The sequence below is a fragment of the Podarcis muralis genome, chromosome 14, assembly GCF_964188315.1.
Source record: "Podarcis muralis chromosome 14, rPodMur119.hap1.1, whole genome shotgun sequence".
Classification (NCBI taxonomy): Eukaryota; Metazoa; Chordata; class Lepidosauria; order Squamata; family Lacertidae; genus Podarcis; species Podarcis muralis.
The window spans coordinates 50,788,367-51,028,928 of NC_135668.1; the positions used below are offsets into that span (position 1 = coordinate 50,788,367).

Genomic DNA, 240,562 nt, shown 5'->3' on the forward strand with positions numbered 1-240,562 from the left:
AACCAGAGCAGCACACGGAAACGCCGTTTACCTTCCCGCCAGAGTGGTACCTATTTATCTACTTGCACTTTGACATGCTTTCAAACTGCTAGGTGGGCAGGAGCAGGGACCAAGCAACGGGAGCTCACCCTGTCGCGGGGATTCGAATCGCCGACCTTCTGATCGGCAAGCCCTAGGCTCTGTGGTTTAACCCACAGCGCCACCCACTTCTTAAGCAGTTCCTAATCCATAAGAGGGCCTCTGCTCTTATCCTCTGTTTTTTGCACCTCTGGAGACAATGGAGAAGTGCTCCTTCCTGGCTAAAGTCAAACTGTTGGAGAGTTACAGCGCCTGCCGTGGCTGTAGGGGAGAGACATGTTTTGTTGCAGCCGGGACACATGAAAGTGTCCAGTTGTGCTGCTGCAAATGCACCAGGGCGATTATTCTCTCTGCTCCTCCCAGCGGTCATTCCTCCTCTGGTCACTGCTGTGGATGCACAACTTGACTGCTCTTGTCTCCTTGGGATTCCCGCAGAAATCTCCTGAAACAGACGGTTGCCAACAACTACAAATAGTATCTTTAACAATGCTTTTCAACCAAGGCTGACACTACCCCACCCCACAAGTACACTATATAAAAGAATATAAGCCTTACCCCCTCCCCCTTCCTCTCCCCCCTCTTCTTCCCCAGCCTTATACTGTACTGAGCACTAATGTTTCATAACAAATGTCACTGGTCTGTGAGAAATCCTGAAAAAAGAGTCAAGGCGTGTGCTTTTGCAAACCAAGGAGATCTTTAATCAACAACAACAGCAATGCTTTCCAACCCATTTCACCAGAACAGACACTAAGCTAACCAGCCTGTGATTTCCCCCTGGAAATTCCCCACTTAAAAAAAACAAAACTTTTTCATTGGCCACTTACCAGTCCTCAAGTTTGGAAGCCGATCTTGGGGACAAATTACATATTTTTGTAAGGAGATAAGCGGTTTTTGCATCTGAGTTCTTTCTAAAGATTCTCTCTAATACATCGATAGGCAAACTAAGGCCCAGGGGCCGTATCCGGCCCTATCGCCTTCTCAATCCAGCCCGCGGATGGTCCAGGAATCAGCGTGTTTTTACATGAGTAGAATGTGTCCTTTTATTTAAAATGCATCCCTGGGTTATTTGTGGGGCCTGCCTGGTGTTTGTACATGAGTAGAATGTGTGCTTTTATTTAAAATGCATCTCTGGATAATTTGTGGGGCATTCGTTCATTTATTTCCCCAAAATATAGTCCGGCCCCCCACAAGGTCTGAGGAACAGTGGACCGGCCCCCTGCTGAAAAGGTTTGCTGACCCCTGCTCTAAGAGGATGCCTTCCGGACCCAGCAATCCGCCGGGTTTTAATTCGCCAAGGAGGCCCCAAACTCCCCTCAAAGGTCTGCCAAAACAAATAAGGGTTTCCTGAGGGTGGCCGAACCCAAACAGAAAGGGTGTGTGTGTGTGCCAGGGCAGGTAGCGAGGAAGGAGGTGCAAGGCCCACCCTCCCCACCTGCACAGAGACCACTTCCAGCCTTCTTGCTTACAACGCAAAAGGAGTTGGGAAGATCGGACAACAGGAAGCTTCTACTGAGGCAAACCCACTGGTCCATCTAGCTGAGAACTGCCTACTCCAGCTGGCAGCAGTGCTGCAAGGTTTCAGGCACAGCCCTACTTTGGGACCTTCTGTCTACAAATCGGATGTTCTGCCACTGAGCCACAGCCCTTTGCCTTATAAACAGGTGACAGTCGCTACCATACTCCTTGCAGTTGTGAACACCCCCCCACACACACCCCACATTACCCCCAAATAGGGATTCGCTGATCAGTGTTATGGGCAACGGGCATGGCTGATTTGCTTGTTAAGTAAAGGTAAAGGGACCCCTGACCATTAGGTCCAGCCATGGCCGACTCAGGGGTTGCGGCGCTCGTCTCGCTTTACTGGCCGAGGGAGCCGGCGTACAGCTTCCGGGTCATGTGGCCAGCATGACGAAGCCGCTTCTGGCGAACCAGAGCAGCGCTCGGAAACGCTGTTTACCTTCCCGCCAGAGTGGTACCTATTGATCTACTTGCACTTTGACGTGCTTTCGAACTGCTAGGTTGGCAGGAGCAGGGACCGAGCAACGGGAGCTCACCCCGTCGCAGGGATTCAAACCGCCAACCTTCTGATTGGAAGGTCCTAGGCTCTGTGGTTTAACCCACAGCGCCACCCGCGTCCCTGATTTGCTTGTTAACAATGGCTAAATGAACTACGTACATACCTTTAAAAAGCTCTTCTTTTTCTCTCTTTTTGTGTTTCCTTTCTTGGTCTTTCTCTTTTTGATATGTTAAGAAAAAGTTAAAGTGATAAAAGTGTATTATGAAAACCTCAGTAAATTCAAAGTGATGCTATGTAATTTCTTTAGTAGTATTTATAAAATATTTAAAACTGGTTAATCGTAATGACTTGATGTAGCAACCACCGTGGTTGTTTCCCCCCCTCTTTGTTATTGTCAAATTCTAAATAAAGTTTTATTCTGCTAAAAAATAAAAATAAAAAGCTCTGTTTTTATTGAAAAATTCCTCCCACTTCACAGTCGACAACCAGCAGAAACAGCCGCCTAATCCCATTGCAGCCAAGCAAACATGTGCTTAAATGTCAGCGGAGATTTTTTCAAATCTCATGTCAGCCCCGTGGAAAGATGAAGACTTTAGAAGGCGACGTACGCCTCTCGGAAATGATCTATGGATTATGGTGAAACATGGAATGGTGGAAGAGTCTTTGTTAACATGTGAAATGAGTCGGGGGCCATGATTCCATGCAGGAACCTGACTAGGGGAGGCCAGGGCCAGCATGCATTTGTTGGGTTAATCCTCTGTCAGAACCAGTTCAGGAAAGCGCATTTCTCCCCCAGCCTTCTGAGATGCTAGCCAGATCGCATTTGCAGCTAGAAAGCCAGTGGGGGCTGTTGTTCCATCAGATTTCTACCTTCTTATCTTTGCACTTTCTCAGTGTTCTTCAACCTTGGGTTCCTGGATGTTGCTGGACTGCAACTCCCATCAGCCCTGGCCAAGCTGTCTGAGGCTGATGGGAATCATAGAACTGTAGTGTTAAAGAGTCTGCAAGAGTCATCTCTTCCCACCCCCTGAAGCGCAAGAATCTCAACCAAAGCATCCATGACAGGGGACTATCCAACCTCTGCTTAAAACCCCCAGGGACGGAGAATCTGCCATCTCCCGAGGGAGACTGTTCCACTGTTGAACAGCTCCTCCTGTCAGAAAGTTCTTCTTGATGTTTAGTCAGCATCTCCTTTCTGAAGGAGCGTCTTCACCCCCATCGTTCTGCCTGGACACTGAGGTCCAGCTCCGAGGGCCTTCTGGCAGTTCCCTCGCTGCGAGAAGTGAGGTTACAGGGAACCAGGCAAAGGGCATTTTTGGTAGCGGCACCCGCCCTGTGGAATGCCCTCCCACCAGATGTCAAGGAAATAAACAACTATCTGACTTTTAGAAGACACCTGAAGGCAGCCCTGTTCAGGTAAGTTTTTAATGTCTGCCGTTTTATTGTATTTTTAATGTTTTGTTGGAAGTTGTAACTTGAATCCATTATTTTGAGTTTTGCCCTCTCTGGAGAAGGAGAAAAGCTTGCTGTACCTTCCATATGTCAGCTATTGAAGTATTTGAAGATGGCTGTTATATCTCCTCTCAGTCACCTCTTTTCCAGGCTAAACTTACCCAGCAACCGTTCCTTATCAGGCTTGGTTTCCAGACCCTTGAGCATCTTGGTTGCCCCCCTCCGCACCCATTCCAGCTTGTCAACATCCTTCTTAAATTGTGGTACCCAGAATTGGACACAGTATTCCAGGTGTGGTCTGACCAAGGCAGAATAGAGTGGTACTATTATTTCCCTTAAGGACGCGGGTGGCGCTGTGGGTAAAAGCCTCAGCGCCTAGGGCTTGCCGATCGAAAGGTCGGCGGTTCGAATCCCCGCGGCGGGGTGCGCTCCCGTTGCTCGGTCCCAGCGCCTGCCAACCTAGCAGTTCGAAAGCACCCCCGGGTGCAAGTAGATAAATAGGGACCGCTTACTGGCGGGAAGGTAAACGGCGTTTCCGTGTGCTGCGCTGGCTCGCCAGATGCAGCTTGTCACGCTGGCCACGTGACCCGGAAGTGTCTGCGGACAGCGCTGGCTCCTGGCCTATAGAGTGAGATGAGCACATAACCCTAGAGTCTGTCAAGACTGGCCCCTACGGGCAGGGGTACCTTTACCTTTACCTATTATTTCCCTTGACCTGGACACTATACTTCTCTTGATGCAGCCTAGAATAGCACTAGCTTTTTTTGCTGCTACACACACTGTTGACTCATGTTAAGCTTGTGGTCTACTAAGACCCCTGTATCCTTTTCACATGTACTGCTGGTAGGCCAGGTATCCCTCATCTGTTTCTTCCTGCCTAAGTGCAGAACCTTACATTTGTCCCGACTGCAATTCATTTTGTTAGTTTTAGCCCAGTTCTCCAATCTGTTAAGGTCATCTTGAAACCCGGTTCTCTCTTCTGCAGCATTAGCTACCCCTCCCTGTTTGGTGTCATCTGCAAACTGGATGAGCACCCCCTCAATACGTTCATCCAAGTCATTTGTAAAGATGTTGAACAACAATGGGCTCAGTCAACCAGCTGCAAATCCTCCTAAAAGTTACCTCGTCCAGTTGTAATGCGGTAACATCTAAGGTTGAAGAAGACTGTAATAAATCTAACTCACTTCTTTGGGCTGGTTCACACAAGCTCACTCCTTGCTGGCTAATGTATGGACCATGTATGGATGAGAAATCATAGCTTAATCACTTCAGACAGACAATTTTGAAGACATTGTGTTCTAACGGAGAGGCAATTCATATATTCAGGTGAGCATTAAGGTAAAGGTAAAAGGATCCCTGACCTTTAGTTCCAGTCGTGGCCGACTCTGGGGTTGTGGCGCTCATCTCGCTTTATTGGCCGAGGGAGCCAGCGTACAGTCATGTGGGCAGCATGACTAAGCCGCTTCTGGCGAACCAGAGCAGCACACGGAAACACTCTTTACCTTCCCGCCTGAGTGGTACCTATTCATCTACTTGCACTTTGAGGTGCTTTCGAACTGCTAGGTTGGCAGGAGCTGGGACCGAGCAACGGGAGCTCACCCCGTTGTGGGGATTCAAACCGCCGACCTTCTGATCGGCAAGTCCTAGGCTCTGTGGTTTAACCCACAGCACCACCCGTGTCCACAGGTGAGCATTAGCAAGTGCCAAATAATTACAGTGAGAAGTGAAAAGTGATGGGCATGCCTATCAAATTCACTTCTGTTTTTCATTTTTGTTTTCCTCTAAAGGTCAGCTTGCCCTGTTTCCATGATTTTGCCATTTGCTAGTTAGACCTTTCCCAAGTCTAACATTAAATTGTTATGGGGGGTTTTTTTGGGGGGGGTCAGTCTGGATGATACCCCGGGTCCCTTCCAAACTTGTGATCTCGTGTCCAGTGAGACTCAGAATCTAGTAGAAGAAGCTGCTGAACTGGTTAAACTTGTTCCTTTGTTAAGGGAATGGCACTGGCTGCCCAGTTAAGTACTGCCATTTACATGTTTAAAGTGGTTGCCATAGGGACAGACGAGCGAGCCTTTTCCCACCCCACTGGACAAACAGTAGGCCAAAGAGAGAGAACAACAAGCCAATGATGGATGGAGAACAATAGGCCAAGGGGGACAGAGTTTGAGAGAGTTGTATTTGAGAGTTGGGCTGATGCTGGAAGCTGGAGAATAAGAGGCATGTCTCGCTCTGTATTGGACCCAAAGCTGTGAGCTTGGGGGATTGCCTGGAACATTAATGGGCAAGCAAGATCTGTTGGGGCATTAATGCTGCAAGCCTCTCCATCCTATGCTCAGATAGTAAAGGTAAAGGACCCCTGACAGTTAAGTCCAGTCACAAACGATTCTGGGGTTGCGGAGCTCATCTTGCTTTACTGCCTGAGGGAGCTGACGTTTGTCCGCAGACAGTTTTTCCGGGTCATGTGGCCAGCAGGACTAAACCGCTTCTGGTGAAACCAGAGCAGCACACGGAAACGCCGTTTACCTTCCCACCAGAGCGGTACCTATTGATCTACTTGCACTGGTGTGCTTTTGAACTGCTAGGTGGGCAGGAGCAGAGACCAAGCAACTGGAGTTCACCCAGTCGTGGGGATTTGAACTGCCGACCTTCCGATCGGCAAGCCCTAGGCTCTGTGGTTTGGACCACAGCGCCGCCCACATCCCATGATCAGATGGTACATATGTGTAAATAAAACCATATATCCTAAAGACATCGCAGTCTCCGTTGACCGTCATTCCAGGGCAACCAAACCCTGGGTGCATGTGGGAACCCCTGGAGTCTCTTGCTGCTCTGAGATTGGAGTGTATGCTCATTGGGGCAGGGACCTCTCTTTCTTATTTCACGCTGAGAAATGCTATCTACAGTGCTGGCAGCATTTAAGTGATGAGCAATGTCCCCTAACTGGTCATGTATCAGGTTTGTCACGTTACTCCATGCCAAACTGGCATTTGGCATCCTGGCGGGAGCTGTGTGTGTCTCAGAGAGAGAAACCCTTGCTGTTGATTCGCAGGAAATGTCGGGGAAGACCCAACAAACTTACGTCGCTCCCGGGTGACGGTGCGGCAAAACAGGAGAGTTAAGGCTTATTTCCCCCTCTGCCAGAGCTGCTGCTCATAAATTGGGCTGGAATTATTAATAATACATGCCATATAATATATTGATGACAGTTCTATGGGCACGATATGGATAATATACATTAATATATAACCACCATTACAAATAATTCACCACATTCCCTCCGTCTACATCAGCGGTCACCGGACAATGCATTTACTTTACGGTAAGGATTATAGATGGCGTTATAAATGGCTCGCCGTCCACCGCCCGCAACTTTTCTCCTTTTCCCTCTCCTGCGTCTCGGTGCGCTTTATTATTAATGGGCTCCCGAACTGCAGCGGCGCAACGGCGCAAACAATGCGCCATTAATATTTGATGCGGCATCTATAGCCTCCCCCCCATCCATCATTTATAACAGGCTACAAAAACATTATAAAACATTTATTACGCGTTTATAGATCATTTCATACTAAAAAGCAAAGTTGTGTTATAAATGCATTATTAATCCTTTACGCCGTTTATAGGAATCTCTTGTAATAAGGGTTTAGCATATGTTGCTCTACAAGCGGGATAATAAATAGGTTGTCGGCCGCTGATGGGAAATATATTACACTGTGGAACTTCGCTTCCTTCAGTCATGGCCGGGCTCGGCGGACGAAAGAGGACGGAATCGGCATCTGTTTAGGCCTGCACTGCGTTAGGCGTTAAGCGGCGCCTGCGAGGCATGTCAAAAGGCAAGGAGTTTAAAGCCCAGATGGGTTTTAGCAACGGACCGTTCTGTTGCAAAGGACCCCAGCCAAGGATCCAAATAACTCTGTGCAACTAATTCCTGCCAATATCGTAAAGGAGTTATACAATTGTACAACTGCAATTGGGATACTGTGTGTGTTTCTTGCGGCCTCACCCAGTGCCAGATTTACGTATAAGCTAAACAAGCTGTAGCTTACGGCCCCACTCTCTTGGGGGCCCCCAAAAAAATTAAAGGAAAAAAACCCTGGATGTACATTTCCAAAATATTAGATAAAAAAACAAATAAAATAAAACCTACATACAGCAACAGCGTTTTGTGTTGTGTGGGCTCCTATGACTATAAGTTATGGGCCCCGCCTGCTAGCCTGTTCCCTCAAATATCACTGGTTTGCTTATTTCTATATATAGGGTGCCTACATTCTGCATGAACTAGTTTAGAAACCTATTAGGTTCATAAATTACCATATAGCATATATTCAACACAAAAAAACAGCGACAATTTGTTGTTCACAAAAGACAGCTGGACATAGAAAGGGCCCCATTACCTTCAGTAGCTTAGGGCCTCGTCAAACCTAAATCCGGCCCTGGCCTCACCTCAAAAAGGGTATCATAGAGATGGAGGAGGTTCAGAAAAGGGCCACTCAAATGATAAAGGAGATGGAATGACTGCCCTGAGAATAAAGGCTGCAGCATCTGGGCCTTTTTTTCTTTTTTCTTTTGTTTTAGAGAAAATTCAAGTAAAATGCAACATTTTAAAAGGTTATTAAACTTTGCATTAACGTGGCAAAAGCGTGGAGAGAAACGCTCCCTTAATGCTAGAGCTCATCGACTTGAAGCAGAAAGTTTGAGGATTTGGGACTATAAAAGAAAGGTCTTGTTCGCACAGTTAGACTGTGGAACTCCCTCCCACAAGAGGCAGCGATGGCCAGCAACCTGGATGGCTTTAAAAGAAGATGAGAGAAATTCATGGAAGAGAAAGCTACTGATGGCTACTAGCCATGAGGACTATGATCTACACCCCCCCCCCCATATAGGTGGAGATGTAGCCTTATGAGGCTTTGCCCTCGGGTGGGAAAAATATTGCGCCTGGGAAAGGGAAGTAGGAGTCAACAGACACTCAAGGAATAGTTTCGGAGAAAAGGCTTTTATTTCTACCATCCATGAACTGGTAGAAGGAGCAAGTGTGATAAGTCCACAAAAGCTTGCACGAGTTCACAATCATGTGCACAAGCATATATACCCCTTTCCAGTTCCCTCCTCCTTTCTCCTCCCTCAGGAGTCCTGCCCCATGTTGAGGTTCCTGAGCATGTACAGAAAGCTGTCTTGGGACTATTGTGGACTCTTGGCGGGAAAGGGGGTGAGGGGGTTTTCAGAGTGTTCCCGTTGTTTCATTCTTGTGCTTTGGCATGGTTCCCGGAGAGAAAGCAAGTTGCAATGTGGTTCTGAGAAAGGCCTGAGAAGACAATGGGCTCTGTTTTCTACCTTGTTGCAATCTTTTTAGTTACAGCAAGCAGAATGTTTCTGATGCTTAGCTAATGCCTTTTAGCTGCTGAGAAAAATGATTTTGAAAAGCTCTGAGAAGCTTTGAGCCTGCTTGGGGGGGGGGTGGTGACTTCGGGCCTAGGTGAGGTCACCTGTCCTCACCTTCCTTCAGAGACAGAAATGCTTCTGGATCCCAGTTGCTGGAAACAACAGGAAGGGAGAGAGTTGGTCTTGTATTCGAATCCTGCTTGCAGGTTTCCCCCAGGCGTCTGGTTGGCCACTGTGAGAACAGGATGCTGGACTAGGTGGGCCCTGGCCTGTTCCAGCTGGTTTGAGGTTCTTGCAATCTTGCACCCGCAATGATTCTAATGTTCAGTCTGCCCATTCCTTCTATTCCATATCCTGCGACCTTGTACACTTTTTGATAAAAACAGGGAAATGCCTGTTAGCACCCTAAGTCTTCTGTTAGTGCCAAGCTCTAAACCTCCACGCTGAACCATTGCCAAAGTCTGCCTGCTTGTGCATAAAAGTGAAGCAAAACAGGGAGGTGCCCCACCTATATAAACTAAATAAACTAAATCAATCCATCAAACTGGTGTCCTCTTTTTTTGGCAAAGTTCTAGTAGCCGCTCAGTTTCTCTTTATGCCTTACTCTTACATAACAGCTGTCAGGGGCTCAGGAGCAGAGGCGCAGGGGAGAGAGGAAATGGAGAGCGAAGGGGAAGAATCTGAGGGCAGCGGAGGGCAGAATGACAGTGACCCGAGAGATTCCATGAGCCTCTCCAGTGAATCAGAAGATTCCCAGAAGGGGGCGCCGATGGCCAGGGCAAGGGGGGTCCCAAGGGGGACACACCAGAAGCAGGGGGCCAGCGGAGACTCCCAGAGCAGTAGCTGGAAATCAGGGCCAGCTTCCCCACCGGAGCGTAGTGGGGGGGAAGAGTCCCATAGGTCAGAGTCAGCGTCTCCTCCGGCAAGCAGGGAGGAGGAGTCAGGCCCAGCTAGCGTCCCCGAAGAGGGGAGCAGCGACAGGAGCAGTATAATGGTCAGAAGGAAGGTGGCAGGCTGGGCGCGCGCGCCAAGTTCAAATGTACAGGCGCGCGGGACAGCAGGAAGCCCGGATTGGGAACCAGGTCCTAAAGCCCGCCGGAGGGAGGGGGAAGACTCGGGGGAGTCAGCGTCAGAAGAGTCTAGAAAGGGGAAAACCCCGGCGGACAGGCGGACCCAGAGGAAGAGGGAGCAGAGAAAGAGGTGGAGCAAGGCTAGGGTCTTAAACTGGTGTCTGGGGGGAGGAGACTCAGACGGAGCTTTGGCGGTCTAGGGTTTAAGACGTAGAGCTGCGCGCCGTGGCTGTAAATGAGAAACTGAACTTCAATAAAGACTATTTAATATAGCAACGGACTGGCGTTGGTCTTCTGTGAGCTGGGACCTGGGGCAGCTCTGACAACAGCTATTGGCATTTTAGACAAGAGCAGGCAAATCCCTCCTGCCCTGCTATCAATGACCATCTTCTGCCAAGTCAAATAAGGTGTTTGGGCTTAATCTTCAAAACGGAAACCGTGGCTGTGTACACACCCTGTACAGTTGTACCTTGGATCTCAAATGCCTTGGCTCCCAAACAAATCAGCTCCCAAACAATTGAAAGTGAGTGTTCCGGTTTTCGAACGATTTTTGGAAGCCGAACGTCTGAAGGGGCTTCGGATTGGCTGCAGGAGCTTTCTGTAGCCAATCAGAAGCTGCGCTTTGGTTTCCGAACGTTTTGGAAGTCAAATGGACTTCTAGAACAGATACGCCAGTGTGGTGTAGTGGTTAAGAGCAGTAGTCTCATAATCTTGGGAACCGGGTTCGCTTCCCCGCTCTTCCACATGCAGCTGCTGGGTGACCTTGGGCCAGTCACACTTCTCTTAAGTCTCTCAGTCCCGCTCACCTCACAGAGTGTTTATTGTGGGGGAGGAAGGGAAAGGAGAATGTTAGCCACTTTGAGACTCCTTAGGGCAGTGTTTCCCAACCTTTTTTGGGCAAAGGCACACTTGTTTCATGAAAAAAATATCGAGGCACACCACCATTACAGCCCCGTGACGTCAGCGCGCAGCGTCACGCCGGGAGGGACGCACGAAAGTGTAAGTTTCAATTTTTCCCCCTCCCCCTTGCCTTCCTTCTGTGCCAACCGCCAAAAAGCCAAGAAAAAAGCCAAGACTTTAGGGCAGCAGGTCGACACGGAAGAAGCTCCTACCTAAGGACAGGTGCGACGGCCGTGTCCTCTTCTGCCACACTTGGCAGCCCTGCTTCACGGTCGTGACTCCCACCCTGATTTCTCCCCGCAGTCTGTCCCCCGACCTCTTCTGAAGGCTGGGGGGGGGACAAGGGCTTTTCTTCCCACCCCCAGCATTTTAAAAAACCCCGGGACAGCGGAGGACTTCTCCGCTGTCTGGGGCAATCTTAAAATGCTGGCGGGCGGCATTTTAAAATCGCCCGGGACAGCGGAGGACTTCTCCGCTGTCCGGGGCGATTTAAAAGCCCCTGGGAAGGCAGGCAGGGGGGACAAAGATTTTCGCCCCCCGCCCGCCTTCAGAAGAGGTCCTGGACCTCTTCTGAAGGCGGGCGGGGGCGAAAGCCTTTGCTCCCCCCTGCCTGCCTTCCCGGGAGAGCGGAGAAAGGCAGCGCGTTTCTCCGCTGTCCCGGACGGCTTTTGAAGGCAGGCTTTTGAAAGCCGTCCGGGACAGCGGAGAAACGCAGCACGCCCTTGCCGCTGCCCCCCGACTTGGCTGGAAGGCTGGCGGGGGGAGAAGCCTGCTCCTTCCCGTCGCCAGCCCCGAAACTCGGGGGACAGCGGGAGAGGCGCAGCGCGCCATCCCGCTGTCCCCCGACTTGGCTGGAAGGCTGGCGGGGGGAGAAGCCTGCTCCTTCCCGTCGCCAGCCCCGCAAACTCGGGGGACAGCGGGAGAGGCGCAGCTCGCCCTTCCCGCTGCCCCCCGACTTGGCTGGAAGGCTGGCGGGGGGGAGAAGCCTGCTCCTCCCCGTCGCCAGCCCCGCAAACTCGGGGGACAGCGGGAGAGGCGCAGCGCGCCCTTCCCGCTCCCCCCCGACTTGGCTGGAAGGCTGGCGGGGGGAGAAGCCTGCTCCTCCCCGTCGCCAGCCCCGCAAACTCGGGGGACAGCGGGAGAGGTGCAGCTCGCCCTTCCCGCTGCCCCCCAACTTGGCTGGAAGGCTGGCGGGGGGAGAAGCCTGCTCCTCCCCGTCGCCAGCCCCGCAAACTCGGGGGACAGCGGGAGAGGCGCAGCGCGCCCTTCCCGCTGCCCCCCGACTTGGCTGGAAGGCTGGCGGGGGGAGAAGCCTGCTCCTCCCCGTCGCCAGCCCCGCAAACTCGGGGGACAGTGGGAGAGGCGCAGCGCGCCATCCCGCTGTCTCCCGACATGGTTTGGAGGCTGGCGGAGGGCTTCCTCCTCCCCCAGCCCCGCAAGCTCCCAGAGCTTTGCCAAAGCTGCGCACAGCTTCGGCATGGCTCTGGGTCCCGTTCTGGGGGAGGGGGAAGCTCGGGCTTCCCCCGCCCCAGCCCCACGCCTGGCGGTGGGGGAATAAATTTTTTTCCCTTTATTCCCCCCCCCCCCGCCGCCAATTTTTCCCGCGGCACACCAGGCAAAGTCTCGCGGCACAGTAGTGTGCCGCGGAACACCGGTTGGGAAACACTGCCTTAGGGTAGTGATAAAGCGGGATATCAAATCCAAACCCTTCTTCCAAGGTACGACTTTACATCGAAAGCACATGATTATCTCCCCTTGCCTCCCAAGAATCCTGGGGCCTGCCATTTAAGGGTGCTGAGAACTGTAGCTGTGCAAGGAGTAAAACTCAGCTCCCAGGACTCTCTGGAGGGAAGCCATGTGCTTTTAATCCACAGCCCAGCCTTAAGGTGCATTTCTGCCCAATGACTCCAGAGAGGCAATCCCAGCTGAGCCCTGGAGATAGCTGGAGGTTGAAGTCCAAATGAAACCAAGGCAGCCTTGCCACTGGAATGCAGTCGCTCCCTCCTGACGGCAATTAAAAGCACCAGTGGTGTAGGTTTAGTGATAAACAATAAGAGCAATTTAGCATCTAATCATCCTGCAAATATTAACCAATTAACCTCTCCTGCCCTGATGAGGTCGGTAAATTAATATTAGGAGGGCAGGTCTGCCAGCGCTTGCGGTTTTCTCGTGGGGGTGGAACAGATCTGAAGCAGAGATGTGGCTAGCCCCAAATCTTTTGCCCCAAATTTCCTGTTCCTCTTTCTCCCCCTCCTCCTTTCCCCATTACAGTGGTGCCTTGGTTCTCAAACTTAATCCGTTCCGGAATTCCGTTCCAGAACCAAAGCGTTCCTAAACCAAGGCGCGCTTTCCCATAGAAAGTAATGCAAAATGGATCGATCCGTTCCAGACTTTTAAAAACAACCCCTAAAACAGCCATTGAACATGAATTTTACTATCTAACGAGACCAATGATCCCTAAAATGAAAGCAATAAACAATGTACTGCAGTCACACAATTAGTCAATCAATGGGTAGCTGAACTGGGTTCCACATAGTCACACAAAGCCACTTCCACCCTTCTTGGAGGCTTGACCCTGTCCGAAGCCTGGGGAGGCACGCCCCCTATCGGTGACCTGGGGGGAGTTCCTAGTTGATGTGCATCAGCAGGACTCACCCAATGGTGGTTAACCCTTCCCGGACTTCAAGCGGACGGGCTGAAGGCAGATATAGTCGGTTAGGACCAATGCCTAAGCCAATACTGCTCATCACCCGTAACCAATAAAGTTGTGGCCTTATTTAGCCCATTAACCTTAATAATTGTGTCATGTGTCTTTATTTCCGCTGGGGGAGGGGCAGGAACTCGCCACGCAAAAAAAAAAAAAAAAAAGAGCCTCAAAAACAAAAACGCAAAATAAATAGCAAAAGCAGACAGACCTCAGCGTAACACTCAAAACGGAAGTGTGGAACTCAAATCGGAAGCGTAGCACTCAAAATGGAGCATGTTCGACTTCTGGAAAAGGGTTTGCAAAACAGAACTCTTACTTCTGGGTTTGCAGTGTTTGGGTTCCAGGTTGTTTGAGTTCCAAGGCGTTTGAGAACCAAGGTACCACTGTATTTCTAAGAAATTTCCTTGCTGGGTGGCTGGGGCATGTTTCAAAGCACAGGTGAGTTGGAAGAAGAGCCTTCTGGATCCGACCAATGGCCCATCTGGTCCAGCATTGTGAACAACCAGACCCCTGTAGGAAACTCACAGACAGGACCAGACCACAAGACCAACTCTCGCCTCCTGCAGTTTCCAGCAACTGAAATTAGGAAGCATCAGTTTCTCTGGTTGTGGAGACAGAGCAGAACCAGCCAGCCATGTTGTTGTTGTTGTTTAGTCGTTTAGTTGTGTCCGACTCTTCGTGACCCCCTGGACCAGAGAACGCCAGGCACTCCTGTCTTCCACTGCCTCCTGCAGTTTGGTCAGACTCATGCTGGTAGCTTCAAGAACATTGTCCAACCATCTTGTCCTCTGTCGTCCCCTTCTCCTTGTGCCCTCCATCTTTCCTAACATCAGGGTCTTTCCCAGGGAGTCTTCTCTTCTCATGAGGTGGCCAAAGTATTGGAGCCTCAGCTTCAGGATCTGTCCTTCCAGTGAGCACTCAGGGCTGATTTCCTTAAGAATGGATAGGTTTAATCTTCTTGCAGTCCATGGGACTCTCAAGAGTCTCCTCCAGCACAAGAATTCAAAAGCTTCAATTCTTCGGCGATCAGCCTTCTTGATGGTCCAGCTTCCACTTCCACTTCCAGCCAGCCATGCTTTATTCCAAAATACTCCATTATACCCCACCAGATCATTTTCAGCCCTCATTGGGCTGTTTTGTTCTCTCTCTTTCTCCCACCAAGGTTTCCCCCCATCCTTCAGATTTTGGGGTCCCCCCATTTTTGCTAGAGTGCTCACCATCTGGGTTGGTTATTAAACAGAGTTATAAACGCTAAGAAAAAATGTTTTATTATGATTATTTATTAAAGCAAGTGGGGCTTGGCTTTTCCACGCCAAAAGCCATGTGAGACCAAGCTCTGCCCGCCTCCCAACGCCACGCCCCCAGCCACTCCTGGTTTAAATAACATTGCTAACAAATATCTCTATTCCCTTTCTTCAAGGAAACATCCCTTTTTATCTCTCAGCCCCTCTGCTTTCCTTTCTCCTTCTTGCTCCTTCACAGGAAGCGAAGCCTGAATGGGGGGAAAAAAACCCGTAGCAACAATTAAGAATTTCATTATGATACAATAGGACAGTTATTGCGGTGGCATAATTATTAAGCTATAATTGCTAATTGTCTTATTAGCATTTAACAATTATGCAAATAATGGCAAACAGGCTGTAATAGCAATAAAATTACTCCTTTTATTTTTACACTAATAAAGAGATTGCAGATTGCGGCGATGGCCATTTTGCTCTCCAGAGTTTATTGGGAATGACTCATGAGCTGAATAAAAAAAGCTCCAATTGACGCTCTGTGTACGCGGGGAACTGGGGGGGGGGTGTTCCTACATTTGGGGGCGGGGATTGGCTCTGTTAATGGGTTTGGAGTTCAGTTTCCCAGCTTCTTGGTTCATGTGGGATCTCAACTGCCTCTTTGCGGGGGAATGAGGCAATCTATTATTATTATTATTATTATTATTATTATTATTATTGCTTTTCTATCCCACCTTTTTCTCCCAGGACCTCAGAGTGGCGAACCTAGAAGTTCGAAAGCACGCCAGTGCAAGTAGATAAATAGGTACCACTCCAGTGGGAAGCTAAACGACGTTTCCGTGCGCTCTGGTTTCCATCATGGTGTCCCGTTGCACCAGAAGCGGTTTAGTCAGGGGTCAGCAAACCTTTTCAGCAGGGGGCCAGTCCACTGTCCCTCAGACCTTGTGGGGGGCCGGACTATTTTTTTTTTGGGGGGGTGAACGAATTTCTATGCCCCACAAAAAATCAAGAGATGCATTTTAAATAAAAGGACACATTCTATTCATGGCAAAACACACTGATTCCCGGACCGTCCATGGACCAGATTTAGAAGGCGATTGGGTCACATCCGACCCCTGGGCCTTAGTTTGCCTACCCATGGATTTAGTCATGTTGGTCACATGACCCGAAAAACTGTCTGTGGACAAACGCCGGCTCCCTTGGTCTGAAAGCGAGATGAGCGCCGCAACCCCATAGTCGCCTTTGACTGGACTTCACTGTCCAGGGGTCCTTTACCTATTTAATCCACACAACAACCCTGTGAGGTAGGTCAGGCTGAGAGGCAGTAACCCAGCTTCCAATGTTCAAGGATGAGGGGGGATTTGAACCCTGGTCTCCCAAGTTATAATTCAGCCTGGGGAGACCCCAGGTCAGCTCTGCAGGTCTGCCAACTCCTTTTCCATCATCAGGGCAAAGCCTTCGGCAATGCTTCCTCCTTGGCCGGACCCTGGTAAAAGGTCAGAAGTTTGCAGGACGGGTGGGGAGCTATCCAGCGGCAGGTAAGCCAGATTCATCATTCTGAAGCCGTCCGGGGAAATACCTAGGCGATTAGCCTCGGATTTCATTCCAGGCCCGTTGTGGGCACTCAAGTCGTTTGCTGAAGCTGCCGCGGTCAGATGTGAACTGTTAGTTTGACTCCAGAGAATGCAGCAATCTCTGTGATGGGAAACGAGCCTGGCCTGATGTTTCGGAGGAAGGTGAAGATTCAGAAGCCTTCCTTCCCGCTACCTGGTCGACTGCAAGCAAACACCAAGTTTGTGACACCGCCCCCCCCCCCAATATATAGGGCCGGGCAGTTTGGCACATCTTGGGATGCACAAACAGGGCGGGATATGCTAACCCTTTTTCACTTGTCCCCATCATCCGTACATTTAATAATAATAATAATAATAATAATAAGCGTGCCTCTGAACATGGGGCTCCTGTTCAGTCGCCATATCTGCTTGCTGTTGACAGAACGGTCCCTCTATGTATTTGCCCTCTGTTTGAAAGCCACCTGAACCAGTGTCAGCCACCATCATTTCATGTGGCGGTGAGTTCCATAAGCTGACGGTCGTGCATGCCAGAAATGATATTATTGCACTGTTTTCCCTTGCCTTTGTATAATGAAACGTGATATTTCTCGCGTCTGAAGTGGCCTATCAAGAAGCACGTGGTGCAATGCAGCAATTGATTAACCCAGAGCTAATAAACAAGAGTTTTATGATCACTTAAATGCTGAGAGGCATACGGTTTCAGCTTTGTATTCTCTTATTTGTTACTTTGGGCCATATGACTAATAATAATACTGATCCTGCTGTGGTGGCTCAAGTCTGCTTCCATCCCAAATACTCTCTGCACCTCCAGGGGTCACTCAAACTGCCACCCACTCCCAAACTCAACTGACCCTCCCACGCCGAGATCCTTTGGAAAGGAAAGGAAAGCAAAGCTGCCCATATCATAATGCCATTATACAAATCTGCGGTGCGACCGCATTTGGATTACTGTGCACAGTTCTGGTCGCCTCGTCTCAAAGAGGAGTTGGAAAAGGGAAACCAAAACAATCAATCAATGGGAAGAAGCGACTCCCCTATGCAGAAAGGTTGTAGCATTTGGGACTTTCTGGAGGGTAAAGAGGTGACGCAATAAAAGGGTCTAAAATTATACACGGCAAGGAAAAAGGGGATGAAGTTCTCTGTCTCTCCTCATGCTAGAACTTGTGGGGATCCAATGAAGCTGAAGGGTGGATGATTCAGGACAGATAAATTTCTTCATGCAGCACATGAGGCAGTGATGGCCACCAGCCTAGATAGCTTTTTAAAAAGAGGATTAGACAAATTCACAGAGAAAGCTATCAATGGTAAGTAGCCATGATGGCTATTGCTCTACCTTCCACAGCCAGAAGCAGCAATGCTTTGGGATACCAATTGCAGCAATAAGAAGATCAGTAGATTAGTAAACGTAAAGGACCCCTGGACAGTTAAGTCCAGTCAAAGACGACTATGGGGTGCAGAGCTCATCTTGCTTTCAGGCCGAGGGAGCCGGCGTTTGTCCACAGACAGTTTTGTGGGTCATGTAGCCAGCATGACTAAACCCATGGGTAGGCAAACTAAGACCAGGGGGCCGGATCCGGCCCAGTCGCTATTTACACATATGTACCATCTGAGCATGGGATGCGGGTAGCGCTGTGGTCTAAACCACTGAGCCTAGAGCTTGCCAATCGGAAGGTCGGCGGTTCAGATCCCCGCGACGGGGTGAGCTCCCGTTGCTCGGTCCCTGCTCCTGCCAACCTAGCAGTTCGAAAGCACATCAACATGAAAGTAGATAAATAGGTACTGCTCCGGCGGGAAGGTAAACGGTGTTTCCATGCACTGCTCTGGTTTCGCCAGAAGCAGCTTAGTCATGCTGGCCACATGACCCGGAAAAACTGTCTGCGGACAAACGCCGGCTCCCTCGGCAGTAAAGCGAGATGAGCGCTGCACCCCATAGTCGCCTTTGACTGGACTTAACTGTCCAGGGGTCCTATACCTTTACTAATCAACTGATCTTCTTATTGCTGCAATTGGTATTCCAGCTGTGGAGGGTAGAGCAATAGCCATCATGGCTACTAACCATCGATAGCTTTCTCTGTGAATTTGTCTAATCCTCTTTTTAAAAAGCCATCTAGCCTGGTGGCCATCACTGCCTCATTCAGGACTGAGTCCTTTACCTTTATATGTTTACCTTAATTATGCCTCATGGCATGAACAAGATGTTACTTACATAGATACCTGGCCATCACATGGCCCAAGCCCAGAAGCCCCAGCGGGACCCCTCCCTGCCGAACTTCCAGATTTAATCAAGATGTGTTAAAGGGAAGCGCGAAACAAAGGAGCAGAAGGCCGCTGGGTCGGCATCCATTTCCACGCTGCGGTCCTCTGTACTGAATGGATAACCTGTCCCTGAGACGAAATGACCCAGGCAAAGAAGACCAGACAGCAGCGATCTGTCTCTTGCTGTCCATCGGTGTTTAGGAGGGCCATCAATCTGGCCGTCACCGAGTATCTCAGGACCGCTAATTCACTGGCTCCTGGGTCTTTGTCTACTGGGTCTTCACTTCGTTTGTCTTGGGCTCGTCGCTGCATCACCTCAAGCCTTACGGAAGCGGATAAGGACTTGCGTCCTTGACAGGTCGACGAGAGATGGGCTGAGAGGCATGTGCTTTAAACGAAGGGTGCCTGGTTTATTTATTTATTTATTGCCCAGGTGGATCTCTCGGTTCTTAACAACACCGAAGAGAGAGATAACGAAGTACCTTCTCCCATGACTTCCTAAGGTTCACCCATAGGAAAACCGTGGCTTTCTGTGTGTTGCTAGACTACAGCTCTTGCCACCTCTGACCACTGGCCCTGCTGCCTGGGACTGATGAGAGCTGGAGACCAGCAGCAACCTGGGACATATAAAAGAAAGCCCTTCTTTGCAGAGCTCAGAGTTGAACTACGGAACTCATTGCCACAGGAGGCAGCAATGGCCAGCAACCTGGATGGCTTTCAAAGAGGATTAGACATATTCCCAGAGAAGAGGAATCGCTACTAGGCATGTGGCAGTTTCAGATTTAGCTCTGTAACCTGGAGAATTTCATCCAGAGATCACCAGGTGCCGTTGTGCAAGCTCAGATCATCTTTAACGAAGGTTAAAAAACAGGTTCAAAAGATTAAAAACAGAAAGGAAAACTGTATTTTGGTTTTTGAACGAGGCAGAAGCAAATTTACCCCTTGGGTTACATTTTCAAGAGCAAGCCATTGTAAAAAAGGAAAGAGAAACCAAATGGAGATGCATAAATAAAGGAAAACAACTATTTTTAATTTTTAAAAAAATGAAACATCATCAGGTCGTTGTTGTGGAGCTGGTTGGCTGCACTGGGAGGTGTTTGGGCAAAACCGCACCCCAGGAAGAGTCCAACAGATACCCCCACTTTTTGGCCGCCCCAAATGAGAGGGTGCTCACCACACTGGTCCACACTGGAGAGGCAAAATGGCTTCTAATCAGGACTTCCAAGACATTTTGCTCTCTGCCTAAATCAGAGCTGGGGAACACCTGGCCCTCCAGATGTTGGACTACAGCCCCCATCCGCCCCAGCTGGCATGGTCAACAGCCAGAGATGTTGGGAGTTTTGTCCGACAACACCTGGATGGCCACAGGTTCCCCATCCCTGACCTTAATCAATGGCTGGAGAGGAGCAGTAACAGCATCCCTTAAGCCAGAGTGACCTTTGTCCTTTTTTGTGGAAGATGCCTGGTAAGAATTACCAGGGACTGGTCCTCGCCAGTAGGCAGACTCAAGCATGTGCCTTCTCCTCAGGTTCTTCACTATTAAGGTCCAGCAAGGTCCTTCTGTCCTCTCGGAGTCCTGAGCCACCAGGCTGTCCCTCTTCATATCATGGCTTCCATATGCAAAATCTTCAGGGCTTCCGAGATCTGGGAGCTGGTGTCCATCTGCCCGTACATCCCCACCAGGAAGGCTCTCTGGAGCAAAATGGCGGCATGCTCTGTGAAGAAGAACGAGAGAGATGGGCGCAGGCAGAGGAGACGAAGGAGGAACAGCAGATTCATTCAGGAGGCGGGTGGGTTTGCCACAGGAAACGCAGGCTGGCCCAGGACCCTTCCTCATGCCCACCCCCCAAAAAATCCAGAAGCAGAGCCCTGCGTTAGGAAGAGAGGACTTACACTAGTGGCCAAAATTGTGGAAACCCTTTGGAAAAAGTGTATTTCTGAGGTTTGATGGCTCATAACACCACTTTCTTTTGGAGTAGTACCATGAAATTATATATCAATGGAAAGATAATTTAATGAAGAATGTAATGCAACGAAGTTTGTTCAATTATCTGTATTCTATCAAAAGTTATAGCCAAATAAGCAGGAAAAGGAAGCTTAGGTTGATACGCAGCAATGTTTCTGAACACCAATTGCTGGAAACCACAGGAGGAGAGAGGGCTCTTGGGGTGGGGTCCTGCTTGCAGCAGCCCAGAATGCTGCGGCGAGATTACTTACGGGGTCCTCACCGTGGGATCACATTCATCCGGTGCTATACCAATTGCACTGGCTCCCGGTGGAGTACAGGATCAGGTTTAAGGTGCTGGTTTTAACCTTTGAAGCCCTATACGGCCTAGGACCCTACGGGACCGCCTCTCCTGGTATGTCCCACGGAGGACCTTACGGTCCACAAATAAAAACATCTTGGCGATCCCAGGCCACAGGGAGGTTAGGCTGGCCTCAACTAGAGCCAGGGCTTTTTCGGCTGTGGCTCCGATCTGGTGGAACGCTCTGTCACAAGAGACTAGGGCCCTGTGGGACTTGACATCTTCCTGCAGGGCCTGTAAGACAGAGCTGTTCTGCCAGGCCTTTGGCCAGGGCACAGCCTGACCCCCTCTCTCCTTCTGTAATCCTCATAGAACTCTAGCCCAATGGTTGCCATTAATTTGATTCTGAATTGGTTTTAGAATGTATTTTGTGGCTTGCCGTTGTTTTACATTATATTTAGTTTATAGTTTAGATCAGTGTTTCCCAACCTTTTTTGGGCAAAGGCACACTAGTTTCATGAAAAGAATCTCGAGGCACACCACCATTAGAAAATGTTTAAAAAATTAACTCTGTGCCTATATTGACTACCGTATTTTTCGCCCTATAGGACGCACCGGCCCATAGGACGCACCTAGATTTTGGGGGGGAAATAAAGGGAAAAAATTATTTCCCCCCCCCCAGACGCGGGGCTGGGGCGGGAGAAGCCCGAGCTTCCCCCGACCCCAGCCCCCAGAATGGGAGCCAGAGTGGCTCCCGGAGCTTGCGGGACTGGGGGTGGGGGAAGCCCGAGCTTCCCCCGCCCCCAGCCCCCAGAAAGGGTCCGAGAGCGATGGCAAAGGTGAGCGCACCTTCGCCATCGCTCCCAGAGCTTGCGGGGCTGGAGGTGGGGGAAGCCAGAGCTTCCCCCACCACCAGCCCCCAGAAAGGGTCCGAGAGCGATGGCGAAGGTGAGCGCACCTTTGCCATTGCTCCCGGAGCTTGCAGGAGCTGGGGGTGGTGGAAGCCCGAGCTTCCCCCGCCCCCAGCCGCCAGAGCAGGTCAGAGAGCGATGGCGAAGGTGTGCGCACCTTCGGCATCACTCTGGGACCTTGCGCGGGCTGGGGGCGGGGGAAGCCGGAGCTTCTCCCGTCCCCAGCCCCCAGAGCGGGGCGGAGAGCGATGGCGAAGGTGTGCGCACCTTCGGCATCGCTCTGGGACCTTGCGCGGGCTGGGGGCGGGGGAAGCCGGAGCTTCTCCCGTCCCCAGCCCCCAGAGCGGGGCGGAGAGCGATGGCGAAGGTGTGCGCACCTTCGCCATCGCTCTGGGACCTTGCGCGGGCTGGGGGCGGGGGAAGCCGGAGCTTCTCCCGTCCCCAGCCCCCAGAGCGGGGCGGAGAGCGATGGCGAAGGTGTGCGCACCTTCGGCATCGCTCTGGGACCTTGCGCGGGCTGGGGGCGGGGGAAGCCGGAGCTTCTCCCATCCCCAGCCCCCAGAGCGGGGCGGAGAGCGATGGCGAAGGTGTGCGCACCTTCGGCATCGCTCTGGGACCTTGCGCGGGCTGGGGGCGGGGGAAGCCGGAGCTTCTCCCGTCCCCAGCCCCCAGAGCGGGGCGGAGAGCGATGGCGAAGGTGTGCGCACCTTCGGCATCGCTCTGGGACCTTGCGCGGGCTGGGGGCGGGGGAAGCCGGAGCTTCTCCCGTCCCCAGCCCCCAGAGCGGGGCGGAGAGCGATGGCGAAGGTGTGCGCACCTTCGCCATCGCTCTGGGACCTTGCGCGGCTGGGGGGATAGCTTCCTTAAGCCTGGAGAGCAAGAGGGGTCGGTGCGCACCGACCCCTCTCGCTCTCCAGGCTTCAGCGAAAGCCTGCATTCGTGGCGATGGGATGTGGGAGGGAGCTCGCTCGCCGCCCCGCGTGTGCTCGCCGTCGCCGCCCCGCCTCTCGCCGCCCGAATCGCCCGCCTCCCTCCCACGGCACACTAGGCAACGTCTCACGGCACACTAGTGTGCCGCGGAACACCGGTTGGGAAACACTGATTTAGATGATAGTTTAGAAATTATTTATTGTAACTGTTGAGTGGATTTCTGTTTAACTTTTGTGTTATTATTATTATTTAATACTAAATGTTACTTTTTTGATGTAGGTTGAATGTTACTTTTTTGTTTGTTGAATGTTACCTTTTTTGATGTAGGTTGCCTATTTTAAAGTTATGTTTTATTATCACATTTTTGTATTGCATTAGATTGTTATAAGATGTACATTTTTTGTTTCTTCAGCTTGTAAACCGCCTTGAGTATTGGAAGATAGAAAGACGGTATACAAATTAAGTTTTTTTAAAAAAAAATTAATTGATTGTGATTTCATGTAAACTGTGCTATTTTTACTGTTGTTAGCCGCTCTGAGCCCTGCTTTGGCTGGGGAGGGCGGGATATAAAAAAATTATTATTATTATTATTATTATTATTATTATTATTATTATTATTATAGCTTCCCCTCTCCTACCGCACAACTCAATCGGCAATGTCAGAGACTCAGCTGAGCTGCCACCATACCGATCAGAATCACCTCAGCCTAACGGGAATGCCTGCCAATATTTGCCCAGGATCAGAGAAAAAGGTTGCCTACTGACATTTGACCAAAGCGTACACACAGCCCCATCGTGCCAACTACTGGGCGGGAGAAGCATTTGTCAGAAGAGGACGCAAACTCTGAGAAGCCCAAGCTGAACCCACAGAATCTGAAGGAAAAGCCAACGAGCCGCTCCTCTGAGGCTTCCACACTAAATGCCACCTGTGTTTTGAAGGAGGGTGGAAGGCTGGGAGCTGAAACTGAGCACAGAGGTGGAGGGCTAAAAGGAGGCAAAGCTATTCTGGTGCTGGGCCAGGGCAGGTGGGGTTTAGTAGCAGGACCTATCTTGGAAATAATGGAAAAGAACTATCCCAGTACGTTTCCGAGCACAATTCAAAGTGTTGGTGCTGACCTTGAAAGCCCTAAACGGCCTTGGCCCAGTATACCTGAAGGAGCGTCTCCACCCCCGTCGTTCAGCCCAGACACTGAGGTCTAGTGCCGAGGGCCTTCTGGCGGTTCCCTCCCTGCAAGAAGCCAAGTTACAGGGAACCAGGCAGAGGGCCTTCTCAATGGTGGCGCCCGCCCTGTGGAACACCCTCCCACCAGATGTCAAGGAGATAAACAACTATCTGACTTTTAGAAGACATTTGAAGGCAGTCCTGTTTAGGGAGGTTTTTAATGTCTGATGTTTTATTGCGCTTTTAGTTCTGTTGGGAAATCCAGCCAGATGGGCAGGGTATAAGTACAGTGGTATCTCGGGTTAAGTACTTAATTCGTTCCGGAGGTCAGTTCTTAACCTGAAACTGTTCTTAACCTGAGGTACCACTTTAGCTAATGCTGCCACTGTGCGATTTGTGTTCTCATCCTGAAGCAAAGTTCTTAACCCGATGTACTATTTCTGGGTTAGCGGAGTCTGTAATCTGAAGTGTCTTTAACCTGAAGTGTCTGTAACTCAAGGTACCACTGTAATACATCATCATCATTATTATTATTATTATTATTATTATTATTATTATTATTATTATTATTATCCATGTTGGCAACCATCGGTCTCGAGAGTCAAAAGAGTGTGCCTCCAGAGGTGAAGCCAAACAGCTGTGTTAGTAGCACCTAAATGACCTGGGCAGTGTGTATGGAAGTCCTGGGCTGCCCAGACAAGCCCACCCCCACCCCATCATCCTCCAAGGAGCACAAAGAAGCTAGCTGTGGCTCTCCTCTCCTGTTTGATCCTCACAACAAACCTGTGAGGTACGCTAAGCTAAGACCCAGTGACTGGCCTAAGGCCGCCCAGGAAGTGTGATGGCTGAGTGGGAATTCGAACTCGCGTCTCCCCAGTACAAGACTCTAACCGCTGCTCCACACTGCCTCTCTCCTCGAAGGTCAAGGGCTCTTCCTCCCTTCCCTAGCTGTGCTTCTGTTATATCGGAGGAGCCAGCCTTACACAAATGCAAACCTCTCCCCCCTTCCCCTTGGCATTTTCTGAGTGTTCAGAGTCTCTCGCTCGCTTATAATGAGCTCTGCAATTCTTACAACCACATTGCAAAGCACGGTGGCTGTTTTGAAGCATCAGGAAAAGCAACTGCCTGCTCTTACCTTGGCAAAGGAGGGTGTACTCGGGCAGGTTTCTCAGAGCTGTCTGAACAACCTCAAAGTCACGGCTGCCAAGGCAGTACATGAATGTGGGGAGGAAGTCGGCCGCAATGCTGGAAAAGTGGAAAGGAGAGAGAGGATTTCGGTGAGTCGAGAATATCAGGAAAGCAAGGCTGCTGTTTCAGGCCAAAGTCCCATTTAGTTCAGTGTCCTGTTTGCACAGAAGGCTGGAATATGGAAAGCCCGCAAGTGGGATGTAAGGGCAATAGCACTCTCCCATTGTTGGTCCCTCGCATTTGGTATTTGGAGGTAGACTGCTGTTGTGAAGGGAGGTTCTGCGCAGCCATCATGAAGAACAGCCTACTCCTTCCACCACAAATGTGCTGAATTCCCTGTTAGTGGCTGTCGCGACAGCTTGTAAAATTGAGCTTTATCTGTATTTAAAAGCATGCCTGATCCGCTTAATATTTTTAACAGTATCTAAGTGGCATGCACTAGGGACGCGGTGGCGCTGTGGGTTAAACCACAGAGCCTAGGACTTGCCGACCAGAAGGTCGGCGGTTCGAATCCCCACGACGGGGTGAGCTCCCATTGCTCGGTCCCTGCTCCTGCCAACCTAGCAGTTTGAAAGCACGTCAAAGTGCAAGTAGATCAATAGGTACCACTCCGGCGGGAAGGTAACGGCGTTTCCGTGCGCTGCTCTGGTTCGCCAGAAGCGGCTTAGTCATGCTGGCCACATGACCCGGAAGCTTTGGAAAACAAATTTTGAATTTGTGCTGTGGGTTAAACCACAGAGCCTAGGGCTTGCTGATCAGAAGGTCGGCGGTTCAAATCCCCGCAATGGGGTGAGCTCCCATTGCTCGGTCCCTGCTCCTGCCAACCTAGCAGTTCGAAAGCATACCAGTGCAAGTAGATAAATAGGTACCGCTCCGGCGGGAAGGTAAACGGTGTTTCCGTGCGGTGCTCTGGTTCGCCAGAAGCGGCTTAGTCATGCTGGCCACATGACCCGGAAGCTGTACGCTGGCTCCCTCGGCTAATAAAGCGAGATGAGCGCCACAACCCCAGAGTCAGTCACGACTGGACCTAATGGTCAGGGGTCCCTTTACCTTTAAGCGGCATGCAAAGATGCAACATGAAAACAGGAGGGGAGAGTGCTCTTGTGTTCAGGATGCTGGACTAGATAGGCCACGGGCCTGATCCTGCCAGGGCTCTTTTTGTGTTCTTACACTACAGTTGTTCGGCTTTGCAGCTGGCCTGTACCCAAACCCATCACCGCCTCCTGTTTCTTGCAGATTTACAACCAAGTCATGTGATTCCTGAGATCTACAGCCACCCCATTCCTTGTTGGTCGGTGTTGCCCTGGTACTGATTCTGTTTTTAATTTGAGTGATCTCCGTCATCTCTGTCTCAGAAACGGTCTGGAATTCGTTCCTCCTCCCTGGGGTTTTCAAGGGGGTGCCCTCTACGAGCAAAGCGGCTCGAGTCAAACTTCCTGTGTCGGTTCCTAGGCCCCATCAGCCCTGCCCTCCACGCAGGGTCTGCCCATCCGCACCTGGGGTTGTTCTGTATCGAGCGCAGCGCGAGGGAAAAAGCGAGATTCCGGCAGGTTTCCTCGGGAGAGCTCATCAGTTTTTGCAGGTGAGTCTGAGCGGTGGAAGAGAGAAAGGACGTTGGAGGGCAATGCCAGTAACAAACAGAACCCCTACTAAGAGCCAAGTACTGGAAGGGTGACCACATACCAACCAGAGAAGAATGGCTACAGAAGCTGAGCAAGTACTTGGAACTCGCTAAGTGGACTGAAGCCTTAAGGAACAAGTCAAATAAAATAGTCCAGAAGGAATGGGAATGCCTAAATATCTACCTATCGAGTCAAGGTTCAAGATTTGGTTGTGTTTTGAATTTTGGCAAATCTCTGGAGTGTCTACAGTGGCTGGCAGAGGCCCTGGGGGAAACTGGCACTGCCAGAGCTGGCTTGTGCCCAGAAACAGAGCAGAAAGAGGTGGAGCCTACTGTTAGCCCCAGGGCATGCGGGGATGAAAGGGAGCCAGGGTACCCCAAGGGATACCCTGAAACTCATACCCAGGTCAACCTGCACACATCGAGATCAACATTGGAGCCTCCCTGCCATTTGCCTGCCACATAAGTTACGGATTGCTTGCAGAGCACTGATTTCCCATTTTCGCAAACACTTCCTAACCGCTTGCATGGAATTCTTATTCGCCAGAGGCGATTAGGCTGCTTAGGAGTTTGGCCATAAGTCAGGGGTCAGCAAAGTTTTTCAGCAGGGGGCTGGTCCTCTGTCCCTGAGACCTTGTGGGGGGCTGGACTATATTTTGGGAAAAGGAAAAGAAATGAACCAATTCCTATGCCCCACAAATAACTCGGAGATGCATTTTAAATAAAAGGACACATTCTATTCATGTAAAATCACACTGATTCCCGGACCGTCTGCAGGCCGGATTTAGAAGGTGAATGGGCCGGATCTGGCCCCCGGGCCTTAGTTTGCCTACTCATGGCCAAAGTGGTTGGCGACGCAAGCTCCGTCAACCCTTTTTCTGAAAGGGTGGCGAAATGAACATCCCACCGAAGGGGACCAGGGCAGAGCAAGAGACACACAAAGCAGACAACCGAATGAGGAAGGGGGCAACGTACGGAAAAGAAGGCAAGGATTTCCGGTCTTCGCCTGGACATCTCGTCGATATCGGTCAGCACCTCCAGGATATCTGGGAAGTGGGGCAAAACAAAGAGACTGGAGTGAGCAATCTGGTGTCCCTACCCCTAAGAAAGGGGGGAGGAAGGAGCTGACAGCCTCTCAAGGGAATGCAATCTGCTTCATAACAGCTCTTCATAATCAAACTTATCCCTTATACACAAAGTCGATTGCTGTGGTCTGTGGGACAGTCTCTTCTGCAAGTTCCAAAGATCTCAGAAACTTTCTCTGCAGTAAGTCGGAGCAGTGCTTTTAGTGTGGTGGCCCCTGTTCTGTGGAACAGCATCGCTATCAATATACCACAGGCACTTTCTGGAACAGCCAGAGACATTTTAGTTCCAACAGGCTTTCTTGGCTGGATAAACGGGGCTCTACTGGGAGTGTTCACTTGTTAGGCTTTTAGTCGTGTTTTAAATATACTTCCTGTTTTTTGTGTGTTTAACTGTTTTTAATTATTTTATGTGTAAATCGCCTTGAGACGGCAGTTTAAAGGTAAAGGGACCCCTGACCATTAGGTCCAGTCGTGACCGACTCTGGGGTTGCGGCGCTCATCTCGCTTTACTGGCCAAGGGAGCCGGCGTACAGCTTCCGGGTCATGTGGCCAGCATGACTAAGCCGCTTCTGGCGAACCAGAGCAGCGCACGGAAACGCCGTTTACCTTCCCGCCGGAGCAGTACCTATTTATCTACTTGCACTTTGACGTGCTTTTGAACTGCTAGGTTGGCAGGAGCTGGGACTGAGCAACAGGAGCTCACCCCGTCATGGGGATTCGAACCGCCGACCTTCTGGGCGGCAAGTCCTAGGCTCTGTGGTTTAACCCACAGTTTAGGAGGCGATTAATAAATTAATTGAAACAACAACAACAACAACAACAACAACAACAACAACAACAACAACAACAACAACATATCTCTTCCAAGGAGTCCAGGCACCATTTTGTTGTAATTCTTGCAACAATTTTCCAAGTCAGTTCAGTATCATTATCCGCCCCCCCCCCCATAGTACAGATGGGGAGACGGATGCTGAGAAAAACGAAACAGTGGCTTGTCTAAGGCCACCCATGGAGTTCACAGCAGGGGCAAGGATTTAGCCAGTAGTTTCCTGGTTCACAGGCTATTACACCAAGAGTTGGGATGTAATCCTAGTAGCGTTAGACCGATTCACAGGTCACCTGTGGCTTCTGTAGGGAAATGATTCCCCATTGAGGGGGCCCCCATAGCAAGGAGCTCCACGTGAATGTCCTAAGAAAGCCTGAGGGCCCTGCCCTGCCTCTCTCCACTTTGCCTGGGGCAGGGCCTGACAGGCTCCATAAAGGACTGCTGTTGCTCGACAGAGAGGGCTCCTTTTAAAAAGTGTTTTTATTTCTTATCTACGTCATTTTAAATTGTTATTGATATTAATGTTGTATTTTTAGTTTTTATGATTTTATGACAATAGAAACAGTATCATGAGAATGATTGGAAGTTTTATGCAGAAATTTTTATTTGATGGATATGGTTTTGTATACATTTTTGGTTCTTTTTCTTGTTTTTCTTTTCTTTTTTGTCTTTTCAAATTTTTTCTTTTATGTCTTGATGTTTTCTTTTTTTTTGTATTTAACTCTTCTATACTTACCTTCGTTGTACGTTTGTATTTTAAACCAATAAAGATTTACCATGAAGAAGAAAGAAAGGAAATTGTTTTCCATTTGGTTGTGTACCTCTTGATGTGCTTTATTTATTGTTTATGACTTTTGTTATGTTGGTAATTATGTAAATCTTGTCATGTTGTAAGCCGCCTTGAGCATTGTTTTAACTATGGAAAGGCGGCATACAAATAAAATGATGAAGATGATAATGATGATAATGAATGCCCCCTGCCATTCAACATTGCCCCCCGCTTCTGCAACGTTTGGGTACCAGCACTGTACAAGCCTTGGATCAGCGTTTTCAAAATGCGTTATCGTTTTCAGAAGCATGTTCACCATGAGGAATACCCTGTCTGAAACCCTGGGCAGAGCTGCTGCCCAGTCAATGCAGACCATATTGGCCTTGACTTACCCTCCACAGCCTGACCTCTGGACAGTCTCTTCATGTACGGAGCCATTTCGGCTGGAGTGAGAGGAGTGAAGAGAGAGACACTGATAAGGGGCAAGGAACTTGCACTGGGGACTTCATCTGAAGATGCACAGAAGAGAGAGGGAGAGGGTTTTGTTAGTGTTCTGTTAGGTGCACAGATCTGAGAGTCCAGAAGTAGTAGTAGTAGCAGTAGTAGTAGTAGTAGTAGTAGTAGTAATTTATTCATACCCCATCCATCTGGTTGGGTTGTCCCAGCCACTCTGGGAGGCTTCCAACACACATAATAATAATAATAATAATAATAATAATAATAATAATACATCAAGCACTAATAGTAACAACCAGATCCTAAATAAAAAGTCACCCTAACTTTAAAATAAGCAACTAATATAAAGTAAAGCAATATATGTATTCAATAATCCATTAGAATCCAACAGTAAACATCAGCAAATAATAATTTAGCAGTTTACACTTATCAATTACAATAATTACTAATCTATAATCAATAAAACAACTGCAAATCACAATGCATAAAATACCAGAAAATGTACAAAACCATGTAAAAGGATCAAAGTGAGAAACAAGGACACACAACTTATAAAATTATTTTTAAAAATTACCCTTGAATTCCTGGGACCTGCCTATTGTTTACAACTGGATTGTTTTTATGATTGCATGTTTTGTAATGATGTTTTAAACGTTGTAAAGGTAAAGGGACCCCTGACCATTAGGTCCAGTCGTGGCCGACTCTGGGGCTCAGCACTCATCTCACTTTATTGGCCTAGGGAGCCGGCGTACAGCTTCCGGGTCTTGTGGCCAGCAAGACTAAGTCACTTCTGGCAAACCAGAGCAGCGCACGGAAACGCCGTTTACCTTCCTGCCGGAGTGGTACCTATTTATCTACTTGCACTTTGATGTGCTTTCGAACTGCTAGGTTGGCAGGAGCTGGGACTGAGAAACAGGAGCTCACCCCATCGTGGGGATTTGAACCGCCGACCTTCTGATTGGCAAGCCCTAGTCTCAGTGGTTTAACCCACAGCGCCACCTGCATCCCTTTAAACGTTGTAAGCTACCTCAAATCCCAGGTTGGGAGAAGGGCGAGATATAAATACATTAAATAAGTTTAAACAAACAAATGTGAGAGGTGAACCTGAAATGGAAAACGCATGACTCACCGTCCTTTTCCTCGTCAGCCCCTCGGTCCGCGGCGCCGTTCTTGCTGGGCAGGCTCAGGCCGGCCAGGAGAGACTTCAGCATCGCCAGGTCGCTGTTGTCCGACGAGAGGTCGCTGTGGGGAAGGAGAGCAACGGCCGCGGGTGTGTTCACATCGCTTCTGGGCTACCCCATCTCCCTCCTCTGAGCTCCCAACCGCCCCACATCCAGGACAAACCCAGAGCAAGAGACTTACTGAAGGGGGTCCGAGTGCTTCTGCAGGAAGGTGACAGCTGCCTGGGCGTTGGAAGTTATGTACTTGTGGATGAACTGCACAAACTTGGAGATGAAGGCGGCCAAGTGGCGCGAAGACTTCCGGTAGCTCTGAAGCAAAGCAAAGGCGACTGGGGATGAGATTTTGTTTTCCTTTTGTTTTTTTATTAACTTAGGAAAATTATACAGACAACAAAACGAAGAAGCCTAAATTAACATTGCCTTCTACCGATAAGAAATAATAATAACTATTACAATAATAAAAATTCTAAAAATACATTTACTTCCCCTTTTGAACTTCTATTCTGGTTACGATATATTACCATTCTATAAGAATCTATTATATCCTTTGCTGTCCCATATATTATTTTATTTCCCAAATTCAACCTAACCCTCCCCTCCTCCCCACTGCTTCCCTTCACCTGTGTGAGATCTTCCCATCATAATATTTTTTCCTAGTTGCTTCAACAAAATAGAATAACATGAAAACTGTTAAATTATAATTACTTCTTTTGTCCTTACACGCTTAACAATTGCCTATTAAGAGTTCTGCTTTAACACCATATTTCTTCATGTATGTCTTCCCATTCTGTACAGAATTTTTGACTGGAGCAGCCCCTGACAGATGCAGTCATTTTTGCCATCTCGGCAAACTCACAAATCTTAACTTGCCGTTCTGTCATTTGTGGTACTTTTCCTGTTTTCCAATACTTTGCCATAAGGATGGGGACGAGATTTTGGAAGCAGCCTGGAGGCTTGTCCTTCTCCTGTACCTCAGGGTGTTCTAAGGGCTGGTTCACACAGGCGGAGTCGATGGGAAGAAGAACCTTGACTTCTGCTATCAAGCCAGGGAACTCAGGGCCACCACGAGGCAGCCTCCCAGGAAGAACATTAAGACAATGGGGAAACCAGCCTAGCCCCACCCTGGCCATTCCAACTTCTGGTTGCCCCAGGCCATTCCAACTTGCTGGAGGAATGAGAGCCACCCATTGCCATTCAAGCAACACCACCAGCAAAGGAACGTCACAGTGGCCTTAGCTGGATATAAATGCTCTCCAAGATCTCACTTTGAAGAACTCGGCGAACAAGCTTGTTTTCTTCTGCTCCAGTTACAAGAAAGGAGAGTCTTGTAAGAAACATTCAACAGTGCAATGGGATCTCCCTCCCTGAAGGTTTGATTGTTATTTTTCAAAATCATTTTTATTTGATTTTACAAATGTAAATTAGATACTATACCAAATACATATCCATCAAACAGGCACAGGCAAACTCGGCCCTCCAGGTGTTTTGGGACTACAACTCCCATCATCCCTAGCTAACAGGTTTCCCTAGCCACTCTGGGCGGCTTTCAACAGAATATTAAAAATCCAATAAAACTTCAAACATTGAAAACTTCCCTATACATGGCTGCGTTCAGATGTCTTCTTTAAGTCAGATAGTTGTTTATTTCCTTGACATCTGATGGGAGGGCGTTCCACAGGGCAGGCGCCACTACTGAGAAGGCCATTATTATTATTATTATTATTATTATTATTATTATTATTATTACAGTGGACACTCGGGTTGTGAACGTGATCCGTGCAGGAGGCACGTTCGCAACCCGCAGCATTCGCAACCCGCGTCTGCGCATGTGCAGGCTGCAATTTGGTGCTTCTGCGCATGTGCAAAGCGTGATTTAGTACTTCTGCGCATGCACGACTCCCGAAACCTGGAAGTAACCCGTTCCGGTACTTCCAGGTTTCGGCAGTCCTCAACCCGAAAAAACGCAACCTGAAGCAGATGCAACCTGAGGTATGACTGTATTAGGAAGGGCCTGGGTGGAATCTCAAGGGCCAGGTAGAAAGGCCTGGGGGGCCACATCTCACCTCTGGGCCTGAGGTTCCCCAAACCCCTGAAACAAAGAAATAACAGCAGAAAGCAAAGCTGACCTTGCAAGCCTAAAGCCTGCTCATGCCAGGAGCTCTGTGTTCACGGTGCATGGCTGCATCCCCCCCCCCCCCCATAAGGCCACAAGATTGCAGGGCACCCAGCTTCTTGGCAACCCCTCTCCTGCCCCCGCCAGAGTGTGGCTCCCCTCTCTGCCCGAAAAGCCTCTCCTACCAGAAGCAAGCGGATGAAGGAGAGGAGGCAGTCCCACAGCGCCTCCTGGTGTTCGCTCTGGAAGACCTGCGGCTGCAGGAGCTCCAGGATGCCCAAGACGTGGAGGAAGAAGGTGAGGTGGTTCTGTTGGCGGAACTCCTGGAAGTTGAGGTGGACCCGTCCGTGCAGCAAGGCTGCGATCATCGGCAGGTGCCTGGGGACAGAGGGAGGAGAGCAGCCGCCTTAGGACGTTTATGCAGCAGGCAGGGATTAGAGCAAGAACTTACTCTTTGATCCTTCTTCCTGTAGGAGTTTTGGATTTGGGCTTCCCATCCTTTAGCCTGTCTCAAGAGACAATGGAGTACACCTTTGCAGGTGAAGTCAAACTGCTGTGTTTGCAGCACCAAAGTTGAAGTGAAGGACATGAGGCAGGAGTTGATAATGCAGGTGAGCTGCAAGTAAGCTGCCGGCCAGCTCTGTGGAGCCTCCTTTTATTGACACAATATTCAAACACAGGCAGGTACATTTTGGGCTGTGACCTTTACACATCTTCCAGTCCCGAGATCGTGGAGTGGTACAAAGCTACTTTGGCACCTGTTTCCACCACATCATTTCCCCCTTGCACAGTGTATGACGAAGGAGACAAAGGTTACAGACAGGACACCGCAGACTACTGAGACCGCAAAAGGTTAGACGGAGGGAAAGATGTTCAGACAGCTGTGGCCTTATCTGTGAGGGGGAGTGTACTCCGCACCCCAAGGTCACCCGTGCAGGCAGCTGAGGATGCCCACAGGCGGGGAGTGTGCTCCACACCCAGTGATCATTCCTACAAAAGTGAGCCCCCTGGGGGGGGAAAGCCTGGACAATGTCTAAGGGGGTCCTGGGCTGCCCGGATAACAAGAGCCCCCTCTCGGCCTCGCTGATGGGGTCCAAAGGAAAGCAGAGCAAGACGTTTGGCCCCAGCTTGGCCAAAGAGTTGCCGGAAGGAGGCGTACAAGGTGCCCCCAAACCGCCTTAGGGACTCCACTCCAGATTTGTGCAGGGTTTATTCCTTAGCATTGTCTTCCCACAAGGAAGTGGAGGTTTAGGGTCAGAGTTTCCCCACTCCTAGATGGGCTCCCTTCCCAGGCAGACGAGCCCCATCCGCCTCTCGCTTCCCTCCTCAGCGCTTGCAGAAACCGCCTTCTTGACCGTTAGACCCACTCTTGGTCTCACCCGCTCTTGTTCATATGGCTGGAGCGCACTCCCTTCAAGGCGGGTGCTCTGCTGCTAAGCTGCCGCCTATAAACAAAACAAGTTTCCAGTCCTCATCGTTCAGACTAAAGGGCTGATCTAAATAGGAATCTGCCTTAGACCTCGAGTCAAATCTTTAGCATGCCCAACTCCGTGATGTCCACTGGATTGGCAGCAGCTCTCAAGGATTTAAGACGGTGATCTTAATTCCTCCCCTGCCTGCAGGTGCCGAGGACTGAATTGGGGACCTTCTTGCATACAAAGAGGTGTTCTGCCACAGAGCTACACTGCTTCCCCCTAAGGGCTTTGCTGTCTATATTATTGTTAGTTATGAAGGATTGTGGTTTGGAGTGGAGAAAGCTCACATTTTGGCACTGGGGGGGGGGGGGTTGTATAATCAGGGCTGCGCCTGTAACTCATGGATCAGCAGAGCTGATGTGTGGGGAAGAAGCCTCCCTGGGTGTCAGCGCACGCCAGCTGGGGGGACATGGTGTCTTGCAGATCTGACATGCAGGGAAAAAGCCTTCCTGGGTGTCAGCACACGCCAGCTGGGGGTACATGGTGTCTTGCAGAGCTGACATGCAGGGAAGATGCCTTCCTGGGTGTTAGCGGATGCTGGCCGGAGGGACATGGTGGCTTGCAGAGCTGATGCGCGGGGAAGAAGCCTCCCTGGGTGTCAGCGTACACCAGCTGGAGGGACATGGTGTCCTGCAGAGCTGACGCGCAAGGAGGCCTCTTTGGCCTCATGGGACCTCTTTGGGCTCTGGGGTGGGTCTGCTCTTTGAGCCACTAGGATTCTCCAGGCTGCTCCCCATTATACATGATTTTGTGTACGTGAGCAGGGGCCCGGAACAGAACCCCCGTGAAAATGGAGAGTCGCCTGCCCTACTAGTACAAAGGTCCTGCTGAGTGCCTGTACCTTTTTCTTCCCTAGAAAAAAAAAGTGTGGGGTATAAAGATAATGTAAAAGTCCCTGAAGCAGCGCAGACTGAGCAGAACCTGAGGAGGAGGATGGGGTGGGCCACGGCCAGCTTCCGACACGCCATGTTGGCATCCCACAGGCGGCTCCCGCTCGTCTTGGAATCGCTGGAGTCGGCAAGGAGGGTGATGAAGCGGTGGACCAGGGCGTCGAGCTGCAGGGAGAGAGAGAAGAGCGAAGCATCGGCCAGGTGCTCAAACACTTCCTGAAATGGACTGAATGCGCTAAATCTATCTTCTCCAACCTCACAACTTGCAAAGAGACTTCCAGTCTCCCCAAGAGGAGGTGGTCAATGGCAGGTTTCCGGATCGTTTCCTTAGGGCTGATGATGGAACACAAGGGACGAAAAGTTTAAGAACGTAACCCACTTTCAAAGACTCCCTCAATTCACATTGGACTGGGTGAAAGTTACTGGGTGCCTTTTATTTTATATTTTTTGGGAGGGGGACAATCAGAGCACAGGTCACATTTGGAAGGTCAAGCGTTTGACACCCTTTGGGGGGGGTGGAGATGGTGGTCACCACCCAGCGGGCAGGCAAATGAATCACTTAGTGGAAATCACGACTAGGATTTCTCAAACTCATTGCCAGAGGGAAGCTTTCCTGGGCTTGTGAACTGTGTAGCTGGCGGGTGCCTGTCCCGGAATGGCTTGAGGAAAATGGAGGGGCCAGGCTTTTTCTCAACACTTTTCCTCTCCCCCCGCCCTTACTTTGCAGGTGCTGCTGTCGGTGGCCCCTTCGGTGGAAAGCAGGGTCCCAGGGACTGGCACCAGGAGCTCAGGCAGCTGAAGATAGATTTGCAGGAGAAGATCTTGGCAATGTTTTCCCATTGAGCTGAAACAGGGGGAAAAAGAGACAGGAGATTACTGAGCCACCCAGGAAGGGTTTCCAAGTCTACCAAATGTATCTGCTTCACATCCCCAGTTTTGCCATGACTGGGCAATGCCAACCCAACAGCTTCACCGGAATAAGCTATTTTAAAATGCAAGCTGCTAGTCCTCAGGGGTACCAGATAAATCCCTGCAAACACGTGGAGAGTAAAGAAACGGAAACGAACAGTGCGTGTTTCTCCCAGAGGGACTTTTTGAGGTTGCCAAGGATTTACGAGCATTTTCCTCCAATCTTGAGCCCCCTAAGGTCCCGGGGGAGGGGTATATAACAATTAAAGCACAACATAAAACAACTTAAGATCAGAGAAATAAGGAGGGTCCTTAAAAATAAGGTAAAGGTACCCCTGCCCGTACGTATGTTTTTGACAGACTCTAGGGTTGTGCGCTCATCTCACTCTATAGGCCGGGAGCCAGCGCTGTCTGCAGACACTTCCGGGTCACGTGGCCAGCGTGACATCGCTGCTCTGGCAAGCCAGAGCCGCACACGGAAACGCCGTTTACCTTCCCGCTAGTAAGCGGTCCCTATTTATCTACTTGCACCCGGGAGTGCTTTCGAACTGCTAGGTTGGCAGGCGCTGGGACCGAGCAACGGGAGCTCACCCCGCCGCGGGGATTCGAACCGCCGACCTTTCGATCGGCAAGCCCTAGGCGCTGAGGCTTTTACCCACAGCGCCACCCGCGTCCCAGTGCCACCCGCGTCCCAGTGCCTTAAAAATATATACTTCAAAAAAGTGTGTCTTCAGCATTTGCCAAAAGCTGTCCCATACAATTAGATCTTATGCAGGGGGTTCAGTTCCAAGGGTTCCACGTAGACACAGAAATGTGTATACTCAAGCATCCCTAGCTTCCCAGAGCTGGGAAACCCAGCACAAAAATAGCTTTTGAGCTCTCTGCATGGCTTAGTGGGCAAGGCCTGCTCAGCGCACCGGACTGGGATACTCTTGTGAGATCTTGCAGGGCCGTCCAAGTTCCTTTCAGATCTTGCAGGACCATCTCCAGGCTTCCAGAGCCGGCGTGGCAAGAGCGCCTCGCCTAGCAAGCAATGCAGAGAGCTCAAAAGCTCTCTTTGTGCTGGGAAAACCTCTCGTGTGTTTAATTTGTGCAATTTCAGCTGCTTTAAAAGTGTGCAAGATGCACCCCTTCGTGGATCACTGCCTTGTCGTGGCGAAAGGGCTTGAATAACTCCAAGAAGCTGTGAGCTAGGGCGTGCAGGGCCACCCAAGATGGATTGGTCATAGCCGAGAGTATAGACTAAATGTGATTCACCTGGAGAAGGAATTGGCAATCCACTCCAGTATTTTGCCAAGAAAACTCCATGGACATAAAAAAGGAGAAGCTTTGAGAAGAAAGTGAGAGCTTCCAAGCCATGCTCTGGTTCATGGGGTCGTGGAGACTCGAACACGATTAAGACGACTAAACAACAACAACAAAGATGCACCCGTCTTGCATGGCGAAGTGTGCCTTTTCCCAAAGCCGAGCGAGGCCTCACCTGCTCCCCCACTGCTGGATGCAGGCTGTCAAGTACTCGGTGACTTTCTTGATGCTTTCGACATCTCCGTGGCAACAGCTGAGCAGGAGCGGCAGGCGGGACTGGGTGACGGAGCAGGAGGCCTCTCCGGAGCGCTGGCTCCTGGTTTCCGATTCAGCCAGGATCAGCTCCACCAGGCTGATCAGCTCAGGGGCCTCAAGACGCAGAACAAACTCCTCCCGCCGTTTCTGCGATGCAATTTGGAGACGGATGGGAAGAAAGGCAATCCAGGACTTTGAATTCCCAACACAAATAGGTATCTCAGAAGAGCAACAGCCATTGGTCGGGGGTTGCTCCTGATTTGGGTTTCCTGCAACTAGCGGGCTGGGGAGGTGGTCTAAAGTAAAAAGGTAAAGGACCCCTGGACGGTTAAGTCCAGTCAAAGGCGGCTATGGGGTTGCGGCACTCATCTCGCTTTCAGGTCAAGTGAGCCAGTGTTTGTCCACAGACAACTTTCCGGGTCATGTGGCCAGCAGGACTAAACGCCGTTTTCCTTCACGCCACAGCAGTACCTATTTATCTACTTGCACTGGTGTGCTTTCGAAGTGCTAGGTAGGCAGGAGCTGGGACAGAGCAACAGGAGCTCACACCATCGCAGGGATTCGAACCGCCGACCTTCTGATTGGCAAGCCCAAGAGGCTCAGTGGTTTGGACCACAGCGCCACCCGCATCCCTGTGGAGGTGGTCTACAATGGGGGTAGCCAACGTGGTGCCCTCCAGCAGTTGTCATAGACTCCAGCAGCATCAACCCAACCATTAGACAGGCTGGTTGGGAGTTGCAGTCCAACACCTAAGATCTGCAAGAGCTGTTTGACAGTGGAACAACAGTGGAATCATATATAATTGGAAAGTCGGAAAGCAGTCCAAGGGTCCTCTAGTCCAGGGGTCAGCAAACCTTTTCAGCAGGGGGCTGGTCCACTGTCCCTCAGACCTTGTGGGGGGCCAGACTATTTTTTTTGGGGGGGGAATGAACGAATTCCTATGCCCCACAAATAACCCAGAGATGCATTTTAAATAAAAGGACACATTCTACTCATGTAAAAACACGCTGATTCCCGGACCGTCCACAGGCCAGAATGAGAAGGTGATTGGGCTGGATCCGGCCCCCGGGCCTTAGGTTGCCTACCTATGCTCTAGTCCAACCCCCTGCAATGCAGGAATCTCAACTAAAGCATCCATGACAGGTGGCCATCCAACCTCTGCTCAGAAACGTCCAAGGAAGGTGAGTCCGCAACCTTCTGAGAGTCCATTCCACTGTCAAACAGCTCTTACTGTCCTGGTGTTTAGCCGGAATCTCGTTTGTTGGAACTGGAAGCCAATGGTTCGAGTCCTACCCTCCAGAGCAGGAAGAAAACAGGTTTGCTGCTGCTAAACTAAGCCACCTTCAGGAGCTCATCTGTGGGCTGGCATTTGCAGTCAGGCAAGGACCCTGGGTTTTAGTCGCAGGGCTCTTTGGATCCATTTGTGCAGGATCATTGAGAATGGCCTTTTGGGCCAGCAAGGCTTCCTTCCGTCTTATGCCCCAACTGCCCGACAAAAAGTGCACCCCCTTCATGGCAGGGATGGGGAACATGGTGTCCTCCGGATCTCGTTGGGCTTCAGCTCTGATGATCCCTGACCACCAACCACGCTGCCCGGGGCAGATTGGAGCTGGAATCCAACCATGCCTGGAAGAAGGCCATGGGATGGACAACTTCTCCTTGCAGTAGAGAAAGCAGCTCATTACCTGAGGTATCCTCTGATCCCGTCCTTGCCAAATGCGAGGGATGTGAATGCAGGCCCAGAGGAAATCCAAGGATGCCGTTGGGTCAAATCTAAGCGGAGACATAAACGCAGGTGTGCAAAATCAAAAGGAGGGGGAAATGGCACACAACCAACTTGGGAACAACCAAGGAGCAGAACCTGGAATCCACTTCCATCACTCTGCTGTGTCTGTCTCCATCTGACAACCATCAACTGCTCTCCCCAACACCTGATACATAGTCTTTCACACACACACACACACACACACACACACACACACACTCTGGCAGATTAAAACTGGGTTGGGGGGGGGAAGGTTCTTCCAACTGAAATCTGTTTCCTCCCAACTGCATGCCCGTCCTCTCTCCCCAGGGCATAAGGAATCACGGCTGCAAGGCGGCTGCAGGAACCACCAGCCCATTTCAATGCCCAGGTGGGAAAGAGGTTGTGTGCATGGCATGAAACAAGACCTGCAGGTCACACGGCTTCGGTGAAGTTAACTCTTTATTCAAAGAAACAAGACAACCCCAGGAGGGCTAGACCTAGTGAGCACCTCAACTCTTCCTGGTAGAACTTGCTCCTAAGAGGCAGCTGCAAGGACTGAAGGTTCCTGCCTTCCCACTATTGACTAAGCCTCCTCTTCCCCTGGGTCCTTCCCAAGCAATAGGAGACTCCTTCATCTTGTCTGCCTTTGCTCCACCCTCTTCATACCTCTGTGGGTTCTGGGAGACCAGGGGAAGGGATGCTTCTGCCTCTGATTCTGGACTGCTCTCTGGCGCAGCCTCTTTCTGCTCACTAAGCCCTGTCGCCTCTTCAGCTTCTGAGACCTCCTCTTCCCAGTCTGCTCCCTCTTTTTCAGTGTCCCACCAACACTCCCCTGGCTTTGAGCCTTCTTCCCCTGAGGGTTCCCCAACTGGTGCCTTCCACCATTTCTCTGCATCTAGCCAGTACATGATGGCTGGGAACGAGCCTCTCTCCCCGCAAAAGCAGGGCAAGAATCCAGCTAAAGCAAAAATCCCCTACACTGCACTGACTCCTGCTTTTGCAAGGGGGAGGGATACCCACCTCCTCGCTGTGTCCCCATCATGACAGCAGAGTCCCCTGCAAGCATCTCTGGCATTGCACCTGAGGCCATGCGAGTCAGTGGTTCTTTGCACACCTGACAAACACTTTTATCTATACAGTGGTACCTCTGGTTGTGAACGGGGTCCGTTCTGGAGGCCTATTCGTAACATGAACAGAGCGCAACCTGAAGTGCCGTATCTGCGCAGGTGTGTGGTGCGTTCTGGCGCTTGTGCGCATGCGCAAAGCATGATTTAGCGCTTCTGCGGATGCGCAAGCGGCGAAACTTGGAAGTAACCCTTTCCGGTACTTCCGGGTCACCACAGTATGTAACCTGAAAGAACGTAATCTAAAGCAAACGTAACATGAGGTATGACTGTACAGTGGTACCTCGGGTTACATACGCTTCAGGTTACAGACTCTGCTAATCCAGAAATAGTGCTTCAGGTTAAGACCTTTGCTTCAGGATGAGAACAGAAATCGTCCTCTGGCAGCGCGGCAGCAGCGGGAGGCCCCATTAGCTAAAGTGGTGCTTCAGGTTAAGAACAGTTTCAGTTTAAGAACAGACCTCCGGAACGAATTAAGTACTTAACTCGAGGTACCACTGTATTGTCGCTTTATGCTTCAGTGCTGTACGTCGCCATGTCGTTTTATGATGCAGCGATACAGATACACTTTTTACGAATTAGCGAAGCCACCCGAAGAGGCTCTGGGTTGACCCACCTGTGCTCTCGGCTTTTGCCAAGCAGGATCTTGATGCAGCGGTGCAGCGTGGTCCAGCTGGACTGGTGAGTCAGGAGAGCCAAAAGGTATGGGCGGAAAGAGGGTGGCTCTGATTCGGAAGAGCCATTATCCTGAAAGGAAAAGGGGAAAGGTAACTATGGAGGGATATGGCATTGAAGCCGGGATCTTCTGCTTGCAAGTCAGCTGCTTGGCTACTGAGCTACAAGGGAGTACTTGGGGCAGAGAGACGAAGACGAGGCAAAGCCACGGAGGGCGATGAAGGCAAAGGCAAGAAGCTTGCGCAGCTGTCAGGCTTTGGGGAATCGGATCCCTCCCCCGGTGGCAGTAAAGAAGCAGATCAAACGAAAGGAGCATTCTTACCAGTTAGCTTCTTTAATAGCACAGCGAGAGACAAAGGAATGCATATCTCTCTAGGAATGGCGTTGCTCCCAGTAAAGGTTTACCCCTCTGTCCCCATTAATCTGCATCACTCCTACGTCAGGGAATCTGAGCTTTGCGCTTTCTGTTCTATCACTCTCAGAGCCCGTCTAGTCTTAGGCAAAGGGGGGTCAGGAATGCTTTCCAAGGGCACTGAACCTGCCGTCTGTCTCTCTCCTGGTGTTTCCTCTTCTAGCTGTTCCTCACCCGGTATTTCCCAGTGTGGCATTTGCCCGCCTAGGTGTGTGACATCATTCTGGGTTTATAAGGAAAGGGTTAACTAATTGTAAAATGACTAACCAATGGGAACCCAAGGAGCGGAGTTAATTGTGTATAAGGTTTAAGCACAGAGGGTTTTTTTAGAGTTAGAGTTAGGGTAGTTGAGAAGACAGTCTGGAGTTACAAGAGACAGAGAGGATAAGTCTTTGGGTTGGGCTAGTCTGATGTGAGAGAGTGAGAGAATTTCTTAAGAGGAGTCAGTCAAACAGTTGAGATAATCAGTCAGAAAGTATTAGGAAGGTATAGGCCGGTAAAGAATTAAAGTTAAGATACTGACAGGAATGTTATCTGAGAAACCATAAACTTGTTAACGTTTATAAAATAAACTTGTTTATTTGGTTCACTTTTAACAACCGTCTGGACTCAGTGTTTTACCTGAGTGTAACGGGTTGGTGGCAGCGGGGAAGCGAGCACAGGGATCAGTAGACCGTTAAACATCCGGGGACCCTGTGTGATCGCCAAACCCAGCTTTTCCCCTCTGGACTATGCCCCTCTGCAAACCACTTTTCTAAATCATTACTGCCCTCCTGCCCTTGGGAAGGTTCAGGAGAATGGGGGGCGGCCCCCTCCATTCCTCCTCAGTCCAGCCCCTGACAGCAACTCCAGACATGGGAAGGGAGCCCCCACTAGGATCTCTTCAGCAATTTCAGCTCTTGGGAGCTGGAGATGCCACCTGACGTCACAGGTACACCAGGCTTGATGGTGCCTCACCTTATTCCAGGAGAAGAGCAGCCTTTGCTGGAGATCTGGGCAGTTGCTGATCACTTCAGGGTCTAGTATCTCCAGCCAGTCGATGAACAGGCCAGAGGATGGCCCCAGCTGGCAGGTTTCGGCACTGGCGGACGAAAACGAAGAAGGAGACATTGAAAAATACCGGCAGGAAAGGCAGCCGGCAGCTGGTTGAGCCTGTCAAGGTCTTGAAGAGGACAGAGGGCACCTGCCCAGCCAGCAGCTCACCTGCAGTTCTCGGTTTCTTTCTTCACGGGGGTCTCTTCTTTGTCCTGGAGCAGCAGTGAGCTCACCACGGAAATGGGTCCCGTGGCAGGGAAGCAGTATGGCATCTCCATGGTAACCGAGAAGAGGGAAGCCAGCAGCTCCTCCAGGTACGGCGAGTGTGTTTCTGTCAGGCCTCGAAGGACTGGCAGAATGGAGGGAAAGGACAGAAGCCAGTTAAGAAACTGAGCGGAAGCCAAGAAAAACAAAGAATTTATTTATGTATGCTACAACAGCGGCAAGAGTCTTGATAGCACAAGGATGGAAGAATGAGGAAATCCCAACGAAAGAACAGTGGCAAGAAAAATTGATGAGTTATGCAGAACTGGCTAAACTGACATACAAACTGCGGGACAAGGACAACTGTGACTTTAAGGAAGAAGGGGAACTTTTAACAAATTATCTAAAAAGTCAACAAAATGAACTGGACTCCTTGGCAGGTTTTGAACATACACAAATTTATTGGTTGATAACGTGATAGATAGACAATGCAAGGATATGTATAATTTTATGACATGCAGAGAATAATATGTGCAGAGAAATCAGAGAGGAGCTGGTGGGTGGGGGAGGGAGGGAGGGATGGAAGGGGGGAGCAGGAAAAGGGGGGGGAATAATGTATGTGATTATATGATTTGATAATTTGTTATGTTGAAATTGCTTAATAACAATATTTTTTTTAAAAAGAAACTGAGCGGAAGCATGGGCAGAGAAAAAGGTGGTCATGTCTCCCAGGACTTGGATTAAAACCTTTGCACTAAATGCCCTTCAGGGCAGAGGCTGGGAACCTGAGGACCTCTCCAGACTCTGCCGGACTGCAGCTCCCATCATCCCTTGCTGACTGGAGGCTGATGGGAGTCGGAGTCCAGCAGCATCTAGAGCAGCGGTTCTGAACCTGTGGGTCCCCAGATGTTGTTGGACTACAACCCCCATCATCCCTGAGCTCTGGCCTTGCTAGCTAGGGGTGATGGGAGTTATAGTTCAACAACATCTGGGGACCCACAGGTTGAGAAAGGCTGATCTAGAGCGTGACCTGTTCCCGAAGCTGTGCCATTGATGGAGGCAAACGAAGACAAAAAACAAGGAACAGGAACCACAAGAGGTACACAGGAGAATCTCAGCTAGAACTAGCTAGGGAAGGCAGGAAAAGGACTGAGTGAGGACAGGAAGTAGCTGCACATTCCTTGACTCTCAGCACTTCATGCATTGGGTGCCAAGCAATGGCGGCCTTTGGGCTCTCCGATTTCAGCGGCGCTCTGTGCAATACTAAAATCCCTGCTGCCTCTCGCGCTCCGTTCTACAGCATTGCTGTGGCGTTCCTGCAGCTGGTTCTGAATGTGATGTATTTAAACTGTCATTTTCAACAAGTTTTTTTTAAAAAAAGTATTTTCAATACAATTGCACCTCACACTTAACTTGTGTGATTTCAACCTTGCAAGGCTGGCTGGTTGAAATCGTACAAATTAAATGCATGCAAGGTTTTCCCGGTGCAAAAAAGAGCTTTTAAGCGCTTGAATTTGCTTTCTGGGCAAGGCCCTCCAGGGTCACCTTCTCTGCAAGCCTGGAGACAGTCGTGCGAGAGCTTGCAAGAGATCTCACAGAAACTCAAGACGGCCCTGTGAGATCTCATGAGAACATCCCAGAGCTGTAAGGATGCCCATGCAGCAGTGGTTCCAAGAGGGCAGCTCAAGTATGCACAGTTTCGCCCTGGAACGATAATTCATATGTGGTGGGGTTGCAAGGAAATAAAGAAGTTTTGGGGAATAATACATGAGGAACTTAAGAAAATGCTAAAAAAAAAAACCTTGATAAAAAATCCTGAAGCTTATCTGTTAAGGTTGGTGGGCAAAGAAATACCACATATGAAAAAAACAATCTTTTTATATGCAACAACAGCTGCCAGGGTTGTGATTGCTACTACAGTCATACCTTGGGTTGAATGTGATGCGGGATGAGTGCGTTCAAGTTGCGCTCCACAGCAACCCGGAAGTAACGGAGCGTGTTACTTCCGGGTTTCGCCGCTCGCGCATGCGCAGCCGCTCAAAATGATGTCACGTGCATGCGCAGAAGCGGCGAAAAGCGACGTGCACGTGTGCAGACATGCCGTCGCTGGTTACGTTTGCTTCTAGATGCGAACAGGGCTCCGGAACGGATCCTGTTCGCATCTAGAGGTACCACTGTAAACGGAAATCTCAGGACTCACCAACAAAGGAAGAATGGATTTGTAAATTAAGTGAGTATATAGAATTGGCAAAATTAACCTCAATTATAAGATATCAATCAAATCAAAAGTTAAGAATGGAGTGGAAGTATTTCGAAGATTATATGTCAAAATATTGTTCTAAAAATGACATGTTAATAGGCTTAGAATAAAAAATGTAAGCAATAACAAAACCCATGAAGAAAGAAGGAAAAATCAGAATTTAACAAAAATAATTTATTATAGAATGCAAGGAGAAAAAGGTAGAAAGAAATACAAAGAAGTCGAATTGCTGTGGAGGGAAGTAGGGTGGTGGGTTTCATAATTAAGTGTATAATTATGCAGGTGTTGTAATTTAAATATTATATTTTATGTGAGGGAATCATTGGAAATTTTGGTTATTATGTATATATGTTAAGTTTCAATAAAGATCTTTGAAAATTTAAAAGACGTATGCGCAGTTTTGCATATAGGCCAAACCCTCAGATCTGAACCTGTGCATAAGATAATAATAGTATTCTATTTTTGGGACGGGACGCGGGTGGCGCTGTGGGTTAAAGCCTCAGCGCCTAGGGCTTGCCGATCGAAAGGTCGGCGGTTTGAATCCCCGCGGCGTGGTGCGCTCCCTCTGCTCGGTCCCAGCGCCTGCCAAACGAGCAGTTCAAAAGCACCTTCGGGTGCAAGTAGATAAATAGGGACCGCTTACCAGCGGGATGGTAAACGGCGTTCCGTGTGCTGTGCTGGCTCGCCAAATGCAGCTTTGTCACGCTGGCCACGTGACCCGGAAGTGTCTCCGGACAGCGCTGGCTCCCGGCCTCTTGAGTGAGATGGGCGCACAACCCCAGAGTCTATCAAGACTGGCCCGTACGGGCAGGGGTACCTTTACCTTTACCTTTAATAGTGCATTTTGTACTGCAGTTTCTAAATGTTGGAAGCTGCCTTGAATCCCAACCGAGAAGAGAGGCAGGACATAATTGCACCAAACGACCCATAATTGCTGGAGGAAAGAGTCAGCCCTCGTCTGGCCCCGAACTCCCATTTCCCAGCTGCCCGTGGAGAAGAAGAGGAGCAGGAGAGCAGTTGGCGCTGCTTCATCCGTGATTGGAGGAAGGAGGAAGGGAGACGGGTCTTACCTTTGCTGACCAGCTCAGGCTCCACGTTATACTTCTCCCCAGACTTCAAGGTGGTGATGATGGCGCAGACCGTCGGGCCGATGACGTCGGCGTCCCGGCGGAAAGCCAGAGCCTCGGCGAGGTGCAGGAATCCACCGCGGACTGCCAGGGAGAAGAGAGGAAATAAAGGGTGGCTCAGGAGCCAGGCTCAGTGGTTGCGCAGGCACTTTGACTACAGACAGGCCCGAGTTCGATTCCTACCACCTTCTGTTGCAAGGTCACAGCTGGTGGGAAAGGCCTGTGCCTGATAAACTTTGAGAGCTGGCGCAAGTTGGAGGAACCAGTTCTGAGTTAAGTGTGGGGCCTCCCGTGCCCATGAATGGAAGCTGTGGTTAGCGCAGGATGCTGCAGCACGATTGCTAGCAGCAGGGAGACCAGGGTGGATAAAAATCAATGATTTAAAAAAAATAATACAATTTTAAAAATCAGATTTTTTAAATTTAAAGCGGATTTTTAAAAAATTTAAATCAGATTTTTTTAAAAAAAATTAAAGCGGATTTTTAAAATAAAATACTTTTAGAGGATAAATATTTCTAAAGATAGTTTGCTATTTAAGTTACATTATAGTCCACAGGCTAAAAGGATTTGTTTCAAGTTTTTCATGTGCTAAAACTCAGTCTAAGGCTTTTGTTTTTTTAAAAAATTGTTTAACCACATCAGTTAACAAACATGGATACATATGCTAGGATGTTATTGTTTTAGTTAAATAAATCGTTTAAATTGTTATTAAGGAAATGATCCTTTTTCTCCTTCCAATAAAGTACCGTGGAAAAGTTGTCCAAATATAAACAGTAAACCTATTAAACCTCACCATGATTTCATAATTATCTGTCAATGTATTTCTAATAGTATAACCAAATCAGTAATTTTTGATATAACTGTAAAAACTACTCTGAAATTTTATTATTCCAAAAAGGAAACCTTCATCTGGTTGTAAATATTAAGATTATACCAGCAAGAGTGAGTCTTTCTGTAAAAAGAAGAGATTTAATTCAAGTCTTACTGACTAGTGATTTAAATCAAGTCTTACTGGCTAGCGATTTAAATCGATTTGATGTAAATCAAATCCACCCTGCTGTGGAGTATTATAATGTATTTTCCTAGCCAGGAGGAAGCTAGGCGTCTGTTTGTATAGATGCCTTTCTGCATCAAATCTAATCCACCCTGAGTGAGACCCTGTCAGCTTTACAGGGTGGCATAAGCCCCAAGGAAGGTCCCTGCCCCAAGCAGCCTGCAGTGGCAAGTCCCCCCCAGGCATCCCAAACCGCCCCTCCTACCGTCACTGATCCGGTGTCTGGAGGAATACTGGACAGCGAAGGATTTGAGCTGGGTCCGCAGAGGCCCTTCCTCCACAGCTGGATTCTCCAGCCACTGCAACATCTGCATGAGGACTTTGAAAAACAGTGAGGAGAAGGTGGTGTCCTGGGGGACAGAACGCTGGAGAAGGGAACAGGTGGGGTTACAGGCAGAACACAAAGTGAAGGGGCGAGGCAAGAGAACGGCAGACCAGAGGAGCTTACATTTCCCCCTGCTAAGTCGCCAGGGTGGTCTTGAAGCCAGGGCTACCAGAAGGCTAACTGGAGACTTCACCTTTGGCACCACAAATGCTTGGTAGGGTGGCATGCGGGAAATTAATAGATTAATTAATATGAAATAACAACCACCTGGTTGTTTGTATGTGCCAGACTCCAGCTACCCACACAGATCATAGATTAATAGCTAGGGCTGGGCGATATATTGATATATCATCCAAAACCGGTCTGAAGTCCATAATGTGATATCGGTTTCATAATTTTTGACCAGGCAATGTATCGTGAATCATGTTGTATGTTAGGGCTGAGCGATGTCTGGCTTTCAACGTTCAAGGTTGTTACACTTCCACAAAATCCTTTCACAGAGTCTAGACAAGGATTTCCGGAATATTGGCCTTGTTTCGCCGTCCTGGGCTTCATCAGTAGTTAAAGCACTAAGTAATGCAAATAAATACAATATCATGATCTCACATATTTTACAGCAAAAATAATATCAAACAATAACTAACTGTACATACCATATGTATTATGTGGAAGTGTAACAACCTTTCATGCGGATTGTTTGAACTTTATGAACAGACAGGTGGAATAGATGCCATTACACGGATGGAGCTTATGCATGAACTGACTAGAAAATGATCTGATTCGCTGGGTCTTCTGCTTTGTTCGTTTGTTGAACTTTATGAGTTACTTCTGTTGAAATTTGATACAATGAATAGGTAAAGGTAAAAGGTAAAGGTACCCCTGCCCGTACGGGCCAGTCTTGACAGACTCTAGGGTTGTGTGCTCATCTCACTCTATAGGCCGGGGGCCAGCGCTGTCCGAAGACACTTCCGGGTCACGTGGCCAGCGTGACAAGCTGCATCTGGCGAGCCAGCGCAGCACACGGAACACCGTTTACCTTCCCGCTGGTAAGCGGTCCCTATTTATCTACTTGCACCCGAAGGTGCTTTCGAACTGCTAGGTTGGTAGGCGCTGGGACCGAAGGACGGGAGCGCACCCCGCCGTGGGGATTCGAACTGCCGACCTTTCGATCGGCAAGCCCTAGGCGCTGAGGCTTTAACCCACAGCACCACCTGCGTCCCGATACAATGAACAGCATACCTTATTTATCTAATAACACAGCCAGTTACAGCTTGTGTGTTTACGTGACCACAGGTTTGTTTGTTGTTGTTTTGTAACTGAGCTACCCTGGCAGCCTCGGATGACAACCTGGGCCCCTCCACCCACAGACGTCCTCACCTGACACTGGAACAGCAGGCGCATAAGCGGACAAGACGCAACGTGGTTCCGGTGCATCGCCATCACCAGCGCCCCGCCATGGGGAGAGTTCAGCAGGGCCGCCACCGCCTGCAGGAGTTTCACCGCGGTCCCCGGCGTGGCGTCGTTCCCCTGGCGGAGCCGGGCCAGTTCCAGCCCCAGCGCCTGCTGCAGAGCCAAGGAAAGGGGGCGCGGGTTCGAGTTCTGCCAGCGGGGATCTGGAGTCAACGGAAAGAGCTGCCCAGGGCGTGAAAAAGGAGGCGTCAGAAAAGCGAGGGAGCTGCATTTGCTTACAGACTAGGAAAAACACGGGTTTCCAGGTTTCTACATTTTTGCTTCCTTTTCTCCCAGCCGCAATACCTGGGTTTCTGCAGATCTCAGTGCAGTGGGAAAGGTCAAAGAGGGGGAGAAAAGGAAGCATGGACTTTTGGGGCAAGGGACCCACTGGGAAGGGGCTGGTGGTGAGAAGGAAATGGGGAGGGCCCAAAAGGTTTTATCAAACCCAAAGCCCCATCTGCCCATGGCATTTGCTGCCCCAAAGTCTGCCCTCCATAAAGGTAAAGGTAAAGGGACCCCTGACCATTAGGTCCAGTTGTGGCCGACTCTGAGGTTGCGGCGCTCATCTCTCTTTATTGGCCGAGGGAGCCAGCATACAGCTTCTGGGTCATGTGGCCAGCATGACTAAGTTGCTTCTGGCGAACCAGAGCAGCGCATGGAAACGCCGTTTACCTTCCCGCCGGAGCAGCACCTATTTATCTGCTTTTGAACTGCTAGGTGGGCAGGAGCTGGGACAGAGCAATGGGAGCTCACCCCATCACGGGGATTCGAACTGCTGACCTTCTGATCGGCAAGTCCTAGGCTCTGTGGTTTAACCCACAGCACCACCCGCATCCCTCTGCCCTCCATACCCATCTGCAATTAAGCAGGCAATGACAAGACACAGGGCCTTCTCAGTGGTGGCCTTGCAACTGTAGAACTCCCTTTCCATGGAAGCCTGCCTGGCCCATCTTTGTTCTCCGTTTTGTGCCAGATAAAAATGTTCCATTTTTTTAAAAAAAAACCTGCCTGGGCCGTTGCGAAGGTCTGGTCCCCACCCCGTTTTTTTAATACCAGATTTTCAGCAGTTGCCATTTGTTACTGCGGTCTTACAGAATCTATCACCTGTTGTCTTTCACTGCCTTATGGCGTCTGTCGCTCTGAGAGGCAAGGCTGAAGAACAGCTAATAAAGGTTTCAACAAAGGAACAAAAATGGAGTGATGGGGAATCATGGGATGGATGCGTGTGTGTGTGTGTGAGAACCGGCATGGTGACAGGAATATGTTTGCTCAGAAACTGGGTTTAGATATTTGTGGCCTCTTTCAGAGTATGGGAAGCCTTAGACCTGTCTCTTAAATGCACGGATGCATTTTAAGGTTTTAACATTTTGTGCTGTTTTGTAAGTCATTGCGGGTCACTTTTTGTGAAAGAAAACGGACAAATAACTGCAATAAATAAGCAAAACAATAATTCTGTGGTGGAGACTGCCTGCAGTTTCGCCAGAGAGAGATGGACAGTGTAGAAGAACATGCAAAGCAGCCTAAGAAACAAAGTGGGGTTGGGGGTGTTAGAATTCCTCCTCCATGACTGCAGTCATGGGATTGTTGTCTATCACATGACAGTATATGTTTTAACTCCACAAAGTGGGAAGTGACGGAGACGGGATGTTTGTGTTGCTGTGTTCTGTGAAGTGGGACTACTGTCCTTTGTTCTTTTGCTCTTTGCTGTCTGATGCTAGAGAGAGAGGGAGCCATGTTGCAGTGCTCCATGTGTGTTTATATGTAAATAAAGTAGATTAGCCAAAATGCTGAGTTGCTGAGGTCTGTTACGCATGATGCACAAACTCTGCGGATCCCTAAGTGTGCCGATGTCTGTAGGCCTCGGTCGCTGTGATGTTCGGGCTGAAGAAAGCTTATGAAGCTCCCGAACGAAAGACCAGGAGGGAGAGAACATGCCAGTTGGGCATGTGTCTCTGCCAGGGTCCTACTCGAGTGTAGGACGAGCTCCTGACAGGGGGTTGGGGGGGTAAAGATCAGGGTCCCTACCTGAAGGAGGATGCCTGCCAAGTCATCGTCTGGACCGAGAACTCGGATCTGGGCCAAAGCGCGGATCCTGCCCTGCCCTTGTGGAGTCTCGAGGCTGCTTTTGGGTCGTGGAGAATCATCGCTGTCTGAAGAGAAAATAATGGGGAAATCTTGAGAGTGGGGCTTTTTCAAGAACCTGTCAGGGACCTTGCAGATGAGGGCGGCACTGAGCAGGAATGGTGGGAGCACCCCCCCTCCCCCTGATCAGGATCCTGAATCTTCCCAGGAGAAGTATAGATTTGGAACAATGGTTTGCAGAGGGACATAGTTCAGAAAACAGTTGGGAAGAACCAGGGGGTGAACAGTTAGCTGAAGGAGAACTGGAAGAGAGAGAGAGAGTTAACAGACTCAGTCCTGCTGGAAAGCCTACATCTGATCAGCCCAAGGTCAAGGAGGGCAGATAAGATGGCAGCACAGAAAGCACAGTGGTTGCGAGATCAGTTTGCAATAATAACAATAATAATAATAAATTTTTATTTATACCCCGCCCTTCCCGGTTGTAGTTGCCTTCTGTAATCATAGACCACACCCTCTAGGAGTGTTTTGTTACCGATTCATTTAAGTCCTATATTTCTTTATTGGCAACTGCAAAAACCAGCTGTTTTAAAACATTTTTTTGCTTCATTTCTGTAAGCCGCCTGCTGCTACTAAAATTCAATTTTTAAAAATGTGGGGAGAGATTGGAAATAAACTGCTGGAATTTCGCCACACAGAGAAGACATTTTTGCCGTCCCCCGCCGTCGCTGCCAAACCACATTTGGTCTCTTTTTTTTGTATTGCTTCTTGAGTCTAACAGCTTTATCACTGTGACTTTAAAGTTGCATTTTGGGGTTTCTGTTTATTCTGTTTTGAGCACCTTATGCAAACAGCTTTGAGGTTACTTTGTGACAGAAAGTGGCATGTAAGTGCATGCATAATGAATGAATGAATGAATACCTCGGCGAGATGGGATAGAAGCAGTGAGCAGTGAGTGGAATGTCTGTCCGCCAGTAGCTCCTCTCTCATGCTGGACCTCCACCAGGTGAGCCATGTAATCTGAAAGAGAACAAATCGCCAAAAAGGAAAAAAACAGGGACAGTGGATAGTGTTGTTATACAGCTCAATCACTAGGGGGCACTAGAGTTAATTGTATATGGGTGGAGTTAGGGAATTTCTTGTGCGGACAGAATCAGCTGCTGGGAATCGCAAGTGGGGAGATGGCTGCTGAGCTCAGGTTCTGCTTGTAAGCTTTCCCATATACATCTGGCTGGCCGCGTTCAGCACCCTTAACAAACTACAGCTCCCAGAATTCCTTGGGGGAAGCCATGACTGTTCCAAGTGCGATCAGAGCACTTTAAATGTATGGTGTGGGTGTGGTCTGAATGGAACAGAACGTGTCCCATGGAAAACTAAAACACAGGGGAAATGTCCTTCCCTGCTTAATGTTGCAAGGAAGAGCTGGTGGGTGTGATGCTTTTTAGATGCCGCTGGGAACACCAACTCCCATCAACCCTTGCTAACAAAGCAGGGAATGATGGTAGTTGAAGCCAAAAACATCTGGAAGGCAGAAGGTTGGAAAGATTATGATATGCACAAACAAACCTGCCCGTATAATATGACCCATGCCCAGAAGGTTGATGCTGAATAATAAGAACAATAATAAAATCAATATACAGTGGTACCTCGGGTTACATACGCTTCAGGTTGCATACGCTTCAGGTTACAGACTCTGCTAACCCAGAAATATTACCTCGGGTTAAGAACTTTGCTTCAGGATGAGAACAGAAATTGTGCTCCGGCGGTGCAGCAGCAGCGGGAGGCCCCATTAGCTGCAGTGGTGCTTCAGGTTAAGAACAATTTCAGGATAAGAACGGAGCTCCGGAAAGAATTAAGTACTTAACCCGAGGCACCACTGTACAGTCATACCTCGGGTTACAGACACTTCGGGTTGTGCGATTTCGGGTTGTGCACCGCGTCAAACCCGGAAGTACCGGACCTGGTTACTTCCAGGTTTCTGTGCTTGCGCATGCGCAGAAGACCAAATCGTGACCTGCGTGTGTGCACATGCGGTGCTGCGAGTTGCGAACGTGCTTCCCGCATGGATCACATTCACAACCCGAGCGTCCACTGTACAAAAATTCAATATAAGAGGTTTTTTTCTTTCTTATCCACATCTTTGTTTTTTTCTTCCCCTCACTTTTCCTCCTTTTTCCTGTATCACTTAATTTTTTTTATCACTGACTCCACCCCCCAATATAAAAAGTAAAAAGATGGAGCTTGAGGGGATCCTCCCCCCGCCCACTGCCGCAGCCCTGAGTTCCCTTACTTTTGTCCATGATATTCTGCTCCAGAGTCTGAGGGTCGTGGGAGACGGCCTGGTCCAGGTACTGCAGGAGTTTGCTCATGCTGGAGACGGGGATGCCAAAGGACTGGACAAACAGCAGCAGCTGTTGAGGCTCCAGGTCTTGCAGAGCTGGGACAAAACACCCCCCAAGTCAGAACCGGCTCGCTCCAAGTTCCTTGCCAACCCACAAAAATCACATTACACACAGCCTTATGTGCATGGCCAATTGTGTCACAGATAACTCAACAGGCGTCTCTTTCTCTCTCTCTCAAATGAAGTGACCACAAATATTACAAAACTCTTGCCATCAAATAGCTTTTTTAAACACATAATTCCTTCTTGACTTCCCACCCTTCCTTTCCTGATGTTTTTTGGTTACTCCTTTTTAATAGCTGTTTTAGAACACACACACTTTTATTGAGCCCCTATACCATTAAGTCTTTCAATAATTCATTGCTTATACAGTGGCGCCTCGGTTTTCGAACGCCTCCGTAGTCGAACGTTTCGGAACTTGAACGCCGCAAACCCGGAAGTAAATGCCTCCGTTTTGAGTTTCCCATATTGAGAGGCTTCTGTTTTGAGGCTTCAGCTTTCAGTTTCCGAACGTTTCAGAACTCAGCCTTCCAGAACGGATTGCATTTGAAAACCGAGGTACCACTGTATTTCAAGCCCTTCCTGTGACTTCATCTATGGAGGATAGCTCAACAGATAGGCCACCAATGACGTCTCTTCCCATATCCCCAGGCAGGCTGGCCTACCTGCATCCACCAACCGAGGCACCTCTGAACGGATCATGCGCAGCTTCAACCAGTCTGGGAGGAGAAGCGCCTCTTCTGATGTGTCCACCAGGAAAGCTGTGGGGAGGGGCTTCTTCTCAGGGAACCAGATGTCCAGCAGGGTGCAAAAGTCCCCGCCTCCAGCTTTAAATAAATGTTCGGAGAGTCATCTTGCGTGCCTTGTACATATTTGCTACACCCCAAACCAGCCTTCGTCAGCCTGGTGCTCTCCTGATGTTCTGGACCACAACTCCCCTCTCCCACTCCCGGGCTTGTTGGGGGCTTTGGGGAGGTAACAGAACAAAAGATGTTTTTTGGGGGGAGCAGCAAGCTGGCAAATGATCTTTTACCACAACTTAAGAAACAGCATAGAGAGGGTCACAGAAGCCGCCCCACCAAAGCCCACTCCCTATTAACACCAGAGATATGTCTGCATCAAAATCCTGCTCAACTTCACCCAAATGTCTCTTCCCCACAAAAAAATATATATCTTGCCCTCTATATCCATTATGCAAATCAGACCAGTGGGCAGAATTGACTCAGCTTCTGCTAGTCATATTGAATAGGCGAGAAGCCACACGGGGCGCTCAGGTCCCATGCTTGTGAAACACAGACCACTTATAAACGCCATCTCCAACTCCTCGAAAGATTCCATCAATGGTGTCTCTGAAAAAGTTTACACATCACTGGGGAAGACAGGCGAACTAATGCCAGTGTACTGGAAGAAGCAAAGATGTCCAGGGTCGAAGCGATGATTTTTCAATATCAACTTCGTTGGACTGGTCATGTTGTGTGGATGCCTGATGATCGTCTTCCAAAGCAACTGCTCTATTCCGAACTTAAAAATGGAAAGCGTAATGCTGGTGGTCAACAAAAGAGGTTTAAAGACTGTCTCAAGGCAAATCTAAAAAAAATGTAGTCTAAACACCGACAACTGGGAAACATTGGCCTGCAAGTGCTCCAATTGGAGAACAGCTTTTACCAAAGGTGTCGTGGACTTTGAAGACACTCGAACTCAGGACGCAAGGGAGAAACGTGCTAAGAGGAAGGCATGCTTGGCAAACCCTCACTGCGATCAACTCCTGCCCGGAAACCTATGTCTCCACTGTGGAAGGACATGTGGATCCAGAACTGGCCTTAAGGACTCACTGTTAAGACCGTCTTCATGAAGGACAATCTTACTCGGCTACGAGAGATTGCTAAAGAAGATCCACTGGAAAGTGCTATGTAGCCACTGCTTAAGGCACCAGAGATTTCCTCGGGCATTGGTCTCGCCTGCCTCTGCACCTATAAGGTCTAGGGACCTTTTATTGATTTATGTAGGGGGAGAAAAACCAGGAGCACCGAACTGAAATCTGCAATTGGCGCTTCATTCCACAGATTCTCTTCTTTCACAGGAGAAAGACAGAGTATCTTAGAGAAGCTTTGCAGGGATTCAAGGAGAGATTCCCCATTCCATTTGGCTCAATCAGGCAAGGATCCATTAATTCCTGCCCGGGGCAAAGGAGGCTGGGCAGAGAGGCAGATCCAGCATCCGCTGGAAAAGACATGACCTCCATCATTCACCTTGAGGTGGTCCGAGAGTCAGAAGAATCACCATGGCATGGACAACCAGGATGTGCATTGTAGCTGTTTCTCCGGTGCTCCAGCGGAGGAATACCTGATCTTGGGACTCCGACTAGAGAGAGGCAGAGGCAGAGAGAGAAGATTGGGTAATGAAATGCAACCGCTCTTGGAGAAAAATGGCGGCTGCTCACTTGCAGAATGCTCACCCCTAAGAATCTCGCCTGGGCCCTTCCTTGGGGAGAACGTTTCTAAATCAATCCTTTTTATTAAAAAAAAACAAAAAACCTCCAAAAAGCTTTTATTGCTGGCTCTTACATTAAAAAAAGAAAACTGATCCTGTTTCTAATACATGCAATTTATTTCATTACTTTTTAAAAAATCATAAACTGCCTTGCAAGGGCTTGTCCAAAAGAGAGAGTAAACCGAAATAAATGTAGAGGGTGAATTTATTTGATAGATTTATATCAAGCCTTTTCTCCAAAATGGCGTTCAGAGAGGTTTAAGGCAATGATAATGAAAATTCAGTGATCATTAAAATACATTTAAAATACACAAAAAAAATCCCACCAAAAAAAAAAATCAGTGAATCCAACACGGTAATGATAAAACACCGTGGAATTGGATCATGCACAAATAAAAAGGTATTCAGTTCTTTTTCCATTTGACATACTTGTATCTTGCTTTTCTAACAACAAATATTGAGCTCACAATAATCACAACAGCATTAAAAAAAATCACAAACATTGCAATCATTATAATATCAAACCCTGTTGCATATAAATAAAGTAAACAACAACAATAAATTTCTCAAAACAATGACACAATTCAATAAAGGCATCATAACTTGTAGTTACTTCCTAATCGCAGGGAACCCTACTCCAAAACAACAACAAAACAGATTAGCTGTGTGTCCTGTTGGTTTTCAAACGAACTGTTTTGCAACGCTGCAATGGATGGAAGCCTCATTCCCTGAACGTGAATTGTAGACACTTACACGGAATGATACATTCCTTTCTGTGGAGGCAGACCAAATCATTTGGGAGGGAATGCCAGAGACATGGGGCTGCCACCAAGAAAGCCCTGACTTGTGTCGCTGTCCTTCTCCCAGCCTCTGTCCAGGGCAGGACGATGAGCAGGACTTCCCCCCATGACCCCGTAATGCACAGGGTCACTGAGTATCAGGGCAGGCACTCCTCCAGGGACTCAGCGGGGAAGGAGAGGGCCACTCACCCAGCTGTAGACCTCCTCGCCCTCTTTGCTCTGGCGCATGCGCTTGATGTAGCGGGAGAAGACGGAGAGCAGGGCCACTAGCACGGCGTCAGACTCTGAGCTGTAGGAGAGCTTCGAGAAGAGGTGGGTCATGATGGTGGACCGTTCCACAATCAGCCTGGCCACGTCCTGAGAAAGTGAATGGCAAATAAGGCATGAGAGCTGCAGTGGCTCCCGGTGGAGTACAGGATCAGGTTTAAGGTGCTGGTTTTAACCTTTAGAGCCCTATACAGCCTAGGACCCTACGGGACTGCCTCTCCTGGTATGTCCCATGGAGGACCTTACGGTCCTCAAACAAAAACATCTTGGAGGTCCCGGGCCACAGAGAGGTTAGGCTGGCCTCAACCAGAACCAGGGCTTTTTTGGCTGTGGCCCCGATCTGGTGGAACGCTCTGCCACAAGAGACCAGGGCCCTGCGGGACTTGACATCTTTCCGCAGGGCCTGCAAGACAGAGCTGTTCCACCAGGCCTTTGGCCAAAGCACAGCTTGACCCCTTTGGCAATCCTCACAGAACTCTAGCCCAATGGTTGCCATTAATCTGATTTGAACTGATTTTATAATGAAATGATTTTAGTAATTTAGATCATTTTACTGTTGTTAGCCGCTCTGAGCCCGGCTTCGGCTGGGGAGGGCGGGATATAAATAAAAAATTATTATCATTATTATTAACGAGAGGCTGTGAGATCAGGCCAAAGGCCCACCTAGTCCAACAGGGGGGAGTTCCAAGATGGCGACGGCTTAGCAAGCAGGCTTCGGAGCTCCGCAGATAACAGGACTGTAATTAGCGTTGATTGCTACCCAGGGAAGTAATTTTTCCTTTTTCTACTTCTCTACTTTTAAACTTACCAACCTACTGAGATTCTACCAGCACCTTCTTGTCTATGCTATGAGAACCATCTTGGGCAAGTTCTGTGAAGCATCCTGGGCAGGCCGCCAGTTGCTAGCTATTAAGCGCCAGCTCCCTTCTATACTTTGTTCTTGGAACTCCTGGCAGTCACCACACAGAGAAGCTCTTAAATTGAACAAACGGAGCACTTTCTATTTTTTCTCTCTTCTTCGGTTGGGGAGACCTCTCCTTGTTTACTCCCCACCGTGACGCTATGCCTGCTAGTAAACGCCACAGGGACCCAGAGGATGTAGCTCTCTCACCGGTTCCCAAACAATCTAAAATAGAGGACTTTTTAAAACAAATCTGCTTTTATGGTTCCAACAAAAAGCCAGTTTTCTCCCCTTGAAGTTGATTGTGAGTGTGGGGAGAATATTCAAGGTGAGAGCGTGGAAGCGGATCCAGAAATGGGGCAAGTTAATCCTGTGCCACTAAGAGAGGATGGAATAGCAAGCAGGGAGAGCACCCAACCACCGTATTTTTCGCTCCATAAGACGCACCTAGTTTTTGGAGGAGGAAAACAAGAAAAAAAATATTCTGAATCCCAGAAGCCAGAACAGCAAGAGGGATTGCTGCGCAGCAAAAGGAGCGATCCCTCTTGCTGTTCTGGCTTCTGGGATAGCTGTGCAGCCTGAATTTGCTCCATGAGATGCACAAGTTATCAGTTAATAACAAGCAGGCATTAATAGAACACACCTAGTCCAACATCCTGTTCTCACAGTGGCCAACCAGACAACCGCAGGAAACCTGAAGGAAACAGGAGCTCTCTCCCCCTTCTGCAGCTTCCAGCAGCTGGTTTTCGGAAGCCCATTGCGGTGGAACCTTGGTTCTCGAACTTAATCCGTCCTGGAACTCCCGAAAACATTCGGAAACCAAGGTGCGGATTCTGATTGGCTGCAGGAGCTTCCTGCACTCAATCGGAAGCAGTGGCCGATGTTCGGGTTCCAAAGAACGTTCCAAACCAGAACATTTACATCTGGATTTGCGGCGTACGGGAGCCAAAACGTTAGAGCTGCAAGGCATTCGACAACCAAGGTACGGCTGGACTTAGAAGAGGCGCCAGGTACCTGTTGCCCTCCAGATGTGTTTGAACTCCAGCTCCCATCAGCCCTCCCAGTGCGGCCAGTAGTGAGGGGTGATGGGAGCTGCAGTCCAGCAATGTCCCCAAAGAACCCGCTATGAAGAACACATGGCCGAGGAGAACGTTAAGAGGGAACCACCACAGAGCTGTGTGTTCGGCCCTTAAAACGGAAGGCCTCTCTCTCACCAGCGCGAGGTCGTTGTGCTGTCCCTGTTCCTCCACTGGAGCATGCTGGGAAAGGTAAACCAAGTAAGCACTGATCGTCTGAGGATCCGTCTCCATGTGGATGGCCTGGAAATGGCAGAAAGAATTGGGTTTCTCAGCCTCAAGAGGGCTCAACACTGACTAACAGAAAACTGGAAACCCTTTTTATTTGATTTCTCTCTCTTTCCTTTCTTTTTTCACCCCCCCCCCATTTTTTTATTAAAGATTTTCTTGCTTTACAGAAGTATGCGTAATGTCTCTCGTATTTTTTCCATGTAACATTTTTACAAATCAGTTTCATTTGTTGAGACATTGGGGGGGGGAAGGGGGGAGATTGGGGGGGTGGCAATGTTTCTATTTTGCTTAATGTATGTAGGGTTTGGTGTCAGCGTTGCTCGTGCTGTTCATTTGTGTTTCTTTGGTGGTGAGAGAGGTTGGGGTTGGCCTGGGATGTGGCTGTTCATTTGTGATTGGCTGTGGTGGTCTTTGTTTTCGTGTGTGAGTGGGGTGGGTGGGTGTTTTGGATCAGGTTAGCCATATTGATTTGTATGCTGTTGGTGGATTATTGTTATTGTCTTGTTGGGCTGTGTTTCTTTTTTCTTTCTTTTGCTTCTGGTGTGCGTGTGTGTGTGTGTGTGTGTGTCCCCTCTACTCTAGATCAATGAGGAAACTGTGTAAGAGGCAGGGAAGGGAAGATCTTCTAGGGTGGGAGACTAGGAGGAGAAACTGGAAGCTCCCAGGTGAGAGCTGGGGGTGTCTGTGTGTCCAGCCCCTTCTGGGTGAAATAAGGATTAAGATCGCTCCATCCAAGACATGAGGGATAATAGCAACAACCGGGGGAAAGACAGACATAACATCTTTCAAAGACAGGAAGAAACACCGCGGACAGAATAACCACCGCACACAGGAAGAACAAGGATCTAGTTTTGAGTTCCTCACTTGCAGTTTTATAAATCATTTAATGGGTCGACACAAATAGAAGTGATTAATATTGCAGTTGTTGTATGAGGGATTATGATTATGACCCGAATGTAATTGAAATGAACAATATTTTGGAACGCAGAAATAAAGGAAATAATCAAACCATCAAATTTAGCATGCCACCTTATCTAAATTATATAATTCAGTATTTCAACAATTGGTATTAATAATTGTATTATAAATCGGTACTGTTATAATGAGGCTATTATGGGACTGTAATTGAAAAACTAATAAAACTAAAATAATAACAAAAATAAAACTCTTTTAAAAAGAATTAAGGATTAAAATCTACCTTTGAGAGAGAGCTTTGTATTTTTTCTTCTTTCTTTCTTCATTTTCATTTAGATTAGTTTCAGTAAAATTTATGGGCAGGGGGGAAAAGGGCCCATCATGGCTTTTCTAGCTATGTAGCACGTGGACTGGGGCTCATCAGATGATGCCCTGGTGTCAAACCCATCAGCTCTTAGATAGATAGATAATTTATTACGGTCAAAGACCAGCTCACCATCAGTTCCTTACAAGGCGAAGGCCAGCATTTTGAACTAAACCGAGAAACAAGTCGGATAAGCAACCGAGTCCTGAAACGGAGCCATCTTCCGTGTCACCCCGAGCGGGAGATCTTACCTGCTGCAAAGCAACCGCAGTGGCGGCCCTAACGCTGTCAAACAAGGGCAATTTGGGCAAGTCACGTAGGAGCCACTGGTAGCCCTGCAGGAGCTCTGAGTCCCCAGAGTCTTCCTCCATAGGGTGGTCCTTCTCCTCTCTGTCACGGAGTCCTCCTTCTGAAAGCACCAAAGACAGGCCCTGCAGGAAGGAGGACAGAGGCAGATTAATGCAATACAGAGACCACTAGGAACTGAAGAGTTGGAAGGGACCTCAAGGGTCATCCAGTCCAACCCCCTCCAATGCAGAAATCTCAGCTGAAGAGCCCATGGCAGTGTCAGGAGCTCAGCCCTACACTCGAGTAGGACCCTGGCAGAGACACATGCCTGACTGAACTTCAAAAGCTTTCTTCTGCCCGAACATCACAGTGACCAATGCCAACAGACTTAGGGATCCACAGTCTTTGCAGCTTGCGTGACAGATCTCAGCAACTCAGCATTTTGGCTAATCTACTTTATTTACATATAAACACACATGGAGCACTGCAACATGGCTCCCTCCCTCTCTAGCATCAGACAGCAAAGAGAAAAAGAACAAAGGACCTTAGTCCCACTTCACGGAACACAGTCACGCAAACATCCTGTCTCCTTCACTTCCCACTCTGTGGAGTCAAAACATATTCCGCCATGTGAAAGACAACAATCCCATGACTGCAACCATGGAGCGGGAATTCTAACAGACAGATGGCCGTCTAACCTCTACTTAAAAAACCTCCAAGGAAGGAGAGTCCGCAACCTCCAGACGGAGACCGCTCCACTCTCAAACAGCTCTTACTGTCAGGACGTTCTTCCTGAGGTTGAGTCGGAATCGCCTTTCTTGTAACTTGAAGCCATTGGTTTGGGTCTCCCCTCTGGAGCAGGAGAAAACAAGCTTGTTCCCTCTTCCATGTGACAGTCCTGGAGGTATTTGAAGACGGCTATCCTGTCTCCTCTCAGCCTCCCCTTTTCCCAGGCTAAACATACCCAATTCCCTCAATCACTCCTCATAAGGCTCGGTGGCAAAACTATCTTTCAAAGAAGCCAACAAAAGGAGTAAAAAAACACCCTCTAAACCCTAAACAGTCTAGTGAGGGCTGCATTTGCTCAGAAGCCGTGGAATGTCAGCTAGAAAATAGAAGAAGAAGAAGAAGAAGAAGAAGAAGAAGAAGAAGAAGAAGAAGAAGAAGAAGAAGAAGCTGGAATGGAGAGTTGACTGAAGACCCTGCTTAACTCTCCATCAGCTTAGGATTTAATAATATATTGCCATGTTTTGCTGCACTCGTTGTGCTCACTGCCATTTGAATCTTATCCTTTTATTTGAAACCCACATCCGAATGGGTACACAGGGCAACAGATGGCCAAGCTACCAGTGGAATAAGCTGCCTGTCTTCTTGAGCTGAAGAAGCATCTTCCTATGAAGCGGTCCCGTTGTCAGGAGGCTCAAGAGAGGCCCAGCGACACCGTCCTCGCCATCTTCCTTACCTTCATGGCCAGCACCCGCGAGGCCACCTGGGAGGAGCTGAGGCGCCTCAGGAAATAGTCGAGGACTTCGCACGTGGTCTGCTCGTCGGCCTTGGGTCCCAACAGCAGGTCCTGGAGGCGTCCAAGCAGCTGCCTCTGCTTCTGCTGCCTCTGTGGAGAAAGAGATCGCCATTTCTTCCCAGCAGTTCCTAAGCTACTGGACCACTGAGAGCTGATGTGGGGTAGTAGCTACCGTGCCAAGGCCAGGGCAAAGGAGGCTGGGGTTCAAAGAACCGCTCAGGCCACATCTATAGCGTGCATCTGAAGAGTTATTATGACCCTTTAAACAGTCATGGCTTCCCACAAAGAATTATGGGGGCTGCAGTTTGCTAAGGGTGCCTATCGCTCTCACAGGGCAACCATCCCCAGAGTGGTTGAGCAATCAATTCCGCTTCACAGGAAACTCTGGGGAAATGGTAGCTCTCAGAGGAACACAGCAACCTTAACAAATGGTGGCTGTCTACCAACGCTATCCAGTATGCTGGCTGAGACCCTACCTGCCCACAGACTGTCTCGCCAGAGTGGTGCATGCTCTAGTTATCTCCCGCTTGGTCTACTGCCATGCGTTCTACATGGGGCTACCTTTGAAGGTGACTCTGAAAGTACAACTAATCCAGAATGCGGCTGCAAGACTGGTGACTGGGTGCAGCTACCGGGACCGCATAACACGGGTCCTAAAATATCTACACTGCTTCCCAGTACATTTCTGAGTGCAATTCAAAGTGTTGGTGCTGACCTTTAAAGCTCTATGTGGCCTCAGCCCTGTATATCTGAAGGAGTGTCTCCACCCCCATTGTTCAGCCTGAGATCCAGCTCCAAGGGCGTTTTGGCAGTTCCCTCACTTGAGGGTCGATTTCCCACTGGAAATATGGTTGTGTCTATGTGGAGATGGCAGTACTGAATCAGTGGCTCATGTGCTTCTAGCTTGCATAAAGATTTGAGGACTGAGGTTCTTACCTCTCTAAAAAGGTAAAGGTACCCCTGCCCGTACGGGCCAGTCGTGTCCGACTCTAGGGTTGTGCGCCCATCTCACTTAAGAGGCCGGGGGCCAGCGCTGTCCGGAGACACTTCCGGGTCACGTGGCCAGCGTGACGAAGCTGCTCTGGCGAGCCGGCACCAGCGCAGCACACGGAAACGCCGTTTACCTTCCCGCTATAAAGCAGTACCTATTTATCTACTTGCACTTAGGGGTGCTTTCGAACTGCTAGGTGGGCAGGAGCTGGGACCGAAAGACGGGAGCTCACCCCGTCGCGGGGATTCAAACCACCAACCATGCGATCGGCAAGCCCTAGGTGCTGAGGTTTTACCCACAGCGCCACCCACGTCCCTTCTTACCTCTCTACTACTATCCATAAATGGTCGCTCAACCATTGCTACTGTGCTTGCAAAAACCATTGCTACTGTGTCCTTGCAAAAACTGCAATTTTTTTAGCAGGGGCAATTAGAATAACGTCTATTGTTTGATTATTAATTTAAACCTCCAGAATGCATTTTGTATAGTTAGGTTTTTACCTCTGTCTTCGGTAAATTTTATTTTGTTTTATTGCTATGGCTAGTGGCCGATGCAAATAGAGAGCACCTACCTCTCGTTTCTTAGCACGCTGCTCCTTGCTTTCTCCTTCCTCTTCCTCCTCGCCAGAGGCAGATTCGTCAGCGGCGTCGTGCAGAAGGAACTCACAAAGGCACTGCACCGGGAGAACATCCAAGGAGCCCTCGCTGGACTGAACCAGGTCTGCCAGCCATGGCATCGATTGCGAAGAAGCCTAAGGAAGAAGAGGGTCAGGTTTACCTGTGGGGCCGCCTCAGCCCACCTAAGCTCTGAGACCTTTGGTATAGGGCAGTAGATAAATTCAATAAATAAAAAAAATAAAAAATAAGCCCACTCGGCTGCTTCAGTCTGCAGAACTGGCACTGCTAGGTGCCACACAATACCCGCTCCACATCTGTAAGAAATCCATCTTTTGAGTGAGGCGGCTACTACACTTTGGAACTATTGATAACAGGCAGCACTCTTTATGGTGCTTAAAAAAAACATTTTTTTACTTAGGCAAGCCTACCCAGATACCCAGAATGTTGACATGCCTTTAAATCTTGTTTTTAGTTTATGTGGTCTTAATTTTTCAAATGTTCTAATTGTTTTTAAGTTTTCACTGAGAATTTTATCGTTTTCTTCTCTGAGTAAATTGCTTTGAGGTGTCTTCTTTTAAAATAATCCTGCAGTGTGTACATTTTATGAAATGAATGAATGAATGAATGGGTCTTTGAAGATGACTGGAAAGCCGGAACTGATGGGATCAACCCAATAACTGGGATGGTGGAGGAATTCTGCAAACAGAGGGCCACCACCAAGCAGAGGCAACCGTGTGCCATTCCCAAGGCTCTACAAAAGCCGCCCCATTTCCAGCCTCACCCTTCCATCTCCTCCCAACCCTCTTTCAGTCTTGCTCCGATTGAACAATCCTTGTTCCAACATTCTCAGCGCATCCAGACGTTGAGTCGAACCATTTGGTGCGACCCCAAAGGCTCCCCGTTTCCCGATGGATCGCATTCAGAATGATGAAACCAAGCGGCAGCCCTCTGCTGCCTTCGATTCCCCTGCCTTCAATTCCCCCCCACATGGCACTTCCCAGCTCTGGGGGTGACTCACCTGCCTCTGGATGATGTTGAGCAGGAAGTCGGGGTGTCTGCTGCGGCAGAGGAGGTGCCCCAAGCGGAGAGACTGGTTGAAGCTTTTCACCTGGTCCAGGACAGGCTGAGGTGGCCGGCGAGGGGGGCCCCTGAGAAGGGAACACAAAGGGGGTCTCTTGGCTTTTCTCCCAACACTCCCCACACCTCCACTGCTTCCCTGAAGGCTGCTAAGGACTTGTCTGCCCCGAGGGAAGGCAGACGCGAGACAGCACAGGCAAAGGACAGCACACAGGCCAGAGCGGCTAGGGCAAAGCTGTCAGACCGACAGTGCACAAAGAAAAAAAATATTAGTACAGTCACTAGGCTGGATGAATCCCAAGCCAAAATTAAGATTGCCGGAAGAAATATTAACAACCTCAGATATGCAGATGACACAACCTTGATGGCAGAAAGTGAGGAGGAATTAAAGAACCTTTTAATGAGGGTGAAAGAGGAGAGCGCAAAATATGGTCTGAAGCTCAACATCAAAAAAACTAAGATCATGGCCACTGGTCCCATCACCTCCTGGCAAATAGAAGGGGAAGAAATGGAGGCAGTGAGAGATTTTACTTTCTTGGGCTCCATGATCACTGCAGATGGTGACAGCAGTCACGAAATTAAAAGACGCCTGCTTCTTGGGAGAAAGGCAATGGCAAACCTAGACAGCATCTTAAAAAGCAGAGACATCACCATGCCAACAAAGGCCCATATGTTGGGAAAGATGGAGGGCGCAAGGAGAAGGGGACGACAGAGGACAAGATGGTTGGACAGTGTTCTCGAAGCTACCAGCATGAGTTTGCCCAAACTGCGGGAGGCAGTGGAAGCCAGGAGTGCCTGGCATGCTCTGGTCCAGGGGGTCACGAAGAGCCGGACATGACTAAAAGACTAAACAACAACAACCTCATGTTACGTTTACTTCAGGTTGAATGTTTTCAGGTTGCGTCCCGTGGCGACCCGGAAGTACCGGAAATGGTTACTTCCGGGTTTCACCGCTCTTTGCCACTTGCGCATGCGCAGACGCGCAAAATGACACCACACGCATGTGTAGAAGCAGCGAATCGTGACCTGCGCATGCACAGACGCGGGTTGCGTTCTGCTCATGTTGCGAATGGGCCTCTGGAATGGATCCCGTTCGCAACCAGAGATACCACGGTATTAGTACTGGCTGCCAGCTGCCCTGAGGGGACTCTGTCGCTCTCTACATTTTCCGCTTATTTGATCTATTCGTATCCCGCCTTCCTTCCGAAGTTGGGATCCAAGGTGGCTAACACCATTATAAAATGCACAGAACAGAAATTACTTAAAATCAGGAGTTGAAATATCTTAAAAAGCAATTGAAAACCCTGCCAGCAGTCCAGGGTTCAGCATCGACAGCACCTTTGTTTCCAAAGGCTGGTCTGAACAGGAAGGTTTAGCCGGCCAGCAGAAGGATGACAAGGAAGGAGCCAGACTAGCCTCTCTTGGGAGGGAACCACACAATTTGGGATCAGCAGAAAAGGCTCTCTCTCTCTCTCATATCGCCAACCGTGCCTCTGATGCTGATGAGACCAGGAGAAGGTGCTCACTCGAGACTCTTAGCACCCAGTCAGCTTTGTATAGAGAGATATGGTATTTCAGGTAGCCTGCACCCAAGGCGTACAATGTTTTATGTATTATACTGAATAATTTTATTTGTTTTAGTGTTTTAATCATTACAGTCATACCTCGGGTTACAGATGCTTCAGGTTGTGTTTTTTCAGGTTACAGAAGCTCCGAAACCTGGAAGTACCGGAACGGGTTACTTCCAGGTTTCGGAGGTCGCACATGCACAGAAGCGCTAAATCGCGCTTTGCACATGCGCAGAAGTGCCGAATCATGCTTTGCACATGCACAGAAGCGCCAAAATGCAACCCCCGCGTGCGCAGACGCGGCGCTGTGGGTTGTGAACGTGCATCCCGCACAGATCATGTTCGCAACCCGAGCGTCCACTATATTATGACAATTTTATTATTTATACCCTGCCCATGTGGCTGGGTTGCCCCGGCCACTCACAGCAGCTTCCAACACATAAAAAGACAATAAATCACCAAACATTAAAAGCTTCCCCATACAAGGCTGCTTTCAGAGGTCTTCCAAGAGGTGTCTGATGGGAGGGTGTTCCACAGGGAGGGCTCTTGAATCCCCACCACCCCCAACCCCTTCATTTATGGTACATCCCATGATTTCCCCCCACTCTGAAAGACCTGAACTTGTGTCACATTCTCCTTTGGAATACAATTCCCATCCACCCCAACCGGCACAGTTCGAATCATACGGAGGGCGCCGGGTTGGAGAAGGCTGCCCTGGGGGAACAGAGACCACTTACTGGGGATCCAGGCTGGTGAGCTGAGACAGCAGGAGGCTGCTGCTCTCCGTGATGGTCTGCTTGGTTGACGCTGCCGCCAGGTGGCCCTCGAAAGCGAGGATTTCTTGCTTCTCCCGCTGCGAGATCTGAAGTTCGCGGCTGATCATTTCCGTGCGGGTCTCTTCGTCCGTCAGAGTGCAAGGAGGGTAGGAGTAATTGCTGAGAGGGGGAATATATGACCACAGGAGAAGATCAACAATGTTCCCTGGAATCACATTCCAGAGGGCAGGCACCACCACCCAAAAAGCCCTGGTGTTAACCAACCTCAGGAGCACAGAGCAGCGTAAAGAGTGCCTCTTTCGAGGGTAAAAGCTGCTCAGTCAGAGCTATCAGAAACTCTTGCCCTGCCTTCCCAGCCCTTCCCATTTTGAGTTTCCATCTGTGGTCAGGACAGGAGGACACCTCCTGTGCTAATCTTCAGCCTTCAGCTGGTTCCCCCACTCTTTTAATGGTAACGCAGCACCCACCTGCAGCCAGAAATTGTACAATCTGTTTGGTCCACTCGGGAATCAGTCTCCACATCCTGCCCTATGTACAGACTAAGCTTCAGCTCCCCAAAATAGGCGGGATTAGCATACTTACTTTGTCATGGCCATTTCCATGAGCATCTTTAGCGTGGGGTACTCGTCCCAGGCAGCCAGACCTAAGACACAAGCGGGGGGGGGGGGGGGGGGGGAGAGAATTGAGATGGCACCATGCAGAACAGCCAGAGGTTTGAACACAGCTCTCTGCAGTACTCTGCCCAATGACACACCTCTCCCCAGTAGATCACGTGTTATTTTTGGCTGTCAGTTCCTTCCTTGAACTGGTGCCTTCTAGAAGTCGTTGGAATACAATTCCCATCACTCTCGGCTAATATATACACACACACACACACACGGACATAGACATATATACACACACACACACACACACACAGTGGTACTTCGGGTTAAGAACTTAATTCATTCTTGAAACTGTTCTTAACCTGAAGCATCACTTTAGCTAATGGGGCCTCCCGCTGCTGCCGCGCCGCTGCTGCATGATTTCTGTTCTCACCCTGAAGCAAAGTTCTTACCCCGAGGTACTATTTCTGGGTTAGCAGAGTCTGTAACCTGAAGCGTCTGTAACTTGAAGCGTCTGTTACCTGAGGAACCACTGTATATAATTAAATGGCCATGGCTTCCCCAGCAAAGAATTATGGGAGTTGTAGTTTGTTAAGGATGCTGAGAGTTTCCCCGCTATTCCCTTCACAGAGTTACAATTCCTTGAGTTTCCTAGGAAAAGGGAATGGCTTTCTGCCATTCATAGCACTGTAGTTTGGTAAGGGGATATAGGGTTGCTGGACCAGATGAGCCCTGGGCCCAATCCAGCAGGCTCTTCTTTTTGTCCTCATTACACTCACCAATGTTTTCGGGGTTGAATGCGGCAACAACGAGCAAAAGAGGCCAAGCTTTCCAGTAGAGAGTAGAGATGGCCAGATTTGGAGGCTGGTACCTTCAAAGCAAACAGAAACAATCATATTGCATTGCTGTAGTTTAATTTTTTTAAAAAAATATTGTTTCCCTTGCCCAAAGATGCTCTAGACCACGGGTGTCAAACACAAGGCCTGCGGGCCGAATCCGGCCCACCAGACCTCGTCATGTGGCCCATGTAGCCGCCGCCGGCCGCCAGCCTTCACCTTTTATTCTCGCTTTTTTTTTGTTGACACAAGAAAGCCGCCTCTTCAGCGCATGCGCGGCAGCCTACAAGTCAGAGAACGTCTGCCCCCTAGCGGCGCCGGCTGTTCTACACAGGAAACCTCCACTTTACATGCATTCAGGAAACCTCCACTTGTTTTTATATTGAGCGCATGCCATCCTGTGATGTGACAGATCCAACGGCTGCCTGAACCCTTCTCTCCTGTACTGTAAGTCCTACAGATACAACCGGCCCTTTGAGGGCGACCAAACTGCTGATGCGGCCCCCGATGAATTTGAGTTTGACACCCCTGCTCTAGACATAGCTGTTCACTATTATTGCCCCCCCCCTTATGTTTTCTGTTCACAATAAAATTAAGTTATTCTCTCTAGCCCAAGAGTTGCATGCATGCAAATGTTACCCAGGGGGCAGCTGGATGTTCTCTGGGTGGTGGTAAGTGCACAGGTTCAAGACGGCATCGATCAGTTGGATCCTCTCCACTCTCAAGACTTCAAGATCTAAAGGAAGCAGAAGTATATCGTGAGCTGTGTGTTGATGCAATTCAATTTCTTAAGACTGCAGACTCAAAACTAGCGGAGTCCTAAAGGAAAATGGTGCAGATTCGATGACAGGGAAAAGGAAATTAGGTTATACAGGAGTAACAGAAAGCACAGCTAAGTTGGTCTGGGTCTGATCCGTTGCCCAGATAGGATGATGCCCATGAATGCTGCCCCGTGGAGCTTTGCAGAAAGAAAGCAGCTCAGAAAAAATAAATGAGTAAGAGTGGGGAAATAGAGACAAATACATTGGGGAGACACAGGGAAGTTTATAAGTGAAAAAGTCCTTCTGCCTCGATTGGAAATCTCACCTAGACTCCATTTAGCCTCAAAGACTGTGAGCAAACTCTGCTCTAATCTTATTTGTATCTTCTTTGCTGCCATGACACACAAAAGGGCAACTTTTTTAAGAGACAGGATTGATTTATTTGGCAGGTGTTCATCCTGCTTTTCAACTGGAGTCCTCACACCGTTTATAGTAGAAAGGTGGAACCTGCGGCCTTGCTTATCATTTCCCCCCATCGTCCTTGGCCAACAGCCGCGCTGGCTGGGTCCAGTGGGTGCTTGGGGCGGTGTGCCCAAGGGTGGCACAAGCCGCACAGAAGGCTTCCGGAGTCTGGCTGCCTCCTCCCACTCAGCTGCCCTACAGCTGGGGGTGGGGGGGTGGGAGGCAGCAGGCAGACCGTTTGGGCAGTGTGGAACCTGCGGATGCCAAGCCACCACGCGTCTCCGAGGAGAGATGCAAGGCTCGGGTGCGCTGCAGGCCCCACGGTGAGCGCTGCCCGGCATTTGGTCACCCCCCCCCCGAGTGAAACCCGGGACGGCCCGCACCCACTGCACATCCTTCCTCCACCCCGGCTGGGTCTGATGCGAACTGGAGTCCAACAACAATGGACGCTTTTGTTGAGTTCCTACCTAGAACTAGACTAGAACTAGTCCGTGTGTGTGGTTTGGGAGCTGCACGGTCAGGGAGAAAACAATGCTGTCCAGGGTTGTCAAGACTGCGGAGAGAATAATTGGTGCACTCTTCCCACCTTGGATCAAATCTATGCTTCCAGGTGCCATAAGAAAGCTGCAGAGATAGTGCAGGATAGTGTGCACCCTGGAAATGATCTCTTTCAGCTTCTGCCTTCTGGAAGAAGGTGCAGGATTATAAAGACTAGGACTAGCTGCCTGAGAAACAGTTTCTATCCAAATGTGATTTTGGTTTTAAACGCATTGTAAGGAGTCTGTATGGGGACGCGGGTGGCGCTGTGGGTTAAACCACAGAGCCTAGGACTTGCCGATCAGAAGGTCGGCGGTTCGAATCCCCACGACGGGGTGAGCTCCCGTTGCTCTGTCTCTGCTCCTGCCAACCTAGCAGTTCGAAAGCACGTCAAAGTGCAAGTAGATAAATAGGCACCGCTCCGGCGGGAAGGTAAACGGCGTTTCCGTGCGCTGCTCTGGTTCGCCAGAAGCGGCTTAGTCATGCTGGCCACATGACCCAGAAGCTGTACACCGGCTCCCTCAGCCAATAAAGCGAGATGAGCGCCGCAACCCCAGAGACGGTCACGACTGGACCTAATGGTCAGGGGTCCCTTTACATTTTAAGGAGTCTGTATGGAAGTATATAGTATTTAAAAATGGGGTATCAGAGTTTTTAGGGGGCTAACCAGGTTGGGATAGCAGGCTTGTTGGGTTTTGAATGTCTTATGTAGATTTTTCAATTTCGTTGACAATGACAATAAAGATTATCGTATCGCAAATGACCCTCTGGGTCCCTTCCAACTCTACAACTCTATGATTCCAGCACCTGGAGATGCATAAGCAAAATAAAACCGGTGGGTGTGCGAAACCGAGGCTTCACTTCCAGAATCCTACCATCTGCCTGCACAGCTGCCGCCCGCTTCACCAGATGGTCTGCAAGCTCCATGGCGTCGGCGGGGCCGAGGGGGAGATCCCGCGACAGGCCGATCACGAGGATGCGCATGAGTGTGTCTTCGAGGATCGGCACTTCAGAGCAGAGGCGGAGGTAGAAGCTGGTGGGAGAGAAGGAGGGAGAGAGAGAGAGAGAGAGAGAAAGAGCTACTGGCTTCCAAAGAGTCAGTCCATATGGGGTGCAAAGTCAAACCGATCAGCAAACCTAGCTGTCAAGTGCTGTTGCTCGAGAGTAACCAGGCAGGACTCCGACCTGTCTTTTACAGGCTTTATTTTGGTGCAAACTATTTACAGTGAAGAGTGTCATAAGTTCATGTCTGGCTCCATCGCTAGCAGAGTGGTCTGTTTTTGTACCTCCCCCAACATAAAAGTTTCATCACCCGCAACCTTTTCTGCCCCTCCCTGCACCCCAGACTACTGCGCATGATGGGCGATGGCAAAGGCGTGCCTCCCGCCTCTCCGGCTGGCTCAGGTGCAGTGCTAAGGCTCTTACTAGCATCCTCTGGTCCTTGCACCTCCTCTCCACTGGAGGTGGGGCTTTCCTCTTCCCCGGAAGAGGAACTGCTTTGCAAGATTTTTGGAGGCTCCCTGTAACACAAATGCCCTTCTATCTCTCGCCTCTGGCCGATGGCAGTTCCCTGACACTAGCCAATAATCTTTCTGCATAACAGTGACAACCTTTTAACCCCTGGGCTTTTGTGGGTTTTTAAAATAAATAAATAAAGCCAAGCCAAGCCCCCGACTTACTTGCGGTCGCTCTCGGGAGGCCAGTTGTCCCATTTGTAGTAGGTCTCTGGCTGTTCTGTGAACAGCACTTTGTGGAGGCTTAGAAAATAGGGAAAAGCGATGTGTCAGAATCAGTTGATCCAGGAAGAAAAGGGTCAAGGTTCAGGAGCCCGAGAACAGGAGGAAATGTTTCAGGACTGCACAGGAGCAGCAAAGTTGCTCCAATGGGATTCCCCGCCTGCCCACCAAGCTTTCAAGTGGAGGGGTGACAGGTTTGGTGCTGTCCATCAGGCAATGGCTTTTTCCACCTGCCTTGCCCCACCGTCCAGCCCCGGTAATCTTAATAAGGGTGTTGTTTCCAGAGGAAGAACTGTAGGGGTGACAGACTTTGTCATCATGTGGGGGTTGGTTTCCCCGGGGCTACCCCACCTCCAGCCCGAGGAACCTTCAGAAAGGAGTCGCTGCCACAGGTATTACCATACTTTTCCATGTATAAGACTGTTTTTTTCCTTGAAAAATCATGCTAAAAAGTGGGGGGCGTCTCATACACGGGTAGTGCATAGGGTGGACGTATGATTGGTTGCTGCCGAGGCTGTCAGCGGCTATTGTGTGTGTTATTGGTTGCTGCGTCAATGGGTGGTGCTGATTGGCTGACGCTCTGGCAGTCGGGCAGGTGATTGGCAGCTTCTGTCGGCGATGGGACAGGCGGGAGGTGGATTTAGCGACAAGTGTGGGGGCTCAACAATTCAGGTCAATTCTCCGCAAAAAAATAGCTCAACTCAAGAACTCTGTGCCATTTCCCCCCATTTTCTTATATTTGAGTCTCCCAAAATAGGGGGCATCTTATACATGGGGGCGTCTTATACACAGAAAAGTACGGTATGTGCCTGGGCGTTTTAATGAGCTGAACAGATTTAAAGATTATCAGTCATGGAGATGTGGAGAGTGTGCGTATGAATTGAACAGTGCTTAGTTTAATTTTGGCTGCTATTTTGCCAACGTTAATATTGCTTTCTAGATTATGAATGCTGTAGTCCTAAAACATGGTTATAATTGTGATATTTAGTTTATTTTGTAGTAGTTGTTTTGTTAATAGCGCCTTATAATTGAAATTGTTTCACTGATGATTTGTAATTGTTTTACTGGCGACTTGCTAATTATTCCATGAGAGTCATGCTGTATTTGTAATGCTGTTATTTTGTTGTTATTTACTGCTTGAAGCAGGGATTTCCTCATTTATAATAATATAATAATAATAATAATAATTTATTATTTGTACCCCGCCCATCTGGCTGGGTTTCCCCAGCCACTCTGGGCGGCTTCCAACAAAGATTAAAAATACATCAAAATGTTTGAATGAAAATAAGCATAGAAATATAATCCATCAATCAATGTCCAGCAGCTTCCCTGTCCTTGTGGGGATTCATGGCGTGTAAGTGGGCTGGGAGTTGTACCGCCTCTCCCTGGGAGCCAGCACCATCCCCTCTGTATCTTCCAGCTGTCACACAGGTCATGGATCTGGGCCCCCTTGTCATAAGAGCCTAAGAAGAACCTGCTGGGTCGCGCCAATGGCCCACCTAATCCAGCATGCTGTTCTTACACTGGCCAACCAGATGACTGGGGAAGACCCACATGCAGGACTTGAGCACAAAAGCAACTCTCCCCTCCTTTGTTTCCAGAAACCGGTGTTCAGAATCAGTGCTGCCACTAGTAGCCTTTTCCTCTGTGAAATTGCCTAATCCTCTTTTAAAGTCATCCAAGTTGGCGCCTGTCACTGCTTCCTGCATAGAGATCCTTCCATAGCTTAATATGTGCTGAATCTTTATCTGTCCTGAATCTTCCCACAAGATTTCCTGGGCAGGGAAGGAGCAAGCTCCTACCTTGTCAGAAGATCCATGCATGTCCACCCACCCCCATTTCCTCTTAAGCCACTTCCGCCCTTCAGAGGAGGTGGAGTTGTGGGCGTCAAGCCCCCCCCCCCCCAGCGCAATTGGGGGGATTCCCGGCCGCGTCACCTCCTGGCCAGCCAATCGGCTGGCTCTGGGGGCGTGGCCTGCCCTAATTAAAGCAGAACATGGCCGGGGATCTCCCTCTTTGCCGCCTGCCAGCTGTTCCTGCTTTTCCCACCCTCCCACCCTATAAGGTTTACGTTCCTTGACCTTGCTATGGACCTTGGTTGGTCACTGTTGAGGGGCCTGGTAGGAACTTTTCCACTTGGCAAATTGGCACCAGCCACTTGGTTTTCGCCTAGCTCATAGCAAATCATCACAACTTTCTGGGTATTGGTGGTTAGGCATTGGTATTGCTCTGTAGATGGAAGAGGGGAGGAAGCGCCATCACCTGCCCCACATATTGAAGGGTAGTCTGATAAAGGATTCCGGGGGAGCATGGCCCAGTCCAAAGTCTGGGGAGGTGAGGGCCTTAGGCACGCCCCCAATTGGTCACCCTGGGGGAGTTCCTAGTTGATGTGCATCAGCAGGACTCCTACTGGTGGTTAACCCTTCCCAGACTTCAAGCAGACGGGCTGAAGGTGGATATAGTCGGTTAGGACCAATGCCTAAGCCAATACCGCTCATCACCTGTAACAAATAAAGTTGTGGCCTTATTTAGCCCATTGTGTCATGTGTCATTATTTCCACTGGGGGGGGGGTGAGTCGCCACGCAATTCTGATTCTCCACCCTCAAGCGCCTCCTGGCCCCTAGACCAAATCCTGGTCTGAATGAGGGTGCTCAGAGGGAACCCAAGACATTCTCCCAAGAGGCTGGGTGCACCATCAACACCATCATCTCCAGCTCAGCTTCTTACCAGTGAACGTATTCTTTGGGAGCCAGTTTGGTGATGGAGGGAACCACCGTGTGCAGCCACCAAACCGCGTCCCTCTGGATGGCTGCGATCTGGTTCTGGAAGGCACGCAGGACCTCCAAGTCTGGGGAGAAGGACAGAAGCAGAGGGGGTCAGAAGGAACGTCATCAGGTTCCAGGATGGCAGAGCCGGGATGCCCTCTTGCACACAGCCATGGTGGGGAAGGGGCAAAGGCGAAGGGCAAAAGCCAGCATCTCCCCCATCTTACTTAAAACAGGTGGACCAAGGTTCTAGGCCAGGGTGGGCAATCTGCAGCCCAAGGGGCCTCATTTCATGCACCTCTCGGCTTGATTTCAAGAGCCTTCCAGAAGTGATCAGACCTCTGGGCAAGAGAGGTCAAGTCCTTCCTTGGGCTGGGATGAAGCAGGAAAGCGAGAGGGAGATGCAAGGGTGTGGAGGGATGGCAAGAGGGAGAAGGAAGGGGCAAGAAAAAGAGAGATAAAAAGGAAACAGGGTAGTAGGAAAAGAGAAAGGGTGGCCCCACTCTTTTTGGTGTGACCCTGCCCACCACTGGTTTCAGTCTTGCCCCTGACCAAGATGCGGCTCCAAACAGGTTACCATGGGGGAAATTGTGACTCTCAACACAAAAGCCCTGTTCTTAAGTCTGGGCAGACAGATCTGAAGGGTGGGTGGCGGCAATAAGACAATTCATTTTATTTATATTTATTAATCGGAATTTATGTACCACCCTATACCCGGAGGTCTCAGGGCGGCTCACAGAACAAAATCAAAATGTAAAACCACAACATATATAATCAAAATGAAAACAACAAGCCAATAACACCCCCCTCAAAAAAGAACCACATTTTAAAAATTAACTGGAGTTCAATTTTTTGCCTGCAAGAGTTATCCTGTTAACAATGTTCGGATGCGGATTAAGAAAAAGAGATAGTAAGGATCACATGATCCCCGGGAAACGAGAGGGATCCTTTGCTGCAGGACTGGCGCTGGAAAATATGGCCCCCGACTCTTGGAAACGAAACCACTGCTGCTGTCTGTGCAGTTTGGGCATGAAAATGCTTCACCTTTAATTGATAAAAGAGGGCAACGCTCTCGAAACAGGCTGTGGGACTGACAGCGCACGGCAACAAAGCTCAGATTTATGATGACAGACATGTGATGGAATCAATAATTTTATTTATTTACATGCTTATTTTCACATCGGTTCTGGGCAGCGTCTCCAGAGCAGGCCCACAGATCCTACATGTCTACCCAGCTCCCTCTTCCTTGCCCTGTTTTTAGAGACTAAGCCAGGCGATGCAACCCACTTACTCTTCTTCTCGCCTTTGTCCCACGCAAGGCCAGCTTCCTTCACCTGGGCAGTGATGCTGAGCATCATGGAGACGGCCAGCAGGTCTGTGATGTGGATGACAAAACGGTCCTGCCAGGAGTAAGAGGGGAGGATGGTGATTATGTGGGGTGGGGGGTCGCCGGGAGGCAGGACAGGCCCCCCAGGCAAACGACACATGTGCCAGCCCGTCTGTCCCTTCTGCGTGTCGCTCAGGAGATCCATCAGTCTTCTTCCCCAACGTGCTTCCGTGACTCATGTCTTGGGACGTAAGCACACACTGCCTTAGCAGAGTCAACAGCAGAGCTAGACTGGAGGTGTGACTACTAAGCTACTTCTATTATACACAAATCAGGACAAAGGAAAACATGGTTCCTCTCTCTCTTCTTCCCCGGAGAGAGGGGGATTCAAAAATACAACAACAGAACGGAACAGTGTAAATAATAATAATAATAATAATAATAATAATAATAATAATAATAATAATAATAAATTTTATGTATATCCCGCCCTCCCCAGCCGAAGCCGGGCTCAGGCCGGCTAACAACAATAAAATAATACAATATTCTAAAATCATTTCATTAAAAATTACTTCAAATCAAATTGATGGCAACCATTGGGCTAGAGTTCTGTGAAAGGAGGGAGTCAGACTGTGCCCTGGCCAAAGGCTTGGCGGAACAGCTCTGTCAGGGGTCGGCAAAGTTTTTGTGGTATGGGCCGGTTCACGGTCCCACAGACGCTGCGGTGGGCCAGAGTGTGTGTACACGCACGCATGCGCAAATGCTATTTCCGGCGCTTCTTCCAGTGCGGAGGAGGCATGCGCAGCTTCCCATTGGCTTCATCCCGCTGCCCTGCGGAGGCTTCACGGGCTACCCCAGAAGCCAGAACAGCCAAAGGGAGCACTGCGCAGCACTCCCTCTAGCTGTTCTAGCTTCTGCCTTAGCGGGGAGCCTTCATCCTGCTGCCCTGTGGAGGCTTCACACGGCTATCCCTGGCTTTTGCGGGAGGTGTATCTTAGCCAGCAGACGTCAAAGCAATAAACAACTATTTTACTTTTAAAAGTCATCTGAAGGCAGCCCTCTTTAGGGAAGTTTTTAATGTTTGATGCTGTACTGTTTTCAATATTCAGTTGGAAGCCACCCAGAGTGGCTGGGGAAACCCAGCCAGATGGGCGGGGTATAAATAAATTATTATTATTATTATTATTATTATTATTATTATTATTATTATTATTATTATTATTATCTGGTGCATCTAATAGAGCAAAAAATACGGTGAACATCACACGCAGGAAATTTATAGCATGTAGAACTTCTTTTACAGAAATAAGATTCATTAAATCTGATAATACGAATGGAAGTCAAAAGCTCTGTAGCTGTGGATAAGGGGTTAAGAACAAGACTGAATGTAGTTGGATTAATTAAGATTTCAGAAGCAGGATGGGGAAAAAAACCACATTCCCCCTTGAAATCCAGCACACAGGAAGTCGCACAAAATGTATAATCGGCTTTATAATTGGTATAAATTGGCATATGAATTAGAGATTGGCAAAATGTGGTTTTTAGCGGATTTTAGTAATTGAAAATTACAAAAAAATTACAAAAACAAACAAAAACAGGGAAGGAACACACCATACAAGGCGCCTTTTGCAGAAACGGCTGGTGGGGGAAACGGAGCGGTCCTCTTACCTTGAACTCCATCTCGGCGTACTGAGGCTCCTTCCTCTCCTGCATGAGACCGAGGCAGAAAGCCTGGAAGTTGATCTCGTGCTTCGTCTGCTTGATGATCTCCCTCAGCAAGGCCCGCGAGGCGCGCAGGTAGTCGTCTTTGTTGGTCAGCAGATCTTGGAAGACCATCGCCAGGAACTGGGAAGAGAGCAAGGAGGAGATGCTGCATTAAGCGGGGTGGGCAAGAGGGGGGCTGATCTGTCCCACGGGCGGCTTCCCCAGCCCTGGCTAACCAGCCACCTACCTTTGGAGCGAGCTCCGGGCTGTGCTGCAAAACCGTGTAGAGAATCTGCATGTTGTTGGGATTTCTGGCATTTGAAAGCTCGTTGAAGACCACCGATTTGACCACCGTGCCCAAGTTGTCCCGGTGGGCGTTCAGCAGCTCCCTGCAGGAAATGAAGGTTTTTTAAAAGGGGAAAAAAGCTTATTTACACAAAAGAAAAACAATACTATATAAAACGTAGGAAAAACACCTGTGTGATATACAAGGCACGTCAAGACCTCCTCATAGAATAAGAAGTTCCAGAGTTCATGTTACATACATTAAAGTGCCAGATGAAGAAGGAGAAGAGAAGAGTTTGGATTTGATATCCCGCCTTTCACTCCCCTTCAGGAGTCTCAAAGCGGCTAACATTCTCCTTTCCCTTCCTCCCCCACAACAAACACTCTGTGAGGTGAGTGGGGCTGAGAGACTTCAGAAAAGTGTGACTGGCCCAGGGTCACCCAGCAGCTGCATGTGGAGGAGTGGGGAAGCGAACCCGGTTCCCCAGATTACGAGTCCACCGCTCTTAACCACTACACCACAGATGTCCACAAATGCCCGCTGCATATGTAATAAAGTTCTGCCAGGTGATGTAAAATCATTGTGGTTTTTCCTTGAAGAACCTGGATTCCATATGCATTTTTTAATGCTATTGCTAAAGTCCAAATCGTTCTATATTACGGGGGTAAGTTTAGGTTATCCAGTTTTTTCCACGATCAAAGGGTGGTTTGTCTAGCAACTATAAGGAAACGCAGAAGCAAGTCCTTAAATTTGGTGTCTTTGTGATGTCCTGTAAAGCCATTATTATGTGCCATATAATACTCATTCTGTATTTGTAAGAAAGCACTTACACTTTGGAACTCCCTGCCTATTGACATCAGGCAAGTGTGTTCATTGAACTCTTTTCAGCACTAGATAAAAACATTTTTGGTCTAGGCAAGCCTGCCCAGATGTGTTGACATGTCTTACCCTGTTTTTAGTTTGTTGCGTACCGTATTTTTCGCACCATAGGGCGCATCTAGTTTTTAGACGGAGAAATCAATAAAAAAAATCTCCCCCCAGCCCAGCCCCAAAGAGCAGCGTACAGGCTGTGCACAACCACTCCCTGCGGGAGGGGTTGCGCGCGGCTATGGAACAAGCCAAGGCAGCGAGTGGGATGGATCCCACTCGCTGTTTTGGCTTCCTCTTTAGCCCCAAGCAACCTCTCCCTGCCGGGAGAGGCTGCGTGGAGCTAAAGAAGCCATAGCCCCGTGCAGCCTCTCCCTGCTGCTATGGCACAAGCCTGCATTCGCTCCATAGGACGCACACACATTTCCCCTCAATTTTTGGAGGGGAAAAACTGCGTCCAATAGAGCGAAAAATACGGTACTTATTTTTATTTTTAATGTGTTAGATACTTGTTCTTGTTATTACTGGTAATTTTCACTTTGTGGTTTGCTTATTTGCTTTTCTTTTTAACAGTCAAGCAGTGTTTAAACATTATGAAAGCAAAAAAATAATTCTAGCATAAATTTAATATTATCACTAATCAGTTGCTTAAGCACATCAGACCAAAATTCTTGTACAGGGTGGTGTTCCCACCAGAGGTTTTGAACAAAGAACCAACCAAGTTGACTGTAACTAGGCTCCTAGGCAGATTGCTGGACTTAATGCGAATTCCACCTGTCCCTGGCACCTGCCAGTTGTGGGGGAGAAACTCTTCCCCATCTCCATTAGCAACAATTCAAGGTCCACCAGTCTCTTTTCCTAACCACTGATGTGCACAGACCCTGCTCCTGCTGCCCCTGCTCTCTCCTGCAAGTATGGCTGGGCGATAGACTGATATATTGTCCAAAACCAGTTTGAAGTCCGTATTGTGCTGTTGGTTTCATAATTTTTGACGTGGAAATATATTGTGAATCACAATGTGTGTGTGTAATGCAAGAACCACAATGCAGGTAAAGCAGTGAACCCAGCCAATGCCTCTACGTAGCTCCATCCTTATTTCAGACATCGTGGTACATTGGTACATCACGATGTTTAGCCCGTATATCATGATGTTGAAAACTGGTTATCGGTCCAGCCCTACCCACAAGGAGGATTTGGCCCCCCTTTGCCCTTTACCTACAGGACCGCCTCTCCTGGTATGTCCCGCGGGGGACATTAAGGTTCACAAATGACAACATTTTGGAGGTCCCACGTCGCAAGGTGGTTAGATTGGTCTCAACTAGGGCCAGGGCCTTTTCAGTACTGGCCCCGACTTGGTGGAACGCTCTGTCCCAAGAGACTAGGGCCCTGTGGGACTTGACGTCTTTCCGCAGGGCCTGCAAGACAGAGCTGTTCCGCCTGGCCTTTGGTTTGGACTCAGTCTGACCCTTCTGTTTCCCTCCCCTTATGGTTTTGAACTAGGGGCTACTATTAAAATGAGGCTGCATTTTAAATTGTATTTTAATCCGTATCTTAAATAGTTTCTTTCCCCCTCCCCTATTATGTTTTTATTGTGATTTTACTGGTGTTAGCCGCCCGGCTCTGGCCAGGGAGGGCGGGGTTTAAATAAAATTTATTATTACTTATTATTACTCAGGTGTCAGCGCAGGGGTGTCCACAAACTTTTTTCAAAGAGGGCCAGATCCAAAGTTGTTGATCTTTTTTAGGGTTAAAGTTGTTGAGCTTTATTTTACGATTTGTTACAATTTTACCCAACCGGCGGGCCGGATTAGGCCCCCAGGCCTAGTGAAAGAGAGCCTTTTGCCTGGCTTCAGCCTGGGCTTACCTGACACACAGCATGTAGTGGTTGAGAAGAACTTTGGGTTTGAGGCGGATTTTGATCAGGTTGGAGACCACCTCGACGTCCTCGGAGCTGTGGGTGTTGCAGTTCATGCAGACCGACATGAGCAAGTCCTGGGCAGGTCTGGTGAGCTGGGAAGGAAGGGGAAGAAGGGTGCTATGAGGGCAGGCATGGGAGAAAGAAGCCCCGCGAATAAAATGAAGATGGGAAGCTTAGCCCGGAGTTGGAAAGAAGATAAAGTCCCTACCAGAGAAGAATGGCAAACCCAGCTGAAATGGCAAAGCTGACTGGAAAACTCAGAAACCAAAAGGATAAAAACTTTATAAAAGAATGGGGAAATTTTATAAGTTACTTAGGAGACCACTGTAAGCAGATGGAAACAAGAGCAGGATTTTGACTGACTTGTAGTGTAAAAAATATTATGGACAATATTTGGTTTGATATAAAAACTGGAGAATGGATGAATATGCAGTTGTAGATGGTTAAAATAAGACTTTATGGAGGGAATGGGGGGGAGTCTCGAGATTCGGAGAATTTATACAGATACGTTCTTATAAGTTTGTGTTTATTTGTACTTTGTATTTGCAAAAACAATAAAAATGATTTTAAAAAAAGGAGGATGGGAAGCTGCCTAATATTAGGTCAGACTATTATGATTATTTATTAAAGCTCCTTACTGCCCTTTGTCTGAAGATCACAGGGTGATTTACAATATAAACACACACACAACATCCCATAATAACAAACAAAAACAATACCTGTCCTGGATAGAATCCAGCCCCAGCTCCAAGTTCAAGTAAGGGAACGGGGAGTTTCGGGTTTTGTAAAAAATCCAGACCAAGCCCAGCCTTCTTACCTTGGGGTTCTGCAGCCACATCTCCAGTCTCTGCACGGCCATTTGTCGAATCTCCTTGTAGCCGCAGGTGGCAGTCAGGAGGCGCAAGAGATTCCGGGACACGTTGTCCATGGGCTGGCGCCTGTTGAGCTGGTCCCGTAACATGTCCAGGACGTATTCCTCCACGCTCTCGGCCAGGTCGTCGTACCTGGGACAGGATAGGAATTTATTATTTATACCCCACCCACTTGGCCGGGTTTCCCCAGCCACTTTGGGCGGCTCCCAACAGAATATTAAAAACACAATAAAACATCAAACATTAAAAACTTCCCTAAACAGGGCTGCCTTCAGGTGTCTTCTAAAAGTCAGGTACAGTGGTACCTTGGGTTACAGACACTTCAGGTTACAGACGCTTCAGGCTACAGACTCCGCTGACCCAGAAATAGTACCTTGGGTTAAGAACTTTGCTTCAGGATGAGAACAGAAATTGTGCTCCGGCGGCGCGGTGGCAGTGGGAGGCCCCATTAGCTAAAGTGGTATCTCAGGTTAAGAACAGTTTCTGGTTAAGAACAGACCTCCAGAACGAATTAAGTTCTTAACCAGAGGTACCACTGTAGTTGTTTATTTCCTTGACATCTGATGGGAGGGCGTTCCACAGGGCGGGTGCCACCACCAAGAAGGCCCTCTGCCTGCTTCCCTTTAACCTCACTTCTCGCAGGGAGGGAGCCACCAGAAGGCCCTCAGAGCTGGACCTCAGTGTCCGGGCTGGACAATGGGGGTGGAGAAGGTCCCTCAGGTATTCTGGGCTGAGGCTGTTTAGGGCTTTAAAGGTCAGAACCAACACTTTGAATTGTGCTCGGAAACAAATGTTGGGCATGAAGCACAGGCTGCTTTTAGAAGGAGGTTAACAGAGCAGGACAGGTTTGGGGTCATGGCTTTTAGGTCTATCAAACAGCCGAACTGGGATTCAGGGTGGCTGACAACCCCATCATCATTATTATTTGGAAGAAGCATTATTATAAAATGCAAAAAACGAACTAGTGGGAAACACTAAATGAGACACATCAAAGCACGTTGAGAACCAGCAATTACAAATGCGGTTTCTCCTGAGAGCAACCCTATTATCAGCATCGTCTGTCTGCACCTTAGTTTCCAACGGTCTGTCTGAAGAGGAAGGTCTTGATCAGCCAGCAGGAGGATAACAGGGAGGGAGCCAGGATGACCTCTCTCGGGAGGGAATCCCCCAATAGAGGAGCAGACACAGAAAGGCTGTCTCTCATGCTAGCACCAACTGTGCCTCAGAACAGTCTCATCACCATCTTCTCTGTCCTTCAACTGATCCTGTCGTTTCTTCTTCCCAACCTTTGACATATGCAATCACTGCGGCTGCAGCTATATGAACTACAATGCCTATAAGGCAGGGATGAGAGAAGCCACATATGGATCTACTGGGAGTGAGTGATTTGCAGGAAATTGGAAAGAGTTCGACTCCTGGTTGTTTAACTGAAGGAATGATCGCCGGGCGCGGAGCACACTTCCACCCGCAGACAAGCCACAGCTGTCTGAACATCATGCCCTCTATCTAACCTTTGGCTTTCTCAGTGGTCTGCCGTGCCCTGTCTTGTGACCTTTGTCTCCTTCGTCATACATTGTGCAAGGGGAAAATGACGCGGTGGAAACAGGTGCCAAAATAACTTTGTGCCACCCCACGATCGCGTGATTGGAAGATGTAAAGGGCACAGTCCAAAATGCATCTGACTGGTTTTGCATATTGTGCTAATAAAAAGAGCCTCAGCAGAGCTAGCTGGCAGCTTGCCTGTGCACAGCTCACCTGCATTACCAACTCCCGCCTCATGCCTTCACTTCATTAACAATAGCAGCAACAACAAGTTGACTCTGCCCCCCCATCCCGGACACCCACACTTCAAATTAAAGCTAGGGGTTGTCATGGTATTGACGGAGAACGAAGGGGAAGAGGAGAGACAAGTAGAGGAAGGGGGGCAGGAAGTGACAGTGGAGGAAAGGAGGGAAAATCAGGAGGAGGGAAGGCTCTCAGATGCTGGAGCAGAGCCTCAACACCGCACAGGAAGCTCTGGAACGGACAGCGAGGCAGTGCCGGTTCCATCTGCTCAGGAAAGGAGGGTGTTAAAGAGGAGGGGACAGAGACATCCCATGAGAATGCCTCGCCTCTTCTGCTGGAAAAGGGGCGGATGTAAGTCACTCCGAGAATCTGACCCGGAGGATTCGGACGCATGATTATGTGTGCTGCTTGTACTTATGTAAAATAAAGGACATACCGTATTTTTCGCCCTATAAGACACACTTTTCCCCCTCCAAAAATGAAGGGGAAATGTGTGTGCGTCTTATGGGGCGAATGCAGGCTTTCGCTGAAGCCTGGAGAGCGAGAGGTGTCGGTGCGCACCAACACCTCTCGCTCTCCAGGCTCCAGGAAGCTATCCGCAAGCCTTGCACGCCTGGGTGAACTGGGTGAAGAAGCCAGCAGCGCGGAGCACGGGGCGCCCTCCGTAGGAGGCTGCGGAGGGTGGCGCGGAGCTGCCCGCGCTCCAGGGCTTCTTGCAGCTCCGCGCCACCCCCCGGATCCCGGCGCGAAGCCGCACGGGGCTCCGGAGGGTAGCGCAGAGCTGCCTGCATCCCGAAGCCTGGTGCGCGCTGAAGAGCGCCCCCGGGCTTCACGCACCTCTCCGCAAGCCTGGGGAGACCAGTGTGGCTCCCTAGGCTTGCGGATATCAGGCTGTTCTGGGGGCTGGGGTCGGGGGAAGCTCGGGCTTCCCCCGTGCCTGCCCCGTGCCTGCGGAGGGGAAATTTTTTTTCCCTTTATTCTCCCCCCCAAAAATTAGGTGCGTCCTATGGGGCGGTGCGTCCTATGGGGCAAAAAATACGGTATATATGTATCGCGGAGTGAGCAGAGGCATTTCTTGCGGAGAGCACTCACAAGCCATCACAGGGGGTGACCAGGAATGGATCTGGGGGGGTGGGGAGGAGTGTGAGTGCAGCTCAGTTCTGGCACTCAAAGCAAAGCTTGGCAGCGGAGGACACCATGCTTTTGCATCTGGCTCCCCTGGGTGGATCTGATAAAGCACAAAGAAGGTCCTGTAAGTGTGGAGTCTGTCCTCCCTTGCTATAGGGTTAATAAAGACATAGGAAGGTCCAGCTGAATCTCACATGCCACATTTCCTTCAATCATTCTGCAGTTCTCCAGTGCTGTTTGAAGTGAGGGCATTTGCCATCAATGGGTGAGCATACCTGGGCATCAGTTGTCCTTCCTGCTCTGGGCTCATCTTGTCCTCAGCAATCAGCAGTTCGCTCTGGCTGTCCTCCTCTTCCGGCACAGAGGGATGTGGGCTGTTCCCTGAAGGAAAGCCAAGAACACACATTTCAACAGAGAGAAAGGGGGCAAGTTCAGATGTCACAATAAACTGGTTTGTCACAGTGGGAACAAGCAGCAGCAAACGTCACAGACTCATTCTCACCCTTCTTCTCCGGAAGAGCTGCGAGGAGTGCAGAAGCTTTCATTTCCAGTTACAATTAACAACAGTTTAGTGCTACGTCTGAACTGTACACTGTGGTTAACCTTAAACGATGGTTTATTGAAATAAGCCCTATAAAATGACGCCATCTTGTTTTGCGACAATCTCTCTGCTAATCTCATCTTCAGATCCCAGGACTTGCCAAGCACCATTGTCAAAATTTCACACCGGGTCAATTTCTGAGAAGTCCCATTTAAGCTTCCGCATCAACACAATGTTAAGCAAACCACACTGGAGGGATTGTACTGATCATATGTGGTGGAACTGTTCTGTAACAAATTGATTTTGGCAAAAGGTATTTGAAGAGACTGGTAAAATAGTAGGATGCAAGCTTCAGTGTCTTCCACAGCTGGCTTTGTTGTTCCTTTGTTGATAATGAAAAGGCTGATGTTCCTTACAAGGACTTCGTTTTAGTTTTAAAGGTGGCAGCTCAGCAGCTGATAAGAAAACACTGGAAAACTGCTACAGGATTAACGTTATCCAAGTTGTATATGAGCATCTGGCAAATCTGAGAGCCAGTGTGGCACAGTGGTTAAAGTATCAGACTAAGACCTGAGAAACCAGGGTTCAAATCCCCATCTGGCTATAAAGCTCACTGGGTGACCATGAGCCGGTCATTGTCTATTAGGCTAACAGGGTTGTTGTGGGGATTAAATGAGGAGGGGGAGAGCCACGCATGCCACATCTTGAGCTCCTTGGGGGAAAAGGTGGGATTTAAAACCATGGGTAAGCAACCTAAGGTCCGGGGGCCAGATCTGGCCCAATCGCCTTCTCAATCCGGCCCGCAGACGGTCCGGGAATCAGTGTGTTTTTACATGAGTAGAATGTGTGCTTTTATTTAAAATGCATCTCTGGGTTATTTGTGGGGCACAGGAATTCATTCATTTCCCCCCTCCAAAAAAATACAGTCTGGCTCCCCACAAGGTCTGAGGGACAGTGGACCAGCCCCGTGCTGAGAAAGTTTGCTGACCCCTGAGTAAAACAATACATAACTGAAAAGTTAACAAAAAGACAATGGAAGGTAAAAAACATGACTCTGGCAGTTTAGCTTGGTTTGATTTCATATGTCAACAGGTCTACGCATACCATAATTTCTCAATCAAACAACAGAGATCTTTTAAAATTAATCTACTGGACTTCACAGTGAAGACTATTAAAACCGATGTACTGTGATGCTCTTGCATGCTGACGTTGTTATCTGTATGTTCAGAAAACGAACAACCACCTTCCAAGCAACTCTCTAAGGGCCCTACCAGCGCTCAGGTCTCCTCCGCTGCGTCCAACCTCCCCATGCAGCAAAATGCTTTTGGGAGGCATCTTGGTGCTGAAGGCCGTCTGGATGTTTTCCACAAAGGTCTTGCAGTGGGGGCTGTCTACCCAGATACGCTCTCCCAGAGAATCCTCAATGTAAACCTGTAAAGGAGATGAACAGAAACTCCTCTCTACACCTGCACCAAAAAGAAACTGGTCCCCTTTTTGTATCCCAGGACTCAACTGTCAAAGAGAACCAACACACAGGCATCAAAGCAGTTAAGCGGGGTGGGTGGGTGTGCCCCAAACAGACAAGATCAGTACTTTCCAACCAGATGCTGGTGTTACAGGTATTCAAACTTTTGGGATGGCACAGATCTGTGTGGCAGAAATGAATGGTAGCTGATAATTGCAGCTGCGGCAACTCTGGGCTCCCTCTAATTTTAGCCAAAATCATAAACCATAGCTTAATAAAAACAATGGGGTAGGATATTTCAATGGCTGTTGTATTTGCTTCTCTTTCTAGCAGCTGCCATTCCACCAGGCTGCAGCAGAGGGAGTGACAACACCACTCCAATTGGCCCCTGGATTGTTTTGATTCAAGCTGGCCACTTTAAGAACTGATGCTGAGTTTGCTTGATTTCCTCTTCCCTCCCCATTGCTTTTTCCTTTTGTGACATGTCCATCAGGGCCTGCCTTGTTTCCTTTTGACTGCGTATATCTAAAACACAAAGCCGCTCTGGGAGCCTTCTCATCTGAAAGGCAGGGATAAAAACACTTTAAAAGAGATAATTATTTTCGAGCGACAGGTGTTGAAGACGCTCCTGTCCTTGCACACAGCCTTAACACTTCCGCCTGCCTCCAGTAGGCCTCCCACACGAGCACTGCCCCAGGTTGGTGTACCTTGACAAAGATCTCGGGCCAGTTCTCGTCTTCCTCGTATGCCGCCATGAGGAGGTTGCAGGCCAAGACAGACACCAGGCTGTTCCCTTTGGCTTTGAAGTTGATGGAGACGTCTCGGCGGAGGAGACTGCACAGTGCCTGCAAAAGCAAATTCCCCCAGTGAGAACAAGCAGAGAGCCTTAAGCAGGTTTGTATAATACAGTGGTGCCTCGCAAGACGAATGCCTCGCAAGACGGAAAACCCGCTAGGGTTTTCCGTTTTTGAGTTGCTTCGCAAGACGATTTTCCCTATGGGCTTCCTTCGCAAGACGAAACGTCTTGCTAGTCTTGCGATTTTTTTCCGCTCCCCCCCTTTTTCTAAGCCGCTAAGCCGCTAATAGCCTTTTAGCAGCTAATCCGCTAAGCCTTTAATAGCCGCTAAGCCGCTAGTAGCGCTAATCCGCTAATAGGGTTGCTTCGCAAGACGAAAAAACCGCTAGACAAAGAGAATCGCGGAACAGATTCTTTTCGTCTTGCGAGGCACCACTGTAGCTTAGAGTTGATTCTATCAGTTAAGGGTCTTCTACTCTCTTTTTTTAACCAATTGTCTCTGAATGAGCTGTGAGTAGCTGATGGAAGAGGGGCAACATCGTCATTTCCTGTATATTGAAAAAGCATGCACCGTATGGTTTAAAAATCAACTTTGGTCTTTGTGTTCCTTAGTGCTGCATTAGTTTCTCCAAAAGAGGTATGTTCCCTTGTCTATCCCACCATGCCCCTAGAGTTAAGTTAGTCAATATTTCTAATCTTGATGCACAAAGTCAAATCCGGCTCTCACCTCAATCACTCCTTCCGTGGCAAAGATGTTGGGCTTCATTTTTGCCAGGTACATCAGACTCAAGTACAGAGTGGTGTCGGGCTTTGCCCGGTTCATTTTCAGCTGCTTCACAGCCCCGCACAACACCCCTTCAATGCGGTCGTCATTGCCTTCGGCTTCCGCAGCCTCGATCTCATCCAGCAAAACCGCTGGGGCCACTGCAAAGAGAGCCAAACAAGAAATGGGTTCCTCAGAGCCCTCAGCCTATTGGCAGGCGTCATTTTTAAGCAATCCAAATAAATGTTATACCAAAGCTCAAGGCAAATGGCTTGTAGGGGGGCTTGGAAAAAAGGTAACACTCTTGATAACCTAAAGGTGGGCAATCTTTTTGGTGAGGGTGCCAAAATATTAAGGAGCAGAAGTCTTGCAGCATGGTTCATATTTGCCAAAAGGGCTTGAAATCTGCATCAGAGCAACAAAGTCCATCATCTACCTTTGCATCAAAACATCTGCATATAATAATAATAATAATTTTTATTTATAGCCCGCCCTCCCCAGCCAAGGCGGCTAACAAGCAATAATAAAAACAAGTTGAATGAATACAACTTAAAAACAAGATTAAAATACAACAATTAAAATATTGAAACATTAAAACATTAAAATATTAAAATGCAGCCTCATCACAGGAGGAGAAAAGAAAAAGAAAAAAGAAAGTGGGGGAGGGAATCAAATTGGCTCCAAGCCAAAGGCCAGGCAGAACAACTCTGTCTTACAGGCCCTGCGGAAAGAAATCAGATCCTGTAGGGCCCTGATCTCATGAGGCAGAGCGTTCCACCAGGCCGGAGCCAGAGTTGAAAAGGCCCTGGAGAACAAAACTGACTGAATACGCAGAATTGGACAAACTAACAGGGAAGATTCGATACCAGAGAGACCAAAAGTTCATTGAGGACTGGGGGAGATTTACAGAATATCTGAAAAGCATATGTGATGCACAGATAACGCTTGTTGGTTTTCAAGAGACTCTGTGAAAAATTAAGAAATATTGTAAAAAAGAGAGTAAAAAGGGAGAGGTGATTTTTAAAGGCAATATTAAGTTTAGAAATGCGTTAACAATATAAATTTAAACGAAAGATTGGCAGAGAAACTGAGGGAAGTCAAAAATTGATGAATGTGTGATAAAATGTGAATTGATTGTATAAAAATGTTTTGAAAATGAATAAAAATATTAAAAGAAAAGAAAAGAAAAGGCCCTGGCACTGGTTGAAGCTAATCTAACTTCCTTAGGGCCTGGGACCACTAGGGTGTTGCTATGCAAGTGATGTCTGTTGGACACAAGACGAACCTGCTGGATCAGGCTAATGACCCATCAAGTCCAGCATCCTGTTCTCACCAGATGCCTTTCCTGGACACACTCAAGCAGGATTCGAACACAAAGCCCTCTCCCCTCCTGCGGTTTCCAGCAACTAGTATTTGGGGCGTATATTGTCTTCTCCGGAGCAAAGGGTCTTTCCCTCTCTCTTTACCTTCAATGGGGACCACGGAGGGCTCCTTGATGGAAGGAGAAATGGCCCGTTTCTCAGCCACGGCTGCCTCCGCCAAGCGTCCCAAGGCACTGAGAGGGGGCGTCGAGGAGAGTTTGGGGCGCTTGGCAAGACTGGAGGCGGCCTCCCGCTTCCGCTCGGAGGGCAACCCGGCCGAAGCCGGCTTGAGTAGCGTGACGGCCGCTTTCGATTCATTGGACTGGCCTTTGGAACCCAAGGCGATGAAATCTCCTGGAGGCGGGTGACCTAGGAGGAAAAAAGAGAGCAGTTCACAGCAATGCAAAGTCAGGGAGAACACAGGAAGCTGCCTTATACCGAGTCGGATCATTGGCTCAGGTAGCTGAGTATTGCCAACACTGACTGGCCGTGGCTGTTCAGGAGTCTTAGTGGACGACAAGCTTCACGTGAGTCAACAGTGTGATGCAGCAGCAAAAAAGCTAACACTATTCTAGGCTGCATCAACAGAATCCTAGCGTCCAGATCAAGGGAAGCAATAGTCCCACTCTGTTCCGCCTTAGTCAGACCACACTTGGAAGAGTGTGTCCAATTCTGGGCACCACAATTTAAGCAGCATATTGACATGCTGGAACGTGTGCTGAGGATGATCAAGGGTCGGGAAGCCAAGCCTTATGAGGAGCAATTGAAGGAGCTGGGTATGTTTAGCCTGGAAAAGAGGAGACTGAGAGGAGATAGGATAACCATCTTCAAATACAGTGGTACCTCGGGTTACATACGCTTCAGGTTACAGACGCTTCACGTTACAGACTCCACTAACCCAGAAATATTACCTCGGGTTAAGAACTTTGCTTCAGGATGAGAACAGAAATCGTGCTCCAACTGCGCAGCAGCAGCAAGAGGCCCCATTAGCTAAAGTGGTGCTTCAGGTTAAGAACAGTTTCAGGTTAAGAATGGACTTCCAGAACGAATTAAGTTCTTAACCCGAGGTACCACTGTACGTTAAGGGCTGTCACATGGAGGAGGGAGCATGCTGGTTTTCTCCTGCCAGGGAGGGTAGGATTCAAGTCACAAGAAAGGAGATTCCAGTGAAACATCTGACAGCAAGAGCCACTCAACAATGGAACGGTCTCCCTCTGGAGGTTCTGGACTCTCCTCCCTTGGAGGTTGGATAGACATCTGGCATGGAGGCTTCAGCTGAGATTCCTGCCTTGCAGGGGGTTGGACTGCATCAGTGGCGTAGCGTGGGGGGTGCAGGGGGGGCCGGCCGCACCGGGCGCAACATCTGGGTTTAGGGCAAATCCATTGGTTAGGGGGCGCAAATCCACGGGTTAGGGGGCGCAAATTACTTGCCTTGCCCCGGGTGCTGACAACCCACGCTACGCCACTGGACTGCATGACCCTAGGCAGCGGTTCTCAACCTGTGGGTCCCCCAGATGTTGTTGGACTACAACCCCCATCATCCCTGAGCTCTGGCCTTGCAAGCTAGGGGTGATGGGAGTTGTAGTCCAACAACATCTGGGGACCCACAGGTCGAGAAAGGCCCTTCCAATTCTACAGTTCTGTGGTTCGTAGGTTTCCAAGCAGAGGCTGGACCAGGCCACCTACCAGGGATCGTCGAGCTGTTACTCCTGCGTTGCAGGGGGGGTCAGCCTAGATGACCCCTGGGGGTCCCCCTCCCAGTTCTGCAGTTCTAGGATTCTACGTCATTCCTTTTTGGGGGGTGGAGAAGAGGGGGGGTTTTTTGTCTTTAAGGCGGAGCTGCCCTCCCCCCTGGGTCTCGTGCACGCGCTTCCCCACCCCCACCCCCTTTTACCCACCGGAGGGTTTGGCGACGGCGCTGGGGCGGCGCGCGGCCGCGGGCTTCGGGCGGTTCATCCCCGCGGAGCCCCCTCCCCACTCCCGCCCTCTCCGCTTTTCCCCCACACAGTCGAGGGGCCGGCAGGGAGGGAGTTAACGGAGAGGAAGGCGGAAGCGGAAGAGGCCTCGCGTGCCCTTCTCCACCCGGAACAAAAATAAGGCGAGGGAGGGGAGCGAACTGGCTTCCAGGCTTTGGGCTGCGCGTCTCTGGCGCCACCGCGCGGCCGGAGGGGGAAACTGCAGGCTTTTCTCCCCCCTTTGCCGGAGGAGACCGCGGAGCGCCACCTAGAGGTTCGGGATCGTTTCAAACTTCAAGCGAGCGGAGGAAACCGTGTCGATGCGAGTCTTTTGCCACCTAGTGGCCGGCGGCGGGGTGGCGGGCAAGGGGAACTGCGACGACGGGGCTCCCAAGCGGTAGACTTATTGATTATTGATATTTCTTTAATTAAAAAAACCAACCCAACGATTTCCACCCGCCCACCACCACCGTTGTAATCCATGGGCCAATAGCACTAGACAGGGCTAGCAAAGGGGGCAAATAGGATTATTGTTTTGTTCTTGTTTTTGTTACGTATTTTGTGTTTTCACCTTGTATTTTTATGCTGTGATCTGCCCCAGTGGTCCGGCCCAGGATGCCTCACCATTCTGAGCAAGGCAGCAGAACGGACACAGATAAACAAAGCTTATGGATGTCACGCAAAACACTTTGCGCCATTGCTATTCTGCAGGTGAGGAAGAGAGGGCTGAGGTTTTTTTCTGGCCTTGATAGCTGCTGCTAGTGGTGGTAACCTGTGCTGGCTTACCCAATAGGCGGACTATTAAAGGTAAAGGTAAAGGGACCCCTGACCATTAGGTCCAGTAGTGACTGACTCTGGGGTTGCGGCGCTCATCTTGCTTTATCTTTATAACTGTACGCCGGCTCCCTCGGCCAATAAAGCGAGATGAGCACCGCAACCCCAGATTCGGTCACGACTGGACCTAATGAGCAGGGGTCCCTTTACCTTTACCACCAGCTGTAATTCCAGTTGTCATTCCCAGCAACCCCTAGCTACCAGTGTTTGCATTTAAAACGAGAATGGCCAAGCTGCATTTAACATTGCACTTCTGTATGGCCCAGGGACAGGTTTGCTCTCTCATGCGTTGCTCGAGAAGTGGCGAGCGGATCGTGCATCATTTCACCGGGGTCCTGAATTACTGCTACGACACGCTTTGCAGGCTTGTCGTTTTGGTTCTCTTTGAATATGCCCACCAAGCATTCATGAACTGAAGTGAATCGCTTTGAACTCTTTGAAGGTTTGTTTTATTGAGAGTCAATCTGGGTACAGCCAGCCACACAGAAATGGCAGATGCAAAGCCCCAAATGAACGGGTAAAAGCTAAACAATCCGAATGCGCCACTCACTTTGTTTGTTTTTCACCATTGCTGGCCTTTCCCAAATGGCCAGAAGCAAAGCAGGCAGTTCCCTGGCTCTGCTCTGCTCACGAAATTGCACGTAGGGGGAAGGAGGGATCTGTATAAAAAATAGTGCAACTCTGCATCCCCCCCCCCCCAAGGGTACATTCTGAATCACTGCAGACACATTCAAACAGGAGGCGGGTTCATAACCAGCCCCAATTCCCTCTTGGCGAAACAAGCAGGTGTTGGGATGTGATGCGAGAGGTGCAACCTCCGCAGCACTGAAAGAAGCAAACCTCACCTAAGGCGGCAAAACCCCAAGGGGCCGGCCTTGGGTGAGGCTGTGGGTTAGGTCAACAGTGGCATCTATCGCTTGAGCAGCTCGTGGAGCCCAGTTCAGTTATCGCTGGAAGGCACCTTCAAGCAGAACCTATGAGCCATCAAAAAAAGCAGGGTTATGACGAGGTGAAAACCCTCCATTGATCTTTGTGGGTTTAAAGCAGGGGTCTGCAACCCGCGGCTCCGGAGCCGCATGTGGCTCTTTTACACCTTTGCCGCGGCTCCGGGGCGGATACTAGCGAGGGGAGGAGGCGCATTGTGTGCCCCAACACTCCCCACTGTGGCGGGCGCTGTACTGGCTGTGACGTCGCATGGGGGCAGTGTCTGCGTTAGTCACACACCGTCCCGACGTCACCTTCCCACCCACTGTCAGATCGGAGGGCAGCGGCGCGCACGCTTTAAATGTCGCAATGGTTTTGCGGCTCCCAGGTTTTTTTTTCTTCGGAAATGGGTCCAAGTGGCTCTTTTTGTCTTAAAGGTTGCAGACCCCTGGTTTAAAGCAATGTTGGCAAAAGAGGGCTTTGGCTTTCGATGTTGGTTTGAGAACAAGATGCCCTGTGCTGCGTGCCAGAACTCCGGGTGAGTTCTCTTGGGCTCAGGTCCTGGAGGAATTTTGTTTTTACCGGCTCCTGCACACAGACAGCAGGCCTAGACAGGCTAACCAAAAAACATTTGGTTGGCCACAGTGACGATGCTGGCCTGATCCAGCTGGACACTTCTTATGAACCAGAAAATGTCCGGAATTGAGCCTGAGCCTTGGGAGCCCATTCATACCACACATTTACCACTGTAAATGGCCATCCCCCCCCCCCAAGGATTCTGGGATCTGTGGTTTGTTAAGGCTTCTGAGAGTTGCGAGGGGACCCCATAACCCCTCCCAGAGCTACACTTCCCAGAGTGGTTTAATGATCAATCCCTCTTCACAGGGAATGCCTGTTTGTGGAATGCTCTCGCACCCTGAACAAACTACAGCTCCCAGAATCCTTTGGCATAAGCCACCCCTGCGGAATCATATTGCTTTAAACCAGGGGTCAGCAAACTTTTTCAGCAGGGGGCCCGTCCACTGTCCCTCAGATCTTGTGGGGGGCAAGACTATATTCTTTGGGGGAAATGAACGAATTCCTACGCCCCACAAATAACCCAGAGATGCATTTTAAATAAAAGGGCACATTCTACTCATGTAAAAACATGCTGATTCCCGGACCGTCTGCAGGCCGGATTGAGAAGGCAATTGGGCCGCATCTGGCCCCCCGGACCTCAATTTGCCTACCCATGCTATAAATGCATGGTGTGAATGTGCCCCAAGAGAGTGCCCAAGCTTTAGTGCCCTCTGCGGAAACAGAAGGGTACTGCGGTGAACATCACCTGCCCCTCTCATTGGCACGGAGGATGAAGGCTGAGGAACCTGTTCTCCTACCTTTGCCTGGCTTAGAGGTGCTGCACTTTCTGCCCTCGTTCCACGTTCGGGTCCTGCTCCCAGCAAAAGACAGCAGAGACCCTGGCTTGCATATCCTCCCCTCCCCAAATCAGGACCCTGGAGGGTAGGGTTATGCTGGACAAACATGTCTCTGTGGCATCTTAGGAAGAAGAGGTCCTCTCCCCCCACCCAGCCTTGCTATCTAGGATCCTTTAAACCAGGAACACCAGGCACTGGGCTTGGAACGCTTGGCATGCATAGAGTCCCTTCTCATGCAGCGGCAGAGACAGTGCGATACAGGATGCAGCAGCAGCAGCAGCAGCAGCACAGAGATCCTGGGCTACCTTTAGAAACACACACAAAACTCACGCACACAGATATACAGTTTAGGCACTCTAACCCAGCGAAGGCGACGGAGGCGTCTCCCTTTTCCGACGGGAGCAGCAAAGCGTGGGATGGCTCGGCGGGACGCCCAGCAGCGTGCAAGAGACCCTCACCCCATCGAGGGCCCAGCTGAGACGGGGCTTGGGTTTTGTTTTTTTGGCAGAAATGCAGTAAAAGCTGAAGCAGCAGCAGGGAGTCCCTTTTCCTGAGGAGACACGAAGAAGAGAGCGCGAGGCTCGGGGCCGCGGAGACCCTCCTAGGGGTGTGCGGCCCCCCATCCGGAGGGCCTGGACGGGCGACAGACCCGCCTGCCGGCAACAGTACATTCAGACGGCTGGGGCGGAGGGAACTCTGCCAGTCTCACATCCAGTGTACGCTGAATCCGTGGCTGAGGTTGAGCTGCAGGTCACTCACAGTGAGAACCTACGAAGGAAGCGAGATCAGTCATTAGCTGGGGCCTTTATTCCCTTCATTAGGACACGGGAGGCACTGTGGGTTAAACCACAGAGCCTAGGACTTGCTGATCAGAAGGTCGACGGTTCGAATCCCTGTGACGGGGTGAGCTCCTGTTGCTCGGTCCCCTCTCCTGCCAACCTAGCAGTTCAAAAGCACATCAAAGTGCAAGTAGATAAATAGGTACCACTCCGGCAGGAAGGTAAACGGCGTTTCCGTGCGCTGCTCTGGTTCGCCAGAAGTGGCTTAATCATGCTGGCCACATGACCCCGAAGCTGTACGCTGGCTCCCTCAGCCAATAAAGCGAGATGAGCGCCGCAACCCCAGAGTCGGCTACGAATGGACCTAATGGTCACCTTTACTCCCTTCAATAGTTTGCATTTCTAATAGTTATCGGTCCCGCCCCTGTTTTTCTATTGCAATTTTTTTTAAAAAAAAGCTGCCAGTGGTAATCTAATAAATTGTTGGCTTCAAGTTACAAGAAAGGAGATTCCGATTAAACATCAGGAAGGACTTTCGGAGAGTAACAGCTGTTCAGCGGTGGAGCAGACTCTCTCAGGAGATTCTGGACTCTCCTTCCTTGGAGGTTTTTAAGCAGAACTTGGATGGCCATCTGCCATGGATGCTTTAGCTGAGATTCCTGCATTGGACCTCAGGGTGCCTTCCAAATCTACAATTCAGTGATTCTAATTGAAACCTGCAGGAAAATGTTGCAGTATAGAGTGCTTCTGTTTAGGGTTACTGCCAACCATGTCCTATTCTTTCTATCTATCTATCATCTATATTACATATCATTTCCAACAATCATATAATATATTTTCTTATCTTATACAATGTTTTTGACTTCCATCAACCGCATCTGAAGATTTTTCAATCTTTATCACTTAATCTACATTTCTTAATTTCCCTATTACTTTTACTTGTCCTTAACTAATATCTCTCTTCATAATCTTCTCTGCAATATTTCACATAATCCTCCTTACAAAACTTCTTGCAGTCCTACTAGCGTAATCTGTTTATTACAATTGCTTTTCAAATAGTTCAAATATTTACTCCAGTCCTCTGAGAATCTCTGGTCCCACAGATTTTGGATCCTTCCTGACATCTTATCTAATTCTGCATAGTCCATTAATTTCGTCTGCCATTCTTCTTTTGTCGGTAATTCTTCTTGTTTCCATTTCTGTGCCAATAATATTCTTGCTGCCCCTGTCCTATTCAACGTCATTTCCCTCTCCCACAGACACGCAACATTCTGTGGCCAGCGTGGTGTAGTGGTTAGAGTGTTGGACTAAGACCTGGGAGAGCAGGGTTCAAATCCCCACTTGGCCATGTAGCCTCCTCAGTGACCTTGGGTCAGTCACTCATTCTCAGCCAAACCTGCCCCTCAGGGTTGTTGTGAGAGTCGAATAAGGAAGAAAACTACCGGTATGTATGAGTTCTCTGGAAGGGAAGTTGGGGTATAAATGTAAAACTAACAAACAAACATGCTCAGTCTTCATGGGCCAGTTTTCTCCCCTTCTCCACTTGGGTCGTCCCACCCCAAATACTCTATATTCTACTTCTGCAAACTTTGGAGTTCCCCAAACCCTGCTGATACCTCCCCCTTGAGGGTGGATGTTCTTGTTTTGGCTGTGTAAGGATTTATCCCTGGAGAACTGAGTTTGCTCTTAGTATATCAGAACTGCAAATAAAAAGGTGGTGTGCTTTTTTGGTTTTTTAAAATTAGAATAAAGCTAAAAACAGTACAGTGACCAAGTTAGAAAACAAAGGCAGTAGAATCATAGAGTTGCCCAGTGAAAAACAAGCAGTGATGGGCCTCTCTTGGGAGGGCATGCCAGATTCTAGGTGCCAACACAGACAAGACCCTGCCTCTAGCACCCACTGGCTGCACATCCAAGCTGCCTGTCGGTTACCTGGTTTGTCAGGTAGGTAAACGGCCTCTCCTTGCCATTGACAGTGACTGTCTTTGGCTCTTCTCGGACCCCGTAGACACTCAGCGCATCCACTGTGACGTACGTGGCTCCCGCGTTGGAATGCAGGACGGTGGAAGTGAATGTGTTCTGGAAGGAAAAGAGAAAAAAGCGGGAACTCCCTGGTCACAGCTGCCTCCCTGCTTCAGCAAACACACTCAACTCCTCTCTTCTCTTCCCCACTGCTAATATAGGATCGATTCATTCATGCCACCCTGCTTCGGAAAGATTAGTCTGTGTGCAGATCCTCTGTGTCCAGATCCTCTGGGGCTGTCGCTAAAGGAAGAGAAGAAGTGATTCCCATCTGACGAGGCCACAGGAAGAGATCTTCTCAAGGTTGGTTGACATCAGCGGAAGAGAGAGATGGGAAGCAAGGCTCGCTCTACTGGTTCTGCTGGGGCAGGCCAGCTCCTCACCCCAAGGCAGTCATTTGCAAACTTTTTTCTCTGGACCACACTTTCAGAATAAAAAATTGTGCCACATCTTTTTAGTGAGAAGAAATATATTGGAAAACACAATTAGGATTGTTTGCAGTATCACTCGTTGCTCTTGCTCTCATTTTGAAAAGATATCTATCTATATTCTGCAAAAATAAGAATTGATACTACAGTGAGATGTTTAAATTTTTCGTTGATTGTCCTTGAATCTTCCTGCCACACTTGGCACCCTCTCTCCTGCCACATCAATGTGGTATGCCACAATTTGTGAGAACTACTGCCGTGAAGCATCACCTTCCCCCAGGCTGCCTCAGGGACAGAGATGAGAAGCGGGGCTCATTCCATCTCCTTTGCCAAAAGCCCAGCTCCATCAGGCGCCTCCTGCCTATCGAGCAATGGTTTAAAAACTGGTGGTCCATGTTTAAACCCTCATCTTCCTTGTCACTTTCCCCTTGTGTGCCATGCTTTTTTAGATCGTAGACCTGTGGGAAGGGACTGTCTTGTTTTAATTTATTGCATGCAAGCCGCTCTGGGAGCCTTCCTTTTGCTGAAGAGCAGGGTAAAAAGGTTCTAAGTGAATAAATACAGTGGTACCTCGGGTTACAAACACTTCGGGTTACAGACTCCGCTAACCCGGAAGTAGTACCTTGGGTTAAGAACTTTGCCCCAGGATGAGAACAGAAATTGTGTGGCGGCGGCGGAAGGCCCCATTAGCTAAAGTGGTACCTTCGGTTAAGAACGGTTTCAGGTTAAGAATGGAGCTCCAGAACGAATTAAGTTTGTAACCAGAGGTACCACTGTAGCTAACTTGCTGGTCACACCACAGCAGGGCAAAGAGGCTCTTCTTACCTGTGTGACGTTGAACACTAAGTAAGAATAGTCGCCCTTGGCGAACGTGTCCAGGCTCTCGCCGTCGTCCCAGTAAAGGTCTCCCCAGGCATTGGCGTTCTGCGACAGGGCTGCAATCAGGTGAAGAGCGTTCCCACTGCCCACCGATGTGCTGCCTCCGAGTTTCTGAGAGGGAAAGAGATCAGCGTGTGAAATCCAGATTCACTGAAAGCAGCCCCGATTAGGGCTGGGCGATGTCTGGTTTTCAACATTGTGATATATCACAATGTCTGAAGTAACACCGAGAAAGGCTGAAAAAGGGGCTGGGATGTGGAGGAAGGGAGGTAGGAGCGACCAGGAGGAAGGGAAGGAAGCGGCCTGCTTGCTCGGGCGAAGGATCTCCTGCCTACTTCACAGCCCAGCCTCAGCCTTGGCAGAGGGAGCCCGAGGAGGTGCTCTGCTTGCCTGCATATTTGCCTTCGTCTGAGCAAGTGGGGCAGGCTGCCCCTTTCTGAGAGGGGAATAGGGGCCACCTAACAACACTCAACAACCTTTAAAAAAAGCTACAGTTCCCAGAATTCTTTGGGGGAAACCATGACTGTCTGAAATGGCGCCAGAGCACTTTAAACGTATGGTGTGGATACGGCTTCAGTTCATAAATTCACAACAACCATGTCCAATGCCTATTTGATAACAACATTTATACAGTGGCATGCAAGGTATGCAAGGCCTTCTTTCACTGCACATCACACTAAACCGGTCTTTGTGTCTATAATTATATTATTCTAAATGGGGGCAGGGGTGTCAGTCTGGATCATACCCTGGGTTCCTTCCAGGCCTGCTTAGAAAAGGCTACTGAACAAGTTGTAACAGTTCCTTTCTTAAGGGAAAGGTTTTGGCTGGCAGTTAAGTACTGCGATTTAACGTATCCGAAGAGGTTGCTCTGCTGCCATAGAGACAAATGGCTGGGCCTTTTTGTCATCTCACCTGGCAGGATGACACATCATCCTAGGATGGAGAACAAACTAAAAGAGACTGTGTATATGAGGGGTGTGTGTATGTGTGCGTTGGGCTGATGCTGGAAGCTAGAGGCATGTATTGCTCTGTACATAATATGCACAGAGTGGAACTGTGAATATTATGCACAAACAGCATAATATGCACAAACAGAACTGAGTTCCTCTGGTCTCCAAGCCCCCTCCCTCGCTTCCCTCTCCCGCTCCCATGTGGCCGGGAAGGCAAATTCAGCAGTTAACCACAGTTTGCTGTGCCGTCCAGAGCTAGGCCTGCAGTTCATCTTTGCTGTGGTTAAACAATGAGCTCCAGCAATTGTGGTTTGGCATTGGCTTGTTCGAAAGGTAAACCACAACAAAGCCTATAGGTTATCCTATAGCACCACAGTGGGCAGTATGTGACCACACAGGTGCCGTTAGACCTCAACTCCCGTTAGCACCAGCCAGCAGGGACAGGGGATAGGGGATTATGGGACTTGCAGTCCCGCAATATCTGGAGGTCCAAGGGTTACCCACCCACCCCCTTTTTAAAGAAAAGTCACATGGTGGCAGGTGGAAGAGGATGAAAACTATCAGGCCTCACCTGGGTTGGCAGGATGGTCCCTTCCCGCACATGCACGTTGATGTGGTCCAGAGGTGCAGCAATCTTCAGGTTCTCCCCGCTGCTGTTCACTGAAGAGCCCTGCAGGGGGCAGCGAGAGGTTGAGCTATCAAGTTCATGCCAAGCAGTCAGATTACAGCAGCCTCTGCCAGCCTCCCAGCAGCCCCAAACATCTGGAGCATGGGTAGGCAAACTAAGGCCTGGGGTCCGGATCCAGCCCAATTGACTTCTAAATCCAGTCTGCGGACAGTCTGGGAATCAGCATGTTTTTACATGAGTAGAATGTGTCCTTTTATTTAAAATTGCATCTCTGGGTTATTTGTGGGGCATAGGAATTTGTTCATTTTTTTTTCCTTTTCAAAATATAGTCCGGCCCCCCACAAGGTCTGAGGGACAGTGGACCGGGCCCCCTGCTGAAAAAGTTTGCTGACCCCTGATCTGGAGGATGCCACGTTGGGTCAGGGCTCTATGAGACACACGGCTGCCTGTTTTGGGTTGCTGGTTTTGGCCTTCAGAGCCCTAAAAAGTTAGACGCCACCTAATCTGGAGGAGATGCTACACTTCCATGAGCCTTGCCCTGCATTTAGAGATCAGCATCCGAGACCCGGCCAGTTGGCCCACCAGCGAGAGTTGTTAGGCTGGCGGGAGCGAGGGACAGGGCTCTCTCAGTGGTGGCTCCACACCTTTGGAATTCCCTTCCCGGGGGGGGGGGGGGGGAGAGAAAGAAATGGCCTCATCCCTGCTGCTTTCAAAAAGAAATAAATCCATAGGCACATTTATTAAGATTGGCTGAACAGTGATGCACTTAAAAAAAAAAAGAATTAACTGCTGGTGGTCTTTGTGTCTGTAATTATATTGTTCTAAATTGGGGAGGAGGGGGGAGTCAGTCTGGGTTCCTTCCAGGCCTGCTTAGAAAAGGCTACTGAACAAGTTGTAACAGTTCCTTTCTTAAGTGAAAGATTTTGGCTGGCCAGTTGAATACTGCGATTTAACACATCCAAAGGGGTTGCTCTGTTGCCATAGAGACAAATGGCTGGGGCCTTTTACCACCTCACCTGGCTGGATGCCAAATCATCCTAGAGAAGAGAACAAACCGAAAGGGACTATGTATAGGAGGGGTGTGTGGGTGGGTGTTGGGCTGGTGCTGGAAGCTAGAGGCATGTCTTGCTCTGTGCCGGACCCCAAAACTAAATTTGGGGCTTCCCTGGAAACCTAAGGGGCCCTTTGGAACTCCCTGCCTATTTAGATCAGGCAGGTGCCTTCACTGCATTTATTTCAGCCCCCACTAAATGTACGTTCTTATTCAGACAAACCTACCCAGATGCTTAGAAAGTTTGTATAGGTTTTGAATTGCTTTAGTCCTGGGTTTCCCAAACTTGGGTCTCCAGCTGTTTTTGGACTACAACTCCCATCACCCTTAGCTAGCAGGACAAGTGGTCAGGGATGATGGGAACTGTAGTCCAAAAACAGCTGGTGACCCAAGTTTGGTTTACTTTATTCTGCTGTGGTTCTAACTATCTGTATGTTTTAAATTATGGTTGCAATTTTTTTAGCGATAATTTTATCATTTTATCTTTTTTGTAAACCGCATTGAGGCATTCCCCCTACGATCAAGAGGTATATACTTTTTATTGAATAAATAAGTAAAGGGAAGGCAAGATCTTCTGGGGTGTTAATGCTGTGAGCCCCAGCAGAGGAATATATCCCAGTTTCCTCTCCTGGGGTAACAAAGACGACCCAAGCAGAGAAATTATGAGACCATCACAGCTGGTCTGACGGGCTGCACGCTCTTACCGTGTAGTAGTCGTACCACAAGCCTCGGGGAAAGTAGCCGATCACCGAATTCACGCCAGGCTCCAGCACCGGAGTCAGCAGCAGGCCCCGCCCCCAGAGGAACTGCCTGTCAATGGAGTAAGTGGCCACATCCTTCGGGAACCTAGGAGGGAGAACAAGCCGCCACAAATGCCGTCAATCAAGGCCACAATCACACCACACATTAAAAGCACCACGAGACCCCTTAAAAAAGCTATAGCTTCCCGTTAAGCGTAATGGCTGCGTAATGGTTGGACTAGCGTCTGGGAGAGCAGGGTTCGAATCCCTACGCATCCATGAAGCTCCCTGGGTGACCTTGGAGCCAGTCACCATCACATTGCCTAACCCACCACATTACACATTACACATTACATATTACAGAACATCAACAATACAAACTTTAAAAGAAAAGCATACCGACAGACAGCCTAAAAAATGAATAAAATGCATACTGATAGCCTAATAATAACATAATCATAATAACAGTCCCTGTCCCACATTTTCACAGGCCATAGATTATTTAATAGCCATCAGCCCAGGTAAAGAGGAATGTTTTCGCCTGGTGCCTAAAGACATGCAATGATGGCACCTCCAAGAGCTGCAATTCCCAGAGTTTCCTGGGAAGACTAATGGAGTGTCAAACCACAATGGGAATGGAGGTTCTGAGAAGGGAACACGGGCTCCTAACAACTCACAGCACCCTTAGCAAACTACAACTCCCAGAACTCTTTGTGGGAGGAGCCATTGCTTTTTAAAGCAGTAGCACAGAGCTTTAGCTGTGTGGCGTGAATGTGGCTTGGGTGCCCCAGGTTGAAAGTTCCCCTGCCTCTGGCTTAATTGGTTCCTTATTCTGTTAGGGACCTTGAACTTCCTGTGGATACCCCCACCCCACCCCCCGGGAAGAGGGCTTTGGCAAGGCAAGGGAGAGAGCTGCGCCGTTCTCTTAGCCCTGAACCATGCCCGCTTGCAAGCCCCCTGGAAATGGGCACAATTCCTTACTCGAAGAAGAGAGGCCGGGCCACGGTGTCCCCTTGCAGGTGAGCCCGGTGGAAGAGGGAGTAGAGGTACGGCAAGAGGGCATAGCGGACCTCTAGTGCTGTCTTCATGGCAGTTCGTGTGGCAGGGCTGAACGCGGAGGGATCCTGGGCCTGAAGAGAAGGGTGGAAAACAACAATAGGCAAATGGGCTTAAACGGTGGCATGCAGAAGACCAGGGCAAAGGAGGCAGTGTGGCGTAGGGGTTAGAGTCCTTGCCTAGGACCCGGGAGACCAGGGTTCCAATCTCCACTCAGCCATGAAACTCACTGGGAGGCTGGTCACTGCCTTCTATCCTAGCCTACCTCACAAGGTTGTTGTGGGGATTGAATGAGGATTGGGAGAACTAGGTGACCACTTTGAGCTCCTTGGAGAAAATTCGGGGGGTGGGGTGGTTATAAATGCAAAAAAACAAAAAAAAACAAAAATAGTCCAGATTGTGCAGAAGCTTGAACTTTTTTAAAAAAATGAATTAAATACTGTATGTTTATGGAAGAAGATTGGAAGAAATTCAAAGACTATCTGCAGAAATACTGTAAAATTAACGAATGTTAAAATGATGTTGGATTGGAAATAAGTGGCGTTGGTAAATAAGAGTAATAAGAATATGTAAACATGGATTGATAATGGATGAAAATATATTGTTATAATAGGTTATGATAAAAAGTTAAGATAAATGAAAGAAGGTTAGGATTTGCTGAACCAATTATATAAATGGGAATACAAAAAGGGGAGGTGGGAGGAAGTCAAGAAAATAAGTAAATGAATTTACAAGCCTTAAAAACTGGATTGGTTTTTTTTAAAAAAATTTCTCTTTTTTTGTTTTTCTGGGTTTGTGTATGTATTTTTTATCTGTATTTTTTCTTAGTTTTTCTGTAATCTCTATCTTTTTTCCCCCAATACTGTAATTTTTTGTTTGTAATTCTTTTTTTAGTTTATAATTCTATGTGTATTCTTTGAAAAAATCTAATAAATATCTTATAAAAATAAAATAAAATAAAATAAATACTGTATGTTTACATTGTTGCAACCTGCCCTGGGATCTTATGGTGAAGGGTAGGGAAGAAATCAAATAAAGAAAACAAACCCAACAATGATGGGAAGCTAAATTCAGAGCCTTCTTTGCCCTGCTCTGCGTCCTATCTAAGGATCAATTCAGAAAATTGTGTTCTGCATCAGGTGCAACCAAACTTTTAGAAAGAAGGGGCAAAATAATGTCAACAGCATAAAGCAAACTGGGTGATTTGGTTACCGGCACTCAAAGGAGGCTCCCTGTTGCATCTCTGCATGAGCTCATGGCTTCCCAATTGGGGAAGCAGACTCAGATCAGAGACTCATGCAGAGTGCCAGTGGAGCACTCTGAGGAAGACAGGCAGCCCTTACTGTCTTACCCGAAAACAAATCGTGCTGCATGTTAGCAAAGTGTGCCTCCAGTTCTGGTTTTGAAAAATTTTTATGAACGAAAACAAGAGAAGCAAAAAGCTTTAACTCAAAGGGTGTGCAGGGTGGGAATGCAGTAGCTATATGAAAGTTTGAGAAACACTTAATGTGAGTCCCCGTCCTGCCCCCAGCAGCTTCACCTTCACATCCTGGGTGTTGTGGTTTCGTGCAAAGGGGTAGAAGGCTCCCAACTGCATCCAGCGAGTGCAAAGCTCCTCCGAAGTGGAGCCCGAGAAGCCGCAGATGTCTGCCCCGACCAACGGGATCCCAAAGAGGCTGAAGCTGAGCACCCCTGAGGATTCAGGCAGAGGGGAAAGGAGTCAATAGCGGCCAGGCGATTACTGACATTAACAGCTGGCTGAATTTCAGATTAGATCACCACAATGCATTTTTATGGGGCTTGCCTTGGAGACAGTCTGAAACCCCCTACTGGTACAGAATGCAGCCACCTGCCTATGGACACTATGCCTGTTTTAAAACAACGTCACTGCTTCCAGTCTTTTTCCAGGCCCAGTTGAAGGTGCACGGTTAAACAGGTCTGGAAGGAGCCATAAAAAACACCCAGTGATAGTGAAGTTAGCCCTTTATTCAAAGAAACCCAAACAGTGCAGGCCTAGCAATCACAGCAATTGTTCCCGGTAGGTCTTGCCCCAAAGAGGCAGTGGTGAGGACTGAAGGTCCCTGCCTGCCCACCGCTGCCTAAGTCTCCTCCTCCCCAGGGTTTCCCCCAACCAATCTGAGACTGTGTTAGCGTGCAAACATTCTTTCCTCTGCTCTTTTCATTTCTCTGCATGTTCTGGGAGACCGGGGGGGGGGGGGGGGGAGGGAGCTGGTTGCAGCAGGAGGGTGGGACTCGCTGGCTTTTTCAGCAGCCTGCCTCATCTCTGTCTCCTGGCGGCCACACCCCCTCCTCTCCAGGCTCCACTTCTGTCTCTGTAACTACTATCTTCTGTAACTACAAGCCAAAGGCTGCCTCCAGGATCATACTGTGAACTGAATAAGTAAACTTCTTAATATTTTAAAGAGAAGGCTGTTGTGTCTTTATTTTTTTAAAAGGGAATAAAGGGGAATTTACCAGGAACAATCCAATCTGGACAAGCCAGACCGGATTGCTTAACTCAAGAGATTCAAACGAATCTACCAACTAGCTTCCTGCGATATACAGAGAATGTGCTTTACTACCAGCTCACTAGCGTGAGGAAGGATAATGTTTAATCAACGTATCCTCTCCTACTATCCACAACATTCCCACAAGAATAGGGTGCTGGACTAGATGGGCCATGGGCCTAATCCAACAGCCAGGCTCTCTGTGCGTCTTTCTGGAGAGCCGTGTCTGTAGCTGGAAAAGAAAACCACTTGCACGTACCTGGGATGGAGCAAACCATGTCCTTCCACTCGCTTCTGTTGTCGCCAAGCCAGTGCCCCGAATACCTGCCCTGGCTGGGGAAGGAGGAGCGGGAGATGACAAAAGGCCGCTTCCCTCGGATCTTGACTAGAGCGCTGAAAGTGGGGGGAAAGAAAGAGGAGACTAGCAAAAATGTTTGCTTGTAAGCTGAGAGCACGGGAAGGGATGCCAGCTAACTTTGGCCCCGGAAACCGGACATGTCTTGTTTGTCACTGATGCTCTCATGCCCCAGACAAACCCATCCACCAAGGCGATGGGAACTTACCTAGCAGTAGCCTTAGCTTCCATCAGCCCATAGAGGTTGTGGAGGTTGTAGTGCACCGATGCGTTCTGCCTGGAGGAGGCACAGATGGTCTTGGCGGAAAGGGAATTTCCCAGTACGGCTGGTGGAGAAAGAGAACGGCTGGTTAGAAGTAGTACAACAAATCGTGTGCGCTTGGCAAACAGGTACGAGCTCCTGTCTGGGGTGGTTGACCCATGGAGACCATCTCTCTCTCTCTCTCTCTCTCTCTCTCTCTCTCTCTCTCTCTCTCTTCCTATTGCGCACAAACACAGAGGCAGTCACTCAAGGCGGCTATTGTAGGATCATGGGCATGTACAGAAGGATCTAAAGCATCTCCTCTCTTACCGGGCACGTATGGGGGTTTATCCAGCTCTTCCTGGGAACAGCCTGCGGTGGAGCCATCCACAAAGTTCGAAGGTTCATTCATGTCCTAAAGCAAAGAGATTGGGGCCAATTAAAATGTCCCAGTTCACACACTACCCACGGAAATTTAAATTTCCTCAAGCACAGGTCAGTTGCAGACCATGGGACTTGCCCTGAAGCCAACACGAGCATTTGAAGCGCAACATTTTTTCGTGTTTCTAAGGCACAAATATCTGTGTTTGTTCAATGTGAATGTAGCCCTAAGGTTATGGCCTGACCATAGGTTGCGAAGCAGTGAGGGGTGACCCCCAGCTCCTTAAACAGGGTTGACTCAGAAATAAGCCATGCTACTCCCCATCCCGTCTGCAAAAGTGAAAAATAACTTGGCTTATTTTTGAGCTAATCTGAATTTGGACTGGAGGCCACCAGCAGCAGCTCTGACCCACAAGCCTCCCTCCCTCATCTCCCCATAAGCCTCCTTGCCTGCCCCCTGCTCTTTCTCCCCCCCCCTTCCTTCCTTCCCACCCATTCACCCGCCCTCCAAACCCCTTTTTCCTGCCCCACACGGCCGGCTGCAGCTACTGACACTCTTAATTTTGGAGGAAACAGGAGCAGGGAAGAGAAAGAGGTCTCTTACCACCTCCCTCTGGTGCCACATCCAAGAAGCCCAAGGGGGAACTATTGAAACGTCTCTTGGGAGAAATTATATTTCCCAGGATCGACTTAGGGGCGCATTTATTCAGGTATTTATTGTGTTTCCATCCTACTTTTTTCTCCAAGGAGCTCAATGTGGCACACACGGTTCTCTCCCCCTTCCTCGTTTAATCCGCATAACAACCATGCGAGGTAGGTTAGGCCAAGAGGCAGCAACTGGCCCCCAAGGTCACCCTGTGAGCTTCATGGCCAACTGGGGATTCAAACCCCGGTCTCCCAGGTTCTAGTCGGACACTCTAACCACTAAGCCACACTGCCTCTAGGAAGCTGCCTTATACCAAGTCAGACCACTGGCTCACCCAGCTTAGTGCTACGGGCAGTGGCTCTCCAAGGGATTGGACCTGCGACCTTCTACCTGCAAGGCAGGTGCTCGGCCAATAAGCTATGGTCCTTCCCCCAGCCTTGCGCCTGGTCTGCTGTTTAACAGCACCCCTGGCACTGGGCTTTAATGTTTAGCACCCACATTGGGTCAGAGGAGCGTGGGATGTGATCCATGAGAGGCAGTCAAGTACAACATTCCTTTTAATACTAGAGAAGACATGTGAGGGAAAGTTTAGTCCAGCCAGTCGAAACTTATTGTTCCTTCTGGCTGGAGCATCCTTCCATTTGTATGTGATAAGTGGGTGTGACCTAACCTGCCCATGTAACAAAAGGACAAGTTATGCAGCACCCTTCCCTCTTTGACTTCCTTCTTCGTTTGACCAGCTTTTAGCTAGGACTGCTCTGCTAGCTCTCAGCTAGCAGAAGCACTGAGATTATTCCCCCATATGGGGTAGATCCGCATGTACATATTTGTAACTAAGTCTGCCTTCAGGAATCCAGCTGTGAACTGATGTGAGTAAACTTTTGTTGACTTTGAACAAGATTGTGGTGTCTTTATTCTTTTAGGAGGGATTCAAGGGAACTTACCAGGAACATACAATTCAATCTGAGACAGACTGAATTGTATAATAGTGAGAGGCTCACACAAGCCTGCAACCAGATGTCTGCTGTGCATGTAAAAAGGGGAATGTAACTCTGCTAAGTAAAGGAACTTGCTAGCGCAAGTTAGGAAGGATAGTAATAAACAATATATCCTTTCCTGCCACCCTGAACATTCCCACAAGGAGTGATTAGAGTGACAGACTTTGACTTGGGAGACCAGGGTTCAAATCCCCACTCAGTTATAAAGCCCACTGCGTGGCCATGGACCAGTCTCTGTCTCTCAACCTAATCTACCTCGCACGGTTGTTGCGGAGATGCCACGAGGAGTGGCAGAAACCACGTACCACACTCCCAACTCCTGGGAGACAGAGGTGGGACATAAATGCTTATAGGGACAGAACGACCTAAATTGCATAGAAACTTATTCATGTATGCTACTACAGTAGCTAGAATGTCACTCGCCCCAAAATGGAAAGAAGTAAGAAGTCCCAGCAAAGGAAGAATGGATACAAAAACTTATGGAATACGCAGAAATGGCGAAACTTACCGGAAGAATGAGAAATCAAGATAACAAACTTTTTAAAATAAAAGAATGGAAATGGTTTATTGAATATTTGCAGATAAATTGTAAGCAGATAAGATCATTGGCAGGATTGTTGTATTAACCTGCAGCTTGATAAGCGTATATACTTAAAGTAGATGAATAAATGAGCAAATTAAGTAAATATGGATATGCAAAGGATATTAAAAATAAATTTAAGGAACCACAGAAAGAAGGGGAAGGAAGTTAAGTTTTGAAATGTTAAAATGATTGTAAAATTAGTGAAATGTATAAACTTGAAAAGTATAAATAAAATTTGAAAAACTGGAAAAAAGAGAGTAGATGACCCTTTGGGTGATTTCCAGCTGTACAGTTCTATGATTCTAATACTCATCACCTCTCCTTTTCAGTGCCCACTCAACTTTTTTCTGTTTAGAAACTGAAAAAGATTGAAGAAGGAACTTACAATCCAAAGGCCATCGAAGGGGACGAGGGAGTGGAATCTGTCCAGGTTTTCCAGCCACCACTGGTGAGTGTTTAGGTTAGAGAAGTCGGGGAAAGCGGTGAAGCCAGGCCAGACCTAGGGGGTGGGGGACAACAGCACAAATCTGATGGATAAAATTCAGGAAGAGTTGAACCCAATCAACTTTCTGCATGGGGTGCAATAGGTTAGCGCCTTATCCAGCCCACCAGGCTTACCCATATATATTTTTTAAATTCATGTTTACCATCTAGGCCAGTAGTTGCCACCAGCCTTTGGGTTCCATAAAAGTACCCCCAGTGATAATACCCTGTACTGAGAATAGCTCTTTGTACAACACACTAAGGAAGATAACAATACAATAAAATTCAAAACAGTAAATTGAAGAGGCAAAACGCCACCCCGCTCCTTTGCTCTCACCTTCCCTATCAGAGGTTTTCCTTGGGTGCTGTTGATGAATATTCCACGCTTCAAGCCTTCATCGTAAGGCCAGTAAGAGCCTGGAGGTTGGGTGCTGCTGATTCCTGGGTCCTGGGGGGAAAGCAAAAGGTGGTCAAGCAGGCTAGGGATCCACACAGCAGTGAAACCAGCCTCTTGCACCAAATGGATCTTTGGCTACCTGCTTCAAGAAAGGCAGGAAACTCAGATGTTCTACTGGGCTAGAGCAGTGGTTCCCCAACATTTTCAGGCCACTGCCTCCTTGTTTCCATAATGTCACCCCCCCCCCATTGTTCCTGCAACTGTATGTCAGTCAGGTGGAAAAGCTCTATAGCGCGGGGGAAAAGCACACATCACTAAATACCGTAAAAGGCCATTTGTAGGGAGAACAGGGACCTTTGCTGAAAAGTACTTCTGAGCAAACAGGATTTTGTCCATGGATGAAGGACAATGCAAGTTTTTTGGGGGAAGAGAATGCTATATTTAATGCCACATGGAACCGCTTTTTCCATTCTCGCTTCTAGATTGCATTTTGCCGCCATGGCTAAATAAATAAAACACACAGGATTTGGGAAATGCAAAGCTCTAAATAAAGCATCCCAGCATAGCAGCAGCCTTTGATGAAAGCTACACCAGAGCGACAGGATGTTACTTACTTTGCTTGAAAAAGTTAAATCGTACCTTGGAATTGCACATTTATATTGCTGGAGAAAGAAAGAAGTGAGAAAAGCACAGAGAGGTTACCAGAATCATCACGTAGCGCTGCCCATGTTTGTGAAGGTCTTCCACCAACTGGGGGAGAGTGCCAAACTTCTGGGAGTCGATGGTGAAGTCTCGATAGCCATCCATGTAGTCAATATCATTCCACTGGGCAGCCTGCGAAAAGAAAGCATAGATATCATAGAACTGTAGAGCTGGAAGGGAATCTGAGGATCATCTAGTCCAACCACCTGCAATGCAGGAATATGCAGCTGCCCCATGCAGGGATTGGACCTGGGACACTGGCATTATCAGTACCATGCTCTACTCAACTGTGCTACCTCAGCTGAGAAAGAAAGAGTGTTGGACCAGAACTGCAGAAAGCTACTAACAGCACAATCCTATCCATGTCCACTCAGAAGTAAGGTAAAGGTAAAGGGACCCCTGACCATTAGGTCTAGTCGTGGCCGACTCTGGGGTTGCAGCGCTCATCTCGCTTTATTGGCAGTGGGAGCCGGCGTACGGCTTCCAGGTCATGTGGCCAGCATGACTAAGCCGCTTCTGGCAAAGCAGCGCACGGAAATGCCGTTTACCTTCCTGCCTGAGCGGTACCTATTTATCTACTTGCACTTCATGCTTTTGAACTGCTAGGTTGGCAGGAGCGGGGACCGAGCAACAGGAGCTCATCCCATCGCGGGGATTTGAACCACCGACCTTCTGATCGGCAAGTCCCTAGGCTCTGTGGTTTAACCCACAGCGCCACCAGCGTCCCTCCACTCAGAAATATGTCCTATTAAATTCAGTCTTATTGAATGATTCAGTCTATTCAGTGCTATTAAATTAACTTACTATCAAATTAAGTTAAATTAGGATTGCTGCCTTAGCTATTAAACACACTGGGCGACCTTAGGCGATTCACTCTCTCTCAACCTAACCTACTTCACAAGGTCACTGTGAGGCTAAAGCAGAAGGGAGGGGGGGTGTACTGCCCTAAGAATGTAAAACGAGCCTGCTGGAGCAGCTCAGGGGCCCACCTAGTCCAGCATCCTGTTCCTGGCCAACCAGATGCCTGTGGACCCGCAAGCAGGGTCCAGGCCCAAGAGGCCTCTTCTCTCCTGTGGTTCCCAGCGACTGGCATTCGAAAGCATTGACAACCATTGGCCGACAGTGGCTGACAATGGGTCTCTAGGATTTCAGACAGGAGTCTTAACCAAGCCCTCCTTGGGAGATGCAGGATTTGAACATGAGACCCTTTGCATGGAAAACACCATGTGCCACACCCCTGACCTAAATCTGCAAGCTTTTCATTCTGGAGGGTCCCGGTTGATGTTTACCTGCGGGATCTGAAAATTCCTCATGGCCTTGACGATCTCCCAGGTCTCGTTGCTTGTTCCATAGCCCCAGCGGCAGAGATGGAAACCCAATCCCCAAAAGGGAGGCATGGCAGGGAAACCTAAAACAAAAACCAGGAAAGTGTTAGGTGTGCTGCCTCCTCTGCCCCAGAGCCACGCTCTTCTTCCTCCTGTGCCTTTTGACTCGTCCAAGTCGGAGTTTACTGCTTATTTGCAGTTATTTGCATTCTGATTTAATCCACGTAGTGCAGTGTTCTTTGTCATGGTCCAGTTTATGGGCGATCGAAGTCCTGGCTGAGGACGTCGGGATTGGAGACAAGATGGCGAGGTGGGAGCAGGAACGAGAGTCCAGAAGCCAGGGATCCGAGGGTCAGGAAGCAGGGAGTCACGAAGTCAAGGGTCCGAGGGTCGAGAAGCAAGGAGTCAAGAAGCCGAGGTCCAAGGATCAGGAAGAAGCCAAACACAGCAAGGTGGGAAACGAGTTGCTGTGGCCAAGAGCCGAAGGGAAATGCTGACCTTCTATCCCTTCCCGGCTCTTGCCACCAGGTGTAGTGAGTTACCAGTCAGCCTCACCTGTGTGCCTTGCCTCTCCAGAACAAACTTAGGGAGGCCCCAGTCCTGCAAAGTCCTACTGGCCACAGGGCCTGGCTCCTGCACACACTCCTGACATTCTTCAATCTTGGGTCCCCAGATGTGGGTGGGCTACCACTCCCATCATCCGCAGCCTGGTGGGCAAGAATGATGGGAGTTGTAGTCCACCCACTTCTGGGGACCCATGATGGATGAACACTGTTGTAGTCCACATGACAAGAACCTCAAACAACACCAATCAGCATGATTCAGGTTTACCCAGTGCAGGGATAATCCAATACGTTGGGGGAAACTGAGCTCTGAATCACTGCACTTGGGGTCATAGATGATTTGTTTCTGTGTTTTGGAGTGGGTGGATCGACTGTCACCTTCTTCTACTCCCCTTTCCACGCCCACTGCTTCCTCAACACTCTCTCGTTTCTTTTTGTAACTATTTCCACTATGCATGTGTCACTGACCATCCACACGTCCCCCCCCCCCAACTTTATTAGTCGTTCTGCCATGCTTCCCCAGTATTACAGCATTGTTTCCATCTGGAGGGGGTGCTCTTGCATTATAGCATAATGAAAGCAGGGCAAACCAGGAATGTTTGTCATGTGAAAAATTGCAGTTCAGCAGGAAGCTGTGGGATTGGAAACGAAGCAGGGTGCCTGCACCCAGACTGTTTACATACTATCAAAAGCACAAAGCACAATAGACAAAGGGAAGTTTGGAGGAGTCTATAGATACTCAACATCAAAAAAACGAAGATCATGGCCACTGGTCCCATCACCTCCTGGCAAATAGAAGGGGAAGAAATGGAAGCAGTGAGAGTTCTTACTTTCTTGGGCTCCATGATCACTGCAGATGAGAAGAGAAGACTCCCTGGAAAAGACCCTGATGTTGGGAAAGATGGAGGGCACAAGGAGAAGGGGACGACAGAGGATGAGATGGTTGGATGGTGTTCTCGAAGCTACCAGCATGAGTTTGACCAAACTGCGGGAGGCAGTGGAAGACAGGAGTGTTTAGTCGGACAACAACAAAAATAGATACTCACCAATCACCTGCTGGTACTGCTGGACCACCAAGTTGGGGTCTGGGCCTAGGAAGATGTAGAAATCCAGAATGCCTCCAACAGGTCTCCAGGTGAGGGCAGGTGCAGGCTGAAGCACCACCTCTAGGCAACAAACAGGATAGAGGAAGACTTAGGGTTTGTCCACAGTTCTGCTTGTGTGGTTTTCCACCTGCCCCACTGCTTTCTCTGAGAAAACCAGTGCTGAATCAGAGCAAACATCAATCCACAGAAAACCCAATTGACGTTCAGCAGTAGAGAGTGTGTTTTCCCCGGGGAAAGTGGTGGGGCAAGTGAAAGTGTGCTCTGTACACATTAGTGCTGCGACTTTTCATCTGTTATTTGTCCTGTTTGTTTCCATTGCTTTTAAAAAGAAAAAGAAAAAAACCCGTTTTAAAAAATTTCAGTATTGCTAGGCTTCGACAGAAAGTGATGCATAAATATTTAAGAAAATGAATGAATGAAGAAAAAGAAGTGTTGAATTCAAATGGGCAGATCGTTGGGTAGAAGGAAGCTGGGAGAAATCCACAAAAATGGGGAGAATAGAGAAGATCTGTACTTGGTATCCAACAGAAACCTTCTTTACGGCAACTGATATTTAAATTTATGGCTTTGGATATCCTTCAACTCTACAGTTCTTTAAAAGGCATTTTTAAAAAAATTAAAATGCTGGAAATTGCTGGAGGTATAAAGGACTGGCATCACTGGATCAAGTACAGTGGTGCCCCGCAAGACAAATGCCTTGCAAGACGAAAAACTCGCTAGACGAAAGGGTTTTCCGTTTTTTTGAGTCGTTCCGCAAGACGAATTTCCCTATGGGCTTGCTTCGCAAGACGAAACATCTTGCGAGTTGTTGCGAGTTTGTTTCCTTTTTCTTAAAGCCGCTAAGCCGTTAATAGCCGCTAAGCCGTTAATAGCCGCTAAGCCGCTAATAACCGCGCTTCGCAAGACGAAAAAACCGCAAGACGAAGAGACTCGCGGAACGGATTAATTTCGTCTTGTGAGGCACCACTGTACATCAATTCTGTTGAATTTTTAAATTGGCTTTTCAATAAATGTGCAATTAAGTGCTACTGTTTTGAATTTTATTGTGTTGTTATCTTTCTTAGTCAGTTGTGCAAATCACTATTATATGAAGGGAGGCAATGGGGATGACATTATGGATCCAAGCTGTCAGTGGCCCCAAAAAGTCTGGGAGCCACTTCACTGGTTCTTAAGAGCCCTCAGGGACACACCAAGGTCCCTCTTCTCCCTTAGTCTTCATGGCTTTGCCGACACGATCTGTGTCTTGGAAGTACTTGGCCAAAAGGGTGCCTGTAGCCCTCTCAGCTGATGCAGGCCACCTGCCTCTCCCTCTCTTTTTCTACCAGCCACTCTGCAGTCTCCATGCAGTCAAAAGACCAAATCCCTTGGAGAGAAGGTCAGAGACAAGACACAGCCAAGGAGGGTTGAGAAGCAGCTGGCTGTGAAGGCAAGGAGCCAGCAGCTGCAAGATGCGGTTAAACCGCCCAGCGGTTGCTAAAGAGCCCGCCTCACGGCAGGAAACAGATGGCTCTTGCCTCCGTAAAAAGCCCCTGCTGCACCTCCAAAACTCCATTTTCCTCCTTTACTTCGAAAGCACTGACTCAGATTGGCTTCCCGCGCATCTGAAGTCCATCTGATTACCTGAAAAGCATGTGTCACCTGGAATTTTTTAAAAATACAAACCCCTGAAGACGAACCCACTTTTGACTGCCCTCTGACTAGTTATTCAAAAGAAGTGAGCTTACAAACATTTTTCTCTTTGCTTCCAGTGAAGAGCCTGAAACTCCCTGGTTTTCTTTATTCATCGCCTTCAAGCAGATCCACAAGGGCAATGCTCAGAACGTTCAGATTGGTTTAAGTATCTAAATTATTTCACCCCAAAAGGTGCCAAGGGGACACGTACCCATTGCGTTGCTGTTCATGAGGAATACCCCATGGGAAGCTCCATCTCTCTCCATGGCAAGGTAAAAGGGGTGGACGCCGTAGAGATTGAAGGACTCCTGAAAACAAAAAGAAGTCAAGACTCATTTTCAGCCAGCACTTCATAAGAACGCAAGCAGAGCCCTGCTGGATTGGGGCCAATGGCCCGGCCCGTCCAACATCCTGTTCTCACGGTGGCTGACCAGATGCCTCTTTGGGGGAAACCTGCAAGCAAAACCCAAGCCCAAGATCCCTCTCCCAGTGCCTGTAGCCGGTGTGGTGTAATGGTTAAGAGCAGTAGACTCGTAATCTGGTGAACCGGGTTCGCTTCCCCGCTCCTCCACATGCAGCTGCTGGGTGACCTTGGGCCAGTCACACTTCTTTGAAGTCTCTCAGCCTCACTCACCTCACAGAGTGTTTGTTGTGGGGGAGGAAGGGAAAGGAAAATATTAGCCGCTTTGAGACTCCTTCGGGTAGTGATAGAGTGGGATATCAAATCCAAACTCTTCTTCTTCTTCTTCTCCTGCTGTGGCCCAGGGTCCTGCTTGCAGGTAGCCCAATAGATGCATCTGGTTGGCCACTGTGAGAACAGGATGCTGGACTAGATGGGCCATTGGCCTGATCCAACAGGCTCTTCTTGGGTTTAGAGAGGCAGCCAGACATGATAGTCCAGCATCCTGCTTCCCACAGTGGCCAACTGGATGCCTCCAGGAAGGCTACGAGGAGATGGAAGGCAATCATTGGATGGACCTCCCTGGGTTTGCTTGGTCACAAAGCCATCTAAACTGATGGCCATCGACTGTGGCAGCAAGTTCCACAAGTTAACTATATGTATGGAGCAGAACCTTCTTGCCTCTTCCCTGGGTCACATTTATGGAGGAGTGATGATCCCGACAGGTGTCGGTGATTACAAACATGGGGCCTTATGGGAACATTGGCTCGTGGGGCAAACAGCCACTTTGGGGGAGGAGGGAATTTTAAATAGGAAAGCAGCCTGAAGGCGGTAAGGTTAACCCCTCTAACACAACTGAGGTCCTGAATTGAATTGGGGACTCAGCAGTTATTATTAATCAACTTTAAAATAATAATAATGGAGGAATCTGATCCACCTTTGGCCATTCAAACACGTAAGGAAACAGGGGGAAAGAAGAGAGAACATTTGACAAGGGAGGGGGCAATAAAGCTACAGCATGACTGAAAATAGTTAAGTACCCCCCCCCCCATCTTGCACAAAAGGTACCGTAGGAGGGACATCTCGGGCCCAGAAGGTCAGGGTGTTCCACTCCAGACTATGCAAGAAGTTGCTTCGATGTTCCCCCAGTCCATAAATGAACGTGGATGGAAGGACTGTAGAAATCTGCAGAAACTGATCAGCAAAGAACAAGGGAGCCACTGTTGTGTTCAGCCTAAATAAGGGAGGGGAAGAGATGTTAGGAAGGACAGGTGACGAGAAAAAGGCTGCTTACCTATGTTTCCCCTTGCCAAAAGTGTTTCTAGTTCTCATGGCTGAACAGAGAGAGAGTAGCTTTAAAATGTGGTGGGATACTAAGTCAAGTTCAAGGGAAGACCCCTCCTTCCAGGAGAGGTCCTGCTTTAGGCCTGTTTCACACACTAATGCATCAGCCTGGAAGCGGGACGTGAATTTAAGAAATGAATAACAAACACATAAATTCAGAGGGAAGAGTTGGATCCTTACAGCACAGTCCCCGAAGATTTCCGCTTCACTATCAACCCAAAGGGCTCCTTGGAGAACTCAATGGTGTACAAGGGATTCTCTGCTCTCTTGGTTGCTGGAGGAACATCAAGGGGCACTTCATACCGAGGCTTTGTGGCATCAGTGATCTACAAAAAGGGGACACATAGACACACCCAGGTAAACGGGAGGCGCAAGACATTGCGAATTGTGCCAAGGGCTCAAGCTGAGGCCAGGATCCTAAAGCCGCATGTGAGAGCGAAAGGAGGTCTCCAATTGCAACCACTTAAGACAGCTTCTGCCAACCTGAGGTCTTCCCAATGCCTTGGACCACAATGTCCATCAGCCCCAGCCAGCATGGCTGTGCTGAGTGGGGCGGATGGGAGAGGCAGTCTCCGACAGCTGACATCGAATAAATTATAAACAGAATGTACAGTACGGTCGCATCTTGGGCAGGAGTAACGCAGGGATGAAGTGTATACACAAAAACATGTATACTTGAACTACCCCCTTGGAACTCCCCCCCCTCCCTCCCTCCAGCAAGGCAGAGAGCTTAAAAGCTCTTTCTGCACCCGCCTTGTGTACAATTGATATGCACAATTTCAACCAGCCAGCTTTCAACCGCACAAGGTTGAAATCACACAAGTAAATTGGGCGTTAAGTTGCGGCTGTACTGCATTGATTGTAAACGTAATGTGTTTGTGTTAATGTATCTATGTTTGTTTTAAGATGTGTTGTCAGTTGTCTGGAGTCCTTTGGGTAACGTGAAACTACCAAGTATTCATTACCGTTATTATTATTATTAATGAATATGAATAATAACAATAATGATAATGATGGTGATGGTGATAATAATAATAATAATAATAATCATAATCATAATAATAATAGCACCAGGCTGATGAAGGCTGACTGAAGACCAGCAGCCTGATGAGGCAGGCACGGTCCGTTAGCTTCCAAAAGCATATTTCATTGCGCAAAACTAGCATTTCCTGCATGTACAAATCTCCCATTTTCCGCTGCCTCTCTCCCTTCCGAATGCACATCCAGCATGAACATCAGGGTATGTGGGAAGTCAGATCACTGGCCCATCAGTTTTGTCTCCTCACAGATTAGGGTTTCAGGAAGGGGTTTTCCCCAGCCCTACCTGCAGAAACTCCCCCACTGAAGTACGCCCTTTCTCCTCTTCCTCAAGGCCCCTGCCCTGAAGGGTTCGTTGCACACCAGGACTGCCCAACTGAAAATAGCAGAGCTGATCTGGGTGGGGAGCCAGTGCACACCCACCCTCAGATGTTTTGATAATACAACTCCCAGAATCCCTGTCCACTGTCCATGCTGCAAGGGGCTGGTGGGAGCTGGAGTCTGATTCTCCAACCCTGGGATAGACAGCATGCAGAATTCAAACATATGGTTCACGTTTTTGGAGCTAGTGAGAAATCTTTGCCCGTTTTCATTTCAGTGCACCGTAAACTACTTGAATATCACTGAATATCGTGATTTATCATTTAATCTAGCACAGGAGCGGTGAACTTGTTGCTCTCTGGATGTTGTCAGGCTCCCATCAGACCCAGCCATCATGGTCAATGGTCAGGCATAACAGGAGCCTGGCAACATCTGCAGGGCCCCTGGTTGCTCAACCAATTTGATTTGAATTAATTTTATAATGAAATGATTTTAGAATGTTGTATAATTTTGTTAGCCGCCCTGAGCCCAGCTTCGGCTGCGGAGGGCAGGATATAAATAAAAATTTATTATTATTATTATTATTAACCCTAGTGTACAGAGGCTGGCAACTGCTCTCCAGAGTCTGAGAAGCCTTTTCCCTTGGGGGTGCCAGGGACCTTCTGCAAGCCAAATGCGTGCTCCCTCGTGAGCTGGCAGCCCATTCCCAGCTCTCTTGTGAAGGCTCAGTAGGATTAAAAGTGGAAAGCGACAGCTCTGGGTACAATTAACCCATAGGAAATGACTCACCTTGACATGCAGCCGGGCATCTGTTTCAAACTTCACGCTGAGCTGCAGCTTCTCAACATCTCTTGGGTAATAGGTCTTTGCCTTCCTGGTCAGAAATCCTCGCACTCCCAGCTCAGTCTCATTCAGGCTGCCCAAGGTGTAGCTGGGGAAGTCAGGCGGGTAGAAGCACCAGGGTACCCCCCTCGCGCTGCCTGAAGGCCAGTCACCATCGACAAAGCAGCACCCCCGGGCCTCGCACAGCTCCCGCGTCACGACTGTGCTTCTCTCCGGGAAACAGTCAAAGCGGAGGCTTTCTGGGATGGAGACGCACTTGGTCAGGGGTGGCGTTCCATGCTGACCCCACCAGATCTGCCCAAGAACCCAGACGGTCACCCCGCTAAGCAGGGCAGCCACCGTCAGGAGGCCCCCACCCAGCCACCAAGCGGACAACTTCTGATGACACAACAGTTTCCCATCATCCTCTCCGGATTCTGTGATCTGGGGGACGTCTGCCGTCAGCTTCTGATAGGACTTCATTTTCTGTGTGCTGGATGAGGAAGGAGAAAGGAAGAAGAAACCCACTGTGACAATATTTCTCTTATTCGCAACCACAGGAACAGAAGAAATAAGCGCAGAATGTTATCTACCACCACCCCAGTAACTTTGACATTAGACTACTGCGATGCACTGTACAAGAGACGGCCTTTGAAGACTATTCAGAAAGTTCACACAGCCCAAAGTGCAGCTGCTGAACTGTTGACTGGATCAATAAAACTGAGCACATCTTGCCAGTTTTTAAACAGCTTCCCTAACTGCCAGCATCTTTCACAAGCGTGGAAACTGAACATGAGCCTATAAAGCTGTTTAAGATCTTTAATTCCAAGTGTGGTTTTTAGGCCTTAAAACAAGGATGGGAAACCTGTGAACCTCCAAACATTATCCGACTCCAACTCCCATCAGCCCCAGCCAGTGTGGTCAATGCACAGGGATGATGGGAGTTGTAGTACAGTACAACAAAATTTCTGGAGGAGTACAGGTTCCCTATTCCTGCTATAGTAACTGACACAAAGAAAGTAGGAAATTAAGTAGAGTGTCCTAAGCAGCAGTTTTGGGATGTGTGGTTTTTAACTTGTTTATATAAGATCTAGAGTTACAGGTGAGAAATGAGGTGGTCACATTCACTGACAATATTCAATTGTTCAGGAAAAAGCTCCAAAAGGACTTTTCCAAACTGAGTGAATGGGTGGTAGAAACATGAATGCCAAGCAATGTAAACACATGTAAGGTGCTGCATGTCAGGACAAAAGAAATTAATTTCACATATAAGATCAAAACTATCAGTGACAGACCAGGAATGAGATGGGCCATTGGCCTGCTTATGTCCTTGTTAGCATCTCAATGCCCTACTTGGTTTTACCAGTCTTGAGGGCAGCAGCTTTAAAAAGCAACATATACACACAGTCACCCTGTGCTTCCTTATTTACTGCAGCTAGGCTTACCTCTTGGGAGAGCTAAAACAAATCCACCTCCATGTGTTTGCGCTTGATAATAGTAACAGCAGGAAGGAATAAAGCCTTCTGTCTTGCAACTGTTGGATGCCACTACCGCAAACCTCCTAGAATAAGCTCTTGTATTTGTTTTCAGCAGAATATTTTTTTGAGTCTGCTCCCAGAAACACCATGAGCTGGATTCCATGGCTTATATGCCTGGGCTGCATTCTTAGCTGTGGCAAACAGTAATGCTGTTTGCTTTTTAGAGGTTGAGTTTGTTTTTTGTTGCGCAACAATTGTTAATTATTCCTGCCTGTTTTTTAAAAAAAAGTTTTTATTTGAAACATGTGTTTTTATTTTTTGTGTGTGCACTGCCTGGAGACCGCCTGGTATTTAGGAAACAGCAACAAAATTGATGATGGTGATGATAAGTAAAAGCCTGCCTACTAACAGAACAATTTGCAAGTGTCCTTTACTTGCAACAGAAGCAGTGTAAACACTTCGCAACCTAAGGTTACTTCTGAGTAGACCTGCACTGGCTGTGCTTTAAGTTTCATAGAATTTGCCCCCCCCCCCAAGTACATACAGGGCCACACAGAAAAGCCATTATTGCAAGGTGCAAAATTCAGCACTATCACAGTCTAGGGCAGAACTTGCTACCTTTCCCCCAATCAGGGCTCTTGAACATACTCTGTCTCTGTTTTTCAGGCGTTGTTCTATCACACACACACACCCTTTGATTTATTTGATCTCACTGCAGAGAAAAAGAAAGCGAAAGTGTTTTCGTGCTTTCCTACTGTGGCAAAAATCCAAAACGATTGTTTTAAAAGCTTTTTTAGAGGAAGAATTCAAATATGCAGACATCCCAAACCAATCTGATTAAAAAAACAAAACAAACGTAACATAAATGAACGGAGGTAGGGGGGGCAGTGTCTGTTATACTACATAGAAAAGGGTACTGAGCAACCTTAAAAGACTCGCAGAACTCAGTTTATGTCTAAAAAGAGTTGTATAAGACTGTACTGCTATTGTGAAAGAACAAATAAGAGACAACTTCATTAGATTATGAATTGTTGTTCTCACTTGGCAGATTTTACACAGAATTGCAGAGCAGGAAAGGACCCCAAGGGCCATCTAGTCCAACCCCCTGCAATGCGGGAATCACAGCTAAAGAATACCTGACAGATGGCCATCCAACCTCGGTTTAAAAACCTCCCATGGAGGAGTCTCCACCACCTTCCGAGGGAGTCTTACTGTCAGAAAGTTCTTCCTAGCATTTAGTCAGAATCTCCATACTTTTCTGTTTGGATCCCACCCTCCAAAGCAGCAGAAAAAGGTTTCTCCATTTTCCATGTGACATCCCTTTAGATATTTGAAGATGGCTCTCATATCTCCCCTTGACCCAACTCCATCAACTGTTCCTCATAAGGCTTGATTCTCTGGCCCTTTATCATCTTGGTCATCCCCCTCTGCACACATTCCAGCTTTTCAATATCCTTCTTAAACTACTGTGCCCAGAACTGGACATAGGACTCCAGGTGGCAGTCTGACCATAACTTGTGCACACAAAGAAAAATGTTGCAAACAGCAGGCTGATTTGTAATTTATTATTATTATTATTATTATTATTATTATTATTATTATTATTAATACCCAGCCCATCTGGCCGGGTTTCCCCAGCCACTCTGGGCGGCTTCCAACAGAATATTAAAATACAATAGTCTATTAAACATTTAAAAACTCCCCTAAGCAGGGCTGCCTTCAGATGTCTTCTAAAAGTCTGGTAGTTTCTCTTTGATATCCAGTGGGAGGGCGGGTGCCACTACCGAGAAGGCCCTCTGCCTGGTTCCCTGTAACTTGGCTTCTCGCAGCGAGGGAACTGCCAGAAGGCCCTCAGCACTAGACCTCAGTGTCCGGGCAGATTGATGGGGGTGGAGACGCTCCTTCAGGTATACTGGACCGAAGCCGTTTAGGGCTTTAAAGGTCAGCACCAATTGTGCTTGGAAATGTACTGGGAGCTAGTGTAGGTCTTTCACTGTAATTGACTGCAGCACTACAATAGCCCTGGCAATTACTATTATTTTGGCCATCTGTTATGGATGCCCTAGCTGAGACCCCTGCATTGCGGGGGGGGGGGGGGTTTGAAGCTTGGATTCCCTCCCAACTCTACAATTCTATGGTAATATTGTGGTTTCTAACCCCGCCCCCGAAACACCAGCCCTTAAAAGTCTCTTCTTCCCCCTCCCCTCCACTTCAACAGAAAACAAAACCATCAGGAAACACATGCGCTTTGCCGACAGAGACCACCCAGCTCCATTCACCCGCTTTTCCCGCGCTTCCTTCCCCCGCATGAATGAACATTCCTCAGTGGGCGGGGCTACGCCAAGTACGGCGGGTGGGTGGGAGCGAGGAAGGAAGAGCCGGGAGGAGGGAGGGAAAGAAGGAGCGAGAGGGCGTGGCTTTCGCTCCCTTGCCCCGCCCCAGGCTCGCTGACGTCCGCCGTGGCGAGGCTCGGGTGACAACCCGTCCCCGGAAAACGGCCCGAGCCCCGATTGGCCGGGCGGCTCGAGAGGGAGGAGGAGCTTCGGCGCGCGCTTGTTGCTGCCGCTGTTCTCCCTCCCGGCCTCCCCTCCCCTCCCTCCCTCCCGTCCCCGATGGGGGCGGGGAGGAGAACTTGACTTTCACTCACTCGCGGCACGCGCGCGCCAGGGAGAGGAGGCCAGAGCGAGGCCGCTGCGCTGAGGGGAGGCGAGGCGCGAGCCCGGCCGGCCGTTGCGAGGCCCCTTCGCCAGTTTTCGCCTCACGCTTCTCTGTCCGGCGGGTAGAAGGGGGGGGGGGGTGGAAGAGTAGCCGCGGGTGCGCGCGCGCGCTCCCGCCCTCCCCGCGCTCCCGCCCTAGTGCAAGGTAAGGCAAGCGAGCGACCGACTGACTGGAGTAGCGGCGGTTGGCGGCGGCGCGGCTTTGTTGTTTCGTGAGGGGAAGAAAAACAGAGGCGAATTCGGTTGGACCGCTGAGGGGACGGAGGGAGGTCCGGGATTGGGCCGCGCGTTGGGCCGGCTCGCGCATGCGCCGCCTAGTGGAAGGGAGGGGGAGGAGCCTAGATGGGAGGGGTCAGAGAGAGAGGGAAAAGGCTAAAGGGAGGAATTTGCTGAGTCATTGCTGGAGCCAAGCACGTGGTGGCAAAATAAAGTCTGCCACGCCGTATCTATGTAGGTATGAAGTTCTTTCTCCCCTCTTCCCTGCCCCTGTGTGGATCAGAGTTTGTTTGACTTTTAGAGGACATCTGAAGGCAACCCTGTTTAGGGAAGCTTCAATGTTTAATAGGTTGTTCTATTTTAATATTCTGTTGGAAGCTGCCCAGAGTGGCTGGGGATACCCAGCCAGATGGGCGGGGTATACATAATTTTATTATTATTATTATTATTATTATTATTATTATTATTATTATTATTATTATTATTATTATATTTTGGGATGGGAAGCTGGTCCATTAGTGTGGGGGTCTGGAAGCCAAGCCTTATGAGGAGCAGTTGAAGGAGCTGGGTATGTTTAGCCTGGAAAAGAGGAGACTGAGAGGAGATAGGATAGCCATCTTCAAATACAGTGGTACCTCGGGTTACATACGCTTCAGGTTACACACTCCGCTAACCCAGAAATAGTGCTTCAGGTTAACAACTTTGCTTCAGGATGAGAACAGAAATCGGACTACGGCGGCGTGGCAGCAGCAGGAGGCCCCATTAGCTAAAGTGGTGCTTCAGGTTAAGAACAGTTTCAGGTTAAGAATGGACCTCCGGAATGAATTGAGTGCTTAACCCGAGGTACCACTGTAACCATCACAGGGAGCTCACCCCTCCTCCTTAGAATCATATAGCATTTTTATCCTGCCCCTTCAACATAGGTTTATGTTCACAGGTGGCTAGCAGATTAGTAACAAACAAACTAAACAGTTTATTCATGATGATGAATAAACAAAGCACACATACTGAAGTTGGGATAGCTTAGTCAGTAGAACATGAGACTCTTAATCTCAGGGTTGTGGGTTTGAGACCCTTGTTAGGCAAAAGATTCCTTCCTTGCGGGGGGGGGGGTTGGACTAGATGATCTTTGTGGTCCTTTCCAACTCTACAATTATGTGATTCTACGAGGCTAATTGGGATGCAGGTGGCGCTGTGGGTTAAACCACTGTGCCTCTTGGGCTTGCTGATCGAAAGGTCGTGGTTTGAATCCCCATGACGGGGTGAGCTCCCGTTGTTCGGTCCCAGCTCCTGCCAGCCTAGCAGTTCGAAAGCACGTCAAAGTGCAAGTACATAAATAGATACCACTCCAGCGGGAAGGTAAACGGCGTTTCCGTGCGCTGCTCTGGTTTCTCCAGAAGTGGCTAAAAAAACTCTGCGGAAGTGGACAAATGCCAGCTACCTCAGCCTTTAAAGCGAGATGAGCACCGCAACCCCAGAGTCGTTCACGACTAGACTTAATTGTCAGGGGTCCCTTTACCCTTTACCTTTTATGGGGCTAATACAGCAAATTCAACCAACAAACTTAAACAGCAGCAACCAATACAAATAAATTGTAATATTGAACTGCTCTAAGTTAGTGAATGCTTACATTAGCAGCTCTTAAAAGCCTCTTGAAATTGAAATAACGACTATAAATTCAATAGAAATACATTTTGTTGTGGTGAAGAACAATGTGGCCAGGTGACCTTTCAGCTGCTCAGCTGCTAATGTTAATGGGCATCTTCAATACTTTCCTTTGTCTTCCTTCTTATGATTTCTTCTTTACATTGTACCTGAATGGGACAGACATTCAAATACATGACTCCAGATTCAGATACAGAGGACTGTCCTCTGTGAAGGAGGACACATAGTCACTGTAGCCTGTAAAGCTATTTTATGCTCCCAAAATGTTGCTGCTTTTCAAATTGGCATACGGTAAAGTATCTATATAAATGTATTTATTGCACACCAGAGCAGTTCAAGAAGCCAGAAGGCAAGACTTTATCTCTGTTATATTATTCACTGTAATAATATGTTCTATTTCATTTGTCTCCCAACTGCACTTGAAGAAGCTAAGGATAACATACACACAGCCATGCCCGCCCCCCGCTCTGAACCTCCAAATTTTGCAACAACCCTGGTGCTTGTCAAAAGGAGAGTGACAAAAATTGGGAAGGGCACTGAGACAAGGTCCTGTAAGGAAAGGGTAAAGCAGTTTAGAAAAACAATAATAATTATATTTGTATACTGCCCTTCATCCAAAGATCAGAGGGCAGTTCACAACATCAAAATACAAAACAAGAACACAATAAAATGTTCAGCCTGTAGAAGATATTATGAAGAGGTAGCCTGACAGCCTTTTTAAGATATTGGAAAGCTGTCAAACAGATCACAGAGCAAAGGATGTGGATGAACTTCTTGGCCACACAAGCAGTTTGATAGTTGAATAGATGGCTTGCAATGTGGCAGACTTTCTATTACAAGATTTTACACAGGGGCTGGGTGATCGGTCACCTATCAGGGATGCTGTAGCAGTGACTTTCCTGCACCAGCAGGGGCTTGGACCGGATGACCTTTGACACCCCTTCCGATGCATATTTTTGGCTTAGAGAATGGTCCGTGGTCATCAGGGAGCTTCCTGGCTTAATGGGGAACTGACCTATGCCCACCTGGTCCTAGCTTGTCACACTAACCGCTACACCATACATACAATATTCTGTATAAAATACTGATTAACTACAACTACCACATTGTAGACCTGCATAGACAGCCTGCATATATGATGCTCTTGATCTCTTAGGTAAAACCACAAATGTCACACCAGCTCAGATACCGCTTTCACTGCCTACCCCTACATGTTTACATGAATCATTTTGTGGTTCAGAGACACCATAAAAGGGGGCAAAGGGAGAAACCCTATTATCTTCCAACTTACAGATGTCTCTGTAGGGCACATGGAGGTGATACCTAGGTTATTTCAAGCAAATAGCTAGTTTTATGCCTGTGTGATATATGTGTGCGCATGTAGAAGCTTGTGAGAGCAGACCTACCTATCTAAAGCATTAGATAGATTAGATTTCCTGACACCTTAAAAGTGCAACACTTAGTGGCATGTGAAATGTCTCCCCTCTATTGGCAGGTTGTGAACATCCACAGGTACATGTTTGTAAGCAGTGGTGCACCTGTTTGCATTTCATGGCCTCTTGGCCCCACCGTTTACAAAAACTTAGTTTGTTCATAGCCATGTGTCCGTGTGGCTATATTTTATATATGCACCGTGTAATCTTATAACTTATACAAAGAACTGGTCTATGAAATTACTCTATTTCTGATGTTTGGAGCTGAGCTTATGTAGCCAAAAAGACACTGTTCATGCACGGGGTGGGGGTGTGCGCGCACATCACAGCTGAGTAGGGGTAAACCCCAGACCCATCCATCAGAGTCTATGTTTCCTCTTTGGTGGGGTGATGGAAGGAGCATATCACATGGCAACGTTTTGTTGCAGGTGCCATTTGTGCTGCAATTACAGTGGTACCTCGGGTTACATACGCTTCAGGTTACAGACTCCGCTAACCCAGAAATAGTTCTTCAGGTTAAGAACTTTGCTTCAGGATGAGAACAGAAATTGTGCTCTGGCGGCGTGGCAGCAGCAAGAGGCCCCATTAGCTAAAGTGGTGCTTCAGGTTTCAGGTTAAATACGGACCTCCGGAACGAATTAAGTACTTAACCCGAGGTACCACTGTACAGGTAACTCGCAATTTAATTGCATTTCACTTTAAGCACTTGGCATATATATATATACACACACACAGGAGGAAACTTTGGCAATCCCACCCTCCATTGCGCCCAGTGTGTTTTGACTATACACGATTTGGGCTTCACTCGTTCTCCGCGGATTGTAACCCCGGCATAAATTGAGAGTATATTGCTAATCCAAAACCACTCTTTTTGCAACAAATCAACATGGTTACATTTCTGGATACCTTTCTGTTTGATGAGTGTGTGAGCAGGAATTTATATATTCTTGTTTGCTACTAGTGGAATCTACCCGATGCCCCCGAGTCTAATATTGTGAAAACCAAGGAAACTCCTGGTTTCATGTCTCACCGCAGCCCTCCAATCAATTCAGTTCATCAGTCTCACTTTCAGTAGTCAGGGGAATAACCATACCAACCTGCCTTATGGGAAGGCTGAGAATGATGAATATGTGAAGGGCTGGGGGAGTTATAGGTTGCACATGCATGAGCAGTTGTGCGATGTGGGTAGGTTGGTGTGAAATCTACTCTGGACTTTCTTATAGTAAGTTTAAATGTTGTTTTGTTTTTCACGGATGAATGTGTAATTGTACTTTAGGAGTAGAATGAGCTCCAGTACTCTGCTTGCGGTCGGGGAAGTTTGGCTTTGGGTTCGAGGAATTTCAGCCTTGCTGAATGAGTCGGCAGATTAACTCCTTTTAGGGACTCTGGATATGAGGTGCCTCTGAGTCATTGTGCTCTTTGCACTTTCAGTGGTAGCATGCATGCATCCTGGCCAGCTAACTTCAGATGAGTCCATGCAGCAAAATCTAATCTCCATACGTCTTGATGGCATACGCAGCAGGCTTGGGTAGTTTGTGGGATGCATGCAACAGACCCCGGTGGAGGGAAGTCGCTTGAACTGGGTTCTGCAGCAGTGGAATCTATTGCAAAAGAAAAGGGAGTTTCGCTTTCTTCAAATCATTTAATCTCTGCAATCTGTGAACTACTGTGGACTGCTTTAATTGGTCATACCTTCTTCTGACAGCTCATAGTTGAAATTCTCAACTAGGGAGTGTATCTTAATCATCTGTTCTCACAGGGCCACCAGGGAGACTTCCAAAAATCTCATGGGATTCAAATCAAAAGAATTCAGTGAATACTGGCACAGTGAGGGCCAGTATAACTTGCCCACTGGTTTAATATTGGTACAGTATACTGCTTCCTTACTGGTTAGACAATGGATGGGCAGTTAGTGACCTGAGAACTCCTTGCAGGCTCCTCTGCTGATTTCTCCCAAACCAAGACACAGGCTCAGGGCGCTCCATGCTCCAGTGTGAGCATAGCCTTCGCCAGAGTTTTTGCCTCTTATGCACTTTCGCTTATGCACCCTGATAGATTAACATGTGTAAGATAACGGGAGAATGAAAACAAAGCATCTGTTGCTGCTTTTGTGGGAGAGAAGGGGATTAAAGAGCCCTTTCCCTGTGTCTTGCTCCTACAGGAAAGCATCCCTATGGAAAGTTAACATGGCTGGCGTTGTAACTTTTGGTCAGGTCAGTTTATGATCCCCATTACAGTTCTGAGAGGGGACTAGCTAGAAAAGCAACCATTATTTGTCATGGGTAGACATGATTAAGCATAGAGTTGTTTTAGGTCCACTTAAGGACTTGCAGAAACCCAGCGGGCTTCAACGTTTTGTTTTTTTTTTGTTTTTTTTTGGAATAACAGCTCTCCAGGTTTTTCAAAGTTTCAAAAATGGTCAGCCTAAAAAATGGAGCTGCTGTTTGAGAATCAGAATAGGATATGTGGAGTAGGGCTTTGTGTATTTTACAACCTGGTGACGCCTGTCCAGAATACAGGCTGGAGTATCTCGTATGAGAGGGGGGATAGACTGCCGTGGGGGTGTGTGCTATTTTTTAAAAAAAAGTTAGGAAAGAAGTAGAAGTTTGGGGAGGCAGAACTTTCTGTGAATTCCACCATCTTTCATTTAGACCAGTTATAAGGACCTGCCAGATGTTGTGGGACGACTCTGGTTATCTATTACCATGGGCAGTGCTGGCTGGGACTGATGAGAGTTGCCTTACTGATGTTCGTGGACATACACAGGTTCTCTGTCTCTGCTTTAGATAATTGTCGAATAAGTCTGGCACTCTGCTGTGACTAGAAACTTGGCTGTGCGCTAAGAAAGATGGTGGGGAAATGGAAAGCAACCTCTGGGTTGAGAGCAGTCCCCTGACGAGAGACCAAAGTCTGTTGTGAAGAGCAGCAGGCACATTTTGCACTTTCAGCCAGATGCCAGGATGGTGGTGCCTGACGTCTCCACCATGTGGAGGTGTGTTATTCCAACAAGGTGCACGCCTGGGGATCCTTTGATCTTGACTTGTTTTCACACACTAGCAACACATCTGTAGAATTCTATCCATTACATCTTATCTGCACAATCAGAATGAATTTCAGGAACCAAAAAGTCGTACAGTGGCTCCTTGGGTTAAGAACTTAATTCGTTCTGGAGGTCCGTTCTCAACCTGAAACTGTTCTTAACCTGAGGTACCACTTTAGCTAATGGGGCATCCTGCTGCCGCAGCGATGCTGACACACGATTTCTGTTCTCATCCTGAAGCAAAGTTCTTAACCCGAGGTATTATTTCTGGGTTAGTGGAGTCTGTAACCTGAAGCGTCTGTAACCCTAGGTACCACTGTATTGAAAAATATAACTTTCAAGCCGTTCGGCCCAAAAATGGCAATCAGGCATTCTGTTTTGGCAACTGTAACCTTGGTTTAAGGCGCTGTTCGGCGCCTAGCTTATACATCTGAGTTTCTAACACTGGAAGAGGGATGGGAAGGGTTTCTAAAGGCACCCATTGGGTTATCTTGGCAAGCCAAGAGTCTTTCAACTTCAGCCCCTCCACCTATAAAATGGTGCTACACATGCTTTACTCTACTTTACATGTAAACAGAACCCTGCAGGATCACACTAGGCATCTGTTTAGGCCAGAATCATGCTTCCCGTGGCATTCATTTGGATGTACCTCAAGAGCTCACAAGCAGCGCTCAAAGGCAGCAGCCGTCTCCCGCTGTTGCCCCTAGCAACTGACATTCGGGGCACGCTGCCTCTGAACATGGAGGATCGAAATAACCACTGATAGTTGTTGATTGACGTATCCTCCACGAATGACCAAGGTAACTGCGTGAAGCACATGCACAAAAAAGCACAACCTGTGCTAACAATGCCAGTTTGTTAGACGCTAGAGGAACTCCCCCTTGCCAGTTGTAGAACTGAGATGCTTCCAAACACAAAATCACTTCAAGCAATCCGAGACTTTCTCCTTCCTGTTTTCCAAAGCTGTTCCTCCTCTTTCAAAACTAAGCAAGGGGGAAACTATCTTAGGGGGAACGTGCTAAGAAAAGAGACCTTTGCAAATCAGGAATTAGCTAAGCAAGCAAAAATCCTTACGCCAAGGGCAGGCCGTAGAGGACCTCTATTATTTGGCTGCCTCTCACACACGCGATTCTGCTTCCCTTCAATCTCCTTGCTGGCTTCTTTTTTTAAAAAAAGTTTCTTGGAAGTAGATAAAGAAGCAGAAAATAGAGTATTCCATCCTCTTAAGGTGGAAAGTTGTGCCTCTTTTTGTGGATGGGATTCTGAGGCCCTCTTGTTTTGACACTGCAGCTCTGCTCAAACCACTAGCCCAGTCAGCCTGATGTGGTTTAGTATTTAATTCATTTACCTTGCTGCTTCTGCACCGGCAAAACCCGCAACTTGCTGGCCTGCTTGCTGTGTTTTCTTCCTTCCGTGTACAAGCTGTAATGCAGCGAAGCCTTCCTCCTTGCAGTCACTTCCTAAACATGATGGACACCCATGTTACCCAATAGCAGTGCACAGTATCAGCAGAGCCGTAGGCAAGGGATAATTAACCCTATTTTGTACCTACAGAGAGACCAAATGAGCAAGTGGGAAAAGGGGGTTGCTGAAATCTGGACTTTGTCACAGATAAAATTGTTTTGGAACGGATTGCATCAGAAAAGCAAAGAGCTGAGCTGGGCTTTGTGAAATGGTTTAGTGGCTTCAGATCATTAACTTAGAAAGGGTCTCGGCAGCAGCGGTATTTCATAAGAGCAATGGTTCTAGAGATTGCATTATTTTCAGTTTTGCAGCCTTGGCTGTATTGAGAGTTTCATGGTGGTGGAAGAAACCACAGCTGCCCCCTCCACTTTATGGAAGCTATAAAAGATTAAGGGATAGGAAACTGCATTATTAATGCTGTGTGGCAGCACATGCTGATGATATTTGCAGCATCTTCAAATGAACTCTTGGTGTGTTGCATTTCATGCTAGTGAGATTTGCAGTAGTGATAACTTGCCTTGTGCCGCCTGAACTCACTCTCCAGTTCTTGTTGAGCTGTGAGTCTGCAAGGTGCTGACCATCAAACCTGGAGCAGCAGTTGTTCAGCGTCTGGAGAGCTCCTGGGGAAAGGCAACTGAACTCTTTGGTGGTCAAGCATCTATCAATGTTAAGTGAGGTTTCAAAGGCTTTAAAGCGGCAGTGCTTTGGGTTGGAGCCGCATATGGTGGCCCCAGTATTCCCTCTGCCTTTTCCATTGGGGACCCCCAAGAGAGCAAGGTGGTGGGTGAACTGATTCAGACTCATCAGCTGAAAAGCCTGGTCCGCACCTCTTGGAAGTATGATTGACAAACTCCCCTTCAAAAAGGTGGCTTGGGCCGGTTCACGGTCCCGCAGATGCTGTGGTGGTCCGGAGAACGTGCAAACGCTCCTTCCGGCATGGAGGAGGCGTACGCAGCTTCCCATTGGCTGCAGGAGCTTCCTGCAGCCAATGGGAAGCCGCCCAGCATCGCAGAAGGCGGTCCCCGCTCTGTTTCATCCCGGTTTAGCGTGACGCACGGGAGTCAACCAAGCAGGCGGCGGAGGTCCCCAAGCAGGCGGCAGGGGTCCATGGGCTGGTTAAACAACCCCCATGTGGCCCATGGGCCTTAGGTTGCCGACCCCTGCCTTAGACCCTTTCCCCACTGGATTCTCTTTTCACATCTGATCATCTACCAAGGAGCCAAATAATAGTATAGCACATTTTGGGGATGTCACAGTGTTCTGAAAACGTGACTTACATGGACTTGCGGTTGGGCCCAACCCCTACCCTGAGTGAGCAGTGGGTGCTCTTTCATAACCCACCACACTTGATGCTCCCCTGTCATTGAGCATTGCAGGAGAAGATGTGTTGCGGTGAGCATAATGCTCCTTCAGGAAATCAGTTCACCATTATTGATCTCACTGAGGTATGCCTAACAAGCTTCTGAGGAACCCCAGGGTTCTAGAATACACTAAGCGCCAATACTTAAGTGTTGAGTTTTAGGAGCATAATTCTTGCTTTGAGTGTGCAAGGACCTGGGCTTCAAATTTGGAGACGCCTGTGCAAAACAGGCGAATGAGGGTTACAACCTTTTTGAAAAAGCAGAACATGTGCTTTGAATGCAAAAGGTCCCTGATTAATGGCATCTCCCATTAAAAGGACCTCTAGTAGCAGATGATGGGAAATACCTATGCTGGAGGTCCTGGAGGGCCACTTTCAGTTGGAGTAGACCAGTCTTCCCCACTCTGGCTCCCTCCAGATATTTTGATCCACCTGCTTCAGCCAATATGCTGGATGATGGGACCTGTAGTCCAAAATAATTAAAGTGACCTGCTTTGCAAAGGCTGGTGTGAATACCAGTGGGCTTGACGAATCAATGGCCTGACCTGGTCTAAGGCAGCTTCATATATTCAGGTGGATTACACTGCCATTATCCCTGTCCATTGATAGGTCTCTTCCATAGATCTTTGCCAATCTGTGTTGTCCAAAGCGCAGACATGCCTCTCCCTCTGCATTTGTTTCCCTTGTAACCAAAGACTATCTACAGCATCTGCTTCCCAGACCACGGAAGACTCTCTGATCCCCATCCAGCCTTCTTCCAGAGAGCCGTGGTTTGGCAGAAGCCTCTCTCAGCCTCCTGCTTTGCTCCTGCCCGTTTTTCGCTGCTGGTTCTGATCACTAGGGAAACAGGAACCTGGCCAGCTGGGTGAATTCTCCCTGCTATGTAAACACTGTGACTCACCTGTTTCCCTTTTTTCTCTCCTTCCCACCATCACCAGCAGTTCAAGGCAAATCTTTGCATATGCTCACCGTCTGTATGATTCTGATAATTGCCAATGTCCACCCTTGCTATGTTGTTGTGGGTAATGGGCTGACCGTGTATGAGTGAGGATTGATGGAGCAGGAGAAAAAAATTGTGAAGGATAGAGTGGAAGCATCTCCCTGCAAGCAACACTCCATGCTTAGTGTTTACTGGCCCCTGTGATTCCTTTTGTTGGATTTTGGTTATTGTGTTCATTTAAAGAAAAATACTGAAGTTTGGGATATTTTATAAAAAGTAAAATAAAAAACCTTAGGGATAACTATCTTATGTTTCCATAGAATCATAGAAATGTAGATAAGAGAAAGAATAATGACTAAATCGTGATCTTTTGTCTACACGGAAGTAAGTCGCATTGGCTTCAGTGGGATTTACTTCCAGGTAAGTGTGTAAAAGATTGCAACCTACGCAGAATATTAGTTAAGCGCAGTAGGTCTATTTGTTTCAGTTGAGGGCTTAGGTTTGAAGATGGCAAGAGAACAATACTTTTTTGTGGGATGGGGGAGGCAGGTATAGTTCTGCATTTAAGGACAATGTGGAGCTTGATGGCACAGAGCCATTGTGGTGTAGTGGTTCGAGTGCTGGACTATGACTTGGGAGACCAGGGTTCAAACCCCCACTTGACCATGAAGATCTCTGGGTAACTTTGGGCCAATCACTCTCTCTCAGACTAACCTACCTCACAGGGTTGTTGTGAGGATAAAAATGGAAGAGGGGAAGAAGTGCTTGTGCCACCTTGAGCTCTTTGGAGAAAATGTGGGATATAAATGTAATAATAAATGAAAATACATACATACATACATACATACATACATACATACATACATACTGCAATACAGAAATACATTTGTATTAACGGAGTAAGGTTTCCTCCCTTGGAGATTCAGTGGGAGGAAAAAAATGAAATCAGGGTAAGAAGAAATGCTTAGCATTTGTCAGCTCATACTGACCAAGGCAGCGAACCACCATCATCTGTCAAACGCCATTCATCCAATCTCTGTATGTGGCGCCAGATTATGAATGGTCTATCACCCTCAATGTGTAACATTTTTTTACCCAGGCAATCCAAAATCTGAACCCAGAGAAGCTGAATTTGTCAACCTCACAACAGTGAGGGAAGTTTATGTTCCTTACCTTGTTGAGCATGCTGTACTCTTGCCACAGGAGAGTGATATTTGGCACTGCTGGGCAACCTGATTTAGCTTCCTGAAAATGGCAGTGATGTGGTCACTGTTGTAGGGTGGGAAATTTCCCCGTGTGTTATTTTCAGGCGGGGGCAGAGAATCCATTTTAGCAAATGGATGTCAATTGTAAATATAATTATTAGCCGAACTTTGTAGCTTGAAAGCTTTAAGTTACAAGGGATAAGGTGGTCTCTGAAGTAACAGGGTTTCTGAGCTGTATAGGGAATTCTATCTTAGTAGGAACACCTTCAATTTAGCCCACTAGTCAGATTGGCAGCCAGGATGTGTCTGCATCCTGGCAGCTTAGCTGTGGGGTGCCACAAGGTGCTATTTTAACATCTGTATGAAGCCATTTGGAGTAATCATCAGGACATTTCTCTGTTACCTCTGAGTCAGGAGAGGCTGTGCAGAAGCTGTACCAGTCCTTGGATTTATGAGGACCAATAGGCTGAATAGGGACTCTGTTGGTGAATGCTTGCCACTTTTGAAAATTGAGGAGTTTACCTGTTCTAATTGATGTTGTAACTGTTATGCCATTTAATGGGCTTGTTCATTATACATTTTAATTATGCATTTTTAATGTTGTCGATGAAATTTTATACTGTGTATTTTGATTATGGGTAGCTATATTTTTATAATGTGTATTTATTTTTTTGCTGTTGGCTTTTACTTGTGATTTTGCTGTTGGCTTTTACTTGTTTGCAAACTGCCTTGATTTTTCTTCTCAAAATGAAAGATGGTACCGTATTTTTCGCACCATAGGGCGCACCGGACCATAGGGCGCACCCAGTTTTTTGGGGGGGAAATAAAGGGGAAAAAATTATTTCCCCCCCAGGCGCGGGGCTGGGGCGGGGGAAGCTCGAGCTTCCCCCGACCCCAGCCCCCAAACAGGCAGCTCTCTGCAAGCCGTGGGAGCGCTCCCGCTGCTTGCGGAGAGGTCCGCGAAGCCTGGGCGCGCTGAGCTCAGCGCGCGCAGGCTTCGGCATGCAGGCAATTCTCCGCAAGCAGTGGGAGCCCAGCGCTGGGCTCCCGCTGCTTGCGGAGAGGTGTGCGAAGCCTGGAGAGCGTGAGGGGTCGGTGCGCACTGACCCCTCTCACTCTCCAGGCTTCAGCGAAAGCCTGCATTCGCACCATAGGACGCACACACATTTCCCCTTCATTTTTGGAGGGGAAAAAGTGTGTCCTATGGTGCAAAAAATACAGTATATACATTATTTTGATGATAATAATTTAATAAATTTCTCTGGTTGCTTCCTGGAGTCATATTAAAAAATAAAAAAAAGTTAGCCACCCTAGACAGGATCTTGGGAACCTGTTTTAAGTATGGATTGATAGAACGGGGGAGCATTTTCCTGTATAAGCCTAAGGAACACCAGAAGCTGAGACGAGCCAATGTGGTGTAATGGTTAGAATGTTGAACTACTACCTGGGAGAGCAGGGTTTGAATCCCCTCTAAGCCATGAAGCTCACTGGGTGACCTTGGGCCAGTCACCATCTTTTTACCCTAACCTACTTCACAGGGTTGTTGTGAGGATGAAATGGGGAGGAGGAGAATCGTGTGCACCACCTTGAGATCCTTGGAATATAAAGGTGGTATATAAATGTAATAAACACAAGAAAATAAATAAATGAAGGCAGCCTGAAGGAGTTTTTTCATCCTTACTCACAGGCAAGGGAATGTACCTTGGCAATCTTGAGTGAGTTACCCGTGCAGGCTGAGGCAATAATTGCACTGGAGAAGAGAACAGTTGGCGTTTGTGGCTCCAGCAGCCTCATTCAGACCACACATGCAGGTTGACTTGTTGATAAAAAGCTGGCTTCCGCTAAGAGAGAGAACTGGATGGCCAAAATGATTTATTGGTGCTTATAAGCAGCACCAGCTTTTCATGTGCTGGAATGAGCCTCTGAAGCACCACGGCACATTTTAATTTTTCCAGCCTCCTTCCTGCCCAGCTGCCCTGGAGTTATCCAGCATTATCTCATTTATTTACTATATTTCTTATCCCGCTTTTTAGATAAGTGCTGTCTCCCAAAGTGGCTAGACTAAAAGAGCAGGAGGCACCAAGGAAAGGGACTGGAGGGAGAGGAGCTTTTCAAGGTGAGCTCTTGGAGAGCACTTACACCTACCTGGGGCCAGGTTGTTCTTCCTTTGTTGGTGGTGTTGCCTGAATAGCAATGGGTGGCTCTTGGTCCTTCAGCCAGTGGAGGGGACCAGACTCCAGAGTGGCCCTTGCTTGCTTCTGCACTCCCTGGGGCAACCAGTGGCTGGAACGGCATGTCTACTCAGGCAGGGTGGGGCCAGGTTGGTCTCCCCATTGCCTTAATATTCTTCCTGGGAGGAAGCTTCCCAGTGGCCCTGGGTTCCCCGGCCTGATAGCAGAAGCCGTAGTTGTGCTTATCTTCTGCTCTCCAGCTCCAAAGCACCAGAAGCATTTCTGCAATACTGCTTGCCTGCAGCTTAAAAAATAATAATAAATTACCCACTGCAGGTAACTATTTCAGCATGTTTTGCTTTTTCTGGTGTGCTTATAGTGACCATTCTATTTTCCTCAAACATGTCTGTCAGTATGGTGGCCAGGAGCAGGTCCCTGGTTGTTGAGAGTAGCAGAGAGAAGTGCACAGCTCTCTCTCTCTCTCTTTTTACATCCCTGATGACGGCTTTTGATCAGGTAGAGGAGCAAGACAGTGGGGTTAGGGGAAGTATCCTGGATGTTTCCAGGCTTGCAATGCTGTATTTGTTTTGACCATTTACTTTTGACAGCAGTTATAAAGCTCATGGCATGCTGTCACATTTGGCTGACTCCTCTTGGTTTTCATGGCCAATCATGACTGTAAGGACTTGCAATAGTTACACTTGCTAAGTGGAAATTCGTAGCATTGAGCATGGATGTGGGAGAGCCGGGTTCAAATTTCCACACAGCCATTAAGTGTCCTGAATCGTCTGTGATAAGTTGCTGTCTCTTGGCTTAGCTTCGTAGAGGATGTTCTGAGAACATAATGAGCAATGTAGAATAATGTCACATATTAAGAACTATGAGAATTAATAACAGTTTACTGTTGTGCTCTTGGTGGTCAGTGATGATCATTAGATGTTTCCTTAGTAGGTACTAATGGCCAGAAGCCAGTGTTTGGGGGCTACAGCTAGTCAGAATTTTCCATAGTGTGGATGACAGTGGGGAAATGAAAATGAGCAATTTGGAGAGACTTAGTATAATGCAATTGGGAGAGATAGTTCTGAGATTCCCATCTCCTCCAGAAGTTAATAAAATTAGATAGATAGATAGATAGATAGACAGACAGACAGACAGACAGACAGAAAGAAGTTTTTCTCCCATTCTCATAACAGTAGAAATCATAGACATCCAGTGAAACTGAATGTTGGAAGATTTGGGACAGTTTTAAGTCTTTCAGCCAGCATGTTGTTAAAACTATAAAACTCACTCCTGCAGGAAACAGTGAGGGCCACCAACTTAGATGGCTTCAAATTCGTGGAGAAGGTTATCACTGGCTGCTCTCCATGGTGACACTGTTCTGCCTCCACAGGCAGAGGCAGCAGTGCTTTGCAATAACAGTTGCTGGAAACGGCAGGAGGGGAGCTGGCTCTTGTGGTTGTGGCTCTGCTGAGGGTTTCCCAAAGGCATCGTTTGGCCACTGTGAGATGCTGGACTAGGTAGGCCATTGGCCTGATTCATCAGGCTCTTCTTAGGTTCTTATTTCCGCCCTGTAGAGATGCAACCAAAGTGCTGCAAATCCCTGCTGCTGCCTCATGCAATCCATCCATCCATCCATCCATGCACACATACATACCAAATATGAGATTCTGGTGCAGCAGCAAAAGCAGGAGACATAAAGATGCAGCAGGTGACCTGAAGGCGGGAGGAAGTCGAAGGGCGTTCTCAAAAATAGCAGCTGGTTGGGTGGGCAGATGGAAGAACTATCAGCCCTTGGACTTTCCCAGTCCTGCGCCTTCCTCCCATCTCTGAGCATGCTTCGGGTTAGCCTTCCCATCAGCTGGCAGAAGGGAGGGGAGAAGTGCTTTGAATATTTCCAGGTCCAGGATCAAAAGCCTTTTTGTGTCTGCTAGTGGGATGTGGCCTTCTCTCCCTCCCTCCCTCCCTCCCTTTCTCTCACTTTTTTTTTCCTGCTTCCCTTTTCTGGTAGAGCCCTGCCAAGTACAGGAAGACTCCAGTGTATGCCTCTCCTTATAGGGGTTGGGGTGGGGAGGCAGGGAGGAGGAGGAGGAAGTGTTTCTGGTTCTGTGGGAATGTGAGCTTTCTCCCACTCTGTAAACAGCTGGTGACTCATTGCATAGCTATGGCACCAAAGGGATGCATGGCCTAAGGCATGCTGTGTGTGTGTATGTGTACATACACAGGGAAGGGAACTGAGCTTGTTTTGTTCCCGCCACATCCCCGCTCTGCTTCCTTGACTTTCTCACCGAAAACCTTTGGCGGGAGGAGAGAGAGAGACCCTGCGGAGTTCCTGCCTTCATGCCTCTCCTGTCTGCACAACCTGCCTTCCACACGGGAGGTGCCCGGGGCAGCGGCAAGGAGGCTTCCATGGTGCACGGCAAAGTCCAAACATGAGGGCGGGAGAGGAGAGCTGCACAGAAATGAGCAAGGGCTTGGGAAGGGCTCTGCAAATCCAAGGTAACGCTGCTGGGCTCCTCTCCAGCTCTCTGCAAAGCTCTCTACCGCCTCGCCCCACCTTTTCTCATTTCCCGTTATGTGGCTTGCCTGTGATTTTCGCTCCTCTGGCTTTTAACCGCTCTCAGCTGCCCTCCAAAGCCTCCTGCTTTTCTCTCTGGGAGATCCTGAGGCCTAGAACCCCCTTGCAGCCTCCCTGTGTGTGGGATCCTTGATTCTCTTGCCCTTCAGTACCTGCTTTTGTTAGGCAGTCCTTGCCTTTGCCCCCTGCTTCTCATTCCAAGAAGAAATGAATTCTAGGTACCTCGGCAGGCCTGGCTCACATCAAGCTTAGGGCACTGCTACTGCACTCGGTGCTTGAGTTATATTGATGCTGCTGTAGAAATAACAGTTCCCTCCACTTCCTAAAATATATCCCACAATTCCTCAGCCTGTTGAGTCCTTCCCTTTCCTTGCATCTTCTTCATTCTGTCCTCATTTGCCTCCCACACCTTGGCTACCTTAGTAATGGATCTGTATCATCGCCTACTAGTTTCGTCAGTCCTGTTCGTCTTTCCAGTTCCTACAGGGATTGGCAAATACAGTCACATTCAATGTATCAGCACAGAGTTGACCAGCGACGCGGAAGAGCCTCTGTAAGCACCTACAGACTTTCAGAGTTTTAAAATATTTGGGCTGCATTCTCACACTGCTACCCAGGATTACTGGGAGCTGTGCTTGATTTCTAGCAGGTGTCCAGACTCTCAAACGATGCCTCCCTGTTTTAACTGCAAGGTGTGGTTGCTTAGCAGTGAGGGGAAGGCACTCTGTATCTACTTTTCTTTATTGTATTACACCAGCGACTTCCAAACTTTTCCCTGTATGGACTACTTGGAAATTGCTGAGGGTTTTGGTGGACCACTTAATGATTTTTCTGACTGCTGTAGTAATTGCAATGCGCTGTGCTAGATGATGTGCGATTTTAAATGCATTTTTGCAGACATGCAGTGGATCAGCTGAATAACGTTTACGGATCACTGGTGGTCAGTGGACCATTTTGGGAACTTCTGTATCACACTATTCCACATCTGTTTCTTTAAAGAAGCATGGCCGTAGTTCAGTGGGAGTTTTTGGAGGAGAGAGGCTAGGCCATCGCTGAGCACCTGCTTTGCATGTTCAGTTCCTGGCATCTCCAGGCAGGGCTGGCACAGACCCCCACCTGAAACCCTGGAGAGCTGCTGCCAGTCAGGGCCAAGAGTGCAGAGCTAGACGGACACAGTGATCTGACTTGGTGCAAATCCGCTATGTCCCCAAGAAGTGCAGGGCCCCTGAAAGGGAATGTTTTCATTTCCACAGCAGCAATCCCTTCTCTCGTTTTCAATTTTGCGCGCATGTCACGTGAAGCTGAACTGTGTTGATCACCACAAGTGAAGGGAGAAGCATTTGTGGCTGAGCCAGACCGGGCCCCCCCCCGCCCCGCCCCTGCTCAAATTCCTCCATTCAGCCTGCTGGACTTCCCCCTTTCACTTTCTCTAGGGGGGGCGGGAAAGAGTGTCCTGAAACGAATTGAGTTTGTTGACTCTCCCTTTGTCCTCCCAGCGTCTTTGCACAGAGATGACCCCAAGTCATGATTTGCTTTTGGGCTTCTCTTGTTTCCATGGTTACCGTCTCGGGGTTGGCTACTTTCCCAAGGTCACCATGGCAACTATCGGAAGGGAATCATGCTTGGGATGCTTTGGCTGAGTATCCTTTTTTTAAAAAAAATGAATGATTAGAACGTGTGACACGATGTAGAGGTGGATGGAGACAAGTTTTCCTTCTCCGGAAGGGAGCTTGTAGGGGAGAAGGGAGAACTCGGTCCAGACTGTCTTCTAAGGTTCCTTACGCCCGGTGCTGCAGCTTCTGAAAGCCGCCTGTGCTTGCTAGGCGCGACAGCCCTGAGCGCCCAGACCCTCCGCTTCCCCGGCCCAGGCTGGCAGGGGAGAAGGAAGCTGCTGTGATGTCACAGCTGCATTGCCCTCTCCCCCTTCTCCTACAGGCGCTCCAACTGTGTCATCCATCTGTGCTGCGCGATGCAGGTGGAGGCTCTGCCGCCGAGGTCTAGACAGGCAGACTGCCTCTCCTGCGCTGATTGAAGGGGTGTAGTTTGCAAAGTGTACCTGAGGTGAGAGTGAAGGGCAGCCGTCCTCAGGGCGAGTGGGGAGGAGGCGTCGCTGCTGTGTGCCACATTTCCACACAGCGGGGAAGATCAGAAGGGCACCCCCTCCCTCAGCCTTAGGGCGAGAGAACCCCACAAAGTGAGGAGAACGTTGCATTTTTCTCTTTCTCTTTTGCAACCTGTTCCACCATCCTTGTCTCGTCGTCTTGTGATTTTTTCCTGTGTGGTTTGTTTGTCTGCCTTGAGATTTGGGAGGCTTACAGGTGGTGTGGGCAGAGGTTTGTTCACTTTTCTACTTGCACTGTTGAAATCTTTAGCAGGGTGGGGTCTAAGGCCAGAGGTTATCATCCCTTAGCTCTTAGGTGACCTTCGTGTGGGGTGTCTTAAGTAAAAGTTTGTGTGTGTGTGTGTGTTGTTTTTTTAATTGGGGACAAAAACATATTCCCTGTTTCTGCTATCTGCTAACCCTGATTCTGTGATTGTAATAAATTTGTGCAGATTTCCGAGATACTATTGCATGGTTTTTGAAAAACTGTACGGAGAAAATAGCAATCGGCTAGAGCTGTTGAGATTGGGGAAGAAAAGGTTAGCTTTATGGAACAAACGGTGCCCAGACAAACAGATAAGGAACTGTTCCAAATTTAGAAACCCCTTCACTTAAACTGTGGGGGGGGGGGGAGAGAGAATCAGATTGGCATCATGAAATGCTGGAATCCAGGATAAGCAAATTGATAAAAATTGGGTCTAAAGTCTTTGTAGGCCTGTGGACACAGTGGTGTGGGAGACGGGAGGTAGGGATGGAGGAGCTCTTCCCTACCTCAATAACTTGCTAATTACATGAAAATCCTGGACAGAAATGATGTCTAACTCGGGCTGCTTTCTCATCTTCTCCCATCTTGCCACTCTTGATTTCTTTCTGAGTGTGGATTAAGCCGCTGTTGTGTTCGGTCCTATCGGGTGTTCTGGTTTGTTATTCCACAATCCTTCCCTAGCCTAATAGCCAAAAACATCACCCCAGCTTTTGTTTGGGTTCCATGCCTTCAGGCACAAAGCACCTTAGTGGCAGAGCGCATCTTTTTCAGGCAGAAAGAGGAACTCGGATCTAACCCTGGCACTGTACCTAAAATGATTTGTGGTTGCAAGACTAGAAAAGGTGGGAGCATTGGAGAGCTGCTGCCCATTAGGACAGACAACACTAGGCTATGTGGACCAGTGGCCCTGAGTCTGTATAAAGTGGTTTTCTAATAGGGAAGGGTCATAGCTCAGCGCTGAAGCGCTTGCGAAAGGTCCCAGGTCCAGTCCCCAGCATCTCCAGATAAGGCAAGGAATGTCTCCTGTCTGAAACTCTGGACAGCTGCTGCCTGTCAGTGTAGACAATACTGAGCTAGACAGAAGGTAGCTTCCTAAGTTCCTATATATGTACAATCTGATATATTGATACTTTCTTTGTCTAGTGATTGCTGGCAACTAGCTCTGTGTTGGGCTCTCATGAACACACAGAGAATGCCAATTCAACAAGGAAGGTCCAGTGTTACATACCCGGGGGTCTGTATGCAAGTTCTTAGACACACATACAGGGTGAGTCTTTTAAAAGAGGCCCCATGGAACATGTGTACTCTGTATCCACGGGGCCTCTATTAAAGGACTCACCCTGTATAATCAGTGCTACTTCTTTCTTGAAATGAGCTCTGGTTGCATGCCTGATGTCTGATAGGATCACTGAGAATGGGGAATCCCTGTCTTTGCCTGTAATAACAGGTGAGACTGAAATCATAGACCTGTTTATCTCATTTATTTAAATAATTTGTATCCTGCTCTTCAATTGAGGAAAAGTTCCCCAGCGTGACTTACAGATTGCAGACCTGAGGGCAGGGATTGGTTTTAATATTTTAGTTTATTTTTTAGTAATCTAAAAAGACACTTCACATAAGGAAAATGGATTGGGAGGGAGGAGGAAATCAGGGACAACTTGAGAGTTAGAAGTTCTAGTAGCTCCACTCAGTGCCCCAACTAGCAGAAATGGCTACTGATGGCCAGGGTAGGGCATCATGTTGCTTCAGTTCTCCCTCCCCACATCCTGCGTCTTATATTGTAAAAAGGCTAGTTTTGTTAATTTATTCTCTTTAAGGCAGCAGTTTTCATTTCACGTTGGGGTTGTGGGGCAACAGAGGGAGGAAGTACAGAGTTCCAGGAGTAGTACAGAAGAAAGAGCTTCCCCAGCCCCAAACTGATTGTCCCCTAACCGAAGGCAGTGCAGATCAATGAGACTAAGTTTGTGTTTGCTATGGAATGACGCAAGACTACAGAGGGTTTTAAACTTACAAGTGGGGGGCATCAGGCAGAGATTGAGCCTGTGCCATCCCCATCCCCACTCATTCTGGTGTTGAGAAAAGTGACAGGGAAGCCAGGCATAACGATAAGCCACAACAGATCAGGAGACGCTTTCTGGCCTTTAAAGATCCCCTGAATGAGACTGAGCAACTAGGGGATTCTGTTTTCACCGCTGATTGTGTACCCCCCCCCCCTTTGCCTAGCACTTCTCTGATACAGCAGGATCTGAGCCTGACACATCTACAATGCTCATCCACCCCGGCCCGAATTGGGAAGCCCAGGAAGAGCACAGCATTCTCCTAATGATGTTTCCCCACAAGTGGTTCTAGGATGAGGTCTCGAATAAGGTCTCCTTGAATTTATGCCTTTTCTAATACCACTGTTGGATAATTGGCCCCGGTCTTTTGGTGGCACACATCCATTCACACATACCTTAGGAGCCTGTATATCCGTATGCTCTCTTGTGGGCTCAGTGGTTGGCGAGCTGGCTTACGTGGTTCCGGAAATGAGCATAGGTTCAGAAAGACAAGGGAAAGAGTTCAAAAAATAATGGAGGAGCATTGCCTTAAATAGATTTGACATATAAAAGATATGTGACGTTCTCTGAATCGAAATGCAGCATATGAATGTGGTGGGGGAAATGTCCCATTTAGAATGTCTTTTCTGGGTCTGTTTCCTTTCTCTAAACCTGTTGCCTCTCTCTCTCTCCCCCCCCCCCTTTTTCTCTTCCCATCTAGTTGCAATTTCTGAGCAGTTCTGTCCAGGTGACCGTACCCAGGTTATGACGACTAATCCAAAACCAAACAAAACATTAAAGGTAAGTAAAGTGGCATAAAATGGGGAAGTGGAACTTGCAACCCTGCAGGTGTTGCTGGACTCTAGCTATCATCGGCCCCAGCCAGGATGGCAAATGGTCAGGGATGCTGGGAGTTGTAGTCCAGCAACATCCAGAGGACCACAGGCTCTCCCCCCACCCCATTCTGATATAAAGCATAGATGGCTTTTTAAGGAAAACTGAGACAAGTTCATAGAACCTTAATGGCCAGAGGCAATATACCTCTGTGTGCCAGATGCTGCAGGTGCCCATTATCTTCGCACCTTTCTTGTGAACTCCCAGAGCAGCCTTCCCTTAACTTAGTGCCATCCTTACATTCCAGGTTGCAACTCCCATCCGGGTTGCAACACACCATTGTCTGTGCTTGTTGGAGGAACTGTAATCCAAAACATCTGGAGAGCAGTAGGTTGGGGAAGGCTGTTTCAGAGGCATCTGGCTTCCTGCTTGGCAGGGGGTTGGACTCGATGGCCCTTGTGGTCTCTTCCAACTCTATGATTCTATGATTCTATGATTTGTTAAACAGAATGCGGGACACAAGGCTTTTATTTTTTTAAAAAAATTGTGTGTGTGCTCTGTATGAAAATTGTTTTCATGGTGGCAGATCTCCTAAATCACAAGCGGGGAACCTGTAGACCTCCAGGTATTGTTGGACTGCAACTTCCAGAGTGCCTGACCATTGGGCAATGCTGCCTGGCACTGATGTGAGCTAAACTCCATCCTGTGGGGCGTCACAGGTTCCCTGTTCTAAATTACCACCTTCCCCAGCGGTAATTCTTTAAAATACATTGTTCAGTGCCAAATTCTTTTGCCTGCTGATAACGCAGTGCTACAGCTTTCCTTCAGAAGAGAGTTTTTCTTCATCACTTTTAAAAGAGAAACTAAGGATACCTATGTCTAACTTGCTGGAGACGAGGACAATATTCTGTATCCGGACCTGAGCTGAAGTGAAGTTTTACGCAGTTCATGGAATCTTGCAGGAAAATTCATGCCACACTCACAGGCTGGGGACCATAGTGTGGTGGTAGGGTGCATCTTTGCAAGGCACAGGTTTCCATATTCAACCCCCTGCATCTCTAGTTAAAAAGGATTTTGGTTAGTGGGCTGGAAAGCACATCTACCTGATGCCCAGTTGATCTGCTGTCAACCAGCTCAGACTAGATGGACTCACGGTCTGATTCCGTGTTAAACGGCTTCATACGCTCAGGTCCTGTAACAGATTTCCTGGATGTCTTCATATGGCCATGAATTTCCGTGCATAATCATCTGAGTCATTTCCCTTTCCATTCCTCGTGGAAGAGGGACATGGGAAGCCCTTCTGAGGTACAACATCCTGAGGTTGACGTGGCTTGTGGAGAGGAAGGAAGGAGCCACTCTGCTGCTTCCTGCCCTGCAGCTAGCAGGATGTCCTCATGCCGCTGTGGGAAGTGGGCAAAAAGCATTGGCCCATTGGAAAAATTCCAAAATCCCTTATGAGGGCAGCATTCTTTTATTAGTCCAAGCCAAATGTGGGACCTGGAGTGACTGAACACTCAGCCCATGAAACGCTGACGTTTCTTAAAATATATCAACATGGTCCTTTACACAGGAAATCCATTTTATTTTTTAAAAATCCATCAAATCACAATACCTGGGTGGTTGGGGGGGGGGGCTACCTCCAGAATAAGACTGAGCATGGGATCATAGAATCTTAGAACTGGAATCATCTAGTCTAACTCAGCTAAAGCATCCATGACAGCTGGCCATCCACCTTTGCTTAAAAATCTCCAAGGAAGGAGAGTACATCTCTCATATCAGTCTGTTCCACTGTCAAACAGTTCCTGCTGTCAGAAAGTTTTTCTGTCAGTAAGCTTAGTTGGAATCTCTTTTCTTGTTACTTGAAACCATTGGTTCAAGTCCTACCCTCCAGAGCAGGAGAAAACAAGCATATTCCCTCTTCCATGTGATAGCTCATAAGATGGCTATCATATATCATCTCGACATAGGTGATAAGTGGGCTTCGGGGGGGGGGCATGATGGGTTCACTGCTGAGAAGATCCTGTCATTTGTTGCTACCTAGAGAAGGGCTTTAGCAGAATATCATAACCTATGTGGGAAGACTCAGTTCATAAGATATTTGGCTCCCAAGGCATTTAGAGCTTTTAAAAGTTAACCTCAGCACTGTCAATTGGGCCCAGAAGCAAACAGATAGCCAATATTAATTTATTTACATACTGCAGTTGAGCATTTGACTGATTTAAATAGCTGTTCAACAGTGGGACAGACTCCCTCCGAAGGTGGTGAAGGTTTTTGAACAGAGGTTGGATGGCCACCTGTTATGGATTCTTTAGCTGTGATTCTGCATTGCAGGGGGTTAGACTAGGTGTCTTTTGGGGTCCCTTTCAACCCTATAATTCTGTGAGAGGGGGAAAGGATTTGGTCAATTAAGCAGATCAAATACTGGTCAGGTATTTTTAAAAGCACTAACTTTATCACAGCAGCAGAAAAAGAAAAGTTACTGCCACATATCTGAATTATAAAAACTGAATTATACTGCTAATTGTTGTGAAATAATACTTTTTTTAAAAAAGTAGTACATTACCATAACTTTTAACCATGTTGGTTCAGGTTTTTTTTTATAAATGATGAATGATTCTTGTGAATGATGCTTTGGACTCAGAGGGAAGAGTCAGGTGTAAATGTTGGCTTGGGTAGAAACTACTCTGCACCAAGTGCCACTCACTGGATCATCTGCAGATTTCAAGTAGAATTTTCCATCTGAGTTCCTGCAGATGAGGAATTCTGATGCAGAACTCTGAAACTGGGTAGTAGAGATTCACAAAGAAGTGGTCAGAGGCAGCCAATTACTATTCCAATCATTACACGTGAGGAAAACTGAGGCCAAGAGATTAAGTGATTAGCATAAGGAAAGCAATGACAGAGAATGTTGCTTTTCTTGCCATTTTACTCGCTGTTTGGGGCCAGGAGCCTTTGCTGATCTGCTGCAAATAACCCAGAGATTGACCACTAAAACCCAACATGCCTCCTTCCTGCTCTCGTATATCTTCACACGGGAGAAGGCATTCCCTGAGATACTTTGGACCCAAACAGTTTAGACTTATAGAAGTCAAAGCCCACACCTTGATTTTAGCCCAGAGACCTACTGGAAGCCAGTGCAGTTGCTGAACAAATATAATACGGTTTTGTCAGCTCATCTTGGTCAGAAGAGGGGCAGCAGTATTTGGAACTAATTGGACAGCCTTCAAGGGCAGTTCCAGATATGATAGCAAATAATCAGGAAGTACAGGATAGCAAGGCTGAGCGATGGTTAGACCTGGGATAGCTCAGTCAGTAGAGCACAAGACTCCTAACCTCAGGGTCATGGGTTTGAGCCCCATGTTGGGCAACAGATTCCTCCACTGCAGGGGGTTGAGCTAGATGGCCCTTGTGGTCCCTTCCTATTCTATGATTCTGTGACCCATAAGTTGCCTTTGTGACACTGGTGTCTGCAGGTCAAGGAGGAGTCGGGAGAGAACGCCCCGGTGCTCAGTGACGATGAACTCGTGTCGATGTCTGTGCGGGAGCTGAACCAGCACTTGAGAGGTCTCACAAAAGAGGAGGTCATCCGCCTGAAGCAGCGGCGGCGCACGCTTAAGAACCGGGGCTACGCCGCCAGCTGCCGCATCAAGCGTGTGACGCAGAAGGAGGAGCTGGAGAGGCAGCGGGTGGAGCTGCAGCAGGAGGTGGAGAAGCTCGCCCGGGAAAACAGCAGCATGAAGCTAGAGCTGGACGCCCTGCGCTCGAAGTACGAGGCGCTGCAGACCTTTGCCCGCACCGTCGCCCGGGGGCCCATCACTCCGACCAAAGTTGCCGCCACCAGCGTCATCACCATCGTGAAGTCGGCAGAAATCTCGTCCGTTTCTGTGCCATTTTCAGCAGCCTCCTAGTGTCCAAAGTGGCAGAACTAGCAGCCCTTTTGGAAGGGAGAGTAGGATCTCGTTGATGGGTTTAGGAGCCTGCCTTCCTGAAAGATCAGCAATCCATTTTCTCCCCCAAAGCTACCAAGTGGACTCTGCAAAGGGGGAAACTAATGGACTGTTCTTGCCGGGCACTTCACGTTCTGTCCAGCTGCTTCTGGCTGAAATGGGAATGCCATATCGAGTAGTAGGTATTGCATGAGGGGTCTTGCACAACTCCTCCTCACAGCCTCTTTAAGTCCCAGGCAGCTCCCCAGTCGAGAGAAGACATCAGGGTATTCTCCAGAACATTTTGGAGTGAAACTGAACCACTCAGAAACGGATGGCCTGGCAGAATTGACAGGCAAGTTGAATAAATGAAGAACAGCCTCTTCCTTCTTTCAGAAAAAAAAAAAAATGTCCGATCGTAGTCAGCTTTATGTCAGTCACAGAATGAGCAATTGGCTCTGGAGCAGCTTTTGCTGAGAGTTCATCAGAATGTCGTAGAACAATGTCTTATCTCTCCAGTTCTGGAAACACCTTCACAGGTGAATTTCCACCTTTGGTGTGGTTATCTCCCCTCCCCTTTGCCGTGTGGCTTAGCAAGCAGAGCAGTATCTACAATGCAAAAATGTCTCTCTAGCTACTTCCCCACAATGTGCCTGTGAGTCAGATGTCTTTTTAAAAATGTAGTCTTGTTACTTCTAAATCAATATTCTCTCTCTCTCTCTCTCTCTCTTGCTTTCTCTCTCTTTCTCATAACAATAACTATTAGATCTAGACTGAACAACGCTGCAGAGAAAAGGAAATGGGAAAGTGTTAAGAGTGTGGGGATGTGGGTGGGCTGTAAAAAAGAGAGAGATACTGTTAACGGCAGGAAGCCCGTGCTCTGACAAGGTGTTCTCTTACAGGGTCTGCTAAAAGGCCTGTAAGGCAGAAGCATGCAGGAGAAGACAAAGTTTCACGTAAGAGACAGAAACAAGTGTGACATCAACACAAAGCCTTAACATAACCTCTTTCTGACTTCACAAGAGCTCTTTTTGGTGCTCTTTAATGCCAAAAGACAACATATGGCAAAGATGAGTGAGTGATGAAAACAAAGAGCAGTGTTCTTGGACGAGCTGCCTAGTAGATGTAAATATCTACAAGGGAACAGATCCTTGGAGATAATCTCAAGACCAGGGCATAGATGAAATGTTGCCAAGGAATGCAAGAAGGTTTGAAAATGCAAGAAGGTTTCTTTCTCAAGTAGTTGCAAAGTTGGGACAGGGGATGGGTGGAGAAATGTGTTTCGTGGATCTGAGACAGGAAGGATTAGAGCTGATTGGTTCGTGGTGGGGAGGGCAGAAGAGGACTTGGGAGGTGGGGTGGAAGAGTGGAGGGAGAGGAAAGCAGAGATTTTTGAATTTAGTGGGGAAAGAGAGGAGTTAAAGTTTGTAAATGAGTTTGTAAAATCCAAGGAAGTAAGGAAAAGCAACAGGTTTTCAGATTAAATGAAAAGGAAGGACCTCGTACAAGTTGATTTAAGCTGTGCCTGCAAGACAAGTAATCTTCCTCTTCCTTAGCAAAAGGTACTCCTTTAAGGTTCCCAAATAAAAAGAGGGAGGACCCTGAGGCTTGGAGCCAAAATGCCCCATGTGGCAACACTTTAGATGGCCTGCACCATTTTAGACTGCTGGTGTAAGATAGGACCTTTTGAATGCTGCCTCCTCACCAGATACTCGACACATAAGCCCCAAGTAAGCTTACCAGAATAAAAAAGCTACCCTGGAATTTCTCCCTGACTTGCTCCTTTTGGAGGACGGCATCCTTTTACAGGGAAGAAGCTCTGTTTTGCACATTATGCACCACTCTGTATATTGATAACAGGGCTGGAGAACTTCGAAAACAGAGCTGAACCATTGCATATTGCCGGTGGGGCAATCTGTGACGTGGATTTGAACCAGGGCGGGCCGGTGAAGATGCTGGTGGCGATTTAAACCTTGTGTGTGTTCCCAAATAGCCAATGCCAACTTTACTCTTACTCTATGTGTGCGTTTGGTGCTGCAGGAGTGATACTCTGCCTGTCACACCACTGCTTGACATTATCATTGATGGTGGCAAGCACAGACCACACTCCCCTTAATGGAGTTAGGAATACGGATGGTATATTGCCCATGGCAGTTGGGTGCATGTACAGGGCAAATCCTTTACCAACGCTGCCGCTAACACCTACTGTGTCTACACTCAATAAGAGTTAGCAGGGTTGCACACTTGCAACAACCGCAAGGAAAATAAAACAAAAACCAAGTCATCTATTCAAGACTTAAATTCCTACCAGCCCACTGTTCCGGTGGCTTATTTTCTGAGTCTTGAGATGTGACTTTTTTTTTAGGATTACCTCATTTCTTTCCAGGCCTCACATTACCCTCTAGAAGGCAAGCTGATGTCCTGTGTTTTAACCCATGCCTTTTTTGACCCCCTCAGCAAAGGTTGAGGAAGAAAAAAAAAATCACACAATATTGCTCTTATTTCCTGTAAAAAATTATTTTGGAAAATGCCCTGGATCTCTGCAAGCTTCTCGAGTTCTTAAAGCAGAGAAAGGTTTTAGATAATTTGCACTGTTGGAGCTTTGGAAAACAAATAAAGCTGGCCATTGTGGGCTTAAGGATGCCTGGATGCTTCATAACCTCCCCCTGCCCCACCCCAGAATTTATTCTCGAGAAGGAAACCGCTGCGCGCAGCTCAGGACCATCTCATAGCTGAGCAATGCGGAATTTGTGGCCCTCCAGATGTTGCAGGACTACAGCTCCCACAATCCCTCACTCGTAGCCTTGTTGGCTGGGGCAGATGGGAAATGGTGCTCAGCCACATATGTATGGCCACAGGCTCACTGTCATAGCCAGAACCCTGAAAACGAGAGGATAGTGTTAACCTCTGTTTCATGATAGAGATAACGAAAGACTAGACTTGCTCAAAAGCTGCCATTCGAAGGGCATCACCAATAGCAGCTCCTACGTTGACTCCAGAAATTGTTCTGTACAGGCTGTGCCCAGTTAATGACCCCCATACAGGGCTAGAGTCCCATAGATGTGCAGCTCTTGGGTTTACTTGAATGTGTTTCATGGGGTTTCCTTTCAGAATAAGAACAGAGACACAGACATTTTCTTGAGTAGTGTTTCTTTGCAACTGAGTAATCACCTGCCTCCCTCAGTTCTAGGAAAGTTGCCCAGAGGTGCAGGCAAGCAATTGCTGATTTTAGAAAAGAAACTGGTAGGAGACGCTCCAACAACAATCTAACTGAAACTGTGTTTGCAGTCAGCGGAATTAAGGCTTCAGCCTTAGGGTTTAGCTCTTAGCAGCTGTGTGTTTACCACCAGCTAGTTGCTGCTTACTCTCCCCATAGGGTAGTTGCTGGAAAACCTCCTCCTCCATAGGTGGTCTGCAGGCACGTGAAGCATCTAGAATTTCCGTGGATAATACGATAATCTCTGAGGGAGTGACCTCAGCCTGATCTCTGCCGCTAATTTGAGAACTAAGAGCAGCTTCTGTGGGGCAAAGTGACATCAAACAACCCAACCAACACCAGGACTATGTACCTTTGTGATCAGGAGCAAGAGGCCGAAGGCATTATTAAAGCTGTCGTTACCATAGCCATGGTAGGTAATCCATATTGGATATCATTTAAGGACCATGTGGAAATATTTGAGAGACACACTTATAGAAACATATATAAATATATATAGATATATATATATAATAAATGCATAATTATATACATTTTATCGTACAGATTTTTTTGTAAAAGATATTGTCTGGGTTGTTGTCTTTTTTAGTGTGGTATATTGTCGTTTTCTTATTTAAAAAAAAAGTCTGCCTACAAGAGAAAGTGGGGAGGAGAGAAGAGCCGATAGTTTTCTCTGACGAGTCAGGAATATGACAGAAGGAATCTGAAAGCTTTGTTTAGTTTTATTTCTCACCTACTTTTTTGACACCTGTGGCTGCAGCCAGAGATATCCATTGGAAACACTTTCCTCTCAAAAGTCTGTGCACCAAAAGGATGGGAAGTTCAGGAGACCTGAGCAAATTGTGCCATCAGTCGCTGCAGGAATGTGTATCCTTAGCCTGTCCTACATGCATATGCCTACTTAGACAATTCCTACATGGAAGGCACCTGAACATGGGAGTTAATATGCAACCCATGTGCGCAAACCACCACCTGCGATGTATGTGTGTGTGTTTTCAAGTGTGTTATTCATGCAGCAAGGGATTGCAGGCCAACTTTTTATAAACCACGAAACATCCCTTCATGTTTTCTGCTCATCAGCTTCCACCATCCTGAGCTTGGTTTCTCCGTACATGAAAAGATGTTCAGTGTATGCTTTGGCTTTTCTGAGTGTTGGTGCGACTCATGCCCAGCTCAGTGTCCCCCTCCAAAGGAACTGCCCAGTGGTTTGTGGTCAGATTTGTCCATTCTGCCTTTAATGGTGCCCCAAATTCGACTCCTGGGGTATCTCTTCCTGCCTCGGTTTCAGCTCACCTTCATGTGAGGTTAACAGTCCAGCTGTTCTCTGCTAGGTCTGCCACATCTTTGCCCATCCAGCCTCCAGGACCTGTTAGAGGAGCCTCGGAAACATGCACAACACCATTGCTGTGCATGATGTCCACATTGGGCATTACTTGCCATAGGGGGTTCTGGGGTCTGCCTTGTTTTCCACTGGGGCTGAACTCTCTTAATGCTAGCATGTCCAAGAGGGGCAGATGATTGAGCTGAATGAAACATCCCATGGACTAATTTCGGTCCACTAACGGCCAGTTGCGCTGTTCCGATCCCTGCTGCTGTTTGGCCAGACCAACTGCCTTTCTTGGAAGGCTTGCTCAGTATTGGAGCTGTTATGTAGGCTACCATGATGGTAGCATTCTGGACTGTACCAGGTTCCATGGCAGGGGGTGTGGATCATGATTTTGAATGCACTGAACACTCCTCGCTTGCAGTAACCTTGCGCATGAGGGAGAAAACCATGCTAAACCTTTCTCCCTTCCATGTTGGCTTACTACACACAGGGGAGTTTAAAAAACAAACAGATGGGGGAGTATCAAAGAAATTGATCCCCCCACAGGTGGTACAGGCCTGCCATCTCAATCTGCACCATGTATTCCCAGATCCCATTAGCCCCAGCCCTTTATGGCCAGGGATGGTCAGCGCTGTCCTCTTAACATCTGGAGGGCAGCAGGTCAGGGAAGGCTGCCATAACACATGACGCTTCAGTATTTGAAAGCTAACAAGCTGGGTTGTTTAATCCTGCAGTGAAGGATGTGCAATTTTTTGAGAAATGGGTAACTGGAGCAGTCAGCAGTGAGGCTTCTTAATGTGAGAAACCAGAAGGGAATTCAGGTTACTCCAGTAGCCTAAAGCCAAGAAGTGAAGCCCTTCCCTTGCCCCTCCCTTTTCAAGTCTTTTTAAGCTTTACCACTATTTGGTTTCAATGTTTAAGGTTTTGTGTCCCTACCTCCATAAAGACAGGAGTCTTTTCCCACTGATAGCCAACCATAATGCTTTTCTTCCCCCATTTTCACTCATCCTTGAAAAATTGTAGGAAAGTCTCTTTCTTTCTTTTTTGGTCACCCGTTCATTCTATCTTCTGTGGTTTTACTTGATTATTTTCATTTCGATATTTATTTTTCGTGCGCTGCTTTTTTATTATGAAATAAATTATTGATATATCAAGTAATGTGGGTGCCTGTTTCGTAAGGCATATTCACTGTGTGTGTGCGTGTCCAATCTACTTTTCTCTTGACAAAAAAAAAATTTACAACACAATGTTAATTTATTGCTGTAAATTTTAAGCTGCAATGACTGGTTTTTTGTTTGTTTTTGTTTTTTTTTGTACCTTTCCAATAAAGCATTTTCTGGTTTCAGATTTGACCTGGTCTGTGATCAGTATGTTCAAAGCTTTGGGACCTCAGGCTGCCTTCCTTCCTACAGCTTACACAGAGCCCAGAAAGGCTACATGAAAGACCTAGATCAGGGGTCAGCAAACGTTTTCAGCAGGGGGCCTGACTATATTTTGAAAAGGGGGGGGGAAAGGAACAAATTCCTATGCCCCACAAATAACCCAGAGATGCATTTTAAATAAAAGGACACATTCTACTCATGTAAAAACACGCTGATTCCCGGACCATCTGAGGGCTGGATTGAGAAGGCAATTGGGCCAGATCCGGCCCCCGGGCCTTAGTTTGCCTACCCATGACTAACAGGGTTGACATCAGTCTGCCTCAGGAAGATTATGGAGTGTCTCTCCAGGGATGAAGTCAAACTGCTGTGTTAGCAGCACCAAAGTGACCTCCCCAGGGCACAAGCCTGGGCTGTGTGTCTGGAGGTCTTGGGTTGCCCCAAAGGAAAGCAGAGCAAAATGTTTGGCAGCAGGAGTTGATGGAAGGAGGGCGTCCAGCCGCCGCTCTGCATTTGCGTAGTCTAACCAAAATGAACAAAAGCTGGCAGGTAGCAGAGTCTGTTGGGGGACTCCAAAAACCGCAGCGAACCTGCCTTTCATAGGACTAATTAAAACGCTACACCTCCTTATCAAGCTTTCAAGTTCTCCAGCAATCATCTTCACGGTGTGCCTCAGAGCAACAGCTGCTGGAGAGCGCAAGCCCTGCCTGTGAGCTTCCTCTTGGCAACTCTGGGAAACAAGCTGTTGGAGATGATGATGGGCCTGTCGCCTGATCGAACAGGGCTCTTCCTAGGGGAGACAAGAAGGGCTGGAGAAAGCTAATGGGAAAAGCCTGAAGGGCTTTAATTTGTTAGCTGCCTTAGGCTGCCGGGCAGGAGATGTCATGCACACTTAATTAGAGGACTAGCAGTTGTGTCAAGAGGGATGCGGGTGGCGGTGTGGGTTAAACAACAGAGCCTAGGACTTGCTGATTAGAGGGTCAGCGGTTCGAATCCCCGTGACGGGGTAAGTTCCCATTGCTCGGTCCCTGCTCCTGCCAACCTAGCAGTTCGAAAGCACGTCAAAGTGCAAGTAGATAAATAGGTACCGCTCTGGCAGGAACGGGACGTGGGTGGCGCTGTGGGTTAAACCACTGAGCCTAGGGCTTGCCGATCAGAAGGTCGGTGGTTCGAATCCCCACGATGGGGTGAGCTCCCGTTGCTCGGTCCCTGCTCCTGCAGTTCGAAAGCACATCAAAGTGCAAGTAGATACATAGGTACCGCTCCGGTGGGAAGGTAAATGGCATTTCGATGCGCTGCTCTGGTTCGCCAGAAGTGGCTTAGTCATGCTGGCCACATGACCCGGAAGCTGTATGCCGGCTCCCTCGGCCAATAAAGCAAGATGAGCGCTGCAACCTGAGTCGGTCACGACTGGACCTAATGGTCAGGGGTCCCTTTACCCTTTACCTTTTACTGGCGGGAAGGTAAATGGCGTTTCCGTGCGCTGCTCTGGTTTGCCAGAAGCGGCTTAGTCATGCTGGCCACATGACCCGGAAGCTGTACACTGGCTCCCTCGGCCAATAAAGCGAGATGAGCGCCGCAACCCCAGAGTCGGCCACGACCGGACCTAATGGTCAGGGGTCCCTTTACCTAGCTGTGTCAAGGGCACCTAGGAAAAGATGCAACAGTGACAACTTGCTTAAAACCCTGACTACAAAATCCATCAGTTACTCTGCTCTGTGTCCAGCATTAAGTGAAAGACGTAGGGGCCCTCGAGGCAGACAGCAAAAGTTGAAATGCAGTAGCATTTGTATCAGGCTCAAACAGGAGTTGAGGGGCACATGCAACCCTCCAAGCTTCTGTATCCAGCCCTCAGAACTCTGCCCACGCAACACCCCTTAGGAGTCTGCTCCACACTCCCCTTTGGTTCTTTGGCCTGGCCAGAATATCCCTGAACCATATACAGTCGTACTTCAGAAGTCGAACAGAATCCGTTCCAGAAGTCCGTTCGACTTCCCAAACACAGCTTCTCATTGGCTGCAGGAAGTTACAGGGAACCAGGCAGAGGGCCTTCTCAGTGGTGGCACGCGTCCTGTGGAACGTCCTCCCGTCAGATGTCACAGAAATAACTAAAAAAATTCCTTCCAGTAGCACCTTAAAGACCAACTAAGTTAGTTCTTGGTATGAGCTTTCGTGTGCATGCACACGAAAGCTCATACCAAGAACTAACTTAGTTGGTCTTTAAGGTGCTACTGGAAGGAATTTTTTTTGTTTTGACTATGGCAGACCAACACAGCTACCTATCTGTAACAGAAATAACTATCTGACTTTCAGAAGACATCTGAAGGCAGCCCTGTTTAGAGAAGTTTGTAATGTTTGATGTTTTATCGTGTTTTTAATATTCTGTTGGGAGCCGCCCAGAGTGGCTGGGGGAACCGAGCCAGATGGGCGGGGTATAAATTATAAATTTATTATTATTATTATTATTATTATTATGAAATAAAGGGGAAACTTACCAGGAACAATCTAGACTGGACAAGCCAGACAGGATTGCTTAATTTAAAGGATTCTAACGAATCATCAACTTGCTTCCAACAATCTGCAAGGGAATGTGCTGTGCTGCTTGCTGACTAGGGTGAGTGAGGAGGGATATTAATATTTTTGTATTTGATGAATTACTGTATTTTAATATTTGGCTTACAAAATAATGTTCAAAAACAAACACTCACTTCTGTGTTTAGATAAGGAGCTGGAACTTTTGACTCCCAAGGCGTTCAGGAGCCGAGGTACGACTGTACTGAAGTGTCTTGCTTACCTGAGCTCAGGGAGTTCTGACTCTGTTGGAACAATTTGAGCTTTTCCCTGCAAAGATTTCTTTGTACTTCTGCAAACCTTGGGGCTTCCCAGCAGCTTGCTGATCCCTCCCAGTCTCAGGTGGTGCCTTCCTGGGTTACAGAGGACTCCTATTCAGAGAACGGGTTGGCCTGCTAGGGGAATACTTAACAGTGATTTGACAATGCACACAGAAATGTTTTTTCCCCCTTTTTATTTTATTAGAAGCCTTTTTATATAAATAATTTAAAATGTACAAGTTTACACTCCCAGCAGTTGCCACCTCTCTGTAAAAGATGCAACATCCAATGAAGAAAGCATTACATACATTTTATCACTGCATAGAGAAGTTGAGCTGTTCAAGCAGAATCTTGAATGATCTCCTGCAGCCTAGGGACAGAGGTGAAAGCTGTTTCCTGGTTCTGCTGGATCCCTCAGTGGCTTTAGTACCACTGACCCTGGTATCCTCCTGGACCATCTAGAGCAGTGTTCCCCAACCTTGGGCCTCCAGCTGTTTTTGGACTACAACTCCCATCATCCCTCACTAGCAAGACCAGTGGTCAAGGATGATGGGAATTGTAGTCCAAAAACAGCTGGAGGCCCAAGGTTGGGGAACACTGATCTAGAGGAGTTGGGTGTTGGGTGCACTGTTATACAGTGGTTCCGCTCCTTTCTCCTGGGCCATGTCCAGAAAGTGATGTTGGAGGGATGAGTGTTCGGATCCCTGGGCTCTCACTTGTGGGGTGCCTCGGGGCTCTGTCCCCCTTCCCATGCTTTTGAACATCTCTATGAAGCCGCTTAGAGAGATCACCAGGGAGCTGGGGCTGAGTATCCACCAATATGCAGATGATAACCAGTTCTACCTCTCTAAATCAGAACCATTGAAGGCAGTGAACACCCTGTGCAAGTGTCTGGAGTATGGATGACGGTCTTCAGATTGAGGTTGAATCCCGACAAAATGGAAGAACTGTTTCTGGGGGAAGGGGTGGGCAGATGTGGAGGACTCCCTGGTCCTGAATGGGGTAACTGTGTCCTTGAAGGACCAGGTGTGCAGCCTGGGGGTCATTTTGGACACTCAACTGTCCATGAAGATGGCCAGTTCCTCATCCAATGTGGCTGTCTACCAGCTCCATCTGGTATGCTGGCTGAGACCCTACCTGCCCACGCACTGTCTCACCAGAGTGGTGCATGCTCTGTCCTGCTTGGGCTACTGCAATGATCTCTACATGGGGCTACCTTCGAAGGTGACTCGGAAACTACAACTATCGGCCATGCTCTCTGGAGTTGACAGGGAGTTGGGAGTTGCACAAGATTAGAGGTCCATAAGCTGGTCTTCCTTTCTACACGTTCTACATTCCAAGGGGAGAGGCATAGGCAGTTCTTATGCTGCCCCCTATATGTGTGGAATTTCCACAATGGTGGGTGCCAGAACTGAGTCCACACGGGGTACGTGTGTGTGTGTGTGTGTGTGTGTGTTAAACCCAGCAAGGATTTCTGCCTACATTCTTTCTACTATGTGGTCAAACTGTCCTCAGCTTTCCTCTCCGGGAAACAGTTTCAATTCCACCACCACCAATCCGATACAGGGCCAAAATTCCTGATCCATAACAGATCAGTCTTTCTAAAATGGCTTTAACCAAGATAGATCTGGGTTCAACCAACACACCATATATATTTTTTAAAAAAGGTTTTTCCTTTAGCACCAAGAACGGACTAGGAATAGCAATTTTTAAACTTCCTTTAAGTCTTCATTTGCTCCATAAGGAGTTCCTCACTTCCCACTTGCCTCTGCTTTCAGCTGTAGCCATTGCAGCTGCCCCCTCAAAGTCCTCTCCTCCCTCAGATTTCTGCCTATTAATTTACTGTGACTGAGCTGGATCCATTGCTTTCAAACGCAGCTTCAGTTAGTTTCATTCCTTCCCATAGGACCAAACCCAGACTATATTGCTGTTGGGGCACAGTTTTCATTCAAAACCATTACTTCTGGTCCTGCAATCCTGGCCTTTCCCCGTTCTTCCAAGCCAGTCCCAAACCCACTCCCATCTTGGGCCCAGAGCTGTTGCTCAGAGTCCAACTGAGAAAAGTCGTTCCCACTACACTATCTTTGCTTCAGCCAATAGGAGAGAGTCCGGAGGCATTCTAAGCCATCTTCCAGAACCTCTTGGAACTTTCTGGAACATGCCGCCATTTTGTGCCCTCACGGCACATCCCCAAAAGCAGGAGGAAAAGGCTCATGCAAAGGCCGAGGAAACGCGAAGAAGTGGGAGGGCTTGAGAAACCAACTTTCCAAGTATTTGAGCCTTCTCGAGGCAATAGCCAATTGACGGGATTGGTGGCGACACCTCCATTTTCTCTCACGTCGGCCAGCCCATCTGACATCCGGTTCTATCCGCAGCAACTGAGCTGGAAGGTGGCAAGGAGGTATTTCCTACAAAACCCACCATGGTTCCCACCTGGGAGACGTGCCCTATAGCTCGTCGTCAGAGGTTATCAGCACCCTCTTCTCAATGTTCTTGCTCTTCCTGATGTGTTGGCCATCGGCTTTGGGCTCCAGGTGCCCGTTCTGCCCCGGCTCGCCAGCCTCTTGCATGGACTGCTGTGTGTATTGCTGGTACGCTGGGGAGAAGTTGTGGATGGCATCCTGGACAATGTCCTGGGGGCTCATGGTCTCCTTCAGACCACTGGAGATGCTCTGCATCGGGGCAAGGTTTGCTGGGAGCAAGAGGAGGACATGAGAGAAGTGTAATCATGTAAACATGCCTACAACTAATCCAGAATGCAGCAGCTAGACTGGTGGCCGGGAGTGGCCGCCAAGATCACATAACCTTCATTGGCTCCCAGGATGTTTCCAAGCACAATTCAAAGTGTTGGTGCTGACCTTTAAAGACCTAAATAGCCCTCGGCCCAGTAGTCTTGAAGGAGCGTCTCCACCCCGATCGTTCTGCCCGGACACTGAGGTCCACCTCCGAGGACCTTCTGGCGGTTCCCTCCCTGCGAGGTTACAGGGAACCAGGCAGAGGGCCTTCTCGGTAGTGGCATCCGCCCTGTGGAATGCCCTCCCGTCAGATGTCACAGAAATAAACAACTATCTGACTTTTAGAAGACATCTGAAGGCAGCCCTGTTTAGGGAAGTTTGTAATGATTGATGTTTTATCGTGTTTTTAATATTCTGTTGGGAGCCGCCCGGAGTGGCTGGGGAAACCCAGCCAGATGGGTGGGATATAAATAATAAATTATTATTATTATTATTATTATTATTATTATTATTATTATTATTATTTCAAAGGAAGAGACTAAGAAAAGCCTTCTCAAAAAGCAAGTTTCCTCAACCTGGTGCTCTCCAGACATTGGGCCACGATAGATGGGGTTGGTGGGAGTTGGACATCTGGGGGCACCAGGTTGGGAAAAACTACCAGAAAACAAAGTTGCCCGTTCAGATCATAAACAGCAGCGCTATGTAGGACCAGTCGTTTAGTACTTTTGGGCCACCAGTTCAAAAAGTCCCAAAACATGTTAAAATAAGAATTCTGCCCCAGTCTCCAGCTACTTTGGCCCTGTTGTAGCCTGTCTCTTTCACACACGTTATAAACCATTTCCCCCTCACCATTTTATAGGAATCTAGGGGGCAGGAGTGCCAGCTTGATGCCACGACTATGGGTGTCCAGGGTCGTGGGTGCCATGCAACGTGCATGGCCCTGGTACCTAAATTTGTGGGTGCCCGGTGCCTTCATGGGGAATTTCGTGGGTGCTAAGTTGGCACCTATGCTAGGTGGAAATGACACGATTGTTCTCTCCACTCAAAACACTGTTCCCAAAAAAAGACTGAATGCCTCCTAAGTGTCAGCTGCCAGACAACACCTTAAAAGCTGAAAAGGTCCTTCAATATCTCAAGAGCCAAGTACTGTTCACCTTCAGATTGATGACCTTCATTTGAATTTATTTATTGACCAGAAAGCTGGTTTCCTCCTCAATAAAGGGAAAGGAGGAGATGGAATCACAAGGCCAAGGTAACCTCGGTCAAAGAAGGGGATGCCAGCCTGCCAATACAGCTCCATATTCCTTCTCTAGGACCCATTTCCTGACCAATTTAGTTACCGTATTTTTCGCTCCATAGGGCGCACTGGACCATAGGGCGCACCTAGTTTTTAGAGGGGGAAATCAAGAAAAAAAATCTTATCCCCCCCCCGCCCCAAAGAACAGCATACAGGCTGCGCGCAACCTCTCCCTGCCGGAGGGGTTGCACGTGGCTATGGCACAAGCCAAGGCTTCCTCTTTAGCCCCGTCTAGCCTCTCCCTGCCAAAGGGGTTGCGCGCGGCTATGGCAGCGGCTATCCCTGAAGCCTTCAGAGCGCAGCGCAAGTTCCCGCTGCACTCCTCAGGCTTCAGGTTCCTTTTGCTGAAGCCGGGAGAGCAAGACTCTCCTGGCTTCAGCGAAAGGAATCTGAAGCCTCCAGAACGCAGTGGGAACTTGCGCTGCGCCCCGAAGGCCTTTAAGCGGCTATCCCTGATGCCTGGAGAGCGAGAGGGGTCGGTGCGCAACGACCCCTCTCGCTTTCCAGGCTTCAGCGAAAGCAAGGTGAAGCCTCTTGAGCGCGGAGGGAGCGCTCCCTCTGCGCTTCAGAGGCTTAGCGTTGCTATCGCTGAAACCAAGGAGCCTGCATTCACTCCATAGGACGCACACACATTTCCCCTCAATTTTTGGAGGGGAAAAAGTGCGTCCTATAGAGCGAAAAATACGGTAAGTCTTTTTTCTCTCCTTTCCACTTGGCCGAAAAAGCCTCTGTCCCAAGAAGCATTTATGCGTCAGAAACAAAAGCATACAAATACAGTTGATATGAAAGATTTATATCTGGTGCTGAATCCAGGGCACAGAGCCCTGTTACTGGGGAATTTCACACAAGCGCATCCTCTACTTGAGTACCAAACAAATAATTCCAGGTTTGGTTTCTCTCTGCTCCTCTGATTCCGCCTCCCATCTCCCTGTACACTTAAAGCAGGCCTTCGCAAACTTGGCCCTCCAGCTGTTTTTGGACTACAACTCCCATCATCCCTAGCTATCAGGACCAGTGGTCAGGGATGATGGGAATTGTAGTCCCAAAACAGCTGGAGGCCCAAGTTTGGGAAGCCCTGACTTAAAGCAACCTCGTTCACCCTGGTGCTGTCCAGATGTTTTAAGACTGCATCAGCCCCAGCCAATTTGAGAGATGCAGCCCCAAACATCTGGATGGCACCCGGTGGCAGAAGGCTGGCTTCAGAGGAACACAACCTTGTTGAGAACACTCACATGTCGCACTTTCCTTCTTCTCCCTGTACACCTGGCAGGTGAAAGCGTATCGGAGGGCGATGGCAGCAAACAGCATTTCGATGCAGATTATGAAGTTCTGGTAGCCGGCTGCTACCGTCCCGGCTCCCACCGTGTTCCCATCGATGATCTGAACCTCTGGGATCACCCCACATTTCTCCAGGATAGCCAGCAACATCCCTGTGCAAAGGGAATATTTGTCAATTTATCACTGACCCAAGCATTAGGTGGCTTGTCAAGTCCTGTTGGCGCATATGGGTTTCCCACAGGTCCACGGAGCAGTTCTGCACATCACCAGGATCTCGTAAGGTACATCATTTTGCCACCAGGGTTTTAGCCAGAGATGTGCCCAGACTCCCTTGTGCCCTTGGCAAAGAGCTGTATTGCTGCCTTCCCCCCGCCCATCCCTTGCACCTACCTTAGACCCCTTGAGAGTGACTGCCACTCAGTGCAGGTTTAATTTTTGATGATTTGATTTTATTATTTCATTTGTATACCGCTTAATATATGGAAAATAGCTTTAAGCAGTGTACAAAACAGAATCAATGACAGACGACTCAAACAAAATATTGCAAAAATATACATATTAAAATGTTACATTAATACAAAGTTACATATAAATATAAATCAATAGCAATTCATTTTCCTTTTGACCTAACTCACTTTAAGGCAGCTCCCTATACAGTGGTACCTTGGTTCTCAAACTTAATCCATTCTGGAAGGCGGTTCGACTCCCGAAACTGTCCGAAAACCAAGGTGCGGCTTCCGATTGGCTGCAGGAGCTTCCTGCACTCAAGCGGAAGTTGCGTTGGATGTTCGGCTTCTGAAAAACGTTCAAAAACTGGAACACTTCTGGGTTTGCGGCGTTTGGGAACTGAAATGTTCGAGGACCAAGGCATTCGAGAACCAAGGTACGACTGTATTTCTTCAAGTATTTAAGGGAGGCATCTGCAGATGAGGCGAACGATGAATTAGTCTCTCATCATTTTTTACGTTACTTTTAAACAGAGACGTGGGTGGGTGAATTTTTCCAGGTGTTTCAAGCAGTGCCAGAGAGCCCAGTTGAGCCTCAGCCTGTCTATCCCCACATTCATTCATTCATTCAATATACCGCCCTTCTTCAAGAGATTCCAGGGTAGTTCACAGAATAAAGTACAATACAAAACACAAGTAATTAATTAAATCAAAACAATAATGCCCCCCCTAGGGACAATGAAAAGGGACGTGGGTGGTGCTGTGGGTTAAACCAGAGCCTAGGACTTGCCGATCAGAAGGTCGGCGGTTCGAATCCCCGTGACGGGGTGAGCTCCCGTTGCTCAGTCCCTCCTCCTGCCAACCTAGCAGTCCGAAAGCACGTCAGAGTGCAAGTAGATAAATAGGTACCGCTCTGGCGGGAAGGTAAACAGTGTTTCCATGCGCTGCTCTGGTTTGCCAGAAGCAGCTTAGTTCTGCTGGCCACATGACCCAGAAGCTGTACGCCGGCTCCCTCGGCCAATAAAGCAAGATGAGCGCTGCAACCCCAGAGTCGGCCACGACTGGACCTAATGGTCAGGGGTCCCTTTACCTTTACCTTAGGGACAATGAACAACCTGGCTTCCCCCTCCCCTCCCCTTCACAGCTTCATTGACCTCTCACTTTGGCAGGACAAATTCCCTGGAGTCAGATTGGTGCAATGCTGGTCCCTGCTGCCACCAGTGCTGCTGTCAAACCTTGGTACCCGAATGGCTCCGGTTTTGAACGTTTTGGCTCCTGAACGCCAAAAACCCAGAAGTAAGTGTTCCAGTTTTCGAATGTTTTTCGGAAGCCGAACATCCGACGCGGCTTCCACTTGAGTGCAGGAAGCTCTTGCAACCAATCAGAAGTCGGGCCTCAGTTGTCGAATGTTTCGGAAGCTGAACGGGCTTCCGGAATGAATTATGTTCGAAAACCAAGATTTGACTGTACTTTAATAGTGGTAGAGGCACCTCCATGTTACATGGCACAAATAGGTCTCCTCCTCCTCCATTTTGGGGCAGGGAGGTAGCATGGTATTCATGCCCTCTGGGCCTGAGCCCATGGCGGGGGCCAACCTTTGCCAGGTACGTCCTTGGCTTTAGCTGCCAAGTCTCAAAAGCCATCGTTCCTATTCCAGCCCTTCCTCTAAAGAGCTCACTCGAGAAACTTCATGGCCAAGTGGGGATTCGAACCCTGACCTGCTGGGTCTCAGCCCAGCCCTCTTAATGTTTACACAGCACTGGCTCTCCCCCAGATCTTGCTCAGTCAGAAGAGAGGAGGTGCTGCCTCTGAAGGAGACGGAAAGACCAAAACCCACCTTGCCAAAAAGAGAGAAAGATGACTGCCTTGATGGTGAGGAATTTAAGGACTGGTTCAAAGGGTCTCAGGAGCTCCATGGTGGCGAAATAGAAGAGGAAGAGAGCATAGAGAGCCAGGCTGACGGAGAAGTTGTAGATAATGGTGATGTAGAGGTAGCCACTGTGAATGCTGGAAAGCAAAAAACACACACGGAGGTACCAAGCGTCAGACAATCATTGCATTTAGATCCCTCTCCTGTCTCCAAGGCACTTAAGGGACTGTGCTTGATTCCATCCTGCTTCTCATTTAACCCCCCCAACAATTTAAGAAGGATGTTGACAAGCTGGAACATGTGCAGAAGAAGGCGACCAAGATGATCAAGGGTCTGGAAACCAAGCCTGATGAGGAACGGTCGAGGGAATTGGGAAGAGACAACCGAGAGGAGATACAATAGCCCTCTTCAAATTTTTAAGGGCCGTCACATGGAATATGGATTCAAGTTACAAGAAAGGAGATTCAAGCAGCCTTGGCTCCTTTGGACAAAGAGGTCCACAATCACTATTCATTGTGGATGCAGTGAAACCACATGGTTTCGTGAAATGTAATCAAATCACAGCCATTTGCATTCCTCTCTCGTGGCAGTTTAGGAGCTTTTAATCATTTAAATTTTTCGGTGGGTCAGCCAAGCGAAAATGGTTTGTTGCTTCATTAAAATAATAATAATAATAATAATAATAATAATAATAATAATAATAATAATATAGTGTTGGTTTCGAGCCGCTTTATTTTTGTGAATTTCAATTGCCGTTTGCCCTTTTCCAGAAAGCTGCCCTGAGCTTTTCCACTTCCAAGGAAAACTGTCAAGGCATTGAACCACCCCAGACCATAAAAACCACCCGCCCCTGCCCCGCACCCTCCTGTCTCCTCACTTGAAGTCTCCATCGTTGTATTTCCCAAAGGCTTGCAAGATGATGGTGATGATAGCCATCAGAGGCTTCACAATGCAGAACTGCAGCGTTGCCTAGAAAGATCGAACAATCACAGCTGAAGCACATTAAGGCAGTGAAAATGCATTACAGTCACACGCTTCCTACCACCAGAGGCAACTTGTGTGCATTTAAGTTGTGTGCATTCAGCTTTACGCGTGGGGCAAATTAAAATAAAATAAAAAGGGGGGGTAGTGGCAGGCATCCAGGGTAAAGGAACCTTTGGCAATCCCACCCACCACTGAACCCAGTGTGTTTTGACTATAAATTATGGCTTTAGGTGCTATCCCCAAAACATAAGGTAAAGGTAAAGGTACCCCTGCCCGTACGGGCCAGTCTTGCCAGACTCTAGGGTTGTGCGCTCATCTCACTTAAGAGGCCGGGAGCCAGCGCTGTCCGCAGACACTTCCGGGTCACGTGGCCAGCGTGACAAGCTGCATCTGGTGAGCCAGCGCAGCACACGGAACGCCGTTTACCTTCCCGCTAGTAAGCGGTCCCTATTTATCTACTTGCACCCGGGGGTGCTTTCGAACTGCTAGGTTGGCAGGTGCTGGGACCGAGCAACGGGAGCGCACCCCGCTGCGGGGATTCGAACTGCCGACCTTTCGATCAGCAAGTCCTAGGCGCTGAGGCTTTAACCCACAGTGCCACCCGCGTCCCCTCCCCAAAACATAACCCCAGCTTAAATTGAGAGCTGCCAGTATATAACTCTGAACTCTCGCATAGACCCATGGGACCAGAGGCTCCTGAGCCACTGCATTCGTATCTGAAATAAAATGAATCCAAACAGTAAAGACGAGACCTCAAGCATTTTGGTCCCTTGAGCCCTTTGGTTTATGCGATTTTCCCTCCCAAAGGTGATCTGCCAAGCTTTGGAATACTAGTAATCCAGGTTATTGAGATAAAAAGCCTCCCCAAAGCTGGCAGTCATCAAAATATGAGAAACTGGTTTACTGTTATTCAAGTCTCAAACCAATTGCACAAATAAATTCAAAAGAGACAAGGGGAGGAATGAATCATTTGTTCAGTTATCAATGAGATCTCAGAAGTTAATTTTGTCCAGAACCTTTTTACTTTGGGGCAGTCCCACCACATATGTCTGTAGGTCCCAGTACCCTGGCACTATTTGTTTCTATTTCTTGTCCACCCTTTTTCTTAAAGTTCTCTTAAATTTTCCCCCTAAGTATGTGTGGGGTTGTGGGTTGTTGTTTTTTTTTGCACATCTGTAGAAACAAGAACAACAACAATGCTTGCACATAGCTTCCAAGGGACGATAAATGCTTTCTATCTAAGGAAAATCATTAAAACCTTTGCTACAAGATGAGGCAAGGCTGTTCTTTTTTCACTCTTTCTCTCTCTCTCTTTTTGCATTTGCCACAAGAGACTAACACAGCTAGCTCCCTGGAATGTACAGTCAAACCTCGGTTCCTAAACGCCTCTGTTTTGGAACGTTTTGGCTCCCGAACGCCGGAAACCCAGAAGCAACTGCTCCGGTTTCCGAATTATTTTCTGAAGCCAAACGGCTTCCAAGCCGTGTTCTTTATTTCTTTCCATTGTCTTTGCAGCCAGGCCATTGACCCTCGGTTTTTGAACTTCTCGGAAGCCAAACGCTCTTCCGGAATGGATTAAAAGATATGGAGATATGCTTCAAGGTCCAGGTTATGGGAAGTCCTGAAAAATTAATAATTATAATTTGGATGATAATTTGGTCTTTTTTATTTTAGTTTTTTATTTTAATTGGATTATTATGATTTGATATATTAATTGGATCTTTTTTATTGCAAAATAAATAAAAATGATTTAACAAAAAAAAAGTTTGAAAACCGAGGTTCCACTGTATTAGTTTCATCAGAGATGAAAAATGTCCAGCTGCAGCGATAGGCAGTGCCTCTCCTGTGAGCCTCACCTGCTTGCAGAATCTGAGGAATCCAATTGAATAGGACATCCCTTGTAAACAGCATGTTCCATAGAGGCAGCTAGACCTAGGAAAAGATAAGACAAGCCCCCATCAATACAGGCTAGGAGCGCCAAGGGTATGCTGCAGGGGGACACTGCTAACCAATGGGGAGCAGTGGACATTTCCATATTAGAAGCCTAAGATGGCAACTTACACAATGGGTTTCCCTCTGATTTCAGCCATGATGGTGCTCTCCCCTCCGAGGTACTCAAAGCAAAGGCTCAAAAAGCTGTAGATTACAAAGGCTGAAACACGGAAGGAGAGAGAATGGCAGTTAAAAACAGTCCACTCTACAATTTATCTCTCTATATATATATATTTACCACTGCTCATGAAAAGTATACCAGAGTGGTTTGCAACAGCCGTACATAAAACCACACAATAAAAACCATATACAGTGGTACCTCGGGTTACATACGCTTCAGGTTACAGACTCCGCTAACCCAGAAATAATACCTCGGGTTAAGAACTTTGCTTCAGGATGAGAACAGAAATTGCGTAGCGGTGACGCAGCAGCAGCGGGAGGCCCCATTAGCTAAAGTGGTGCTTCAGGTTAAGAACAGTTTCAGGTTAAGAACGGACCCCTGGAACAAATTAAGTACTTAACCCGAGGTACTACTGTAAAAAGTTAGAGATCAGCTAACTTATCATGGAAAGACATATTTTTAATTGTCTGCATAAGCCTGACAGAATAGGAACATTTTCAGCAGGTGTTGAAAAGATGAAACGAAAGCAATTCTATTGGCAGACTGAAGACTGTGAAACTCATGGGCAATGCAAAAAAAAATCGGTCTGTGTGGCCTGCAACAAGATGTTGCAGCGTGAGATCTTCCCCGTTTAGCATTCCAGCCGCTGCATACCCTCTCAGAGCCTCACCATGGTCCATCTGCATTACCAAGCAAACTCAGTCCTCATTGGACTGCTTTTGGAATTTCTCCCTCTCCCTGCCCCCCCCACAGACAAAAAAAAGAAAAAGGGTTTGACTCTGCTAAAACTTGCAAGGTCCGCACCCCATTTCTTGCTCCTCAGAAAGAAAGGTTTCCTTAGTTGTTGCATCAACTTAACACATCTTGGCGATGACACTGGTACTAGCCAGTTGATGCCGTCCACAGTTGACTTTTGCTGGATGCTTGCGGAAAAGAAAATTTATGTTGAGAGAAAGGAGGATTTGCAGAGCTCAGGCCTGGAGAGGAAGTGGTGTGCTTTGCACCGAAGAAGATAAGGATGCTACCAGTGCTCTAAGATGCGCCTGTCTTCAGCCACAGTGTTTCTGAGCCACACGCAGAACGTCTTGTGCAATTCACCACAGAAGTGTTTCTCGGAAGAGAAATGAACTCCTTGCTCCTGAACTTTATTGCAAAAGAAACCCAGCCGTTTCAACATGTGCAGGCCGCTCGGGATCAAACAGCCCTGCGCGCACTCTTTTGCCGTATGCGGCATGCGGCGGTGCAAAATCAGCCCGCCGCAGAACGAGGCGCCCACGTTCCTAGGCCGAACCGCCAAACCCGGCTCACCTTCGTAGCAGTCGCGCACCGAGTCGAAATAAACATAGTATTGGTGGCTGCCGATCAGCAAAAGGCTGAGCCACGAGTCGAAGGCGTAGATCGGCACGATGAATAGGATACGGATGATGTAGCGCTGCTCGTTGGGGATGGTGTAGCTTTTCAAGTGCAAAAAGATCTGGAAGAAAAGAAACGGGCAAGGCTGTGGGAAGCAGGAGATCTACTTCAGAGAAACACAAGCAGGCATAGGCAAAGTCGGCCCTCCAGATGTTTTGGAACTACAATTCCCATCATCCCTGACCACTGGGTCTTGTTAGCTAGGGATCATGGGAGTTGTAGTCCCAAAACATCTAGAGGGCCAACTTTGCCCATGTCTGCAAGAGAGCAAGCTTCTCCCATCCTGGTCTGCCCCGCAGAGGACCTTGAGGTCCATGAATAACCATAGTTCAGAGGTCCCGGGCCCTAAGGAAGTTAGACTATCCTCCACCAGGGCCAGGGCCTTTTCAGTGATGGCTCCGACCTGGTGGAATGCTCTGTCCCATGAGACCAGGGCCCTTCAGGATTTAACCTCCTTCCATCAGGACTGTAAGACAGAGCTATTCCACCTGGCCTTTAATATGAATTCAGCCTGATCTTTTATTTCCCTTCTCTTCCTTCCCCCTCCCCTTTTATGAAGATCACCCGCTCTGAGACCCCACAGTTAATTCTCCCCTGGCCTCCACGCTGGCCCAAGTAGGACCAATTCAGCTAGCTGGCCCTGGGGATTAACAAATTGATTTTTGAATTTTATTGTTATTCATGTATTCATTTATTCTGTATTTTATGCTGGTTTTATAATTAAGTGTTTTAAAGTGTTTTAAATTTGTTGTTAGCTGCCGTGAGCCCGGTTTTTGAATCGGGAAGGGCGGGGTATAAATAAAATATTATTATTATTATTATTATTATTATTATTATTATTATTATTATCCTCAGCCATCAGCCACACCGTCTGAGACGGATGGGAGTTGGGAGTCTGCAACCTCCAGAGACATCCCTGGTGTGAACAACACCGAGCTAGGCACACCTATCACCCGACTTGTCAAAAGGCCATTTCCAATGTTCTTTTGTTAATCAGCCTTGTCTTTAGAACATGGGACTAGAATCTTGTTCTAAGCGCCAGCCTACAGCTCATTGGAATGCAAAGCATGCAATGCACTTGTGGAGCATGGAGAACGTCCAAGGTTCAGGTCTCTGGCATCTCCGAGCAGAGCTGGGAGAGAACCTTGTCCATAACCCCGGAAAGCTGCTGCCAGTCAGTGTAAGCGATATTGATCTCCATGGACCAGGGGCCAGACTCAGTGGAAGGCAGTTTCCTTTGTTCCTAGGAATCATGCTTGGTAAGGAGGAGCCCATTTTAATTGCTGCGGCACCTTCCAAAAAACTTAACACAAAGATGTGTCGCTGTTAAGTGGTGTTTATTATGTCACCATTTTGGAGGTCCCAGGTCGCAAGGTGGTTAGGTTGATCTCAACTAGGGCCAGGGCCTTTTCAGTACTGGCCCCGACTTGGTCGAACGCTCTGTCCCAAGAGACTAGGGCCCTGTGGGACTTGACATCTTTCCGCAGGGCCTTCAAGACAGAGCTGTTTTGCCTGGCCTTTGGTTTGGACTCAGTCTGACCCTTATGTTTCCCTCCCCTTATGGTTTTGATCTATGGGCTACTTTTAAAATGAGGCTGGATTTTAAATTGCATTTTAACCTGTATTTTAAATTGTCCCCCCCCCCTAATTATGTTTTTACTGTAATTTTACTGTTGTTAGCCACCCTGAGCCTGGCTCTGGCCGGGAAGGGCACGGTATAAATAAAATTTATTATTTTAGATTTGTGTCTTCCCTTGGCATGCTGGGAGTTGTAGTCCAATATCATCTGTAGGGCATGAACTTGGGGAACTGTAAAAAGCCCTGTGTTTATTATTATTATTATTATTATTATTATTATTATTATTATTATTCCTTTCCCCCAGACTGGGACTCAAAGCAGCTTACACAAATTTAAACAGCACAGATAAAATACAAAAAACTAAAAAAAGAAATACTTTTTGGGTACTCTCGTTTTGACTCAAGAAAACCACCATTTTATAGTTCAAATCAGAGGAAACAAATACAGTAAATGGGACAAAAGTACAAAGATTCACAAAATGTTTAGGGGTATGCATACAAGACAATTGTTAAAAGGTAAGGAAATGTTTTTATTACCAGTGAAGGAAGGTGAGGACAAACTATTCCTTGAGTGTCTGTTGACTCCCACTTCCCTTTCCTAGGCGCAATATTTTTCCCACCCGAGGGCAAAGCCTCATAAGGCTACACCAGTATTTCAATAACAACACAGCACTATTTAAAAGCCCGTTCTTTAAAAAAAACAGTCCGTTCCCAAAGGAATAAAATGGTCCTCACCTGCTGGCAGAAGGACAACTAGGAGCGAGCCAGCCTAGTTTATTTGGGAGGGAGTTCCAAAGTTGTTTGAGAGCAGCCACTGAGAAGGTCCTCTCCCATATCTCCACCAAGCCTGCCCTTTTGGGTGGCAGGACTGAGAAAAGGGTCTCCCCTAAAGATCTCGGAGCCCGAGGCACATCCCTATGGCAGGATACGGTCTTTCCGAGAGCCTTGGGGCCTCCAGCTTCTCCCAACTTACCTGGTGGCAAGTGATGACGAGGGCAGCCCACACAAAGAGGCCAGAGATCACCTTGGCCGCCGAAGTGGTCAGGAAGAGATGCTGGCTGTCTTGGGAGTGGTTCTGGTCGGCCCTCAGCTGGGAGCCATCGCCTACGACCAGGGGGCCGGAGCCCACCGCCGACGGGAGGAAATCCAAGCTCAGCGTGGCAGGAGACATGTTGCCGGGGGGAGAAGACTCGTTGGCGAGCGTTGCGTTGTTCATCTGGCAGAGAGGAGAGAGAGAGCAAAGGTGAGCTATCGGGAGATAAAAAGGTAACCTATGACACCTCTGCAGGAGGCACAGGGGAGAATCAGGGAACAGAGGGCTTTGTGTTTGCTCTCAGCTCTTTGCAATGACAGCTTTTATTGCACCCTTTTATTGTCCAAGGTCAGAATGGCAGACATGGCAGAGTTTAGACGCAGCTTCGTTAAACGGATCCTTGCCTGGAGCACACCTTTAGCTGAAAGGTATTCAGACTGAGACTTGGTACAAAATAAGAAAGCTTGCATTTATTACAGGAAGTACATTCTTGATAGGGATGCGGGTGGCGCTATGGTCTTTTATAAAAAAATTAAATAAATCATTTTTATTGATTTTCCAATAAAAACAACCAAGCAACATATCCAAATCATAATCCAATTAAAAATAATAAAATCAAACAAAAAAAGACCAATTATAGTCCAAAGTGTAATTATTATTTTTTTCCGGGCTCCCCATAGTCTGGACCTCTGAAGCATATCTCCAAATCCTCATTCCTGCCTCTTCTCGTTTTCATATTTTCTGCCTTCTGATCTTAATGCTTTAAAGTTCTCCATCCCTGGCTCTACAATTCTCAGTCATGTCAGAAATCATATATGCTTTTGTCCATTGAATACAGCTTTATTTGTGTGTATATATATTTTCAACTGTCTATTTGCCAGCGCAGATTTCCCTGACTAAACCACAGAGCCTAGGGCTTCCCGATCAGAAGGTCAGCGGTTCGAATCCCCGCGACGGGATGAGCTCCTGTTGTTTGGTCCCTGCTCCTGCCAACCTAGCAGTTTGAAAGCACATCAAAGTGCAAGTAGATAAATAGGTACCGCTCCGGCGGGAAGGAAAACGGCATTTCCATGTGCTGCTCTAGTTCACCAGAAGCGGCTTAGTCATGCTGGTCACATGACCCGGAAGCTGTACGCCTGCTCCCTCGGCCAATAAAGCGAGATGAGCACTGCAACCCCAGAGTCGGCCACGACTGAACCTAATGGTCATGGGTCCCTTTACCTTTACATTCTTGACAGGAATCAGAGAATCGTAGCGTCAGAAGGGACCCTGAGGGTCATCTAATCCAACCCCCTGCAATGCAGGAATCTCAACGAAAGCATCCATGACAGACGGCCATCAGACCTCTGCTTAGAAACCTCCAAGGAAGGAGAGTCCATCACCTTCTGAGGAGTCCATTCCACTATCGAACTGTTCCTAACCTCAGAACATTTTTCCTGTTGTTTATTTGGAATCTATTTTCTTCTAATTTGAATCCGTTGGTTTGGGTCCTATCTTCTGGAGCAGCAGAGAAGAAGCTTGCTCCATCTTCCATGTGGAAGCCCTTTAGATATTTGAAGGTGTCTATCATGTCACCTGTCTTTTCTTCTCCGGGCGAAACATACCCAGCTCCCTCAATTGTTCCGCATAAGGCCTGGGTTTCCAGACCCTTTATCATCCTGGTTGCCCTCTTCTGCACACCTTTCCAGCTCATCAATATCCTCAAACTGTGGTGCCCAGAACTGGACACAATACCCTAAGCTGGGGTCTGAAATGCTAGCTAACCATCTAGCTGGAGAAACAAAGAAGTCATGCTTGCTCTTTTGTTCTCAGAAGATAGTTCCAATATGACCTCTTGCCTCAAGGTCCAGCAAAAGCAAGTCAGTGGTTCTCAGCCTGTGGGTCCCCAGATGTTGTTGGACTACAACTCCCATCATCCCTGAGCTCTGGCCTTGCTAGCTAGGGGTGATGGGAGTTGTAGTTCAACAACATCTGGGGACCCACAGGATGAGAAAGGCTGAAGTAAGTGATGAGCAGAAGATGTTGTACAGCTAAATGCAACCTAAGATTTATCACACTAAACATCAAAAAAACAAGGAGACGTCAGCACAGATTTACTGGGATGGCCTGGGAAGCTGAAGGTTTCACACAGCCCTGCCATAATCATCATCATCATCATCATCATCATCAATTTATTTATACGCCGCCCATCTGGCTGGGTTTTCCCAGCCACTCTGGGCAGCTCCCAACAGAATACAGTGGTACCTCGCAAGACGAATGCCTCGCAAGACAAAAAACTCGCTAGACGAAAGGTTTTTCCGTTTTCGAGTTGCCTCGCAAGACGAATTTCCCTATGGGCTTGCTTCGCAAGATGAAAACGTCTCGCGACTTTGTTTCCTTTGTCTAAATAATAATTCGCAAGACGAAAAATTTGCTAGACGACAAAACTTGCGGAACGAATTAATTTCGTCTTGCGGGGCACCACTGCATTAAAAGCACAATAAAACATCAAACATTAAAAGCTTCCCTAAACAGGGCTGCCTTCAGATGTCTTCTAAAAGTCAGATCGTTGTTTTATCTCCTTGACATCTGGTGGGAGGGTGTTCCACAGGGTGGGCGCCACTACCGAGAAGGCCCTCTGCCTGGTTCCCTGTAACTTCGCTTCTCGCAGGGAGGGAATCACCAGAAGGCCTTTGGAGATGGACCTCAGTGTCCAGGTAGAATGATGGGGGTGGAGACGTTCCTTCAGGTCTACTGGGCCGAGGCTGTTTAGGGCTTTAAAGGTCAGCACCAACACTATGAATTGTAGCGTCACTTCTCGCAGTGAGGGAACTGCCAGAAGGCCCTCGGAGCTGGACCTCAGTGTCCAGCCATGCAAACCGTATCAGCAAGCTGAGTTGCAGCCAAACTTCCAGCAGCAACCTTGCAAAGTAGCTAAGCGCGCTCTCTCTCTCTCTCTCTCTCTCCCCGCATGTGTGTGTGTGTGTGTGTGTGAGAGAGAGAGAGAGAGAGAGAGAGAGAGAGAGAGAGAGAGAGATTAGCCAAAGGTTACCAAGTGAACTTGCTGATTGAGCAGAGATTAGAACCTGCTTCTTCCTGGTCTCTGCCCAACACTCCCCACCACTAAACCACACAGATTCTATTTTGCAATTCCACATGGAGAAGTCATTTTCCTAGAAGTCACAGCTTGCTTGTTTAAGAACACAAACACACAATCAGAAATTGGGGACCTGGGCCTCCCCAGATGTTGCTGGATGCTGAGCTGCCATCGGCCCCAGCCAGCAGGGCCAAAAGTCAGGGCTGAGGGGACCTGTCATCCAAAAACATCAGGACCTCCAAAGGTTTCCCACCCCCAATTTGGTTTAATACACAAATGTCCAGCCCTTCAGGCACTGGTTCTCTTTTTTCCTGTACCACACTTGGAGAATAAGAATTTGCCTGCGCCACGCTAATTTTTTAATTCATTAGAAATACATTGGGAAACAAAAAGAAACAACTGCTAGCAGTGCTTGGTTTATAATACAGTGGTGCCCCGCAAGACGAATGCCTTGCAAGACGAAAAACCCGCTAGACGAAAGGGTTTTCCGTTTCGGAGGCGCTTCGCAAGACGAATTTCCCTATGGGCTTGCTTCGCAAGACGAAAACGTCTTGCGAGTCTCGCCCTTTCCCCCCCCCGCTTCCCCCCCTTTTTCAAAGCCGCTAAGCCGTTAATAGCCGCTAAGCCGCTAAATCGCTAATAGCGCTAATCCGCTTAGCCGCTAATGGGGTTGCTTCGCAAGACGAAAAAACCGCTAGACGAAGAGAATCGCGGAACCGATTCTTTTTGTCTTGCGAGGCACCACTGTATAGAACACGACTACTTTATAATAGGGACGCGGGTGGCGCTCTGGGTTAAACCACAGAGCCTAGGACTTGCCAATCAGAAGGTCAGCGGTTCGAATCCCCGCAACAGGGTGAGCTCCCGTTGCTCAGTCCTTGCTTCTGCCAACCTAGCAGTTCGAAAGCACGTCAAAGTGCAAGTAGATAAATAGGTACCGCTCTGGCGGGAAGGTAAATGGCGTTTCCGTGCGCTGCTCTGGTTCGCCAGAAGTGGCTTAGCCATGCTGGCCACATGACCCGGAAGCTGTACGCCGGCTCCCTCGGCCAATAAAGCGAGATGAGCACTGCAACCCCAGAGTCGGCCACGACTGGACCTAATGGTCAGGGGTCCCTTTACCTTTACCTTATAATATGATCAGGGATATCCAGAAAGTACAAAACAATGCAGTGACATAAGAACAGGAATCATTCTCAAAATATACCGTATTTTTCGCTCTATAACACGCACCCGACCATAACACGCACGTAGTTTTTAGAGGAGGAAAACAAGAAAAAAAAATATTCTAAACGAAACAGTGGATGTATGATTTTTGTGGTTCATGCTGTGGCCACAGCCATGTGATCTGACAGTGAGTTTGGAGTAGCCCAGTGCAAAAATCCTGAGGATCCATGTGGATCCATGCTTTGTAACCACGTTTTTGCACCACTACGGCCCCAGGCAACAGTGGGTGCGTGATTTTTTTGGTGCAAGATGTAGCCATGGACGTGTTATGTGATCCGTGGATCCGTGCTTTGTAACCACGTTTTAAGTGGGGAGGGAAGGAAAAGCACTCAAGGGACAAGGAGAAGGATGCTGCTAATAATGCAGAAGAGGGGTTTAAGGGGAGAAGAAGCATGTGTGTGGTGGGTGGATAAGGATGCTGCTAATAATGCAGAAGAGGGGTATAAGGGGAGAAGAAGCATGCGTGGGGTGGGTGGAGAAGGATGCTGCTAATAATGAAGAAGAGGGGTATAAGGGGATAAGGCTCCTCTCCTCTCCCACTTTGCTCCTTTAAAGCAAGCAGGCTCTCTGTCCCTCTCTCCTCCCCACTCAGTGGCTCTTCTCCCGCTTTGCTGTTTCAAAGCGAGCCACAGAGGAGGGAAGGAAGGGGAACCATGGATCCTCTGCTCACGACTGCAGCAGATCCCTCCCCCCCGCCACCCGTAGGCATTCCCTCCATAACACGCACAGACATTTTCCATTACTTTCTAGGAGGAAAAAAGTGAGTGTTATGGTGCAAAAAATACGGTAATTATAAACGAGTCGTCCCCAGCATTCTGTTCCAACTTTGATTCTGGTGCAGAGGGCCTTCCATTCGCTTCGGCTGGTGGCCCCGTTGGGCCCCATCTGGACAGGTAGCCTTGACCTCTGTTGTCTACGCTCTAGGTTAGATTACTGCAATGCGTTATACGTAGGGCTGCCTCTGAAGACGGTTCAGAAACTTCAGCTGGTGCAGAATTCAGCGGCCAGCTTGCTCACCGGGGCAAGAGAGTTTGAGCATATTAAGGTAAAAAAAGGTAAAGGACCTCTGGACGGTTAAGTCCTGTCAAAGGCAACTATGGGGTTGCGGCGCTCATCTCGCTTTCAGACTGAGGAAGCTGGCGTTTGTCCATAGACTGCTTTCCAAGTCATGTGGCCAGCAGGACTAAACAGCTTCTGGCGCAATGGGACACCGTGACGGAAACCAGAGCACATGAAAATGCCATTTACCTCCCCCCCCCTCAGCGGTACCTATTTATCTACTTGCGCTGGCATGCTTTCAAACTGCTAGGTTGGCAGGAGCTGGAACCGAGCAACGGGAGCTCACCCCGTCGTGGGGATTCGAACCGCCAACATCCCGATCGGCAAGCCCAAGAAGCTCAGTGGTTTAGACCACAGCGCCACCCGCGTCCCTTTTCAGCATATTACCCTGATCCTGGCCCAACTGCACTGGCTGGCAATTACCGTATTTTTCTGTGTATAAGACTAGGTTTCCCCCCTAATAAATTATGTCAAAAATTAGGGGGCGTCTTATACACGGATAGTGCCAAGGCCATTTTAACATCTTATACCTCTTTTAAATGTGTTTTTTTTTGGGGGGGGGGCATTATTGGCTTGTGTGTGTCTTGTTTTTATGATGTACTTTGTCTTTTGATATTTTTTTTTTAGTTTTTAAATTGCTTTATTGAACTTTTTAAAAAAACCGTAACACAAAATCAAAACCACCCATAACAAATAAAGATCAAATAATTGTCAATATCTGTTACACTTTCACAGTCTTCTTCTTAGTTCCATTGACTTCCTGCCAATTCCCCCTAATTTTAAATGTATATTTATCTAGTGCACTATTTGTCTCTGTTTGAGATAATTACTTAACCAAGAGGTTATGTCTTCCTAAACCTATCTGGTGTACAACAGAAGCTATTCAAGAGCTGCCACAGATTTCATGGTATTGCAGGCTTTCTCTTTTTATATTGTATGTGTGATGTTGTGAACTCTCCCGAGATCTATGGGTGAAGGGCGGTATACAAATTTTATTAATAAAATAAACAAATAGATGGACCATTGGGTCTGACTCAGCAAATTACAGCACCATATATTCCCAAACCCTCTATTTCTAAACAGGAAACTCGGTTATTCAGCAGTTCGGCAGGCATGATTGCATCTCCTTCTAACCACTGGTTGAAGTGACTCTCGCTTCTTTGGTTTTAGATAAAGCAAGATTTTCAACTCTTGTTTCTCTGGCTTTGCTTTCTCCACTAGCCCTCTGGATTGCAGAAATTCTCCTGAGGGTGACAACCAAAATCCGTCGCAGAATTCTTTTAAAAAGCAGGGCTTTCTTGGCTGATGGCTTTGCACCTTTCCCCGTTCTTGGTGGTCTTCCTGTTACAGTTTGCTAAGCCCAAAAGACAATGATTTTTTTGCCAGCAGAAGCAACAGAGCCAGGATTTCTCAGGGTGTCCCGTTCCCAGCATCAAACTAATAATATATGTGTATTTTTAGGCAGTGGACAACACGGTTCCATCTTTAGATCTCATTCCTTACATTTATCAAGGCTTCTATTCTGGGACTCCTCCTTTAAAGAAGAAACACGCCAACGTTTCCAAGAACCGGAACAAGTGTCCAAGAGCCCCCCGGCTAGGGCTGATGGGAGTTGTAGTCCAAAACATCTGGAAGGCTCCAGGTTCGGAGAAGGCTGTCCCAAAGCAATAGAGATCAGCCTGCGGGCCAGATCCAGCCTCCAGCAAACGTATATTCAAGCCACAATAAAGCTCATGTATTTACTTCTGAAGAATAAGAAGCAAATCAGCCACAAAGCAGTTTTCAAGTAACTACGGGATGGGGAACCTGTGGCCGTCCAGATGTTGTCGGACCAAATCTCTCCATCACGCCAACCTGGGCCGGGCTGAAAGGAACCGTTGAGATTTGGCGTTCTGCACTCCCAATTCAATTTTATTGCTGCTTTGCTCCCAATAGTGAATCCAACGGTCAGGAAGGCAGTTTCTGCACGTGCTGGAGAGCAGGGTGGATTTGATTTAAATCACGATTTAAATCACTAGTTAGTAAGACTTGATTTAAATCTTCTTCTTTTTTTTAACAGAAAGGCATTCCTGCTGGTATAATTGGTGAATAGCCTTTGGACTAGAATCTTTAGAAAGATTTTTTCCTCCAAAAGCATTTTCTTTTAAAATCCAATTTAAATAAATAAAAAATCAATTTACCGTATTTTTCGCCCTATAGGACGCACTTTTCCCCCTCCAAAAATGAAGGGGAAATGTGTGTGCGTCCCACGGGGCGAATGCAGGCTTTCGCTCCAGGCTTCAGGAGAGCCCCAGCGCCAGCCCCACAAGGTCGGGGGACAGCGGGGAGGCGGAACGCCACCATCCCGCTGTCTCCCGATGTGGTTTGGAGGCTGACGGTGGGGAGACGCGTGCTTCTCCCCGCTGCCAGCCCCGCAAGCTCCGGGGACAGCTGGGAGGCGCAGCGCGTCTTCCCACGGTCCCCGGACCTGGTCTGCAGGTGGGCGGCGAGGAGAAGAGCGCTTCTCCCTGCTGCCGGCCCCACAAGCGCCTGGGGGGGAAATAAATTTTTTTTTCTTTATTTCCCCCCCAAAAAACTTGGTGCGTCCTATGGGCCGGTGCGTCCTATGGGGCGAAAAATACGGTAAATAAAAACAATCAGATTTAAATTTAAAAATCTGATTATTATTACAGTGGTATTATTACAGTGGTACCCATGTGAATGGGATCCGTTCCGGAGCCCCGTTCGCATCTTGAAGCGAACGCAACTCACGTCTGCGCGTGCGTGGGCCGCAATTTGCCACTTCCGCACATGCACATGATGTAATTTTGACCGTCTGCGCATGCGCGAGCGGTGAAACCCGGAAGTAACATGCTCTGTTACTTCCGGTTCGCAGTGGAGCGTAACCTGAAAACACTCAACCTGAAGCAGCTTCAACCCAAGGTATGACTGTAATTATTATTATTATTATTTTAATCATTGATTTTTATCCATGCTGTAGAAGGAACGAGCGACACCAGTGAATCATTTACCAACAGATCCTGCTGCAGAAACTGAGCGCAGCAGAGGCTGCAAAGCAGATCTCGCAGCACAATGTGCATGAGAACATTGGGCCGGCACAGAAGCCTGTCTAGCAGCATGGAAACAGGGCAGGGTGTGGACATTCTCAGATGCTCCAACTGTTCCTGCTTCTCAGGAGTGCCGCCGCTTTTCTGGCCCTCCTCTCTATTTATGCCTCTTGGTTCTGCCTCCTTGTGAGAAGCAAGAACGTAGCAAGCTGCTTAAAGGAGTCTGCCCAAAAGATGGAGGTTGGGGTGGAAAAGCCCCCCCTTTCCCCATAGTTTTCCCCCCATAGAACTGTAGAGTTGGAAAGGACCATGAATCTCCTCTAGTCTAACCCCCTGCAATGCACGAATCTTTTGCCCAAGGTGGAGACTCGAACCCTTGACCCTTGAGATTAAGAGTCTCATGCTCCACCAACGGAGCTATCTCAGCTTTGTTGTTACACATAGAAACTCCTAGAAGTCCTCCTTCCTCCACACTTCTTAAGATGGCGCCAGGTGTCCATCACCTTTGTGACTCTTATATAAATGTAATTAACCACGTGTGGGAGTTTAGAGGGATAATCAGATAAGCTGATTAAAAAATAAATAAATCGAACTGATCCAATCAAGTCTGTGGGACCAATAACAATTTGGACAGCCAATCATTTAAAGAGCCCACCCAACTCATTCATAGATTGTAGGTGGGCCTGTAACCATTCAATCCCTCCCAGATGACCTGATCATTGAGCATTCACCCCTATGGTTTTGCAAGGATATCAGACAACACCAGCTATTTCCTGAGCATTTGTTGTGATTTAATTCTGGGGAAGTCAGATGAAACTGCACGGAACAAATGGTATCCCAGTGCATTTTGCCATCGCTTTCCTTGTTGCAATTAAGGAGCAGGATTGCTGTACGAGAGCTCCAAATCAGTTTTTGTCACCCAAGATGAATTTCCTGGTATGTGATTGATACCCACATGAAAATGGCAGCGGCCCGGGAGCACCCTGAGTTAAGGCTGCTTTTAAAGCAAAATTTGGAAGAAATTGATCTTTTAGTGTGGCAGCACCCACACTTTGGGACTCCCAACCTACCAACATCAGCCAAACGCCATTTCAATGCCTGCTAAAACCAGATACAGTCATTCCTCATGTTACGTCTGCTTCATGTTACATTCTTTCAGGTTACGTCCCGCGGCGCCCCGGAAGTCCCGGAAAGGGTTACTTCCGGGTTTCACCGCTCACGCATGCACAGAAGCGCAAAATGACATCACGCGCATGCACAGAAGCAGTGAATCGCAACCCACGCTTGTGCAGATGTGCCGCTGCGGTCTGCGCTCTTTTCATGTTGCGAATGGGCCTCCAGAACGGATCTCTTTCGCAACCATAGATACTACTGTACATGGAAAATTGATGTGTGTTTTAATTCGTTTTGGGTTTATCGGTGATTCTAATTATTATTTTTCTAAATACTTGTTCTTATCTGTTTTTATCAAAATTCTATTGTTTTGTTCTTTCTGTAAACTGCTTTGGTCAGGTTTTATTGCAATCAAGCGGTACAGTGGTACCTTGCAAGACGAATGCCTCGCAAGACAAAAAAACTCGCTAGACGAAAGGGTTTTTTGTTTTTTGAGCTGCTTCGCAAGACGATTTTCCCTATGGGCTTGCTTCGCAAGACGGAAACGTCTTGCAAGTTTGTTTCCTTTTTCTTAACACCGTTAATACAGTTGCGACTTGACTTCGAGGAGCAACTCATAGAACGCGGTGTGGTAGCCTTTTTTGAGGTTTTTAAAGACTTTGGTGATTTTTGAAGCTTTTCCAAAACTTTCCCGACACCGTGCTTCGCAAGATGACAAAAATCGCAAGACGACAAAACTCGTGGAACGAATTAATTTCGTCTTGCGAGGCACCACTGTATATAAATTTTATGAAATAAACAAACACTGACCACTCAAAACGGGTGCTTCTTAGATTCAGAAAGAAGCTCCAACTTCATAAACCACTTATTTTCTTTCTTCCGCCTCCCTCTTTCTCTCTCACACATACACACACGTAAGTAACACAGTTAACACACTCTGGGAACAAACATGCCCTAAGCTTCCCACTTCATCCATTACAGGTTTCCCACACCAATCAACATGAGCTTTCAGCCATTAATTCACCAATTAGACTGATCAAACCTCGCACCCATAGCAGGGTAAGACTCCCATTCAAGTTCCTCTGGAGATCAGCAGCATGCCTTAATATTTCCCTGTTCCCACCTAGGCACACCGTTGAGCAATAGAAAAAAAAATCACCCTGGTTTTTCCGGCAACCGCTTCCACCCCCATCAGACGCACGCTTCGGCTACCTTCTCAGGTGAGCCTCCCTCATTCTCCCCCCTGTAACACACGTGCAACTCACCCCAGAGTTTTACGCCCTTGCAGGAGAAGAGCTTCAGTTATCTTCAGCCGAGGAACACACCAGCGTCTAAAAATACTCCTCTTCGTGCTCTCCGAAGAACGGGAAGGCGGGGAGAACGCTGGGCAGAGGAATTCGGGATGCAGACGAGCAGCCCCAACTGCCGGGGGGCTGGGTGGTCCCACAGGGCAGCGGCTCAGAGCTCAGCGCGAGGGACACTGGCATCTAAAGGAGGAGAGAGGCAGAAGAGGCAGGCGTGAGCAAAAGATCAGCTAGCCACCAGTTCCCTCCTGGGAATCGTAGCTGGCAGAGAAAACGGCTCCTGGGGCCAAGCAGGTAGCGCCAGGCACAGTCCAGCAAGTAAACATTAACTGGGCTGCAAAGATAAGTCACTAGGCTGATGTCATGAGAAAGGAAGCAGCAAGGGGCACAGCGCCCGCCTGATTTGTTTCCATAAATAAATAAATAAATAAATAAATAAATAAATAAATAAATAAAAATTTATTTATACCCTGCCCATCTGGCTGGGTTTCCCCAGCCACTCTGGGCTGCTTTCAACAGATATTAAAATACAATAGTCTATTAAACATTAAAAGCTTCCCTAAACAGGGCTGCCTTCAGATGTCTTCTTAAAGTCGGGTAGTTGTTGTTTGACATCTGGTGGGAGGAATTTCCACAGGGTGGGCGCCACCACCGAGAAGGCCCTCTGCCTGCTTCCCTGTAACCTCACTTCTCACAGGGAGGGAACTGCCAGAACGCCCTCGGCACTGGACCTCAGTGTCCGGGGTAGAATGATGGGCGTGGAGACGCCCCTTCAGATATACTGGGCTGAGGCCACTTAGGGCTTTAAAGGTCAGCACCAACACTTTGAATTGTGCTTGGAAACGCCGAATTTCTTCCTTATCCATTTTGCGAACCCGTCTTGGAAAGGGAAGGGCCACAAATCCAGTGTTCAAGGACCGGCTTGCGTGCCAGGGGCCCCAGGTTTCCACCCTGGGCATCTTCAGGCATGGCTGGGAGGAGTTCCTCCCTGGAACCCTTGAGAGTCACTGTCAGTCAGAGCAGGCAGTACTGAAGGAGTGTCTCCACCCCCATTGTTCAGCCCGGACTCTGAGGTCCAGCGCTGAGGGCCTTCTGGCGGTTGCCTCCCTGCAAGAAGCGAAGTTACAGGGAACTAGGCAGAGGGCCTGCTCGGTGGTGGCACCCACCCTGTGGAACGCCCTCCCATCAGATGTCAAGGTCTGTTCTTAACCTGAAACTATTCTTAACCTGAAGCACCACTTTAGCTAATGGGGCCTCCTGCTGCTGCTGCTGCGCCACCGGAGCACGATTTCTGTTCTCATCCTGAAGCAAAGTTCTTAACCCGAGGTACTATTTCTAGGTTAGCGGAATCTGTAAACTGAAGCGTATGTAACCTGAAGCATATGTAACCCAAGGTACCACTGTATCTGACTTTTAGAAGACATCTGAAGGCAGCCCTGTTTAGGGAAGTTTTTAATGTTTGATGAATGAATTTATTATTACGGTCACAGACCAGTTCTGGCTCACTTACAATATCAGGAATATCATAAAACACGACGGGGATACATTGAATTGAAACTGGGTATAACAGGGACAATACAGATGTAGCAGCAGTTAAAAATATGTATGTTAATTCTTAATCACTAAAATATAACCTAAAATTGTCATTTAAAACCTTAATCATTCTGGTAGTACAGCTTGTTCCCTAAGTTTTATGGCAGTCGCACAGAATTTGGCCACCCTTAGCGTGATCTCTAGATCCTTGTCCTCTACCAGGAGTTTTAGACATTGAAGTCCGGACCCATTTGGAGACTTTTGTATAACAGGGGTGATAAATACCAAAATGTCTGATGTTTTATCGTGTTTTTGATATTCTGTTGGGAGCAGCCCAGAGTAGCTGGGGAGGCCCGGTCAGATGAATGGGGTATAAGTAATAAATTATTATTATTATTATTATTATTATTATTATTATTATTATTATTATTATTATTATTATTATGAGCCACCTTTTCTTGGGGGTTCCCCAGCCGGTTCCTTCCACCATTCCTCTGCCTCCAATCAGTCCATGACAGGTAAGCCCACTGAATCTTGACTGAGTGATCTGAAGATTGGTGTATTTCCCATTTAGAGTCTAGCAATTAAAAAGCTGCAGTACCGATTCAATGCACACTATTTGCTGGTACTCCCAGTGAGAAATACATTCTGCGCCCATATAATAGGAGCAGCTGTTAAGTTGTGGGCGAACATATCAGACGACACAGCGATTCTTCAAACAGCTCTTGTTTATTCAGAGGCCAGAATAGAACTGAAATGAAGAGCTCAGTCAGCCTGCTTATATAGAGATCCAGAACATCGTAACTGTAGCAACTTTCTAAAACTATCCAATCACTGAACGTCACTTTCAATCCTTCATTTGCATACAAACTATCCAATCACTGAACATCACTTTCGATCCTTCATTTGCATAACTATCTACAGTATCCCCCTGCTGGCCCAGAGGGAGAACTTCAGTACATAACAGCAGCAATCTGCATTACCATATAACAGACAGAGCTCTATTCATCATCTATCTCAGTGTTTCCCAACCTTTTTTGGGCAAAGGCACACTTGTTTCATGGAAAAAATCTCGAGGCACACCACCATTAGAAAATGTTTAAAAAATTAACTCTGTGCCTATATTGACTATATATAAAGTAACTCTCTTTAATAGGAATCAAATAAACACAAAGAAACTATTTTATAATTACTTTATTATGAAATAGTAAGTAAACAGAAATATGAAAAATTATAAAATACTTTATTCAATGCGCAACCTGGGCCTGTTTGGCTGAACACAAAGCTGATATTCTGGCTGGAATCGAAGAAAGACACACACGTAGCTCTTCGTCAACAGCTCTCAGTCTCTCTCTGTATTTAGTTTTTATAGCAAATGAAGGAAGAGTAAGCAGGCTGGGGTGGGTTAAGTAAGGGCTGAAAGTGCCTAGATGAAGTGGGGGAAGCTAGAGAGGAGGTACATTCTGACATTTGAGGATAGACTAGGTTCTTTATGTGAATGATAGGTGAGTTATTTGACAGATCGAACTGAGAGCAAGGTGTGGCTTGTGTAGCTGGGGTGGACATGAATGTTTGGGGTGCAAACCCCAGGCCGGCCAGGTCCGAGGGGGGGGGGCAGGGAGAGACGGGCCTGCCTGCCTCTGCCTGCGCTGTGGTGTGTTTTGCCCCGACCGACGGACGGACCGACCTGCCAGCTGTCTCCGCAGTAGCAGCGCGGACTGGAGCTCCGTCATTCTCCCCGCCGGTGCCCGGGGAGGGGAGTGTGGGGTGGCCGCTGTGGAAGCGACGGCGTGCTCCTCCTCCTCCTCTTGCCGGGCTAGAGCCAGCCGGCTAGCGCTCGCCCCTCCTTGCTCGAGCCGACCCCGCCGCCGGGGGCCTTCCCGTCCTCTCAGCGGCGCCGCCTCGCGTCCCTCGTCCGGGGGTTGGGAGGGGGCTGGGGGGGAGGAAGGGGGCAAGGGGGAGCAGCCACCGCCGCTCCTGAGGAGATTCTGAGGCGGTGGCGGGCGACGCGTGGCGGAAGAGGAGGGGTCCCGCCAGCCTCCTTTCTCTCTCTCTCTCCCTCACGGAAACCTTCCCCTCAGCTTCTGCCGCTTTTTCTCTTCTTTCCCTCTTCCTTTTTTTTTTTTTTTTTAAAAATGAAAAATCTTTCCTTTCTCTCTTTTCCAGCCCCCCCTCCCCTCTTCACGGAATTTCACTGCACTCGGGCGCCGCGGCGCGCAGGCGCACTGCTCGCTCCTCTTTCCGTGCAGGCGCCTTCTCTCTCTCTTTCGCCTCCTTTTCTTTCTCTCTCGATGGTCCGCCTACAAAGGAGCGAGGGAGGCGCCCGCCATGTTTGGATTTGCATCCAGCAGGAGATGCCGCCGCCGCCCCGCCTCTCGCCGCCCGACTCGCCCGCCTCCCTCCCACGGCACACCAGGCAACGTCTCGCGGCACACTAGTGTGCCGTGGAACACCGGTTGGGAAACACTGATCTATCTAACTTACAGTAAGTCCTGGGAATGCAGTGTGGTGCCCTTCTGGAAGTTTTGGACTACAACTCCCATCAGCCACTGCCAGCATTAAAAATGGTCATGGGAAGATGGGAGTTGTGGTCCAAAATATATGCAGGAGGCTGGATTGTAGGAACAGTAGGAATACCTTTACGTCGTAAGATTTATACACTGCTTGGTTGTCAAAAAAAATTCAGCGGTTTACAGAAAAAGATGAGACAAAATTTTCAACGAGGAAAGTTAACAACCATGTAAGACTTTCGCAAAAGTTAGAATAGCAATAGACTAAAGACAGATAAAAAACTCGCACCAGCTTTCTAAACATCTAGGTAGGCTGGTCGAAACAGAAATGTTTTTAGCAGGCGCTGAAAAGAGGACGGTGAAGGCGCCTGCTTGGTGTCAATATGGGATGCTGGTTAGACCAGTTCTCCGGAAGAGGAAAAATGCCTTCTGCTGATCCTGTTCTCCACCAGTCTGAACCGCAACCTGGGGACACTGGACTCGCGTGGTCCAGTGTCCAGAACCAAGACACCCGCTCGGTGAGTCCCCGCGCTGCTAACCGGAATGGTGCAGTGCGGTGCGGGGACTCTCTTCTGTGTCATCAGAAATCACACCTGCACATGTGCTGACCCGCACAGACGCCGGAAATAGCGGGTGCATGCGCTCAGGCACACTTGTCTTCTGGCATATCATTGCAGAAGAAAGACTCAGTAGCTCTAAAACTACCGTATTTTTCGCACCATAGGACGCACTTTTTCCCTCCCAAAAAGCAAGGGAAAATGTGTGTGCGTCCTATGGAGCGAATGCAGGCTTTCGCTGAAGCCTGGAGAGTGAGAGGGGTCGGTGCGCACCGACCCCTCTCGCTCTCCAGGCTTCAGGAAGCTATCCGCTAGCCGTGGGAGACCCAGCTCTCCCACGGCTAGCGGACCGCTGCGCTAATCCAGAAGCTTGGGGCGTGCGGAGCACAGCGCGCCCCAAGCTTCTGGGTGCCGGCAAGGTCTCGCTAGCCCTGGGAGAGCCCCGCGACGTTGCGTGGCTCTCCCAGGGCTAGCGAAGCGCCGCGCTAATCCCGAAGCTTGGGGCGCGTGGAGCTCAGCGCGCCCCAAGCTTCTGGGTGCCGGCAAGGTCTCGCTAGCCCTGGGAGAGCCCCGCGACGTTGCGTGGCTCTCCCAGGGCTAGCGAAGCGCCGCGCTAATCCCGAAGCTTGGGGCGCGTGGAGCTCAGCGCGCCCCAAGCTTCTGGGTGCCGGCAAGGTCTCGCTAGCCCTGGGAGAGCCCCGCGACGTTGCGTGGCTCTCCCAGGGCTAGCGAAGCGCCGCGCTAATCCCGAAGCTTGGGGCTTCGGGATTAGCGCTCCGCTCAGACTGCTTCCCGGAGCGCCAGGCGCCCTGAAAGCAGAGCTCCAGGCGCTTCGGGAACACATCCGCAGCATGGGGAGCCTTGCAGGAATTCCCCACAGGGCTCCCCACGCTGCGGATAGCAGCCTGCTGCCTGGCGGGTGGGGCACCCTGAAGCAGAGCGCCCCTCGCGCCAGGCATACATCCGCAGAGTGGGGAGCCTTGCAGGAGTTCCCGACAAGGCTCCCCACGCTGCGGATAGCAGCCTGCTGCCTGGCGGGTGGGGCGCCCTGAAGCAGAGCGCCCCTCGCGCCAGGCATACATCCGCAGAGTGGGGAGCCTTGCAGGAATTCCCCACAGGGCTCCCCACGCTGCGGATAGCAGCCTGCTGCCTGGCGGGTGGGGCGCCCTGAAGCAGAGCGCCCCTCGCGCCAGGCATACATCCGCAGAGTGGGGAACCTTGCAGGAGTTCCCCACAGGGCTCCCCACGCTGCGGATAGCAGCCTGCTGCCTGGCGGGTGGGGCGCCCTGAAGCAGAGCTCCCCGCCCGCCAGACAGACATCGGCCAGCCCCACAAGCTTGGGGGACAGCAGGGAGGCGCAGCGCCACTATCCCGCTGTTCCTCTACCTGGTTCGGTTTCCCTGACCTGCTTTTGGGGGGGAAATAAAGGGGAAAATTTTTTCCTTTATTTCCCCCCCAAAAAACTAGGTGCGTCCTATGGTCCGGTGCGTCCAATCGTGCGAAAAATACGGTATTTTACAGTCTGTATATAGAGAATCCATCAGCACATCTGTGCTCTTTGAGCACCAGTACACAAAAGCAACACTTTCAGAAGTGAAACTAACTTCCAACAGTATTCAGACTTCCTGTCTCACGCTCACTCAGACAGTCACATGATGTACACAAAACATAGTGCTACTGCTGGAGCAGCACGGATGGATAAAAATCCTAACACCGACCCCTGTGCCAGACCATTTGTCCATCCAGCTCAGCATTTTATTTTAAAAATCTGATTTAAATTTTAAAAAATCAGATTTAAATAAAATCAGATTTAAATTTTAAAATCTGATTATTATGATGATGATGATTTTTATCCACCCTGTTCTCTACCACTGAACCATACCAATTACCCCCCGCCACACACCAGTCTTTATCTCATTCAGATTCAGCTCTCTAAGCATTTGATCAGCGACATCCGTAAGTCCTTTGCTCCTGAGGTTCTACTCAAGTTTATAATGAAGCCGAAGGCTCAATTGTAAGGAATCTCAGACTGGACTGCCACATCCTCCTAACATTTGCAGAGACCGAAACCAGCTTGGAAGAGAAGCTGTGAGCCAGATGTCCTTTATCGAGCACATTTCATCTCGAGACTTACATTTTGCAACATCTCGCATCAGGTTTCAGAACATCAACAAGTGCAATCTTTTGGGAACACGCTGACCTGTGATGGTATAAATATGTACCATCACAGTCCCTGAAGCTGAAAAAACAAAATTTCTCCGCTGAGGGGAAGTAACAGATGCTCAGAAACATGCCAAGGAGGTGGATGGGAAGCCTTGGGCTTGATTCCTTGGCACACTTTCCTAGGAGTAAGCACCCACTGAACACAATGGGGCTTACTTCAGAGTAAACAGGCCCAAGACTGCAGTGGAGATATAGAACATAGCCATTGTGACTAGCAGCCATTGATCTCCTCCCATCTAGGTTGGCAGCTGCAGTTGCCTACTGCACAAGTGAGTTCCACAGTTTAACAAGGCCCTGTGTGAAAAAGTCCTTTCTTTTATCTGTCCATAATAATAATAATAATAATAATAATAATAATAATAATAATAATAATTTATTATTTGTACCCCGCCCATCTGGCTGGTTTCCCCAGCCACTCTGGGCAGCTTCCATAGAGACCAAAAATACACTAAAATGTCACACATTAAAAACTTCCCTGAACAGGGCTGCCTTAAGATGTCTTCTGAATGTCAGGTAGTTGTTTATCGCTTTGACATCTGATGGGAGGGTGTTCCACAGGGCGGGCGCCACTACCGAGAAGGCCCTCTGCCTGGTTCCCTGTTGCTTTGATTCTCGCAATGAGGGAACCACCAGAAGACCCTCGGCCCTGGACCTCAGCGTCCGGGTAGAATGATGGGGGTGGAGACACTCCTTCAGGTATACTGGGCCGAAGCCATTTAGGGCTTTAAAGGTCAACACCAACACTTTGAATTGTGCTCGGAAACGTACTGGGAGCCAATGTAGGTCTTTCAAGACTGGTGTTATGTGGTCTCGGCGGCCGCCCCCAGTCACCAGTCTAGCTGCCTCATTCTGGATTAGATGTAATTTCCGGGTCACCTTCAAAGGTAGCCCCACGTAGAGCACATTGCAGTAGTCCAAGCGGGAGATAACTAGAGCATGCACCACTCTGGTGAGACAGTCTGCAGGCAGGTAGGGTCTCAGCCTGCATACCAGGTGGAGTTGGTAGAAAGCTGCCCTGGATACAGAATTGACCTGCGCCTCCATGGACAGCTGTGAGTCCAGAATGACTCCCAGGCTGCACACCTGGTCCTTCAGGGGCACAGTTACCCCATTCAGGACTAGGGAGTCCTCCTCACCAGCCCGCCCCCTGTCCCCCCAAAACAGTACCGGTACTTCTGTCTTGTCAGGAATCTGCCAACCTCCAGCTTCATTGCATGTCCGTGAATTCTAGTGTTATGGAAGGGAGAAAACCCTGTCCACTTTCTACCCGCCATGTATAATTTCAGATGCTTTTCTATCATGCCACCCATTTACATGCTTTCCCCTCTAAACTAAAAAAATCCCAAATGCTGCAACCTTTCATCACAGGGGAGCCACCAGTTGAAAAACCTGCCTTCCGAAAAACCTGTTTCGTTGCAAACACGCAGAGCCGGAGAAAACATGCTCTTAAAAACAAGAGAGCGTTTTGCCTGGATTCCCGTGAATCTTACCCAGTGACATCGTAGTTCAGAAACAAGCCTTTCACCCACTGCTTCCTAGAACTCTAGTAAATAAGCAAAGCTGTGGAACCACACCCTGAACCTCTGTTTGCTTTCCAGTAAGAGTGTGCTAAGCTGCGTATACATTTTAGATCCCAGTCCTGAGCAGGAACCTGGTTAATCATTCCCTCTGACTTTGCTTGGCCAAGCTGCCTTATCAACGTGAGGCCACAACATGGGAGACTTCCCAGGCATATGGTGGTACCTCTGGTTGAGAACAGGATCCGTTCCATTCGCAACATGAAAAGAACGCAACCCGCAGTGGCGCGTCTGCACATGCGTGGGTTGCGATTCACCGCCTCTGCGCATGCTCGTGATGTCATTTTGCGCTTCTGCGCATGCACGAGCGGCGAAACCCGGAAGTAACCCTTTCCGGTACTTCCGGGTCACCGCAGGACGTAACCTGAAAGAACGTAACATGAAGCAGATGTAACATGAGGTATGACTGTACTAGCGTAAATTATTTTTTTATTTAAATAGTCCCATTTAAAAAGAAGAAAAGATAGAGCCCTGCATTTGGTGGCTTTCTGATACAGTCATACCTCGGGTTAAAGTTGCTTCAGGTTGAGTGTTTTCAGGTTGCGCTCTGTGGTGACCCGGAAGTACAGTGGTACCTCGGGTTACATACACTTTAGGTTACAGACTCTGCTAACCCAGAAATAATACCTTGGGTTAAGAACTTTGCTTCAGGATGAGAACAGAAATCGTGCTCCGGCGGTGCAGCGGCAGCAGGAGGTTCCATTTGCTAAAGTGGTGCTACAGGTTAAGAACAGTTTCAGGTTAAGAATGGACCTCCAGAACGAATTAAGTACGTAACCAGAGGTACCACTGTAATGGAACGCGTTACTTCCAGGTTTTGCCGCTCGCGCATGCGCAGACACTCAAAATGACTTCACATGCATGCGCAGAAGCAGTGATTCGCAACCCGCGCACACGCAAACGTGCAGACGTGGGTTGCGTTCTCTTCAGGATGCGAACGGGGCTCCAGAACGGATCCCGTTCGCATCCAGATGTACCACTGTACAGTGGTACCTCAGAAGTCAAATGGAATCCGTTCCAGAAGTCCGTTCGACTTCCAAAATGTTCGGAAACCAAGGCGTGGCTTCTGATTGGCTGCAGGAAGCTCCAGCAGCCAATCGGAAGCCGCAGAAGCCACATCAGATGTTTGGGTCCCAAAGAACGTTCACAAACCGGAACACTCACTTCCGGGTTTGCAGCGTTCGGGAGTCAAAATGTTCGACTTGCAAGGTGTTTGGGATCCAAGGCACGACTGTATGTAAAGGCCAGCGTTAGAAACTCAGATATGTAAGCTAAGTGTCAAATGGTTCCTGAAACCAGGGTTACAGTCACCAAAATGGAATGCCCACTTGCCACTTTGCAGCCAGAGTTCTCAAAAGGTGTATTTTTCAACCTGGCTTTCTGGTTTCTGAAATTCACTCCGATTGTGCAGATAAAATATGATGGGTAGAATTCTACAGGATGTGCTGCTAGTGTGTGGAAATAGTCAAGATCCAAGAATCTCCAGGCATGCGACTCCAGATGGTGGAGACATCAGGTGCCCTTGGGCCATCTTCACTTAGTCACAACCGGCTGATAGCCAGCTGAAGATGGGCCTGGTGAATTTCAAACACTGTTAAAGACCTGAAGAACTCTGCACCTGATTAACTGGCAAGCCACCTGCCTGTCCTTCTAAAGACCTGGTAGATTGCAGGAATGACCTGATAAGTCTTGTTGGTGGCAGCACAGTGATAAAGATCATTGCATGACAGTGACCCACCAAAAAGCATTTTCTGCTGTTGCGCCTGTTGTGTTCCATAGGACACACCATCAGTGACACAACGAACTACATCTTTGGTCCCATGGAAATGATGTGCTCTTCTTCTTCTCCTCCTTCTTCTTCTCCTTCTTCAGCGATCACTCCTAGTTGAGTAAGATTGTCTTCCATAAACACAGTCTTAACAATGAGTCCATAAGCAACTGTGGAGGCCAGTTCTGCATCCTCACGTCCTTCCACAGTGGGGACATAGGTTTCCGGGCGTGAGCTGAACATGGTGAGGATTTGCCAAGCATGTCTTCCTCTTAGCACATTTCTCCCTTGCGTTCTGAGTTCAAGTGTCTTCAATGTCCATGACACCTTTGGTAAAGGCTGTTCTCCAACTGGAGTGCTCACAGGCCAGTGTTTCCCAGTTGTCGGTGTTTATACAGTGGTACCTCTGGTTGCGAACGGGATCCGTTCCAGAGCACCGTTCGCAACCAGAGCAGAACGCAACCCGTGTCTACATGCCTGCACGTGCACGGGTCGCGATTTGCCACTTCTGAGCATGTGCGTGACGTCATTTTGAGCGTCTACGCATGCGCAAGTGGAGAAACCTGGAAGTAACCCTTCCGGTACTTCCAGGTTGCTGCAGGACGCAACCTGAAAATGCTCAACCTGAAGCAAACAAACACGACGTATGACTGTACTACATTTTTTTTAGATTTGCCTTGAGAGAGTCTTTAAACCTCCTTTGTTGACCACCAGCATTACGCTTTCCATTTTTAAGTTCGGAATAGAGTAGTTGCTTTGGAAGACGATCACCAGGCATCCACACAACATGACCAGTCCAACGAAGTTGATGTTGAAGAATCATCGCTTTGACATGGGTGATCTTGGCTTCTTCCACTGGCATGAGTTCACCTGTCTTCCCAAGTGATGTGTAAAAATTTTTGGAGAGCCCACTCACCGTGAGAAGGTGATGATCCAGCAAGTGAGAAATGATGTGCCATCACTAAGCTATCACTCCCAGCAATGCAGGAATGTCAACTGAATCTCAACCTTCCTGAGCTACAGTGGTACCTCGGGTTACATACGCTTCAGTTTACAGACTCCGCAAACCCAGAAATAGTACCTCGGGTTAAGAACTTTGCTTCAGGATAAGAACAGAAATTGTGCTCCAGTGGCGCAGCAGGAGGCCCCATTAGCTAAAGTGGTGCTTCAGGTTAAGAACAGTTTCAGGTTAAGAATGGACCTCCGGAACGAATTAAGTACTTAACCTGATGTACCACTGTATATCAGAAAGGAACAGGCTATGAGCAGGGCAGGTCCAGAGGATTCTTGCCAATCTTCCAGTCAGTTCTCTAGGGCTCCTGCCCTCCCACCGCCAGGCCTTCTGAGCGCTTTCATTTGTTGTTGTTGTTGTTTAGTCGTTTAGTCGTGTCCGACTCTTCGTGACCCCATGGACCAGAGCACGCCAGGCACCTCTGTCCTCCACTACCTCCCGCAGTTTGGTCAAACTCATGCTGGTAACCTCGAAAACACTATCCAACCATCTCGTCCTTTGTCGTCCCCTTCTCCTTGTGCCCTCCATCTTTCCCAGCATCAGTGTCTTCTCCAGGGAGTCTTCTCTTCTCATGAGGTGGCCAAAGTACTGGAGCCTCAGCTTCACGATCTGTCCTTCCAGTGAGCACTCAGGGCTGATTTCCTTAAGAATGGATGCGTTTGATCTTCTTGCAGTCCATGGGACTCTCAAGAGTCTTCTCCAGCACCATAATTCAAAAGCATCAATTCTTCGGCGATCAGCCTTCTTTATGGTCCAGCTCTCACTTCCATACATCACTACTGGGAAAACCATGGCTTTAACTATACGGACCTTTGTTGGCAAGGTGACGTCTCTACTTCTCAAGATGCTGGAGTGCTTTCATCCGAGTCCATAAACGCAAAGGGACCTCACACCTTCTCCCAGTACAAGCAGCAAGAACTTCCCCAGCCAGCACTGACCAGCGGAAGTGCACCAAGAGTATTCGGGTTAAAAAGCTTATGCAGCCATGAGAGGAACAGCGGGCAGAGCCAGATGCACGGGCCCTTCAACCTCTGATTAATGCAGAACAAGGCACCCAGTTATTATTTTTAAATAGTCGCTTGCAAGGAACAAGATGGCTTGCGAGGCACAGAATCATCTCATCACAGGCTTTCAAGATCACCCAGCCAACACTTTCTGCAGGGAAGAAACTGCTCCCACTTGCCAGATGGGGGCCTAGATCAGTGCTGGTGAACCTGCAGCCCTCTGGGTGCAGCTGAACTACAACTCCCACCAGCCTTGGCTATGCAGGCTGGGGCTGGTGGGACTTATAGTTCTGTAGCGCCTGGAGGGTCAGAGGTTATCCACCCTGGCCTAGATAACCAGCAGAGCGGTTGCAATAGAAACAGACCTAGGTTTGCATGCTATAGGATTTTGATACTTGAGGCGTGGCATATATTTTTTTAAGACCTGCATTATTTCTGCAATTTTAAGTTGTTTGATCTGTTTCTCAGCATTGTGTACTATTGTGTTTCAATATTCATGTTGTGTTTTAATTGCACACTGCCCTGGGGCCTAAGGGTGAAGGGCGGGTTAATAAACAGTAATGGTAATGTTGTGGGCATCTGTCTGTCTCGAAAGACAATGGAGTGCGCCTCCAGGGGTGAAGTCAAACTGCAGCGTTTGAAGCACTAAAGTGAGCTCCCCTGCGGCGCAAGCCTGGGCAGTGTGTCTGGAGGCCCTGGGCTGCCCAGACGACAAGACCCCCTTCTCAGCCTCACTGATGTGGTCTGAAGGAAAGCAGAGCAAGACGTTTGGCACCAGCTGGGCTGCAGGAGTTGCCGGAAGGAGGCGTACAAGGAGCCATCCAACAGTCTTAGGGATACCGCTCCAGATTTGCGTAGAGTTTACTCCCTAGTCTTTTCTTCTCCTGATTATGTCCTGCAAGGCAGCACAGGTTTAGGATCAGAGCTTTCCTTCTCCTAGATGACTACCTTCCCAGGTTGAAGAACCCAACAACAACAATGACTGAGAGCGGCCGCCGAGACTACATAACACCGGTCCTGAAAGACCTACATTGGCTCCCAGTACGTTTCCGAGCACAATTCAAAGTGTTGGTGCTGACCTTTAAAGCCCTAAATGGCCTCAGTCCAGTAGCGTCTCCACCCCCATCATTCAGCTCAGACACTGAGGTCCAGCTCCAAGGGCCTTCTGGTGGTCCCCTTGCTGCGAGAAGCCAAGTTACAAGGAACCAGGCAGAGGGCCTTCTCCGTGGTGGTGCCCACCCTGTGGAACGTCCTCACATTAGATGTCAAGGAAATAAACAACCATCTGACGTTTAGATGACATCTGAAGGCAGCCCTGTTTAGGGAAGTTTTGAATGACGGATGTTTTAATGTACTTTTAATCTTTTGTTGGAAGCCGCCCAGAGTGGCTGGGAAACCCAGCTGGATGGGCGGGGTATGTATGTATGTATGTATGTATGTATGTATGTATGTATGTATGTATAAATGAATGAATGAATGAATGAATGAATGATAGTAATGGTGTTCTGGCTTTGAAGAAATCCACTCCATATATTCATTGCAAAACACATAACTTCCCCAAAGAATTTTGGGAGCTGTGGCTTCCCCCGAGTTTGAATTCTCAGCTCTCTTAACAAACTACAGTACCCAGGATTCCTTGGGGGAAGCCCTGTGCTTTAAAGGCAGCAATGCTTCTGAAACCCAATTGCTGGAATATTCAGGAGGGGAGAGGGCTCTTGTGCGCAAATCCTCTTGCAGATTACCCACAGGCTGGCCACTGTTGAGAAGCGGATGCTAGGCTGGATGGGCCATTGGCTGATCTAGCAGGCCATTCTTATGTTCTTTGATGTGTGCTGAAGATGCTTTAAATACATGCTGTGGATCTGCTCTTAGTCCCTGGAACTGCCAGCTGAAAGGTTCAGGTCCAAGGCAGCAGGGAAGACATTTCTGTATGCCCGAAATCCAGGAGAGCTGCTGCCAGCCAGAGCAGGGTATACTGAGCCCAACAGAGCAATGGTCTGCCATGACAGCAGGCAGCTTTGTACCTTCAGCTGATGCTAAGGAAATCGCTCAGCTCTCATCTCTGGACTTCAAGGCAAGCCAATGTTTCTGGGCTCTTAAAAACCTGGGGCACAGCCCCTTATCACAGATTTGCACCCGTCAATTTATACAAACAGAGGCAAATGTAGGGGTTGTTTTTTTTTGAGCGAATTCAGAGCAGAAGGTAGCTGGGATCTCATTAGCAGTGCACTTCACAGTATGCCAGGGATCCCTGTAAGAAAAGTTTTTTAAAACATTCTTTTTTTGGGGGATTGGGTGGGGTGATTAAAGGCTCAGGATAAAAGACACAGAGCCCAGTCCCGCTGGGCTATGCCAACTCCAAGAGTATAACTTAGGCTTCAGAAAGTTTACGTGCACCCTTTTCCAAGTCTCATTTAAAGCCATGTTTTGAAGCATCATGGTGCCATCTTCAAACCAGACTTCGTCAACACAGCTGAAATCAGTGTGCCTTTCTATTGCGTAAACCCAATAAAGATTGTGGTACACAAACATATCTTTAGAACAAAGTGCCACTGAAACCAAGGAGACTGGAATCAAGCCTCAAAACGTGTTTACTCAGAAGCAAATGCCGCTGGTTCCCATGGGGCTGACTTTTCAGTTAAGTACATCTTGAATGCGCAGCCTAAGGCATACACAATTTCCTTTGGATTAAGCCCCCCAAAGCCCTTACACGGATTTTTCAAAACATCTTATATACGCCACTCAATTCAGACAATGCTGAAACACTTCTCAAGGGGATAAATTAATTCACCTGCTTAATTTTATTCCACAAACCCTTAATTTTATTAGAGAGCCTCAAAGTGGCACCTGCATCAAGATAACATATTCTTCATGTTCAATCTGTGAATTAATCAACTACAAGCAGATGGCTAGCATATTAAAGGGTGTTTAATGAGTTGCCCTTCTTTCTTCAGTGAAAGATATCAGGACTGGGACCTAAATATCATTTAACATAAATTAATTACCTCTTTCCACGCTTAAACCCTTGTGTTCACACAGCTTTATACAAGACGGCCATTGCTTCCTCCCAAATGGAAGGTGCCTGCAGAACCTAAAATATTTCTTCATACAGAATGCTGGAATTCAATTTAACACAGCCGAGGGCGGACTTCATAATTTAGGACTACATTTACCTACGAGTAAGCCTCAGAGAGCTGCGGGGGGGGGGGGGGAGGATTTACTTCTGAGTCGGATTGGGCTTCAAGTGTCAGGCTTTGGTTTTTAAACTCAGGTGGTTTACTTCCTCATGTACTGCATAAACTATGGAACTCACTTCGGCAGGAGACAGTGACGGTCACCAAGATGGATGACTTTAAAAGAGGAGCAGACAGATTCATGGAGGATAAGGCTCTCAGTGGCTGCTAGTCATGATGGCTCTGCCCTGTCTCCACAGTCAGAGGCAGCAAAGCTTCTGAATACCAGTTGCTGGGAGCCACAGGAGGGAAGAGGGGTCTTGGGTTCGAGTCCTGCTTGAGGGTTTTCCACAGGGGCACCTGGTTAGGCACTGTGAGAACAGGATACTGGACCAGGTGGGCCATTGGCCGGACCCAGCAGGTTCTTCATATGTTCTTTATACTCTTATGGTGTCTAACTTAGCTCTCAAAACAAGAGTTTTGCACTGCTGTGTTTTTTTTAAACAAATACAGTGGTACCTCTGGTTACAGACGCTTCAGGTTACAGACTCCACTAACCCAGAAATAGTACCTTGGGTTAAGAACTTCGCTTCAGGATGAGAACAGAAATCGTGCAGCGGAGGCGCAGTGGCAGCAGGAGGCCCCATTAGCTAAAGTGGTGCTTCAGGTTAAGAACAGTGTCAGGTTAAGAATATACCTCTGGAACGAATTAAGTACTTAACCCGAGGTACCACTGTACATGCCCCGCTTTTTCCTTGCAGGCAAACCCAACCAACTTAATAACAAAGGTAAACAATGTATTTAACATCCAGAACAAATGCTACAGCAACTTTATATATAAATAAATAATTTCACCTTGTGATACTCGAGTTCTGTTGTGTGTTGCATTTAAAAAATAAAATAAAAGTAGTGCTGTTGGTATACTATTTCTGTTCTAAAAACAAAAGCCACACTCCCAAAGTTCTCCAAGAACTCTAAAAACACCAAGCGTTTATAGGATTGAAAGTGCACACATCAACACAAACAAACTTTCTATGGCTGAATCCTTATAAAGCTAGTTGCTTGTGGAAAAGATGGGACCAGTGACAGCCGGTGCCCCATAGGCCTGGGGAGGCAAGGCGGCCCAGCAGTAGGTGGCACTAGAGAGCCAAGTAATTCTAATTTTATCCCCATCCTCCTCCTCTGTAAGGGCAATGTTGAGATGGAGGAGGAGGCGTTTGACAGCTTGTGCGACTCCCTGAACTGGTTGTAAGCAAGGAGACAGAGGTGGCGAGTTGAGGCTGGTGGGGCGATGCCCCCTTCTTCTGAATGGGCCAGCCTCCACTGAGATCTATAGGCTATGAGAAATTAGATCGGAAAGCCAGTTTGAGTAGAAAGCAGGGCTGGGGAGACTTAAGAGAGGTCATGTGGCATAGAAATCCATGCAGATGGGGAAACTGGTCTTACACGCTGCCAGAGAGAGGGGGAGAGAGAAATGAGGAGGAGGAATATAGCATGAGAACCACGGTGGTTTTACTTTTTAGTGTCCCCGACTACTGGGGCCTGGAAGCCCAGGGTTCAAATGCACACACTTGGCCGTGAGCTCAGTGGGTGACCCTCGGACCTGCCACAGACACCCGGTCTACCTGACAGGGTTGTTGTGAGGATTAAATGAGGAGAACCATGGACGCCGCTTGGAGAAAGAGGTGGGCTGTAACTGAATCCCCAAAAGTAAACCACCGCCCCCAGCTGGCTCCGCTACAGAAACGTCAACGATCACAAGAAAACTTCCCGTTTCCCATGGAACTTCTCAAACGTCTCCAAGGAGCGCTGCGCGTTTCGAAGTTTGGGCTAAAGAGGGGCAGCCTCGTTTGGGGACCTGCCTGCTGCTTTTTTTGCCCAGACCGGCCGAGATCTCTCTCTCTAGGGCCGCTCTCGCCCCACCTGCCCCCCCGGGCCAGGAAGGTCTCTTCCTCCTCCTCCTCCCGGCCGCGCGCCCCCTTACTCACCTGCGTCCGGCGCGCAACAGGAGCGCACGGGCGGAGGCGCAGCTCCAGGAAGCGCGGCGCTTTCCCAGCGCGGCTGCTTCCTCTTCTCGTTCCATCCGGCCCCGGAGAGCCCTCCCTCGGCAGTACCTCCACCTGGCTTCCTTTCCCCCAGAGACTCCTCCTTCTCCTCCTCCTCCTCCCTCCTGCTCAGTCCCAGCCTCGCCGGCCTTTGCTGTTTGCGCGTCTCCCTGGAGATGGCCCCCAAACGTCGCCCGGCACCTGGGCGCTCCTTCCGCGGCGCCGCCTGCTTCCCTTCCCAGCCGCACCTGGCGCAGGTGCGCACGGAACGGAGAGCCCGGCCAAGACGGGGATGGCGATTCTTTCCACATTTCCTGGACGAGTCAAGTGCGGGGCGATGGCAGGAGGAGACAATTGTTGCTTATTTGTTGTTTTCTTTTTCTTTTTCCCATGCCTCCAAGCTGATCAAAGTGGCACACATAACTCCACCGTTTTATCCTCGCACAACAACCCTGAGAGGTAGGCTGTGATGGGCCGAAGGTCAGCCAGGGAGCTTAATGGCCCAGTGGGGATTTGAACACTGGTCTATCAAGTTTTAAGGCAACGCTCTTGCTAGTACAGTGCTCCCTCAGGTTACATACGCTTCAGGTTACAGACTCTGCTAACCCAGAAATAGTGCTTCAGGTTAAGAACTTTGCTTCAGGATGAGAACAGAAATTGTGCTCTGGCGGCGCGGCAGCAGCGGGAGGCCCCATTAGCTAAAGTGGTGTCTAAGAACAGTTTCAGGTTAAGTACGGACCTTCGGAACGAATTAAGTACTTAACCTGAGGTACCACTGTATAGCCTACTGGCTGACTAAAGTGGCAAGGCACACAGCTGATCTTTGAGAACAATGTTGGGCAAAAGGGGTCTGGTTGGAGCTGTGAGCTGACAAGGGGCCGCTCCACATGGTACATTTAAAGCTCACCCAATGCACATTGAAAGCATATGACTTACCCCCCAGACTCCAGGGAACTGCTAAGGATGTTGGGAATTGTAATTCCGTGTGGAACTACAGTTCCCAGGATTCCTATATACTATATGTAGTTTAAACATATAGTATTAATTCTTTTTAACCACTGAAAAACCTTGGATTTACAGATACTGCAATTCAGAATAATTTCTACAGGAGAAAGAGTGGGCTTGTTCAGTGAGTGAATAACAGGACAAGAAGTTCTTTGAACTGTGTTTGTTTGCAGTAGCATTCCTGTGAGATAAGTTTGAAGAGGACGCAGCTTTAATTTTGGAAATGTCATATACATATACATATACATATACATATACATATACATATACATATACATATACATACACACACACACACACACACACACACACACACACATATATGTAAAGTAGTGCTTTATTCTGTCCATTCTGAGCCTACCACAAATCAGCTCCCCAACCCCACCCCTGCCCAGCCAGTTCCAGGGCTGTGTGAGAGGGCAAACAGTTTAGGAACAAAGGGAGCTGTTTTGTACCAAGTCAGACCATTATTCCATCTTGCTCAGTAATTACCAGCACTGACTGGCAGCAGAGAAAGAAACCTGCTGACTGCCATTTACTGTACTTCCTCCTGCCTTCAGTTTTCTGTTGCTGATTACACCTTGCTCCTTCCCCTCTTCCTCCTGGTTTGATGTTTCACAGGAAGCCAGACTTGCTGTTTCAGTCCGCCCCCCACCCGCCCTGCCTTCTCAAGATACTCTTCTTGGGAAAGGTGTTAAGTATATTGTAGACCTACCTCCCGGCACTTGGTGCCTAATAAAAACATCATCCAAGTGGGTTGCATCTCTGCATCATATTTGGATGCCAAAGAATCCAAATCGTTGCCAAAAGCAAGAATCTAGTCCTCATTGTTTGAGTTTGGGAAGTGCTTAATCGTGGGGACATCTGAATTGATGTTCCAGTGAAATTTCATTGCTACTGGGACATCTTCGTTACTGGACAGCACTGAAGGGAGACAGCTTTGCTCTGGAGTGCGAGACAGCTTCCCAAGCAAAAGAACTTACAGCCTACTGAGTGTAACTTTGCTATTTCCCTTGTTCAACAGATTTGATCCCCAAATTTCTCCTCAAAATCCTCTACGGTGATTTCTGAAGTAATGATTAGTGGAACCTCGGTTTTCAAACGTAGTCGGTTCGACTTCCAAGGCACGTTCGAAAATGGAAGCATTCACTTCTGGGTTTTCGGTGTTCGGCTTCCGAGACATTTGGCAGCCGAGACGTTCAAAAACCGAGGTTCCACTGTATGAAGAATATGAGAGCCTTTTAGATCAGGCCAAGGATTCATCTAGTCACAGAATCAGAGAGATGGAAGGGACCATGAGAGTAATCTTTTGCCCAATGCAGGACTCGAACCCATGAGATTCAGAGTCTCGTACTCTACCGACTGAGCTGTCCCAGGGATCAGCATCCTGTTCTCACAGTGGTGAGCCGGATGCCTGTGGGAATCCTGCAGGCAGGACCCAAGCACAAGAGCAATAATAATAATAATAATTTATTATTTATACCCCGCCCATCTGGCTGGGTTTCCCCATCCACTCTGGGCGGCTTCCACAGAGACCAAAATACACTAAAATATCACACATTAAAAACTTCCCTGAACAGGGCTGCCTTCCGATGTCTTCCAAATGTCATATAGTTGTTTATTTCTTTGACATCTGGTGGGAGGGCGTTCCACAGGGCGGGCGCCACTACCGAGAAGGCCCTCTGCCTGGTTCCCTGTAACTTGGCCTCTCGCAGTGAGGGAACCGCCAGAAGGCCCTCGGCGCTGGACCTCAGCGTCCGGGCAGAACTATGGGGGTGGAGACAACTCCTTCAGCTAGTAGCTATAAATTATTATTATTATTATTATTATTATTATTATTATTATTATTATTATTATTAGACAAATTCATAGAGGAGAGGGCTTATCAACACCCCTCAGCCATGATGGCTTTGCCTTGCCCCCAAACTTGGAGGTTGTAATGTTTCTGAATACCATTTGCTGAAAGCCCCAGGAGTGTGTTGATCTTGTGCTCAGATCCTGCTTGCGTGTGAACAGCATGCTGGACGAGACGGGCCATGGGCCTGATCCTGCAGGCTCCCCTTACGTTTGTGTCAATATGCAGAGCAGGCTCCCACTTCACCTGTCGGTCGTGATCACTGCGTAACCTCAATGGTTCTCCCGGCATTCGAAACGCATCCCAAAGCCACCACTTCCAGAGAACCAGCGAGGTGACAGATTGCCTTGCAGAGACCGTCAGATCGATGGGCCTGCTTTTCTATGCCTCGCACACGTCTCGGCCTGAATTACGGCGCTGCTACGGCGCGGTGATGGACGCTTAGGTGCCACATAATTCCTTCCTGGCAATCGCTTGTCCAATTTGTAACTTGCAGAGGCGCCATAAAACACCCGTTTAATTGACTGCATCTGGACGCATCAGCTGCCCGAAAGAGGCTGCCAGATTTCGGGTCCCTCGGCAGCCTCCGAAGGCAGAGTGACAACAGTGATTATGGCGTCTCCGTCTTCCAAGTGAGTTGCAAGATTTAATCTTCGGGCGAGGCGCAATTGCACGCTGCAGGGGAGACGGGGTAGAAGTCCACTCCCAGCTTTTGGGATGGAGAGCCACCTGAACATAACACTGGGGGAAATCTCATGCAACAGAAAATGAAAAAAAAAAATTGTTCCCCAGTATACTGTGTATAGAAAGGACGCAGGTGGCGCTGTGGGTTAAACCACAGAGCCTAGGACTTGCTGATCAGAAGATCGGTGGTTCGAATCCCCGCCACGGGGTGAGCTCCCGTTGCTCGGTCCCTGCTCCTGCCAACCTAGCAGTTTGAAAGCACGTCAAAGTGCAAGTAGATAAATAGGGACTGCTCCGGTGGGAAGGTAAACAGCGTTTCCGTGCGCTGCTCTGGTTCGCCAGAAGCGGCTTAGTCATGCTGGCCACATGATCCAGAAGCTGTACGCTGGCTCCCTCAGCCAATAAAGCGAGATGACCGCCGCAACCCCAAAGTCGGTCACAACTGGACCTAATGGTCAGGGGTCCCTTTACCTTTTATACAGTGTATCCCAAGGGAATACATTTTTTTGCATACCTCCAACTGTACATAGATACACATGTCATTTTCAATGCTAACATGTCATGTTCAATGCTATATAAGTCACTTACATTTATACTTATATTGTACTACTTTGGCTATGTGTTTAATAAAATATTGAATTCTTGTATTGTGAAAAACAAAGATTATGGTGAAAAGTGAAAAACATGAATTGCAAAAAAACTAGAGCTTACAGAACAAAACCAACTTCAGATATGAAATCAGCACGTCAAAATTAGGTTAGAACAACTGCAGGTGTCAATGCAACAAAAAAATTGCTTCCCAGTGTAATTATTAAGGCTGCAATCCAAACTCCTCCCATCTGGAAGTAAACTCCACTGAATTCAGGACGACTCACTTCTAAGTAGCCACGATCAGGATTGTGCTGTCCGGCTGCTACTCTCTGTGTACTTAACTGGGAGCAAGATGCAACTGGTAAGGTTGGTCTCTCCTGGAAGGAGCAGGTTCATGTCTTGGGGTTACTCCTGGATCCAGCGTTATCACTGCAATACCTGTTTCCGGCTGTTTTGGACAGAGATGATTTGGCCACTGTATTCCATGCTCCATGGCAGCTTCCAGGCTGGATTACTGCAATGTGCTCTACGTGGGGCTGCCCTTGAAGACAGCGTGGAAACTTCAACTGGTCCAAAATGCAGCGGCCAGATTGCTAGCTGGAATTTCCTTCCAGATTTCATATACCCCATGTTTCAAAACAGTTGCATAGGTTGCTGGTTCACTTCCAGGCCCAATTCAAGATGCTCACATTAGTATTTAAAGCCCTAAACAGAGGCATTATTCTGGGATGTGTCTGGAAGAACTGGGGACTAGGCAGCACAATCCTATACAGTGGAACCTTGGTTCTCAAACGCCTTGGTACTCAAACAACTTGGAACCCAAACACTGCAAACCCAGAAGTGTGTGTTCCAGTTTGCAAACCTTTTTCAGAAGCCGAACCTGCTCTGTTTTGAGTGCCACGCTGAGGTCTGTGTGTGGAACCCAGTTCAGCTACCGATTTGTTGATTGATTGTGTGACTGCAGTACATTGTTTATTGCTTTCATTTCATGGATCCATGGTCTCGTTAGATAGTAAAACTCATGTTAAATTGCTGTTTTAGGGGTTGTTTTTTAAAAGTCTGGAATGGATCAATGCATTTTGCATTACTTTCTATGGGAAAGTGCGCCTTGGTTTTGGAACGCTTTGGTTTTGGAACGGACTTCCAGAAAGGATTAAGTTTGAGAACCAAGGGACCACTGTATACAGGTCTACTCTGAAATAAAGCGATGCTGTGTTTAACGGGACGGTGTGTACTGGATCGTGGCCTTATTCATTTTAGAGAGAGAAGACAACATGCGAGGAAATGTCAGATATTAGATTGCATTTCCCCCCCAATACCATGAAATTAACAGGAAAGATTGTCTGCCTGCATGAACTCAAAACAATCACTTACTGGAGGTGTCGGGAGATTAAACATTGCATCAATACCATGCATCACCTCTATGGATTTTAATGCTTGTCGTTAAGCTGGCCGTTTGACAAATGCAACAGAGGTAATAATGCTATTATTGACTTGGTGTAATAAAAATTTATATTACAAAAATAAAAATAAAATTTAGGAGGGCGGGGAGTTTTTATGGGCTGCTTTATGAGCGTTTTCAGCGACTCCAGAGAAAGCAGCAGATAGCGTTCGCTGCGGGAGTCAATACAAGGGGGTAACAGATCCGCAGCAAATCCATCAACCCGGTGGAGAAATAGGAGCTCTGAACATTCAGGAAAGCTTGGTTATTTGGAAAATGCTACTAAGCCCCCACACCAAGATAACAGGGATATCAATCTGATAAGTTTCTTTGCACTATAATAATAAGCATCAAACACAGTAACTGTTGGCCAAGTATCTTGTAAGAGAATGGTGTCTTCGTCTTAACAATAATAGAACAAAGTACAGTGGTACCTTGGTTCTCAGACGCCTTGGTACTCAAACAATTTGGAACCCAAACACTGCAAACCCGGAAGCGTTCCAGTTTGCAAACTTTTTTCGGAAGACGAACATGCTGTGTTTTGAGTGTTACGCTTCTGATTTGAGTGTTACGCTGAGGTCTGTCTGTTTTTGCTATTTATTTTGCATTTTTGTTTTCGCGGCTCTTTTTTTTGTTTTTGTGACTGTGTGGAACCCAGTTCAGCTACTGATTATGTGACTGCAGTACATTGTTTATTGCTTTCATTTTATGGCTCCATGGTCTCGCTAGATAGTAAAAATTCATGTTAAATTGCTGTTTTGGGGGTTGTTTTTAAAAGTCTGGAACGGATTAATCCATTTTGCATTACTTTCTATGGGAAAGCGTGCCTTGGTTTTGGAAAGGTTTGGAACGGATTCCAGAATGGATTAAGTTTGAGAACCAAGGTACCACTGTATTATTCCCTCTATTTCCAATGTCTGGAGTGTGAGCGCCATTCCTTATGTCCCCAAATCATCACCACTCATGCAAAAAAAGGGAGAAAATCCAGAGTTTGCACGAGCACAAAAAAAAAAACCTTAAGGGAGAGAACTCCAAAACAAAACAGTTAAAACTGTTAGTAGGATTGGAAGAACACTTTTAGTTTAATGGTGAATTTTGGATATAATGGAGATGTAAAAGATCTGGATTATTATAAAAGATGCAAGAGGACATGATTAATAATAGGACCCACAAAAAGGAAGTCCAGGATATTCTTTGGAATCTTGTTTTTATGTTGTATGTTGGATATGCGATTGTGAAACTGTAATTTGAAAAACTATATACATATACATTTACATATACATATATAGCCCCCTGAAAAGTGAGATGGAAGACTTCTTGAGAGGACGATCTATTTTGGCAGCTAAGGGGGAAGAGAGTTTGTGGGATGGGGGGGTTATTGGTCTGTTTTATTATTTATTTTGTGTTTCCCCATATTGTATTTTTTTATGTTGTGAACCGCCCTGCGATCTTCGAGTGGAAGGTGATATACACGTTTCACAAATAACTATTTAAAAAAGCCGTTTCGACTTCTTTCTCACAAATCTCTCATACAGGCCCAGCAAGAACAGACGAGCTACGAAACGGATCTCCGTGGAGGTAATTTATTGAGCTGCAACCAACTCGCTCATCACAGATGAGGAATGCAAGATGGCTGTGTCGAATGCAGTGTTCTTGTCCTGCTTATTTGTTCTGCTATACTGGATTTTTTTAAACAACAACAACAACTATTGTCTCTGAAGGAAAGGCACATCCAAGGCAGGGCCCATCGAAAAGAGGTAAATACCTCAAGTGAGGAAAGACAAACAGTCCTGGCGAGTCGAAGTCTTCCACGCTGCGGGTTGGACCTCACCACACCCGGCATCGGCCAATCACCTCTTTCAGGATCCGTATCCCTTCGACGCTCTTGTCCTTCAAGGCCAACGCCAGCAGAACCGGCTTGTTCCCAGCTTCCTGAGAGACCGACGTCGCCAGATGTTTGGCACAGATGTGGACGAGGGGCTGGAAATCAACCCATGTTAGAAACTGAGATATACCGTATTTTTCGCTCCATAAGGTGCACCTGACCATAAGGCGCACCTAATTTTTTTTGGGGGGGGGGGAGGATTCAAGGGGAAAAAAATTATTTAAAGGGAGCGCTGAGCAGAGCCTGTATGCATCCCAGGCTCTGCTCAGCGCTCCCTTTCATGAGCTGCGAGGAGCGTGTGTGCGGCGCCTGCAGGCTTTTCCCTGAGGAGGGAGAAGGGCAGCTCTTTTGCGGGAGGTGGGGAAGGGACAGAGGTGGGGATGGGACAAAGCAGGTCGGGGAGCAGCCTTCCTGCTGCTCCCCAAGCTTGTGGGGCTGGTGGTGGGGGAAGCCCGGCTTTCCCCCACCGGCTTATTTTTAGTTTGTTAGAGTTGTTGAGAAGACAGTCTGGAGTTAGGAGAGACAGATAAGAAAAGTCTGTGGGTTGGGCTAGTCTGGTGGGAGAGAGTGAGAGAATTTGTTAAGAGGAGTCAGTCAAACAGTTGAGATAATCAGTCAGAAGGTATTAGGAAAGTATAGGCTGGTAAAGAAACGAAAGTTAAGATACTGACAGGAATATTATCAGAGAAACCATAAACTTGTTAATGTCTGTAAAATAAACCTGGTTGTTTTTTTTGGTTCACTTTTAACAACTGTCTGGACTCAGTGTTTTACCAGAGAGTAACTGGTTGGTGGCAGCAGGGAAGTGAGCACAGTGGTGGCACAGCGATCAATAGACCGTTAAACGTCCGGGGACCCTGTGTGATCGCCACAGACACCTTAAACCAAGGTTACAGTCCCCATAGTGATATGCCTAGGCACTTTTTTCCCTTACAAGATTACAAAGCAAATGGTCTGCGGGGCAGCGCAGCAGCAAGAGACTTGCCTCTGTGGGTGCTGTGCGAGCCAACTGATTTGCAGGGCACCAAAAGAGTTGTGTCTGTTGGCGCCGTGCTGCCCCGCAGACCGGCTGATGGGCACGACATCGCAGCCACGCCAGGCTGCCCGGCGGAGATGTCAGCTGCTAAACTGGTATCCAGACATCTCCATCTGGTCATGAAAATGCATCACAGCCGGTTTAAACGGTATGCAAGAATTTGGCTCCGGTTTTCCTCTTCCTTCCCCAATCTTTTTTCCTTTTGTGTCGTGTCTACTTAGGCTGATAAGCCTGCAGGCAGGGACTGTGTGCTGTTCTGAACAGAATTATGGAAGAAAGAATGAACAAACCTCCGGTTTTCCTCTTCCCTCCCCAATCTTTTTTCCTTTTGTGTCGTGTCTATTTGGGCTGATAAGCCTGTGGGCAGGGACCGTGTGCTTTTCTGAACAGAATTACAGAAGAAAGAATGAACAAGTCTCCACTTTTCCTCTTCCCTCCCCAATCTTTTTTCCTTTTGTGTCGTGTCTACTTGGGCTGATAAGCCTGCAGGCAGGGACCGTGTACTTTTCTGAAATGAACTGCGGAAGAAAGAATGAACAAACCTCGTCTTTGCCAAGCAGGACTTTTGTGGTGAGCAAAGGGCTGCTGATGCCGTCAGCCACCACGTTCGGCTCCACCGAGACGAGGGTCCCCATCTTCCCATACTGGGTCACCACCACCAGGATGGTGTTGGCGAAGGCTGTGCACACCACCTCAGTCGGGATGCCCTGCACCACCTCCTCAGCCTGCTTGGAGTCCACAATGGATCTTTCGGCCATGGCGATAGCTTTCAACTGGCAAAAACAAAACCCACAAGGGAACGTTATTTTGCTCGGACATCACAACCAGCAGGGAACAAACAGCCGGCTGCACACCTGACGTGGGGCTTCCCTTGAGATAGGCCCAGAAGCTGCAGAATGTTGAAGCAAGATTGCTGGCAGGAGTAAGACCCCGTGAGCATTTAATACTTCTGTTCAAAGATCAGCACTGGTTGCCGACTTCCTAACGGGCCAGGTTCAAGGGGCTACTATTAGCAGCATTCGAAATTAGCCAGGTGCAAAATGTGATGCCCAGGTGCCAGGATGGTGCCTGACATTCAGAATATTGGTGCTGACCTTGAAAGCCCTAAATGGCCTTGGCCCAGTATACCTGAAGGAGCGTCTCCACCCCCATCGCTCAGCCTGGTCCAGCTCTGGTGGTGCATGCTCTAGTTATCTCCCGCTTGGACTACTGCCATGAGCTCTACTTGGGGCTGCCTTTGAAGGTGACCCGGAAACTGCAACTAATCCAGAATGCGGCAGCTAGACTGGTGACTGGGAGCGGCCGCCGAGACCACATAACACTGGCCCTGAAAGACCTACATTGGCTCCCAGTACGTTTCCGAGCACAATTCAAAGTGTTGGTGCTGACCTTGAAAGCCCTAAACGGCCTCGGTCCAGTATATCTGAAGGAGCGTCTCCTCCCCCATCGTTCAGCCTGGACACTGAGGTCCAGCTCCGAGGGCCTTCTGGCGGTTGCCTCCCTGCAAGAAGCGAAGTTACAGGGAACCAGGCAGAGGGCCTACTTGGTGGTGGCGCTGGCCCTGTGGAACACCTTCCTGTTAGATGTCAAGGAAAGACAACTATCTGACATTTAGAAGACATCTGAAGGCAGTCCTGTTTAGGGAAGCTTTTAATGTTTGATGTTTTATCATGTTTTTAATATTCTGTTGGAAGCCACCCAGAGTGGCTGGGGAAACCCAGCCAGATGGGTGGGGTATAAATAAATAATAATTATTATTATTATTATTATTATTATTATTATTATTACTACTACTACTACTACTACATTGCCACCGCCTGGAGCTGCAAACCTGGGGATCCTTGGATCTTGACTATTTTCAAGCAACACATCCTCTAGAATTCTATCGGTGATATTTTATCAACACAATCAGAATGAATTTCGGGGGAAAGTCGTATTGAAAAATACAACTTTCAAGCCATCTTGCTCAAAAATGGCAAGGAGGCATTCCGTTTTGGCGACTGTAATCCTGGTTTAAGGACCCATTTGGCGCCTAGGTTATTATATATCTGAGTTTCCAACACTGACTATTAGTATAGAAAGCCTTTAGTGACTTGGAGCCAGTTTACACTCTTGACAGCTTCGAACTGCAGACCTGGCACTGTTACGCTGTGCCACAGAACAGCCGTTCCGCATTTGCAAGAAACCAAACTTTTTGTATGGCAGCAACATATGCTTTGGCAGAGTCTATTGACACTGTGCAGCTGATGAGCATGACATCGCAGCCTTCTCAGAACTCCTTTCAGCACCTGCTAAAAACCTATTTCATTAGGCAAGTCCACTAGGCCTGTACAACCCTGAGAAGTGCTTTTTCAGCTTATCTCCGAGGAAAGCCTTCCCTAGAGAACAAACTTGGGACCTTCTAGCCGGGGCAATGATTCCACGTGGGACTGGGGGGGGGGGAGAAGGCCGCATCCTGTGGGCTGGCTACACCGGAGTAGAGCTTTCTCACAACCACCTTTATAGTTTGCAAGGCAACCTGGAAGGAGGAGTTGCTGGTTCTCTTTCTTTCTTTCTTTCTTTCTTTCTTTCTTTCTTTCTTTCTTTCTTTCTTTCTTTCTTTCTTTCTTTCTTTCTTTTTACCGCCTACTTAGAATTTTAGCATCTGCGGAGTTAATCCTAGCAGTTTTCAAGGCAGCAGGTCGGGAGGCGGAGCGCTGTTTTGGAGAGCTGCTTCTTCCCTTTTCCTCCAGGATGTTGCGCCTTCCTAGACATTTACAGAATTATACAATGACGGCCCGGGATTTTAGCCATTTGCAACGCCAACCCGCCGACTGTTTTGCAGATTTGCTCTTTTGCCGTTGCACCTACCTAGGATTTGGGGGGCGGGGGTTAGCCAAACGCGTGCGCCTCTGGAGAGCTGGCGAGGGGGCCGCCGAGCGCGCCCCGGGACTCAGCCGGTGGACTCGCGCCGGCCTCTTCGGCTCCGGGAGCGCCGCGCGGCCTCGTCCCCGCGATCGGGGCCGCAGACCGAGGCTTCTCCTGCGCAGCCCGGCCTGGGAAGGCGAGGGAAGCCGGGAAGCGAAACGAGACCGAGTCCGCCCCGCCTCCGATGCGCTCCCGCCGCCGCGCCGGCCGTGCTTGTCTTTACGCAGCGGAAACCCGCCTCCCTCGCTCTTTCTCCGGCGCCGCCTCCTTCTCCTCTTCTTCGGATCGCCTTTCTCCTCCCCCTCCTGGGCGGAGCCGAAGCCGAGGAGGGCGAGGGGGCCTCTGAGCATGTCCAAAACGCCCTCTGCGATCCGCGCAGCGTGCAAGCCGCATGGAGCGGGGCTCGCTTCGCTTCGCTTTTCTCGTGGTCTGGCGTCTCATTAGTGTTCCGTTCATTTGCAGTCGTCTTTCCCCCAGAGTCAGTCCCGGATTTACGTTTAATAAGCTAAACAAGCTACAGCTTAGGGCTCCACTCTTTTGGGGACCCAAAAAAATTTAAAGGGGGGGAAAACCTGGATGTACATTTCCAAAATATAAGATAAAAATAAAAATAAAACCTACATACAGCAACAGTGGTTTGTGTTGTGTATATGGACCTATCAGGTCCATAAATTATATAGCACATATTCAACACAAAAAACAGCGGCAATTTGTTGTTGACAAAGGACAGCTGGACATAAAAAGCTATCTTCAGTAGCTTAGGGCCTCATCAAACCTAAATCCGGCCCTGCCCCAGACTGGGACTCCATGCGCTCCATGCGCTCTGGTTTCCGTCACGGTGTTCCATTGCACCAGAAGCGGTTTAGTTCTGCTGGCCACATGACCCGGAAAGCTGTCTGTGGACAAACGCTGGCTCCCTCTGCCTGAAAGTGAGATGAGCGCCACAACCCCATAGTTGCCTTTGACTGGACTGAACTAGACCAGAGGTCCTTTACCTTTACCTTTCCATATGGGATTCCAGGGATGGATATGTGATGATGATGATTTGCATACTGCTCTTCAGCCGGAAATAACAGGGCGGTACACAACATAAAAGTACAAAATGATGCAAACATACCTGCCATTCCTGTGCATGGAGGGAGTTGGTTAGAGGAGGGGGGACGTGCTGTGTGACTAGATGTGCATAATGTTTTTGCTTAAATTTTTATTGAATTTTTATTGCATCTTGATATTATGCATTTCCTTTTTTTGGTTGTGCTAAATAAACACGAGGGAGTTTTTATTTTAAAAAAGAAAGATCTGCTGACTAATTAATCAGGGACACCTTTTTTTGTTTGTGAAAATAGCTTTTTAAAATTGATTAATTTCAACGATTAATCAACCCAGCATAGCAGATGTAATTTTAAAGCGCATTGATTTTAAAGGAAGACAATTCCGCCTCTAAAAATTCTTTTATAGATTAATAGTCTTTATTTCTCCCCACGTACACACACGCCTGAAAGTTATGGATAAAGAGCGAATGCATTTCTTTATTAATGTCTTTACAGTATTTATGTACAGCGTTTCAAGGGAGAAAAACTGTTTGCAGACTTTTGGAAAACATGAATGAAAGCAGTACAAGACCAGATACAACTAATAAAGAAAGACAGTCACACACACACGAGAAATAAGGAGAGACCCCCCCATAAGCAGGAAATATTACTTATTAAGTATAAACAAGAATAATTTACTTTAATTTAGATCAAGGATTTAAACATTTTCACCCCACCCTTCGTCAGAAAAAAAAGGTTTTCCTAACAAGACTGAAGTGAAGTAGAATCCTACCCACAGGCTTATGATATAAAAGGTACAGCACCAAAGGAGAAATGGAGGGGGAGGGAGGAGGAAAACAAGCTGACTCCGGTACTAAGCTCTTGAGGTTATATAGGAGTTCTTGCAAAGACCTGCTGGGACAGAAACACTTCACAGGCAGGAGCCAAATGCGGCTAGCCTGCAATGTCCTCCTGCCTATTGCTTGCATCTTGATGGAGTGGGGAAGCGATGGTCATACAGATGTTTTTTGGAGTCCATCTGCCATCACCATTGGCCTTGCTGCCTGGCTCTCATGGCATGGTAGAAGTTTGCCAAACTTCATGGCTTGGAGAAAATGGTGAGAGAAGAACTCAAGGAGATCCTAGGAAGCTGAACATCGGAAGATTCAGGACCGATAAAGACTTCTTCACGTAGTGCAGTGTTAAACTTTGGAACTCACTTCCACAAGAGGCAGTGATGGCTACCAAAGTGGATGGCTTGAAAAGGGGATTGTTGTTGTTGTTGTTTAGTTGTTTAGTCGTGTCCGACTCTTCATGACCCCATGGACCAGAGCACGCCAGGCACTCCTGTCTTCCACTGCCTCCCGCAGTTTGGTCAAACTCATGCTGGTAGCTTTGAGAACACTGTCTAACCATCTCGTCCTCTGTCGTCCCCTTCTCCTTGTGCCCTCCATCTTTCCCAACATCTGGGTCTTTTCCAGGGAGTCTTCTCTTCTCCTGAGGTGGCCAAAGTATTGGAGCTTCAGCTTCAGGATCTGTCCTTCCAGTGAGCACTCAGGGCAGATTTCCTTCAGAATGGAGAGGTTTGATCTTCTTGCAGTCCATGGGACTCTCAAGAGTCTCCTCCAGCACCAGAAGTCAAAAGCATCAATTCTCTGGAGATCAGCCTTCTTTATGGACCAGCTCTCACTTCCATACATTACTACTGGGAAAGCCATAGCTTTAACTATATGGACCTTTGTCAGCAAGGTGATGTCTCTGCTTTTTAAGATGCTGTCTAGGTTTGTCATTGCTTTTCTCCCAAGAAGCAGGCGTCTTTTAATTTCATGGCTGCTGTCACCATCTGCAGTGATCATGGAGCCCAAGAAAGTAAAATCTCTCACTGCCTCCATTTCTTCCCCTTCTATTTGCCAGGAGGTGATGGGACCAGTGAAAAGGGGGTTAGAGAATGGCAAATCAAGTTGATGGACTATGCCGAAATAGCAAAACTAACTGGGAAGCTCAGGAATTGAGAAGAGAAGAAAATTTTAAAAAGAATGGGAAATGTTTATAATGTATATACAAAATCATTGCAAACGGGTCAAGACACCAGCAGGATTTTAAATACACTTGTAATGTAACAGAATGTATAGATACGTTAGGAAGATGAAAAATTGGAGAAGTATTGATATGCAGTTGAAAATAGAATCAAAAGGACCCATGGAAGGGATAGGGGGAATAATAATAATAATAATAATAATAATAATAATAATAATAATAATAATAATTTTTTATTATTTGTATCCCGCCCATCTGGCTGGGTCTCCCCAGCCACTCGGGGTGTCTTCCAACAGAGATTAAAAATACATTAAAATGTCACACATTAAAAACTTCCCTGAAGTCAGGAGATGCAGAATAATCACGATATTTGGATTTTGAGTTCTTATTGCAGCAAACTTTAAGAGTGGCAAAGTTCCCTCAAGGCTAGAATGGATTCAAAAATTGGCTGAATATGCGGAACTACAGCAGATAGCGTGTCTGAAAAAAGAAACAATAAACCAAAACAGGTATTTATCTCAAAATGGGAAGTCTTCAAAAATATATATGAAAAAAAATGTTGTAGTTTAAACTCTCTCGTAGCATTCGAATAATTTCAGGGGAGCCATGGCTCCTGTCCGTCCCTCCTCCGTGGATCGCTTTAAAGCAGCAAAGTGGACAGGGGCCACCCGCTTTGCTGCTTTAAATAGTTTCGTACAACATTTGATTCAGAATAATTTTTGTGTGTGTTTTCCTCCTTTAAAAACTAGGTGTGTCTTTGTTGGGAATCATTCTGCAAAGAAACAGTAAGGATGTTTGTATCTTTAAGAAGAGTTTCTGTGAGCTCTGGGCTGATTGGGTACAGCTGGCCAGGACTACAAAAGGAAGAAAAGCTGCAGTTTGAACTTTGCCTGCAAGGAAAACACCCACAAACTTTGTTGTTTTGTAATAAAACCTTTATTTGATTTGGTTTTACACCGGTCTCATGGTGTCATAGCTTCTGTCATCTGCCACCAGAGGGAGAAAAACCCTCTAACAGGTTATGGGCCCAGTCCTGAGTGGGCAGAGACAGAGTGTGGAAAAGAACCCAGAGACTGGAAGCAACTCAGCGTTTCTCAAGCAGCTGGCTGTGTGAAGGCGTCGGCAGAGAGTGTCTGTTTGAGACCAGGAGCCGAACAATTTCTTCAAGCCACGTGTGAATAAAGACTGAGTGGAAAGCTGAAAGCTGGGTGGAGCCATGGCTGGACTTGGAGCTGGAGCTCAAGGGGGAGCTTCATGTTTTCCAGCAGAGAAACTGGGAGAATCCAATTATATGTCATGGAGTTTACAGATGCAGGCATTTTTACAGAAAGAACAATGTTGGACTGTTATTGTTAACCCTCCTGTAAAAGATGAGGATGAAGAAGTAGATGAAGCAGACCAAAGATTGGAGGACAAAGCCTATGCCAATTTAATTTTGAGTTTAGAGAAGTCTCGGTTATCTCATGTGCGAGACCTTGAAACAGCAAGTGAGATTTGGGAAGCGCTGAGAGCAATACACATTAGAGACACTGCTGGCAGCAAAATTACTCCAATGAGAGCTCTGTACTGAGCAGGTGCATCCTATGGAGCGAAAACGGTAATTAAGACGGCCCTGGCCAAGGCTGCAGGTTTGATCCCCGTATGGGACAGCTGCATATTCCTGCATGGCAAGGGCTTGGACTAGATCAGGGGTAGTCAACCTTTTTATACCTACCGCCCACTAATGCATCTTTCTCGATGGTAAAATTTCCTTGCCACCCACCAGTGCTGCAGTAACATGTGCCATAGAACCCCCTACTGCCCACCTGGAATCCTGAAATGCCCACTAGCGGGCGGTAGGGACCAGGTTGACAACCCCTGGACTAGATGATCCTCAACTCTATGATTCTATGAATGGATCCCCCTTCCCAGGGAACTCTGGGAATTGTAGCTCTGTACAGTTAATGGTGATGTTAGTGATGTATGGAAGTGAGAGCTGGACCATAAAGAAGGCTGATCACCAAAGAATGGATGCTTTTGAATTGTGGCGCTGGAGGAGACTCTTGAGAGTCCCATGGACTGCAAGAAGATCAAACCTCTCCATTCTGAAGGAAATCAGCCCTGAGTGCTCACTGGAAGGACAGATCCTGAAGCTGAGGCTCCAATACTTTGGCCACCTCATGAGAAGAGAAGACTCCCTGGAAAAGACCCTGATGTTGGGAAAGATGGAGGGCACAAGGAGAAGGGGACGACAGAGGACGAGATGGTTGGACAGTGTTCTCGAAGCTACCAGCATGAGTTTGACCAAACTGCAGGAGGCAGTGGAAGACAGGAGTGCCTGGCGTGCTCTGGTTCATGGGGTCATGAAGAGTCGGACACAACTAATTGACTAAACAACAACAACAACAGTTAATGGGGTCTTTCCTGCCTATTATTATTATTATTATTATTATTAGTCACCCATCTGACTGGGTTGCCCAAGCCACTCTGGGCAGCTTGCAACAGAATATTAAAAACACAATAAGGCAGCTCTCAGACCCTCCTCAAACTATAGTTCCCAGGCTTCTGCAGGGGGAAAGCCGTGTCTAATTAAAGCGCTATGACACTGCTTTATTCTATTTTCCATTTATTAAATTTGTACACCGCCCTATACCTGTGGATCTCAGGGCGGCTCATAACATAAATTTCCAATATAAAAAATACTGAAAACATAATAAAAACACCCACAATGACAACCATCAGATGTTCTGCCTCTCCAGTCTTTGGCGAAGCCGGGGAGGAACCTTGTGGTCTGCCGCCACTAGAGGGCAGCAGAATCCCACAGAAAGGTGCCTTCATAACATTTCCTTCCTTAAACCGGTGGGAAAGATGGATCGCAGATTTGGATCGCCTTCCCCGCTGAACGGTGTGGCAAGTCCTGTGTTTCCTTTGCACCGCCAGGAGCTCTGCTGCTGCTTCTTCGTACCTCTCCCTCAAAAGAGATCTACCTGCTTGGCATAGATAATGGGCCTGACTGTCAATAAACCGACAGAGAACAAAAGCGGCAACAGCCTTTGAGGATAATTTATTCTCCGGCCGAGATAGAGTCCCACTCCATTTTTGACGCTGCTAACCTTCAAACTTCACAGGACGTGGCAGAGGGCCCAGGAAGCCTCCTGTAACGGAGGCGGAAGAACGTTGACGCAAAGGGCAGACCGGGAGGGAAATATTATTAATAATAATTCTAATCAGGGCCGTCTTTACCTGGGGGTGCAGGGCACCTGGGCGCCAAATTCTGGAGAGCGTCAGGTGCCTGTCGCTGAAGCTGCCTAAGCTCTTAACAATCTACCTGTTATGAAACAATAAATACCGTATTTTTCGCTCTGTAAGATGCACCAGACCACAAGATGCACCTAGTTTTTGGAGGAGGAAAACAAGAAAAAAATATTCTGAATCTCAGAAGCCAGAACAGCAAGAGGGATCGCTGTGCAGTGAAAGCAGCAATCCCTCTTGCTGTTCCGGCTTCTGGGATAGCTGCGCAGCTTGCATTCTCTCCATAAGAGGCACACACATTTCCCCTTACTTTTTAGGAGGGAAAAAGTGAGTCTTATAGAGCAATAAATACAATAATTTTGATCAAGCTTATATACATATATACCTAGGTATTACTGAAATGTATACCTACTGTTTCACTAAAGGACTTTCGACTTTGTGCACTCATTTACCAAAGACGCGCCACATCAGCAGCAGCACCTGTCATTCACAACGGCGGTGCTTGTCAGCCTCAACGACAGCACTTGTCATTCTCAACAACGCCATGCACACGAAATTAACTAAATTTGGGGGCACTGGACAGATCTTTGCACCCCGGCGGCGCATATGCTAAAGATGGCCTTGATACTAATTTTATTATTAGGACCTCGCCCATCTGACAAGGTTGCCCCAACCAATCTGGGCAGCTTCCGGCATATACAAAAACGTAATAAAACATCAAACATTAAACACTTCCCTATATAGGGATGCTTTCAGATGTCTTCTGAAAATTGCGTAGTTCTTTATCTCCTTGACATCTGACGGGAGGGTGTTCCACAGGGAGGGTGCCACCACTGAGAAGGCCCTCTGCCTGGTTCCCTGTAACCTCACTTCTTGCAGCAAGGGAAAGCCTAGAGGTTTGAGTCCCGCTCGCTCGTGACAATCCTCTTCACAGTCTGTAACCTGAAGCGAATGTAACCTGAAGTGTATGTAAACCGAGGTACCACTGTACGTAAATCCGGCACTGTCCATGACAACCGCTGAATTACCTTCCACTTGATTCTTTTGCCCAGAGATTGAACCTAGGACTTCTGCATGCAAAGTAGATGCTTTTTCCCTGAGCTACAATCCCATCAAGAATTAGCATTTGGTTTTAGTGTAAGGTATAAACACGTCCCGTGCTCCTGAAATGTATGCAGCCCGTTTTGGGGCTTGCAAGGCTGTGCTGCTGTTAAGATGCCCCAAATAAGAACTGCCTGCTGCCTCGACCATTTTTAGATCTCCTTCGTTATTTATTTAGGTGTACGTGGTTCTCTCCCCCCACTCCTCAGTGCACAGATGCTCTCCCCCCCACTTATTTTCCTTCCCTCCCCTAGAAAGAAAAAACAACACAGTAAAAGGAAAAAGCACTTTAGGAGTCGAGTGTGGCTTTTCGGGAGCCGGACGAGCTCTGGAGAAAGGCGGAGGTCGTTGGTGGGGATCGATACAGGCCGCGTTTTCGGCGTGGAGCCGAGCCGAGCACGCCCCCGGGACCCCTTGCGGAGCGGAGATATTTTCTCCTCCTGTAGCAAAGCATCAGCTCTGAGCTTCGGAGCGGCCATTAAGGCTCGCCGCTTGTGGGAGGATTGCGCTATCAAAGTGTCTGGTCAGTTTATTAGTTTACAGGTTATTGCTTCCAAGCGCCGTGCTTTATCGTTTTCAATGCTGGTTCTGTCGGCAGCAGAAATCTAGTTATTTCTTATTTGGATTTATAGTGGGCCGGGCTCCTCGGGGGCTCAGCAGCAGCAGCAGCTTCAGCAGCGGTCTTGGGAATGAAGGATTCCCAGTGCCGAAAGGTGTTATTGCCTTAGCAGGGCTGGTGCCGACTGAGGGCAGGGTGGCACCCCTGCCAAAGCACCCAAGGCCCAGCCTGCTTGCAAGAGTCTCCTGGGCCTGCTCCTAAAATCATAAGAAGGGCCTGGCTGCAGGATCAGACCTCTCTAGTTTAGCATCCTGCTTTCAGAGTGGCCTCTGGGAAGCTTGCAAGCAGGACCCGAGTGCAACAGACCCTCTCTGCGATTCCCAGATTCCCTCCACCGTTGCAAACGGCATAGTTTTGCAACTGGATCTCACTCTGGCCCAAATGACGATGGGAAGGAGATATTGAGAAGGCAGAGGTTTTTCCTCCTTATCTTTTGAAACAAAAAAAATAAGGTCTTATATACAGTGGCGTAGCGTGGGTTGCCAGCACCCGGGGCAAGGCAAGTAATTTGCGCCCCCTAACCCATGGATTTGCGCCCCCTAACCCGTGGGTTTGCGCCCCCTAACCCTAACCCCCAGATGTTGCGCCCGGTGCGGCCGGCCCCCCCTGCACCCCCCACGCTACGCCACTGCTTATATATATACTAAATGTTCATAAATGTACCAATGTCTGCAGCAGCACAGGAAGACCTTCCTGAAACCACTTTGACTCCCTGAAACCATTTTGACTCCCAAACTGAACAAATGTTTTCTCTGCAAGGAGGGAGGGGGTGAGGGAACCTTCCCTTTGTCTCAGGAAGTGGGTAATCACCATTTCAAAGGAATGGCCAGACTACCAGGAAAGGCAATCAGATAAGGCATTATTCAGAAAACCTGCCAGACAGGAAAAACACCAACACTCAAATTTCTGTTGTAGACCGCCTTTTCTGTGATGTAGGTATGATGTCTGTGGGGGGTGGTCTTGGGTTACACCCCTTCTGTGAAGAAGAAGAAGAAGAAGAAGAAGAAGAAGAAGAAGAAGAAGAAGAAGAAGGGGAGGAGGAGTAGTTTGGATTTGATATCCCGCCTTTCACTACCCTTCAGGAGTCTCAAAGCAGCTAACATTCTCCTTTTCCTTCCTCCCTTCCCTTCCCAAACACTCTGTGAGGTGAGTGGGGCTGAAAGACTTCAGAGAAGTGTGACTGGCCCAAGGTCACCCAGCAGCTGCATGTGGAGGAGCGGAGACGCGAACCCGTTTCCCCAGATTACGAGACTACCGCTCTTAAACACTACACCACACTGGCTGTGATGTATGTATGATGTATGGAGGGGTGGTCTTGAGCTCTAGGACAGGGAATTTAAAATGTCTATAAAAGGGCAGGCACACCTTTGTTTGGGGTCCTCCTCCTTCTCCTGCGTGTGAGGGGACCACCCTGTTGCAACAGCTTTAATAAAGATCAGGCTTACTAGCTGCTTTGCTTCTCAATATTCTCTGCTTGGCCTCTGTTATTTTCTCCCACCGATAGAGAACCTACAAAAGGACTCTATACGGGTTCTTGTGTCCCCCATAAGGGAATAAGGGAAGATTTTTGTTTATTACATTTTAATACTAGGACTTCAGCGGCGAGAACCACCAACTTGAATGACTTTAAAAGGTTAGACAAGTTCATAGCAGAGAGGGCTATCGATGGCTCCTAGCCAGGATTGCTAGACTGGCAATCTCTGCAGAATTGTCTCTGAAGACCAGCTGCTGGAAATCACAGGAGGGAATAATTGCCCTTGTGCTCAGATTCTGCTTCTGGGTTTCTCATAGGGGCTTCTGGTTGGCCACTGTAAGAACAGGATGTTGGACCAGATGGGTCACTGGCCTGATCCTGCAGAACTCTTCTGAGGTTATGTTCTTTGAACCTGGGTCCATCCAATGGAACTGAACAGACGGAGAGAGTAGCTGGGCAGCTCATTAAAGCTCCCTTCTCCACTCCATCAGACCCTCCCTGCCTGCGGAGTGGTGCATGCTCTGGTTATCTCCCGCTTGGACTACTGCAATGCACTCTATGTGGGGCTACCTTTGAAGGTGACCCGGAAACTACAACTCATCCAGAATGCGGCAGCTAGACTGGTGACTGGGGGCGGCCGCTGAGACCATATAACACCGGTCTTGAAAGACCTACATTGGCTCCCAGTATGTTTCCGAGCACAATTCAAAGTGTTGGTGCTGACCTTGAAAGCCCTAAACAGCCTCAGCCCAGTAGACCTGAAGGAGCGTTTCCACCCCCATCGTTCAGCCTGGACACTGAGGTCTAGCTCCTAGGGCCTTCTGGTGGTTGCCTCCCTGCAAGAAGTGAAGTTACAGGGAACCAGGCAGAGGGCCTTCTCGGTAGTGGTGGAATCCCTGTGGAACACCCTCCCACCTAATGCCAAGGAAATAAACAACTGCCTGACATTTAGAAGACATCTGAAGGCAGCCCTGTTTAGGGAAGTGACTGGTGTTTTAATGTATTTTTAATCTTTTGTTGGAAGCCGCCCAGAGTGGCTGGGGAAACCCAGCCAGATGGGCGGGGTATAAATAAGTTGTTGTTGTTAAATAACACCATAAAAGAAAGGTGCTAAGCCAATTCCTATATACTCACTTACTTGGCAACAAGTCCCACTAGACCAGGGTTTCCCAAACTTGGTTCTCCAGCTGTTTTGGACTGCAATTCCCATCATCCTTGACCAGTGGTCCTGGCTAGCTAGGGGTGATGGGAGTTGTAGTCCAAAAGCAGCTGGAGACCCTTAGTTTGAGAAAGCCTGCGCTTGACCCTGCTTGGGACGTGCATAGAATTGCCCTGCACGGAATGCTCTTAAACAAATAGTTATCTCATGGCCACGGCGGATTGAAATTGCCAGGCATCTTCTCTGGCTGCTTTTATTTTATAATTTTTGTGTGTGTCTGTGTGCATCCAGCAACACTTTTTTCTGCTGCACAAAAGAGTCGTGGCTGAGCTGCTTTTGCCCAAGGCTATGTGTAGAGGGAAGAGGTGGACAGCATTGCCGGAGGGGGTGTAAGGGAGACTGCAGTGCATTGGCACATCTTTGCCCCCTGTGGAAAGAAACATACCTGCTTAGCTCAGGCCAGGGGAAAAGCATGTCTGCTCTGCATGCCAAAGGCTCAGAGAGATTTAACGGGGAGATAATCTGGGTTACTGGGTAGAATATGAATTTGGGGGAGGGATAAAGTAATTTAAGTGGACCTCTTTTAAGTATTTGGGGGCAGGTGAGAGGAAGGGCAGTAGAGTGGTTGGAGTGGTCGACTAGGACCTGGGGGACCAGGGTTCAAGTCCCCACCTGGCCAGGAATCTCCCTGTGTGCCAGGATGCTGTCAGCAGCTCCCGGCTGGTTGCCCAGGAAAGTATAAAGACAAGGAAAAGTTTCTTACAGTCCTTTTTTATTTCAGTCTTTACAGAGAGCGGTTATAGAACACGGCCTCTTGCATAATGGTGTTGTCCCGAGTGAATCTCCACCCATCGTCTCTCCCACTTCCTCATTTGTCATCATCATCACCTCCTCTATGGGTGCTGCAATGTGCCCTCTGTGAGCAGTGAACTGGGTTCGCTTCTCCGCTCCTCCGCATGCAGCTGCTGGGTGACCTTGGGCCAGTCACACTTCTCTCTGAAGTCTCTCAGCCCCACTCACCTCACAGAGTGTTTGTTGTGGGGGAGGAAGGGAAAGAAGAATGTTAGCTGCTTTGAGACTCCTTAGGGTAGTGATAAAGCGGGCTATCAAATCCAAACTCCTCTTCTTCTCCTCTGTCTTTGAACTCTTTGCTCTCCTACTTTTAAGGCTCGCCAGGTTCTGGGAGACAGAGGCTCTGGGATGCTTTCTAATGACAATATGTCAGCCCGGTGTTGCTCTGGCTCTCCCGTGATTTCCCAGCTTTCCCCCTCCTCTGCCTCTGAGCTGCGACCTCCCTCAAACCCCTGTTGTGAATCTATGCTGTTTTCCTATTCCTCCTCCCTGGAAGGGTCAGGGTCAGGCAGTCTCCACCATTCCTCCTCTGCCCAGTCCCCGACACTGGGTGACCTTGGGACAGCTACAGTCTCCTAACCCACCTCGCACATTAATTCTGAGGATTAATGGAAGCGGGGGAGAAGCATGTTTTCCCCCGAGCTCCTTGGCTCAATGAATGCGACAAATAAATAAAAGAGTAATGAATCAGAATAATTGAAAGGAAAACTGAAGTGAATTGGGGCAGGAGAGGTTGGGGAATTAAAGAGGGACTGGCTTCAGGTGATCTGGGCTGCCATGCACATTAAACAACAACAACAAATTTCCCCTGCCACTCTGGGCAGCTCCCAACAGAACACCAAAAACAGAACAAAACTCCAAACAGTAAAAACTTCCCTAAACAGGGCTGCCTTCAGATGTCTTCTAAAAGTCAGATAGTTGTTTATTTCACTGACATCTGATGGGAGGGTGTTCCACAGGGCGGGCGCCACCACCAAGAAGGCCCTCTGCCTGGTTCCCTGTAATTTCACTTCTCGCAGGGAGGGAACTGCCAGAAGGCACTCGGAGCTGGACCTCAGTGTCCGGGCAGAACAATGGGGCTGGAGAATTTATTCGTGGCATTTGGGAAGTTACTTGGCTCGCCCTCCAACATTTCTCTGACGAAATTAGGGATATCCTATTCCACAATAATAGTAATTTTATTACTTTTACCCCACCCATATGACTGGGTTGCCTCAGCCACTCTGGGTGGCTTCCAACATATATAAAAACATAATCAAACATTAAACGACCTTCCTTTTACAGGGCTGCTTTCAGATGTATTCTAAAAGCTGCTTAGACACTTCTCTCCTTGGCTCGAGGGTTGCACAACTCCATACCCTCCAACATTTCTCCAGTGGAAATAGGGGTGTCCTAAGGAAAAGCAGGGACGTGGGCGGTGCTGTGGTCTAAACCACTGAGCCTCTTGGGCTTGCCGATTGGAAGGTCAGCGGTTCGAATCCCTGCGACCGGGTGAGCTCCCGTTACTCAGTCCCAGCTCCTGCCAACCTAGCAGTTCGAAAGCACATCAAAGTGCAAGTAGATAAATAGGTACCGCTCTAGTGGGAAGGTAAACGGCGTTTCCGTGTGCTGCTCTGGTTCGCCAGAAGTGGCTTAGTCATGCTGGCCACATGACCCGGAAGCTGTACGCCGGGTCCCTCGGCCAGTAAAGCTAGATGAGCGCCGCAACCCAGAGTCGTTCGTGACTGGACTTAACTGTCAGGGGTCCTTTACCTTTTTAAGGAAAAGCATTTTGGGATCAAATCAGAAACCAGGACAGCTTCTGTAAATCCCGGACTGTCGCTGAAAAATAGGGACACTTTGAGAGTGTGTGGCACCTCTCGGGGCCCTGATCCCATTGGCCCAGAGTTTGCAGGGATTTGTAAGCCAGGCCAATCCCTTGAAAGCTGGCAATGAGAGAATCACATGCGTCGAGAGCTGTGCCCTGAAAAATGCAAAATATGAAATAAACTGAAATTCCATTTTGCATTCAGGAAATCCAGAAGAAAGCTGATGTGGCTGTGACTCACGCTGTTCTTGTTATGCAAAGTCCTCTTCCCGTTAGGCTCTGGTCTGGTGTAGTCATTGACGGAGGTGGGGGGACGACAATGAGCAATAATGGGGACTTGAATGTTCCAAGCATCTGGAATGTGAGTCATTCCCATCTTCTTTCTCAAGGCCGTGGGATGTAACCGGCTTTGCCTGGCAGAATCTGTTGATAAAAGGACTTGGAAACAACCGCCGTTTGGACCTTGCGGTTGTTTGCACGCCCTTAGCTGTGTGCTTGCTCTTGCAACTTGTGCAGATGTGCAGATAAACAGTTCGTTGCAGCCACAACAAGTCGGTTGATCCTTCTTCTCCAAAAAAAAGTGTGAGAGCTGTCTTTCCCCCTGCCACCAACTTTGGGGATATGAGCTCATATGTGAGTTCTGAAACTCCATGGTGCCATTGCCCCTGTTTGTGACTGTCTAGCAATCATGCGTTTGTGATTGGGGTGCAGGTCCTCCGACAAAATGCTGCCAAGCCTATGGTGTTGTTGTGTACAGTCATACCTCGTATTGCGTTGGGTTCATGTTGCGGCTTTTCAGCTTGCGAACGCGGCAAACCTGGAAGTGTATACAGTGGTACCTCGGGTTAAGTACTTAATTTGTTCTGGAGGTCCGTTCTTAACCTGAAACTGTTCTTAAGCTGAGGTACCACTTTAGCTAATGGGGCCTCCCGCTGCTGCCGTGCCGCCAGAGCACGATTTCTCTGCAGTAAGGGAGGCAAATGGGGAAAGCATTCCCATTGTCTTTTTGCTTACAAATCCTGCCTCAAGGGCATATTTGTGAATGAAAAGGGCGAGCCTGTGGCCTGGACTCAGGAACTAAAGTATTAACCATCACAAAAGAATGGCCAGGCTGCCCAGGTAATGCAATCAGTGACCATTATCAGGGATCCTGGCATACAGGATTTCTGCTGTAGACCTCCTCCTTCTCTGATTTATGTATGATGTTTGCGGGGGTGGGGTGTGTCTCTGGCTACAGGGTGGGCAATTTCAAAAGTCTATATAAGGGCTTGCGCACCATTGTTCAGGGTTCTCCTCCCTCCTCCGTGTGGTGAGCGGAGACCCTCTTGCAACAACAGTTCCTTGAATAAAGCTCAGGCTTACTAACCGCTTTGCTTCTCAATATACTTTGGTTGGCATCTGTTACTTCCTCCTACCAATAGGGAACCCACTTAAGGACTCTATACGGGCTCTGGAATACCCCATAAGGCAGGCATGGCCAAACTTGGCCCTGCGGGTGTTTTGGGACTACAATTCCCATCATCCCTGACCACCGGCCCTGTTAGCTAGGGATGATGGGAGTTGTAGTCCCAAAAACGTCTGGAGGGCCGAGTTTGGCCATGCTTGCCATAAGAGAAAGGGAGCAGATTTTCTTATAACATGGAGCTTGGACCCTGGACCTTCTGCAAGCAAAGTAGATGCCCCTCCACTGGCCTCTTTAAATAAAGGCGCCAGTCCTCATTGTTCTGAAGAAAGAGCTCAATTACACAGGAAGCTGCCAGACCATTGGGTCCATTTAGCTCAGTATTGTCTACACCAGGGGTAGGGAACCAGATGTGGACATCCTCAGGTCTACCTGGAGAGATCTGGGATGGAGCCTGGGCTCCCCTAGGGAAATCCTTTGTGTACGTCACACAAAAGAGACTTGTCTTCTGGAGTCAGATTCACAGGAGGCTGGCGGAATAAACTCCCCTTTCTAATCTCATTTGGAATTGAGGGTAATTTCTCGACTTGCGTCGCTCAGACAGAGGTTAATTTGATTGGGCTTGGGGTTATTTATTCATGCTTGGATTTGCAAAGTATCACCGCAGAGAGGAGAGGTCCCTGTTAGAGTTGTATGAGGTGGCTTCGTTACCGAACGTGGATTTCATCCTGTTCCTCCTCCTGCCTGCTACATCACCTTTCCACCTCTGGTGCTCGGTGGGTTTTGTATAACGTCCTGTTTTCCCACTGCTCAGTTCTTGTGGAGTGGGGTGGGTCATTCCCACCAAGCAAAAACCGGAAGATTTCTCTTAAATGACTTGTTCTGGAGATGGGCTGCACAGTTAAATCTGTCCTGGAATCCTAGAATCGCAGGGTTCTAGGACAGATTGCAATGCAGGGATCTTTTGCGCAATGTGTTGTGTTGGGTTAATCGCAGGCGTGTTCCCTCCCATTGTTGTTGTTGTTTAGTTGTTTAGTCATGTCCGACTCTTCGTGACCCCATGGACCAGAGCACACCAGGCACTCCTGTCTTCCACTGCCTCCCGCAGTTTGGTCAAACTCATGCTGGTAGCTTCGAGAACACTGTCCAAACACTGTCCAACCATCTCGTCCTCTGTCGTCCTCTTCTCCTTGTGCCCTCCATCTTTCCCAACACCAGGGTCTTTTCCAGGGAATCTTCTCTTCTCATGAGGTGGCCAAAGTATTGGAGCCTCAGCTTCAGGATCTGTCCTTCCAGTGAGCACTCAGGGCTGATTTCCTTCAGAATGGATTGGTTTGATCTTCTTGCAGTCCATGGGACTCTCAAGAGTCTCCTCCAGCACCATAATTCAAAAGCATCCATTCTTCGGTGATCAGCCTTCTTTATGGTCCAGCTCTCACTTCCATACATCACTACTGGGAAAACCATGGCTTTAACTATACGCCTCCCATTGTAGGCTGAGTCAAACCATTGGTTCATATAGCTCATTAGTGTCTGCACTGACTACCAGCAGCTCTCCAGGGTTTCAAGCAATATCCTCTCACTCAGGCCTATTGGCAATTGAACCTGGGCCTTCCTGCAAGTTCCCACTGTTTTGTCCAGCTGTATGCACTTTTCATTTTTTCCATAAAGTACAATGCTTTTCGATGTATTGTTGAGCTTTATTTATATATATATATTTTTGCAAAACCTCCCCCAAAATTTGAAGTTTTTGAGCTATTTTTTAGCTCAACATTTCCGACGTGGTGTTGCCATATGCCTGGGTTTTTCTGAAATTCAGAAATTCCGCCCTGATGCTATTTCAGGTGGATGGAATTCCAGGCGTGTGGCAGCCCTAGCGTTGGTTTCATAAAGTTTATATGTTGCTTGATAGAGGGAAGAAACCTCAAAGTTAGGAAGTGTGGGATGTGAAACACAAGAGCAGTCAAGTACAACATTCCTAGAGTGAACATGTTTACACATGGGGAGGAATGTTTATCCAGCCAGCAGGTAAACTTCCTGTTTCCTTCTGGGCTGGGACAGACTTCCTCTGCATGTGACTAGAGGTGGGTGTGGCCTCACCTGTGCAGGTACCGACAAAAGCACAGGGCAGGGCAGCCATCTCTCTCTCTCTTTGTCTACATGCATCGAAGAAGCAACATCTGCTTAGCCAAAGATGCTCTCTTGGCCTCCAGCCAAGAGAGAACAAAGGGACTGTCTCCTTATGAGATAGTTTCCAGGTGTATGTTACTTTTCTAAGCTAAGTCTGCCTTCTGGGATCCGATTGTGAACAGAATGTGAGTAAACTCTTTTTATACTTTTAGAGAAGACTGTGTCGTGTCTTATCTTTTATGAGGGAACAAGGGGAAAATACCAGAACAGTTATTACAGAGGCTTTAGCAAATCTGAGCAAATGCATCCGCTGTGAGTTTATAAGGGGGAATGTTACTCTGCTAAATTGTGAGCTTGTTAACACAAGTTGGAAAGGCTATAACCAAACAATATATCCTCTACTGCATCCCTGAACATTCCCACAGGAAGAAGCCTCAAAGAAATCCAATGAAGCTGAACACTGGTAGATTCAGGAGAGATACAGGACTTATTCACACATGGAACTCACTCTTGCAGGAAGCCATTAATGGCCACCAACCTGGAGTGCTTTCCATGAAGGAGAACGCTATCGATGGCTACCAGCCACGATGGCTCAGCTCTGCCACCATGGTCAGAGGTAGCGATGCGTCTGAATGCGAGCTATTGAAAACCACAGGAGGGGAGACCTGCCTTTGTGCTGGAATCCTGCGTGCAGGTTTCTCAAACGAAACAAAAATGCAGGGATTAAAAAACAGCAGCCCAAGAAAAACAACCGCCCACCATCAAGAGAAGGTGTAAATAAGGGATCGGAAGAACGAAGAAGTCGTTCCAGGCAGAGTTTGTAGCAATCTTCCCTCCCTTCGTTTTCTCCCTTATAAATCCACCTGCATCTGGGTTTACTGGCTGGTCTTGGCTGCAGATCATCGCAGACCCTGGGTGGTGCTGCTGCGCTGGCGCCCCAATGATTTATGGCGGCATTAATCATCGTACCTGTTCCCGCCTGCCATTTTTCAATTAAATTGTAAACCTGCGCCGAGGATCAGTCATTAACTTTCAAGGCGTGAGAAATGGTCCCTTATGTTTGGCCTCCTTCAGAAAACACTGTCACGGTTGCACACCGTGAAATATGCTTCTCTCTCTCTCTCTTCTTCTCTCCCAACCAAACAGGGCTTTGAAGCCTCTCCGCTCCTTCGTCTTTGCTGCTACGGTTCATGCCCTGGTAAAACCTCACGTCTGGATTATTGTAATGTCCCTCTACCTGGAGCTGCCTGTGGGATTCTCATAAGTCCCGGGGAGGAGTCCCAAGGAAAGCAGGTGGGGAAAGTTGGAGGGGCTGCCTGTTGACCATCCATAGGAGAGGTTCAGCAGGCTGGGATGGGCTGTGTCAGGGCCTTGCAAGAAGGAGGGAGGGAGTTACAATGAATAAGGTCCTGGGAGGGTCCCAGCAGTGCAGCCCTCCAGCATTCGACTCTGCCCTCTCTTGTTTGTGGGTGCCAGAGTTCATGGGTGCCAGACACCCAAAATTCTTGGAAGTAAGTGTTGGAATTGAATCAGTGCTTGGAGAGTTATACTGGAAGTCAGACTCTTACTGAGACCACCTGAGCCTCAAGTAACAGCCTCAATGCTTTTTGATGCATTTTTTTTTTGGACATAAGATGCATATGAAAGAAGGGACACGGGTGGCGCTGTGGGTTAAACCACAGAGCCTAGGACTTGCCTATCAGAAGGTTGGCGGTTCGAATCCCCGCGACGGGGTGAGCTCCCATTGCTCAGTCCCAGCTGCTGCCAACCTAGCAGTTTGAAAGCACACCAGTGCAAGTAGATAAATAGGTACCGCTCTGGCGGGAAGGTAAACGGCGTTTCCGTGTGCTGCTCTGGTTTGCCAGAAGCGGCTTAGTCATGCTGGCCACATGACCCGGAAGCTGTATGCCGGCTCCCTCGGCCAATAAAGCGAGATGAGTGCCCCAACCCCAGAGTCGGCCACGACTGGACCTAATGGTCAGGGGTCCCTTTACCTTTACCTTTACATATGAAAGAAGGTTCTTTTTATCATAAGTGGTGGTCTTGTAGTAAGGTTAAAGCTTACTGGAAATGATATATAATGAACTGAGAAGGATGTTCAAAATAAATTTTGTGGGGGGAAAACCCAGAAGCTTTTCAAAGGCAGGATTATTGTAATAACCTGCAGTTTCACAAGAGTATATATTTAAAGCAGATAATTAAATGAGCCAATTAAATGAATTTGGATCTGCAGAAGATATTAAAAAATAAATTTAAGGAACCACAGAAAGAGGAGGAAGGAAGTCAAACTTTGAAATGTTAAATTGATTGTAAAAGTAACAAAACGTATAAACCTGAAATGTATAAATAAAAGCTTTTTTAAAAAGACATAAGATACATATTTCTGCATCCACTTTCTGCAAACTGTGACTGCATTGAGCACGACAACTCATGGACAACTCACAAAGCTGAATGTTGGAAGGTTCGGGACAAATAAAAGAAAGGACTTATTAAAGAGACGTGTCGTTAAACTATGGCACACCCTCCCTCTGGGGGCAGGAATGGCCATCAACTTGGCTGGCTCTAAATTCATGGAGGAGAAGGCTAGCAAGGGCTACTACTAACCAAGACGGCTGTGCTTTGCCTCCAGAGTCGGAAGCTGTAAATACTTCGAGATTCCAGTTGCTCAGGGTCCTGCTTGTGGGTTTCACATTGAGGCATCCGGTTGGCCAGTGTGAGAAGAAGAAGAGTTTGGATTTGATAGCCCGCTTTATCACTCCCCTTAAGGAGTCTCAAAGTGGCTCACAATCTCCTTTCCCTTCCTGCCCCACAACAAACACTCTGTGAGGTGAGTGAGGCTGAGAGACTTCAGAGAAGTGTGACTAGCCCAAGGTCACCCAGCAGCTGCATGTGGAGGAGCGGGGAATAATAATAATAATAATAATAATAATAATAATAATAATAATAATAATAATTTGTTTATTTATTTATTTGTTTATTTATACCCCGCCCATCTGGCTGAGTTTCCCCAGCCACTCTGGGCAGCTTCCAATTGAGTGTTAAAAACAATACAGCATTAAATATTTAAAACTTCCCTCAACAGGGCTGCCTTCAGGTGTCTTTTAAAGATAAGATAGCTGCTTATTTCCTTCACACCTGAAGGGAGGGCGTTCCACAGGGCAGACGCCACTACCGAGAAGGCCCTCTGTCTGGTTCCCTGTAACCTCACTTCTCGCAATGAGGGAACCGCCAGAAGGCCCTTGGCACTGGACCTCAGTGTCCGGGCTGAACGATGGAGGGGGAGATGCTCCACCAGATTACGAGTCCAACACTCTTAACCACTACACCACGCTGGCTGAGGACAGGATGCTGGACTAGGTGAGCCATTGGCCTGATCCAGTAGGCTCTTCTTATGTTGTAACCTTATGTCCTCGATGAACCAGCTTTTCCCTGCTCCCAGAAACACCTTTCCTTTCTCTTGCCTTTCCAGCTCTTGCACACAGTGTCAAGGGAGTCCCATGTGTAGGCTCTCTCCTGGCAGACAGCTCAGGGGGAAGAGCACCTTTGAATCCTCACGGGGGCAGCATGAAGAAGAACCCTCTGGCGGGGAATGCGTGTCCTTAAATGAAGCGAATGGGTGTCCTTAAATGCCTTTGGGGACTCCAGCCTCCTTTGCAGAGCGTGCCCCAGGGAGTCTCCCACCGGTGGTGCCTTTGTCAGGTGGATCAAGGTGACAGGTCCCAGGAGGGGGTTGTTCTGGCAGGTGTCCTCCGGGGGGAAAGGGAAGCGCCTCATCTCCTGGCCTGGATGAGAAATGGATGCTATAACTGCGGCTGCAGTGAGAGGCTAAACAAAGCAGCCACAGTTGGACAAAGGGAGGGCTTCCTAGCCCAGCCCTCTTATCATGGTTCTCCCCTGCCCAGACCTTGAAGCTGAAGTCTCCTGAGATGAGGAGCAAAGCAAGCAAGACCCTCCAGCAGATCTCCACATTGCCTGGAGCTGTAAGAGCTGCGCATCTGCAGGACGAAGAACTCTGACTCGGGTTATGTTTTCTGCTGAAAGTTTTGGTGCTCAAATAGATACGGGACATAAGCAAAACGAGGATCAAGAGTGCAACAGTGAAGAGGCTGATCCAACAAGCAACATCCCGCCATGTGGGAATGGGGCAGGCACATGCTATGTACTGAGTTGAATAGGATCCAAAAGGCAGCAGTCTGATTGGTCCTAGAACAATAGAATTCAGAATGCAGCAGTCTGATTGGTCCTAGAATAATAGGATTCAGAATGCAGCAGTCTGATTGGTCCTAGAACAGTAGGATCCAGAATGCAGCAGTCTGATTGGTCCACAGGAGCCACCCAATCCAGCTCCAGGTGAAAGGGAATCTGCAACCTGATTGGCCTACAGGAGAATCCCGGAATTAGCCAATCACGTGGGGCCCATTGTATAAAGAATGTATATAAAGCAGACATTCTGGGGGAACTTCCATTCCTCCTCACACTATGAGCTGAATAAAGAGCATGAAATCCACTCTCGACTCCAAGTATATTTCAGCACAACTTCAGTGCGGCAAAGCAGGACTTGTCTTTTGGACTGGGCAAGCAGACAAGAACTGTTTGCTGTCTGCTTGTGCCTGCGTTGGTGTCTACATAACTAAGAGCCAGGAGCGAGCCAGCAGTAAATCACACCCTGCAAGTTGGAATTAACTCTTTATTAGCAAAACCACATTCTGCGCAGGAGTGTCTGGCCTGATGAGCACAGAAATTTGTCTCCGGTAGGTCTTGCCTCTATAAAAGTAGTTGCTGAGACTAAAGGTCCCCGTCTCCCCACAGCTGTTTAAGTCATCTCCTCTCCAAGACCACCAGTGTGGTGTAGTGGTTAAGAGCGGTAGACTCGTAATCTGGTGAACCGGGTTTGCGTCTCCGCTCCTCCACATGCAGCTGCTGGGTGACCTTGGGCCAGTCACACTTCTCTGAAGTCTCTCAGCCCCACTCACCTCACAGAGTGTTTGTTGTGAGGGAGGAAGGGAAAGGAGAATGTTAGCCACTTTGAGACTCCTTCGGGTAGTGAAGCGGGATATCAAATCCAAACTCCTCTTCTTCTTTCCCAAGCAATCTGAGACTGTGCTTGCTTGAAGCTGACTTCTCCTCCACCTTCTTCATGCCTCTTCTGGTTCTGGGAGACGCAGTAAGAAATCAGATGCCTGCCATGTAGACGGAGGGGAGCTTGTCACAGCAGGAGGGAGAGACACCAGTGCCTCTTCACCAGCTGGACTCAACTCTGAGGTTAGTGAGGTGGTGCCCTATTTGCCCCAATGGAGCATCTTCCACAGGCCTTGGAGATTTAATTCCTTGTTTTTTGCAGATTGGAAGCTGAGCCTGGGATGTGTTTGTACAGCAGAAGAAAGGCCATCCAAAATGTGACTGGCGCCTCTGGAAATCTCAGATGTGGACACACAACAAACAAGCAAAGAAAGATTAAAAAGCTGTTGTGCCATTGACAACTGGTTCATCATACACTTCCAGGTTGTCAAAGTCCCATTCCTCCATCTTCTAGGTCATGGGCTGAGATACCAATGCCTGCCAGAGCCTGCTTGGAGTGGGGGGTCAGGCCCCATCTTCATCATACATTTAAAGAGGATTCATACCACTTTAAAGAATCATTGTTTCCCCCAAAGAATCTTGGGAACTGTAGTTTGTTAAGGGTGCTGAGAGTTTGGTAGGAGGCCCCTGTTCCCCTTGCAGGACTGCAATTCCCAAAGTTCCCCAGGAAGAGAGGCCGACTGTTAAACCTCTCTGGGACTTGTAGTTCTATAAGGGTTCTAAGAGTTCCCTTTAAAACTACAGTTCCCAAGGATCTTTGCAGGAAGGTCATGGCTGTTTGAAGTGGCATGAAACGGCTTTAAAAGTACTGTGTAGATGGGGCTGCAGGCAGCAACCAGAGGAGCTTCTGAAGCTGAATGCCCCTTTGAAAACTCATGGGGGGTTTCCACCCTTCCCAGGGGACCCAATCCTGTCCGATCCGGAGTACAGCGTAGCTGATTCATTTCCTCTACAGTTCTTCTCTTCCCACCCAGCTCTGCTTCCTCTCCCTGATCTTCTCCATATTAAAAACAGGTTTATGCCATTTTTATTTAATCAAAAGATTCATTAAAAGAGAATCAAAGGATGGAGGTGATGGGGGGAGGGAAGGGAGCCCTTAGGGATGGAAAGCAGTAACTCAATCATGGGAATCTCAGTCGAACAGCCCACAGGAGACCAGCGCTAAGTTCTTCCCAGTAAGAAATCAGATGCTTGCCCACGTAGACAGAGGGCAAATGCCTCTGCTCAGCTGGGTCTGCTGGAGTCCCGGCGGACTTGCGCAGCCCGCAGCAGAGGCGAACGCAGAAACCCATTTAATGTGTTTTTGTGTTTAGCTTTCTCTTTCCCCTCGCTGGCATTGTCTAAATTGCAGTAATTTCATTTCCCGGCTTCGCGCCGACGCTACCAGTGCCTCCTTTCCCCATCTGCTAAGATGAAGATGGAAAAGTTTAATATTCTTTGGTGAGAGCTGGACCCCCCACCACAACTGCCTCGCAAGTCCCAGATCATTTCCCCTCGTACGAGGCAAGTTCGCAAGCGTCTGCCATCCTGCATCTATCTGCCCAAGTTTTCTGAAGGATCTGTCTTCTTTGTAGCTGAGAAGCAAGCATGATGGAAAGCAACACTCTAGTCCTCAGTGTACCGGGCCTGAGTGGCGAGATGAGAGAGAGAAAGGGAATCAGATATAGGAGGACAGCTACAATCTCAATTAAACCTGCTCTTTGTAATACCAGGTGCCTCTCATGTTGGTTTCAGGAAGATCTATTTTGTTATTTGCATTATATATGTTGGATGGATTTGTAGGTAGGATGTTGTTGTTTAGTCGTTTAGTTGTGACCGACTCTTCGTGACCCCCTGGACCAGAGCACGCCAGGCACTCCTGTCTTCCACTGCCTCCCACAGTTTGGTCAGGCTCATGTTTGTAGCTTCGAGAACACTGTCCAACCATCTCGTCCTCTGTCGTCCCCTTCTCCTTGTGCCCTCCATCTTTCCCAACATCAGGGTCTTTTCCAAGGAGTCTTCTCTTCTCATGAGGTGGCCAGAGTATTGGAGCCTCTGCTTCAGGATCTGTCCTTCCAGTGAGCACTCGGGGCTGATTTCCTTCAGAATGGATCGGTTTGATCTTCTTGCTGTCCATGGGACTCTCAAGAGTCTCCTCCAGCACCGTAATTCAAAAGCATCAATTCTTCGGTGATCAGCCTTCTTTATGGTCCAGCTCTCACTTCCATACTGCCCTACAGTAGGATAGGATAGGATATATTATTTTACAGTTTATCCTCCCTGCTAGTCATGTCTGTGAGCAGAACATTTAAAATAATCAGTTTAGCATTTACACTTTATACACTTAGCACAGTTTAAAAAACCATCCCTTGCAGCATTAAACAGGAAACTTTGAGATAATAATAATAATAATAATTTATTATTTATACTCCGCCCATCTGGCTGGGCTTCCTCAGCCACTCTGGGCGGCTTCCAACAAAATATTAAAATACAGTAATCCATCAAACATTAAAAACTTCGCTAAACAGGGCTGCCTTCAGATGTCTTCTAAAAGTCTGGTAGTTGTTGTTCTCTTTGACATCTGATGGGAGGGCGTTCCACAGGGCAGGTGCCACTACCGAGAAGGCCCTCTGCCTGGTTCCCTGTAACTTGGCTTCTTGCAGTGAGGGAATCGCCAGAAGGCCCTTGGTGCTGGACCTCAGTGTCCGGGCAGAACGATTGGGGTGGAGTAGGCTGTATAGCCTTTGTTGCATTTATCCAGGCAGAGGTAGCCGATTGGATTCCTCCTTTTCCCCTCTTAAAAAAAGAATCCCACAGCAGACCGTAAAGTAAGCATAAAACATGGTTTACTAACATAAAAGTATTGCACCTGATTCCAGCAGTAACAGTGACGAAAACAAGGAAGGCAAATTCTACTTCTAGATTACAAAATAGAGTTCAAAACTGAGTTCAAAAATAGAGTTGTTTTATTGAATGTAGTTTAGAAATTATTTATTGTAATTGTTAAGAGTGGATTTCTGTTTAATTTTTATATGCTGATATTATTATTCTATAGTATGCTAATGATTGTTGAATGTTATTTTATTTGATGTAGTATTTTATTTTAAAGCTATGTTTAATCATCACATGTTTGTATTGCATTAGATTGCTATAAGGTGTACATTCTTTGTTTCTTCAGCTTGTAAACTGCCTTGGGTATTTTAAGATAGAAAGATGGTATACAAATTAAAAGTGATGATGATGATGATGATGATGAAAATGGCATCTCTGCTGGAACAGAGACCAGAGAGAAGCTCAGTGGAAAAGAGGCTGAATTCTGAGGCAGGAGAAAGTAGAAAAGATTTTTAAAAATCTGCCTTTTCCCCACCAGAAAACTCAAGGAAGTGACATCACACAGAGCTCTGTTTCTGCCAATTCCGTTGCTTTTCTGCCTCTCTAGCTCTGTGGTTGTTAATCCCTAGAGTTACTAAACATTAAGAATGATGCCAAACCTCCCACAATAAGGAAAATGTTGAATACAAAAAAAATACTTTTTAAAAAGCAGGGTTTTGAGGCCAGGATGTTAGATTCTTTATCCTTGGGAGGCTAAAGCAAAGCTCCCAAAATCATGCCACTCCCTGGACTGGTTGTAGCCAAGAAGGCAGGCAGGAGGGGGCTGGCAGAGGGCAGGGGGAGGTTGATAGGGCAATGGCCCCTTGCCCAAATGGACCAGCCACTTTTGCTGGTGGGGCTTCCACATCAGTAGGTTCTCCTTGAGCTTCTGCATGCTGCCACGACATGCTTTATTATCTGTGATTCTCTCCGACACACCCGCTCATGATCACAGCATTTTTCTAGGGCGCGAGTTTGTGAAAGATTCAAGGGGAGAGGGAGCTCCACACCTACCTACACCCCCCCCAGTCTGCTTCCGACAACAAAAATAATAATGAAAGTGATTAAAAAGCAACTCCGCCTTTGCAAATTGAGTCAGGAAGGCCAAGAGGGGCTTTGGCGGTGCCAGGAGACACAAGCTTGTTGTAGTATGCTTCTAATTTGTAAGCTTGCTTTCTCTTTCCCATAAAGAACTGGTGTGTGTGTGTGTGTGTGTGTGTGTGTGTGTGTGTGTGTGTTTAACATCAACAGAAAACCAAGAGCATTGTTGGCGTTGTTATAAGAATTTTAAGGTCTTAGATGTATAATAAATGTCCATAAATGTACCAAACAAACACGTACATAAATATATAAACCACATGTCTGAAGCAGCATGGGAAGACTGTTCTGAAACCATTTTGACTCCCAAGCTGACCAAATGTTTCTCTGCAAAGGAGGGAGGAGGTGAAAAAACCTTCCCATTGTCTCAGGAATTGGGTAATCACCATCTCAAAGGAATGGCCAGACTACCAGGAAAGGCAATCTTTATTGTACTGTTGCAACAGGGTGCCCCCTTCACACGCAGGAGGAGGAGGAGGAGGACCCCGAACCAAGGTGTGCCCACCCTTATATAGACATTTTAAATTGCCTTCCCTGGAGCTCAAAACCACCCCTCCATACATCATACATACATCACAGAAGGGGTATAACCCAAGACCACACCCCACAAACATCATATCTACATTACAGAAAAGGCAGTCTACAACAGAAATCTGAGTGCGTTGTTTAGCTCCTGTCTGGCAGGTTACCTGTTAATTGTCACTTGATTGGATACCCTGGGGAGCCTGGCCAGTCTTTTGTAATGATAAATACTTGGTTCCTTAGCCAGGTCACAGGCTCACCCTATTCATAAACAGACATACCCTTAAGACAGGATTTGTGAATGAAAAGACAATGGGGAGGCGTTTCCATTTTCCTTCGACCTTGCAGAGAAATATTTGAGGTCAATTTGGGAAGGACAAAATGGCCTCAGGACTTTTTCTGTGGGGCTTCAGACACGTGGTTTATATATGCAGTTATGAACATTATATATATATACACAGTGGTACTTCTGGTTAAGTACTTAATTCATTCTGGAGGTCCATTCTTAACCTGAAACGGTTCTTAACCTGAAGCACCACTTTAGCTAACGGGGCCTCCTGCTGCTGCTGCACCGCCGGAGCACAATTTCTGTTCTCATCCTGAAGCAAAGTTCTTAAGCACGATTTCTGGGTTAGCGGAGTCTGTAACCTGAAGCGTATGTAACCTGAAATGTATGTAACCTGAGGTACCACTATATATATATTTATTTCAGCTGCATGGCCAGCCCTTCTACAGGGTCAGCTAGCGTCATGCCCGTCTACCTGGTCACACACAAGGGGAGGAGACTTCAGAACAGGTATGCCAGGAAGTCCTCTTGGCTGGAGCCACATTCCCTTGTGTGTCCACCATTCTAGGCAACAGGATACGGTGCACTTGACTGCTCCAGTGATGATACATCCTACGAGAGCATGACGTGCTGCCTTCTTGAGTCGAAAGCTTCCCTGCGATGCTTTGCAGATGAAGGGAAATTGCAATGATCCAGCGTTTCCACTGCAAGGAACAAGACCTCTGGAGCTAACACATGTGGAATGATGACTGCTGCTGCTTCTTTTTGCGGAGAGGGTAACAATGTTGTTTGGGGCACACCGATAAAGATGGAGACTCTCTCTCTCCAAAGCCGCTGATTCTGAGGTATTTACACCACTACGGTGCGCAGCGAGCTGTTCCTGCTGCCTGAAGCAAGCGGAGATTCGCTCGGGGGCTCCCAAAGCAATCAGGGCCCTGTATCAGCTGGGCCCAATACCAGCGCCCCATTTGCATTCTGGACATGATGATTTCTTAATTGCCGTTGTGCCGAAAGATGGAACATGGCCCATTCCGACTCCAGATCACGTGCGGCAGTTCATTTGCACTTTTAAGATCGAGGGGCTACCCGAGGAATTATGAGCCAGGTCTCTTAACTACCCGTTGTTGTTGTTGTTGCTGTGCTTATATGACTATTACAGGGCTTGGCTTCGTTTATTTCCTTTTCGTGGGCAGGCCAGAACAGCCCAGCTGGAGCAGATCAGAGGACCAAGCTCTTCCAGCATCTTGTGTGCCACCCAGAGGGAGCCCAGGCAAACACTGCTTGGAAGCCTAAAAGCAGCATCTGAAAGTGATGTCTTTCTTGTGCTGCTTTTCTGCCATCTCTAGTGCTCAGAGATAGACTGCCCCTGGGTATGGAGGCTCCATCTTTTGGATATAGATTTTCAAGAGCTTTGAGGAACTGTGTGGGAACAGTTTGATGGCACAGAAGCCCAAGCCAACAGATTTCCCCATCTAAATCACACCAGGTCAGTTCTTGGCTTAG

At 48.2% G+C, this 240,562-nt stretch overlaps 5 protein-coding genes and 1 long non-coding RNA gene across 15 annotated transcripts; 2 read left to right on the plus strand and 4 right to left on the minus strand.

Moving 5' to 3' along the window:
- Positions 1 to 19,674: 19,674 nt before the first annotated feature.
- Positions 19,675 to 92,336, minus strand: INTS1 (integrator complex subunit 1). The gene is made up of 47 exons (XM_028705382.2): positions 92,180 to 92,336; positions 90,387 to 90,650; positions 88,885 to 89,081; positions 88,069 to 88,206; positions 87,168 to 87,327; positions 85,631 to 85,736; positions 82,388 to 82,574; positions 81,517 to 81,662; positions 78,747 to 78,888; positions 78,464 to 78,640; positions 76,760 to 76,868; positions 75,431 to 75,551; positions 72,646 to 72,723; positions 71,842 to 71,999; positions 69,846 to 69,942; positions 69,150 to 69,241; positions 68,348 to 68,408; positions 67,727 to 67,924; positions 65,363 to 65,492; positions 64,299 to 64,478; positions 62,677 to 62,826; positions 61,178 to 61,357; positions 59,555 to 59,659; positions 57,362 to 57,529; positions 56,132 to 56,243; positions 54,548 to 54,709; positions 53,772 to 53,918; positions 52,403 to 52,501; positions 51,428 to 51,552; positions 49,328 to 49,582; positions 47,831 to 47,990; positions 46,515 to 46,655; positions 43,149 to 43,329; positions 42,903 to 43,026; positions 41,475 to 41,605; positions 39,673 to 39,760; positions 37,908 to 38,134; positions 36,239 to 36,362; positions 35,550 to 35,683; positions 33,339 to 33,531; positions 31,222 to 31,349; positions 30,989 to 31,101; positions 29,796 to 29,912; positions 27,699 to 27,769; positions 26,599 to 26,690; positions 25,050 to 25,159; positions 19,675 to 20,380 (listed from the first exon to the last, which is right to left on the minus strand). The coding sequence occupies exons 1-47, from the start codon at positions 92,235 to 92,237 to the stop codon at positions 20,265 to 20,267; spliced, it is 6,552 nt and encodes a 2,183-aa protein (XP_028561215.2). The 5' UTR covers positions 92,238 to 92,336; the 3' UTR covers positions 19,675 to 20,264.
- Positions 92,337 to 92,594: 258 nt separating this feature from the next.
- On the plus strand, positions 92,595 to 93,435 carry LOC144325450 (uncharacterized). Its single transcript, XR_013390608.1, has 3 exons — positions 92,595 to 92,633; positions 92,838 to 92,947; positions 93,337 to 93,435. It is a non-coding gene; the product is annotated as an uncharacterized LOC144325450 (long non-coding RNA).
- A 67-nt stretch (positions 93,436 to 93,502) lies between these two features.
- Positions 93,503 to 131,834, minus strand: LOC114583983 (lysosomal alpha-glucosidase-like). 4 transcript variants are annotated; one of them, XM_028705384.2, is made up of 20 exons: positions 131,723 to 131,834; positions 119,793 to 120,318; positions 117,825 to 117,970; positions 117,369 to 117,534; positions 116,112 to 116,208; positions 114,170 to 114,289; positions 112,525 to 112,643; positions 111,236 to 111,367; positions 110,474 to 110,584; positions 110,039 to 110,152; positions 107,376 to 107,460; positions 107,013 to 107,130; positions 106,709 to 106,842; positions 105,483 to 105,634; positions 103,868 to 104,016; positions 102,851 to 102,992; positions 101,039 to 101,137; positions 99,464 to 99,628; positions 98,121 to 98,267; positions 93,503 to 96,177 (listed from the first exon to the last, which is right to left on the minus strand). In XM_028705384.2, the coding sequence occupies exons 2-20, from the start codon at positions 120,306 to 120,308 to the stop codon at positions 96,115 to 96,117; spliced, it is 2,775 nt and encodes a 924-aa protein (XP_028561217.2). In that variant the 5' UTR covers positions 120,309 to 120,318; positions 131,723 to 131,834; the 3' UTR covers positions 93,503 to 96,114. The 4 variants fall into 4 exon arrangements, with proteins under 4 accessions (XP_028561217.2, XP_028561216.2, XP_028561218.2 ...); XM_028705383.2 differs by lacking the exon at positions 131,723 to 131,834 and adding an exon at positions 124,188 to 124,342; XM_028705385.2 differs by lacking the exon at positions 131,723 to 131,834 and adding an exon at positions 123,951 to 124,073.
- On the plus strand, positions 124,020 to 155,142 carry MAFK (MAF bZIP transcription factor K). 5 transcript variants are annotated; one of them, XM_077918708.1, is made up of 3 exons: positions 124,020 to 124,165; positions 145,213 to 145,292; positions 148,799 to 155,142. In XM_077918708.1, exons 2-3 carry the CDS (start codon positions 145,257 to 145,259, stop codon positions 149,231 to 149,233), a joined length of 471 nt encoding a protein of 156 aa, XP_077774834.1. In that variant the 5' UTR covers positions 124,020 to 124,165; positions 145,213 to 145,256; the 3' UTR covers positions 149,234 to 155,142. The 5 variants fall into 5 exon arrangements, with proteins under 5 accessions (XP_077774834.1, XP_028561227.1, XP_028561224.1 ...); XM_028705394.2 differs by lacking the exon at positions 124,020 to 124,165 and adding an exon at positions 137,435 to 137,459; XM_028705391.2 differs by lacking the exon at positions 124,020 to 124,165 and adding an exon at positions 139,655 to 140,010.
- A 3,042-nt stretch (positions 155,143 to 158,184) lies between these two features.
- On the minus strand, positions 158,185 to 201,063 carry TMEM184A (transmembrane protein 184A). Of its 2 annotated transcripts, none has more exons than XM_028705388.2 (10): positions 200,921 to 201,063; positions 183,537 to 183,758; positions 172,693 to 172,935; positions 170,037 to 170,202; positions 168,677 to 168,767; positions 168,472 to 168,547; positions 166,509 to 166,600; positions 165,599 to 165,768; positions 163,270 to 163,467; positions 158,185 to 160,697 (listed from the first exon to the last, which is right to left on the minus strand). In XM_028705388.2, exons 3-10 carry the CDS (start codon positions 172,933 to 172,935, stop codon positions 160,453 to 160,455), a joined length of 1,281 nt encoding a protein of 426 aa, XP_028561221.1. In that variant the 5' UTR covers positions 183,537 to 183,758; positions 200,921 to 201,063; the 3' UTR covers positions 158,185 to 160,452. The 2 variants fall into 2 exon arrangements, with proteins under 2 accessions (XP_028561221.1, XP_077774835.1); XM_077918709.1 differs by lacking the exon at positions 200,921 to 201,063 and adding an exon at positions 191,889 to 192,180.
- Positions 201,064 to 207,611: 6,548 nt separating this feature from the next.
- On the minus strand, positions 207,612 to 212,609 carry PSMG3 (proteasome assembly chaperone 3). 2 transcript variants are annotated; one of them, XM_028706569.2, is made up of 3 exons: positions 212,325 to 212,609; positions 210,017 to 210,247; positions 207,612 to 208,533 (listed from the first exon to the last, which is right to left on the minus strand). In XM_028706569.2, exons 2-3 carry the CDS (start codon positions 210,230 to 210,232, stop codon positions 208,381 to 208,383), a joined length of 369 nt encoding a protein of 122 aa, XP_028562402.2. In that variant the 5' UTR covers positions 210,233 to 210,247; positions 212,325 to 212,609; the 3' UTR covers positions 207,612 to 208,380. The 2 variants fall into 2 exon arrangements, with proteins under 2 accessions (XP_028562402.2, XP_028562403.2); XM_028706570.2 differs by lacking the exon at positions 212,325 to 212,609 and adding an exon at positions 211,972 to 212,046.
- Between the last annotated feature and the right edge of the window lie 27,953 nt (positions 212,610 to 240,562).

What these genes read in the sequence shown, in the direction of transcription:
- INTS1 (XM_028705382.2), bottom strand. Translation starts at nt 92,237, where the DNA reads ATGAACCGCCCGAAGCCCGCGGCCGCGCGCCGCCCCAGCGCCGTCGCC. An exon ending in CCCAAAGAATACGTTCACTG is followed by an intron (nt 72,724 to 75,430) that starts GTAAGAAGCTGA and finishes CTATTTTCTAAG; the next exon opens with CCTCCACAAAGTGCTGTTCA. An exon ending in CTGCGGTTGCTTTGCAGCAG is followed by an intron (nt 59,660 to 61,177) that starts GTAAGATCTCCC and finishes TGCCATTTCCAG; the next exon opens with GCCATCCACATGGAGACGGA.
- LOC114583983 (XM_028705383.2), bottom strand. Translation starts at nt 124,327, where the DNA reads ATGCGCGAGCCGGCCCAACGCGCGGCCCAATCCCGGACCTCCCTCCGT. An exon ending in GGACCATCCTGCCAACCCAG is followed by an intron (nt 99,629 to 101,038) that starts GTGAGGCCTGAT and finishes TTTCCCTCTCAG; the next exon opens with AAACTCGGAGGCAGCACATC. An exon ending in TAGTGTTCAACGTCACACAG is followed by an intron (nt 98,268 to 99,463) that starts GTAAGAAGAGCC and finishes TTTTCCTTCCAG; the next exon opens with AACACATTCACTTCCACCGT.
- MAFK (XM_028705391.2), top strand. Translation starts at nt 139,944, where the DNA reads ATGAGGGCGGGAGAGGAGAGCTGCACAGAAATGAGCAAGGGCTTGGGA. An exon ending in AAGGGCTCTGCAAATCCAAG is followed by an intron (nt 140,011 to 145,212) that starts GTAACGCTGCTG and finishes CTTCCCATCTAG; the next exon opens with TTGCAATTTCTGAGCAGTTC. An exon ending in AACCAAACAAAACATTAAAG is followed by an intron (nt 145,293 to 148,798) that starts GTAAGTAAAGTG and finishes TGGTGTCTGCAG; the next exon opens with GTCAAGGAGGAGTCGGGAGA.
- TMEM184A (XM_028705388.2), bottom strand. Translation starts at nt 172,935, where the DNA reads ATGAACAACGCAACGCTCGCCAACGAGTCTTCTCCCCCCGGCAACATG. An exon ending in GGTGCGCGACTGCTACGAAG is followed by an intron (nt 168,768 to 170,036) that starts GTGAGCCGGGTT and finishes TCCGTGTTTCAG; the next exon opens with CCTTTGTAATCTACAGCTTT. An exon ending in ATCAGAGGGAAACCCATTGT is followed by an intron (nt 168,548 to 168,676) that starts GTAAGTTGCCAT and finishes ATCTTTTCCTAG; the next exon opens with GTCTAGCTGCCTCTATGGAA.
- PSMG3 (XM_028706569.2), bottom strand. Translation starts at nt 210,232, where the DNA reads ATGGCCGAAAGATCCATTGTGGACTCCAAGCAGGCTGAGGAGGTGGTG. An exon ending in TCCTGCTTGGCAAAGACGAG is followed by an intron (nt 208,534 to 210,016) that starts GTTTGTTCATTC and finishes GTTGATTTCCAG; the next exon opens with CCCCTCGTCCACATCTGTGC.